This window comes from Xenopus laevis, chromosome 8L (genome assembly GCF_017654675.1).
Source record: "Xenopus laevis strain J_2021 chromosome 8L, Xenopus_laevis_v10.1, whole genome shotgun sequence".
NCBI classification, from domain to species: Eukaryota; Metazoa; Chordata; class Amphibia; order Anura; family Pipidae; genus Xenopus; species Xenopus laevis.
The window spans coordinates 99,022,721-99,295,555 of NC_054385.1; the positions used below are offsets into that span (position 1 = coordinate 99,022,721).

The window sequence follows — 272,835 nt, forward strand, 5'->3', positions numbered from 1 at the left end:
GTGAGTCAACAAGTATGTTTTGTGAATTGCTTCACAATTGGTCCCAATAACAGCCAATCATCTGCCTTGAATTTCCACTATGCAAGTCTTGCTTAAACCAGTATACAGGAGGGAGGGGGATGTACTTTATGAAACGCACCCTAAACATAACTAAGAATAATAGTGTTAACACTGTGGTGATATAAGCCAAACCTTAGGATGATGCATATTACCACATTAGAGGGGTACATACATATGCCAAAACTCCCAGTCATCTCATCTGAAGAATGGTTAAAGCAATACATGTTGCTGTGTCTATACCTAGCAAATGTTATTTTTGGGCAGGCTAGAGAAAGTCTGTTGTAACTAACAGTCTACTGTAACTAACTGTGTATGAAATCTCTATGCCCAGCCTTATGTTTAGTTCAGCATTTGCAGATGCCTTGTATGAGTGTTCTCAGGGTTTGAATGTAGCTTTACTGCAAACACTTAATGGAGATATCATGCTTTAGAATGCCCCTGTTAACTACAGCTATCCATTCCCTGTATTGTGCTCCTTGAATCTGTTACGTGCACAGGCGTGGCTCTTAACACACACAAGATAAAACTGCGTCCTATGAACATTTTCATTTTAAAGAGGGAGTTCTGCTTAGACAGGTGTTATCCTTCACGTTTTAGGCACATCTACTTAAAAGAGAACTAAACCTTAAAGGGGTTGTTCACCTTTTTAACTGTTAGTATTAACTGTTAGTATGATGTAGACATATGTATTCTGAGACAGTTTGCAATTGGTTTTCATTTTTTATTATTTGTGTTTTTTTGGAGTCATTTAGCTTTTTATTCAGCAGCTCTCCAGTTTGCAATGTCAGCAATATTGTTGCCAGGGTCCAAATTACCCTAGCAACCATGCATTGATTTGAGTAAGAGACCGGAATATGAATAGGAGAGGCCTGAACAGAAAGATGAGTAATAAAAAGTAGCAATAACAATGTTTAGCCTTACAGATCATTTGTTTTTTAGATGGTCAGTGACCCGCATTTGAAAGTTGGAAAGAGTCAGAAGACAGCAAACAATTTAAAACTATTAAAAATTAAATAATGAAGACTAATTGAAAAGTTTTTTTTAACATACTAAAAGTTGACTTAAAGGCGAACCACCCCTTTAACTAAAGAAGTAGTGTAGAAATTTTGGACATTATGTTTTGTGCTTCTGTAACAGCTCAAGGCAACCACAGCCCATTAGAAGAGAAGATCTGAGTCTCCAAAGATGCCCCAGTAGCTCCCCATCTTCTTTTCTGCTGATTCACTGCACATGCTCTGTGCTGCTGTCACTCACAATATACAGTACTGTATATACAGAACAGAAATGCCACAATATAAGGCTAGTTGGTAAATAATTCAGATCAAAAGTACATGGCAGCATCAGAATTTAATAATCAGCCCTGTAGCATCAGCTCATATGACAGGCCAAACTCATTTTCTGCTTCATATTTTGCGACGACCCCTAAGCTTAGCTTCTCAACAGCTGCTCAACACACAAGGGCAAATTCACTAAGATTCGCCACACTTCGCCAGGCGTAGTTTCGATAGCGCTCCACAAATTCACTAAAATCCGAAGTTGCGCTCAGGGGTAGCGTAAGGTTGCGAAGTTGCGCTAGTGTTGATTCGCTAAGCGAAGTTACGCTAGCGATGGTTAATTTGCATACGGCGCCAAATTCAAATTTCAATGGAGGAATGTGTAGCAGCACTACAAATGCCTGGGAAACCTTCAAAACATCAAATAAAATTTTTATTTTGCCCTACACATGTGCCCACTGTATAGTTAAGTTGCCATGAGTTAGGAAATATAGGGGGGAAGGAGGGGAGCCCCAAAAACATTTTCGATCTTTTTCAGCCTATCACCCATAATATAGAAAAAAACGCCAGCATGTTTTGGGACTTAGAAAAAATTTGAACTTTTTTTGAAGCAATCCCTATCTACTCTATTGCGCTTCGCCTGGTCTGAGGTGGCGAAGGAAGTCTAGCGTAAAAGGTAGCGTTCAGTACAATGCGCGCATTAGTGAATTTGTGTAGTTACGTCTGTTGCGCAAATTCGCCAGGCGTAAGGGTGCGAAGTAACACTAGCGAATGTACGCCAGCGTTCGTTAGTGAATTTGCGAAGTAACGAAAATGACCAACGCTATCGAATTGACACTAGCGTTAGGCGCTTAGTGAATTTGCCCAATAGAGAGCATGTGAGTGTCACAGACACTCCTAATAAAATCCAAAATGGGAAACTCCTGTGACAGCTTTGAACTTCTGGATCATTACTACTACTACTACTATAGATAGGCTGTAACTTTGTTGTACGGCCCTCAAACCAACTGTAATGTAAGGTGTAAGCTATTGCAGAATGTAATGTCTGCCCTGTTGATTTTGGATTGGGTTTATGCTGAAGGAGCTGCCATTGTGCAAGAACACCATCTCTATGTCTCTATGGAGAGGATGAAATTAATGTGCCTTCAAGTAGATATATTGTCACTTGTTTCTGTCAGGCCCGGATTTGTGGAAAGGCCACCTAGGCCCGGGCCTAGGGCGGCAGGATTTTAGGGGGGCGGCATGCTGCCCAACCACACCCACATTGGTTCAAAAACACTGGGTATGCGCTGAAGATACAATTATTTTTTAAATTTCCCATGCGCCAATCCCCATTGCTCCTGTCCCCCTGGAGGGGACAGGGGCGACAAACGGCAGTGGGCCTAGGGGTGCCCACTATGTAAATCCGGCCCTGGGTATAGTGTACTTTAAGGTGATGTTACAAGCAATGAATAATTTATATAGAGGCTGCCATAATGATGCAGCATTCACTCCAGCAAGAGGCAGCTGTCTATATTCCTGAGCCTGAGCCAACTGAGAATGAGACATTTATTAAATGATGCATTTTTAAAGGAAGAGCACTGGAACTGATCTGCCCCATTTGAGACGTTCTGCTGCACTGCTTGCCTGGGTTGCTTGTTTAGCAACGCTTTTATAGATTATTTCGGTTTTGCCTGAGCATTCTGGGGTGGAAATCTTATTTATCATCTATTAACAACATTACACTGTAAATCCAATGAATGTGTTTGTTTTTGGCCTGAACCTCTGGCCAGTTGGGTCCAAGTATCCCAGTGTTTTCCTTGGTGCTAAACAGAATACTAAAGATTTTATGGAGGCTGAACGACTGCAAAGCCAGATCTAAAGCTCGAGATGCAGCAGCTTTAATGGAGAGTTAGATATTGTATATGATTAATGGCCTGGGGTAGCCGCAATGCTCTCACCACTAGCTGCTATTTATCCTACTAAAGACTAAGCTAGTCCGTAGCATTAGATCTGTTTTCTGGTCATAAGCTTTGTGGAACACACATGGATGGTTAGATTGCACTTAACCACTGGTGAGGCTAAGAGTAAACAAAAGTCTGTATGAGGGAGCCTTGGTCCCTACTTTTTCCTGGCAGCCTGTGACTCCCTACGTTTTGTATTAGGAACTATTGTCACACATTTCACTCCTAGAGTAATGAAGGCATGGGGTCAGATGCCCGTCTTTTAGAATAGTTGGCAGGAGGCCCTTCTTAAAGCAGTTGATCACCTTTTAAAAAAAGTTAACTTTTAGTATGCTATAGAATGGTCAATTCTTAGCAACTTCTAATCTGGTCTGTAGTTTTTATCTTTTATTGTTTTTTAATTATTTCCTTACAGCTTCTGACTCTTTCCAGCTTTGAAATGTGAGTCACTGACCCCTGCAGCTGAAAAAAATCTATTGCTATGTGAGGCAACATTGTTTTTGTTCATTTTTATTGCTTATCTTTCAATTCTGGCCTCTCGTATTCGTTTTTTGATCTCTCTTTCAAACCACAGCCAGATAGCTGCTGAAATGCCAAACTGGAGAGCAACTGAACAAAAAGCCAAATAACACAAAAACCACAAAAAAACTTTTAAAAAAAGGAAGAACAATGGCAAACTAAAGTTCATTGAAAGGTAGACAACCCCCTTTAAATATAGAAATTAAATAGTCAGTTAGACTCTAGTAAGTAAAAGCTCCAAAGTTCTATTACACCTGGTATATATACAGCTGCCTTCTGCTCCCTGTGTGCAGTAATGTAACTAGAGGGGGGCGGGCCCTGTCGCGGGACGTGCAGCTGGGCCCCCCTCCGTACACCCAGAACTCTGTAGAAGACAGTGGCGCGCGAGCTGCCAGGGGGGCCCGGACCCTGGCCCAATTGCACTCCCTGCTCCCCTGGTAGTTACGCCACTGCCTGTGTGTGTGTACTGGGTCAGCCCATCACTGAATTTTGGAGTGAAATTGAATAAAGGTGTCCATTTTGAAATCCACTTTGTGTGGGCTGATTCAGTGCCTGTCGGTAGTGAAATGTAGTGGGTCACCTGGTGTATATACTATATAAACTGACCTGTGTGCCAATAGCCTCAATAACTTCCCAGAATTGTTTGTAGAAATAAAAGAACAGAAACTATATGTTTCGCTTTTATCCTTCCAAAAAAACCTAAATCTATAGACAAAGTAATAATATAAAGGATTTGTTACCCTTTTCCTCGCCAAAACTGATTACGCTGATTATAGAAAAGGACTATGATCATTTCCCTTTCACAGATTTTGAGTGTAAAGAAAAGGTAGGTTATTCTGTACACTGTATTACATTCCAGGCCTTCATATTAGAGTGGATGTATGTGCATAGCCATATTACCCTGCATATAGGTGTGTACTGAGCATTTTGGAAGCAACTTGTTACTTAATGGGATTAAAGTTAAATTTATACATGAGTATGATCTCATAGCTCTCTCGCCTGTTATTCCTATGTATAATCCGTTTAACTTACTTTCCATCAGATGTTGCACTGAGTCTCCCATGAGCATTCCAACTGTCACTTTGTAGTATATACAGTATTTAAATGTGCTGCAAATGTGTACCCCCAAAACATGATGTATTGGCCAGGAGGGGCTATGCATCCAACATCTTTGGAAACATAATAATTCTATCCACTTTATTCCTTTTATAATGAAGGTAAATGAACAGCGCTTTAGATGGTTTGTGTATCATTTGTGTGTGTTTATGTTTTGCCCCACGTTTGTGCTCTAACAACATTGTAGCGAATGGATGACTGTGTTAATTGTGCATCACTGTTAGAGAATCAAAACTGTCACCCACTACTGGTTTCCTCTTTACCTGTGCTATGGCCTCATTGTCCCTCTTCTTCGGCCCGGGTCGCACTGCTGGGAAAGTACATCAGCACCTACAAAGACGACAAATAACAGTTTAATAATGTTATTCTTTCTAGATTAAATGTTATTGGCTTCAATATGAAAGTGGATGTGACTCCAGTTGAGAACATCACCTCATGTGCCTCTTCTGCTGGGCCAACAACAACATCCACCACCGGGACAAGGCACCTGCACTTGGTGGAGTGTCTGCAGGAGATTTGGCTCTGCTTATTGTACACGAGCACTCTCTATATTAGTGAACCTGACCCACCACTTGTTCTTAATCCAGATTAGGAAGCAACTGGGTTTCTGCACATGGAAGACTCGGCTCTGCCTTCAGTCAATCAGGGACGTGATCATCATGTATTACTCTGCTTTGTAACCCAGTTCTTCAGTTACCCAGGTTTATTAAGAATGCAGTTGTTTGTTTTAGTAGTTCAAAATATTGCCTTAGCCACACTAGTGTCGTTGGCTGTGCCCACCAGGATCACCAGACTCACTCTTTGTGAATTGGCAATATTACATTTGAGCTCTTGAGGCCACTGATTGGCTGGAGGTAGTCTTCTCTCCTGCACGTAAACAACAAGAAACTTTAGAGCACATCCTCCATCTATTGAAAGGCTCCAAGGATTGTCTCAATAGATGGAGCATGATATAGTGGCCCATGGAGGCTCATTTATTGGCATCAGCCTATAGCAATCCGTGATTAGCCAACTGCAAGTGGGACAGTGAAAATAAAAAATGTTTCTCCTTTCCATAGGTTACTGCTGGGTATAAATGAGCCCCACCATCTTTAGAGTATATATCATAGCAGATAGAATGTACAACACTAATCTGGCCAAGGTATTGAATTGCAACACATTCCAAGCATTTCACTGTAGGATTGGGTTTAGAAGTAAGGTGACAAATGATGATATCCCTTAAATTCCAATAATGTTTTATTTCAAAGAATTTCTTTTAAGCTTTAAAAATGTCATATCATTCTTTTACCTTCAGATGTTCCATTGGTTCTGAGCCTGTCTGTGTTGGACCCTCAGGTGTTGTTGACCAATGTATCTTATCAGCCCAGTCCTGTTGGGGATTGGTGGAATAATGTGTCAAAGCTCATGGAATCTGAGTAGAAATTCTAGGAGCGTGTGCTTTATCATTTTTTATAAATTTACCTGTGTATCTTTACCCGGCAAACGAAGAAAAATGGAAATAACTTCTGATTGAATGTAAAAGCTGGAAGTAAGAGGAGCATTCAGTGGTCAGCTGTGCAAGTCCTACTGTTTTATCACCCTGTTTACTGTGAGTGTATCTTGTGTATGTGACTTGGAAATGTTTTCTCTTTGAATTAAATTATTGTGTCTCAAACTATTTAAATTGGAGCCAGAACTGAATGGAATTCATTTTTTTTTAAATTTTGGTTTGTATATTAATATTAAAATGAAGATTACCAAGCCGGCTTGGTGCGACTGGAAACTTGTTCTTATATGATGAGCTGCCCTAGGCCTGGTCTGACTACTAAAGCACACAGACCATAAATAAAATGTTTAAACACACCCTTTTCTGACTTTTGGTCTTTATTTTCAAACTTTTTAAAGCATACATTTAATTCCTGGTTACTTGAGATTTTTTTCTCAACCTTCTTGAGGTTTTAGAGGTCCATCCTGGATTTTAAGAGGAAAGTGGAGATGCCTGACAGTAGTACTTTCCCCCTCTTTGCTGTCATGGTTTTCATTATCTTTCAGCCTTCTGAAGTTTTAGTGGTTCATCCCTGCTTCCTTTAGAGGACGGTGAAGATGGCTGATAGCACTAGTCAATAGTGTCTCCCATGTTCTTTGCAATTCCCCCCCGTCTTTTGCCCATTTTGCTAAGTTTCTAGGGGTCTATCTTGACTTCCTTAGAAAGGAAAGTGAAGATAGGTGATAAAAAAAAAAAAGCAGATTGATGTGGAAGGACTGATCCTCCTTGATGAATATGCTACACCACTCGCTTAAGTTTAAAATAGGTATGCTGGAATATGTTGCTTAACTGAGTTTACTAACAATATCTGTGAAGAACTCCCAGGAGGGAAAAACAATAAAAATTAAAAAAAATCAGACTAGTCCCTGGATCAACTTGGACTATGAGCTATTTCCCATAACCCTGTTTCCCTCACTTGCTAAAAAGCCATCCAACCCCTTCTTAAATCTATCTAATGTATCAGCCTGTACAACTGATTCAGGGAGACAATTCCACATCTTCGCAACTCTCACTGTAAAAAAAAAAACTTTCAGAATATTTAGATGGAACCTCCTTTCCTAATCCTATTCGGAATGGATGACCTCTTGTCATTTGGAAGGACCTGGTAAATAAAGCATTATATTATTATATGATCATCTTATATATTTATACATAGTTATATCACCTTCAAGCACCTCTTCTCCAGCATAAACAACCCCTAGTTGGCCAGTCTTTCTTCATAACTGAGACTTTCCATACATTTTACCATCTTAGTTTGCTTTTCTGGACCCTCTCCAATTCAATAATATCCCGTTAAAGTGCTGGAGGCAGTGCCTTCTGTATTCTTTGTTACCCCCTACCACTACCTTTACTTTCCACTGTCTACCCAATTATTTTTAAATCTGTCACTTCCTTCCGCACTAGTTTCAAATCTCATCCAACCTTCTTACCATCAGCCTCTGAGTCATTGAAGTTGCCCTAACAGTGAGGCAGCATGTTGTTTAAACCTAGTTTTTATTGGCTTCAATCAAACCACAAATCTTTTTCTAGATTTGTAGACTGTATGATATGTATTTGTAGCTGCCTATGGAAACATGTCTCCTCTTTGCAAAGGGGAAGATTTGTTACACAGGCAAACTAAGATGACCAGGAAAATACATTCAACAAGTGCCTCTATATGATGTATCCAAGTGTATCCTCACCTTGTTACATATGTGGAGGCAACCCAGAAGCTTCATGATGGCACAATACTTTTTTCCGTATTATCAGAAGGGAGCACTGTTTTATCCTTGAAAATGGTCGACACACTGATTCATTAGTCTCGAGCATCAGATTATAATGTAGGTTGTTGAACTATAAAAAGAAACCATGCAGCAATTTAGAGGACAACCCGTTGAAGAGACCTCAACTTTAGGCTGCATGCAAGTCTCTTCATGTTTGTGTTGGGACATTGTCTTGTATTTGGCAACTATGTCACACAAAAGCAAAGAACAATGCTGAGAAAATCAGCCACCAGGTAGCGCCTTACCCAATCCTGGCTGGTTCTGTGCTCTCCAGTATATCTCTCTGCCTGTTGAGTTCTAAATATAGAGTTCTGCCCTGGCATTGCTCTGTGATGATTTCCCTGGAGTGTCCGGCAGCCTGCCCAATTGATTCTCAGCATTCATGCTCTTTGTTTCAAGGAGAGATGCAATTATGAATGATTTCTTGGTTGTTACTGGAAATGCCTGCTCCATCACTGCTACACTCATACCTTGCTGCAGGTGAGCGAGCTGGTTTTTATAGAGAGGCAGATTCTGTGATTTCAACCTCATAATATTTTTGAACACAATAACTATGAAGTTAAGTAGCATCTAGGTGGCTATAAGTTGGTCATCTGCGGTATGTTACTTCTGGTGTTCAACCCGTAAAAGTAATAATGCAGCCCTGCTCATGAGTCAAGGATAATCACTTATTATATCTTTTAAAACACTGTTCTATTAAGAGCCTCATCAAGGCAAGGTTTTTTGTTTCCCAGCATAGTCATACAGTTAAGTAGAATTATAACCGTAAAAAGCTATACAAACAGCAGGAATTTAGGGATACTTACAACCCCGCTCTACCTAGGCCAGCTGGGTATCATTTCATATTAATAAGAAGCCTCCAGTAGCAAAACAACACCCTTCATGGTAAAAGTTCTTACTCTGCAGCCCTGCGTAGAGTCTCAACTGAGAGGAGGCAGTGGTATAAGTATGGGTTACCAGGCCCCACAGGAAGATCTCCAAAACTTCCAGGAGAAGATCCTTTAGGACCGTCACTGTCCAACATTCATTTGCACCTTGATAGTAACCTGTAAACTGGCAACCAATCTGTTATGAGCTTTGTTTAGCAAGCTGCAAGTGAACAGTATATAAGGATTGGGTGCATTGGCTTACTGCCCAGTGTTAGTGAATAAAACAATTTAAGGAGAAGGAAAGCTACAGAGGCATTTTATTGCCAATAGATAAGCTGCAATAGTGCAAACTAGAATGCTATATTTATTCTGTAGAATGTTTTACCATACCTGAGCAAAAAGCTTTAAAAGCGCTCCGTTTGTTTAGGATAGCAGCTGCCATATTAGCTTGGTGTGACGTCACTTCCTGCCCGAGTCTCACCCTGCTCACTTATAGCTCTGGCTCAGATTACAGCAGAGAAGGGGGGAAGAGGAGCAAACTGAGCATGCACAAGCCCTAGCCCTGGAGGTTTATGCTGAAGGCAGGAAGTCTGATACAGTAGTCCATGTGTACACAATATAAGGAAAGAAATGCAGTGTTTCTTTTGACACAGGACTGAGAGCAGCTCTACTTTGAGGGTTTACTGGTATATTTAGGTGGACCTTTCGGATAAGGCTTACTTAGTTTTAACCTTTTCCTTCTAAGGCCGTGTTATGAATTCTGACCAATAGGGCTTAGAAGGGGCGAACCATTCAGACGTGTATCTAAGTGGCATGAACTAGAATATGATCCCTAACAAGCACGGACATGCTGTAACCAATGGATGCAGAAGGCTGGAGATATTGATCCTAATCATTATATTGGAGGGTATGTTATTTCTTAGAATTTATCAATGATCTTTCAGTAACGAATTACACTGAAAAAGGGTGTTGGCAGATGTAATTTTGAAACAGCAAGATGACTGCTCATTAATCACCCATGTCTTAAAGGAGAAATAAACCCTAAAAATGAATATGGCTAAAAATGCCATATTTTATATAATGACGTTATTACACCAGCCTAAAGTTTCAGCTTGTCAATAGCAGCAATGATCCAGGACTTCAAATCTGTCACAGGGGGTCACCATCTTGGAAAGTGTCTATGACACTCACATGCTCAGTGGGCTCTGAGCAGCTGTTGAGAAGCTAAGCTTAGGGGTCGGCACAAATTATCAAGCAGAAAATGAGGTTGGCCTGTAATATAAGCTGATGCTACAGGGCTGATTAATAAATTCTGATGCTAGTTGCACTGGTTTCTGTGCTGCCATGTAATAATTATTTGTATTAATTACTAATCAGCCTTATATTGTTACATTTATATTCTATGTGTACTGTATATTGTGAGTTGGTCCCTAAGCTCAGTAAGTGACAGCAGCACAAAGCATGTGCAGTGAATCAGCAGAAAAGAAGATGGGGAGCTACTGGGGCATCTTTGGAGACACAGATCTTTACTGCTAAAGGGCTGCATTTGCTTTGGGCTGGTACAGAAGCCCAAAGCATAATGTACAACATTTCTAGCTACTTCTTTAATTAAGCTTTAGTTCTCCTTTAATTTCATATATGTAGACTGTGTCAGAATGTTCATGCTTGGGCCCACCAGAGAACCTGACATCTGGGGTCAACTCGTTAAATATAAAATGTACTATCTGGATTAAACAGCTCTGTGGTAGAAATAAGAAAGCTGATGGGACTTGTCATATACAGTAGCGGAGCCCACTATTCCCTGGTGTCCTGACAGGCCAGTCCAAACCTGCATATAAAATACTGGGTGTAAAATAAAATGTACATTGCACATAATTCTAGAAAAACATACCTCAAAAGCATCGACAAGTGAACTGAGAGCAGAATTTTTTTTTATTAGGCATTAGAAGAGATGGAGATGAAGTTCTGGATCAATAAACTTATTTAGACTTACAATAGACTTACATGATTCATGCTTTTTAAGCCCCGAAAATACTCTCTGTGATGCTGAATAGGAAATATATATATTTTCCTGTCCTAAAATAGTCTAATGACACTAACTGATTCAGTGTTTGCAGATTATAGAGCAGTTGTTTACGTCAGTGACAGATAACCAAACAATTGTACAATAGGTGAATTGTTATTCGCTGAGCGGAAGAACTGCAAAGCAATTAAGTAGACTGGTAAATCCAAATACATTAAAAAAAAGCACAACATCACTTGCCAAGATTTCCCTTTGCTTTGTAGTCCTTTCTTTTGCTACCTGATGTTTTCAAAGGAAGATTCTCATTGTGCATTGGCAGAATTAAACTGGCGAGGCTGAGACAGTCTCTTCTACTATGGAAAATTGCCTTTGTATCAGCAAGCAGATGAATGGAAGGTGTGTGTGTGTAATTAATTCCTGGAATTCACCCTAGCGGGCATTGGAGACAAGATTCTGCCCAAATCCTTATCAGAGCTTGAGCAGCTGTGCAGCCCCTGACACTATCTCAGCAGCAGTGCTGGAGCCATAAACACAATTAATGACATTGACTTCCAGAGGACACAGGGAGATTGCTGCAGTTGATGTTCTCAGCCCTTGCTAAGGATTACAGTTCAGCCGGCTAATGCCTGGTGGGGACACCTTTCATTGTATTCTGTTTAATGATGAAGACTAACTCAACACATGGCTAATAAACTCTGCAGTCTTTGAAATGAACTTACCTTTTTCACATGCTAAAGGGATCCTGTCATCGGAAAACATGTTTTTTTTCAAAACGCATCAGTTAATAGTGCTACGCCAGCAGAATTCTGCACTGAAATCCATTTCTCAAAAGAGCAAACAGATTTTTTGATATTCAATTTTGAAATCTGACATGGGGCTAGACATTTTGTCAATTTCCCAGCTGCCCCAGGTCATGTGACTTGTGCCTGCACTTTAGGAGAGAAATGCTTTCTGGCAGGCTGCTGTTTTTCCTTCTCAATGTAACTGAATGTGTCTCAGTGGGACATGGGTTTTTACTATTGAGTGTTGTTCTTAGATCTACCAGGCAGCTGTTATCTTGTGTTAGGGAGCTGTTATCTGGTTACCTACCCATTGTTCTTTTGTTCGGCTGCTGGGGGGGGGGGGGAGGGAGGGGGTGATATTACTCCAACTTGCAGTACAGCAGTAAAGAGTGATTGAAGTTTATCAGAGCACAAGTCACATGACTTGGGGCAGCTGGGAAATTGACAATATGTCTAGCCCCATGTCAGATTTCAAAATTTAATATAAAAAAATCTGTTTGCTCTTTTGAGAAATGGATTTCAGTGCAGAATTCTTCTGGAGCAGCACTATTAACTGATTCATTTTGAAAAAAATTTTTTTTCCCATGACAGTATCCCTTAAAGACCACCGATGCATACGATGCATACGAATGCGAACAGCCCCCACCCACCGCTTCAGGCCCTCCTTCTTCTGCCACAACCCCCCTACAGGCCCCCTGCCACAGTCTAAACTCCCCACCCCAGGCCCCTGAATCTACCTGTCCTGTAGTTGCGGTTGCCTAGGGGGGCTGGCCCAGCCATGATGATCAGGGGCAGCGAGGGTCGTAGACAGGTGCGGGTCTGGGTCGGTGGGGCCCACCAAATTTTTACCCAGTGTCCCGCTGGCCGAGTCCGGCCCTGCAAAAGTATGCAAAAGAGGAAGAATTCTTAATTCTAATTAGGGATGCACCAAACACAGGATTCATTTGAGGATTGACCGAATCCAAACCTTTTTCAGCAGGATTAGGCCTAATCAAAGAGCCTGACCAAACTAAATCCATACCGTACAAAACGTAAAAAAAAAAATTGCAGTGCATGCAAAAGTGCTCAGAAGAAGAACACTGTGAACAATTCTTCTTTCTAATCAGCTTTGCTAAAAAACGGTTTTTCACCTGTAGCAAGGGTTTGAATTTTGTTTGGTATTCAGCCAGGAATCGTCAATTGCCCAAATCCAGAACCAGTTTGGCTCATCTCTAATTCAAATGTTTTGGTCTTTAGATCCCCTTTTAAATGTTATGGGGTAGTGAAAAGTAACACAGAATTAATAAACAGAATTCTGAAGTTACTCCTGTTCAGCAGGAATCAAGATTATGAGCTACTATAAAATTATTTTAAAAAGAGTTTGATATTTTTTTCCCCCTTTACATCAATGTCCCCTTTGGCAACGTCTGTCTGATGTTCGGCTGTACTTTCATGGATTTTCACAGCACTGCTGGTAATTGGTCTGAATTAAATTCCTACCATGGCTTCCAAATTTAATTGCTTTTCCCCTGACAAGAAACATTCAAGGTCATATACTGCCAGTTCTGCTGGAACGTATCAGTCCGCAGTGCACCTCCAGCACCCGACTCTTCACTGCTTGTAGAAAACACTGCACTCCAGGGCCACAGGATGAAATGGAGGGACCCTAAGTATGGAAGGATCATTGGGGAGTAATGGCCCTTGATTAGTATCATAATTAATAATCTCTTGGGTGTCAATCTGTATAGGGACTCTGTGTCGACAGATATAGGAGCAGAATGTTTTAAACCCAATGAGAATATCTGATTTAAGTGCCTTAAGTGCCTGAGCATGGTAACTAATATAACCTACTGCTTTGGTATGCAGCTGATCCGTGCAATTAATTGCCTATCTACTCATTTTTCCTGGGATATTAAATTCCATTCTGTATTATAAAGGAATTCTACCCCCCCATGAAGTAGTGCACACCATTACTATATGATATACAGTACCTCTTCTAGTTATGGCATGTAAGAGGTTGGGGCAGTGCAGTGGATATCAGTTCATGCACAATTTCAGTACATGTATCTTTGAAAAACTGATCCCCTGACAAATGCAATTATTTAGGGAAGCTGTCATTTCCTTCTAGTGAACTGGGCAAAATATCATTGGAATTCACCTATATATATACAGTATATATATATATATATATCTGTCTCCTAGCAATCAGCCAGCACGTTTAGAAACTATAGAGAAAGATTTAGGCATATATAACCCCTCTGTTTGATTGCTGGCTTGCCAACATCCATACTGGCATGCTGCATAGTCATATAGATTCTTAGAGAATTCAGCTTTTTTTATCCATGAAATATCTGTAGGAAACAAGCGCTCTCTCGATTTGTGACTCATCAGATTTGAGTCGGTACTTTCTATTCACTTTAGGCAATGCAGCAGCTCTGTGATGGCTTCTTAAGGTCCGGGGAGCGCTGTCTTGCCGCAGTACTTCTGTTTAATAATAAAACAGTATTAGCCACAGGATGGCATTAACATCGAGGCTTAAAATCATTAAAGGGCTTATAAATTGGAGCACAAAGCCCGGGGTTGGAAGCTAACACTAATTACTGGTGGAGCAGCAAATTTAAGTCTCCGTTTGAAATGGGAATGAAAAATGAAAGTCAAATCGTTTTGTTGATCTTCTGCTAAATATTTATTCATTTAAAGGGGTATTTGTGTATCATTTGTGACTCTACAGCATGCAGATGGCAGATTCCCAGCTTGGCAGGTGGCATCTCTGCATTGCCTGGTCCTTGCAGGTGCATTCTTGGGTTGGCAAGGCATAACCATACAACAGACCATCTCATCTCCTAGGGAAGAGAGGACCCTGGAGGACTGTTGTATGGTTCCACCTTGCCTCAGTGTCTTCTTTGTCTGTAGCTGTAAGCTAGCGTGGGAGAGGGAATGCGGGTGACAGTTAGGGTGCAGGTCATCACTGGTGACGGGGGCCCTGAAAATATATCCTGCTGGGGGGAGGGGGCTGGCTAAGTCACATAACACTTTCCAGGTCTCAAAAGGGTGTCACTGAAACCAGCAGCCAAAAATCTTTTGCTCTCTGAGGCTACAGTGCTATTTTATTTATTACTTTCTATTAAGCCTCTCTCCTATTCATCTTTCACTGCCTGGTTGCTAAAATCATTTGGATCCTAGCAACCAGGTAGTAAAAATTCCAAACTGGAGAGCTGCTGAAAAAAAAGTTACGTTTAAAATGACAAAAAACAATAAATGAAGACCAACCGCAACTTGACTGTCTATCACCATATGAGAAGTAAATTTAAAGGTGAAATACCTCTTTATGACCCAAACTGGGCACAAACATAGGCCTGTCAGAAGAGCAGGAAGCTAATGGCATTACAGTGTCATAACTAGGATTGCACAGGGCTGGGTGCAGGATTTGGAACCCAGGCCCCCCTCCAAGGGCATATCATATACAATCGCACCTAGTTGGGGGCCAACTATGGGAAGCCCTTTCTTATCTCCTGAGTCTGAAAGAAGGGGAAGGCAGGCAGATAAGGTTCCCCTCCCCCATGCCTCTTCTGCCTACCCTTAGTTCTGGCTATAATTGAACCCTTGGTAGTTGCACCACTGTGGTTTTATCCCTTCCATTTAATGCTATTTACTATGTTCTTCACAATATTTAGATCTAGGAGCAGATCACCAAAATAAATAAATGAACACGTCAGATGATTATACAGGTATGGGATCAGTTATCCGGAAACCCGTTATCCAGAAAGCTCCGGATTACAGGAAGGCCATCGCCCCTAGAATCCATTTTAATCAAGTAACTAGAATTTTTTTTTTTAAATGATGTCCTTTTTCTCTTTAATAATAATAATACAGTACCTTGTATTTGATCCCAACTAAGATATAATTAATCCTTATTGGAGACAATTGGTTTTATTTAATGTTTAAAGTGATTTTAAGTAGAATTAATATATGGATATCCAAATTATGGAAATATCGCTTATCCGGAAAACCTCAGGTGCCGGGTATTCTGGATAACAGGTCCCATACCTGTACCTATATGCAATGTAGTTACTAATAAAACAGCACCCAGTTTCCCATGGCACCAAAACATCATTGTGCTAATGTAATGTTAGAAGCAGATCTTGGATAGAATAATGTAGAAGCTCTCTGGGTAATTGTCTGTGTCCCTCTGTTTATCACACTTAGCAGCATAGGAAAAGATTGGAAGCTTTCCACAGTGGGGTTCATGGTGCCTGCATTGTTTTATTAATGATATCTTTGCATACATAGGCTTTGATATGAAATACATCGTAAATAGTATAGGTCATTTATTCATTAGTGTCAACTTACAGAACATTTCATATATTAAATCCTATATATTTAATTATAAACAATAAAAAAGAAAAACACCAACTGTAACGTTACTGTTGTCAGACATACTGTAAGTGTAGTTAAAGGATGGAGAGATGAGTGAGGCAGCCAGCGTATAGCTTGCCTTTCCAGTCTGCTCAGGAATAAAAACAATTGCACATTATATGTACCTGCAGTACGAGGGCATAGTTTATTGTGCATAGAGAATATTGTCTCTGCACATAATCACATTCACATTTATACATGGGTTGGGGTTGCCATACAGCATCGATTAAAGTAAAACTATATACCCTCCATTGATGGAAAATTAATCAGAATATGTATTATTAGGAAGTAGCTATATGCAAGCAATAACACTGCCCCTATCTTTGTGCATGTATATGAATGGAATTCCTGCGCACAAAGCTATACCCTCATAATATACAATATACAAAGTGGTCCAGGTAGATATCCAGGTAGCTGTTTGAATGAGAGACTAGAGATAAATAGGAGTGGCCTGAATAGAAAGCTAAATAATAATAATAAGTAATAATATCAGATGTTTTTGGCTGCCGGGGAAGGGGTGGGGCAGTGACCCCAATTCAAAAACGATAACAAAAGAAAATAAAGACTGAATGAAAAGTATAGAACATTCTATAATCTATAACAGTGATCCCCAACCAGTAGCTCGTGAGCAACATGTTGCTCTCCAACCCCTTGGATGTTGCTCCCAGTGGCCTCAAAGCAGATGATTATTTTTGAATTCCAGGCTTGGAGGCAAGTTTTGGTTTCATAAAAACCAGGTGCACTGCAAACAGATCCTCAATGTAGGTTGACAATTCGCATAGGGGCTACTAAATGGCCAATCACAGCACTTATTTGGCACCCCAAGAACATTTTTCATGCTTGTGTTGCTCCCCAACTCCTTTTACTTCTAAATGTTGCTCACGGGTTCAAAAGGTTGGGGATCCCTGATCTATAACATACTAAGGGGCAGATTTATCAAAATGTGAGTTTAGCTCTTAATAAATAAAAACTCACCGTTCAATTCATTCCTATGGGGTTTTTAGAACCGTATTTACCGATGGGTGAAAGTTAGAACTCACCATCTGATAAATACGTTTCTATATACTGTATCCCATAAGAAAGAATGGAAAGCAGGCGAGTTTTTATTTATTAGGCTCTAAACTCACATTTTGATAAATCTGCCTCTAAAGGTTAATGTAAAGGTGAACTACACCTCTAAAGAAAAAAAGCAAATGGAATATAATCCCTGTAAACAAAGATGTGTATATCCTGTTCAAAGGCCCAAACATTTTGCTCTGTTAGTTAGTCTTCTTTCTTAAAATAGGAGCATCTTGTGTTACGTTATTTCATCCTCGTATTGCACAGACACCAGTCAAAGCTGCATAAATACACGTGGCAGTACAGGCAAGCAAGTGTATAATACAGCAACATATGTAGTTTGTGCAGGGGCCCCCAGTACTGACCCAAAAGGGACAGCTTTTATAGCCAAACATCCAGCACTTGGTTCTCATATCTTTATTAAGGGCCATTAACAGGGCCACTGTTAGCAAGATCCTGCTACATCTAATTAAAAAAATACTTCACTTAAACTCACCTAAGGCAAAGTGACATGTTAGAGGCCGGAACTATTTTTTTTTTGTACTACGTTTTGGCATAATGCTGAAATGCATTATTGGGATGACAGATACAATATATATATATATATATATATATATATATATATATATATATATATATATATATATATATATATATATATATATATATATATATATATATATATATATATATATATTTATTTATTTATTTTAATTTTATTTATAACATTTGGGGACATAAATGCCTTTTGTTGTGTGTAATATGAGTGCAATAAACAGGCCTTGCGCTAGGCATACATTGTTTTAATTAAGAAATACCTATGGTTTATGGCTAAAAAGGGCAAATGAAAGTAATTTCTTACATAGTCCTTACATAGTAACATCCTCGAATTTCCTGGCTCTTCTGAACAGTAGAAAGAGAAGATTATTCATCAAATCAACATTGCACCATGCCCTCTGCATAATGAACTGCTCCTTATCTGTAAACTAGAGACAAGCACAACAATAAAGCTATGGCCACACTGGGCCGATTCTCAGCCTGCGGATAATCACAGGCCCGAGAATCAGCCCCTGTGCTTGGCTCTGTGTGGAGACACAGAAGAGAGCTTATTTTTTTTATTGAAAAACAAATTAAGAATATATGAATTTATTTTTAAATTAAAAGAACAGGCTTGATACATTTTTTTAACGTATATTTTATTTATTGTACTCGTGTTAAAGAAGGGGCTTGCCTTTTTAAGGCGCTAACAAAAAAACATCATCTATAATGGAAAACCTGCAGTCAACATTTTATTTATTGGGGGTAAGGGGGAAGCACCCTAATCAAATACAGAAGAATGTTTAATATTTAAAGGGCCAGTATAGCTTTATCTATTATGAGTGCATATTTTTTTGCCTTCACTAATCTGCAGCAGGTTTTTAAGTGGGCTAGACACAAAATTCCTTATTTACTCTCAGAAACCTCCAATTGTGTTATAATCCCACGGCAAGAGCCATAAAGTGCATGGCCTAGCAACTGAGAGACATAGTATGATGTCAAAGTGGCTCTTGCCCAGCCAAAAGAGAACCCTCTATAGTAGGGACTTTTAAGGTTTTCTCATAGCATAGCTTTGAAGGTACAGTGGCCCTTTAACACCCTTAAGGTTTTCTGTACCCAAAGGAGGAAGATTTGGGTGCAGCTAAAATAGAATTTATCCCTTTTAAAGAATAAAAAAAAGCACTGGCAAATTCACAAATAATCATTTCTCACATTTAACATTTATATATATATATATGTCTATATAGAGAGTGATCTGTAAATGATACAATATGCTCTTTTGTATAACAGTAAAGTGTTCTGAAGCATTACAGCACCATAAACCTTAGAGGTACAAACCAATACAGCCATTCTGCTAACCAAGGAAATATAATAAGCGTTCCGTGAGAACTCCAGCTATAAAAAAATACAAGGAAAGTCCTGTGCCTCTCTCGCTCTCTGTTATATTTATCATCTCTGCATTGTAAAAAGATCACATCTGAAAACAGCGCCAGGCCTATCTTTAGTAAAGCACAAGCAATTGTTGATTGATTACAGCTCCCAGCATTCCGCAGACAGAATATGGCGCCTACCGGGGAATGGTAATTCTATAATATTGGGAGATCGGCTCTCCTGTAATGAAGCATCGACACCCTTTCAGATTCACAGCCTTGCAATTCACAGCTTCCACCACACGGCACAGAGATGCACTTTCAATGGCAAATGGAATCGTAGTTTTATAAGCAGAAAAATCAGCATTGCACGGCCTCAGCTCCATCCACCCTTTCACGTATATAAATGGCTCGATGCAAGATCAAAAAGGTTAGACAGGTGACGAAGAAACAAAAAACAATATTTTCATTCCAGACAACTGACACAAAGACATACTAAGGAGAACCGAGCGCCATGCATTTGTTCAGCTTCCCACCACTCCAGTCCGACCTGCTGTCTATAAAGGAAAACACAAAACCAAAATACAGGTACTTCCATCCAAAGACGCTCTTTGCACTAGCCTGTATTTGTGCTCGGTGCCTTTGCATCCGTCCCACTTCCTATTCCGAATACAGCCCACGTTTTCCTATTGACACAGGTGAACACTGAAGCAACTGCCACTTTAATCTGGTGGTGACTCCATGATTGTCTCTGTGGACTGTGACAATAAGTGCAGCAAACTTGTGGCAAACACCAGAAATGATGCCATCCCAAATTTCTGCGCAACTGCAAAACACTTGTGAACTGGGCACAGCTGCATCAGAGGCAACTTCCCCCTTGTGGCCAAAATAATGTTGGAACTGTGTAGAAAAATGCTGCATTATTTGTCATAAAAAACATGGCAAATTGCATCCAAAATTGCACTTCACTGCGCAGAAACCTCTGATTTCCTCATGTAGGCCAAAAACCCTGGCTTCTGATAAAACACACCTTATCCGCTATATATATATATAACATATAGACAGGATTTAAAACTTTAAATTAGTACAAATCAAAGTTCTGGCCAAACAAACAAGGGCAACATAACCCCTTCTACAACTGTGATTTCTTCACACCCCCTACAGAAAATCCCCATGTTGACACAGGCAAGTCAAAGGGTCAGTATTATGTTAACAGGTAGTATTTCTCTATGCCTGAATGGCAGTGTATTAAACCATTATAAATAGGACTGTATAGACCTATACATACCCAACAGTGTCTCTTTTGGCTATTTCTTTTAGTGATGCACTTTCCAAAGCTGAGCAGGTTTGCTGCATCTGGCACCTCTGTATGAGAACCTTCAGTAACAACTATATCTCTTAACAAGGTGTGTAGTTAGTATGGCACATGGCCCAGAAAGAAAGGTCTACAAATGTTGCCGTTTGTTATGATTTAAATCTCAAGCATAAAAAAATACACAGGTATTTAGATAACAAAACTGTTCTCAATGAATAGGCTGCCAGACTGATGTTAGTGCCATGGGTTAAAGGACTGTAAGGGAGGTCAACATAGCTTTGGATTTGCAGGTATAGGGGTGGGAGAGAGAGATGTTTATAATATATTATGTTTGCCCCCCTCCTAGTAGGGTTGCCACCTGGCCGGTATTTTACCGGCCTGGCCAGTAAAAATTATGGTTGATCCCAGTATTATTAATAGGGAAAAAAGATAAATATATAGGAAGGCCGGTATTTTTTTCAGAAAAGATGGCAACCCTACCTCCTAGAGAGTCATAGGTACGATCACTCCATATACTGGAATTACTTAAGTCACTGTCTGGGATGTTAACGAGTCAAGTGGCAAGTTATGCAAGGAATCAATGCCATGGTGTATACAGACAGAACCCTCGTCACTTTCACTGCATCAGGTTTATAATCCCCTGTGATCTGCCAAGGTGGTGATTATACCTCTGGGTACAGAGCAAAAAGAGGAATTGGCAAGACAGCATTGCACAACCCTATACCTATGAATATAATTAGAAATAAGATTGAATCTGGCTAAATTGGTGTTTGGAACTGCAGAGCTGCAGCTGCTACTGAACTACAATTCCCATCATTCCCTGTCATAGTTCAGTGGCAGCTGATTGTCCAAACCTGGTTTGGAGGGGTATCCATTACAAACAAGTCCCATTCAATGTCAACAGTAAGAGCCATAATCCATTAAAAAAAATAAAAAGACATTGTGTACAAGAATATGAAGCCAGTGACCCGTTTAACCCCATCGCTGGGTGCAAACTAATGGCAGAGCGCTTTGCAAGAACACATGGGATGATGTCAGTCTTTGTGTCGGCATGACTGTGGTTCAGTATTGAGAGATTCCAGTTCCTTTGTGTCTCCTGATCCTTCTCTAATCAGAGCTCTAGGGCACTTAAGCAGAGATGCATCCAAAGCTGGGTCAGTTCTTTTCTTAAAGCGCAAAAAAAAAGGTCAATGAGAAATAAATCACGACCCACTCAGCTTGTAGTGAGGAAACAGTGGCACAATCCCTTCTTATAGTGAAGTGGTCCTTTTCTATGACAGCTCCTTCTCTCTCTGAGTGCTTCTGCTAAGCTTCATCTCAGCCAGTTGGATGTACCTGATCACATTGGTGTCTGGAGAAACACACACATATATAGATACAGTAAGAGACCTTAACAAAAAAGTAATATCACATGTGCAGAGCTGCCATCACTAATTATGGGATGCCATACTAATAACTTACCAGGGCCCCCCTGGGGTCGCCAACTGGGTCCACTGGACAGCCTCTGCCACAGGGCCCCAAACTGGAGTACCCCCTGTACCCACCACCCCCATGGTGACCCTACACAAGTGGATGTTTTACTGCTTCCTGAGACATGTCATGGAAAAATCTCTTGAAGCAAAGCACATGAGAAGTACGTTACTTAGCTTCAAACGTCTTTGTAATGGAAAGCAGTATCTCTCTGGCCCTTGCTATTCTCTGCACTGCTGGTTCTGTCTCTTGAAACAGTGTACACGAGGTCAGCGTTGCATGCTGCTTTTGTTTATCCACTGGCTTCTGCTAGAGATTGTTTCAGAATTCAGAACCAGCAGTGCAGGGAACAGAAAATAAGAGGCACATACTGTTTTTAATTAGAAATGACATTTACAAAACCACTGAAAATGTATATGAATATATATTGGAAATGTGCTTACAATTATATTTCCTTTCAATAGGTAAAAATATATTTTTGGGTTAACATCCCGTTTAACAATCCTGCAGGCATATAGGGTTTTGAATTACTGTAGACCGAATGCTCTGTTACAAAGCTAGAATCTCAGCCATAAAGCATGACAGAGCTGCTGTTATGTAGAATTTTGAATTACTGTAGACTGAATGCTCTGTTACAAACCTATAATCTCAGCCATAAAGCTTTTCTAGAAAGACTGTCGCCTCTCTTATTCTGTGTGTGTGGGACTATGATTATATATGAAGAGGAGTCGGCAGGTTTGTTTTCACAATAGGTCAAGGATCGTTTCAGATACTAAAGCAAGTTAGCAAACACCATGAAGCCAAATCAGGACTTTGACTCCACAGACTACATACTTATGCAGGAGAGGAATGACAGTCATGTCAGTCCAAATGAATGCCTTTCTTTTTATGACATCACGGGCCCTTTAACATATTCTGTAGTGTGAATCAGATGTAGCAGTTCTTTGCTGTTAGCAAAGAAAATCTGATCTCTGTGCACTTCTACTTGTGTATCCCTGTAAATATCTAGCAATTATAGTACAAATTTTGTTTTATAATTGCCCCAAGCTCCATTTATCTCAAAAAGCTGTAGTGTTGCAACTGAGCCAGGAGGCTTATGGTACCTGTTGGCTGTCGGCTCTTGGCTTCCTTCAAGTAGTGCAAAGCTTTGTCATAGTCTCCCAGGTGGTAGAAGGCCACGCCGGATCTGTACAGGGCCTTGAAATTCTCCCCTTCCTTCTTAAGGACTTTCAGGCAGTACTCCTTCACCCGCTCGTAATTCACCAGCTCCGCTTGCAGTAGGCATGCTACTTGACAGATGGGAGAGAGACAGGATTAACCATACGAATGACACAGACATGACCTTAGTCCTTATCAATTTTTACAGCAAGCTATTATATATATATATATATATATATATATATATATATATATTTAAAATGGCATTTGCACATCATGTCAACTGAAAGTGCTGGGTGGAGCCGTAGCATGTGGCACTTAAGTTTTATCAAAAGCACGGAAAAATGGCCTTTTAACCCCTTGGTGGAAGACCCCAAAACCACATCGTTTAACTACCGCACAAGTGGTTATATATTTCATTCGATTTAAAAACTACTACACTATATTGTGTTTGCATTTCTTTCTTGTGTCTACCCTGAGCTTTTAGCGCTGGTATATCTTCAATTGAAGAAAAGGTTGTTTGCACTTAAGTTTTAGCTGACCAATGAAGAATTGCACCTCCGAAACGATAACTGCTCTCCCAGCTAGGAGTGTAGGGAATTTGGGTACCTGTACTTCCAATCCACCCACCCTTATTTTCAACATGGAATTGCCTTAAAGCAAAAAGAAAAGAAAACATAATTCTAAGCAATTTTGCAATATGCACTCATTACACTTTTTCGATGGTTTTTAAGTTATTTGTATATGTATTACTAGTAAAAGCAGTGTTTTAAGACAAGGAAGCTGATTAAAAGACCTGACTTTCCTGGGGAACTAAGACTTTTGCAACATTGTTTAAAAAGTAACAACCGGGAGTTGAGCAAATGCTGCTTTCAATTGGAATTGTTGTTCACTAAATCACTTAAAAATGACTGAAAATGTTTAATGCCAATATTTTGGAAAGTTGCTTGGAATTATGTTTTCTTTTATTCGGCAAACTTATTTTTGGAGTTGACTTGCCCTTTAAGAGTGTGCCCAAGGTATCAGATTTTCCAGTGGGTCCTAGGAGACCCAGTTCTACACTCTATGTCTGTTTAGGTACATAACTATCATGAAACGTAGGCCCAGATTGGCAATCAGTGGGTTCTGGCAAATTCCAGAGGGGCTGCTGTAAGATGCCATAGACAGTCACTATTTAGTGGGCTGGTGGGGCTCTGTGTACTTGAAATGCCAGGTCCTATTTTGTATCCCAGTCCAGATCTAATGAAGCCCCCAATCTCCTGCACAGAGGCAGTAACCCCAAGGGATGTTTTATTATAGTATCCCCAAAGTAAGGGTAAGTTTGGCTTGATCCAAAAAAGCCTCAAGCCCCTAATATTGCTAATAATGATGCATGTAGATCTATCGACTTCATTTATATCACAAATGTATCAATTTATTGGAAAATGATAGGGATGCACCGAATCCAATATTTTGGATTCGGCCAAACCCCCGAATCCTTCATAAAAGATTTGGCCGAATACCGAACTGATCCTAATTTGCATATGCAAATTAGGAGTGGTAAGGGGGGAAACATTTTTTACTTCATTTTGTGAGAAAAAGTCATGTGATTTCCCTCCCCACCCCTAATTTGCATATGCAAATTCTGATTCGGTTCAGCTGGGCAGAAGGATTCGGCCAAATCTGAATCCTGCTGAAAAAGACCGAAGCCTGGATTCGGTGCATCCCTAGAAAATTACAAAAAAAACTTTTTTCCTCCACGACACGATTACATTTTACTGTACTCGCACGTGAGGTTTGGTATATGTCTGCACAGCAAGTCGCTTTGGTGACAATCCAAATCCCCAGACTGAGATAAAAGCTAGGCTGAAGCTGGACAGATAGCAAGGTCTATTTATATTCACTTTAATACGCTATCGTTTCTCTCAGATCAGCACAAAGTTATTACCGGTACCTAGCATTACTGTGGCTGCTTATTACTTCAGTGGGCACTTAGCCGCACCATGGTTTTCTGGGTAAGCAATGTGTAATTACACAAGGATACGAGGAGCCTCTGCTTCATGTTTACTTTCCTGTCACATTCCAAATAACAGGATTCAGCTCACATTCAGGCCAGCCTGTCATTACATAGTATTATGGTGCCTGACAAAATGTGGTGGGTTCACAACAGACACATCTTTCCCTCCCCATGATGGCATTATCCTAAATATACGTTCAGCCCACTGCTACACACCAGTCTCACACACTGCGGCTGGTAAACTGGGAACAAATCCACTTTTTACGCTTTTTCTTCATTTACTGCATGGGTTTTTGCTTTGTTCCTATTGGTTGATCTAAATTGTAAAGTGTAGTATTAGATTGCATCACATAAAGTCACAGTATCATAATATTAATGGGTTATTTATCAAAGGTCGAATTTTAAAGTAATGTGAATTTTTTTTAAACTCTAAAAACATTTGATTTTATTCAGAATTCGAATGGTATTTATGAAAAAATTGGAACATCTAATATTTGATTGAATAGTCACGACCCAAAAACTGGAAACGAATTCTGAATCGAGTTTTTGCGAGTAAATTCTTTGTGCAACATATATTTTTTTTTTTTTTTGACGCGTATCATTTTCTTCTCCCATTGGAGTCTATGGGGTGTCATTTTCAAAGCGAAACTTGGCAAAAATTTGGCTCATTACTACTATTAACATCTTTAAATAGTTCAAGGGATCTCTGCCATTGACTTCTACATGAACTCAGGTTTTAGTTGGAGAGTAGTCAAATTAGAATTTTGAAGGGTCTGACTGTAAAAATTTCGAGTTAGAAATTCCCCAGCTTGAATTCAAACTCGAATGTGAGATTTATTACAGAGAATTCTAACCTTAGTAAGGGGAGAGACACACACGGGAATATTCGGGGAGACTTAGTCGCCCTTCCTGCCAGCTAGAATCTAAATTGCCGGCGGGATGGCACTCTGAGCATTGCCTGATGAGGAAACTTCAGGCGACTTCGGAAAAGGAAGCGTCCTAGTGCCATCCCTCCGGCAATTTAGATTCTAGCCAGCGGGAAGGCTTTTCAGGGAGATTAGTCGCCCGAAGAACAGACGATTAGTCGCCGGGTGACTAGATCTCCCCGAATCTTCCCGTGTGTCTCTGCACTAAATCTACCCCTAAATGTATATATGATCATGCAGCCTCTTCCCTAACTGTATATACAAATACAGATATCTACAAACAGCTTTTCCACAGCACTAAAGAAAGGCTGTAGGCCTGTAGCCATATAAGTGTATATGAAACACAGGTATGGGATATCCGGAAACTTGTTATCCAGAAAGCTCCGGATTACATGTGTTGCTTCAGTTTTTCAAAATTGCTTGAAGTTTCCTCTAGAGGCAACTTCAAGCTGTTTTGGGAGACTGAAGCAACAGTTGGTGGTTTTACCACCAGAGATTCACATTATTGCCTATGGGAAAGCTTTTACCGGAGATTAGTCTCCCGAGGAAGCAGAGATTTATAGCTGGTGATTAATCTCCTGGTGTACCATGCTCTTAGCGGACATGTTTGTAGAAGTGCTGGCATGACTAAAGGAAAGCTTTTTGATGCAGGCAAATATAGTGTACTGCAAGGGGCATGAGAAATTCAGTTGAAGTATGGGTTTGGTTCCCCTTGTCCTTTAACTATCAATTTTGTTGCCCACCTGCCAAACTGGATTACACATGCGAGGCAAAATGCTGTGTGTGCCATACAATAATGCAATATACTGATATATCTCAAATCTGAAAAATTCAAATTAGACATTGGATTCAGGATTCATATAGGGAATTCTATATCTCTGCCTGAGCTCTCTAGGAGAATGACTTTGTAAAGAATGGAATGAATTGGGAGGTCTCCCTAGAACCTCTAGAACAAAGGGGTTAGGGTCAAGAATTTCTTAACCCGCACACTACTAATAACCAGTCCTGCTTCAAATGCTGGAGGCAAATTAAGGTTTTCTGCCTTAGGCGGCAGCAAACCCCAGGCACCCCTGACAGTGGAAAGATACCATAAATCTATGCCTTTACAGGTATTCTTGTGTAATAATCACAACTCAGTAGAAAACTCAGATGGTGGCCCTTTAAAGTAAACAACACAATGCATTTTAATGTAAAACATCTCTATATCAGTCTATCTATCTATGCATTGTTCATCTTAGATAAATATTGTTAAGTCGCCACATCTCTTATTATGTCTGAGCTTTGGAGGGGTAATCTGGATTTTACAGAACCTCTAACAGGATAACCGGCATTACCTGAAAGATTAGGCATTGCAATTAGATGGCAACTACTTTATCCCATTTGCCGCAGGAGAGTAATGAACAGTGGCTGATGGGGAGGGAAGCTAATGGCAGCATCACACTGACTGTGCAAAGAACTCTCTCAGGTCCTACTCCACTAATTTCTCTCCTAGCAACCGACTTGCAAGATCTAATGGGGCAGTTAAAGAGCAGGGTGTAAAAGCCAGCCTTGTTATTCGTACACTCGCTCACACACCAGGGGTGTCCTATTTGCCCTGTGTAGGATGGATTACAATCCTGGCTCAGCTTCACAGAACATCAGAAGAGGATACAAACAGAAAAAGTAACCAATAACGACAAAGGCAAATAAATCAGTAGATCAAAAATCTAAATAAGCCAACTGAATAACTCTTGCCTGCAAAACACTAAAATAATATGCATTTCCCCTTTAAAGCCAAGTGTGACAGCATGGAGCACCGAAATGTCCCTGGCTTTTGCATTTTTGCTACCATTTTGCCTTTTGGTAATCCTGACAAAACACTATAATGCAGGAGAAGAATGACAGCATGCAAATATTGTGTTTATAAGTGGTGGAAGATTATCTGTAGTAGGTTGAAAAAGTACACATAACACCCAGACACTGATTATTGCTTGGAAAATTGGAGGGGAATGAAGAATTCTTATTAGAATCTCATTTCTGATTGAGTTGGATTCAGATGAAGGAGTTCCATAGCCAGTCTATGTTACAAATACAATTCTGTTTTTTAATTGCCAGAGACATATTTACTTAAATTGTAAGTTATAGGGAATTACAAAGCGGCAGCCCTGCCACGCTTTATGGCTAAGCGTTTTTCCATCTTTTTCAAAGATCAATCAGGACCACCATGGTCAGAAGTTCTACCTGAAAAGCACTGTTTCAGTAAATCACTCCCTTAAACAAGGTTAATAGTGGCTGATAAAAGAAACAGCTGCACAGCAATTTAAAAACAGAACTGGAGCCCCCAGGCTCTCAAATAGTTTGTTATGGCCCCCTCCCTAGCCACAAGCAACTCTGACCTCTTTAGATGACATCAAAATGATCACCATAATCTGAACATACAGTACGGGTATGGGACCTGTTATACAGAAACCAGTGATCCAGAAAGCTCCGAATTATAGGAAGGCCATCTTCCATAGACTCCATTTTAATCAAAAAAATTCACCTTTTTTAAAAATGATATCCTTTTTCTCTGTAATAATAAAACAGTACCTTGTATTTGATCCCAACTAAGATATAATTAATCCTTATTGGAAACAAATCAATCCTATTGGAGATCCAAATTACAGAAGGAACCCTTATCTGGAAAACACCAGGTCCCGAATATTCTGGATTACGGGCCCTATACGTGTATACTGTATGTTAATGCAATGTAATGTTACAACCAGTAAATATAGAGACAACTAAACAATTATTAGTGTATGGAGTTGGAGCCCTAGGCTGGATAAAACAGTGCCAATCAAGCTAAGGTTGCATCAGCAAAACAACACAATATGATGTCTGACAGTCTGGCACGTATTTAATTCCAGACTGGAAGCGTTCTGTGCCCCATGTTTGCTGACTCACCCCTGCAGCTCCAATGTGCAATGTTCTCTATGAATCCTCCTGTGTATATTCAGTAAATGCCACCAAATTCTATAGGTATCTTCACCTGCTTACTTTGTTACATTAGAAACCTTTGCATTGCATTCTCAGGAACTCCCACTCCCTGCAGACACAAGGTGGTTAGGCAGCCACATGTATTCACGCTGGGAATGTGCTATATACTGAGTAAGCAGATCCAGGCCTGAGATAGCAGCTTCACAATATTTTGTGCACATGGGGTTTATGCGGAGATTTGCACCTATTAATTTAGCAGGGAAGATTTGCTTGTCCCACAACCAGTCTCACATTTTGATAAATCTGCCCCAAAAGCATGTAAATCCACACACATAAAGATGTAAAGCCACACACATAAGCATGTAAAGCCACACACATAATCATGTAAAGCCATACATATAAGCATGTAAGAGAGACATCTCTTTCAGTACCTGCCTTTCATTGCACCGTGTTGCATTTTTATTTATCTCCATGAATGGGCATTGACGTGCAATATTAATGGTACACCCCACAAAAGAAAAAACAGCTAAACATTATTTCTCACTAGGTTTAGTATCCTTTTAAAGACACAGCCCAGCCATTAATATTTAGGGTCGGTTTTACCCTTAGGCGATGCCACACTTTGTTGGGATTGCTTGGTCCTGAGAAATAAACAATGACAGCAAAAATGTCATTTGTTACCATGGGTTCTTGCCCAAGTGCAAATTTGCCCATTGTTTATAAATGAGCAGCAAATGAATTATGTTCAAAGCTACTCCACTCCCAAGAGTTGCAAAACCAGGCACAGACTGAGACTATACTTTAGACAGCCCTGCTGTAAAACAATACTTGGATATCTGGCTTGCACAGTAATACCCTTTGACAAGGACATGTTCTGCTGCCTTTCCCCAGCTTCATATTGGCAATGTTCCTGGGATGGTCCATGCTGCCAACACAGTTTATGCATTTATGGAATATGCCCGCACATACTGCCTCCTTATATCTAAGTGTGAAATCAGATTTTGGCACTGATGACCACTATATGCTGCATGAACACTGTTTCCTAACATTACTAGACCCATTTATGACTTACTTATTTCATTCCATAAGGCATACAGCAAACATGGCAGAGCTGACACTTTTCCTGGAGAAAATAATTACAAATAGCAAACCAATAGGGTAATATAATAGAAGGAACAACAACAAAAAATTGTACCAGCTCTAGTAACCCATAGCAACAAATCAGATGTTTGCATTGAAGCAAACTGGTCATTAAGCAGGTGACCAGTAAATGCTACAAACTTATTGGTTGCTATAAGTTACTAGACCTGCAAACTTTATGACTCAACATACCCGTGCCTCCTTTCATTGATATGAATAGAAGCCACCTGGGTTTTTATCCTGAAAATACGCATTTTAGGGCTAAAAAATGTCAAAGAAGGAGAGAGAAGACCCCACTCATATCAATGACAGGAGGCACAGAGGGCTATTGGGTGTTTCTCTCCTGGCTGCAAATACACTGAAATACTGCGTGTGCCAAGCCTTAGAGCTGAACAGCAAACAATCCTTTCTACTGTTAGCTTGTAATGAGCCTGTGATAAGCTACGTTGAATAGAAACAGAGAGAAAATAATCACTTCAAATGAAATGGAGGGATTTTAGTTTCTTATCAATTAGAAACTAATTGCCACTTCTACCGGGCAGAAGCTTCTCACTATGGTGCATGCCGAGGAGGCTTACTGGAGACAATTTCAAAGTGGATACATCACATAACGCTGAATAACAAACTATTTTATTAAGGATTATAAACTCTTTAACTAAACTCAACCAGTCTAATATAGTAACTATTATTCTATTTGGGAAGAGCTGGCTATATATTAACTGCCATCCTTCCCTGATAGTGATGATCCAATTGGTTCCATTTCCCTTTGGCAAATATTTGCAAGATGCATTAAAGTCAATGGGAGTTTTTTCGCAGTGATCATTTTTGCACTATAACAGATTCATATTTAATCAGATTTTTATCAGAATTTTTCGCCTGGTTTTGAAGCGAAGAATTCTGCTCATTGCTATTTCCTGATAAAAATCTGAAGGCTCATTCAAGTATAAATTGGAAAGATTGAAAAATCCTGTAGAGCAAAAAAATGTTCATAACCTATCGGTATTTTAATGGAATTTTCGTCGATGGAAGATTGACAAGTTGAGGTAATAAGCAACAGAGAGACAGATGACACAAAGGTATTCATTGCTAATTGCCTTTGGTGGAGAAAGGATTTTATACCCTGCTCTATATCCTTACACCACATTGGTCTTGCCTACAGCAGCCATTTGCACCATAAATCACTACCTTACCAACGTTTACATTTCTGTCTGTGCTGCGATTTACAAAGAAAAAAAATCTCATTAGTAAATGAAAATTGACCAAAACGTCTTCATAATAAATTGGCCTATAATCTTCTTAAAGTAGACCTGTCACCCAGATATAAAAAGACATATAATAAAAGTCATTTTCAAATTGAACATGAAACCCAATTTTTTTTATTAAGACATACCTGTTATAAAAGCATTAAAAAAAATCTTAGCTGTCAATCATTTATTGCCTGCCCCTCATCTATGCCTTAGTCATAGAGGTGGGCTGGCAATACTTTCACTTTCCATTATACACTTCGTAGATTCACAGCACTCCTCACTTTCCCCCTCCCTCCTCACCATCTCATTTTGTAGCCTGTGCATGGCATGAGCATCAAGTCCTCCATTCTGGGACATAAACAAGATTTTGGCACAATGTAAAGCTTGGCTTAATAGCAGTGTTTACAAAATGGTGCCTGCCTGCTTGCTGCAACTGTGAATTCCCAGACTAAAGGGTACACAATTTAAATAATTTATATAGCGTAAGTAAAGTTTATTCTGCTCGACTAACTTGATAAAATAGGATTTGGAATTATTTCTTAAGGTGATAGGTCCATTTCATGGACAAGTCTTGTATTCTGCCACATGATGTTACTCTGTAACACTATATTCCTTCCTCTTGGTGCCCTCTACAGTTTCAACCCTTTAGTAACTAATCCCTGACAATGGTGTAGGCTTACATACTACATAAACCTACTCAGACTGTACTTTAGAGTCTATTCCACTTCTAGCAGCAATGTTGCTCACCTGACCCCTTGCTTCTAGTCAATCAGCCCCGCTTCTACATATTTCTTTACTAGGAAAGAACTGGGGTGTAGCAGCAGAAACAACAAACATTGCTATACATGCTGATAGTCTATATGCCGAGAACTTCCCACACCAGTCAGTTGAACTGAAGAAGCTTTCGGATGAGTAGTGAAACATCTTCAATAATTTACTCAGCAAGTCCAGTTTTTTTTAATTACTTATATTATATGTACCATGACCTGGATGAATGCAAATCTTCATAGTCATGCTGATAGAACATTACCACACTGCTTGGGTGCACATATTCAGCTTCTGTAATATGGGGTGCCCTTCACCCCCAAACAATTATTGAACAAAATGAAACTGAAAATGTGCATATATACAGAAATTGAACTGTGGAGACCTTCATGAGGGCCATAAACTAGTTGACAAAATAACTGCCTTGGAATCAGAATGGGCTTGCAGCTTGAATATATTAATGATCAGCTGTTTCAGCTTCCCCAAAGCCCCATGAAAGAGACATGTCTCCCTATTGTAGTAGGCTTAGCACAGAGGTGAAAATGAATACAGCAGTAAAGTATAGAGGCGACTGACTAAAAACACACAGTGACAGCACTAAATCCTACAGTAATTATTCTCTGACAGGCTTAGCGCTGTGCTATTTGTCCTGGAGCTATAAAGTGCAGCAGGATGTCTGTGGGCGGCAGTTTCAACACCTACAAGGAAAAAAAAGTTATTTCTTTTGTGTCCATCTATTGTTATTTATTGCAGTCGGGACCTGTAAAACCATTCTGACATTTAAAATTGAACTAAAATGACATTTTAATTTGACACTTTGCTAAAGGCAGTGTTTAAAAAAGTCCCTGAGCTAAATCAGGAAGAATTATGTCACTCCTCATTCTGGCCCATACCTGGCCTTAGATCCATTAGCAAATAACTGAAGTGAATGACCTGATCTTTCCATGTATGCCCAACATTAGTCCCAGAGCCTATCTATATCAAACATTTTTTCCAAATGTCCCACTATGCCTTGATATCAGTACAGGTATGGGATCCATTATCCACAAACCTGTTATCCAGAAAGCTCATTATTAGGGGATGGCCATCTCCCATAGCCTCCATTTTAATCAAATAATTAAAATTTTTAATAATGATTACCTTTTTCTGTAATAATAAACCTGTACTTTGTACCAGCTAAGATATAATTAATCCTCATTGGAGGCAGAATAATCCTTTTGGGTTTATTAATATTCATATTTTTAATAGACTTAAGGTAAGGAGATCCAAATTACTAGGGATGCAACAAATTCAGGATTCGGTTCAGGATTCGGCCTTTTTCAACAGGATTCGGATTTGGCCAAAACCTTCTGCCAGGCGGAACCGAATCCTATTTTGCATATGCAAATTAGGGGCGGGGAGAGAAATCACGTGACTTTTTGTCAGAAAACAAGAAAGTAAAAAATGTTTTCCCCTTCCCACCCCTAATTTGCAAATTAGGGTTCCCGATTCGGTTCGGTATTCGGCCGAATCTTTCGCAAAGGATTCGGGGGTTCGGCCGAATCCAAAATAGTGGATTCAGTGCATCCCTACAAATTAAGGTGGCCATACACGGGCCGATAAAAGCTGCTGACCAAGTCGTCATGTATAGTGTATAGGGCCCCCCGACGGGCTTCCCCCGATTGAGATCTGGCCGAAAGTCGGCCAGATCTTTATTGGTTGGGACTATAAATCCCGTCGGATTGCGGCCGCATCTGTTCATTGATGCGGTCCCGCAATCCCCCATTACTATTCGTAAGGATCCGATCATTGGGCCCTAGGGCCCATGATCGGATCAGCCCGATATTGCCCACCTCAAGGTGGGCATATCGGGGAGAGATCCGCTCGTTTCTATTCGTGTATGGCCACCTTTACATAAATATCCCTTATCCAGAAAACCCCAGGTCTCGAGCAATCTGGATAACAGGTCCCATACTTGTATATGCCTCAAAAGGACCAAGGTGAACAGAACACTAAAGAACAAAAAACAAACACAAAACTAGATTGTAAACTTTAGTAAGGACCCTCTGATCCTATTTTATTCTTTAACCATTTTTTAAATAATTGTAAGATCCCTGTTTGTTATAAAGTATTGTAAAGTGCTGCATAATAACAAAAGTTAGGCTGACATATAGCATCTCTCTCATATATAATAAGCGTTAGGCTAACAAATTATGTATATGGAACAGTTTATTGTCCAAAGATACAACTAAATAGTATTGTCATTTATAAACCATCACTTGAATGTGAAGTTGTAGCAAAATTATGAGTGAAGAGTGAAAAAAAACTATGATAAACAGACATAAAAAAGAAACAAAGCTTGCTAAACCTATTTCTGGTTGTCAGGAATACAAGTAACTCCTTTACTGTAGTAAAAACCGACTAAAGGGAAAATAATCCCTATTTCATACTTCATTGTCTTTACATGGAGGTTGAGTAAAGCATAATACAGTTCGTCCCTGCCTTTCTTCTATACACCAGCAGTATATATATTATATATATATATATATATATATATATATATATATATATATATATATATATATATATATATATATATATATGGTAAGTGGAAGACGCTATATTGCTAGCCTCATGTGATTAGATCGCCACACTTATATAATAACTCTAAGTCTGGTCCACTTTGAGGTTGTGAGCCATAAAAAGGTCCCTTTAAACACAAACCTACAAATTCTTTGGTTTTTGCTTAGTGGTGCACCTGGTATAAATTATTTATATACACAGTGTCAGGCCTGAGAATTGTGACACAGTACAGCAAATACACACTACAATACATAACAATACACTTTTTCATCCACGCTACAGAATACCTTTAATTTCTGGTTAAATTAATGTGCCCTAGAGACAAACACTTGCTGAAAGTTCAGTCAGCCTACTTTCCCCTATATGGAGACAAAACTATTCCCTTCAGACTTAATATCTAATCAGGGCTCATTCAGATGTTTATAAAGCAGTCTGGAAAACTGGATCAGCACAGAACCACATCAGGCCCTGACGGAATGAAACCCGCAGCCAGCTAGATATAAAGGGCTCTATGTGGACCAACTGCCAGAACATCCATTTGGCACCCCCACTTGGACCCAATACTGTGTGTCCAACTACAGTCAGTCAGAGACATGCAGCAATTGAGCCAGACCAACAATCAGTGTCAGACTGGCCCACCGGGATACCAGGAAAACTCCTGGTGGGCCCAGGTGTTAGTGGGCCCTACAATTGGCCTATTTCATGGTCATTCCCTATTTCTTTATGGGGGGAAATGTTTAATAATGGGAGAATATTGTAAGTATATATAAAAGACTAGGAGAATAAAGTGGTTGAGTGATTAGAGGAGGAATAATAGTTTGGAAAGGTCCACTGTCTAAGGTTTTCTGGTGGGCTCACGGTTTTAGGTTTCCTGGTGGGCCCAAGGTCTAATAGACGCAAAGATTTTTCTTGCCGAACTACAGCTGAATCACCATTCTTGGTATCTGCTGGTCAACCTTTGTTTTGTATACTGTTTGGGCTTTTCTTATTATAGGGTTTAAAAAACTCAGTCTCAAATTAGCAGTTAGATCATAAACACAGAGTGGAGCTACATATTAATTTTGGCAAGCTCAGGAATGAACTCTGGAATGCTGCATGCTCAAGGCAAATACTTTGGTTTTCTTTCCATTGCTGCAGGGAGGTTTTTTACCCTTTAATCACTAGATGATCAAGGTGTAAGGAGACCATCTGGTAGCTGTGCATTCTCATTGGTAAAGTCAATATTTATGTCAGTTTGGGATGGTCAGGGATAAGGAGTCTTTCCATAATTTGGATCAAAATACTTTAAGTTTACTAAAAAATCCTTAAAACATTAATTAAACCCAAGAGGATTGTTTGGCTTCCAATAAGGATTAACTATATCTTAGTTTGGATCAAGTACAAGGTACTGTTTTATTATTACAGAGAAAGTTTTGATTTAATTATTAAAATTGAGTCTCTGGGAAATGATCTTCTCTCATTCGGAGCTTTCTGGATAATGGGTTTCCGGATAAGAGATCCTATATACATTACATGTATACATTACTCGCACTTGCTTAAAATTTTTTAAAAAATTGCTTTTATTGTGCAAAATCTGATTTTGAGCTTGCTAAACCAGGCAACTGGTGGCCCTCCATTAGTATGGTATACATATATTTATTTATTCACAGGGCAGAACAGATTCAACATATAAGCACACTACCTAGCATCAATAAGGGGCAGAAATAAGGAAACAAGTTATTTGAGCCTTTGGCCACCTAAAACAACTCAATAACACTAACATATTTGACGTCCTATTCAATAATGGAAGGTGGAAAATAAAGTTTAAATGAGAGAGCCAAGCACTGTTGGGAGGGTATCTACAAACAGAAAAGACCAATGAAATTTGGAGCTGAAACAGCAGGCGTAATACATTTAATTAATGTTAATGAAGAGTCTTACAAGGCAGTAAGAAAGCTTGTAGTTCAAATGGCACAGTGCTACTACATTATTAAAGTGCACATACTGTGCTGGAAATACTCCCCCGCTCAAGCTACGAACTAGGGGCACCTGAACTCTTGAAAATACCATTTATCTGTTCGGGAGATAGTTTACATTATCCTCTCTGTGAAATGTGAGCTCTGGCCTATACATATTAGCTTTGTTGCCAGTTGAGCTATGATATGTACTTGCTTATCCGATAGCAAATGACAGCTTTGATGGGTACAGATTTAAGGGGTGCAGTATCCCTCAGATTATTATTTTGTCATCCGACAATGCAAAATGAGGTTTGGGTCTCCAAAAGTTTCTGCTTGTTAAAGTGTGATGGTTATAGTGGTATTATGTGCCATTTATCTTGTGCATCGCAATACTTACTTCAGATAACTGTAATGACATGTCCATCTGGACCTACTTATACAAGAGCCCCAGTTAAAATCTATCTGATGGAAGCCCTGTATATTTCTGTTTAAATGGAACAGTTACCGTTATCTCTAATTCTACAAAATACAAACAGGGATCCATACATGGGCTGGCTATACATGGGCTGATAAAATCTGGCCATACATGGGCTGATAAAAGCTGCTAACTCGGCCCTCCAGAGACCAAGTTGGCAATTTAGTGGCCATTATATGAGCGGACAGCCTGCTGGACAGATATCTGGGCAGAAATGTCCTAGATATATAAAGGATGAGTTTGAAAGTCCCACTGAGGACAACATCAGCATGTTAAAAGGAGTGGTTCACCGGTAATTTATAGAATGGTAATTTCTAAGTAACTTTCCAATTGGTTGTCATTATTTATTTTTGTAAAGTTCTTAAATTATTTGCCTTCTTTCTTCTGACACTTTCCAGCTTTCAAATGGAAGTCACTTACCCCATCTAAAACACAAAAGCACTGTAGGGCTAAACATTTATTGTTATTGCTACTTGGTCCTTTCCTATTCATATTCCAGTCTCTTATTCAAATCAATGCATGGTTGCTATGATAATTTGGACCCTAGCTACCAGATTGCTGAAACTGCAAACTGGAGAGCTGCTGAATAAAAAGCTAAATAACTCAAAAACCACAGATAAAAAACCATGAAAACCAAATACAAATTGTCTCAGAATCACTACAACAGGGGTCCCCAACCACCAGGCCACGGACAGTCCTGAACTTGGCCGCCGAACAATGAACGCGGTCTGACGAATTTGACACTGGCGCACCCAAATTGGCGTGCCCAAATTGGACGTCGACCCCTCCCGACCCCGGGGGGGTTGTCATTGCTGGAGTCATTATAACTGTTATTTATTAAAGAATTACATTATTGTACAGTAACATTTGGAATGAAACAGGACAAGTTAAAAGGCATAATTAACATGGCTAGTTATATTCATATACATCTTGGAGCTGCTACTGTCCATTATACCAAAGTGAATTGCTGAACCAATAACATTCCCAGCTGCCTTAAGAACGTGGGACAAAGTAATATGATGCTGTTTATTTACTATTTCATTCATCAGAGACCCCCCCCAGGTAACAAAAAGGTCATATCAGTCCAAGAACATCCAGCCATAAAGAAGCACCTGTTCACAAGCTGGTGCCTCCCAGTTGCAGGAATTTAATTGGTATCTTGTTTAAAGTGAATTATCTGGTGCCAACAAGTCCGGCTGTTATTCCAAATATAGGGGCTTGTATAGTGGGTAAGGAGGGATCACTGAGCTGCTTTAGATTCACAGGGAAAATTGAGCAGATCCTCAGGGGACAGTTAGTGGCACCACATGCCCAGCTGCCACTGGCAATGCCAAGATACAGTATGTACTGCCAACTACCATTCAAGGTACAGGGAAGGTTTTCCACAACTGCCAGTGCCAAGGTGCTTATTGCCCAGCTGCCACTCAAAGAACAGTAGATTTCTTGGCAGTGCCAACAAGTTTATTAGCCCGCTGACTGCACAATAATGTGAAAAACCCATGTATTGAGAACGGAAAGGTACTTCTGACTCTAACTGCCATGATGCCAGCTCTTCTGCCCAATCATTTACACTGCATTACAGACAAAAAGGCAAGCTTAGCAACTGAGGGGGCTTGGAATTGTGCTGGAGCTCAGCAGGTTAGAAGATGATGGTAGGGCTGCAGAGAAGAGGTGGATTACCATTACTTTAACGGTAACATTAACTGGCAGTCATGCACCTGATAAAGAAGTAAACCACATTGGTGGGGCAGGGTATATAACTGTGAGACTGATCCAGTTAGTCAGACTGAACTGGCACCCAATCACGGACCTTCCTTCTAATAATTCAGGATTATCTAATCCAATTTCGTAAATTAAGGTCCAACTGATTCCCGTAGACAACAGAGGCTCCAATGTCTCTTGGAAGAGCGTAACTTGGTCTGAGCAAACTGCATAGCAACTGGCACAAATAAAACATTGGCGTGCATGAGGCCATTTGGTTGGCAGCCGAATCCTTGTGACATTGGGCCATTCCCTTCAGCAAGTCATGGGCAGCAAAACTAGTGGAATTGGGGCACAGCTATTGGCTGAATCTAATGCTGCCTCCTAGTCTTATTATAATCTGTTATTGCTACAAAGGCTCAGACAGAGTTGCATTTAGTTCTATACATTTAGGAATGTGACACATGCTAGGGCTGAATAATGTTCAATGGAAATGCTGCCCTATACCCTGCACATCTGGCCACTTTATACCATGTACAGACACCAGGCAGCTCTCAGGCACATATTACTGTAGGCAGGGGCATAACTATAAAGTAAGCAGATAGCCAGGTTTCTGATGGGCCCCTAAAATCTAGTGACTGTGGGGCCATGAGTGCAGGTGGCAGTTAGTACAAGAGACACATGGGCATCTCATCCTCTATATACGGCAGTGACACTTGGGCATCTCATCCTCTCTATATGACAGTGAGACGGCCACAGTGAGATTTGCCCCGGTGCCCAGGCAGTGACCAGACTGAGCCAATCGCTGAGCTCCCCCCACCCTGTTGCCCGTTACAAACATGGTCATCGCTCACACACGCAGTCACCGTGCCCTCATCACCCACCTGCCAGGCTGTTGTAACAATCCACTTCTATGTTCTCCACCGCCATTCTCTGCTCGTCCGTGAGTCTGCCCGGCTGAGTTGCGCCTGTAGCAGCAGGATTGTCCCCATCATCCCCGGGCAGTCCCTTCAGCTCCAGCAGCGCCCGGTGGTACTTGCCGATGGCCTCTCGGTACTTCTTGTCTTTGCAGCACTGCGCCCCCTGGCTCTTGAAGTCCAGAGATCTGTGAATGAGCTGCCCCGGGTCCCTTCGGAAGCCTGCGGTCACGCTGCCCCGCTCCATGGCTGTCAGTGGGAGGAGGAAGGATACATGATGTGTCTGTCAGCGGGAGGAGGAGGAAGGATACACGCTGTGCCTCGGCGGATGAGCCCGGTGCTCGCTGCAGACTGGGAGCGCAGTCGATAAATCAGCAAAAGGCGAATCCGTCTGCAAACAAAGCGGAGACAGTTCCCTCCTCCTTCTCCCAGCGCAGCCCCTTCCTGAGCTGTTAAAGGGACACACACTGCCTCAATCTCATAGGACGAGCCTGCGCCCGTCTCAAAACTGCCGCCCTCCAGCTGTTGATGCGCTACAACTTGCTGCAGATTGCTGGGGAGTGTCAGATGAGAGGCAGGCAGGGGTTAGCAGCCTGATTATACCTTTCAATTAAGGGTTATTATTATTCCCAGACTGTGTAGTACTGGGATGCCACGGCCCACCAGAAAACATTAGGCTTAGGGCCCACATTCCAAACTATTATTCCTCCTCTCCTTACTGAACCTCTTTATTCTCCTAGTGTCTTTTCTCTACATACTATACACTATTCTTCCATTATTAAGCCTCTCTGTTCCCATAAAGAAATAGAGAATGAACATGAAATAGGCCAAATGGTCAGAAGCAAGAGGCCCACTGACACCTGGGGCCACCGGGAGTTTTCCTGGTATCCCAGTGGGCCAGTCAGACACTGTCATCCCATAAATGCTCAAGGGGAAGCTGCTGTAACAATTGGGTAACAATGTAGGTACACTTGTAATGCCCAATGTCACATATTGCCCCCCTAAATAATTACTGGTAGAAACTTAGCGAAATTGGCATTTAGGCTCAGCCCCCATCCACTGACTGTGATCCCATCTAGGAAAACTAACCTTGTTTTGGGGGGCCCATGAGGCCCTAATTAATGAGCAATTTCAATATATAGTGGTTAAAGTCATACTGACACAAAAAAAATTCTTTTGAAAATATTAATCTACATTAAAAGTTGGCTATAGGTCATGTCAGGGGCGATCCTGGTAATTTTGCCGCCTGAGGCGACCTTCCTTTTGCTGCCCCACCCCTCTCCATGGCACTCACCTCTTCAGTGCCCGAGGGGGGTCAGGGCGGTCCACGTTGAACTAGAGGGGTCGGGGGTGGTCCACGTCGCTAGTGCAGAGAACGCGATTGCACTCTCTGCACTAGAAGAGCCTAATTGCCGGGTTGAAAAGCGGAAATTTGTCTCTTAGTTACCAGGAGAGCCATTTTTGCTGCCCAAACAGGGGGCACTGCGCCTGAGGCGAGTGCCTCAACTCACCTCATTGGTGGAGTGCCCCTGGGTCATGTTGATCGTTTTTCACTGATAGTTCTGCTTTTGTAAATAATTGTCACTTGAAGTCCCTAAACCTGACTGTTTTGCCAACCTGACTGTCTGCTCTTAACCTGTCAGTTAGAGCTTCTAATGCTAACGGACTCCTGCTGCACAAATATAGCAGCCCCCTCATAGAGGAACATGGGGATCAGACGGGTAATGTAAAAGCGTTGTGCACATATTCAGTGTTGGACTGGCCCAGCGGGACACCGGGAAAAAACCCGGTGGGCCACGACCCTCGTGGTCCCCGCTGGGCCAGACCCCTTCTCCAGATGTTAATTTTTTGGGGAAAAAAAGGATTTTCTGTGACGCGCAGTGTGCACATGCGTGCCGAGGGGGGCGCCTTGTAGGGGGACAAAGGGGCCTGTAGGGGGCCCTGGACTGCAGTCCTGGTGGGCCCCGGGTCCAGTCCGACCCTGCACATATTTTTATGGCAAAGTTATAAATAAAATTCAAAGACAATGTTATGATAGATATAAAAAAAGGTTATTTTCTGATGTCAGTATCTCTTTAAAAAGGACAACCTCTGGATATGTTGGGGGCCCTAAAATTAATTTATTATTATTTGCTGTGGGGCCCAGTAACATCTAGTTACACCACTGAATACGATTGTTCTTTGGCTGGACAGCATATGTATTTTGTTACTACACAGGTAAAACTAGTTACCAGACTGTGATATCTATTTACCAGACTGTGATATCTAATATACAGCTTATGCAATGTAAAGACTTTTTTTGTAACAAGCTGGAGTTCCCTAAGCCAAACCCTTTACTGATAGTTACCTTTCTAAATTGCACTCCCCTGATCCTCAGCTTTCAAGGCTCCCGAACCCCTGGGAGTTTCTGGGTCAATGGCTACTTTTATGTGATGTAACATACAGGAAGGAAGTGCAAGCATCAAGAAATTCTGCAAAAATGCCCTTCCAAGTTATCAGTCATGCCACCTCTTCGTCACCTTTTTTTATCGATTACTGGTCACTATATATGTCATTCTGTATCTTCTTTGCATTAACCCAGTGTACAGCACTGTGGGATATTTTGGTGCTCTAAAAATACACAATGATAATAATATTAATAATGATTAATTTTCAGACACTAGGTGTAAGGATTCGAGTCCGCGTTCTATCCGGCGCGGGCGCGTTAATGCGCGCCGGCGCGTGACGCTGGACGCTGGCGACGGGCGCGAAGGCGCCGGCGGCGGTCGCTGGCGCAAGGACGCGGGCGAAAACGCCTAAGACGGCGACGCCGGCGAAAAGACGCCAGTTGGCGCCAAACTAACAATATTTAAACCTGGTTCAGATGGAGATGCATTGCCTGGTTATTAGGTTGTTTAACTGAAACCCTAGCGTCTCTATACTCTTGAATTCCTGTTGTTGACCCTTGCCTGTTCCCGGACTACGATTTCTTCTGCCTGTCTCGACTCTTCGGCCTGTCTCATCGTTTACGAATCTCGCTGCCTGCCTTTTGACCTCGGACTTCCTGACTACGACTTTGCCTAATCCTTTTGTACTTCGCTGATCGTCTCATTGGCTACTCTCCACAACCCTGCTCCCTGTTCCACTCCAGGTGGGTAGCGGTTGTGTGAGGCGCTTGTTGGTTCACCATCTACGGCTCCAGCTCCTTCTACGACTGGATTATACTGGTAAGCTTGACACTAGGGGACCACAAGTGCAGTTACAGGACTGTTAAATTGGCTGCAGTCAGTTGCATAGGAAATCTAAATCAATAAAGGTACTTGTGTACCATAACACCTCTCCTTGCACTTTCCTATAGTTGCTCTTGGCACCATTTGGCCCTTACTACCTCCTGTTCCAAATATTATACAGTTACACCTATTGATGTAGGGGAACCCTGGAGCTGCTGCCATATCTCAAACAGCTGGCAGCTCCCGGCAGCAGTCTGCATTAATTACTGCAGCATAGTTGTAGTTGTGTCAAAAGAATTGGCAGCACATGCCAAATACTGGAAATAACACCAACAAGACTTTTTCATAGCAGTTGCATCCGATTTGCATTATAACAAGTGCAATTGAACAAACCAAAGCACTGGATGCAATTGCATCAGGGGCATCTCCCCATAATAATAACATAATATTCATCATAAAAGGACGTGGGGCCTATTTATCAAATGTTGATCAAAACATTTTTTTCACTTTTTTTGCACCACTGAAAAAGATTGGAGTAAGTGAAAAAAAAATGTATTCTGCACTGATCATTTCATTTTTTGCTGAAAAGATGCAGAAACATTATATCAAACATATCAAACATTTTAACTGTTTTCGGGCATTTCGACTTTGTTTCGGTAAAAATAACAAAGTGGGAAGTAAGGGAAATGCTTTGATATGTGAGCCAGGTTGTAATTGTGTATTTGATTTTGGTGAAAGGCTAGGAACATTTTTATTTTTTAGGAGACCTAAAGCCAAACTAAAGAGGTAGGCTAGAAATGTTGTACATTATGTTTTGGGCTTCTGTACCAGCCCAAGGTAACCACAGTCCTTTAGCAGTAAAGATCTGTGTCTCCAAAGATGCCCCAGTAGCTCCCCATCTTCTTTTCTGCTGATTCACTGCACATGCTCTGTGCTACTGTCACTTACTGAGCTTAGGGACCCACTCACAATATACAGTACTCATAGAATATAAATGTAACAATATAAGGCTGATTAGTAATTAATACAGATAAATACTCCACGTCAGCACAGAACCCGGTACAACTAGCATCAGAATCTAATAATCAGCCCTGTAGCATCAGCTTATATTACAGGCCAAACTAATTTTCTGCTTGATAATTAGCGATGACCCCTAAGCTTAGCTTCTCAACATCTTCTCAGAGCCCACTGAGCATGTGAGTGTCATAGACACTTTCCAAGATGGTGAACCCCTGTGACAAGTTTGAATTCCTGGATCATTGCTGCTATTGAGAAGCTGAAACTTTAGGCTGTTGCAATAAGTTCATTATATAAATTATGGCATTTTTATCCATATTCATTTTTAGGGTGTATTTCTTCTTTAAAAAAATGCAGAATTTAAATGGGAAAAAACTGTTTGGTTTTTGATATATTTGCCTCTATGTAATGAGAGTATACGCAAAGGGGAGATAAGCTGTCATTTATATGTATGTCCTTAAGTTTTTTCACTAATTAGGTACTTATTTAATGATGACTCTCTAAGATACATAAGGAGCGTGGGAAATGTGACTTCTTGTCTAACTGGACGACCTACATAACTTATGTTACTTATCAGTGAGATTAAGGATCAGGAGAGCATGTGTAGGTCAGATATGCAGGTAACAGAAGTTAAAAGGATGCATGAAAATAATTGTTATATACATTAATTAGAGGGATAGTTTACCTTTAAGTTAAAGGGGTTGTTCACATTTAAATTAAATTTTAGTATGATGTAGAGAGTAATATTCTGAGTCAATTTGCAATTGGTTCTCTTTTTTTAGTATTTGTGTTTTTAGGTATTTAGATGTTATGTTTATTTAGCAACTCTCCAGTTTCTCCAAACTCTCAGATTGCTTGGGTCCAAATTGCCTTAGCAACCATGAATCGGTTTAAATACGTGACTGGGATATGAAGACGAGAGGGCCTGAATAGAAAGATGAGTAAAACATTTGTAGCCTTACAGAGCATTTGTTTTTTAGATGGGGTCAATGACTCCCAATTGAAAGCTGGAAAGAGTCAGAAGAAGACAAATAATGCAAAAACTACTAAAAAGCCTATTGGAAAGTTGCTTACAATTAGCAATTTTATAACATACTAAAAGTTAACATAAAGCTGAACCGTCCCTTTAACTTGTGGTATGGAGAATGGTCAATTCTTAGCAACTTTTTAGTTAGTTATAAATGTTTTTATACTTTTTTTTGTCTCCTTTAGCCCCTTTCCAGGTTATAAATGGGGGAACTAAGGTATATTGCTCTTTGCAGCTACAATGACTACATTGATGTTTTTACTGCCTGGTTGCTAGGGTAAATTGGACCCTAGCAACCAGATTGCAGCTGAAATTTCAAACTTCAGAGCTGCTGAACAAAAAGCTAATTCATTTAAAAGCCTCAAAAAAATAAAAATTGTAGATTGTATTAGAATATCACTGCTTACATCACAGTAAAATTAATTTAAAGATGAACTACCCCTTCAAGGTTATCAGTGGTTTTCAAGTTATTTGCAAATGTACCGGTAACTGTCAAGTCATTTTGTGGGCATTGATGTCTTGCCTGGAGGAGAGCTGGACTAACCTGGAAAAACTCGAATTTTTCAGGAAAAACACAACTCGACCTTTGATAACCCCCTAAATAACTCGAAAACAACAAATAATATTAATAATAATAATTAAACCAATTGCATGCAGTTTTATGTGTACTGCAGGAGATGCTGATAAATCTCTGCTGACTTTGTCTTTTCGTTGTAGGCTCTTGGCGGTCACCTGTCAAATGCCAGAACATATTGCTTTTTGTTTTTATCTGTTAATCTTACTGCCTTTAAGACAATGTCGTATATTTCTTATTTACAATCTTTTGTACAGCTGAATCACCATTCTTGGTATCTGCTGGTCAACCTTTGTTTTGTATACTGTTTGGGCTTTTCTTATTATAGGGTTTATAAAACTCAGTCTCAAATTAGCAGTTAGATCATAAACACAGAGTGGAGCTACATATTAATTTTGGCAAGCCCAGGAATGAACTCTGGAATGCTGCATGCTCAAGGCAAGTACTTTGATTTTCTTTCCATTGCTGCAGGGAGGTTTTTTTACCCTTTAATCTCTAGAAGATCAAGGTGTAAGGAGACCATCTGGTAGCTGTGCATTCTCATTGGTAAAGTCAATATTTATGTCAGTTTGGGATGGTCAGGGATACTCTTAAGCTCCCCATAGATGCGACGATTCTTCTTTAGGGAAGTCCGACCAATCCTCCGAAATTATCGTGCAGTTAGTGGGATTCGAACGATCGTACATCTTACGATTTTTCGGCCGACATCTGTCAGGAAATTGATCGGCCAGGTCAAAAAATCTTTGTTGGTCCCAGTGCAATCTATCTATGTTTGCGGGGCCAAGCAGGAAGCTCCCCTTTGTTTTCCTGGCAAATTGGTCTTTTTAGTTGATGGTCAATTCATACGATCGTATGATTGTTCAGAGAAAATCGTGGTCTCACGATGAGGATCTTATCTTTTAAAAATCTCAACATCTATGGGCAGCTTAAGATTGGTGTCAGTTTCAGGTCTAGTAGGTTGTCCTAATAAAAGTAACCCACATTGGTGAGACCATACTGAAAATTAGTCTTAAGGTCCCCATACATGGAGAGATCCGCTCGTTTGGCGATGTCGCCAAACGAGCGGATCTCCCTCTGATATGCCCACCTTGAGGTGGGCAATATTGGGCTGATCCGATCGTGGGCCCTAGGGCCCAACGATCGGATTCTAGCGTTCGCAAACGGGCGATCGGATCGCGGGACCGCAGCAACGAACAGATGCGGCTGCGATCCGACGGGATTTTTAATCCCATCCGATCGAGATCTGGCCAACTTTCGGCCAGATCTCGATCAGGGAAGCCCGTCGGGGGCCCCCATACACGGGCCAATAAGCTGCCGACTCGGTCTGTCGGCAGCTTTTATCGGCCCGTGTATGGCCACCTTTAGAGATAAATAATGGGCAACAGGAAAAAGGAGGTAAAAAATATAATACAGGTATATATCAAGTTAACTAAAAAAATCAGTTTCAAAACATACACTTATTATGCCCACAGAACTGATTAAACCATTTATGTAATTAAACTTTCCCTTTAAACAGCATGTAGATCGCCTGGGAGGTCCAGATACATTGTATATGGTACATTGTATATTGTATTTGGTTTGTATAAAATATTCCCATGCGTTTAACATGGAAAGCAGGTGTGCTTCAGTTTCAAGTGTTTAGTAAGGCTGAATGAAAAGACACAGATGGGCGAAACTTGAATGAAATGCATTTTTTCTTTTTTTTTTCAAAATGTTTTACATATGAATCATACGCATAACTATTTATGCCCACAATACATTGCTGGGACATGAAAGGTAATGTCAAACATTCAAAGCAGATATGTCAGTAGAAATCACATGGGATTAAGTATTAAGGTATGAGGCCTGTGTTCCTCCATGATGGTTCTTGTAAAGATTATAATGTATTTACTTGTCAGTCACTTCAGTGAGAGGATCCTAATTCCAATATGGGATTAAAGATAGATTTTCTTATTAAATTGACACCCACTTCATCATGGTGCTCAGTGGTTTTTGTACTATATAATATGGCTGGTTGTCTTTAGGGACTGTACCAAACTACAGAATATTGTTTTTTATACAAGGCGAATCAGTTTAGTAATACTTGGGGCACAAAGCTGAATTTTTTAATTTTATTTTTGCATTTGTTAGATGAACCAGGCCCCCTAATATTATTAAGGCAAAAAATACTTATTTTTGTCCCTGAATATCTTTTGTAGCCTCCATAGCAAGGAGGAAATGCAACACTTTTATAAAGAGAAAAGAGTTCATCTTTATCAGAAGCAGCGTTGAAACCTTTGAATATCATGGTAAACTTGCTTGTTCTTAGTCGCTGACTCCCTTCTAAAAAGCAAATGCTCTGTAAATCTACAAATGTATTGTTATTGTTACTTTTTATTACTGATCTGTCTATTCCGGCCCTCTACTATTCATATTCAAGTCTCTTAGTCAAATAAATGCATGGTTGCTAGGGTAATGTGGACCCTAGTTACCAGATTGCTTAAGGTGCAAATTGAAGAACTGCTGAATAAAAAGCTAAATAACTCAAAAACCTTCAATAATAAAAACTGAAAACCAATTGCAAATTGTCTCAGAATATCACTCTCTAGATCATTGTAAAAGTTATCTCAAAGCTAAACAACCACTTTAATCCATGCTATCAACTAGAGTCATGGATAAATCACTGAAATGTCACTGTTGCCTTCCCTAAATATCTAACAAAAATAACAGAGGAAAAACAAATCACTAGGTCCGGAAGTGTTCTGCTTACATACTAATACCAGAATTGCATATCGGTTAGGACTCCTGGGCATAATATACTAAGAAGCCTACAGAAACCCCTGGAGTTATAGGCTCAATGATTTTACTGTGATTCCATTAGCAGTGTGTATCCATGTGCAGTGCTGGTCATTTCTAGCAGAGCACATAGGCACCTCTAAGCAACAAGATAGTATCATTGCAGGTGAGTGTTCTAAATTTATTTTCTCTGATGACACCCGCTGGCGTACCTGCAGTCAAGGGTGCCAAAGAGTTTGCTGCACATTATTTTCAGGTTTTCTTTCAGCTTTAAAAAGGACACAAGACACTGCTTGGCTGACCCTGGTTTTATACTCAGCAAAAATTTATTTTTTATTACTTGGTGAGCTTGGAAATTAAATTAAAATATGGAAATCAGCAGATATACATGCATCCTCCTTTAGTCAATCGAAAGTCTTTCTTCCTCTTTAAATGACTTGTCTGGGCTTTATTTCAAAGTCTATGGCAGGGGTGTGGATGCACAAACATTGGCATAGAGAAGAATTACATGTTTTAAGAAGATATTTGTTTGGCAGTGATCCTTTGCTTTAAAGAGGCATTTTATGAACAAAACAATTTTTACCAAGTAAATTAATACAGGTATGGTTATCCGGAAACTCATTATCCAGAAAGTTCCGAATTACAGGAAGGGCATCTCCCATAGACTCCATTATAATTAATTAAAATGATGAAAAATGGTTTCCTTTTTCACTGTAATAATCAAACAGTACATTGTACTTGATTTTAATTAAGATATAATTAATCCTTTATGCAGGCAAAGCAATCCCTCTAATGCTTGAATTATTTTTTAATAGATTTACTGTATGGAGATCCAAATTACAGAAAGACCTCTTATCCAGAAAAAGTCCCAAACATTCTGTATAGATTTATTTAGATGTCACTGTATGCCCGTGCTGCCACAGTGAAATATGTTTGGAACATTAGACAGTAAAAACTTGAAGACCAACGTTTTCTTTATGATGATGTGGTAAGGGATAATTATTTGTGCTTAGTTTTCAATTCTTGTTTATTTTTGCACATTTATACTTCATTTGCTCTGTCTGTAACAGCTAATAGCCTCTCTCACACCTAGAGTCTAAATTCTTTGGATGAGTCAGTTCCGCTGACTGTGGAATGACTAAAATGCAAATATTAGTTGGATCTGACAGTCCTTTTCCTCCAAGTAGGGCTGTTTTGCAAGTACAAAGCCAGTTCTGTCTGGGATTGCTCTCTCCCCCGGATACTGTCTTACCCACACCTGCGTTCTTCCAATTGTTTGGCTCGGTATGACACGACATGCTTTGAATATATTTCGTTCTTTAATTTATGTTATGAAAAGAAATTCTGCTATGGCACAGTATAGCAGATGTAAGATTCCAGCTTTCTTACAGAGAAGCTGACACAAACTGAGAAGCCATGGAATACTTTCCTGATTCCCTTTCAATTACAGTAGAACCCCTAATTTACACCCCTTGATTTCAAGTTTCCCCTCATTTTACATTGTTGTTTTGTGGTCCCATCTATATATTATGTATAATACATTTCCCTGATTTTACATTTTCCTGGATTTTACATCATTTCTTTCTGGTCCCCTGAAGAATGTAAAATGGTGGTTCTACTGTAGTTATCTGAAACGTGAGTCAAATGAGCAAATCATGTATAATATTAATTACCACATTGCCATGATCTGCTCACATCAATTGACTTCCCTCTGTTTTTGACCAGTTTTACTTCTTCACAATGGCACCTTAATGCTGGTGATGAGAGGTTTAAATGCGTAGTGCAGGTGGAATGTTGGTATATGTTGAAAGATTTCCTCCATCCCCAATTATTGTTTTGCAGAATGAAAGAAATAAAAATGATAAGCAGCTATCCATTATACACAAATGACATATTTTCAATGTTTCTAAACGTATTTCTAAATACAAATGCTAATAGAAGCCATATCTGGGTGTGTACAATGTCTGCCTTCTTGGCTCATTTAACAGACCTGGAGCAGAACTGATATCTGTTACTTTGTTCTCATTATTCATCTTTCTATCCAGGCCCTCTCCTATTTATAGTCCAGTCTCTTATTCATATCAAAGCATGGTTGCTAGGGGAATCTGGACCCTAGCAACAAAATTGCTGAAATTGTAAACTGCTGAAAAAAATATAAATAACTCAGAAACCACAAATAATAACAAATGAAAACCAATTGCAAATAGCCTCTCTCTACATCATAATAAATGTTACTTTAAAGGTAAACTACCCCTTTACATGCCATGTGGTAACAGAGACAGTAGTAACAAGGTCCCTGCCCTGTAGAGCTTACAGTCTAAATGGTGTTTGGGGGCATGAGAATGAAATTTCTACTAAGTTCACCAATACCAATGCTCAAGTGTTACATGCCCTTCATGGTAAAGACAATACATTAAAATGCTTTGTAATTTAAACTATTTAAAAAAGGAAATGTGTTAATTTATAATGCAACATGTAGGTTGTGTGTTATGTAGGGTAGGGGGAGTGCTGCCACAAATTTTGTTGTTGGGGCTATGGAGGTTCACTAATGGGATCTTTACTCTGAACTCACCAGTGGCATAAAGTGGCCAAAAATACATCCACCGAGATTCCCACATAGAGTGTCCCTTACTTGTGGCATTCTTTGTTTCATCATCATCATATGTGTATGCCGTGGTCTCTGATGGGCTATATAACTACTGCAAAACAACTAAACAGGCACAGATGTAGTCCTCATATCCACAAGATATTCCTTCTGTAACATGCCACTGAGTACACAGCAGGAGTGTAACTACGCAGACCCTGCAGCTGCAGGGGGGCCTGTAGTGTAGGGGCCCTGTAAGCAGGGCCGGATTTACATAGCGGGCACCCCTAGGCCCGCTGACGTTCCTAGTCCCAATCCCCTCCTTTTTATTATGCAAATTTTTGTCATTGGGACAGGAGCAATGTGGATTGGCACACTATTTTATCTCCTGTGCATCCCCAGTGTTTCTGAACCAATGTTGGTGTGGTTGGGCAGCATGCTGCTCCTAAAATCCTGCCGCCCTAGGCCTGGGCCTTGGTGGCCTTTCCACAAAATTTAAAGTTTCCCGTGTGGCAATCTCCATTGCTCCAGTCCCAATGATGAAAATTTGAAAGAATAAAAGGGAGGGGATGGGGCGACGGATGACAGTGGGCCTAGGGGCGCCCACTATGTAAATCTGGCCCTGTATCTTGGTATACTAGCACATCTTTGGATGTCTTGGGCGCCTAGGGTTGCCACCTTTGTCAGAGGCTAAACCAGAAAGAGGAGGTGGGGCAGATAGCATTGGGGGTGGGGCAGTAATGTTGGGGTGGGCATGATGACATCAGAGGAAGGCCCAATGATGTCAGTGGAGTTATGACGCCGGGGTAGTGTTAGTGAATCACTTAGATGCAAATGGTTCGATTTCTGTTCAGTTTTCTGAATGTTTTGGGATCCATTATAAAGAAATCAGTTATCAGGAAAGCTCTGAAATACAGAAATGCTAATTTAGATAAACAATTGCTTATTTTTGATTGATTGGACATTGGTCTTTTTTCAACCCAACTTAACTATATAACTATGATCTGCTTTTTTTTCTGTAATAAGAAATTAACTGTACTTGATAATAACTAAGCCATGTTAAGTTGAGTATCTTAGTATTTAAATGTTTTTATTTATTGGCCAGATTATTGTTCAGTTTCATAAAGCTGAAAACCGAACAGAAAGTTGAGATCTGAACAAGCCTTAGAAAAACCGAACTGTTCGGGTCAAAACAGAACCCTATGGGCACCGGGCCCCACAGAAAATTCATTTTAGGGCCCCACCGCCGGGCTACACTGCTGGTAAACTGTCAGACAAGCAGTATATGGAAATGGTTATCACTACTGAGAGGATTAACTTGGGACACAGTTCGGTTTTAATTATTATGACTATTATTATTACTTTATTTATAAATAGCTGTGTAATAAAAGTGCAGCAATAAGAGTTCCTAATGGTGGTAGAAGTGTTTTCGAACTACAGCATGATTATTACATTGTGGGGATCCAGCGTGAGTACATCATAGTAAATATATCCCTGTTATGATTTCCTTCATTTTGATTTTCAGAATTACATACAGGGCCCCCAGCACAGGGGGTTCGAGTTTACCGGGCCTGAAAGAGGGCCCGGCAGTGCTGAAATTTTAGAAAGGGCCGAAGCCCAAAGCCGTGCTGCCTCCTTCCGAAGTCCTGAATGCTAAAGTGCGAAAAGCTGAAGTCTCGAATTCACAGAAGTGCCGTAATGAAGCGGCGAAAAGACCTAAAGTCACTAGAGGGGGGGCGGGACGTGCAGCTGGGCCCCGCCCCCTCCATACGCCCGGAATCTGCCCAGAATCAGTGGCGCGCGAGCTGCCGGGGGGCCCTGAGGGGGTGCAAGCCCTGGCGCAATCGCACCCCCTGCTCCCCCGGTAGTTACGCCACTGAAAGGAGGTGAAGTTGAAGTCCTGAAGCCACTAGTTCAATTCCTCTGAACACCAATGTATGTTTTTTTATTTTTTTAATCCCCCTGGCCACCAATGTATTATTTGAATACTCTATAGGCCCCTGCCATCAATGTTTTTTTAAAAAAAAATATTCTTTGGGACCCAAAGTTTTTTCAACTTGTAAGGGGGGCCCTGGCACCAATGTGTTTTTTTTTTTTTACATATAGGGTAGGTAGAGAGAGGTTTTTTTAACTTTGATATAGACAGCGGTGATTCCGGTGAAGAAGCCGCCTGAGGCGGTTCCTCAAAATGCCGCCCCCCTTGCCAGCTTACCCATCTGCAGGGGAGGCAACTGCACTCTCCCGCACTAGTAAAGCCAAATTTCTAGTTTCAAAACCGGAAATCCGGCTCTTAAAAGTACAGGAGCTGATTTTTGCCGCCCCTGGAAATGTATCTGGCGCTGCCACCTGAGGCGAGCGCCTAGGGTTGCCACCTGGCCGGTAAAAACGATACTTGGTGCCAATATTATTAATAGGAAAAAGCTGCAAGAATGTAGGAAGACCGGTATTTTTTTCCAGAAAAGGTGGCAACCCTACGAGCGCATCAGGCAGCCTCATTGGCCGAGCGCCCCTGGATATAGAGTGGGCGGGATCTGTGGTGGGGCTTGGGGCGGGGCCACAAGGGGCCCCAAAAATGTTGTTGTACAGGCCTCATAATTTCTAATGGCGGCCCTGATTACATATGAATAACACATACATTTTATTCTGCAATCTTTTATACACCATAGGGAACAAACACGGCGCGCTTTTAACGCTTTCCATTGAAAACCTGCAGGGGGCACCGTACGGCATTCATTCTGGCCGAAAATAGAGGTTTTTCGTCATCAATGTGCACCGGAAGTTAGTCTGGGGGACGCGTCTTGTTTTAGCGACTTCAAGAAATGGCAGCTGTGGATATTCGAGGTATGGAATACATCTTAGCGATCGTGAGAGAAATGATATCTAATATCTTTGTTGTCAACGTGCACTTTATTGGGATACCGCTTGCTTTTTATTAGCTGTCTGTTAACATATCTGTCTCTCCTATATATGCAGATAACTTACTTGGCATCTCCTGGGTGGACAGCGCCTGGATCCCGATATTAAACAATGGTACAGTCCTGGACTATTTCTCCGAGAGAAGCAACCCCTTCTACGACCGAACCTGTAACAATGAGGTGGTTAAGATGCAACGGCTGACACTTGATCATCTGAAGTACGTGTAACTGGAACAATGGACTTGTATTATCATTTATAGAAAGGTTCTTGTTTTGCAGTATCCCTCGTGAAAACATACCTGGAAACCCAGTGCAAGATTGTTCACTTTTAAAGGGCTAGTTCACCTTTAAAGTGACTGCTCTTGCTGTAGACTGGTATTATGGGACAATTTGCAGTTGGTAATCATTTTTTTGCTTTGTTTGAACCTTTTTTTATTAGCAGCTCTCCTGTTTGGTTTTTAAAGGACAAGTAACACTAAAGAAATTTAAGTAAAAAATCCATTCCTCCCCCTTCCAATAATACTGCTATCCTGGAGAAAGTTAACTCTCTTTAATATTTAATACATAAATAGAGCAACAAAATCCAATTTCCGGTTTGTTTTAAAAAGGCAACGTGGAGACCTGCACTTACATACACACTCCAATGTCCTGCTAGCTGGCTTCTTTCTAAAACCTGAAGTTACTGATGTTGCTGCTGTTCAGCCGGTGACTTTTTATTAGCTTGTCTCATTCTCTATCAAGCTTGGTAGCTGCTCAAACCCCCCTCCTTCCCTCTCCTTTCCCAGCCACCTTGTTCTCCACAAAGACTCACACAGAGCAGAACGGGCTCTGCCACAGTACTACATATCACATAGTGACTCACTGACGGAAGTTACTGGGGCAGCTGCTGTTCAGCCTCTGCTCGGTGCACAGAATGGGGCCACAGAACAGTCTGTGGTGTGTGTGCAGAGAGGCTGAACAGCAGCTGACCCAGCAACTTCCGGCAGCAAGTCGATATGTGGTGCTGTGGCGGAGCCTGCTCTGTGTGAGTCCGTGTGGTGAACGAGGTGGCTGGGAAAGAAGTGGGAAGGGGGGAGTGAGCAGCTACCAAGCTTGACAGAGAAGGAGACAAGCTAATAAAAAGTCACCGGCTGAACAGCAGCATCACCAGTAACTTCCGGTTTTAGAAAGAAGGAGGTTAGCAGAACATTGGAGCGCGCACGTAAGTGCAGGTCGCCACATCGCCTTTTTACAACAAACCGGAAATTAGATTTTGTTGCTCTATTTATGTATTTAATATTAAAGAGAGTTAACTTTGTCCAGATTAACTGTATTATTGGAGGGCAAGGAATGGATTTTTTACTTACTTGCCCTTTAAGTAGCTATCTGGTTGCTAGTGTCTTACCAGGCAGTGGTTTTAAGTGAGAGACTGGAATATGAACAGGCGAGGGACTGAATAGGAAGAAAAGTAATAAAAAGTAGCAATAACAATACAACTAGCCTCATTCGTTTTCAACTCCTGAAGTCCGGGACCCCCATTTGAAAACCTGAAACAGGCAGAAGATGAAGGCAAATAGCTGAAAAAAAAATTATACGAAATATATAATGAAGCCCAATTGCAAAATTGCTAGGAATAGGACATTCTATAATATATTAAAAGTTGAACCACCGTTTAATAAGGAATATTTCTTTTCACTTGTTTACTCTACAGTAAACAAATATGAAGGTTATGTGAACGAAGAACAATACTTATTTCTGTGTTGTTTTTGTGTGTCTTCATCCACCCTCAGTGTCACCTAATCTACTTCTGTTGCTGCCCTTTAGGAACCAATAGCTTATAGTACATGCCTAAGAGGAAAGGCTACCACTGTGTGTTTTTTAAGGGCTGCATAGTGTTACTGTAGCATCCAAGTTTTTTTGAAAATGATTATTTTTTTTTCTTATTTGTGTTTATCAGTCAGATGGTTGGAATAGAATATATTTTGCTTCATGCCCAGGAACCTATATTATTCATCATTCGAAAACAGCAGAGGCAGTCACCTACACAGGGTAAGGAAAACCATATAATAAAGTAAATTAAAATCTATTCTAGTCTATTCTTCCCACTTTTGGCCAACTTGATAAAAACTGTAATTCATTTTTTTATTTCAAAATAAAATTTGTTTGTGATTCGGATGTCACCAACAACTCTGTCTCTTCTGTCTCAGTTTTCAATACCATTTTCTGTTTTAATATTTTTTTTTTTTTTGCAGTTATTCCACTGGCTGATTACTACATCATTGCTGGAGTGATCTATCAAGCACCAGACCTGGGATCTGTTATCAACTCCAGAGTAGTAAGACTGTTACTATGGCTAATTTATTTAAATAAAATATCCTTGTATTTTATATGTATTAAACTGTCTGCATACCTTCTTAAATTCGGTTGATTGAGCCTGTTAAAAAGAAATATATATGTTTTTCATTATTTGTTGAATTTAACAGGGCAAACAATTAAAAATGATTTCTTAGAACAATGGCAGACCAGAAGATTAGTCATCCGCAGTAAATATTCACTTCCGTTGGCGACTAATCTCTGCATGCAACAATATAATCACCGGTGGGAAAATATATGTGGCACCTTAAGGGACAACTTGGGATGACCTCAGAAAGATGAAGCACTGCATATGTCTTCCCTCAGGGGTTTTACATTATTGCATGTGGTAAGAATTTACAGGAGATTAGTCGGCCACGGTAGAGAAGATTTATTGAGGGCAACTAATCTCCTGGTCTGCCATTGCCCTTATGGCAACTTGTTCTTCAGATCAATTGTTGGATTAGTAAGAAGTTAATCAAATTACCATTACCTTGTCTAATTAGCTTTAGGGTCAGGGCACACGCTCAGATTCGGGGAGATTAGTCACCTGGCTACAAATCTCCTCTTCTTCAGAGCGACTAATCTCCCCGAACTGTCTCCCGCTGGCTACAATGTAAATTGCCGGCAGGATGGCACTCGGATCGCTTTGTTTTCCAAATTTTCCTTGTGAGGCAACTTCAGACAACTTCGGAAAACAAAGCAATTTACATTTTAGCTGGCGTGAGGCTGTTTTGGGGAGATTGGTTGCCCCGAAGAAGAGGAGATTTGTAGCTGGGCGACTTATCTCCCCGAATCCGAGCGTGTGCCCTGACCCTTAGATACAGGCTTCAGCTGGGGAAGGACCTGGATCTCTATTTAAACAAACTGATTACAGGGGATGAATTGGAAGGTAGTCAATTTAAAAACAAAACAATGAACTGTTTATGTTTTGTTTTGTTTGTGCAGTAGTCAAGTTGGGCTGTTGGTCTTGTCTATGGCTGCAGTTACTGCTTACATCCATAAATATCCTTTCACAGACTCTCACCAGCTCCCAGCCTATAATAAAACCAGCCAAGAATCATGCTGGTTTACAAGGTCATATATGCCCCTTTATTTTCTAATTTACATATTTAAATACTGCGCTGTCTTTATTCGAAGAGCTTGGTCGTTGCTTTATAGTCAGGAGATTTGATTAAACTGTGATCATATCACAGCAGTTGGTGATGACCTGTCATTTGTGCCTAAATGTTAAAGTGCAGGAACATATAAACCAAATGTTAGGCAACACAAATTATTATAATAGTTACCTGATATCCTGGTTCTGTACTCCTGTTAGCAGAAAACTGCACTAACCTGGGGTTCTTCGGTAGGAGCACCATTTTTAACTTTACTGCCCATATACACCCTGCCGAAAAGAAGGAAGAAGCAAAGAAGATGGCAACATGGTGCTTGCACAGAAGTACTGGCCCAGGGTATTAGGAAAGTGATTATAATCACTGAGGGTGCCTAACATGTGGCACTGCAGAAATTTTAACTTTCCTTCTCCTTTAAATTGAAATATCGTTGCACACTAAGTCGCATACTCTGTTACTTTGCTTGCATTTGCAAAGGAGGATTAAACATTTTAGCTGGAACATTAATTTTTGTGGCTACTAGACATGGCATTTTGCTAAAGTTTCTTAATGCCTTACATATGTTTAAATACAGCTTCTAGCATTTCTGTGGAGATGGGATAACTACTTACCAACTCTGTAACACACTCTGTGTTAATTGTTACTGACTTTATATAAGCTGGTAGGCTGCATTTAATATTAAGATGGCCCAGCTGTTAGTGTTTAATTCATTTTGTAATCAGTGCAGTAATATGAAAATATTTATTGTGTTAAATATTTTGTTTAATGGAAAATTATTTTTTTCTTTGTAGCTAAGTGCAGTGCATGGGATTCAGTCAGCATTTGATGAGGCCATGTCCTACTGCAGATATCACCCATCTAAAGGCTATTGGTGGCACTTTAAAGACCAGGAAGAAAGAGGTATAATGGGCAATGCATTCACACTAATTTGCCTGTTCAGCGCATCTGTCATTCTTTAACATCCATACAGTTGCTATTGTAACATGTAAGCACATGACTTTATTTTTCAGATCTTTCCAACAACTCCTAGTTCTTCAGGTGTTCATTGTTTCAACAATGTGTCCTATTCACATTCATGAAGAAAACAAAATTAAGCGTAAAATATCACTCAGTCGCCCAGTGGTGTTTGCAGGTGTTTGTTGTGCTTGCAGTGATCCCATTATTGGAGGTTATTTAGCATTCAAGTGTTTATTCCAGGGTCTTGTGCAAAATGCTATTTTCTATTGTTACAAGTGCATTTCCTCTTTTGTCTTGGGTTGCCAAGATTTCCCAGGACCTTTATACACTTTGAGGGACTATATTTTTGTACAATTATAAATATTTACAATAATTATGGTTCGGAATGATGCCATCATTTCACATAGTTACGGAAACCAAAATGATATTGTTTGAATTTAGTAGATGGGTCATCTCCATTTGATATGATGTACCAATAAAAAATGTATTATTGTTCTTTTTATCATTTTTTTGAATATACTATATACACCTGCTGATGACTTGTCTATTGTGGGATTGGTTTATATTATATTTGTAAGTGGTACATGACTGAGGCAAAGAATTGTTGTCATTTACTAAAACTTGCACTGGAGTTATAAATCAGACACAATAATATAGTGTTTCAGAAGCAGTACAACTACACAGGGTTTAGTGGCTGTGACATGAGTGTTGTCATTGGCACACAATGATTTATTATCAAATCAGAAGAAAACAAAACTGCAGCGCGAGAGGCACAGTCAAGTATATGGGTGGAAGATGAAGAATGCAGTTATGGTTTGATTTTTATGGGAGTTGTGGCAGTCAAGATATCGACTATAAACCTCTGTGCATGCCACCGTATTTCAGTGCAAATTGGCAGTACAGGATTATGGGAAACAATATCATGCATGAATGGTAGATGGAGTTTAATAACTGATGGGGTCGACGTGGTGAATACAAGATCTAAATTACATTGATTGGCAATACAAATCTTTTATATTTCTGTGTTGTTGGCCCTTTAAGCACATGTGCCATTTTTTTGTTCCAGACAAAACTAAGCCTAAACCAAAGAAAAAGGAGGAAGCCAGTTCACACTTCCAGAGACAGAGGGTAGATGCTTTGCTTATGGAGCTTAGGCAAAAGTTCCCTCCGAAATTTATTCAGGTATGTCTGGCTTGGAAAACACTGTTTATTAGTCAGGTTTATGTTTTACCACCAAAATGTCAAGCAGAATAGTGCTTTGTAATGCAGAGCTTCTTAGAAAAATTGTTATGGTGCATAAAACTTGCTGTCTTCTTTACGTTTCAGCAAAAGACTGGAGAAAAGCCTGTACCAGGTAAGCGAAAATCACCATATATTATCTTACTCACCCTATACTGTACACCCAACCAAGCTTGAGCATGACTTGCATCTCTGTCACCATGTAATACCGCTAGGGCTTCTGCTAGATTGCAGCCTTACACCTTTATTCAAGTTCCTTCCTGTTTGTTTTAGAAGTAGAAGAGGAAAGTAATTTCCTTGCTTTGCATAGAAAAGGGCAGCGTCATCTGATGTAACATCCGAATACTTTCCCTTTCTTGTAAAATTTCTCCCAACAGTTGGCAGAGCAGACCAGCAGATGTCACTGTTTGTTTTATTATATTTGTAGTTTAAAAACTGCTAATATCTTGAAAACTATTAATTGCAAAAGTGCTCAGAGGAGCACTCTGGACAATTTTATATGAATACATTTTGAGGGTTTATATTTCCTTTAATTTTCCCTATTCTGTGTGTCACGTCCCAGAAAAAAACAAAAACTTGGGTCATCATTAATGTTCTCACTTATTTATGTTCCATTTCACAACATACCAATACCTTTCTTTTCAACTGTTGCCAGATTTACAGAGTAAATCTTTATTTATTTATTTTATCTGTCAGGCAATAAATCCTGAATAGGCTGCAAAACCGTTTTTTTTAGTGTAAAAATAACCTATTTTGTCGCATGGACTTTCCCTTGGGCCTACATTGTGAATCTTCACGGTCTCAGCAAAAAGAGTGTTGACTCAGCAACAAGCATATATATATTTCAGGCATTGTCTGTCAAGGCCAGGAGTGATAAAGACTCTGTATAGGAAGGAAGCCGTTTATCTTAAAACACCATTCTAATTCCGGTCAGGCTATTAGAGTTACGAGGATGAAATAAAAGCTAGAGGACAAATCTAATGGTAAAGAAATAAAAAGAGCAGCTGTTTTATGAATAGAAATCACAAAACCCATATTTTAAAGAACTATAAAAGCCTATTTCACGTGGGGTGCCAGAATATATACACTAGAGCCCTCCTTAACCCCCTGAACTTCCAAACCCACAAAAACTCAATTATGATGTACGAGTTTTGGGATTTGGGATTTGTTCAGCAGTAGCACATATCAGACTGGAAATAGTTTCATTTGGGGATGCCTTAAGGGTTGTAAAATATTACATGTAGATGCAGAGCCTGTATGCTTCTAATATTGCCTTTTTGGCATAATGGAATGTACAATGCAGCTGAGGTGTACATTTCTCTGTGTGTGGGAGTAAAACTCTGAATCTGGCCTGTAGGAAATCTACAAGAAAGATGCAGAGTACAATGCATTCTCTTGAAAAAGATATAGTGCACAGAGCTCCATGTGTCCAGGCTACACAGCATTCTCATAGAGGGGCGCAGAAAGGCTTAAGGTGCCCATACACTGAGAGATCCGCTCGTTTGGCAAAGTCGCCAAATGAGCGGATCTCCCTCCGATATGCCCACCTTGAGGTGGGCAATATCGGGCTGATCCGATCGTGGGCCCTAGGGCCCAACGATCGGATCCTAACAATGCCTCGCGGGACCGCATCAACGAATAGATGCGGCCGCGATCCGACGGGATTTTCTGTCCCACCCGATCGAGATCTGGCCGACTTTCGGCCAGATCTCGATCGGTGAAGCCCGTCGGGGGGGCCCCATACACGGGCCAATAAGCTGCCGACACTGTCTGTCGGCAGCTTTTATCGGCCCATGTATGGCCACCTTTACTTTTAACCTATACGGAATGTTCCCCACTTAATGTATAGAATGCTTCCTTGAGATTTATGCTTGATTTGTATGCAGTCTTATAATCTTCTTTCGCTTAAGATGGAGTTTAATGAATGCTAAGAAGAAAGGATTGTGGTCATTTTTCCCAGAAATTCCAGGAGCCCAAACCACAGATCCCTTCCAATATCCAGTTTTTGACTTTTCATTTGCTGCCAGAAATGTGTTTTTGATGTAGGCAGTGTGGAAATATAAGGCACACCCAAAGGGGAAAATAAACACTATATAAGAACCCAGAACTTAGTGTTAATACAGTTCAAATTACATAACCACAATAAATAAATACATACCCAGACCAGTTAGAAAATGGTAGTTCGTTCTACATAAAACTGTTTTATATGTATACATCATAATATTGTACCATTATATGGGGTATAATACTTTCCTGAGCTGCACTTTTCTTTACAGTCTCTCCATTTTTGGTTCTGTAACCCTTTGGGGTTCTTGAATAGGGAGGTTTGCATTTTTGCTATGTAAGTTTGATTTGCGTATATACTGTAGATAATACAATGTAGATGGAGCTGTGCAAGTAAGTAATATGCTGTGATTTTAGCAGGGGCATTGCACCTTGCAAGCAAGTACTTAAACAAAGTGCAGACTGAAATGCTGACGTCCTGAGAGTGAGTCCTCTCTGATTCCGGTACCCATTTTTTCCTACGATGCTTCATTTTAATATTTTGATTAAAATTTTAATACAGCACATTCTAATGTTGGATAACCGTAGTATAAATCTGCACAAGTGATACACTTCCGACATATTCTGTTGTGGATGAGGATAGATTATAACCTGTATTCTGCTTTCTAATGTGGTAGGACAGTAATGTAAGCAGCTGCAATTACAGAAGTAATAATAATGCTACTGTAGGTGCATTGGGGTTTCCTCTAACACTTGGAGATCTTTGGATGTCAGAACGATGACAGCATTTATTGCTTGCCCCTTTTAACTGATGTACTATTTTTGCAAGAACTGGATGAGATGACAAAAAAATCCCTTGTTTCGTTTATTGCAGGGGGTAAGTTCAGTTACTCGTGATTTAAGCCAAACTGAAGCAGAATATGCTTTTTGGGTCAGAGTCTGCAATGTGACGGCAGGGAAGAATTGCCATTGATTTTATTAAGAAATATATGTTGATGTATGTGTGATAATGGGATATTAACATAATGTACTTTTTTCCAGTGGAACAAATAAAGAAGGAAGCAGAACCACCCGCTGAATCTATAAAACAAGAAGAAAAAGAGCCAGTGAAAGTAGCCCAGCAAGGAGCAACTCCTAAGGGGCCCCCAGAAAAAAGAATGAGGCTGCAGTAGGAGGCTAAGCATCTGTCAGGAAACCTCAGGAATCCCTATTGGTTGCAGATAAACATGGATACCCATTGCAGTCCATACATTGCTAATATGGACTTTGTGGTCTCAGAGGCGGTTGCAGTGTATGGAGAGGTTACAGACTTAAAAAATTACAATTTGGATGTATAGAATGTCAGTTTTTTTTGTATTGTTATAAAACCACAATTTTTTCTAAATATATACGACTTAAATACAAATGAGTCTGTTTAAAAAATAAAAAAACATTTTTTTTCCATTCTGGCATACTGCACTGTAAAAGAGGGTCTCCCTGGGGGTCCTAGCCCTTATGGACTCCACACAAGGGGGTTTTTATTTTCAGAATATCTCTATTTAGATTTCCCTGTCAAGGTGGACCCTTAGAGGCCCATTTATCAAAGGTCGAATTTCGAATTCATGTGATTTTTTTTTAACTGTAATAAAATTCGAATATACTCAATTCCATTGGGAGGTTGTTTAATAAAAAAAAACTAATATCTAAAACTTGAACTAAATATTACTGACCAGAAAACTCAGATCGAATTCGACTAAACTCAAATTAAGTTGTTTTTCTCCCGAAAAAAAAAAAACCGCGAATGTCAGGAAGGCTATTAACATCTTCAAATGGGTCACTGAACCTCTCCCATTGACTTATACATGAACTCGGCAGGTTTTAGGTGGCGAATAGTCAAATTTCTAATTGTTTCAATGATCAAGGTTTGATAAATCTTGATTTTCTAATTCAAATTAAAATTCGAATTGAGCTTGGATTATTCATAATTCGCATTTGAGAGTTTTGACCACAAAAAAATGTGAACATTTTAATTTACAATTCGACCCTTAATAAATCTGCCCAATAAAGTCAGGTTTTCTGTTGTATTAGGCCCCATGAGACATGTTAATTACACTCAGACTTCAATGCGTTTTGCCACCGAATTTGCCAGATTATCAGGTTGACTGAATGTGCTGCTTATGTATTCTAACCCTGTGCCAGACTACAGCTCAAGGAACAAGGCTTATGCTTTCCATTTTATGCCCCGAATATCCGACCACATTTCATGGCCGCTTGCACTGAATATGCATTGTATTTGTATGCTGTTTAGATAATTGATTTTCTGTGTTATTTGCAGTCAGATGTTCTAGCTATTTGTAAAGTAACAGGCAATGTATTCTCACTTACACGTAGGGGCCCATTTACTTAGCTCGAGTGAAGGAATAGAATAAAAAAATCTTCGAATTTCGAATGTTTTTTTTGGCTACTTTGACTACTTTGGCTAATTTAATTGGCTATCTCGACCTTCGACTTCGAACCGAACGATTCAAACTAAAAATCGTTCGACCATTCGATAATCGAAGTACTGTCTCTTTAAAAAAAACCACAACCATACTTCTCCACCTAAAACCTATTCAAACTAATTTGCGGGACCATTCGATAATCGAAGTACTGTCTCTTTAAAAAAAACTTCGACCCCCTACTTCGCCACCTAAAACCTATTCAAACTATTTGCGGTAAATCCTTTACATTTGGCTGTCGATTATCGAGGGTTAATTAACCATCGATATTCGACCATATGTAAATCTGCCCCTTAATATTTTAGTCCAGAATTCTAGCTATACATTAAAGGGCCACATTAGTGCAATGGTGATTCATCTAAATTTCTATGCCACTGAAAGGAGAATCTACTTCAGAAGAGGATGAGTAATTGATACAAGTATACTGCTACCTTACTCTTTGAGCTAGTTTTTTTTTTTTTTTTTTACCACACAGCCATTTATATAACTCCTCAGTATCACACAACGGAATCTGATGTAGCAGAAGGAAGTCCAGTGTATTATAAGAAATATGAGAAATCATTTCTTGAAAGCCAGATTGCACTGATAGTGTTAGGGATCACATGCCCCGGTTAATGATGACCATCTGGTCTGGCAGCCAATCCTAGTCCACAGAAGTTTATTTAGGGTCTGTGATCACCCGACACTGTAGCCTGAGCAATAAGTTTTCAGTGGAGTCAGAGCTCTGTGAGACAAGAAACTAATTTTAATTGCTAAGCCAAGCAGCTAAAACTTAAGTTTCCTTATTTCAGCGAGTTGCTGTCTTTAAGTTGTCTGAAAGAGACTTGTTGGGGAAACCTTGTTGCGAGAACAAGGTCCGACTGGATACTTGTGGGGTTGATTACTTATTACTTGCCGGCATAGATTAAGTGTGGCCATTTCCCTCCACTCTGAGCAGCAGCTGTTAGAGGGGAAGCCGAGAATCCTATCGGGCCAGTACAATGCTGATTCAGGTTCAGCCGCCACTAGACTTTTTCCCCCCCTGCAGCGCTTCCTGCCATCGGGTCCTTAAAGTGATACTGACACTAAAAAATGAATTTTAGCATATGAATGTACATTAAATGTTACCTATAGGTCGTGTTGATCATTTTTTGCTGAGAGGTTAGTTTTTGTATATAATTGTTAGTTGAAGTTCCTAACCCTGACTCTCTGACACTCTGACTTTGCCAACTAACGGAAAAAATTGTTGATAGAAAAGATAAAAACTATATAAAATCAAAGGTTGGTACATGTAACTGCTGTACGTTTCCCCATCAGTCCTACAATATGGCTCATAATGCAGGTGGATTACAGGAAAAGAAACTGTGATAAGTATACATTTAATTTCTCTAACCATGTAAAATGCTAGAATGTGGACTCCTTTTAAGGGGGCTATGTTTTTATTTATTGTCTTCCTGTCCAGGCCTTTTCATATTCCTCTTCTAGATTCCTTTAAGCCACTGTTTATTGCTGGGAGAATGAAGATTTCAATTTCAAAGTAGAGAGGTGCAGAAAAAATAGCTGATACCATGCTATATTAGAATGCCATTGATTCAACATCATGCTACATTTACTAAAATGTAATTTTAATGGGGGTATTTGTAATCTGATCTTCCAGTATCTTTCTCTACATAGGCATGTTTCTGCCTATATGCCTTCACTCCCACGTGAGAAAGCGCATTTGAAAGTCAAGTTTAATTGGAATTATTTGCCCTTTCAATCATATCACTATATCAGCCATCCAAACGGAGGGTTGATATCAAGATCCAACAAACAGAACTGTGTGGAAACTGCTTAAAAACCACCAATATCTTGTAAACTAGAAAACTAAACTGCTCAATATTACATAACTTTATTTGATGGCTTTATATTGCCTTTAATATGTTATTTGTAGTAATCTTTCAAAATAACAGTGATATTTTTTAGATTATCTCAGAAAATGTACAGCAAAAAGAGAAAATGTTCCTTCATGTATGGTGCGAAGTTTACTATTTATTGCTAAACAGTCAGTCGATTGGCTACAGTGCAGTCGATATTTTGTGTTCTAGGAGAGAGTTTAAAGGGGCTTTAGTTTAGTATGATGTAGAGAGGGATATTCTGAGACAATTTGCAGTTGGTTTTCATTTTTTTGTTGTTGTGGTTTTTGAGTTATTTAGCTTTTTATTCAGCAGCTCTGCAGTTTGCAATCTCAGCAATCTGTTTGTTACAGTGGCGGAACTACCGGGGTAGCAGGGGGTGCGAGCGGGCCAGGGCCCGCACCCCCTCAGGGCCCCCCCGGGCAGCCCGTGCGCCACTGAAAATGCACCCATACGGAGGGGGACGGGGCCCGGCTGTGCGTCACGCACCAGGGCCCGCCCCTCTCTAGTGACGCTACTGGGTTGTTAGGGTCCAAATAACCCTAGACGCCATGCACTGATTTGAATAAGAGACTGGAATATGAATAGAAGAGGGTCTGAATAGAAAGATAAGTAATAAAAAGTAACAATAAATGTGTAGCTTACAGAACATCTGTTTTTTAGATGGGGTCAGTGACCCCCATTTGAAAGTTGGAAAGTGTCCGAAGAAGAAGGCAAATAATTCTAAAACTATGAACAAATAAATAATGAAGACCAAATGGAAAGTTGCTCAAAACTGGCAATTCTATAACATACTAAAAGTTAACTTAAAGGTGAACGACCCCTTCAATAAGCCTTACCTGCCAGTTGTGTTTGGATCTTATGTAAGGTGCTCCTTGAACAAAAGGGAATTTCAGAGGGGTTTTCAACCTAAATACAAAAATAAGGGATCTTATTAGTTTGCTAATAATTTATGAACCATCCATTTGTCAGAGGATCCCAAAGATCAGCACTTAGTTGGCTGTGCTTCTCCACCTCTAACCTGTGTGTTTCTGCTGTCTCTTTCTAAAAGGACTCATTATAGGAAACAAAACTTAACCTACCTAAAACATAATTCCTTGTTATTATTTCCCAAGAAACCAGAAAATCCCCGAAGTGGTGGCTTTAGCTATATAGATTTGCAAAAGGAAATTCTATCCTGGAGCCACGCGGATTCTTGAGCACGTCTTGGAATAGACCTTATAAACCTTAAACCCATGTATAAAGTGCTCAACTTTGTAGGAGCATTACCTTGTGCAAAGCTTTATAAAAGCTGCCCAGAAGATAAAACCTTCTGTCTTCAGTCATTTGCCTCAATGATACAGTGTTTGAAGCCTTATGTGATCCAACTTTTGAAACCATCGGAAGCACTGGACTTAAAACATTTATCTTTCAAGACAGTTTTCTTAACCGCAATAACACTGGCAAAGAGTATTACTGAAATCCAATATTGTTTTTTCCATATTAGGTTGTTCTGAGAACACTTCCAGGGTTCAAACCTTAAGCAAATTCAGAAGCCAATATTAATCAAGAAGTAAGACTGCCTACATTGTATCCCTATGCCTCTTCTGTAGAAGAGAAGAGATACCATTCTCTTGGTATTTGGTATACTTTGTCAGAATTGGTTGCAAGGAGTGATATGCTGTGTAACTACAAAACATTCTGGGGCTTTACACAATCCGCTAAAGCAAAAGGTTTAAAGGGGAACTCCACAAAAACATAACGTTTTAAAAAGTAAACACAATATCAAGTAACTTTGCAATGTACATCAATTAAAAAAATGTGCAGACTTTTCATGATTTGTAATGGTTTGAACCCGTTCCCTAAGCCTAGCCCCCTGCTCTCCTGCTGATCTGTCTGACTACTGTGTTGAGCTGACTGACTACTGTTACTTTGTATCAACAGCCAGCTGTCCTCAGCCTGCATCCTCCAAACCCCACAATTCCCTGCACATGTGATTTCAATAAGGAAAGGAACATCACAGTGCAATGCATTGTGGGTTATGTAGTTCCTGCATGATGTCTGTAAGCTGTGGAGAAGTTGTTACAATTTGTAACATCAGTGTTTAGTCCCTCATTCCCTGCCAGCATTTCAAATGATGCACAATGGCATTTATTCATACTTTTTGAAGAAACCGATAATGGTGATGGGTATATTAGGGGTTTCTTTGTTATGTGGGCCTCTTTATCAAATTTTGGTTTGGAAGCCGGAGTTCCCCTTTAATAGTAAAAAAAACCCCAGAACCACGGGAAGCTTATCAGGAAATACGCCATGCTTTGCGTGGCAGAACTTTTTTGTCCCTCTTTACGATTTTTGAATGTTGGGAGGTATAATATTATTAGCTCAAAGTCTTTACCACCTTTAAAACTTGTTTAAACAGGCAGACTTCCCACACTGCCAAGTCTTGTGACACTTTTTAAGCTGAAATGAGGATTTTATTATGTGGGGCTATGGTTGCCACCTGGCCAGGATTTTACCGGCCTGACCGGTAAAAATTATGGTTGATCTCAATGTAATTAATAAGGAAAAATTATAAATATATAGGAAGGCTGTTATTTTTTTCCGGAAAAGGTGGCAACCTTATGTGGGGCTGAATAAGAAACCAACTTCAAAGCTGTCCAATAAGAGACCTATCTAGGTCAGATTGGTTCCAAAAACCTTAAAAATCCAGTCAAACAGAGATTATTTTATAATGCTTTATATTAGAATATTCTGCTGAGTTTAACAGAGATGATACATCAATGCCTGCATCAATGGAGCTTTTTATCTAACTCCTTATTCCTTTCAAACACACACTCTATGGTCGATTCCACCAAAATGTCTGGAGGTTGAACGATTTTACCAATATTTATTGAAATTGTATATGAATTAGGGCCTTATGTGGTCCTAGGGTTGCCATGTTTTCTGGAAAAAAATACCGAACTTCCTATATATTTATCTTTACCAGCCAGGCCGGTAAAATACCGCCAGATGGAAACCCTATGTGGTCTCTATACCTCCTGGGCCCCCCTCTGTAGTTACGCCCCTAGTGATGGGCGAATCTGTCCTATTTTACTTCATGGGAAAATATGCAAATCAGTGAAAATTTGAAAAAGGTTTATTTTAACATATATTTCATACCCCAACTGTCCCTTTTTCGCAGGGACAGTCCCTCTTTTGACAGCTCAACCCGCAATCCCTCATTTGTACTGGAAAGTCCCTATTTTCTCTGCACTGAACAGCCAGAAAAAGAAACAAAGTTTCTCACTTAATTGGCTTTCAGCAGAGAGCACAGAAAAACTAACAAAAAAAAACCCAGTTTAGACAAGGAGAATTATTTTCAAACTTTCATAACCTGCCCAATTTTGTAAAATGAACATGGTAATTAGGGGGTGTGGCCACATAAAGGGGCGTGGTCAAAACATTTCACTGTTCTACTTCCAAAATGTTGGGGGAGGTATGTGATTTTTTTAGATTTTTCCACTGCACATATTGTGCTATTTTTGGGCTACTTTTGAACTGACTATTGGCTAGTTTTGTAGCTGGTTTTGGAAATTAGACCTAGGAACCCTGACCCACACAAACATTGGCAGAACATAAACTCCCGGCATAATTTAGTGCAGGCAGCAGGGGCGTGACTAAAGGGGAAGCATATCCTGCAACTGCTTGAGGTGATTCTAATACATAGCGGGATCGCGTGGAACTACAATTCCCAGGATGCAGCGGGAGTGCGCTGTCCCACGTGGGTCTGGCTGAGCGCAGAAACTGAAAGTTCCCCGGCTGCGTCTCACCTTCAGCCCTTGGCTTGATCCTGCAGCAGGGGGGACAGGTCTAAGATGAGTGCGGGAGCGCGGGCGGCCGTGGAGGAGATCGCTCTTACTCGAGGGCCCTCAGGTACAGAGGGGAGGTTATTACTGGGGGGCGGAGGGAAGTTCCCCCTCGCTTGAGTCACTTGTTCGGAATGGGAAGCAGTTTCACTGGACAGATGTGTCATGGGAGCCTCGGGCCTCTGCTTCCCAATAGCTTCCTGCACTGATTTGTGTGTGTGTGTATTGGCAGCGCTTTACGGCACGTGGCACTGCTGTGTATAGGGAACTATATACTGTATTTACACTCTCAATTCAATACATTCTTCTCTCTATTGGCCTGTTAACTGCCATTTCATTACAGATGTCATTGGTGTAACAAGTCTCACTGAAACTGGTCAAAAATCTCCTTGGTGACTTCTAATAGGCTTAAAATTGACACTCGTGGCTACATCATTCTCTATTTATATTTTGGAGGGGGTGGAAATGATTTGTGGTTACTTTGGCTCCACAATCCCAGGGAGCAATTGCATTCCAGATCCTTTCATCCCACTTGTGTTCTGTAATTCTCATCAATTATTGTTTGTTACAAATTAATGTAAAAGCTTTGAGTAAATGTTTGACAGTATTACAAATGATGATGTAGAATTATAAGATTGGAAGATGAAAGGTCATTTTCTGCTAGTACAGCTAAGGGACCTATTATCCAGAATGCTCGGGATCTGGGTCTTTCTGTAATTTGGTTCTTCAAACCTTAAAGGGGTTGTCCGCCTTCCAAGCACTTTTTCCAGTTCAGTTGTTTTCTGATTGTTCCCCAGAAATAAAGACTGTTTTTCAAATACTTTCCATTATATATATATATGTATATATTTTTTTTTTTTTACTTTTTACTAAGTTTAAAGTTGAATGTTTGAGTCTGGCAGCTCAGTAATTCAGGCGCAGACTCTAAACTGTTACAATTTTGCAATATTGAGTAGATACATTTCTCAGCAGCATCTCTGGAGTTTTAGGGTAAGGTCACACTGAGCGTTTAGGTGAGATTTAGTCGCTTGGCGACTAATCGCCTCGTCTTTGCGGCGACCAATCTCCCCGAACGCCTTCCCTCACTCTGTGCTGGCTAAATCGCATGCGGCGATTCGTTTTCCGAAGTCACACGAAGTTTCCTTGTGAGGCGACTTCGGAAATCATAGCGCTGCAAGTGCCATTGCACTGGCGTTTTCTCGTTATGTCAGGGGGAACGCAGTTCAGGGAGATTGTCACCCCGCAGAAGAGCCGATTAGTCGCCAGGCAACTAAATCTCCCCAAATCTGCCCGTGTGCCCCTGCCCTAAAGCAACTGGGAGGTAAAAAAAAGACACTTTTATTAGAAAAACAGTGACACATAGAAAATAGAAAGTAATTTGAAAAAGTCGTTATTTCTGGTGATCTATCTGAAAACAACTAGTTGTTTGAAGGGAGATCCTGGCCCCTCCACCACCTGAGGCAGCTTGCTGCTTGCCTCCCCCTTTTTTGTGCCTGAGGGGGTTCTTTCACACAATTGCGCTCTCCGTGATAGAAGAGCCGAATTTCCAGTTTGAAAACTGGAAATTCGGCTCTTAAAGTTACAGGAGCTGCATTTCTGCTGCCCCTGCTAACTAGTGGGGCGCAGTGCCTGAGGCGAGTTTGTCAACTTGCCTCATTGAAGCAGTGCCCCTGTATAGTATCTGTTATCCAGAATGCTTGGTACCTGGGGATTTCTGGATAAGGGATCTTTCTGTAGCTTGGATCACTATACCATAGGTTGCTAAAAATAATTAAACATGAAATAAACCCAATAGGATTGTTTTACCACCAAATATGTGTGTGTAATATATAAAAGAAAGATCCAGGAATAGTGGAAACTGAAGTGCACTTTTGGTTTACACTGAATCCTAACACCTAGTTTCTTCGGTGCGATTGAGGGCGAAGGAGAAGATGTTTAATCACGTATGATCTCCTCCTTTTCTGTAAGCCAAAGACAGTGCAGCAGTTAGGAAAAGGAAGCGGCTAATTATAGAGCCTTCTATCTCTCTAGTCTAACCCTGCTCATTCCAAGGGGAAGTAGGGGAATTTAAGAAGGGTAACTGCAATCAATAGCACTTGATAACCTAAACCGTTTTCATATAAGAAAAGACAGACAGCATTTTCAATACAAACCCTATTTATTTGACATGTTCTAACAGCATTGAGGTATATATAGCGCCTTTGAATAGCTGCCAAGTAGGGTAACAGGAATCTAGCCTGCCCTTTAGATAATTGTTTAATTGGTAGTATTGCCACATAGAGTGCTATAAAAGAAACCTGAACTCTTATTTGTTACTCACATGGTTTGATACAGATACTGTTCTGCTGACTTGGTATTTAATGGGGTCTGCAAGACTCTGGGACCCGACTGTTGCCTTTGTACAAAGGAAAGCTTTTACTGTAAATGGCCCAACCTTAATCAGTATGTGTGCTTCTCAGCTGGTTTACAGCAGAATTAGGATTTTGTAGGACTTTCTTTGTGCCTTATTAGTGAAAGCTATAATGCTCACTAATGGCCTCCTGTTTCCCATGAGACATACAAGAATGTTAACTTCCTGTCCTTCCAATAAGCCCCTGCAAGGAATATATTAAAGCTATTTGTAACATGTAGCTTACTACAGAGTGTAAAAACTATGACCCCTGTAGCCAGAGACTTGATTACCAGGTTGCCCAGATTTTGCTTTTGTGGGGCTTTCTCTATGCGTAGTTCAGACCCTGAGAGTCAACTGATAATAACTGATGTGTGACAGAGAATATACATCAAGTTACAAGTGTCTCCCACTTACTCACTACATAAGTGTAAAGAGCTCAGTGAGTTACTGGATTTGCACAGCCCACCCAGATAATCCCACAATGTGATTTACAACAGAGCTGCATGATTATAAATGCCATTAAACACACACACACACACACACACACAAGGATGTGTTGGCTGCTGCTGTTTTAACCTCAGTATAAAAATTGATGCAATGCCCCTTGTGCCTTTAGCCATTGGTGGGATTCCACAAAAGTGATGGCAAACTTATTCTCCTCTTTAATCAGCACTTACACAGCATGCCTGCTCCCCTGTCCCGTCATGAATGAAAAACATATAGCTTTGGTAGGCTCTATTAAATGGAATGAATGAACTTTTTCTACTCAGATCAGTGCAATGGCAAGTAAATATTACAATGAATGGACAGATCATGGTATAGTGCTTGTCATTTAGGTATTCCGAGTACAATGCTATGCTTCTGTAGTTATTGTGCCACGGCTTTATAAATATCCATCTGAGTGCTGTATACACAATAATAAAGCAGAATGGCAAGCCTCAGTGCTACACCTCATAAAGCAAACACAATGAAATCACTCCTGCCTGGGAAAGTCCTTACTGTACTTGTGCCTGCCGGCTGCTCTCACACAAGGAAAGAGGCATGCAATATTTAGCTTAATTGGGGTACTCACTGGGGGGAATACCTTCATAATAAGCCCTTTGGCAAATATCCTCTGTTGTTTCTTGTGCTTTATCATTCTGAGCTTGTAATGCTTTCTTAGAAAAAGAGATTCAAAGAGGACCAATATGAAAGAGGATAGAGATATGGAAAAGGAAGTGGAGTAAGACTGCCCAGCAGGTCCGGACTGAGAATTAAAATAGGCCCTGACATTTCAGGTACACAGAGGTCCAATCAGCCCACACAGATGCCCAAACAGCCCACTAAATACTGACTTTCTATGGCACCTTACAGCAGCAGCCTCTGGCATTTGGCAGAACCCACAGATTGCCAGTCCGGGCCTGCTGCCCAGGGTAAAGAAATGGAGAGGGAAGGACAGCAGGCCTACCCAGAGGAAAAGGGATGGAAGGGGGAGGAGAGAGGCTGCCCAGGGTAAAGAAATTGAAGGGAAAGGAGAGAAAGACTGCCCAGGGTAAAGAAATGGAGAGGGAAGATGAGCAGCCCTGCCTAGGGTAAAGGGATGGCAGAGAGAAAGACTGCCCAGGGTAAAGAGTTGGAGAGGGAAGGAGAGCAAGATTATCCTGGGTAAAGAAATCGAAGGGGAAGGAATGCAAGCCTGCCCAGGGTATAGAGAGGGAGAGGGAAGAAGAGCAAGCCTGGCCAGAGTAAAGTGATGGAAAGGAGAACAAGCCTTCTCAGGGTAAAGAGATGGAACGGGGAGGAGAGAAATATTTTTCAGGGTAAAGAGATGGTGCGAGATAAAATTTGCTCAGAGTAAAGAGATGGAAGAGGAAGGTGAGAAAGCCTTCCCAGGGTAAAGAGGTGGAGAGGTAGTGAGAGCAAGCCTGCCCAGGGTAAAGAGGTGGAGAGGGAAGGAGAGCAAGCCTGTCCAGGGTAAAGAGACGGAAAGGGAAGGGAAGCCGTCCTGCCTAGGGTAAGTTGATCTTTGTCTGACGGGCATCTAAATTGTGCATTATTGTGTTTATACTTAGAATGCCCTCAGCATTGTACACAGCATGACTTTAAAGTACAAGAAATCTAAATTTGTGCAGCAACAGAAATGAAAGTCTTATGCTGAAATCTGTGAGATAGGAAAACCCCTGATGGATCTGTTACATTACCCATCCAAAAGGTACCTGTGCCTTCTATATGCCAAACTAAATGTGATGGCAGAATGGAATAGATAACTGAGCTTGTTGTTACAAAATACATTGCTTGTATTTAATTGTATAATAGTAGTCACTTGTGACTTTACAGATAGCAACATCAGAGCAGTGCCAATCCATTAATGAAACAATCCGCTTTTGTTATCTCGGCTCCTGTTTTATCTCTGCGGCGTTTTGTTTCCTGTTTAATATCCACCATTTTCAGAACTTGGACAAGAGCATGTCTGCCATACTTTACATATTGGGACAGAATAAATGGGATTGAAGGAAGAGTCTGTAAATCCCATCCTATTCCCAGTTACCTCCTGGTTGATGCCAAAAAAATAGAGGCCCCCTCTGTGTAACGTTACTATCATGCACCCGCATATCTGTTATAATTGCACTGGTTAAGCCAAGGTACATCTGTTTTGACATCATAGTTTCTCATGGAGCTTCATTTCTTTTAAGTCTACTCCCTGAGCCTATATACTGATAATGGAAATCATGGCATTTAATTCACTTATCTAAAGGAGAATTATATCTAAAAATATATTATAACCAGAATTGCTGTTTTAGAAAGCACCTTTTGCAGAGAGTCTAATCATTATGCCATTCCAGTGTGATATGTCAGTAACCTGGAAGCAGTGCTGCACGGATGGCTGGGAGAAGCTGGAAGCTCTCGGGAACCTTGGGCTTTATTCCATGGAAAGCTAAAGTCAGTAGGAAAATTCCTGTAGTAGTTATTGCTGCTTGGGTAGTTTCCTATGAGGTCACAAGCCAGAAGTTACAGTTAACTTTTTCAATGAACATTTTTTTCCTTTTTCCATTAGGTCTTGGCTTCAACATAATTGGCGGCACAGACCAGCAATATATAGCTCACGACAGTGGTATATATGTCAGCAGCATAAAAGAAAAGGGTGCTGCGGCAGCGGATGGACGGTTGCAAGAAGGAGATCAGATATTGGAGGTGAGAGCAATCTTCAAAGCCTATAATAAAACACAGTTGAATGTTTGTTGGTTTTTTTTGGGCCACCCACTCTAATTTTTAACTTGAGATGTCCAAAAGCTGTAAATGGTAGGAAAACCCAAAAAATACAATTTTGCCCAATGAAAGAAAATGTAAAATTAAATATATTTCGGTGGTTTTAAAGGTGTTTGTAAATGTAATTCAGTTTTAAAGTGGAATAACATTCAGTTACAGTGGAGCAGAAGTCAGCTGATAAGCAGAGCTGCCTTGGCTGGAGGTGAGTTGACATCTGCTACATTGTTTAAGGGTCGGGACACAGATTCGGGGAGATTAGTCGCCAGGTGACAAATCTCCTCCTCTTCGTCGTGGTGGCTAATCTCCCCGATCTGCCTTCCGCCGGCTAAAATGAAAATCGACTGGGGGCAGGCACTCGGAGCGCTCCGTTTTCCCGAATTCGCCCGTAATTGCCTCACGAGGAAACTTCGGGCGACTTCGGAAAACGAATCTCCCCGAGTGCCTGCCCCCAAATGATTTTCATTTTAGCCAGGGGAAGGCAGATCGGGTAGATTAGTCGCCGCGAAGAAGAGGAGATTTGTCGTCTGGCGACTAATCTCTCCAAATCTGCCCGTTTGCCCAGATCCTAAGGAGTCAGAACTAGATAAAAGAGAGAGATAAACGATACTGCTTTCAGTTGCACATATAGTTACAAATCACTTCAAAACCACTGGACATTGTAATGAATGCATATTGGAAGGTGGCTTACAATTGCATTTTGCTTTCATTAATATGTTATTTATATATGGGGGTTTATATCCCATTTAAGCTATAGCTCCTAATTAACCTGGTACTTCAAGAGCAACTGGAACTGGCTGGTCTTGATCTCACCAATGACTGGTGTGGCACTTGACTTGTCTATACACCATAGTGACTGTGTAGCTGGAGGTATTTGATAGCTGCTTGCCAAGGTTACAAAGCAATTGACTTTGACTTTACCAGGGCTCGTCAAAAGATAATTAACCCTTTAAAGTGAGTTTATGTCAAATTGATCTGAGTGTGTTTTTAAGCGTTTTTGCAATTTACATTTTGTTTTTAAAGATATTGAGAAAAATGTCCTGTTAATATGCCTTTTTTCAATAGCGCCATCTGCTGATCAGTTTCCAAACATAATCCAATCAAGTAACTTGCCAGAAGAAAGAAAGAGGACTGTTCTGATGTTGCTCTGTCTTAAAAAGACATCAGAAACCTCAGATAACTTTTCCACATCTTCCCTAAACAGAGAAACATCAAAACAGTTCTCTATCTTCTGCGAAGACCTTCTCTTTTAAACATTTAGAGATAAGTGTTGCAGTGTAGGTCATTTTTCCAGTAAAACCCATTCCCCCACTTTCATTTTAAACACACTGAGCCAATGAAGATCATTTAAGCATATGTATTTATTTTGTACTGTGTGCAGGTCAATGGTTTTAAGATGGAGGACCTGCTGCACAATGCTGCTGTGGATCTCTTCAGGAATGCTGGTGAAAATGTCTTATTGAAGGTTCGACACAAGGTTGGTAATGCCCCCTGCTGCATTTGCTCACACTCTTGTTTTTGTGCTACCATAATCCTTTGTAAATATAGCAGCCCTGCTGTTAGGGGAGTAACAAATTGGCTGTTCATGCCCATTATCAACATATCCCATCTTTTGTCTTTGTACATCTTTTGGATTCATGTTGATGAAGCATTCACTCAATCAACTCCTGTTTCTCTGAACTCTCAAGAGTTGCTTTCTAAAAACAGGGTCCCAGTCCAAAAAGGGTTAATGAACTCCTTCCCTTCCTGTGCTCTGGAAGAGTAGGGGTTGATAAGTCAAACACCATGCATGTCCCCAACAACGAAAGTAATTGTGGCCTCCATGTAACACAAGCCTTATCCTTGTAACGATAATAGAAACAATGGTGAGCCTGACCTTATTGGGCATCCTTGGCCTGTGCATGACTGTTCTAGCTCATGATGTTGACTAAAGAATCCAAGTTTTAACTCTAGGAGGCACATTTATCAAATGTCGAATTTAGAATTCATGTGAGTTTTAAAAAAACTCCCCTAAACTCCCATAAATTTGAATTTCATCTAAATGTATTAAACAATCACATTTTTTTATGGCTTGGATGAATGGAATTGACCTGAAAACTCGAATCTAATTCGATTCAAATTTTAAAAACTCGATTAGAAAAAAACTCGAATTTCAGGAAAGCTGCAAACAACTCAAAATTGATCCCTGGACCACTCCCATTGACTTAAACAGCAATTTGTCAGGTTTTAGGTGGCTAATAGTCGACTTTGAGTTCTTAAAGGGCCTTATGATAAATAAAATTGAATTACAATCATTTCAAAAACTCAAATCGAATTTGAAAAAACTCCCTAGTCGAATTTGACAGTTTTGACCATAAAAAAAAAAAAAATCGAAATTTTGAATTTTCAATTCGACCCTTGATAAATTTGCCCCTTGGTGTGATTACTGGGGGGGGGGGATAGGATTTTGTTGTTGAAAAGGAGATTGCATATTATTCTCCTCCAGTGCAAATAAAATCTTTATTTTGATAATAGCATCCCTGTTTGTGGTTGAGAATCTAACACTATGTTGTGTTAAAAAAAACAACTTTGGTATTACCAGGTCCCAGAATAGCTCCCAACTAATCTTTGATGCATTACTGTAGTCATGGAAACAGGTTTTATTCTGCATCGGAACGCCAAAGATAGTAGCGAACATCGCATGTGGGTTGGTGTAATATAAACCATTATTGGGTTTTTTTGCATTTATTTTAATGTTGTGAAGTTAGTTACTGGCAAGTCATGCCCTGTATGCCCCCCCCCCCCCTTGCGTTGGCTGAACCCTCTGTGCATCATTACAGGAAGCGAGCGGCTGCTCAAGTGGGATACTTTGCATTCCTACTAATTCCCTACCGGCGCTGTGCTAGCAAGATAGGCTGTTATTGTTGCTTCAGAGCCTGTTTGTGCCAGGTTTACTGAATTGAATGGATTCCAGATGGACTCATTGTGAGATCTGAGCTGGAGGCTATCCATTCTGCTGCCAAGAAAAAAAAAAAAAAAGTGAAATGTGTTCTTCTTTATACGTAGGTGTGTGTTTGCCTTTACTGATATCACTCTCATCATGTGGCTTATTCACATAGAAAAATACGAACCGGGAAAAGGCATGTTTATGATGAACATATTGACAGTGCCTCCTCCAGCCCATAAATCTGGTCTGCCAGATTTATGGGCCATATTGGTGCTGGTTGTGCTTTACTTTGTGGCACAGTCCCAGCTGCCAGTAGGGAGACTGCATATGTATCTGTCTGTGCCTTGCTTGATGGTTCTGATTTGATGCAGTGTAGCAGAAGCCAGCTGATTAAAGGAGAAGGGAGGTCATATTTACTTGTAGGGTGCCAAAAGTAAGGCACTTCCACTTCCTGTGCACCTATCAGCAGAAAACTGCACTGACCTGGGTTATTCCAATGAGCACCATGGAGCGATCCTCTTCCTGTTTCTTCTTTCTTCAAACTTCCCTGGGGCAGATACATGCGCAGCAGAATGAAATAGGCAGCTTTTTCGTTAAAGTTCGGCTTTTCGCTCTACTGCTCATGCGCAGAAGAAGCAGGAAGAGGATCGCTCCGTGGTGCTCTCTGGAAGAACCCCAGGCCCGTGCAGTTTTCTGCTGATAGGAGCACCGGCCCAAGGTGTCAGGTAAGTAAATGCGATAACTTGGGGGTGCCTAACTTTTGGCACCCCCATGTATAAACTGACTTTACTTCTCCTTTAAAGGGAACCAATACCCAACTTTTTGACATTAGCTCATTTAGTTGGGCTTATGTAACGTGATGGATTGTGGGACTTGAAATCTTTCTGCTTTCCATAGTGGACGGTGTACCAAATCTCTAGAAAGCAGAGGGACTTCAAGTTCCAAAATCCATGAGAGAGAGAGAGAGGAGAGAGAGAGAGAGATTTTCAAGACAACGTCCCCTTTAAATGTTTTATCCACGTAATTAGCAACTGCTATCCTGCACACTTGTTATTTGGTGGGTGGCAGAACGCTACTTACTCAACATTCTTTATAAAATCTGGATATTCAAGATGTAGCAGATTATGTCTGTAAAGTATTGAGATTTCAAATAAAAACCACGTCGGATTAGCAGTTAAGCTTTAGAAGTAGTTGCCGTCATCTGAAAGCTGGTTAGGTAGGTAAACTCCTCCACTTTCAGCAAATCTCGTTTTATGAGCTATAATTGCTAAGAGAATAATATATGTTTCTTTTATATCAAGTCATAATTTGTATAAAAACATACTGTTTAATTTTAAGGAGCATTCTTAAATTAGATTTACTGTTCATTCTAAAGAGAAGCTTTGCCGTGCGTGGGGAACTCTATGTAATTACTTTTTATCATAAAAACTGCAGTCTTCTTATGCAGAGCCATCAACTCAACTGGCATTTTATTGGGTGGGCTTTGGTTATGCTCCTGGGGTGTTGCCACCAATCCTCACTGAGATTGGCCAGATACTGTCTATATCAGTTGGGTTTTTTGGGTGGGTTTTACAGCCAGTTATAGAAGTTGGGAAACTGGGATATTACTGTAGGTGACCAGGTGAAAATAGGGCAACTCCTGACATGTCTGTTTATGATTTATGCATGGACCTGCAGATCTAGCAGCAGTCAAGGCAGGTTTTATCTGAAATACTCTTTAACATGTACAGGTATGGGATCTGTTATCCGGAAACCTGATTTCCGGAAAGCTACAAATGACATAAGCTATGTCTCCCATAGACTCCATTATAAGCAATTAATTGTAATTTTTAAAAATGATTAATCCTTACGGGGGGCAAAACAATCCTATTGCATTTATTTAATGTTTGTTATTTTTTGTAGACTTAAGGTATAGAGATCTAAATCACAGAAAGATCCATTATACATAAAACACTAGGTCCCATGCATGCTGGATAACCGGTCACATACCTGTATAATGATGTGCGGGTTGAGAAAAACTTGACCCACACCCGACTCAACCGAACCTGCTGCACCCACCTCCTCCGATGATGTCACAAAAGGGGAGGAGCGATTGCTAGAGTATAGAAAAGAATGCCGGAAGCAAAAAGCCGGCAGTCTAAGGTCGCAGGTGGAGAGAGCAGAATGAGCTCAAACCGAACCCACCTGCGGGTATTGTGCTGGCCCACCCATCATTACTGTATAACAATGCATAATATGCTGTGCTTTGTAGGATTGGCATGAGAGGGCATCAAAGCAAAGCAAACAGAAACACAGTATTTTAACAGTATACTAGTGACCCATTACTAAAATAAGGATGAAGGATTTTCGGAGGTGAAAGCAGGCCGCTGCCTTTTGTTTAAATTAACTTCTATAAAATGTGCTTAGTGGGGCCGGAACCTCTCTCAGTCTGCAATAGCACAGCGCTCATGATTCCATTCATCTTTAAAGGAGACCTAAACCCTAAAAATTAATAGGGCTAAAAATGCCATGTTTTATATACTGAACTTATTGCACCAGCCTAAAGTTTCAGCTTGTCAATAGCAGCAATGATCCAGGACTTCAAACTTGTCACAGGGGGTCACCATCTTGGACAGTGTCTGTGACACTCACATGCTCAGTGGGCTCTGAGCAGCTGTTGAAAAACACAGCTTAGGAGTCATTGCAAATTATTATATGTTATATTATATTATTATATGTTTTTTAAATTCAGGTATGGGACCTGTTATACAGAATGCTCGGGCCTGGGTTTTTCAGATCTTTCCATAATTTGGATCTTTATACCTTGCCTACTAGAAAATCATGTACACTTTAAATAAAGCCAATAGACTGGGTTTGCTTCCAATAAGGATTAACTACTGTATATCTGTCTGGATCAAGTACGGGTATGGGACCTGGGGTTTTCCAGATAATGGATCTTTCTGCAATTTGGATAGTCATACCTTAAATCTACTAGAAAATCATGTATACATTAAATAAATCCAATAGGTTGGTTCTGCATCCAATAAGGATTAATTATACCTTAGTTTGGATCAAGTACACACTACTGATTTATTATTACAGAGAAAAAGGAAATCATTTTTAAAAATTTGGATTATTTGGATAAAATGGAGTCTATGGGAGATGGCCTTTCCGTAATTTGGAGCTTTCTGGATTACGGGTTTCTGGATAACGGATCCCATAACTGTAGAAGCTACTGTTTTATTATTAGAGCGAAAAAGCAAATCATTTTTAAAAATTTGGGTTATTTTGGTAAAATTGAGAAGGTCTTTCTGTACTTCTGAGCTTTCTGGATAACAGGTTTCCAGATAACCAATCCCATAACTGTACTGCACTTTTTCAAACCACATTGATACCTATGGAGTGTGCATGCCTGTAGGGGGTCGTGTGCCCTGATCACGGACTATTCTGTATTGCAAGTGTGGAGCAAATCAGGGTTTCCCCAGCGGCATCTATCCTGCAGAGTGTGCTGATATTTATATACTGAATAAATTACCCCCTATTGCAAAATATAAGGATATTATAAGTCACCGAGGAGTTCGGCCTTGTGCTTTTATACAGGTCATGGAACTTTGAGGTTACTTCTAATATCCTCCTTATATTTTTCAGTAGGGGGTACTTTATTTATTATAATACACGAGTTTTAGTGAGTCATGTGACAAATGACATCACTACTCACCGTTTATAACTGATGACATCACTAGTCACTGTTATAAGGCTGTAAATAATTTTGATTGTTGTGTAATGGGAGGAAGATAAGAATAGAAGTTATAGAAAGAAGAAAGTAAAATGATACATTTTCAACTCAAATGTTTTTTTTTTTGGCCTGTCCGAGTAAGAAAAATGCCATATACAAGTCTTTCTTAAAGGAAAACTATCCCCCCCCAAACAATGTAGGTCTCTATAAAAAGATATTGCATAAAACAGCTCATATGTAAAATCCGTCTTCATGTAAATAAACCATTTTCATAATAATATACTTTTCTAGTAGTATGTGCCAGTGGGTAGTCATAAATAGAAAATTGCCATTTTAAAAAATAAGGGCCGCCCCCTGGGATCGTAGGATTCACTGTACTCACAAACATACCAACAAACCATACATGTTAGGTCACATGAGCCAATTAACAGACCGAGTTGGGTCTTTTGCTTCCACACTTCTTCCTGTTACAGTTAGAGTTGAAGTGTTTCTGGTCAGGTGATCTCTGAGGCAGCACAGAGACCATCACGAAATGGTGGCTCAAGGCAAGAGATGTAAAAGGGCAAGATTTACTTAAATATATATTCCAGTTTGGTAAGATTCTTTAATATGCCACTTAATATGATATGAACTATCTGTTGCTTAAGTGTTCATTTTGGGGGAATAGTTTTCCTTTAAATCTTTTCTCCATATCGTGTTGTAGCAGGACTGCAAAATCTGATTGTTATAAATATCTTCTTTTTCTGCCTTTTCAGGTCCTGAACCAGCAGAATGGACCCTCGGGTAACAGAAGTGAGAGAGACTCGGAAGACTCCTCTCTAGCGATGCTTGCCATCCCAGTGTTATTATCAGTGGCAGTTGTCGCCATTTTTGCATTTGTTAAATACCGCCAACGCATGTAAAAAACCCCCAATAAATCTGAAGGACCAGAAGCAGATATGTTAAATAGAAAAACGTGCTCATATATACATTTAAAGCAATATATATATGTATAGATATGATTATCAGTAGCTGGTCACATAGATCCCACGTTATGGTGTGTGTATCTACTGCCTGGATATTGATATCCTTTTGCTAGGGGAGATTTTAAGCCATAGGAGATTTCATGTACAATCATTGTGAGTGTATATTCCTGTAGCTTGGGGAGATGAGCAATAGGAGATGCCAGGTACAATCATAGTCAGATACTGTTCCGTCAGGTCTAATGCTACGGCTTTGCCTTACACCATCTCTGTACTAACCACACTCACTGCTTCTGCCCCACAGTAATGCATTTTAATGGTTTGTACACCCCATCTTTATTCCTAACATTTAACACTTAACATTTTTTTTTTTTATTCCAAATACTAGCCGAAACCACAAAATAACAAATGGTGATTTTGCCGTCTTGCAAGTCACATGGCAGGCACAGTAGGCTTGGGTATTGCATTTTGGTAAATGCCAGATGGTTTGGGAAGGGCTCATCAAGTGCATGATTCAGGTTGGTTCTTTTATATTTATCAGCCAGAGATTGTGTTTTTTTTAGTACATCCGTAACCTGACATGCCCACAAATGCCTTTAATGAATGTGCTTAATAACTGGTACCTTTCCAGTCTGGGGATGTTTATAGTGCCTTACGGATTGGACTTGGCCATTAGGTGGGCTTCAAGTTTTTTGTTGTTGTTTTAAGTATTTGTACGGTTTCAGCTCTTCAGATTGTGGAGGAGATGCTTTGAATACAGTTATAATGGTTAGAAATATTGGCATTCACTGCATGTTGATAATGATACATCCAGGATGGTGATGCTTAACGGCAATCTGGTAAAGAAATAACCATGTGCTTTAGTCTTGTGGTCCCTAGTGTTATAATGATATTGGCTTGGTGAGGATGCTGGGACATACAGCTAAGAGTTGTCACAAAGTAGTTGCATGTGAGCGTTAGCAACCTCTTGTTTCCCAGTGCTTGGTAAGTCACAACCTTTTAAAGGGGTTGTTCACATTTAGGGTAAGGGCACACGCTAAGATTTGGGGAGATTTAATCACCCGGCTACAAATCACCTCTTCTACGGCCGACTAATCTCCCGAAAAAGCCTTCCCGCCTGCTAGAATCTAATCGGCAGTGGGATGGCACTCTGAGCACTTCGTTTTCCGAAGTTGTCTCACGAGGAAACTTTGGGCGTCTTCAGAAAATGAAGCGCTCCGAGTGCTATCCCGCCGGCTATTTAGATTCTAATCAGCGGGGAGGCAGTTCAGCTAGATTAGTCGCCCGAAGAAGAAGTGGTTTGTCGTTGGGCGACTAATCCCCCCCAGTAGCTTTGTGTGCCCCTGCCCTTAAATTAACTTTTATTATGATGTAGAGCAGGGGTGCCCAAAAGGTAGATTGGGATCTATCAGTAGACCCTTAGCTGGTGATCAGTAGATCTCAAGACACTGTCAACAAACAGCTTGTCTATATCACCCCCCCATTCATGCTTTTCATTCAGATATTTATTACACTAAGGTCACATAAGAAATAGTTGTTTTTTAAATCTAGCAATATACAATTTTGCATAAATCAACAATAAAGTAATATTTTCCATGGAACAGAATGCTAACAATAATTTTATGGACGTACAGTAGATCCTAATAGGCCAACATCACTTAAAGACCTCACATTAGCAAAGTACGGGCACTCCTGATGTAGAGAGTGATATTCTCAGACATTTTGCATTTGATATTCATTATTTTTATTGTGTGGGGGTTTGGAATGTTTAGCTTTTTGTTCACCAGCCCTCCACTTTGGAAACCAAGCAGTGGTGTGCCTGAAGAGAATGGTCTATTAATAGAAGAGGCCTAAATAGAAAAATAGGTAATAAAGTGTAACTTAAGCAAAAAAATTATAGCCTCACAGTGACAGATTTGACCCCCATGTGAAAGTTGCAACGAGTCAGAAGAAGGCACATAGTTCAACAACTGTAAGACAAAATGACCAATTGAAAAGTTGCTAAGAATAGCTTATTCTATAACATATGAAAAGTGTTTTTTTAAAGTGTACTACCCTTTTAACGCTAAGTAACTGACTTGTTCTCCTAAAGAAAATGTACATTTCCTGCAAGTCTGAAGAGACAACATGCCTATCCCAAAACCTAATTACATGGGTGTTTTTGTCCCTTGGACAGAGGCAAACGTCACTGAGGGGGTTATTTATCAAAGCTTGAGTTATGTTTTTCCGGAATAATTCAAGTTTTTCAAGGGTAGTTTCAGAAAAAAAATTACGGGATATGAAAAAAACTTGAATTTTTCGAGATTTATTATCCCCTGAAGTTGCAAAAAGCCTGAATCCGAAAATACTCCAGCTAAAACATGTCAAGGTCATGTAGAAGTCAGTGGCAGAGGTCCCTTGAACCATTCAAAGATGTTTTTATTTTTCTTTATTTCTTTATTTTATTTTTATTGAGTTTTTATAAAACAGCAGCATATTCCCCTGCATTGTGTACATTAAACATGTAGATGACACATACTGATATATAAGGGTTTGGGTCTATTTATCAGCTCTACAAGAGATATACTTTCAGTAGAATGCCTGCCCAACTATATTATTTTCCTGTTCTTTTAGACCTTTTACTCTTTTGGAAGTATAAACTGTCAGAAGCTATACCGTGGCCCTGCTCTGTTTAAACTGCCATTACTGAGATTGCTGATTTGGATTAATTTACGAATAATCCCCCAGTATTTGTGAACCTGAATCCTGCAGCTTGAGTGCCTTTAGAATAATCTTCTGTTTCCTCTACACCCTCAGGCCAGTTGCTACCACATAAGGCATTCAAGGCCAGTATGGGCATGAGAACACGTGATGGTTCTGTTTATAGGCTGATAGGGAAAGGTACTTCATTTCTTGGATTCAATCTAGTCTAGCTTTGCTTTAACAGTTTAACAGTGAGAAGAAAGTACCCATCTCAGATCAGAGTGGCACTATATAGGCATCTCAAGCAGAAGCCCAATAAATAAGCGTTATTATCATCGTAAATGTTTTTCACTTCCATTTAATTGGTCTGTAGTGCATTTAAGGGCAACTAAAACTCATGATCCATCAGTGCCTTATAAAAAGAATAAAAACGAAATCAAGAATAGGCAGAACACTTTTTAAATATAAGCTTTTGTCGAGTGTATGACCTTTAGTATGTTATAGTGTATCTAATTCTAAGCAACTTTTCAATTGGGTTTTCGTTATTTTTTATAGCTTTTTTTTTTTTAATTATTTGTCTTTTTCGTCTGGTTGCTAGGAGCCATGGCAACCAAATTTCTGCACTGAAAAAAATAAATAAAACCAAATTGCAAATTGTCTCAGAACGTCACTCTCTATGAACAATCCCTTTAATGGAGTTTAGTGTTCCGTTAGCTGTTATAATTGCAATACTGCTGGAGAATCAATGTAGGAGGAGAGGGGGGAATCCTTTAACCCACTGGTTTTCCTCTTTGTATACTGAATAGGCACTGCAAAATTTAATTCTTGTTATAGCCCCGAAATTTTGTATGCCTCTAAACTGTTTATGTATATAGAAACAGTAATTAATTACACACGTTGACCTAATTGTTGTTACCATAATAAATACGAGGCCCTGGTGAAAAAAATAGCTGCTCATCGAATTTGGTTCTTTAACTACTCAGTGCTGCCTGCCATAATCGTGAGTACAGAAAGGAATTCAGACAGAGGGTGGTTTAAATTTAAATCGTCCTCTTCTATTGCAGAAACAGGGAGATAGAATTAATATGTGCACTGTGTGATCAAATGAAACACTATAATATAAGCTAGCTTTTATTTTTTTTCCTGTAATCAGTGGTGTTTTACGTTGGCCATAGCTTTGCCCAATATATTTTGCAGTAGAAAATAATATTTTATTTTAATATCTATAACAATTCGTACAACTTTCAATATGTCCAAAGAGAGGTCCTAGGTAAGTTGCGGTATCATAATGTGAACCTAGAATGAGCAGATAGTAAATATTAAACATGGAGATATAGGTGAGATAAAGGCACGTGGGGCGCATTGTCAGAAGGGCATTTTGGTCAAAGTTATTTGTCTTTATGTTTTGCTTCTTAATGAAGATGCCAAGTTCTGTTTCTGCTTGCCTCTTCTGCATGGTTAGGACCTGCTGGCCTAGTGCACTGTGCATTCCAGAGAATACAGTTTCCATCCTTTTTCTATAACCCTGCTTGGCTTTAGCCCCACTAAAGCTGCTTTAAATCTCAGTGCATTGGCTTCTATCTAAGGTTTGAAATGAACACATCAATTACTCATGCCCCACCTTCTGGCTGCTAATTAACTATCTCTCTGCAAATAAATGAATTATGATAGCGCATCTGGATTACTGTTGCGACAGGGTTACTGGATCCCATATATCACCAAAAAAACCCACAAAATAATCCTGGAAATTTGGCCAGATTAGTCTGAATGCAGAAGGGAACCTGCACTGCCATTATTCACTGGCCTAGGAGGCAGCTGGTACTTTTAGTGGTTATAGTACTGCATTGCTCTTTGTCCAACGACACTTCTGAAGAATACAAGCTGCTAACAGTTAAAGGGAAAGCACAGATTACATGCCTTTGCTTTGTACAATTGCACATGCGATGTATGTTCTTCTTATGATTTGTCATTTGCATACGAAACAGTGCTTTGATGAAGGGGAGTAAATGCCAATGGATCTAACCTTTTGTTGTCTCTGCTTTGTTGGTGTGTTGACAGTTGTAGTTGCTGCAGGTTGGACACTAAATATGGGGACTATTTATCAAGCTGTGTAAGTGGAGTAAAACATTACCAGTGATGTTGCTCATAGCAAACAAAAGCAGTGAACTGGTTAATAACTGTTGAAATCTAAATGCTGATTGGTTGCTCTGGGCAACATCACTGGTAATGCTTCATTCCACTTTTTACACAACTTGATAAATAGGATCCTAAGGGGCCCATTAATCCTGTGAAAAACATCACCGGTGATTCTGCAAATAATACTGTCTTTGCTTTTGTTTTGTCTGTTGAAATCTAATTGCTGATTGGTTGTTTTACACAACATGACAGATAGGACCCTAAAAGTGTCTGGGCAAAGGGAGCCTTTAATTACATAACCACCTAAGTGTGGTTAATCCGAATAGAAATACCTTCCCAACAAAAAGATTTGTAAGCAGCTCCACTGCAATAAAAGATATTTGTGTTTACCAGTTTCCCAACAGAAGCATCAAACCTGTCCCACTGCATACATGTCTCCAAATTTTTGTTTTGATCTCTGGCCATTCAAATGATCGGGTTGAGCCTTTTGATCACGTTTAAGTAAGTAAATAATTGATGTTTCCCCTTGGTGCTGCTCAAAAAAAAAAAAAAGTATTCTGCAGCTTCTGCCCAAATCTTGACAGCTCAGCATAATGTGTGGAAAAAAAGAAAAAAAAGTAACTTTCATAGCAGCATGGTACATTTTCTTGATTTTACCAATTTTACGGACTACCCAGCCTGATAATTTTCTTTACACTCTATGCTCAAAATATTATAAGACTATTAAAGGGATTAGAGTACTGTCTCTGTGCAAACTGAATTTTGACATTTCTCGGGTATTGAAGGGTGATATATGTTTATTACATGGTTGAGGTATTGTGAGTACTGTTTACTTTCTACAACAATGTTATGTTTAATGTCCCTTTACTGATTATTAAGCATGACTTAATGAATGTGAATTGAGGCTATGCATTAGCACCCCCAACTTACTGTATATATTGTACGTATGGCAATATGGAGAGGAGATCTCAGAAATGAAATAAACAACATGCCAAATCTGCTGGACTTTTCTCTTGGATTTTCTGATTTCATGAGACGGCTAGAGGCCAGTTTGTATTGTCATTACCAGTGGGGCTACAATGGAGTCTCAGGAGCCAAGGAGATACATTTTATTTATTCCAGCTCTCTTTTTTTCCAATGAATCTCTCACCTCAAAGCTTTAGTTATGGATTTCCTTGTTCCTCTGTGTTCTTAAATGTCCCTTCTTCCAGTGTCAGTGGATTTCACTTGCACAGCCCTTAGGAGGGACAGATTTTTAGACAAATTATTGCATTGGGCATCAGCTTTTACGCTGTTTGCAAAATATAGATACAGGGATTTTGGGAAAAAAAGTCTGCTGCCAGAGGGGCAGAGATAGGCTGGCAGCCCATTATCTATGCAACATATGCCTTAAACTAGTATTTCACTTAATCTGGTTGCCAGACTCTGAACATTTAATGTTCCTCCATCATTGTAAAGATATATAGAATTCAGTTTATGGTCTAGCTCACTGGTCCCAAAGCAGTGTTTTGTGAGGAACCTTTAGGCTTACACTCTGCTTTGAAGTTTCTCCAAATGGCCTTGAAGCCTCCAATTACTTAACTTGGTTTGACCCCCCCAACAAAAAGGGACTATACTCATCCAGCCCAATCCTTGAGGCAATGAAAGTATGAGGCCTGGTGAACCAAACCCAACAAATCCGTAAGGTGTCACCATGATGTTTAAGATCCAGTTACGTAGCCTGGTACAATGTTTAAGATCCAGTCAAAGGGGACCCGCCACCCAAAAAAAATGATTCAAAAACCTATTTTATCACATCAGTCAAGCAAAATTAACTTTAATTACACAATATAAATTATTTGAATCTTGTTTCCGTCAGTCTGGGAATTCATAATTATAGCAAGCAGGCAGGAGCCATTTTGTGGGCAGTGTTATTAAGACAAGCCTTGTATCATCTCAGAATCTTGTTTGTGCACCAGAATGGAATCCATCCCCATGCCCTGGTTACACAATTAAACAGTGAAGAGAACAGGGGAATGTGTGAAGAGCAGTGACATCTAGGAAGTGCTGAATGGAAAGTGAAAGTAATTGTCTGTCCCACCTCTATGCCTAAAACATAGAGGAGGGGCAGACAGTATCTGATTGACAGCTGAGATTGTTAAATGATCTTACAACAGCTATGAATGCTTTAATAAAAAAATAGAAGTTGGATTTCATGTTTAAATTGAAAAAGACTTATTATACAGATTTTTGTGGCTGGGTGACAGGTCCCCTTTAAGTGGCCTGGCTACAATGGATAATGCTAAATAAAAGGAGATTCACTTAACTCTAAACTAATTCTTGGCTTAAGGTATGGCATTATACATCACTCAGTAGTAGCAACTGCCTGCTCCCATAGGCAAGTTCACTTTGGTATAATTAGGGCACACATGATGGTTGCTGATATGGTGGGAAAATTTGTTGTCTTTGATTTGTACAGGGTTGCCGCACAACACAATCAGTTAACAAACAAATTAAGGCATGGAGTGGGACTCACAAAAGAGGTTTTAACTGGATACTCCTGAGTAAGTAGTGCAGAGCTAATGGGTGACTTCTACCTTGGCATAAATTAATGCATTTCTGTGAATTCCCCTATAGTTAAAAAAAAAAAAACTATTCGGCATAATTCTGAAACCCCATTATTAATCCACATGTGTCTGATACTGATGTTTAGTGCAGTTATACAGAGTGGTTCCATGGATGTGAAGGTAAATAAAAGTTCTTCATTTGACCTCCGTAGGAGATCATCCATTTTGCAAGATGTAATGAATCTGAAACTAAGTGACTATAAAGGATGTTTGCAACCACAACTTGGGAATTTGAGCCAACCTTTATAAATCACAAGCAACTGGAACATCTGCTTTTAACGCTTAAAGCTCGAGAAAACTAGATAGGCAGAGGGCTTGTATTTTAACGCTATCATTTTATGATAAATTCATTATTGTGTCTCCAGATTTAGATGATCTGCAATCCTTATCCTAAGACCTTAGTGTAACGTCCAACTACCTGTTATTCATGCATTTAATTACTGTTATTTGAACGTTCTCACTTTCCTCTGAATTCTCCTGGTGGCACTCGTCCAGCTCTAGCCCTTGTCTGACCTACTTAAGAAACTTAAAAAGGCAGCTGACCAAATCTATAGCGAAAAGCTTAGGAAGATTTTAGAGACCTTACATGCAACTACCTTAAAGCACATTTTATTTTATGCTACAGTTTTTTCATGTTCCAGTTCTTCAAATAAATGAAAGCTATCCTTCTACTGACACACCATTCTAATATTCACATAACATTTATATGTGTGCTGTAAGTTGCTTCTAGCAAGGTTGTAACATTTTATACTTCTATATGTTTCTAATTGAAGACGGTGTCATTTTATGGAAAAAAATGGGACATTAAGCTTCCCAAGAAAACACTGTTGGAGCACAGGACCAAGATAAAAAATGTTTTACCCAAGGAAGTACTAGGGGGCTTCTGACTAATGGGCTTTCCAAATAATACAGAGAAGTCTGTTACATCAGGTTGAATCCATTAGATAATAAACATGGGCGCATGCACACACACTCTCACACTCTCCTGTTGTGGATGTTATTTTTAAATTGACTGTATATCAGCTGTACATAGATGTTGGAAATGGAAAGTATATCTTGGTGGATGCACTAAGGCACTGAAAGGAACCTAATGTATATAGAAATACTGGGGATGTTTTGTATGTATCTCCTTCACTGTCTGAAGGTCAGGGGGGGGGCATAAATCACATTAATCACAATGTTTAATAAGCCATGAGTCACAAGAAACATAATTGGTGTGTACATGCCTAGTTCTACTTATATGTAGCATTTCTAGTGCACAGGCCCATGATCATTATGGTGTCTTAATCAATTATATCTGCAGCAGGGAATCATATCAACATAGCTCTTCATCAAGGATGATGGCTTCTGCTCAGGAAAGCTTTGAGAAGTCATCCATCAATAGTAGAAAATTGTGTTACCAAAGGAATATTTTAGAACAGTGGTTTCACTTGTGTCTTGGGTTGCATTTGCAATCACGTATTCAGACCAAAGTGGATTTGGAGATGGATTCATTGATGTGGCCACCTGCCTACTGGCTCCACTTACTGCAGGTTGGGTGATCATGGTGACTGACTTGTTCAACAAAGGGGCATGTTGTACCTTTAAAAATAAATCCCATAAATGACAGCCATAGTTAATAAAATCTATTAATCTAAATAAATCAAATGAACTCTTTATGTCTTACTTTGGAGGCAAGAAAAAAATTAAGTGAATAAGTTGAAGTTCCATAGAGACCTTTATTCCAAAATCCCTTAACACAACAGCTGTTTTAATTCATCCTACATTTGAGTCACTCTGTATCCCCTGGGCTATCAATAGCATACAGGCACTGCTGTCATTTAATGATAAATTCCCGCAGGTGTCTCAGCAGGTAAAACTACAGAGCCCGGGGGGCGGGGATGCCTGTGCCTGGGAGACTATATCTCTGTATAACAGCTGGTAGAACTACAGAGACATCCAGGGGACATGAATGGAAGATTATTTCTCTGTATGGCAGCAGGTAGAACTTCAGACACAGCCTAGGAACCATGTATAAAGAGAAATGCCTTGAAGTCAATGGCAAGGTGAAGTAGAATATACCCTACCTTGTTAGAGAAGCTCCAATATGCTACAACTGTTCTTCATAGAACATAGCTAATTTCTTCCAAATTCTACTCCCAGACAACTTCTTTGGTTGGTGTGGACATTAATATCTGCATTTATTTCCCCCTAATGATTATACATCCCTGCCCCAGTGGAGCTTACAGTCTATGATTCGTTTCACATTCAGACTCCGGGGTCAGTTTTATAAGGAACCAAATAAACTGCCTATATGTTTTTCGAGTAAAAGTAACAAGAATTACATTCAAACTAACTAGGGATGCACCGAATCCAGGATTCGGTTTAGGATTCGGCCAAATCCTTCTGCCTGGCCGAACCGAATCCTAATTGCATATGCCAATTAGGGACAGGGAGGGACATTGCGTGACTTTTTGTCACAAAACAAGGAAGTAAAAAATGTTTTCCCCTTCCCACCACTAATTTGCATATGCAAATTAGGATTCGGATTTGGTTCGGTATTCAGCCGAATCTTTAGCAGAGGATTAGGGGTTCGGCTGAATCCAAAATAGTGGATTCGGTGCATCCCTAAAACTAACTGTATCCTGGTAAGGTTAATTGTGTAGTCCTGTATTTTTCCTAAAGGAATCCGTGATGTCAAAGTTAACCTAATTTCAAGTCTTCCCCCCTCTATCTCCTGGCAGCAAGCTAAGTAAGAGTCTTGGAGTCTTCCTTGTAGGACTATTGTGTTCGAGGTGTTTGAATACAACTTTTACTCAGCTCTATGATGTTCTCCAATTCAAAAGAGCTCCCCCTGGTGGTAAGGGGTGGCAAATCTTTGTGTCGCTGAAGATGAGTCAGGAAGCATATCCACAAGGGTAACCCACAATGCAATTGTCTACTGGAGCTCTTTTAGTTAACATGCCTGCTCCAAATGCAACCCTAAAATATTTATTCTATAGGGCTTGGAAGAAGAACAACTTATTTAAATAACTGTATTATCACTTCCATACTTTCAGCTTATTGGAAGTGATAATACAGTTATTTAACAGCTTATTTGTATTTCTGTTATGTTATCATCTACTGCTCTTGTTTCCTATTGCTCAAACAGGCACATATAATATTTCCCCTTTCCATTAGCAAATTAAAATAATTATTTTTATACTGTTATTTCCTACAATTATTCTTGCACGTTTCTCCCCATAATATCCTCTAGTTTATGGGCCTGTTATTCTAATCCAACCTAGTTTTATAGCAGATACAGCAGATGAAGGAAGTAAAGTAAGATTGGGGAAAGGGAGGAGCTCATTTTGTTTTGCAAAGAGAAGATAGTTCAAGGAGCACATGAGTATAGGCAGTAAAAAAAATAGTTTTATTTATCTTTTAAAAACAGTCATAGATATAAAATGAAAGGGAAACCATGCTTGACAAGTTTCTTAGCTTCTAGCCACTTCAGAATTCTATTATTTCTGGTCGGTTAAAACTATCTGTTATTTAAGTATTCATTCTGGGGGTATACTTTTCCTATAATACTCTGAATACAAAATTCTCCCCATATAGAGTGAATATCAATATGGGTAACTGGCTTGAGCAACAAGGCAATGTCACAAACAGGATTAAAAGGAGGGGCTGACCAATAGGCATCAGTAGCAACAAGGTTGCGTTTACTATTTTACTTTAGAGAGACACCAGAGAAAGACAAAAGATGAATGTTAAATAATCATTTGAATTAAACAATTATGTTAAACAATTACAAAGTTCCTAATATACATATCTACGACATGCTAGTAGATTTTTATGTACAATCTTCTAGCAACAAACTACTGAATTTTCACCACTTTCTCTGAATTTCTTTCAAAGTAACTTGCCATTTCTCATGTGCTAATGGATAAAAGCAATGTGAGAGCACTGGGGTTAGGGAACAATAAGCTCCTGTGAGTAATTTGCTGCCATGTCCAAGAACAGTGTAGGTGGGAGATGGCAATGAAAGAAACAGAATAATTAGTCAGTTTCTTTCACGGCTAAACATGTATCTGGCATAATGCCTTTATTATTAACAGTCCATAATGTTATGGAAACAAGAAAGCAAATGTCAGGCATCCATTGTGCTAATCTGTGTTCAGCCTGATTTCCCAGTAATGATTTCCACGTCTGTCCTGTGTGTATATTTTACACTTATAAGCACAGAGGTTTGGGAAATTTGCAAATAATGTATAGCACATAATGCACTCCCTATTTAATTTATGAGGATGTTACCAGCACTTTACAAGGTGCCTCAAAAACTCGTCAGTGTTCGCTTTAAGAGCACAATATCCATTTATATAATTGGCCTGAGTCTGAGTGCAGGAGAGGTAATAGCAGACTGATGGAGGGGCTTTGCATAGATTTTACATTTCTGGCTTTCTCTTTGATTTATGCTGTATTTTACAGGTGACGTGGGGCAGTGAGATCAATGAAAAGCAGCATTGTAGGCAGAATTGTGTTTTTTGTGTTTGGCGAGGCTAATAATTTCCTACACACATTCCTTCATACTATCCCACGTCCAGTTTAATGTATAATGCCCCAGAACACAAGCCAGGATAACAAATTCCATGTATTAAGTCCAGCAAACACAAGGTTTAGGATAAATATAGTGTTCATTCCATGTATAATGCCCCCCAGAGCACATCTGAATAAATATAATGCCAATTTCATGCATAATATCCCAAGTATACATTGTAGGATACATGCATTGCTGTTCTATATATATCAGCTCCAAGAATACAGTTTCATGTATAATATTGTACCTCCAGGAACACTATTTATGTACAATACCTCCAGTTACACATAACAGGATAAATAAGGTGCCAATTCCATGTGAAATCTCCTTGTCCTGGGTCTTGCAAGAAAATTGTTGGCATTCGTTTAGGGATGCTTAGCCTATGAGCAGCATAGAAAGGGCCACTGCACTGTGAGGGCTTTGGGCAGGATTAAATACATTTCTACTTACCCCTGCTGCCCTCATGTGAGCCCTGCTACATTCTTCTTATGGTCGGTCACGGATGTTCTTTCCTCTGGTGTGGACACAAAGGGGCAAATTCACTAACCGTCGAAAATTCACCAGCTCTGGCTTCGCGCACATGGCAACACTTCGACAGGCGTAAATTCGTCTGGACAATGCTAATTCACTAAAGATCCAAAGTTGTGCACAGGGTACCGAACGCTGGCGAAATTACGCCAGCGAAATTACGCTCAGCAGTTAGAAGTTACACTAGTGTTGGCTAATTTGCATACGGCGTGCAGTTAACATACAGTGGTCGTATATGCTGCAGCAAATACATTACACTACACAAGGCCAGGGAACCTTAATAAAATTAAATAAAGTTGCTATAATGCCGTACACATGAGCCCAGTGTATAGTTTATGTGCCATATGTTAGCAAATGTAGGGGGAAGGAGGGTACCCCAAAAAAATGTATGATCTTTTTCAGTCTTTCACCCTTTAAATAATAAAAAATGCCAGCGTTTTTTGGGACTTTGAAACATTTTCAACTTTTTTTTGAGGAACTCCTACCTACTCTATTGCACTTCACCTGGTCTGAGGTGGCGAAGGCAAGTCTGGCGATAGAGGTAACGGTCAGTAAAATCAAAAGCTTTGCCTGCCATTAGAGTGCAAAGTTGCGCCAGAGTCTATCTTCTTGGCGAAATTATGCCAGCAAATTACACCAGATACCGGCATCGTGCCAAAATGACATCACGCTGGTGAATTTTCGCCATTGTTAGCCACTTTGCCCTTTAGTAAATTTCCCCCCAAAGAGAGGTTCAGAGGATTTGCAGAAGAGTCACACAGGGCACTAAGTTGAGTTGGAGGAGCTTTCACAGACCATACTGTAAATATAAAATACTGCAATGTACAGTGAGGGTCAGGTTTGTGTTCTTCTGCACCTGCCAATGCATTATTTATACTATCTGGTATAACCCAGTATTAGGCCTTTAGTCTTTAAAAAATGTTATTTCCAGAAGTCTCCATGGACTGCAATGAGTTATGAGTAAGATTAACAATGATATAAGTTTCATCGCTGAACTGACTCAGCCCCAGTGTTACTACAAGGCAGGCACAATGAATAATAGTGTTCCGAAGTGGAGACATTTCTGACCCCAATCATTTTTTACATTGACACCCTCCCCATATTCCTAACACTTCCCTATTGGAAAGTGTCAAATGATGTGGCAAGTACTATTTTTCAAGTTCTAACTAGCGAATAGAAACAAACGAACTGGGTTCCAATAAAGTGTCCTTCAAAAAACAGTGCTGCCTCTTAGCATTCTGGTTACAGAAACAACTGAAATGCTTCTGTGCAGTTGGCCTTTTAAAAGCACTGAGTTCCATCACTAGGGTACTGGGTACATGAAGTATTTTGACCAGCATTGTTTTCTGATGGCAGCTGCAGTCAAAACACCCCATGTGCCATTAGCCTAAAGATGGCCATACACGCACCAATATTATCATACAAAACTAATTTTCTTATGATATTTGGTGCATGTGTATGGTGGCAGACGAGTCGACTGATATCTGCAGAAGACTCGGATATTGGTCGGCTCAGGTGGAATTTTCGATCGGGGGCCTTTGAAGGCACACAAACATTGGCCAAGTGCTGAATCGACAGACACAGGAAGAATTCTATTGTTTCTACCTGTATATCTGAAGATTCAGATCTACACGTATGTTTTGTAATGAACTATTTTTCTTGGAAAGATCGTAATTGTTACGTCTATGGCCACCTTTAGAACACTGATAACCCAGCCAGGCACACCCATTATGCAAAAAACCTTCCCAATATACAACAAACCCTCGCCCACTCTCTTGAAAGCCCCTTTCACAACCTGCAATTTTTTTTCTCTTGGGGGCCCCTGGCTCCAGTATGCTTTCTATCCCCTTAAAGTGGCCCTGTCTACCTTACTTATCTACCTAGTGTTCCACAGTATAGTTTGTTCTTAGTTCTCAATCCCAAAGTCCAAGTGGCCACTGCTCTATCATTGTGCTGGCAGTGCATAGGGCTACAGTATGGCACCTTGTGTACAGCTGCCCTGTGCAACAAAGGTTTTGCCCTTCCATGCCATATCTTACCCTGCTCAGATTGTGCATTGATCAGCTATTGTACCTGCACATCTTCACTTGGCACTTTTGTGTCAGCTACTGCTGAGCTTAGGATACAGATGGTGGCAGGAGAGCGAGACTGGTAGGAAGGGTAATTGTGATATCTATTTGCTAGAGGTATAGGATTGCTGATGCAGCTGTGGTGCTGGACAGCAGGAGCACCAGGAGGGGGAGCTAGAGTGCAGGGTGGGGTCATAGGAAGCTGCTGATTTATACCAGAAATGCACAGCAACTCAACTTCTAGCAGCTCAAGTTTATAGATGTCCTTTAAAATCTTTAGGATTTTTTAGTATAATTAAGAAACAATATTAATATTCATTGGAACTGTACCATAAATTTAGGAACAGTTAGTGATAATTCATAGGGGATTTTTGTATAAATACAGGTATCCTTTATCCGGAAACCCGTTATCCAGAACTTACGGAAAGGCTGTCTCCCATTTTATCCAAATAATCCAAATGATAAAAAATAATTAACTTTTTCTTAGTTATTATAAAATAGGACCTAGAACTTGATCCAAACTAAGATATAATTAATCCTTACTGGCAGTTAAACCAGCCTACTGGGTTTATTTACTGTTTACATGATTTTCTAGTCGATTTAAGATCCAAATGACTGGAAAATCCGTTATCCGGAAAACCCCAGGTCCCAAGCATTCTGGATAACAGGTCCCATATCTGTATTCTGAAATATTCCATCAGATGGATGTGCAGCTGCCATTTCTGATGCTTACTGGCACCTCAGGGCATCCTGTGCTGAAAATAAGCCTTCAGACATAGAGATGCTTTTCTTGCAAAATTAGCAAATTTTTTTATTTCACCAAAATCTCTTATTTGATTAATGGAATAGTTTTCCCTTAAATATTCTAGCTGTGATGTTGATTAGTAGCATTGCTTAAATGAAGTCAGTTGATGTATTGCATTTCCCACAATTTACCTCTAGCAGATGATTATTTAATTGCAGTATGCCATGAAAGGGTTAATGAGGCGAGGGGTATCAGAATGCCAAGAAGCAGGTTTACACAGGGGGATTCCATGTGCCGGTTGTACTTTGGGGGGGGGGGGCTCTGGGCTGTTCCATGAATGGTTAGCATGCAGCGTTGGTGATGGAGCCTCGGTCCCCGGGGGGCTGTGGATTCTGTATGATGTAACTTGCTCCCTGCAGCTCATTCACATCTGCTTGGTAGCAGTAGGCATGGAGCCAAAACTCCACCCCCTATTTAGATGAGGTCATCCTGTCCCTATTTTTTTTCCCTTCCAGATACTACACAGTTTGCACTGAATGAGCAGCCGCCTCATATCTATTCCACAAGCTGAGTCTGTTGGCAGACCTTTACACCAGGCTATTTCCCTGTGGATCTTGCTGATTCCTTCAGCATCTTGTCACACTGAAGCCTCATTACTGTTATCCAGCACGCAGCATCAGGACCACAACTCCTTCCGACTATCAGCATCAGCATCTCTTGTGTTTATCCAGTATCTCCCAGTGCAATCTGTGTAGTACAGATCAACTAGCGGCAGCTGGACGAGGAGCCTGTAGAGGAAAAACAGCCCAGGATTATGCTCAGCAGCATGTGCAGTAAGTGGACTGTAACCAGCCAGAGGAAGGGGCATGTTTGGGGATGCTGAGCTGACCTTACATTCAGTAAAGGTCATTGGTGTGCTAGGAGCAGATGTGTTGCAGGGCATTTTCTACATTGGCACCGCCTGAACTCATGATATTAAACTTGCCTCTGGATCAGGACTGCATCATGTACTGTGGAGCGTAGCGGTCGCTCCTCAGGATTTGCTGGAAACTCTGCTTGAATTGCCCTCGTCTCCAGATTTCCCCCATGAGCCGCAGTGTGAGACAGAAACAGATTTGCTGGGCAAGTTTAGGCAGTCAGAACCCCAAACCTGTTTGACTGGAGACTGTAGAATGAAAACAGACCTGCAGACATCAACCAATTGCAGCATTGACCACAAGGGATCTCTACGCCTGGAGGAGCCAGAAGGAGCCGCTCACATTCACAATGGCCAATGAACCAGTGATACTAAATGTCTATGACATGGTAAGTCCTGGCTGCTGATGGGGTTCATCACACCCAAACAGCCTAAAAGCAATGATAATGCTATTGTTGTTGCATGGCATCACTTCTGGTGTAACATTCTGCTGGCATGGTTGGTGCTAGTTTCCTACCAAATGTTTATGGCAGAGCTTTTTTACACAACCTTAATCAGTATTGGGGGGTGAAGGTAGTGTTAAAAGTCATCTGGCAAAACAAGGAGAATATTATACTTACCAAAGCAGCCGTCAAAGGGGGTGGAGTTTACAGTAAATGGGTGTGTGCGTTTGAGGTCAGGGACTAGAGGCATAACAGGGTTTGACTGGGGTTATGAAACAAATGATAGAGCCATTTAATACACAAGAGCCATGAATATTTAATACAATATATCCTTATAAATGGTTCTTAGAGATGTCATCAGTTATAATCAGTTCTTAGTGATGTCATTTGTGTCATATGACTCACTGAAACTTGTGCATGAATAAAAAATAACGTACCACTGTTATAAAATATGACCTGGGCAGACATATTTTACAATTGTGCCTATATCATCCCCTATATAATGCATAAGAGCCTTAAACAATCTGTAAAATATATTTTTATATATGCTGCTTAGTGATGTCATCTGTTACAAACAAGGCTTAATGATGTCACTTGGTACATGTAACTTGTTGAAATTTCTGTATTATAAGAAACACTATACTCCATATATATAAGAAATTAGATGTTCGAGTTCTATGGTCATGGAACTGGTTGGTGACTTCTAATATCCTTATATTTTACAATGGCAGACATTATTCCTTATATCAGTGGCTACTTCTGAGATCAGAAGAAGGTGATTATAATGTAAAGGTGTGGCTACGCTGCTTAATGTTGTGAACAATTCAATCCTTATTTTTCCACTCTTGGGAGTGGAATGCTTGCGAAATAAACCCAATAGGCTGGTTTTGCTTCCGATAAGGATTAATTATATCTTAGTTTGGATCAAGTAAAATGTACTGTTTTATTATTACAGAAAAAAAGGAAATTTTTTAAAAAATTTGGATTATTTGGATACCATACCCGTTAGAGGGCTCAAATGTGTTTCCCCAAGGCTGCCAGTGTTGTATTCATGGGAGAACCATATCTTTGCTACTCATTCTTGTCTGGATCTTACAGTGCATTAGGAAGCTGTTACTGTGAATGTTTTAACAATTTGTAATACATACTTTAAAATGTTTCTAACAACAAAGGCTTATTTTTTCTGAACTTCTGTAAGTAAAGACCTTATGGTGCCTCATGGGAAATGTAGTCATTATTAGAGCAGGGATCCCCAACCTTTTTTAACCCATGAGCAACATGCAGATGTAAAAGGAGTTTGGGAGCAACACATGAATGAATAATGGTCCTGGTGGTGCTAAATAAGGTCTGTAATTAGCCATTTGGTAGCCCCTATGTGTACTGGCAGCATACAGGAGACTGTTTGGCAGTACACCTTGTTTTTATACAACCAAAACTTGCCTCCAAGCCAGAAATTCAAGAATAAACACCTTCTTTGATGCCACTGGGAGCAAAATCCAAGGGGTTGGAGAGCAACACGTTGCTCACAAGCTACTGGTTGGGGATCACTGGTCTAGAGCAAGAGTGTGCAGCATCACTGACTGTTGCTTGAGCTGTTATGATGAAGCCATCACAGTGCATTATAAGTCCCCATACTGTATATAGGCTGACTTGATAGCTGACTTGGTGGGGACAAAAGTTGTAGCTTGTGTGAGAATTAGGATTTTAAGCAGCAGCGTATTTAAACAGGTGGACCTCACCCAAACAATGTATTTTGCATAGTAAAATAAATCGTCATTTTAAGACAATATAGATTCATGACAAATTTCCGATGGTTTTAAAGTTATTACAGAAACTCTCTGGGGCCAATTCACTATGCGCCGAAGCACCTAACGCTAGCGTCAATTTGCTAGCGTTGGTCATTTTCGTTACTTCGCAAATTCACTAACGAACGCTGGCGTAAATTCGCTAGTGTTACTTCGCACCCTTACGCCTGGCGAATTTGGGCAACGGACGTAACTACGCAAATTCACTAACACGCGCATTGTACTGAACGCTACCTTTTACGCCAGACTTCCTTCGCCACCTCAGACCAGGCGAAGCGCAATAGAGTAGATAGGGATTGCTTCAAAAAAAGTTAAAATTTTTTCTAAATCCCAAAAAACGCTGGTGTTTTTTCTATATTATGGGTGATAGGCTGAAAAAGATCGAAAAATCTTTTGGGGCTCCCCTCATTCCCCCCTACATTTCCTAACTCATGGCAATTTAACTACACAGTGGGCACACATTTTATTTGATGTTTTGAAGGTTTCCCAGGCATTTGTAGTGATTGTACGTATTCCTCCATTGAAATTTGAATTTGGCGCCGTATGCAAATTAACCATCGCTAGCGTAACTACGCTTCGCTTAGCGAATCAACGCTAGCACAACTTCGCAACCTTACGCTACCCCTGAGCGCAACTTCGGATTTTAGTGAATTTGCGGAGCGCTGGCGAAACTACGCCTGGCGAAGTGTGACGAAGTGCGGCGAAGTGCGGCGAAGTTACGCCTGGCGCAACTACGAATCTTAGTGAATTTGCCCCAGATATCTGTGTTTGGGTTCTTACTCCTGAAAAGATGTAGCAGAAGTTTCCTGGAGAAGAACTAGTTCAACTAGTTTACTGAAATGTGAGGCTAATATTGCCAGTGTACTTAGGGCCAAAACAAGGGGAAGGCAGAACAGACATGAGCCTCTGGCACAACTGGGGCGATAAAATTGGAGGCAGAGCAGCAAATTGATTGAAACTGCCACGAAGAGGCAATTTATGTTAAGGTGGAACAACCATCCCTAAATATTGCCAGAGGGGTGTTGTGACATCACGTCAGCCACATACATGCAATTTAACAAAAACAAATTTTGAGTCCACAGGAAAATATTTGCCTTTGTCTCCCTGTAGACCTTACCGTATTGTTTTGTAGGGTAGGCACTCAAAGAGCAGTCCTCCAGGCAGTAGTAGTAAAAAAACAGGTCTTTTTATCGAGGTACACAATCACAGCGTTACGCGGTTCGTGTTCTCACAACACTATGGAGCAGATTTACTAAGCTCGAGTGAAGAATTCGAATGTAAAAAAATTCGAATTTCAAAGTATTTTGGGTAGTTCGACCATCGAATTGGTCAAATTGGATCGAATTTGATCGAATCGAATGATTCGAAGTAAAAATCGTTCGACTATTCAACCATTTGATAGTCGAAGTACTGTGTCTTTAAAAAATACTTTGACTTCATACTTCGCCATTTTAAACCTACTGAGGTGTAATGTTAGCCTATGGGGACCTTCCCCAGCACTTTTCTAACATTTTTTTGGTTGAATAAAAATCCTTTGATCGATCGCTTCGATTTGAAGGATTTTATCGTTTATCGAACGATTTTTACTTCGATCGTTCGAGAGAGAGAGAACGGACAAATGTTGGGTGCCGCAAGTTCTTTTAAGACGCTGTTTATATAAATGTACCAGAATGAATTGAATGTATGATTCCCACAAGGGCAGTAGTTATCATTAATAAAAGGAATGAGCAGCAAACACAGATGAATCAAAAGTGGTCTCACTACGTTTTTCTGTTTTGTTTTCATTCCATCCCTGCACTCTGCTCTGTGCAATTATATTCCTTGATCTATTTTGTATTCTATTGATTATTCCAAAAGTGCATCTAATGTTGACTTCGAAACACCTACCCAAGCACAGGATTTGGGTGTAAAATCCCTTTAGATTGTAAGCTCTTTTTGCACCTTTTGTACTGGTATTGGTTGTGATGTATGTAACTCCATATGTTCTATGTATATAATTCATGTGATTTAGTTGTATAATCACATTTACTTTACAGCGATGCGAAATATGTTGGCGCTATATAAATAATAATAATAATAAAATGAACCTCCAGTTCCTAGTCTAGTTATCACATTTTCTTTTCTTGGTCTCCATGAAGAGTGGCCATTGCTGCTACCTGCTGATTATAATTATACGTTACTAGCAGTATTTACCCACTAAATCTCCTACAGCACGTGTGCTTGTCCTACACTCAGATAATATTGTATATCCAATAACTTATAAAGCTAGGACTTTATCTACTCAGCATTTTTTTCCACCCATGAATGTGGAAAGTGGTTACAGAAATAACATAAAAAATTCATATTGAATGTTACATCAGTTTCACTGCAATTTTGTGTGATCCTTATCTTCCCCTATAAGAAATACACATTTCCCTGAAAGGATGTATTATGTAGCTAACACTTTCAAATAAGTGATAAATAATTGAGCCCAGAGCAGAACAGGGAGACAAAGCATTTGCGTGCGCCGAGCCTTAGGCTGACATTGATTTCATTTTTATCTCATTTATGTGCTCTGGAATCAATAGAAATAATATTTGTGTGGCGGAATTATTACATTGTTTGAAGGTTTGAAGTTTTTACTTAGAAGAAGAGCCCATGTGCTGGGTACAGGAATTACAACCATGTGTCTTAGCATCATGACACTTATGACATTCTGAGAAGCCTTAATTTATTGGCATTGCCATGCTTTTTTTCCTATATACTCACACTCCACAAATTTGGTGCTGCGGAGAAAAGGTTAATAATATACAACTTTTACAGCACTGATATGAATTTGGGGGGCAAAGACAGATGGGAATGTCGACTGGTATGAGTTATAATATCTATAATATAATAATATATTATATTATCTATAATATAATATATATATAAATGACAGTCAGAGCGATGGCACACAAGGAGATTTCATGGGTCTGAGCAAGCACATTTTTTATTAGTCCAAAGAGGGAGGGCTAAAAGACCAAACAACGGTTTTCATTGGCTCACGCACCTGTCAAATCACATATTTGGATATAACTCAACAAAGAAAGTGCAACACAGCAGGCCCCTCACGTGTTGTTGGTTAAACCCCACCCAACCCCCCAAAAAAATGCCCCGCTGTGGCCACACAGATTGCCCACTCCAAAGGCTGCGGCTGGTAAAATGAGCATACTAATGCAGAGGCAGATTTGTCTCTTTATAGACACATGAGTAGATCGTGTATCCCAACAGAGAATCTATAAGGGAATCACACAGAGCTGTCCTACATTTTAAGTGGAAATGATAAAGCCATGCATATTTGCAATTAAATAAATACAAGTGAATGATTTGCAAGGCAGGAGGTAAATTAGGAAATCAATCATTCATGTTAAGGCAATGGGTATCAGACTCAGAGGGCAGATCTAGAATTCTAGAATCACAAGAATACAAACTCTGGTTTAAATAGACGGTAGTTACTGATCACTGTAACTTGGCAGTGAAATGCTTTCAGATTATTAGGGTAGATAAAATATGCTAAGAAAGTAGGCCTTTGTCATATTGTATGACACAAGCTACAGACTTGCTATAGCTACAGATATAATCTGGTTAAGGTTTTTGTTCGGCAGCTGTTTAGTTTGGTATTCAGCAGTTATCTGGTTGCTAGGGTCTTATTTACCCTATAATAAAGGGGTAAAAAGGGAGGGAAAAAGGGGAAAATGTCCAGTATTGTAAACTTGTGAACAGTAAGGTACACTTACCAATATTACCAGGGGGTCCAGGTGCTCAACCCCCCAGACCATCACCTTGGGGAGGTAATGTCATACATTTTCGATTCAATTGTAGGCTGACACAAAAATCAGACTTCACTCTAAAGTAATTTATTAAACAAAAAGGAACATCTCAGGGGGTGGCCTTGTGCATTTCGTGCCTTATGGGCACTTAAAGGGTATTCTGTACAACCAGTGATATTTAGATGGGAACACACCAATCAGAGAAGTGTTTTGGAAAGGTTAATACATATGCGATTAGATTGCCCAGGAGAAACATAGTACACATAGAATCAACATGTTAAAACTTAAAAATACATATTTTTGCAGAAAAAAGATATTTTTTACACCACAGAGAGATTCTTTTTGCGAAATAATTGTAAATGTTATAGTTTTACGGTTAAGGTGATAGTTTTAGTATTTTTCAGATTACTTTAAATACTTTTTACCCTAGCAACTAGGCAGTGGTTTGAATCAGAGACTGGAATATGAACAGGTAAGGCACTGAATAGAAAGATATGTAATAAAAAGTACCAATAACAACAGGCTGCCATTTGAAAGCTAGAATGAGGAAGAAGAGAAAGACAAAGAATCATGCAGATTAATTGCAAAGTTGCTAGGCATAGGATATTCTATAACATACTAAATGTTTAATTAAAGGTAAACTACCCCTTTCAATGGTCACCCTGGTTCCTAGATTTGTATGCATTTGTGCCATAGACAATTGGAAGATCTCACCGTCTTTTATAACTCTGATAACTCCTGGAGCAGTTATTTGTTTGTGTCTATTATGCATTAAGCAAGAGAGGGTGCCAATGCAAGTTCCACCAAGCCTGTAAATGTCATTGGCCAAAAAATGAATAACATGTTATGTTTTAGGTAGCCGAGGATTAACAGAGTAGAGTATAACAGTGCTTTTATTAGCAGAGTCATGCAGGCATTACACAACAGTAACTTTCACTTTTAAACTGACAGGAAGTATGCACAGTATAAGTCTGAGCACAGTGACATCTACAGGCCATCTTTATAAACACCCCATATTCCCCCTATAGTAGGAAATAATTTGGTCAAATGTAATAAACAACAACAATGCATCTTAAAGCAATAATATACATTATTCACATCACATAGTCCTGGGTCCATGCAGGTAGTTTTCTGATTCTCTCAGTTCGCCTTATAAGTTCACTTTCTTCAGGCCTATTGCAGTTGACATCAGGAGTAGGAAAATGTCCTTCATCAAATGGAGCTTCTCCAAAGTCATATCTAACAGGAGCAAGATGACTTGCATTCCATATGCGTCCATCAGACAGTTCATATGTTTATGGTCCTCGCTGGCGTCTCACTTCAAGTGGTGTAGTAAATTTAGATTGTCCTTGTTTCAGTATTCCTGGTTTCTTAATTCTGACTAAATATCCAGGCTGAATGTACACTTCTTTTGCACCACGTTTTCTGTCAGTATAAGCCTTGCATTTGGCTTGTTGACATTTCACAATCTCAGCAGTAGATGGTTTTGTAGACACAGTATTTTGTGGAAGTTTGATGTCTGCAACATGTAACTTAGTGCGCATCTGTCTGCCATGTAATAATCCAGCAGGAGATGATTGGGTTGTTGCATGGCGCGTTGCTCTGTAGTTATATAGGAACTCTGTTGTAAATACTTTCCAGATTTCCAGTAAGATTTGCTGTCTGTAGTGCTTATTTCAGACTTCTGTTGAATCGATTTCTCCATTTGCTTGTGGGTAATACACTGAAGATTTCCTATGCACAATATTCCTCTCTCTCAGAAAGGATTTAAACTCATATGAGACAAACTGTGGTCCGTTGTCTGATATTAACTCCTTTGGATTACCTTCTCTGCTGAAGACTGTAGACAGAAATGTTATTACTGTAGCTGTTTATATGAGAAACAAATGCAATTTTAGGCCATTTACTGTAATAGTCTATCAAGGTTATAGCAAATCTACATTCTATAGGAGCATCTGTAAAAGGGCCGACAATATTAATAGCAAGTTTTTCCCATGCTGAATCAGGAAATGGTTCTGGTTTTACATCTGGTCTCAACTACTTTGCACAGCCCAGGGAAGTGTTGCTTTGTGGTGGAATTTTAGACACTGGCTGTGCGGCAGGCACTGGTGCTGTAGTAATGAGACCATCAACTAATTGTAGGTTTAATGCAGCAAAGAGATCCCTTCCAAGTATAGCAGTACCCTTATTCACAATGTAAAAGTACGTTTTGCAGTATTTGATTCAAATTGTACAGTCAATGGCAAGCAACCAAGCACAGGGATTGGATCCTTTAAGTAACTGACCAGTTTCAGGGCAGGTGCAACAAGCGGATCTTTTGCAAAGTATTTCAAGAAAAAATCCTTTGGTAGTATAGAAGCAGCTGAACCTGTATCAAGCATCAGGTTAATGGAGTGTCCCTTGTCAGCAGAAGCAGTACTGACACTGACAGTGCATATAAACTTGTCTGGAATAAACGTACCAGCTTTATCCACACTAAGGGGCCGATTCATCAATAGTCGAATATCGAGGGTTAATTAACCCTCGATATTCGACTGGGAACTAAAATCGTTCGACTTCGAATATCGAAGTCGAACGATTTTGCGCAAATCCTGCGATCGAACGATTAAATCCTTCGAATCGACCGATTCGAAGGATTTGAATCCAACGATCGAAGGAAAATCCTTCGATCAAAAAATCACAGGCAAGCCTATGGGGACCTTCCCCATAGGCTAACATTGACTTTGGTAGGTTTTATCTGCCGAAGTAGGTGGTCGAAGTATTTTTTAAAGAGACAGTACTTCGATTATCGAATGGTCGAACGATTTTTACTTCGAATCGTTCGAATCGTTCGAATTCGAACGAATTTAACCAATTCGATGGTCGAAGTACCCAAAAAATACTTCGAAATTCGAAGAATTTTACATTCGAATTCTTCACTCGAATTTTGTAAATCTGCCCCTTAATATTGTGACATTTGTAGTAGTGACTTCATGAACATCTTTACCAGAACTACGGCAGATCTTAGCAAAATGTCCTACTTTTGTGCAGTTGCGGCACCGTTTAGCTTTTGCAGGACATGTGACATGATTTGCAGTGTGTTGTGTTGAACCACAGCGAAAGCAGTATTTTCTGTTTGTATTTGCTGTATGGTTTTGCAGTGTAGGTGAATCGGTATCGGTGAATCCCTTTCCTTACACTGTATTTTGCCTGTGACTGTGCATTATTAGGCCACAGTGTTGAATTCACAATCTGTACATTCCCAGCAGTTCCCTGACTGAGAGTTTTAGCCTCTGCCACTGCTGTTTCAATTTGGCTAGCAACTGTAATAGCCTTAGCAAGGGTTAAATCCTGCTCTAGGAGCAGTCTCTCTCTAATGCGAGGTGAGTTTGTTTTATCATGTAATGCAGGAGACATAGATAATAAGCTATAGTTTACTCTGCCTGTTTGGTTAAATACCTCCCTTGGCATCCAAAACAGGTATTTGATGCCACTTTCAAACGGCAATAAGCGTTCATATGTTTATTGGCTTATACACGATTTGCAGATATAGGCCAGTTGTTTTCTGGATATACTGTATGTCATTTTATTCTAGGTGCAGGTGTGCAGTAATGTTTCTGCCCCAATCCCAAGGCAGTGGTTTTCAGATTTTTTTCGAGTCCCCTTGGCGTTCCAACCTTTGGCCACGGGACCCTTAAATAATAAGATTACAGATATAGATAACTCTTGTTTTATTATTCATTCAGCCATAGCTCCAATAATATATAAGATAGCAAATACGTTTTCACGCCAAATCTTACCCTTCAAGTTGTTCACCTTCCAACACTTTTTTTCAGTTTAGTTGGTTTCATATAGATCACCAGAGATAAAGAATTTTTCCAATTACTTCCTATTTTCTATTTGTGACAGTTTTTCTAATACTGAAGTGTAAAATTTCATTTTTCACTTTCTTATGTTTTTCTAAATCAGCTCTCGGAGGGGGGTCGCCGACTCTGTAACTGTTCTAAATTGATACAGTTAGTTGATACATTTCTTATCTTTCTGCTACTAGAGACAGCTTACAATTACAACTGAAAATTAAATACAAAGTATATTGTCTAAACCCATATAGTCTTAACAGGGCCTAAACCCTGTATCTTTCTATCATAATCTTAATTATACCGCCAGTGAGTTGGCTAGAAGATATTTATGCTGACATAATGTGACGGTCAGCACCCTAAATCCAGAACCAATGCTAAGCACCCTGTTCACAGCTCTTGCTTCTGCCTTTAACAGCTGCCTTTCACCTCGGGAGGAGCCTTCGACTAATCGGATGCCGCAAGGTTTTAATAAGAGAGGTGCCAAGCTAAGGGTTCTGGACGAGCAAAGGGGCACGACGGTAAAGTAAAGTCTTTTGGGCAGAAGGTCTCAGGGTCGGGCCAGGCAGAGTACAAGCGGAGTCAGACAGGCAAGGGTCAAACCAGGAGATCAATCAGAAGTGATGCGGAAATAGAAGAGTCAGTTACCAGGCAGGGTCAGGATTGCAGAAGTCAGGATCGTCAAAACAGGCAGGGGTCACAACAGGTATCAGGTATCAGACAGAATACAGGTTTAGAAGCACCAGGAAATCACTAAAAATGATCCAATAATGGGCAAGAAATCTACACACTGATTTCCCTTTTAAGACGTTTGGATTTTGCGCCATTGAATTTTGCATGCGCCAATAAACAGAGGAGACGCGCGGCGCGCGCGCCCTTAAGCATCGCTCACAAGGAGGATATGTGCAACGTGGCAGGCGTCCCCGTCTAGGAGGCTGCAGGCGTCCCTATCGACCCCCTCCCACTAGACCACTGGGGTGAGTTATTACACATAACCTGGCAAATACCAGATCATGCAGGTTGATGGGTTATGCAAGTGATCTGAATGTTTTCCAGCAGTCAGGATATTCTGCTTAATTCTTCATTAAATGCCCTTCAGTCTCTAGGAGCAAAACTGCTGAAGCAAATCCTATCAGCTTCAATAGGTGTCAAAGGGAAAATAGCACTGGGAACAGGTGTTTCCCAAAATATTTATTGCCTACAGAAGCCATGTTAGTCATCAGTGCAGCACAACATAGCAAGTGGTCTCACAAGGGACAAGGCAGGCTTTTAATAACGAGAGGAAAGGACAATGAGATATAATACTATTCTGAGATTGCACTGCATATACTAGCCCACAGCAACACAACAGAGCATCAACAAATAAAGTGTATATTTCCCTTGAAGTTTACCAGTTCCTTTTCTTTTTGTGCACCAGCAATAAGATCACCCCATAGAATATATAATCCGAACATTGAAATTACATTATCATGTAATGCAGGAGACCTAGATAATAAGCCATAGTTTACTCTGCCTGTTTGGTTAAATATCTCCCTTGGCATCCAAAACAGGTATTTGATGCCACTTTCAAACGGCAATATGCGTTCATATGTTTATTGGCTTATACACGATTTGCAGATATAGGCCAGTTGTTTTCTGGAGATACTGTATGTCATTTTATTCTAGGTGCAGGTGTGCAGTAATGTTGCTGCCCCAATCCCAAGGCAGTGGTTTTCAGATTTTTTTCCAGTCCCCTTGGCGTTCCAACCTTTGGTCACGGGACCCTTAAATAATAAGGTTACAGATATAGATAACTATTGTTTTATTATTCATTCAGCCATAGCTCCAATAATATATAAGATAGCAAATACGTTTTCACCCCAAATCTTACCCTTCAAATTGGGCTTTCGTTATTCATTTATATAATTTTCCCTAAATGTTCTATATCCTTCAGAATGAGCCCCGTGACAATGCTCCAAGTCCCCCCAGGGGGCCAACCCCACAGTTTAGGAGCCACTGTCCTAAGGCATGTTATTATATGATTATCCTCCTACTCTGGTAATCATGTATTTCTATTTTCCAAAAAGTATTAACACATAATTACGTGTAGGCATGTTAAAGGTAATATACCAAACTAGGCTTATAATTTCAAAATGTATTTTTATTAATACACAGGCATAGACTTGGCCTTGGTGCTGTAAACTTGAAGGTTATATCCATTGAGCTGTTAACTAAACTTGTATGGTTTAATATCACTTGTTCTGTTCTGTTCAGAACTTGCATGCCATGTCATTGGGAATTCACAAAAGTGTCTGTAAATACACAGTTCTTGGTCGCTAAATTGTAAGAATGATGTAAACACAGAAGTTATCTTATAGCTTTATGGTTTTGTTGTAATGCCGCCAAATTTCAAATCACTATTGAGCTTTGGAAATGTCATTTGTGCACCCCAAAATTTTACTCTATACAGACCTAAACCAAATTAACCTATCATCATTTCTCCCCTGGACATTTTCATTGTGGCTGAGACATTTTGGAAGAAAAAAATGTGTGTAAAAATGTTGCTGGAAGGGGAAGTGCGACCTGGACACAATGGCCATTACTTGGCATCACTAGGGAGGAAGATGAATCACTGGATATGTACTAGTGACAGATACTTCAATACTTCTTACTGACCTAACTAAAAACAAAGTCAGAAAAGCTCATTTCTTTCCTAGTGCGTATTCCCTCAGGTAAGGCCAAGTACAACAAAACAGAGTAAGTCTAGAAAGGAGTGTTAAAAAGACAAGTGGTTTATTATATGAAGTAGATGGGATAGAGTGAAAAAAGGGTACTAGGGTAGATAGAACCCGACAGGGGAGATTGAAAATAATGTAACATTTATAATAGATCAGTGACTTATAAAGTTGGTCAGTTTTTGATCAAACTAAAATACCTAGTTTGTTGGATCCATTCCATTCAGAATCTTCCTGGAACTGAACATTATGCCCCATATTAGTTACCAACTTTGTGCTTTTAAAGAAATTGGCGGGGTCATTTAACAGAACCAATGTGCTCTTCAGGTAGATTTCCCTATGCAGCACCCCTTTCATCCTCGACTATGGTGAGGCCCATCCTATATCCACTGTCTTCTAAGAGTATTAACAAAGATAAGGAATGATTAAAAGCTACAGTAGGACCTACAGCCGTCTTCAGCCACCATATTCAAAATCGTCACTATTAGTACATGGTCACTATAAATGGTGGCTACAAGTGATAATAATTTCTTTTTGACAAATCATAGAATTGAATACCAAAATGTAATAAAAGGCACATGTTCATATCATACATGTAACAGACCAGTTTGGGTAGGGTTGATCAAATGTGTTTAGTAAAATAGAAGAAAAATCAGCACCCCAACCTGTTCTTTTTCTTACAAAGCCACTGCATTATAATAAGGTATGACAAAGAAGAAGATCAGACCAATGTCTTGGAACTGCAATTACCAAGAGAGAAGCAGGTATATGAGTTTATTCTTCTCAAAAACTCTTCATCTTTGCTTCTGCTCTTGACAAATCTCTGTATCTATCACTCACAATTCTTCGTACAGTATGTCATTTATTGGAGGGACAAATGAGAGAGAGAGAGAAGATGGGGGGGGAAATGTTGGTGAGAAGTGAGAGAAAGAGCACGTGGCAGGGATTAATAATATATATACATATATCTTCTAAATCAAGAACTGCAATTTCACACAGGGAGCAGATAACTGTGAATAATAAATAGTTGCTAGGCGCTGTATTTGCTTTTGCATCATCACTTACATAAAGACTATTCTTAGTTAAGCGGGTCCTGGTGGCAGCCACGTGACTGCTCTGCTAAAACATTCTCACAGCTTCTGGTTCCTGCATTAGAGTGAAACTATTCACAGCCCCCACTTTGAGGTTTCCCAAACACACCATTTGAGCTCATTTGAAATCAGGATTTATACTGTGATTTTTTCTTTACCTTCTGAACTCCGAATGCTTACTTTAGATAGGAATGAGCCCTTCGCTCTTAGATTGAGCTTATGTATAGAGTCAAATTTATTGACCAACATAGGGCTACTATTCTGACCCCTAAACCAAACCATGTGGGAATTCAGTATTTGATAGGTTCTGTACTCTGCTATAGGCTTGCATCTGATAAAAAGTACTGAAAATGAGTGCCAATGAGTATGCTTGGATGTGCTCAACTGTCCTATAGTAGGTTATGGGCCAGAGGTGCAAATTGATCAAATCAACAGGGGAAAGTGTCATACCAGGTATGGTTAATAAAGGGTAATAATTGATGTAGTTCACTTACCTTTAATACAACTATTTGACTTATTGAAATACACTTAAACCACTGAAATTCTGCAGTCAGGAGGAAGAGCTGATCTCGGTGATCAAATTATGCAATTCATGCTCACTAACTATATCTCCATATATTTTAGAGCAATGTAGAGGTTTCTCAAGGGAGCCGTTTTCTCAGTATTTACAGGGAGATTCTCTGCATATAGGTAATGACATTACTGCTTTTTCAGAAGTCAAGCGAACCATCAATGTTCTCTGGCTATTTCTTTGTAAACAATGGGGTTGCTTGTGGGAGCAAAATGTAATTCAACTTATAAATTAATTTCATGTCATACATGAACCAGTTTCTCATCTAGCCACACCTAGAATATATAGGCCTACGCTCTGTATGCTGTACGCTTGCTGTGATGAGTTCATCCCTCGACTTTAACACATTTCAAACTAAAAAACTCGGCCAATTTGAGCTCTTCCTGAGATCCATCTCTACTGAGACACAACCAATGTTAGTCCAAAACTCCACCTGCTTTTGATTAAGATCTGCCCCCTACAAGTCACTGTGTCCTTTTAAAGGGGATGTTCAGTATCGGACTGGCCCACCAGGATACCATGAAAACTCCCAGTGGGCTCAGGTGTCAGTGGGCCTCTTGCTTCTAACCATTTGGCCTATTTCATGGTCATTCCCTGTTTATTTAAGAGGCTTAATAATTGAAGAATATAGTATATTATGGCGTGATAACAGACTAGGAAAAAAAATAGGTTGTATGAAGAGAGGAGGAATAATAGTTTGGAAAGTGGGCCCATGGTCTAAGATTTTCTGGTGGGCCCCTGGCATCCCAGTTTGACACTGGGAATGTTCATGTTTACGTTAACTTTTAGTATGTTATGGAATGGCTAATCCTATGGAACTTTTCAATTAGACTTCATATTTTTATTTTTTATAGTTTTTGTATTATTTCCCTATGTCTGACTCTTTCCAGCTTTCAAATGGAGATCGCTAACCCCATCTAAAAATAAATGTTTGGTAAACTAACTTGGGGAACTATCCCTTTAAATAGGGGTTCTGGGTGTTTAAGGGAAATAAGCATTAGTTACAGTCTACTTTAAAAGTGAAGTCAGAGCATTTATTGCTGGGAGGAAGTGAAAAAAAAAGATAAAGAAGCCTATTTTTTATACAAATGGCCTGTAGGTGTCACTGTGCACAAGAGTTATACTGTTTATACATAGTATTTTCTATACTGCTTAAAGCGTTAGAGTTGAAGCTACTGTTGAAGTGTAATGGCTGCATGAACCTGCTAATAAAACACTGTTATACTGTACTCATCCTTGGCTACCAAAATATAACACAACTGACCCACTGCCCACTGACCTGCAGTCTACACAGTATCCAAAAGTACCCTACTCTAGTGTGCAGAAAGAGTAACCGAACAGTGTTACCCATAATCCTGTGATTATATGTAAACACCACCCTTGGTTGAACACACAAAAGTAGACTGCATTTTTTAACATGATCAATATACTGATACTGTAAGATTATTTTGCCACTGTTATCATTCTGTATGTGTTTCTACATATAGCATGCTCAGTTTTCACTTAGTTTTCCAAAAGGTATAGAGTGAAATAGACCTATTTTATCAATCTATTTAACTTTGCTGGTTTACCAGTACCCTGGGCAGAATGAAGGCAGAGTGTGAGAAATTAAAGGACACTAAAATAAGCAACGTGCCTTGCAATACTATTATTATTATTACTATTAATAGTATTATTACATGCAGGTCTGTAACTAAACTATGACTTCAGAAATATAATCTTACACAGTCACTATGTACATTTCACATCAACAACTTCATCTCCTCCTGGATCATGGGAGACTGAAGCTGCTATAAGTGAGCCATGACTCCAGAAACAGCAGCCTCAGCTCTGTGTAAAGCTGCTATAACTTCTCTACATTGATTGATGGGTCTGGGACGTTGAATAGGAGTCTGCAGCTGCATGATAAAAGGAAATCTATGGGCTGATTGATAGACGGGCAAAATGAAAAATGGGCATGTTTAAAGAATATGAATTAGGTAGGCTCAACGTATGCATAAAATGGCTCTGTTATCTTACTGGAAAATACTGTTAACCTCTAGAGTTCTAGAAGCTTTAACGCTGGCCAGTCTGTAAATAACAGACCAATGGAAGGCACAAAGATTGTCTAGAAATAAATGTGCTATTGACTAGGTGTGTTGCTTCAGAACTTATGTATGAAAAACAGCAGGAAACTCAATGTACAAACAATTTATGAAATGCAATTTTCTATTTGTAACTATTAAAGCTGGTGCCATTAACAGTGATTTTGCTACATGGCGTTCAGTATGCAGGAATGATTCCAGGGTACTTAAGGTAATCCAGACTGGTCCCATTTTTTATTTCATAGCCCTGGTAGCAGGTCTTTTGAAGGAGCCAGTAGCACCCCTGCATTCAGCTATTATGAGACCGTATAATTTAGATTTTATATTGCCCTGGGATTTTATTTTGTAATGCAAATTAGCATTCCTGCTGCTGCAGAGAGTGTCTATCATTACTATTGATTGTAATTATGTATTTAATTTAGGCACGCAGACGGAACAACTTTTCAGCACCCACGAATAAGAAATTTTACAAAAAGCCAGGATGCAGGAATTATGTTTCGTTAGATTGCCAATCAAGACATATATATATATATATATATATATATTTGATCTTAAGGTGAATAAATTAGAAATATTTTATTATCAAAGATGCAACTAATGTTTCGGCTGACTACTCAGCCTTTCTCAAATATATATAATCGCTTGTAGGCAGCCGCACTCTGATCCGGATTTTGGAATTATTGTTGGTGCTGGATCAAATTTTACTTACAAATTTCCACATAGAGCCGCACTCTAATTGGCTCTATGTGGAAATGTATATATATATATATATATATATATATATATATATATATATATATATATATATATATATATATATAGAATATGTAAAGAAGAAGCAGCACTCGTCAATTGCAAAAAAGTGTATTAAAAGATCAGAGCATCACTCAAGGCAACGTTTCGGACAGCATATGTGCCCTTTGTCAAGCCCAAAAAGAGTTCTCTCAGCTTATCACAGGTATCACATTATATAGGCAACAAACAGGAAATGACCTCAAAATTTGCATATACACAGGTACAGAGCATTATCATATACATGTATCTATAAAAACAAAAACAGGTCATAATCACGATTTAAACCCCGAGGATATAAAGATTTGAGCATATTAATCCACCATACCTCTCTTCTTTTAAGTTTCAATTCTCGATCCCCCCCTCTTTTCATGGGCGGTACTACTTCCAAAACCATAAATTTAAGCTGATCTGCCGTGTGTCCCAAATCAACAAAATGCTTTGAGACAGGTAATGTGGTATTGCCCAAATTAATGCTAGACCGATGTTGCGATATACGTGATTTGACCATCTGGGTGGTCTCACCCACATAGATGAGACCACACGGACATGTCAACACGTAAATCGCAAATTTTGAAATACACGTGAAGTGTCCTCTTAGCTGTATCTGTTGGCCAGTCTGGGGGTGAATAAACTCTCTGCCTTTCAATACAAAGGGACATTGTACGCAGCTCAGGCAAGGATACATACCCTTAGATCTACCTCCCCAAAATGTATGAGTCTCCTTGGGTTTAGTTCTCACTAAAGTGGAAGTGACATGTGCCCCAATAGTTTTGCCTCTCCTATAGGAGATAAGCGGAGGTGCTCTAAATTCTGGTATGGTAGGATAGGCATTTCGTAAAATATACCAATGTTTGCGTAGTAATTTACCAATAGCTTCGCTATTGTTGTGAAACTGGGTGACAAATGGCACACGTTGCGTCTGTTTAGTTTTCCCCTTAGGATGTCTGACCCTTTGCTGGGCTTGTTGAATCACCTTTTCTGGGTATCCCCTCTCTCTAAACTTGTGGCACATAATTTGTTCCTGCTTCTCTTTTTCCTTCCCTTCACTCACTAACCTCTGTACCCTTGAGAGTTGGCTAATGGGGATTGATTTCTTCGTATGTGGGGGGTGCTGACTGGTAAAATGAAGAATTTGATTCCTATCAGTAGGCTTTGTGAATAAAGAAGTACATATAGAACCTTCTAAATCTTTGTATACTAGAACATCAAGAAAGTGGATTTTTTGGAGATCATAGACCAGCGTAAATGAGATTGAGGGGTGTACCCCATTAATCCTACCATGGAACCGCTGTAGGGAGTCAACGTCACCCCGCCATAACACAAATACATCATCGATGTATCTCCACCAGGCCAAACAATGTCTGGAGAAGTCTACATCAAGGTAAATGTGTAGCTGTTCAAGCCTTGCCATAAAGGCATTGGCATATGACGGGGCGACGTTGGATCCCATCGCGGTTCCACGTAGTTGGAGGTAGTACTGTTCCCGAAAAGTGAAATAGTTACAACATAATATGATCTCCAAAGCCTGTAGGAAGAAATCAATCTGATGTACAGAGTACTGCGCTCCTTCCCTCAGTATCCACTGACTTGCTTCTAACCCATCACTATGTGGTATAGACGTGTAAAGACTGGCCACATCCAACGTGGCCAGAATTACACCCTCCCCCACATTTCCTAGTGATTGTAATTTATGAAGAAAATGTCCAGTATCCCTTATATAGGAAGGTACCTCTTGAATCAAGGGACTTAGTACTTTATCGAGCATTATAGCTAATGGGCAAAAAACCGAGTCAATGCCGGCCACTATAGGTCTCCCTGGTGGACACATTGGGTCCTTATGAATTTTAGGGAGAACGTATATGGTCGGCGTGACTGGGTTCCTGACCATCAAATAATTCCTCAATTTGTCAGTGATCACTCCCCTATCAACCATATAATCCAGTAAAGTTTTAATCTTTCGTATAATGCCCAACAGGGGATCACTGGATAATGGTTTATAAACCTCCCCATCTGCCAATTGCCTCTCAATCTCTGCAATGTACTGTGTAGTGTCCATTACCACAATTGCGCCCCCCTTATCAGAGGGCTTAATCGTAATATCGGTTCTCAATGAAAGATCTCTCAAAGCGTCACGCTGTTGCTTGGACAAATTATGTGTCACAAATGAAGGATCACCCTCCACCTGACAAACATTTTTAACTTCTGCCATGATGTTATTAATATATGTTTCTACAGCAGCGTATGTAGTAGGAGGAACATACACACTCTTGCCGTATAAACCAAAAGTCTCAATGTCCAATGACTGGCTATCGCCATTAGAAGTCAGTTGTTCCTGTGGTTTCTGAAAAAAGTGAACCTTCAGCCTCAAAGTACGAAAAAAGCGGTATAGATCAACATCTAATTGAAACAAGTCCGTAGGTCTATCCGGACAAAAATTAAGACCCAGTGACAATACTGACTCCTCAACTGGTGTGAGCCGTTTAGAAGAAATATTGTAGATTACTTGCTTATTGTCCTCTTGCTGCAACCGCGTAGCGGTCGTCTTGTCATGCCTCCTGTGTTTAACACCTCCTCGTTTCCATGGTCTCCTTGGCCTTTCTTTGGGGATTTTACCAAAAAATCCACTCCCTGAGCCCTTTCTTGATTAGAGTAGTAGGAGTCTTCACCTCTAGGCCCCTGTACATGACGTTTTCCTTCAAAACGATAAAAAGCATGTTTATCTCTCACATCAGTTAACCAGGCATACACATAACCTTTTTGGTAATCAAGTGTATCTCTATCAAACTTCGATCGCTTCTGACGCTCTCCCTCTTTGCGATAGCGATCCAACTTTGCAATTAGTTGTTCATGCACCTGTTCCAGTTCCTCAAGTGGGCAGCATTGTTTTAATTCAGCTTCAACCTGGCTGATCTCTTGTTGGACCACTGTAAGTTCCTTATTAATATATTCAAGTGTCAATAGCATGATATCAGTGGAACATCTATCGACAATCTGCTTAAATTGATTACAATAGCCAGTATTATTGGCAAAAAGAGTAGGACGTAGACTTACTCGTAATCCACGTGGTATCCATGCCTTTTTGTGATACTCAGCTAAAGTCAGCCCGTGTAGTTCCAAATCCACCGTCCTCTTGCGCAGCGTTTCTAGTTGCCGCCGTGTATTAGTAACTGTCGGCACTTGCAGAAACTCCGCAGGACCGGAAAAGTGTGACAGGATACGCGTCACTTCAGCTTCCGTGTAGACTGAGGTTCCGTGATGCGTTCCAGCGCCATATTGCGTTCCACTTTGATTCTCCATCGCGTCTAATCGACCCAATAAAAGTGCACGTGGGCTACGGAAATATAGAAAATTAAACAATGGGTGCCCCAGCACTCTTAGAAGTATACTTGCTGTGTTGGTCGGTGCTCGCTCCAATAGGAGACGCCGTCACATCCCCACATCAAATAGAATATGTAAAGAAGAAGCAGCACTCGTCAATTGCAAAAAAGTGTATTAAAAGATCAGAGCATCACTCAAGGCAACGTTTCGGACAGCATATGTGCCCTTTGTCAAGCCCAAAAAGAGTTCTCTCAGCTTATCACAGGTATCACATTATATAGGCAACAAACAGGAAATGACCTCAAAATTTGCATATACACAGGTACAGAGCATTATCATATACATGTATCTATAAAAACAAAAACAGGTCATAATCACGATTTAAACCCCGAGCACCTCCGCTTATCTCCTATAGGAGAGGCAAAACTATTGGGGCACATGTCACTTCCACTTTAGTGAGAACTAAACCCAAGGAGACTCATACATTTTGGGGAGGTAGATCTAAGGGTATGTATCCTTGCCTGAGCTGCGTACAATGTCCCTTTGTATTGAAAGGCAGAGAGTTTATTCACCCCCAGACTGGCCAACAGATACAGCTAAGAGGACACTTCACGTGTATTTCAAAATTTGCGATTTACGTGTTGACATGTCCGTGTGGTCTCATCTATGTGGGTGAGACCACCCAGATGGTCAAATCACGTATATCGCAACATCGGTCTAGCATTAATTTGGGCAATACCACATTACCTGTCTCAAAGCATTTTGTTGATTTGGGACACACGGCAGATCAGCTTAAATTTATGGTTTTGGAAGTAGTACCGCCCATGAAAAGAGGGGGGGGATCGAGAATTGAAACTTAAAAGAAGAGAGGTATGGTGGATTAATATGCTCAAATCTTTATATCCTCGGGGTTTAAATCGTGATTATGACCTGTTTTTGTTTTTATAGATACATGTATATGATAATGCTCTGTACCTGTGTATATGCAAATTTTGAGGTCATTTCCTGTTTGTTGCCTATATAATGTGATACCTGTGATAAGCTGAGAGAACTCTTTTTGGGCTTGACAAAGGGCACATATGCTGTCCGAAACGTTGCCTTGAGTGATGCTCTGATCTTTTAATACACTTTTTTGCAATTGACGAGTGCTGCTTCTTCTTTACATATTCTATTTGATGTGGGGATGTGACGGCGTCTCCTATTGGAGCGAGCACCGACCAACACAGCAAGTATACTTCTAAGAGTGCTGGGGCACCCATTGTTTAATTTTCTATATATATATATATATATATATATATACTGTAGTATGGTATATAGATATATATATATATATATATATATATAGACACATAGGGGCCGATTCACCAAGGGTCGAATATCGAGGGTTAATTAACCCTCGATATTCGACTGGGAATTACAATCCTTCGACTTTGAATATCGAAGACGAAGGATTTAGCGCAGATAGTACGATCGAACGATCGAAGGATTATTCCTTCGATCGAACGATTAAATCCTTCGAATCGTTCGATTCGAAGGATTTTAATCCAACGATTGAAGGAATATCCTTCGATCAAAAAAACTTAGGAAAGCCTATGGGGACCTTCCCCATAGGCTAACATTGAGTTCGGAAGGTTTTAGATGGCGGACTAGGGGGTCAAAGTTTTTTTTAAAGAGACAGTACTTCGATTATCGAATGGTCGAATAGTCGAACGATTTTTAGTTCGAATCCTTCGATTCGAAGTCATAGTCGAAGGTCGAAGTAGCCCATTTGATGATCGAAGTAGCCCAAAAAACACTTCGAAATTCGAAGTTTTTTTACTTCGAATCCTTCACTCGAAGTTAGTGAATCGGCCCCTTAGATATTTGTACATGGAATTGAGCTTTGATGATACTGAATACTGCAATTTATCCATAATGTGCCGCTCATTGAATATCATCAAGTTTGCATTATCTCAGATTACCTTTTCAGAACAGTGGGTTTTGGAGAGCCCAAGTTCAGGGTTTTTGAAGTAAGAAAGAGGACACCAACACCATATAAAGAGCTCATGATACATAGTACTATTCTAATTAGCTGCCTAAGCTTGCTAGAAATTGTAGTCAATGCTCTAGTGTAATTTTGTGTTCTGAAAATTAGAATTTTGCTAGCTGCCATGGGTGTGTGTGTGGCGATTTCATAGTCTCATCACTTCCAATATGCAGCTCTCATTACATTTGGGATCATGTTCTCTGCTAAATGAAAAACTGCAGCGATAATTACCTCTTAATAAATAAGAAAGGGATCAAATCATCCTAAAGATCAAAAGGGCACAGACAAATAAATGCTGATCTGAACAGCAGAACTGATGCCAACATCACATATTATTTTACAGCCATGTCCTGATTATAAAGCCTGATTATAAAGCCTTCCAGGGGTGGGATGGATGCCTAGACCCAGAATGTGCTAGAGTCTTAATCTAGAAAGGAGGCGTTTATTGGCACAGCACTATTTCTCAGCAAGAAAAATAACATTAACACATGTTGCCAATATTTAGAAAGAATATGCAGTATTTGAAATTTATTTATTCATGCTGCACAGAGCTTGAAAACGGCATCGAACAGTCTTAGAACTATGGTGTCCATTTACTAAAACTTGTCTATAAACCATCGCCCATTATCGCTGGGAATGTTCTAGCAACTCCACTCACATGTTTACTAAAGTGCAAGAGACAAATTTGTCTTTCGATAAGTCGCGTTTATTACGCAAGTGTAGCCGATTCAGCATTATTTCTGGCAAGTTGCAAGTTTTTATGGCATTCATTGAGGTTAACTGCATAATCTGCTATAAATCTTGCGGATTAAATTTATAAGTATCATTCTTCCCCAGTGCAATCACTCATTTTTGCTGATATTTTTCATCTCTCCCACTATATAATTTCTGGCTTTCTTTTATATAACGCCACTCTCCACGAGGCAATAAAAGGCAACAATTTTGTCTATATTTGACGACAATTCATGCAATAATCTTTAGAAAACCTTGCAAGACAACTTATGTAGCATGAATGCGATAATAGGCGTTAATATATATTTGCACCGCAATATTCACAATGACAGAAGCTCATGCACTTTAGTAAACCTGCTCTTCAGGTTTTTTTGGCATGTTTTTTGGCACAAGTCATAATTGCTATCTATTGTAAATGAACGCCTATGTGCTTAGCCAACAAAGTCCTGCTTTCCATTCCCAGAGTCCCTCAATGTCCACTCGGTCCATGATGATCAACAGAGCCAGGGAAGGATTGGATCCACTTTTCTCAGCTTCCAAAAACACCCCGGCCTTAGGATTTTAAAAGTGCACTTTTTAGAGCAACAACTTGTTTCATGGAATTTCAGTTTTTTTTTATTTTTGTTTGCAATGTAACCTTATTATACTTACATTCTGATCTGGTGAACTGTGCAGAATTTAAGACCAGTAAGACCAGTGTTGTAAGGACTAAAGCTTCATGGAGACCATATATTCTTTTTGCCTAATGTTTCTGAAAAACAAACTCAACTTACACGGAATAACTTACTCTTACTATATATGCCTCTCCTAGCATTCAGATTTGTATTACTGAGACCGATTCTAAGTATTTAGCTGGCATGTTGTGTTCATTTATGTGGAAAATTAATTAGCCAGACAAACCTCATATATTATAAAACATGTTCGCATTTAATTACGTTAGAAGACTGCTGGACACTGCTAATACTCAGTCTGTGGGGTTTTATATACCCTCTTCCCCAGGTATCTTTACTACAAAGAGCTAAAGGTTACTTTTCTCTACGTATTTACCACTGCATTTCCATGCTATCAGACTATTAATTACTATTAATCTTACTACAGTTACTAATGTCAAACGTGTTTGCTGAAACAGCTGCCAAACCCAAACTTCACTGCAGAGTAGAGCAAGAGCAACATCTGAGCCCTATGCACTGACAAGCCTTACAGAATTTTTATATCTATATATATATCTATATATATATATATATCTATATATATATATATATATATCTATATCATCTATCTATATATATATATATATATATATATATAGTTACACCAAACCTGAAATAAACAGATCCAAAGAATCGTTATAAAACCCAGGATACTGAAATACTCAATAGACTTCTATGTATGACATCATCATCAGCCTAGTTCATGAACACATGATATAATTATAAACTGATACAACTAATTCTAAAAAGTTGTAAAGTACTGAGCTAAAGAGATATGTCCACTACAGAGTCATCGGGCCTGATTTGTAAAAATTGGTACTAAATTTTACAAGTGTAGTTGCAAGTCGCAACCAATGAGCAAAACTTTTTTAAATGTATACTAAGTAAAGACAGCTGTTGGAAACACTTTCCCAGGTTAGTAGCTATGATCTTACATGGGACATTGTTATTGTGATACATATGTCCATGCCAAATCTTTCTAACAATTTGTTTTCTCTCTCTTTTGCAGTACTGGATCAACGAATACACCTCAACCTTGGGAATTGGAGTATTTCATTCAGGAATTGAAATCTATGGGAGAGGTAAAACAATGAAACTGATTGTTAACTAATGACAATCACAAATTTACTAGTGAACTCTATGGGCGTCTGCAGAAACTTTTTTCCAGGGGGGACACAAGAAAGAAAACATATTACACAAATTACTTGTACCCATATTTTGGTTTCCACACAAACCTAAATGACTATGAAGATTTTCATTCATCCAGGTCATGGTATATCTAGTTTAGGTAAATCAAAAAACAACTGGACTTGCTGAGTAATCAATGAAGACGTTTCACTACTCATCCGAGCAGCTTCTTCAGTTCAACTGACTAGTGTGGGAAATTCTCGGCATATAAACTCTTCCACTAATCCAATCACAATGGCCATTGGTATGGTATATATATATATAGATACACACACAGATATATAGAGTGAGGCAGAGAGTTATTAGAGACAGAGAGGTGAGTGTGTGGGTAACTCATCAGAATGAGAAGGGAAAGGGTAAAAGAGGACAGGGGATAGAGTGAGGCCATGGATAGGTGGGGGATACAATGGTTTTAGGCAAAATCCACAGGCAGCCTGTACCTATAAGATTCAATAATGATTGTAGTTACACAGCTACACACAGGTTCATTATAGTCTCTATAACTCACACACAGTTTGTCAGACCTAAATTCGACCATCGAATTGAAAAATTCGATAGTCTACGTTTTTTTTAAATTTAAATTTAGCTGTTTGCGATCGAATAACAATCGTTCGATCGATCATAGAAATCTTTCAAATCGAACGATTTTCAAAAAAAAAAACTTAGACTGCTAAAAACTTAGCCAGATCTTGTCTATAGGTTCTAGGAGGTCCCCATAGGCAGGTTTAAGGTGGCAAAGTGTCGAAGTCGAAGTTTTTTAAAGAGACAGTACTTCGATTTTCGAATGGTCGAATATTCAAAGTATTTTCAATTCGAATCTAAGTCAAAGTCGAATTTGGCCTATTCGATGGTCGAAGTACCCAAAAATTACTTTGAAATTTGAAGTTTTATAATTAGAAAATTCACTTCGACCTTTGATAAATCTGCCCCTAACACGCAGGGGCCGATTCACTGAATTCGAGTGAAGGATTCGAAGTAAAAAAACTTCGAATTTCGAAGTATTTTTTGGGCTACTTCGACCATCGAATGGGCTACTTCAACCTTCGACTACGACTACGACTACGAATCGAAGAATTCGAACTAAAAATCGTTCGACTATTCGACCATTCGATAGTCGAAGTACTGTCTCTTTAAAAAAAACTTCGACCCCCTAGTTCGGCAGCTAAAAGCTACCGAAGTCAATGTTAGCCTATGGGGAAGGTCCCCATAGGCTCGCCTAACTTTTTTTGATCGAAGGATATTCCTTCGATCGTTGGATTTAAATCCTTCGAATCGTTCGATTCGAAGGATTTAATCGTTCGATCGAAGGAATAGTCCTTCAATCGTACGATCGTAGCATTTGCGCTAAATCCTTCGACTTCGATATTCGAAGTCGAAGGATTTCAATTCCTAGTCGAATATCGAGGGTTAATTAACCCTCGATATTCGACCCATAGTGAATCAGCCCCTAACAGTTCATTTTACACACAGACATAGATGCACACAAAGGCACACACATACACTTACATTCATACTCTAGGCTTAACACACCTGACAGATTCACATTCCTCTGCCCTGGGAAAGAAGCTGCTTCATCAGGAGTAGACACACAAACCATAACTCCCAACATTTTGGAAACAAAAAGAGGGACAAAAAATGTGTTGCGTGTAGTGCAGCAAATGTTTTTAACCACACCAATTTTTTTGGCCACACCCCCTAATTACCATGTTTATTTTACAACATTTGGCAGGTTATAAAAGTTTGAACATATTTCTGTGTTTTTTTTCAGTTTTGCTAATGAAGGTGAATTGCCCTTTAAGCTGTAAGTCTAACTTCTCCCAAGGGACCTGTTATCTAAATTGTTACAATTACTTATTTGCTTTTCTCAAAATTGTTACAAAAGTATCTTATCTGCACCTGTGGCTGTTCTGGGCTCTCTGCCAAAAGCCAATTTAGTTAGAAATATTGTATCTTTTTTAAGCCGTTCAGTGCAGAGAAAATCTGGACTTTCCAGTGCAAACACGGGACTGCGGGTCAAAAGTAGAATAGGCATTGGGAAGGTCCATTATTTGAAGCGGAGCTGACCATTAGATGTAAGCCTTTTTAAACTGATTGCAGTTTCTTAATGGTAATTTTAAGAAAACAATGTGTATATATATATATATATATATATATATATATATATATATATATATATATATATATATATATATATATATAATCGCACTTAATTCATTACACCATCAATTGCAAATGACCCAGGTGCTATCCACGTTTGCCATAAATAGAAAAAATCTAAAAGATATAGATGCACACTGAGTACGTTTAAGGTTAAAATGTCCAAACTTTAATTAATTTACATACTTAAAATGTAGTTCGACGTTTTGGTCTATTCCTAAGACCTTTCTCAAGACCATGGTCTTGCCCCTATATGTGGACGACCAAGGTGAATTGACATTCTCTTTACCTCAAACACCTAGACAATTGTAGTACCTTTATAATAGTTAATAATAGTTATGAGCACACATTTGAGAGGCAGGGGGACCGGTGTATTTCCCAACTGATAGCTTAAAGGAGAAACAAACCCCTTATTAAAAAAAACCTACCCCACATAGACCCCCCTCCCCCCAACCCCCAGCCTAACTGCTACCCTGGGCAAATGCCCCTAACTTTTTATTTACCCCGTGGTGCGAATTCAGGGATCGGAGTTCACGGCAGCCATCTTCCGGGTATTCGGTAATCTGAGAATGAGACCGGCGTGGCAGCGCATGCGCAGTTGGAGCAGTTTCCCGGTTCGCGTCAACTGCGCATGCACCTAAATTGCCGGAAATTGCAGAATCACCGGAAGAATACACAAAGACCTGGATGATGGCTGCTGTGAACTGCGTTCCCTGAATCTGCACCGAAGGGTAAGTAAAAAGTTAGGGGCATTTGCCCGGGGTAGCAGCTAAGCTGGAGGGAGGGGGGTCTGTGTAGGGTAGGGTTTTTTTTAATATGGGGTTTGTTTCTCCTTTAAAGGGAATGTTAACCCAAGAATATTTTTTTGCCGAACATAATTCCAAGCAGGTTTGAATATACATTCATTACAAATTTTCTATGGTTTTTAAGTTATTTGTATATGTATTAATATTGAATGCAGTGTTTGTCTGTCCCTTTCTTTCTCTGCCCTGGTGGCTCAGACTGTTGATAGAATGTAAGACATGGCGAAGGATTAACAGACCTGTCTTTGCTGGGGAACTAAGACTTTTGCAACATTGTTTAAAAAGTAACCGCCCAGAGTTAAACAAATGCTGCTTTCAATAGCAATTGTTTTAACAAATAATTTTAAACGCACTGAAAAATTTTTTATTGGAAAGTTGCTTAGAAATATGTTCTCTTTTATTAGGCAAATGTTTATTTTGGGGTTGACTTGCCCTTTCATTGTTGCAATTTTGTATATTGTTTTTGATCACTTCCCATTGCAACAACTTGATTTAGCTACTGGTGCTTTAAAAGTCAATGTATAAGTGCTAGCTTGAGATTGACTTTCACATCCCAGCTGCAGAAGCTTTCAAATTTTCATCAGTCGCTATTGTGTGGAGTGGGTATAATAAGAGCCCTTGACTTTCCCTGGAAAGCGCGCTAGGCAAAGCATGAGCCACATACACACGCACTAAGCTTTGAATTCAGGAGATAATTTTATTCTATATAACATGATGCTCTCTTCTTGGCTGAACATAAAAGCACACACTGTATAAACCAAAAGGAATGAAATCCCCGTCTCTGATATAAACATTCAGTCTATCCGTTCCCTGTTTTATAATTTGGACCTGAACCAAAGACAGACTGAAGGAACAATGTCTGGAGAGGCTGGAGAATAAAATGCAGCGCTTTTAATATCATTTGAGAGAAACTGTAAGTTACTCGTTTCCGTCTTTCTTAAAATTTTTGGTGTTCTCTGAACTTAGAAATACATCAGAATTACATCCTCCTGGGCCAACAAACTCAACTGCACTTATCCAGCTTGGGTGGGGGGATCTTTGTCACTGAAACAGGTATCAATATGTACAATGGACTGTAACAGCATTTGACCCACTAATATATCTGCTGCCACTGCAGGAAGAAACATGTCCCAGACTATTAAAGGGGACCCGTCACCAAAAACACTGGACACTGTTATTAAGACAAGTCTATCTTGTTTGTGCACCAGAATGGGGGACCTGATGTCCATCCCCATGCCCTGGCTACACAATTAAATGGTGAAGAAAACAGGGGAATGTGAGGAGAGCAGTGACATCTAGGAAGTGCTGAATGGAAAGTGAAAGTAATTGACTGCTCCGCCTCTATGCCTAAGGCATAGAGGAGTGGCGAACAATATTTGATTGACAGCTGAAATTTTTTAAATGAGTTTACAACAGCTATAAATGCTTTAATAAAAAATAGAAATTGGGTTTCATGTTTAATTTGAAAAGGACTTTTATTATACAGAGTTTTATGTCTGGGTGACAGGTCCACTTTAATTCCTGTATTAAGATCTGAACCCAGTTCTTCTTCGGGAAAGTCACCCAGAGAAACTCTGATAACTCTGAAACACTCTCTTTAGAATAAATCAGTTCATTGATAACGCACAAGGTGCTGATTAACTGGAATTCAAACAGATTTCTGCATGTGAAGTTGAGTAAAAATGATCATTTTTTCCACATGGGTATACAGTATATTATTTTAATTTGTAAAAAGTTGTGTTCAGTGCAAATGTAATTTGCACACAAATGTGCATTTTCCTGCCATGTATAAAGCTATGAAGTTCATCTGTTCTGATGTGCCATACACTTTTATAACCTATGGAATTTTTTTAAATGTTTTCATGTAATTCATTTCTTATGACATCACTTCCAATGGGCTTCTATTGAATGGGCACACTAAACCAACGCATTTCGTAAGTGATAAAATTCTTTCGTAAAAGAAAAGTGTGCCCATTGGATAGAATAGTTTAATCTTTGGTTTTTGGCTTTCATTCATTTCATTGTTTTGGAGACATTATACCAGTATCTGTCCTGTTCAAAGATTACCTTTTACCTTAAAGAAACATCAAAACATCAAAAAATTTAATTGTTTTAAAGTAATACAAATATAATGCAGTGTTGCCCTGCACTGGTAAAACTGTTGTGTTTGCTTCAGAAACACAACTATTGTTTATATAAATAATAATAACAGCAGATAAGCTCTGTAGAACATAATGGTGTTATCCACTATTTAACCTGTGCCATATAGCCTTTTTTCAATATCCGCCATTGCTACTCAGCAGCTTGTTTATATGAACTATAGTCGTGCTTCTGAAGCAAACACATCAGTTTTACCAGTGCAGAGCAACACTACATGATATTTTCATTACTTTAAAATGCTTTAATTTTTTGGTGTTACTGTTTCTTTAAGTGAACTCCACACCTCTAGGGCTGCAGCCAGACGTGGATGTTTCTTGGCTTGTGTATAAATAATGTATTGTAGGATTAAGCATTATATCATGCCATTTTTTAAATGTTTTATTAAAAAAGAAGCAAGGAAATCATTCATTGTATGTACAGTATCTAAGTATTCATTTAAAGGGGCAAGGGTACCTTGGATATGAAGTGGTGACATGTAAACACTTTTTTTTTTAACACATAGAGGGTTATTTATCAAAGGTCGAGTTTTTTAGAGGTTTATGTGGTTTTTTTTTTTACTTTGAATGAACTCACAACTCGAATATTTTCCAATTTAAGAAAAAAGAACTTGAATCAGTGAATTAATCAAGTTTTCCGCAGGAAAAAACGCGAATTGCTTTAATTAATCAAGTATTCGAGTGAGACCCATTAAAAGAAGCCCGAACATCATGAAGACTTTTAACATCTTTGACTATTAACATAGTTCAAGGGACCTCTGCCATTGACTTCTCCATGACAGGTTTTAGTATTTTTTGGTTTCAAACTAATTCCAGCTTTGGGGTATAATAAATCTCCAAAAATTCAAGTTTAAAAAAAAATCTGAAAATTAGAGTTTTTGACCAAAAACCACCCTCGGCAGGAAAACATAACTCGGTGTTTGATAAATCTGCCCTATAGCTTTGCATAAACTAGTAAAAATTTACCTTGGAATTGGTTTTCACCTTGTGTAATGACCTTCTTGTACATTCCTGTAAGGCGACTAGAACTAATTATTGCAAGGCACCACAGGATGCAGTTAGGAGAAGTCAAATGACTTTTCCCACTTAAGTTGTTGAAAAGAAGACTATGCAGGGTAACACATCCTAACAGCTTTAAATATAAGAACATTTTGCATTTTATCTATTAAAGATCACCTGTATGGCTTGTCTTTTTAAAGGTAAAGGAATATTGGCCTAGAGCATAATATTTGTGCTTGGATAGAGAACCAGGGCTGGATTTGTGGCGAGGGCCGGGCCTAGGACGGCAAAGTCCTAGGGGCGGAATGCGCCCAGCCGCTCTATAGTGAGCACAGGGGGTGCGCAGCTGGCCAGTGCTCCAGTGTACCTGCGCTCACCAGAAAGATGCGGACGGCGGGCGCTTGGACCACGTGGGCTGGCGCTAGGACCACACGGCCCAGGACCGTGAAGCCCAGTGCTAGGACGGCGCAGCCGCTGCTCAAATCCGGCCCTGTAGAGAACTGGCTGAAGGATAGATTATAAAGAGTGGTTTTAAATGGTCTGTCCTTGGCCCTTTACTTTTACCTTTATTAATGACTTTCAGGTGGGCATTGAAAGTACTGTTTCTATTTTTGCTGGTGATATTAAATTGTGTAAGCTATCAGTTCTATTCAGGATGCTGCCACTTTGCAGAAAGAATTGACTGAATTGGAAAACTGGGCAGCAAACTGGCAAATGAGGTTCAGTGTTGATAAATGCAAGGTTATGCACTGTGGTAGAAATAACATCAATTTGACCTATATACTAAATGGCAGCGTGCTGGGGCCTCCTTAATTGAAAGGGATTTGGAAGTTTTTGTGGATAACAAGTTGTGGCAGTGCCAGTGACTACTAAAGCAAGTAAAGTACAATGCATGAAAAGGGCAGTCAATTGAAGGATGAAAAAATTATTTTGCCTCTTTATAGGTTTCTAGTAAGACCTCACCTGGAGTATGCAGTGGAGTTTTGAGCTTGTGTCCTTAAGAGGCATATAAATGAGCTGGAGAGAGGGGACACAACAACTATTTTTCGAAATGTGTTAAAAACATTTCTTCTAGGCATATATCATATTTTGTAATGCATTTTGTAATGATATATATCAAAAAATTTAACATATGCTGTTTTTCCTCATGGTAGAATTTGCCTATGGAGGGCACCCTTATCCATTTAGTGGGATTTTTGAAATCACGCCAGGCAATGCCGCAGAGCTTGGAGAAACATTTAAATTTAAGTAAGTATTCCAGCATGACATCACCATCAGGGCAAAATATGAGAATATTTAAAGGGACTTAACGTACATATTCTTCATTTTCTGTATTTTAATAGTCATCATAGTTGTGCTAGTGTGATCCATCCCATAACCAATGACCAACAACCATCTGGCACTAAAGTTAGAGCTTTTGTGCTCTGCATCTTTACTCTCTGATGTAGCCCATTTTTACTTGTTTTAATAGAAATAATTAAATAAGTCCTCCTCCATCTCCACCCAATTGTGGTCCATGTCTTATAAATATTATACCTTTACATTGGGTTTACCTGTGAGTGATGATTAGAAGCTGGCTTCTCTTCACCCCGCAGTTGCTCTGAAGAACCAAAGAGGCTGGAAATGAAAGTACTTTCAATTTCACAGTTCTGCACTAGCTTACAATAGTCAGCATGCACATCCAGCAAAATCCTTATTTATTAAACACATGTTGAACAAAAGATGGAAGAATTTCATTATAGTCACAATATGTCTGGCAGGATGCAGCCTCTGACCTCCCTGGAATAATCCTAGTTTTACTGGAACTTACAATGTGAGTAAAATGTATGATCCATTAGAAAACTCCTAACCGCTTACCTTAGCAGACAAAAAGTGATTTCAAAGTTTGTTTCAGCATATATATATATACAAGTTACACAGTAATTCTGTTATGTGCTCTGCAGGAGGCTGAGAGATAAGACAAGTCTGTTCTTGCTGCCTTACGCAGAACTGCTTTTTCTGATCGGGTGGTTGTGGGAATATTAGTCTGGAAAATACAAATACTTTTATTTATTCCAGTTGATCCTCTAACAAGTAGGAATATATATTAAAAAATCCTGAATATTAGAATAAAAAGCAACAGTCATCAGGCCTGGATTTGTGGTGAGGCCACAAAGGTCTGGGCCTAGGGCGTCAATACTTTAGGGGTGGCATACCGCCCAGCCACATCCTAAGGAGCACTGGGGGCTCAATGCGGTCGGCACCGGGACCATGTGGCCTTGGGGCGCCGCATTGTGAGATCTGGCCCTGACAGTCATTGATTGTGCTCCAAAAAACTTGCCAAATAGTATAAGGGTGGTGGCACACAAGGCTACTGGGGGAGATTAGTCTCTCTATCATCTGTCTATCTATCATCTATCTATCTATCTATCTATCTATCTATCTATCTATCTATCTCTTTATCGTCATTACATTACAGCTGTAACAGTCCTTTTTGGGAAGTAACCTATGTTTTAAATAAACAGGATGTTTGGGCTAAAATTTGGATTGTTCTGATTTTTATAATTTCATAATGTAATTTCAGTTAAATTTCCCTATTCATCATTAACTAAAACAGGCCAGATCCTGGATATAGGCCCTCAATATCTTTGGATAATAACCAGTCTTCTGATAATCACCTACAAGCCTTCTTCCCTACGACAGGGATTTGATACAAATGATTCGTATGCTTGCCTGCCTGACGTTTACTTTTCCTGCAGGGAAGCTATTGCCCTCGGGACCACAGATTTCACAGAAGAAGACATTGATAACATAATGGAGGAGCTGGGGAAGGAATACAAGGGAAATGCCTATCATTTAATGCACAAAAATTGCAACCACTTTTCTGCAGTGTTGGCAGAGGTTTGTATGTCTTTTCTACCCCCCAATTACTAACTTATTCGCATGCAGGGATTCCTATCTCCAAAGAGCCTCCATAAGAGCAACAGTGTCCATTTGCACTCTCTTGTAAATAAGCCTGCAGTAGTGTGATGTGATTATGGAATACATTGCACATCTGGTGCTGCAGAGAAGCCTTAAACAAATTACAATCACAGATTAGATCTCTGGTGTTAAAAATACTCTCTTACAGCAAGTGTTTATGTGGAAAACAAGCGAAAAGAGAGGAAGGACAACTTGACAGCACATTTTTATTAGCACAATTATCATATTTAATGATAATTCAGGATATTATTCTATCTCAAAGCCAACTCTCAGGACTTTCATAAAATACTGTATGTAAGGACTTACCCTGGTGTCACACTTGACAAAGGGCTTCGCTCGAAACATGTTGTGTAACTCTGCTTCCCAATAAAGAGTATTGCAGTTAATTTGCTGCCTTAGGTTTGTTCCACAACTAACTGCATTATTTACCCTGGTGGTCCAGTGGTTTACCCGTTGGCATGCGGGGGCGCACCGCCATGCCTCTAGCGGGGACGTCCGCCACATGCGTCTATTCCCCTCCAGCCCTGGTATCCCGTGACCAGGGAGCTTAGCTTGGGTTCTGGATGTAGGGTGTCGAACGTGACACTGTACAAACTTTTTACAGGTGCCTCCAAGCACAGGAGTAAGTTATTTGCACATTTCTTGTTCTGCCAGGATGGCAATATTTTCTGAGACCAAAGGGTATCATACTTATAGATGAGTTCTGTTGGAATGGGAGTTTAATCTGCTTGCTTTTAATGGGACACAGACATTAACATACAGGTTAATATCATTTATGTTGAATAATGCACCCCTAGTTTTATTATGTGTGTAAAACTGTCGTTAAAACCTCTATATAAAAATGGAGGCTTTCCAATCATAGCACAGTTCAGGGATGAACTGCAGTGATAATGACCTTCCAGGAAACCTCAGATAAAGGGTCCATTCACTAGCTGATCTGACCTCTTCATTTACCTTCTCCTGTAAACATTTATCTTTTGAATCGCTTTCCGTTCTGTTTCTCTTGTTCTTCTTTTCTTTTCCCTTCTATTCTGCTCTGCTTTATTTATTTATTGCCTTTTTTCTATTCTGGTTGGTCTTAGTCTTCCTTATCATAGTCCATAGTGTCTTCTCTCTTCCTTTCATAATTCTAATCTCCTTTTCATTTGTCTCTTTTTAACATCAAGTCCAGGGATTCTTGACCATGGGTTAGAAACCAAAACAGGGATTTTTCACCATACATTATACACTATTATTAATTATAACAAGGTACATCATTAAGTCCAACCTATTTCATAAGTCATGAATGTTAGAAAAAATGAAGAAACCCTGCCCTATTCCCTTCTAGAATGTACACCACCCTCCTCCACTGATTCTTTTTTTACTTACCCTTTTGTTTGAAAATTGTATTGGACTAGAGGTATAGCATCTGCAGTGGCCTAAGGTATGGGAAGAACCATGGTGCTATGTTGAAGGAACTCTTGGTATTCAGAGTGGCCAAAAAATCTAGGCAAGTTTAACAGAATATTTTGTGTTCTTTGCCGTTTCAGATGCTGTGTGGGAAGGAAATCCCAAGATGGGTGAACCGCCTTGCCTATTTCAGCTCCTGTATCCCATTCCTTCAGAGCTGCCTTCCCAAAGAGTGGCTGACCCCGGCTGCCTTGCAGAGTCACATTAGCCTTGGACTCCAAAGAGAAGATCAGGGGGACGCAACAGACGATGACTCTCCATCCACCTCTGGAGCCTGTGCATCAACAGGAACGACTAGAACCTGTAGACACACTAGAGTCTAACTGATAGAATACATCCCTATGGACAATCAGTTTTCAGAGATTACTGTAAACCGTACAGCCTGACAAAATCTTTTTATTTTTATTGAAGGGTTAACCCACTGTTGCTGCTCCGTATTCTCCTTCTACTGAGTGGGATTCTTTGTGCTGGCAAAGAGTTTTGCCAATGGATAAACACTAAAAACTTGGTAACTTTTTAGATTCATTAAAAAGTGCATTCCAAAAATATTTTTATTTTTTGTGCTTTCTTTCCTTCTTACTGTGTATTGTAGCAATTATTTCCAGAGTTCCCTTTGTTCATTTGATTTCATTTTCAGACACTGATTTTTTTTCAAGATACACAACTGGTCTTTGTATTTTACTTATTTCCTGACCCCGTTCCCTCTTATATTTTCTAAAGGGTTATGTGTGTAGCCAAAATGTTAAGTGCACATGTGTTGTAACGTGTGTGCATTCACAGTTTAGAGGGAACATGGCTTTATAGTTATCATTATCCTTTATTTATGTACGCATGTATGCTTTACAGAATTTGTCCACGATTCACATTTGCTCCTGCCCCAGTGGAACTTACAATCGGTCTGCCTACGGCAAAATGCTTTTTCCTGACATCAATACGTTACAGTAAAAGTGTTTCAGCCTATTTGACATTGCCAAGGCCAGCAAAACAATCTAATAACTCTTGAAACATTGCACCAAAACCAAATAGTTGTTTGTTCTGACAAATTAGTAGGATTTGCTGCGTTAGTCACAAGTGCTAAAAGTGGTGGATGGAATGACAATTTGATGCCAAAGTGTACTAAAAGCAAGTCTTGATTGCTTTACCTAAACGCAGATACAAAAAACAAATTAATTTAATATAAATTGCATCCAGGGGCGATCCCACCCAATTTGCCGCCAGAGACGGCCTTCGTTTTTGCCGCCCCCCCACGGCACTCACCTTGAACGCCAGACGGGGGTCAGCGGGGGTCCACATTGCTAGTGCAGAGAGCGCAATTGCGCTCTCTGCACTAGAAGAGCCGAATTTACGGGTTTAAAACCGGAAATTCGGCTCATAGTTATCAGGAGCGGCAATTTTGGCGCCCCTGGCAACCAGGGGGGCACTGCCGTCTGAGGCGAGTGTCTCAACTCTCCTCATTGGCAGAGCGCCCCTGATTGCATCTGATTACTATTCAGTCATCTAGCATGTGTATTTTAGAATAAGGTGTGGAGAAGAAGTGGAAAAAAATATTCACATGTTTTGTGACAGTCTGTAGTATATACTTATATACAATATTTATCTTTTAAAATGTATGCTTTGTAAAAAGTTGCAGTTTCCAGCCATTAATTAATTAGCATAGATTGCCACTCTTGCCATCACCTAGAAATTCCCAAAATACAGTTTTAGACTGTATTTACACTGTTTGGATAAAAGGTGATGGTAACAACCTTAAAGGTGAAGGAGAAGGAGCACACCCCTCATAGAGTGCGTGACCACCCAAAGTTGTATAATTAATAGTTAAAAATACTATACTATATTAGTCAATCTGTTTTTTTGTCTACCCTCAAGCTATTTGAGCACTGGTCCATTTATATTTACATTGTCTGATTGTTACATCTGAAGGCGAATGGATATTGGGCACTGACAGAGGAAGTGGACCACAAGACCAGAATTAGTGCATGGAAAATAGAGATAAGCGATTTCCATAAGTAAACCATAATCAGGTGACCATTGGAGCCAAAGTGATTGCACTGAGCTCCTGCTTCATTTAATGTATCTGTGTCCACACAGTGTCCTTGTTGGGACAAACAATCCAACAACTCTCCTGGTCTTTTTTACTGGAAAGAAATTTTTTCCTATTCCTTATTTTTCCGCAGATATTTTTTTTTCTGAGCTCTTGACACAAAACAAAGCTGATAACAAGAGGTCATTTTTCTGCTAGCTTAATCAGTTGGACCTCTCAGCTTACTGTGCAGTCAGCAGTTGGCGAACAGTTTGTGAGAGAAAAACCTCAAACAGAGCTTTACTGTAGTTGCCAATTACCAAGACAGAAACGTATCTTAGAAAGAACAAATGTGGGTCTTTATAAAGACAAGAACCCATATGTTATATAGAAAAAGCATTAGGTCAATCAGAAGTATATTCATTTTCAAATTATATTTCATTTTCCAACTTTACTGTTACATTAATTACAAAATAAATAAAGCCCCTAACCAATAAGAGACAATTGTAAACTTGTGTCATAATGATAAAAATAACATTGGCTACTGCACCATTATGGTTGGCATGGAACATTGTCCACCATTGCTAGAGTGGTTGGTAACTAGGTCAGTAACTTTTAGCTGTCATCTCCTCATCATACGTGTATGGGGGGTACATGTAAGAATGCCAAGAACCTGTCTGCTTTCCTGATGTCAGTGAGAAAAGGGTTTAATATGCAAAAACTATCCAAGAACTTTTGTGTCTTTACCAATGTATTTTAATGGGGTCATGACCAGGTTGTGCAGATTGACCAGCTATGGATCAAGCAGATATGTTAGAGATGGTGCACATGGATTTTATGGCAATGGGAAGCAGTGGAAGTAATAGTACATTAGTTGTCTAAGAAGGCTTTTATTCTTCCAGGTCATAATATACAGTATTTAGTAGAGGTAAGTCCACATTCTCAGGTTGTTTAGGCGGTACAGGTATGGGACCTGTTATCCAGAATACTCGGGACCTGGGGTTGTCCGGATAACTGATCTTTCCGTAAATTTGGGTCTTGATACCGTAAGTCTACTAGACAGTCATGGAAACATTAAATAAATCCAACAGGTTGGTTTTGCTTCCAATAAGGATTAATTATATCTTAGTTTGGATCAAGTACAAGGTACTGTTTTATCATTACAGATAAAAAGGAAATCATTATTTAAAATTTTGATTATTTGCATAAAATGGAGTCTATGGGAGATGGCTTTTCCATAATTTTGAGCTTTCTGGAAAACGGGTTTCCGGATAATGGATCCCATACTTGTACATGGGTTACATCAAGGTACAGACTGAAACAGTAGCTAAAAGTAGACATATTTACCAGTTTCAAGTTGTATAAACAGATTAATACTTTTGAGGGAAAGGATAAAAAGTACTTTTTCTGTGAAAAGTGCCTGGTGGAAGCGCCTTCATTAAATTCCTAATTACAGAGTGACTGATTCCTTGACCTAAATGTGAACCTATTCATTTTCTGTTGCGAATAAATGACATTACAACATTTGTCCAAGGTCATACTACATCAGCGAGGGCTTTGAATTTCGCTGCCTATAAATAAATGTTGGTTGTGATCAGCCCATGACAGCAGTCTAATCAGGAGTGATTACGCTTGGAGACAAGGGCAGACTGTTATCTGTAAACTAGTTTTGTGGATGAAGAAAAGGAAACAGCATGTTAGGTCAATTCTCATTTTCTGCTTGAATGTCTATTTAGAATATGGAAGGCAATTAACAAAATTCACTGTGCCAGTAGATGCTATGAGTATATGAAATATGTGCACAGGGCACAACATAGAAGCATATCTGAAACAAGACACATGCCTATCGAGTTCAACCTTTTCTGTCTATATAAAACCTGGCTAACTGTTAGTTGATCCAGAGCAGTGCAAAAAAAAAAATTCATCTGAAGCCTCTTCAATTTGAAAAATTCCTTCCTTACTTAAAGATGACAATGGGACCAGTCACTGGATCAACTTTGCACTAACCTTTTTTCAAAACCCTGTTTTTACTCACTTGCTAAAATGCCATTCTTCTAATGGATGCCCGTCAAGTCTGCTGGAAGAAGCTACTGGTACTTAAAACATTTGAGAGTTTTATTGTTCCCCTTATTTATACATAGTTATCAAAACTCCCCTTCTAACTATGTGTATTCCAGTAACCTATGCTATTCAGGTGATGTTTATCATGTTAACTTCTTTCTTTCTATTCTATACTAACAAGTTTCAAGGCACTTTTGAAAATGTACTTGTACCAATTCCATTAAGCAGGTTTTCAAGGAAATGGTATTGCAGCGGGGCATTAATAGCCAGATTGGTCACCCCATAACAGTTACCAGCAAGCTAAAATGTATATGAAATGTATGTCACTTAACGTACAAGGTCTGAACACCCCGTACATCGATCAAAACTTTGGAATGAAGCTAGAATTCAGAAGCCAGATTTAATCTGGTTGCAAGAAACACATTTTAGGAAACGTGATCCATTACGTCTCCATAGTAATAAATATTCAATTATACGGGTAGCCTCAACTCAAACCAAAACTGCTGGAGTTGCCATTTTAGCTAAAAATGACTTGGGACTGGAGGTGACTGAAGAATGGTGTGACTCAAATGGCAGAGCCCTTATTGTTGTAGGTTGTATTAGAAATGTTAAATATACTTTGGGTAATGTGTATGTCTCCAATGAAGGTCAAATTTTACATAAAATTTTTTCCAAAGTGAATCAGATGAAGCAAGTTTACTCATAATGGCAGAGGACTTTAATCTTCCTCCAGACCCAGTCATAGATACTACAAATCAAGCATGACTAACTCATGCCACTAGAGGTTACTACAAAAGAAAATTAGCCAATGCCACTAGACTTATAAAGTTGTTCCATACAGAAGGCCTATATGACACGTGGAGAACCCTAAACCCCACAGCAAGGAATTACACATATTATTCCCCGGCATATAAGGAATACTCTAGGATAAATATGTTCCTCACAGATGCTACACTACTAGAGCAAGCCACAAATATTTCTATAGGCCCCATTTCATGGTCCATTTACTATGACCATTGATGATAGAGCATATACACACAGGGCTGGAAATTAGCACCAATGCTTTTAACTGATCCAGAATTCCACAAAGCAATCCAAAAAGCAATCCAAGATTTTTTCAAGGAAAATGACACTCCTGATATCATGCAGGCCACCATATGGTGCGTGCATAAAGCCATAATTAGAGGGCTACTAATTCAACAAAACAGTCATATTAAAAAACAAAAGATTCAAATTAAAAAGGATCTCTGGGAAAAATTGATCGATCTGACAGCCCTTAATAAAAAAAGTCCTACTGTACAGAGGGCATCTCAGATTCAAGACCTTAGGGATCAGCTAAAGATGATAGACTTGGCTAAATGTGAAACTGCCCTTAGATCCTTAAAATTAGAGCACTACTATAAAGGTAACAGGGCCTCAAATTATCTAGCTAAACAGGTTAAACAACAAAGGGCCAAATCCTCAATAGTCAAGCTTACATACAATAATAATACACTCTACAATCCAAAGGACATAGCCAATGCATTTGCTGATTATTATACCAAATTATATAACCTAAAAGAAGATAGTACATTTGCCCAACACTCCACAGCGGCCATCCAACAATTTCTTGCTAATATCAATCTTCCCAACTGTCCCTAGAGCAGCAGGAACAGTTAAATATCCCCCTTTCCCTAGTTGAAATACAAGAAGCCATAAAGGCTTTACCCCTAAGTAAAGCACCTGGCCCGGACGGATTCACTAACGCATTCTATAGGGAATTTACAAACCAGTCTTCTCTTGTTGTTCCAAGAAGCACAGGAAAATGAGACATTCCCTTCTGGGATGCTCACGGCAATTATATCTACCATTCCAAGAGCGGGCAAGTCACCAGAACTGGTTCAAAAGTACAGGCCAATAGCTCTCCTAAACACGGACGTGAAGATCTATACTAAAGTGTTACAGCGAGTTCTGCCATCCCTAGTGAACCCGGATCAGGTCGGTTTTATCAGACAAAGGCAGACGTCAGATGCTACTAGACATATGATAGATCTTATTCAAATAGCGCAACACAAGCATATTCCAATGCTGTTGTTATTCTTAGACGCTGAGAAGGCCCTTGACCGGCTTCACTGGGCATTGGTAGAAGAGGCAATGAAACACTTCAACTTAGGGCCACAATTTATTAAAGCAACTTTGGCCTTGTATTCAAACCCCAGCTCAAGTTAATGCAGCAGGGTTCCTGTCCCGTAAATTTGCCCTTACTAATGGTACCAGACAGGGTTGCCCCTTATCCCCGCTAATATTTGATCTTACCATGGAAATTCTGGCTCAAAAGATACGGCAAACAAGACAAATATAGTGAATCAACGTAGCAGGGAGGGAGCTCAAAATTGGGTTATACGCTGATGATGTTATAATTATGACAACCAATCCACAAACTGCAATCCCGCATCTTTTACAAATTATAAAAGACTTTGGGGCCATCTCCTATTAAAAGATAAATTCAGAAAAAACACAAGCTATGTCGGTAGGTCTAAACTCAATAGTGGTAGCTGATCTCCAACAGAAATATAACTTTGAATGGAGAATGGACTACCTTAACTACTTAGGTGTAAAACTTACCAAAACCATGCACACTTTATATAAGTACAACCATGGTACCCTAGTGACAACCTTAAGCAGAGAGATACTACAATACAAGCTGGCTTATGTATCATGGTTAGGACGAGTAGCCGTTGTTAAAATGTTATTATTACCTAAGATTCTGTACATGCTACGAACAATTCCTATACTCCCCCCAGAATTTTTTTTTTGTCACTACAGAGGTTGATACTGGACTTTATTTGGGATAACAAGAGGAGACGTGTTGCCAAAGATACTTTATATAGACCAAGAATTTCAGGGGGCTTAGGGTTGCCAAATCTCAGGGAGTACCACAAGGCAATAATGTTGGAGGTAAAATTATACTGGACAATAACTAAGCCTGATAAACACTGGGTTGACATTGAGAAGCAGGCTGCACTCCCTATGGATCTTGAGGATCTCATATGGTCCCAAAAACCCGCTAATCCATACAAGAGTAACTTTACTCTGCAAACTATCAAAGACCTACTTGTGGTCTGGAAGAGAACCAGGAAACATAAGCTGTTTAAATTTAAGGTGTCCCCATTACAACCGATTGCTAGTCTAGAGAAAGAAATACCGAATTTGTCACTGCGAAACTGGAAACAACAGGGCATTAGAAAGTTAGGATCGATTTTACAAAATGGTAGTCTGCAGTCAGTAGTCTGCAGTCCTTCACCAATTTAGTACATAAATACGCAATACCTAATGTGGATCACTATAAATATTTGCAAGTGGGACATTATCTTACTACACAGACAAGTTTCCCTCTTGCACAAAAAAACATGGTGGGAGACTTTATGCCTTCAAGATAACCCACTCAAAGGAATGATATCCTCTCTATACAAACTCTTGATATCGGCGCTGTCCGAGACTAAAAGCAAACAAATGATCAAATGGGAACATTAACTTCATCGGCAAATGGAGACCACAGACTGGGAAAGGGTTATTCAAAAGCTACCAGATGTGGAAATCACTTGGAACAATATACCAAACTTTTACTTAAAGGAACAGTAACGTCAAAAAATAAAAGTGTTTTAAAGTAATGAAAATATACTGCAGTGTTGCCCTGCACTGTTAAAACTGATGTGTTTGCTTAAGAAACACTACTATTGTTTATATAAATAAGCTGCTGTGTAGCAATGGGGGCAGCCATTCAAAGAAGAAAAGGCTCAAGTTACACAGCAGATAGCATATAAGCTCTGTCTGTCTAATGGTGTTATCTTTTATCCATTAGTTAACCTGTGCCTTATAGCCGTTTTTCAATTTCCGCCATTGCTACACAGCAGCTTGTTTATATGAACTATAGTAGTGTTTCTGAAGCAAACAGATCAGTTTTACCAGTGCAGGGCAACAGTACATAATATTTTCATTACTTTAAAACGCTTTCATTTTTTGGTGTTACTGTTCCTTTAACTGGTATCTGACACCGCACCAACTAGCGCATATCTACCCTACCACTTCTGCAATGTGTTGGAGACAATGTGGAGCCATTGGCACACTTACACATATATTTTGGGAGTACCCTAAGATTACACCTCCGTGGAAAGAGATTGAGAGACTCATTACAACAAAGTTGAATGTTACAGTAGCACTGATGCCGGCTATAGCCCTGTTACATATATTTCCAACATGTCTAGAGAAAGGAGAAGAGTTTGTGCTGCACCATATGTTGTTCGCGGCTAGAGCTTCAATAGCAAGAGTATGGAAAACAATATCAGCACCATCAGTAGCTCAGGTTCTCAAAGATGCGCAGTATAACATGACTATGGAAGAATTGTTAGATTATGACATCAAATGGTCAACCCAAAATACAGCTTTATGGAAAGTGTGGAGACGTACTCAAGTACTAGAAATGTGTAGACAAATGCTAAATAATCAAGGGGCAAATGTTAGTACAACATGAGCTGTTTGCAAAAGCTCACGTTTGGAGTAATATGGTTTAAGTAAGGTTAAGAAGTGCCTTTTCTTTTTCCTTTTTTTCTTTCTATCCCTTCCCGTACTAATTCCCCCACCATTCCTTAACGGTGTACTGAAAAATGTACAAAGAAATGTATGAGAAAGAATGTATACTGTTTAACCCTACTTAACTTTGGTTAAATCAATAAAGAATGTTTGGAAATTAAGCACCTCTTCTTCAGTGTAAACAACGTCAACTTCAGTCATTCTTCGTAACTGAGACCTTCCATATACTTTACCAGCTCAGTTGCACTTCTTTGGACTTTCTTAATATCCAGTTTAAGCCCTGGAGACCAAGTTACCTGTGAATACAGGAACTGCAAAAAAACTACAAACATTTCAGTTAAAAAATATATTAAAAAGAGCCAGTGGACAAAAGGAAAGAGAGAGCAGGAATGGTAACTGGCAACATTGAAGGATCATGTGAAGTGATTGGTTTGAAATGCAGGTCTGTTTTAACAAGTGGGCAAAAGAAGAATTTACCCAAGCCCACTGGGACAGGAGGCAATCAGACATTTCATCTGGATAACCTTTGGCGTGACGCATTCTCCAGAAATAACAGAACCCTCATTTTGATCAACTGTAAGAGCTCTACAGTATGGATATTTAATGTATTTTTCTTTTTGCTGTGTTTCCACTTCCACGGTTGTTGGTCCAGGGTGGAACCCCTGGAAATCATTTCTACTTTAGAAAGCACAGGCAATTTTTTAATTGTCTACCTTGTTTTATTGAAGTTCACCTGTTTGAGGGTAGTTATGGCATACATTTCTTGGGGCAGAGGGGGCCACACCACTGAGATCTTTGCTGTGGACCCACTGGTACCTTAAATTGGCTCTGATGAAATGGGTAACAGAAAAAATAAAAGTGTAAACTAAAAAGGGACTTCACAATTTATTTATAAAAGGTTGACATTATTTTAAAGTTCCTTACTAAGCCCCTCAGATGCTTCCTTAAAATCTAAAAAGAAAGAAAGCTAGTGAGCCCAAATGTGTAGTGATGAAATTTTCATCAGCGTTTTGCTTCATAAAAATAGCATTTCAACTCCAGTACATTTCACTGCAGCATCATTAGCTAAATGAACGGAATAATTCTATTTCTCTGTCATTAATTCTTTCTTGGATAATAACTTCTTAAAAAGATGCCAAATGACTTTCTGGTGGCACTAATTTAATTAAGACATTTTATTATTGGCTACATAATGAGTCATTTTCTAGTAACAATTGAAACAAAAAAAGAAGTTAGAAGGCATGCTTCTAAAGCTAATTACCTATAATTATGTTTGGTAGCATTTACAATTTTTTGCAATCACGTCAGAAAGACCCAATTTTAATATATGATCTAGCTCTATTTACAGTCAACTGATGGAGGCATGCTGTAAGTTGAAGTGTTTTAGGATTTACTGAAAATAAACAAAACAGAAATAGCAAAAACATAGTGGTAATAAGAACATTAGAGTAGAGTGTGAGGAAGATGAAAAAAATTCTAAGAAGGACAGATGTTAGGTAGAGGATTAGAAATGATCTTTATGAAGTTAATTGGCAGAATTTGAAGAATTAATAGTGACTGGGAACATTAAGGACATTAGAATTTGGTGGTGAAAAGAAGAGGGCCTAAGTTAATGTTTATGCCATGTTTATGTGTTGCTAGAATGAGCCAAATCTTGTTCTTAGAACCTGGTATACAGGTATTACCAGGGGAAAGACCCTCTATGTGCTGTGCGCCTTAAGGTGGCCATTATATTGTCCATTATATTGTTACAATAGGAGCAGGTTGTTTTTGGTGTAGTTGTTAAAAATATGTTTGGTTCCTCCAGTTTAAAATTAATTTGTTTGACTAGAATGAGAGATTGAGAAGTTGTGTTTCCTGTGCCATTGCTTCTCCAGAAGAATAATACTAGGATGGAGGAAGAATAATATTACAAAGACTTAAATATGAAAACCAAGATTAATATTACAATATTACCTGGTGTAAAAAAATGCGAATACCCCTTTTTTTCATTTAGCTATCACAAGCTAAAATTACATATATGCCATTGCCATTGAATAGCAAAAATAGCAATTAAAGCATATGCCCGCCAATGACAACACTACAATTGACTTGCCTCAAAAGATTTGAAATAATGTGAACTCCATAATGCAAAATATCAGGTCAATACTCCAACATTTCCTTCAGAAAGTCCTTTTTCAAGGACCTGATAAGTCATTATGATTTTTAAACAGCAGGGTTTTCTCATACACACCAACATGTCTGTTTTATCTATTTTGCACTTTTCTGATTAAATATGATTATATTTTATACATTCCCTACAGAGCTCACATGATATATGAATCGTTTGAAACATACCAGTAGTGTTGTTACCTGTTCACGTCAGCCTTACATAGATTTAAAAAACTTAAATAAAAAGCTCAGGCCCTGCAGGATTTATAACTCACTGCTATTAAAGGGCAGCCTGTTCCATCTCGATCCATATTAATCACTTTAATTAACTTCCCTAATTAGACTCACTGCCTGATGATTATTTAGAAGGCCTAATCACTGTTGGAGCTGTGGCGCCATGCTTTGATGCCCAGAAATGTATAACATCATCTCACCTGACTCCCAGATCGTTGAACAGACTGTGCATCGTTTCAAGTTCAGGGACCAGAAAGGGTTTGAACATAAGATGGGAATTATCAAATGCGTCTAGCTGAGAATTTTCTTGGTTAGGCCATTAGCTTTCTCATAGTCTGGGGGTGTTTGGAATTACATTTCTTACTCAGATTGCAGCCTGCCAGCCGAGAGGCTGATTGTTAGGAGAAGTACAGGAGACAGCGCTGCACAACTTTTTGACCCTCTTTCTTAAACTTAAATGTTGGGAGGTATGCTTGTGATGTGGTAAAGGTAGGGTTGCCGTCTTTTTTGGAAAAAAATACCGGCCTTCCTATATTCTTGCTGTTTTTCCCTATTTATAACATTGGCATGAAGCATCATTTTTACCGGCCAGGCCAGTAAAATACCGGCCAGTTGGCAACACTAGGTTAAGGAGAGGAGAGGTGTGGAATTAAAACAGCCAAGCTGTATGTGAAGTGCAGCAGACAGAAAAACACTCAGTCAGGATCTTGCTTGTCGCAGTAATTTGAAATTCTCACCCTTCAGGCACACAGGCTCAGTCCTGATAGTGTGTGTGTGTGTGGGGGGGGGGCTCTTAATGCTGGAGCTGCTCAATACTTGGCTAACAGACCAAAAGGCAGGATGGTACTTTCTTAATCTGCAGATTCCCTTCCCCCCCCCCAACAATCCGTGCAGATGAATGCTGGATACAAATCTCCCTGAACTTCTTCTGCCTTATGGTGTTTATTACTTTATTCACTTTGTTCACTTCCTAAATATTCCCTTATCAAAACTGCTGCAAGGATTTGGCTGGCTCTCCTCTGTTTTCCCACCGTGACACCATTCACCCTTTTCTTCCCTTAAATAGCCATTCTGATCTTCACAAAAATAGGACTGCCACTATTCCATCCTGCTGTAAATTCTTACATTACATACTGAAAAAAAAGAGTAGAAAGTGGGTGAGTTGTTTTTTCACTTGCATATTATAAGAAGCAATGTACCCCATACTGTAATGGTAAACTATTGAATCCTTGTCATTTTTAAATAAGATGTTCAGCTTATAATAATTGGCAACTCAACAAAATGGTTAATAAGGACACACTAGATTTGCGTGGTGCCAGTAAATAACATTTTACTGTACTATAATGTAATAATAATAGTTAATTAATAATTGTTATATAAAATTATATGCACATAATTTTTTACAGTTTTACCCCAATATATGTGCGGATGAGTACAAAACCATTGTGTGTTTACACGTGGGCTGCTTTGATTTTTTTGCCGGGCTGCTTTTTACTCTCAGTCCAAGGCCTTGGATAGGGCTGAAACGTCAGACTGAAGTTCTGTAAATAAAGACCAATTCTATTCATCTATAAGTCCTGAGAGTGCGGATTCTTTTGGAGGTATTGTGGAAATGTTGTAGTTTCTGAACCCAGGCATACTTACTAACTTTGTCGTGAGTGCTGGTAGCCCCGTATATATCCATAGAGATGCCAGCAGTCTCGAAAATATCGAATTACTTGCCTGGTTGCACGCATGAAAAAAGTGTGTTATTGCATGTAAAATAAACTCGAAAAGAAGTCCGCACACTCAGATCTTAATGAACAAAAAAATATATTTAAGTTTATTACTGGGAGACTAACGTTTCGGCCAACAATCTGGCCTTTTTCAAAGATTGCTGGCTGATATGTTAGTCTCCCAGTAATAAATAAACTTAAATATATTTTTTTGTTCATTAAGACCTGAGTGTGCGGACTTCTTTTTGAGTTCTTGTACATGCAATAAAACACTTTTTTCATATACTTTAAATCATGGTATTACTGGTCTTTCTTAATATATATATATGTATATATATATATTAGTATTGCATAGTAATGAATATATAAACTTTTACACAAATTACATTAGGAAGCATGACTGATGCCATCTCTTGAAGATGGTGACCTGGCTACATGGTGCCTCTGTATGACAGAGTTGCCACAAAAATGTAAATATTTGACACCTTTGAACAATGTGATATTATGCAGAGAACAGCAGACCAAAAGATGGCCATTTCATTGATCTGGCCTTCACAAAACTCTCAAAACTCACTTTATCGCCTATTCCATCTCACACTCCAACAGCATTGCTGCAATTGATACTGTCAGCCATTTCCTTCTAATCCAAATTTAAAATGTTCTTGATATTCTGGTCCTCGTTACCTTTTTATCTCATTCTCTGTCCCTTATGCTAACAAAACCTCTTCTTCATTTCAGCTTAGTGTGAGGTTCTATACTCTGCGGACAAATATCCTGAAATGACTCAAAAACAAACTTCCTTCGCTTTTTTATGATTACTACTGATAGCATACTTATAAACCCTGCAGTTCAACATACCAACTTGGGGTAATCGCTTGTTCTTTTCCCTCTCTAGTTACACTCACAGCACTGTAAAAACCATGGCAAAGATCTACCTATTTCTCTATAAAGCAACTTGCCAAATTATATGCTTGTGATAGAATGTTAAGATGAAAAACATTTTGATAAGTGAGTGAAATTGTTGGTTAAAGGGGAACTCATACTTCCAAAACAAAATTTGATAAAAAGGCCCACATAACCCCTAATATACCCATCACAGTTACCTGCTTCTTCAAAAAGTATGAATACGTGCCATTTTCTAAGCTGTAATTCAGCTAGTAAACAGTTATCTTTCTGCACCATTTGAAATGCTGGCAGGGAAGGAGGTTCTAAAACACTGATGTTACAAATTGTAACAACTTCTACACAGTTTACAGACAACATGCAGGAACTACATAACCCACAATGCATTGCACTGTGATGTTCTGTTCCTTATTGAAATCGCATGTGCAGGGAATTGTGGGGTTTGGAGGATGCAGGCTGGGGACAGTTGATAAAAAGTAACAGTAGTCAGCCAGCTCAGCAAAGCAGTCAGAAAGATCAGCAGGAGAGCAGGGGGCTATTTATTTATTAACATGTATTTATATAGTGCCAACATATTGCGTAGCACTGTAGGCTTAGGGAACTGTCAGAAACCATTAAAAATCATGAAAAGTCTGCATATTTTTTAATTGATGTATATTGCAAAGTTGCTTGAAATTATGTTTACTTTTCAAAAAGCTTGTTATATTTTTCTGTAGTTCCCCTTTAAAGATAATGTCAACCCTGAAATTTTTTTTACCTGATAATAGATAACATAATTCTAAGCAACTGTGCAATATTCATTTATTGCAAATTTTCTCTGGGTTTTAATGTATTGCTATTGAAAGCAGTGTTTGTCCCCTTATATTCTCTGACCTGGTGGCTCAGACTTTTGATACAATGTAAGACAAGGTAGCTGATTAACAGACCTGTCTTTGTTGGGGAACCAAGACTTCTGCAACAGTGTTTAAAAAACAACAACCAGGAGTTAAGCAAATGCTGCTTTCAATAGCCATTGCTTTTACAAAAAACTATAAAAGAAGTGAAATATTTTAATAAATGTATATTGCAAAGTTGCTTTGACTAATGTTTTCTTTTATTAGGCACATTTTTATTTCAGGGTTGACTTGCTCTTTAAATGTGAGGTTTTGCTATACTCAGAGTTGTCAGTGCAGATTTGAAGGGTGTATCCTATCCCCAACTCCCATTCATGCCCATTGCACCCTGGTCTTACCCCGTCATGCTACCTGCACCACTGTTTTGGACAGAATTCAAATAACAAGAACGTTTCGGGTGCAAATTACTGACCAGATGACGGCCATGTTACTGCACTGCATGTGACTGGTTTAGAGAGGGTTTAAATCATGGTAACTCCTAAAAATACAGATGAGTTGACTGATGTATGTACATTGAATATTTGGCTAAACAGAAGACTCAACAAACAATGACTTCACAAACATGTCTCCTGTCCAGATACTGTTTCTAGCATTCTTTCTTGGAAACATTAACTTTCTGATGCTTCTTTTTAACTGTATATCAATATCATTGATTTTTACAGTTAATATTTGTAAACAGAGCATTCTAATAATTGTTCTCCAATATCTTTAGGAGGAATCCTAGGATATTATTGATATCTTACTACCTGTCACTAAAACTATTGTTAGGCTGTTATAACAGCTCAACTATTTGTGTGCCAATAGCAGTACTGTGTATGTGTTAACAACATAGATTATAAATGATCATGCTCCCTGTCATGATACAGGCCTGTAATAGTTAATAAAACAGGTCAAGGTATCATGAAAAAACATTTCTTCACCTAAATCAGACACATAACAGGCCTCTTTTTTATGGTCAGAGGGGTCAGAGCTGTAATGCCCTCCTCCAAGCCCTGGCTGATAAGAGCCATTCCATGTGGAGGGGGGAAAGCCCTAGGAGGGAGAACTTAAAGTTCACAGCAAGGTCCCCTCACAGGTGATGTGAAGGTCACATATAACTTATCCTAAAACATATTTATCCTCACAGAACCCATACTTGTTGTACCAACAGTATAAAAAACTGGTGATGGGTCCAAGGTGATTTCAGGTTTCCGATGAGTCCAAACATGACTAGGTTTGGTACTCTGTATATCACATGTAAATATCTGGGCAGGAGCAGGTCACACAGTATTGATGTTTAGTATCTATGGAATCCATGAGAGAACTAATAACCAATGAATATAATATCGTCTCCTATGTTTCTATAGGGAGTTATGGTCATCATATTCTTGGTCCAGTTCCTACTCACAGGAGGTCATAAAAACTCAATCTGTGTCCTGCTAGGCCACACCCCTTGCATTCCTGAGGGAGGGGGGAGTGTGCAGTTACCTGATGCCCTGAAATCACTGATAAACAGTCAGCTCTTCTGACTTTAAGGTGGCCATAGACACAAAGATCCGCTTGTTTGGCTATAACCTATACTTAACTCCAAAGGCATCGCCATACAGCCGAACGTTCAGATTACCCCCGATATAGCCATGCTCGCTAATGGCATATCGGGGAAAGATCCGCTCGTTTGGCGATGTCGATGTCCCCAAACGAGCGGATTTTTCCCCGATATGCCATGGCTATATCGGGGGTAATCTGAACGTTCGGCTGTATGGCGATGCGCAATGGGCTCTCGTGGGATCGGTCGGGTCAAAATCAAACCTGTCCGATCGACAAAACGACCGATCTTCGCCAGACAAAAGACGTCAGCACTCTCCACACATGATCCGAAAATAGGATCTGTGCATCTATGGCCAGCTTAAGAATTGAATTTACTTAGGAGGACCAATTGCGATTTCTCCTTGCCTCCAGGACCAGCAATTCTATTAGAGTTAAGTATAGGTTTTACATGTTTTCCCTTTTATTTTATATTTTTTTTTTGTTAATGATAGATGGTGTCAGCGAATGAATTTTATGGGTGTTGGGGTGCTTTTGTGTTAGTCTAACCCCTGATAGCCACACCTAAAGTCACGTGTGGCTGGAAGTACCGCGTCCGAGACACTCCTCTACTAATATTTTTAACGCTATGTCACCTCAGAAGTTCTGTGACCATTATAAAATTACTGTGACTTTGTCATGGAATGCCATATATACGACTTGTTAAAGCTATGTATATATCAGTCCATGACAATGACTTGTTAAAGGGGACCCGTAACCCAAATAAATAATTCTAAATCCCATTTTATCACATTAGTCAAGCAAAATTAATTTTAATTACACTGTATAAATTATTTGAATCTTGTTTCCTTCAGTCTGGGAATTAATAATTATAGCAAGCAGGAAACAGCCATTTTGTGGACACTGTTATTAAGGCAAGCCTTGCATCATCTCAGAATCTTGTTTGTGCACCAGAATGGGGGAACCGATGTCCATCCCCATGCCTTGGTTACACAATTAAATGGTGAAGAGAACGGGGGGGAGAGCAGTGACATCTAGGAAGTGCTGAATGGAAAGTGAAAGTAACTGCTTGCCCCGCCTCTATGCCTAAGGCATAGAGGAGGGGCAGACAATATTTGATTGACAGCTGAGATTTTTAAATGAGTTTACAACAGCTATGAATGCTTTAATAAAAAATAGAAAATGAATTTCATGTTTCATTTGAAAAGGACTTTTATTATACAGCTTTTTATGTCTGAGTGACAGGTACACTTTAAAGCATTATAAATTACAGTAGGGCTCCATTTTCCTATATATTTTCTGCATAGTTTAATATTTGTTGAAGGACATGGAAACACTTCAACAAACGAATTATCAGCGTATCCCCAATCTTTGTGATAAAAGGCTCTCCTTCCAAAGGTCACACCATATAGACCTCAAATAACATCAAATGAAAATAGTGAAGGAAGCCATAGACTGCAGAGCTCTGCTGCTTAGTGCTTTATTATACACACGACATGTTTCGGATCACATGGACCCTTTCTCAAGTGTAACAATCACATGGTCAAAACACATCTTATAGCCTTAATTACCACACAGTGCTCCTCCTCCCACCAATTACCTCATTAGTCCAAAGGTAACAATAACAAGTGTAAAAATAGGTAGAAAATGTAAAACGTATAAAAAAATCCAAGAAATCTCCAGTGAACAGGTAGTGTCCAAGTGCCAGATTTCCATGTCCTCAAATTCAATCTGTAATAAAAATCCAAAAGTCCAACATAACCTTATTCCACTGTAAAACGGGCACCTTCTTTTTTTTTGGTTAAAAACAATTAGATATAAATAGAAACACAAGAAAGGCGGTACTACCCATTTCTGGATCTACCTGTCCTGATATTTAGAGAAAACATGCATAACTGTGCCTTTCCACAATCATTCTAAATAAATACATTATTCTCGAATTTACACTTTACAATACGATTCACGTATTAAAAAAATAGCTTTTCCCTTACCTTACCCCCAGCTGAGAGGATAGGCATCATTTTATATGTGAAACAAATAAGAGTACAACATTACATTTCTTATAAAAAGCATTTTAAACTCCAGCCATCATTTAGCCCTACTGGGGCTAGTGAATTCAATTTTGAAATCCATTTGGCTTCACGTTGTAGCATCTTTTGCTTGAAATTACCACCACGACTTAATGGTTGTACTACCTTGAGAACTACACGGGCACTGTAGTTTTACATGTGGCATAGTCATTCAAGCTAAGTTTTTTCCTTTAGTGGGATGATTTATACGTGACCTTTTAATTATCGAAGCGCAACAAACACAATTCAAGCACGGAAAAGTACCCTTCTTCTGTACTCCCAGGAATCTCTGTTTTTTTTCTAAAGGTAATTCTGATGTAGTGAATGGAAACCCTTCACTACAAGTCTTTAATATGTTATTGGCAACCCTCTTGTGTAACTGATTGCCAAGTTATGTTTTCAAAGTACCCCCTATTTTCCCAGCAGTGCCATCTCTTAACTAAATACAGGAATGCTCCATCATTCACTTTTCTAACGTCACTAAGATGGCCGCTACAATTCTTCTGTGCATGCTTCAAAGTTTCCCCACTTGCTGGTCCTAGGGCATCATATATATTTGTGCGCTGTAAAGAAAATGCTCACCCCAAATCGGTGCTAATGCACATGCACCACTTTCTTATCACAGCTAGTATGTAAACTCCTAGTCTTGGTCTTAGTGCAGGAAAGGTGCATTCCGTTTTTTTTAAAAAATGTACTCTGTGATTTTTTTCTAGACTTCGGCATTTAAACAGACACAAAGCACAATAGAGGCATACCTGTCCACTGATTTAATATCTTTGTTAGACTTTCCTTGTCCTTTAACTAATGCCACTATTTTATTCTGTTCCCATTGATATTAAACTGAAGTTCCCCCTGGGTTATATACTAATAAAGGACAAAAATTATAAAGCATAAAACATAGTGTTCTTTTATACCCAATCTGTTAGACAGTGATAGCAAAGGTGACTGTTAAGATAAAGAAATGCCAAGAAAGGGTATCAGATCAAAAAGCAGCTAGTCACAAATGTGTCTTCCAAACAGATTTCATATCCACTGTATGAGTTGATATGACAAAGCTGAAGTATGTAATATACCTTGCTGTGTCTGGTAACAAACAACACTAGAAAGAAGGCTTGGTTTCAGCATGAATCAGTCCAAAGCATACATTTCCTCTGACAACTAATCCTGCAAGCAAGCAATTTTATTTGCATGATTTCCTAAATGGAATCCAGTCCTTTTAAAGACTTGGCATTCAGCAAAACATTGAAAACATAGATCCAAAGCATTCACAGCACACTGTATAGCCTCAATCAATAAGCCATTTCGGAGAAGTGAACCGAGACACCCTGGAAGAATGGTATGATGTTCATGGAGCTCCCTCTATTGATCGAAAGAGCGATTTGTTCAATGTTTTTGAAATACCTGTGCAGATTTATTACATCATTATTGTTCTAATACATGTTTATACTCAGGATGAACCGATCTATAATCTACCTGTCATATTTATATCATTATTTTTCTTGAGTTCAACTACTTCTTTTTCATCTATTACCTATCGGTTATCTTCATTTCATCTATATTTATGTTTTCATCTGTTTATCTTTATCATTTTAATTTTTAGCTTTTCCTCTATCATAATCATGTGTATTACATTTGAATACATCTCTTTTTTATCGTCTTTATTCATCTATCATTATTTTATCCTATTTTATCTTCTATTATCCTCGTTATCTTTATTAACCTATCATTGTGTTATTACAAGTAGAACCCCGAATTTACGTTTTTCAGGGGACCAGGGAAAAAAGATGTCAAATCCAGGAAGATGTAAAATAGGGGAAATGTATTAAATAGGGATGCACCGAATCGTGATTCGGCCAGGATTCGGACTTTTTCTGCAGGATTTGGCCGAATCCTTCTGCCCGGCCAAACCGAATCCAAATCCGAATTTGCATATGCAAATTAGGGGTGGTGAGGGAAATTGTGTGACTTTTTGTCACAAAACAAGAAAGTAAATATTTTTTCCCCTTCCCACCCCTAATCTGCATATGCAAATTAGGGTTCGGATTCGGTTCGGTATTTGGCCGAATCTTTCACAAAGGATTCGGGGGTTCGGCCGAATCCAAAATAGTGGATCCGGTGCATCCCTAGTATTAAAGACACTCGGGGGCACATTTACTTAGGGTCGAATATCGAGGGTTAATTAACCCTCATTATTCGACTGTCGAAGTTAAATCCTCGACTTCGAATATCGAAGTCGAAGGATTTAGCGCTATTCGTTCGATCAAAGGAATAATCGTTTGATCGAATGATTGAATCCTTCGAATCGAACGATTCGAAGGATTTTAATCCATCAATCGAACGATTTTCCTTCGATCAGAAATTGGGTAGGAAGCCTATGGGGACCTTCACTCGAGCTAAATAAATGTGCCCCTCAAATACAAACGTATGTCATTTTTTTTTATTTAAAACACATGTATTTTCTCCATATATCATCATCTCTCTCTATCTAACTATCTATCTCTCATCTTATAATCATAATTGTTGAATTGTATTTCAGATAGGAAAGCACACTGTCAGACGAACACTTTTGAAGGCGGAACCAACTCAGTCCGGAACTTTTGAGCGGGGACGTTGGTTTCCGCGGCGGCGATTCCGTAGGAGAAGTGTTGCTGCACTGTGATTCGCCGGTTATTTTCCGGAAGTTTTGTATTTTGTGTGTATGGTGTCGATCTTCCCCCAAGGTGATTTGTGATAAAAGTAAGAAGGTGACATGGCGAGCTCGATTTGGCGCAGCCTGAGAAAAAATAAAACGTTCCGGTACGGGGCGCCTATGCTGGTAAGTGTCACGTGGGACTCTGCTCTAAGCTCTGATGCGCAGGTAGAAGAGAGATAACTTTTACTTGCTCATTTCTGTGGGGATTTCAGGTACCTGACCAGTGTGAAGGTGAGAGCACTGGTATCTTTTGTGACTTTCCACCCTTTTTTTTATAAAAAGAGAAGTCGTCACTTTGGTATGACTGGACTGAGAGATATTCCCTGTATCTTTCAGCAAAACGAATAGGATTAAAAAAGGCGCGTGGGTGCCTAAAGGATAAGGGCAGGAATCATTGCTGGGGGTGGTCGGGAAATGTACTGACACGTGACCTGCCCCCTGTGATTATGATTGCTTATGCTAACCTGAGAGCCAGCCTAAAGCTGGCCACAGACACAAAGATCAGATCGTACGAATCAACGTAAGATCTGACTTTCCCATCTCCCTACCTGCCACTAACCATTCAGATCAAAGTCTTCCCATTCTGACCAAATAAATTAGTTAAAGAACAGATCAGCCCATGTTCTGCCCCTGACAGCAATCGTACGATAGACAAAGCTAGTGACGGTCTCGTACAGAAAATCGTACGATCGGCAATACACGCAGAGATATTATCCACAGCCGACAGAAATTTACTAACCTTTCCGATCGATCTCCGCCAGACGAAAAATGTCGGGATTCTCCACACACGTTCCGAAAATCGTAAGAATCCTTGATTCGTACGAGATCTTTGCGTCTATGGCCAGCTTAAGTTTGCTTTAACTTCTGATTTTACTCTACTGTGCTTGATAAAGGACCTGGAGCAGGTCAGAAACGTTGCAATTGTCACAGATCAAAAGGTGTCAGTGCAGGAGATAAAAGAGAAACTCAGTACATTTTAATAAAATGCTGGCACTGCGGGCTGAGCTGTCAAAATCAATACTGACCCGCAAAAAATAGGACAGTTAGGAGGTAAGAGTGAGGCATGCAGCATGGCCCTTTTTAGTGGACCCTGTGTGTACCAACAATGGGATCTAGAGTAGACCCAAATTTGATTGATATTAATGTATTCAAATTAACTGAGAACTGTTGCCATTTACAATCATATTTTTTTAAGTGGTTTCTGAGATATTACCGCAACTTTATTTTTTTTTAAGGGGCAGATTTACTAAGCTCGAGTGAATGGTTCGAATTGCAAAATGTTTTTGGGTACTTCGACCATCAAATAGGCTATATTCGACCATTCGACTTCAATTCGAAGTAAAAATCGTTCGACCATTCGATAATTGAAGTACTGTCTCTTTAAAAAAACCTTTGACTTCATTAAAGCTACCGAAGTGCAATGTTAGCCTATGGGGGACCTTCCAGAGCACTTTTCTAAGGTTTTTTTGGTCGAATAAAAATTCTTCGACCGATCGCTAAGAATCGCTTGAATCGAATACGGTAAAAATCCCTCAACTTCGATATTCGCAGTTGAGGGATTTCAATTCAAGGGTCGAATTTCAAAGTTTTTTTAACTTCGAAATTCGACCCTTAGTAAATCTGTCCCTAAGTGTCAGAGCCCCTAGGGTTAAACACAGATATAGCAGAATGATGACCCGAAGCCAAACAATACTTTAGAAACAACATATATGTGTAAGGTCCACTTATTGTGGAAAATGTAACTGTAATCACATAGTGTGAGCTCGCTGCTGCTGTTCCTAACCAATTAGTTTGGCCCCATCATTAGAAATGCTAATTGAATTTTATTTTTTATAGTTTTATAGTTATTTGCCATTTTCTTTTGACTCTTTGCAGCATCCAAATGGGCGTCGCTGACTCCCTTAAAAAACAAATGATCTGTAAGGCTACAAATGTATTGTTTTGAATTTGGATTAATTTTGGATTGTATTTAACAACTATCTTTGTCCCTGTTGAACAGAATCCCTAATATTCATTAAAGGCTGGTGTTAGAATTGATACAATTGTTGCTAATATTACAAAGTCGCTGCTGATATAAACTCATGAAGTCTAAAAATGTATCCAATTATAATAATTCAGAATCTGCTCCTGGATTAGTGAGCTGCCAAAATGAGACACCAGAGACACACACATTATTAGACTTTAAACTTTAGTTTTGGAAAAACGATAAAAGATAAAAAAAAAATGGAAAGCAATTGAAAAAAGTCTTCTGGTGAACAATCTAAAAACAATTAAACTGAAAAAAAGTGTTTGGAATGTGAACAACCCCTTTAAACATTGAGATTGCTTTGACTGCACAAGAACAAGACATTGAATCCAAAAGAAGGTGTAACATGTAAATCCCTGTATTATTAATACCCAATAAAAGCTAAATTATTTGCAAATACTATTAGCAGAATTTAAAATCTCCACCATCACAATTTATTAATAACTTTGGACTAATTTGGGGGTGCAGTTATGCGTCAGTATGGCTTAAAACACTGCCATCATTTTTAAGTTTACTACCTCTGCTCAGCCCATTGTTTTTTGGGGTTCTGGACTCTAGTTATCTTTCCTGTCCTAAAACTGCACTGTGCATTCAGCCGTTATGTTTAGAAAAAAATGATCTGTTTCAGTGGCACAACTGCACATGATTAGGTCCCCCCACAAAATCACCTTAGCGGGGCCCGGTATGCACCATCAATCATGCCGTTGGCTGCCTGCCCTATGATTGCTTATTTGTGGCGGCTGGCGAACTTTAGTTAAATAATGAAGGCTACTACAGTACAGCAGATCCCACTTGGCTTGTGTCACTACGCTTGTGTGAAAAGTTTAATTGTTTCTTTGTTTTCAGGTGTGTTTTAATTCCATTATGTAAGCCAAAGCCGTTCCGTCTTGTCCTACAGCATGGTTTCTCTGTTTAAACTCAGGATCAGAGAACGTGCCTCAGAAGGCATATGATCAATAGCCCTTTATCTGAAAACCTATTTATATTTACTGCACTACTGCCTGAGGAGGTCTTTGAATGATAAAAGCTTTTGAAAATTCCAACCAAGCTGCTAGAGGCTTTTCCAACAAACCCAAGCCAGCGCAAGATGTTTTCTTTGTATTCCTTATAAAAGTTATTGTGTGTGTGTGTGTGTGTGTGTGTGTATAAATATATATATACATGCACACCTTCTCCCTATACTCCTGTCATTGTGTCTGCTTGTTAAACTGTACACTTATCCGAGGGGCAGCTAAAAAGCATCTATAATTTATCTCACAAAGTAAATGGCAAAAAACAAATTTAAAGGAGAAGGAAAGGTTAAAACTAAGTAAGCTTTATCAGAAAGGTCTATATAAATATACCAGTATTGCTGCTCGGAGTCCTCTGTCAAAAGAACTACTGCATTTCTTTCCTTCTATTGTGTACACATGGGCTTCTGTATCAGACTTCTTGTTTTGAGCATAAACCTCTAGGGCTAGGGCTTGAGCATGCTCAGTTTGCTACTCTTGACCCCTCCCTTTCCCTCCTCCCATCCTTGCTGTAATTTGGGCCCAGAGCTATGAGAGACTCAGACAGGAAGTGATGTTACTCCAAGCTAATATGGCAACTGCTATCTTAAACAAACACAGAGAGCTTCTAGAGCTGTTTACTCAAGTATGGTAAAGCATTCTGCAGAATACAGTGTTATAGCTTGTACTATTGTGGCTAATCTATTGGCAATAAACTGTTTTGGGAGCGTTCCTTCTCCTTTAAAGAAGTCACATACACTAGGTCCTAAACAAGTATCTTGATGCTGCCAATGCACTTACCTATACAGAACTCATCATTTGGTAAATATAATGCTTAGTAATGGGGTAGTGTAACTGAAAAAAGCTATCTCTGGCACTGAGAGAAAGACTTTACAAATGAGCATTGAATAGCAGATGTTTAGCAAATGCTGAATAATTATTTGTGTATACAGCAAACGTATAGCTGAGCCCTTCTATTCTGCTTCAGCAGAAAGACTGCTTGGAAATGCTGATGGATGTGTTTGTTCTATGTACGGGTTAATATTAGCTTCGCACTATTTCAGTAACGCTTAGAGAAATGTCTTTGTTTCTTTTTTGGGTCCTTTCATGACCTTTTAGTTTGTGTTCCTGCAGCCAGATGCTTAATTAATGCATTTGCTCACTCTTCCATGTTTTCGCAGGGCACAGTTACACGATTAAACAGGTGGTGTGGGGATGTGAAGGACAGATGTAGCAGCCTACACTACCCTGCAGGGTACAACCCACATTCTAGCCAAAGATTTTTACATAAATGAAAAATTGTTAAGGGTGCTGTGTACATATCATATATTTGTCAGCATGTGCTTCAGTAACATTGGTTACATAGTAACATAGTTACATTGGGTAACTAGAATTATTTTTTTTAACTTCTTTCTCTGTTTTGTCTTTAACATTTCGGCTGTTGTATTTTTCCAGCTTTCCAGTAATGGTCGAAGGTAGAGGGCAGTAGGCTCTAGGTCATGCAGGAATGTTGGGGCCCCAATCTAAATACAACTAACTAAAGAACTAAATACAATTATGTTAATCAGGGATATCAGTATTTGATACAATTGGTATAAAGACCATAAACTGTTGGCAAAACTCTGATCTGAGAATGGAATGGAAGTGCTAAGGATGCAGGTACTGTGCTATTTTATCATAGTTGGGCTCCATGGAGAATCCTGACCTTGAGGCTCTTGTGTTGCTTGCTAGATTGTGATCATCAAAATATGGATAAGGCAGACATCAGAATGTATTTGCAATTAATGGTGGCCTGTGTCAAATGATAGCCACATACTATGGATATTGGTTGGTTCAGGGATTTGTCATCTGCCAATGCTCTATATCAGCCAGTGCCTAGGCAGATATTCCGATTGGAACTAGCATTGCCACCTTTTTTCCTTTGCAATCCAGGCAGGGGGCAGCGCTGGTGACGTTATGGGCTGGGGCAATGACATATAGGGGCTGGTCAGTGACATGTTGGGAGGGGGCCACTGACATTTAGGGAGGGGTGGTGGACTGTGATTGGACATCAATTGGGGCGAGGCATACCTGCTTTGCACTCATTTGAAAATGGGATAGGCATTTTTGAATTGGACAAACCTGACTGTCCAGTTAAAAATCAGACAGGTGGAAGACCTAATTGGAACAAAAGAAAGGAGGCCATACAGTGTGTGCTCATTGTACTACTCATGTGTCCGCATCCCCCAGTCCTCATTCCTTGGCACACCTCCTGCTGCTGTTCACTCTTTGACACGCTGGTCTCTGATCCAGCCAAATATACATATAGCCAAGTTTGTTAAGGAGTATCTCCACGCAGCAGTTCCTTAAAATCAGCAAGCTTTGTTCAGGTTACATTTAAAACCGTGAACAGGGACTTCACAAGACTCATACTTCCTGTCCTATGACAATGTGATCACCTGGCGCGTTTCATGCCTCCTTCTGGCACTTCATATGAGGACTGATGAAATACTCCTTAACAAACTTGGCCATACACTGTGTGCTCCCTTGTACACAGTTTATGCAAGACTGACTTTCCCTAATTGTGAGCTTTCTGGGTAACAGGTTTCCAGGTAAGGAAGTCCATATTTGGATATATAGTTATATGCCTTTTTATACGAAACTAGCAAACAATAAATCTTTGCTGAAATTGACTCCCAATTTGCAGGATTTGTTAAATCAAGAAGGATTATTCTAATACATCTCTTTCTGACTTTTTAGCTCTTAATCATCGGTGGTTCATTTGGCCTGAGAGAATTCACCCAAATCCGCTATGATGCCCAAAACTTAAAAAGAAAGGTAAAGATTTGAATTATTATCAGAAAAAAGTGTTTGATGGAACTTTTGATATAAACGGTGAGATCTGATGTCATCTGTTATAAACGGTGAGTTCTGATGTCATTTCTGTCACATGTCTCACTGAAATTTGTGTATTATAATAAATAAAGTACCCATAGTTGCAAAATATGAGGATATCAGTAGTTACCTCAGAGTTCCATGACCTAGGCCTTCGGCCTCGTGTTTTTATATGGTCATGAAACTCCTCGGTAACTTATAATATCCTTATATTTTACAAGAGGGGGTACTTTATTCACTATATATTTTACAAGAGGGGGTACTTTATTCACTATATAATACACAAGAGCCATGAATATCCTGTAAATTATATAGTGGATGAAGTACCCCCTTTTGTAAAATATAACAATATTATAGGTTACCAAGGAGTTCCATGATCAAATAAAAACATGAGGCCGAATGCTGAGTTTTTTTTTTTTCATACAGGTCATGGAACTCTGAGGTGACTAACATCCTCATATTTTGCAACAGGGGGTACTTTATTATAATACGCAGGTTTCAGTAAATCATGTGAAAGAAATGACATCACTAAGCTCCAATTATAACTGATGACATCACTAAGCACCGTTTATAAGGAAATAATTTACAGGATACTCATGGCTCTTGTGTATTGTGTATATCCATCCAAAAATGTATGAGAAAATGCCTACCTGATGCACTCTTGTTTTATTAATAGCAAGAATTGCTTTCTGAGGTGGGAACCAGATTATAATGTTTAATAATATTTAACCAAAAGTTAAGATTTTGTTGGAACTTTGATTAATAAAAAATTTGGTTCTGGTTTCCAGAGTTAGCAGCAAGTAGAAGGTGGCTATTGATGATTTCACATGTGTTCTGTATCTTCTTGAACATATAGTCGCTCTCCTGCTATTGACTCTGTAAGCTGTGCCAGAAACAGAATGATATTGGAGTGGAAAATGTAGAGAACAAAGCAGTGTTAAAAATAAATGGAAAATGATTTGATCTGAGATTAGAGTGTAGTGTTGATTTATTACATGTTATCTGGGAATATCTAGTTGTTACAGTTCAAATAATGCAACTGCCATATGGATATCCCTGCCATAAAAAGGGTATGTGGACTTGCTTTTTAGCAGATAACAGTCACATTTTCCTATATAATAGCTGTGGTTCACATCATTATAAACTGTGGGGTTCTTTGTCATCATAGAGGTAAAGGCAAATAGATGAAGCATTTATTCATCTTTAGAGCACAGCAGCAAATCCCAAGGAGGCTAAATCAACAAACTATGATCTCTGTTAGCTCTAATAGGCATTAAACAAGCTGTAATGGTCACTTTATGACCCCCAGTGCTGCAGTTTTGGCGCTAGAGGGCTGCAAAATAAAAACCTAATCACATCAACTAGTATTCCATTAAGAGTTAACGGCATCCAGTTAATGGCACTGAAGACAGTTTTATTAGAAAGTGTAAGATATATTTCATGTCATCACTTTGTATAATAAGTATATACATGGTAATAGCAGAGCATTTTCCTTTATAAAACATGAGTTTAAAAAAAAAAAAAAAGAAAAGAATGATCCATGTAATAGCAATGTATGGCCACACAGTGCCACTGTTCTACTTCTGTCCTCTCTTTCGGATTGAAGCATTGGAGGGCAGTCAGGAATTAAGAATTCAGCAATTGTCAGTAAAGACTCCGGTTCATTAGTGTGGGCTGAACTTTATCAATATTTGTCTTCGCAATAATCCTGTTAGTGCTACCAGTGCCACTGTTACGGATCCAACATGAAATGGGGAAATTGCTGCAAATAAATTCAACATTCATCTTCCAGACATTGTTAAGATTCAAACAACTCCCCACAAAATCTGCAAATGTATCAAGTGCAACGTGATGTCTAGGTTTTATACATTCCAAAAGAACCTGAAATATACAGCAAAAATGGAGTTTGCCTCATTTATTTTAATCAAAATTGCACCATCGTTATTTTGGGGTGAACTTCCCCTATTCATCAGGATATATAACATATGTAAGTAAACATATTCAAGTCAAATAAAGGACCACCGTTAAGTTGTGCTGCCACAGTTATACCCAATGCCTCAAATGCACACAATTGTGATGCAAAGCTCGTTGCAAACTGGGAATTACATTATTTCTGGGGTGATTTGTTAAAAGCAGTTGCTGCATAGGCGGAGGGTGAATTTTTTGTTTGGGGAGGCTAAAGAGGGACCTAAAGCTAATCTCAGACATTGATCTGTTGGCATAAAAATTATTGTTCCTCCCCAAATCACTTCAAGCAGTGTCTACTAACTTTCAGGAAAACTGTGCAGAAGTGCAGGTGATAGTGCTTTTGGTAGTGGTAGTGCTTTTCTAAAATGCTCAGGATGTAAAAGTACTAACACGGGCACTTCCATGAGATTCCAACTGAGGTTACATAAAAGGGGTTATCCATCTGTCTTTGTTCACAGTTAGTCCCCTTAATTCTAATAAAGGGGACATCGTTTTGTGGAGTATTAAATTTAAATCGTTTTTAAATTGAAAATGTGCTGTAGACTGAAATCTGGTTTGTTTGTATGGGTTCTCAGCCTAAATCAAACACTGCAACAATTACTATATTTTTTAACCCTAAGGGCTAAAAAAAAGTATAAACTGTTGGCACATTAAAGGGGTTGTTCACCTTTGAGTTAACTGTTAACATGATGTAAAGAGGGATATTCTGAGATAATTTGCAATGGTTTTCATTTTTTTTGAGTTATTTAGCTTTTTATTCAGCAGCTCTCCAGTTTGCTATTTCAGCCATCTGGTTGCTAGTGTCCAAATTCCCCTAGCAACCATGCATTGATTTGAATAAGAGACTGGAATATGAATAGGAGAGGCCTGAATAGAAAGATGAGGTATAAAAAGTAGCAATAACGGTACATTTGTAGCCTTAGAGCATTTGTTGTTAGATGGGGTCAGTGACCCCTGTTGGAAAGCTGGAAAGAGTCAGAAGAAGAACGCAAATAATTAAAAAATTATTTAAAATAAATTTTGAAGTCCAGTTGAAAAGTTGCTTAGAATTAGCCATTCTATAACATACTAAAAGTTAATTGAAATGCGAACCACCTAGCATTGTGTCCTAGGTAAGTTAGCTTAAATGAATTTTTTTTTTACTGACAGGAAGATACCCCAGGAACATTATATGCAGTGAGATGCAATGGACAGTGACACCCCATACATTTATATGCAGTGAGATGCATACAGTGAAAAGCAGTAGGTAGGCACCCAGACATATTATATACAGTGGGTACTGATGCCCGACATTCAGATCCCCCCCCCCACACACACACATTGTCACGCTACGCTGAAACATAGGGTTATAGCAGCCCATCCATGCAGTTTCATGAGAACTCTGCCTTAACTAACCAAAAATTAACAAAACAATGACAAAAAAAACGCAAAAAAAAATTTTCAGGGGAAAAGATTTCATTTAGGACTACTGCAAGGGTGATAGGAATATTACTGATGCTAGGTGACAAAATGTTAAATCCAGCAAGTGAGGCAGCTTTCAGAAGGTAAACAGTATAGTACCTTAGAACTGTGAGAGTGGGATGAAATGTGCAGCACATGAGCTAGTGGGGTGCTTTGGCAAAGGTTACAGCATACACATCGTTTCTACAGTCCCTTCAATAAGATAAGATCTCTCCAGCCCCACCTACATCTGTAGCCTTAATTGGTACATTTTACTGTCTGTCAAGAGAGCTGTGCTCTGATTGGAGGAGTCATGAGGAGAATGATCCAATCAGAGCACAGCTGGTTGCAGCAGAACCGGGAAGGACTGCAGTAAGCTTTCCACTCCTTTTAAAATAGCAGCGCAGCGCAGGTCAGTAAGGGAGCAAGTTTTTTTTTAAATTTTATTAGGGTGCCAGACAGGTTTGGGGAGGCTTAGCCTCCCCAAGCCTTATTGAAAATCCGCCTATGAGTTGCTGTGTGTTTGCCTATTGACAGAGCCTGTGGGAACCCTGGAAGTACCCTGGAACTACCCTGGATTCATCATAAGAGGCAGGGTGCTTTTGCACTCAGGGCAAATATGCAGACGTGCATGGAATGTGTTTGCAAATACCTTGGATCAATAGTATGGATACATGCAACATTTGGGTCACTTTAGGGTGACTGCACTAACCCCTGGGGTTTGTGGTCTAAATGCATTAACTCACGGCATCCTTCCTTATCCAAAATTTCTCTCTCTATTATTATTTTTTTTTGTTATATTGTCATATATGTCATATATTGTCATATATTTTAAGTAAGCCTCACATTGTTTATTGTACAACAATGGAAATAATGCTCCTGCTTGATATCATTTGGCTTTTGGGGAGTCCTTTAGTGACACCTGGTGGATGAAATCTGTCATTCCCTTAATACATTGTTCCTATCTGCCAGGGTTGCAATTTAAGAGGCCCTTTTGCATAAATACTTTTTTGTTAATGATTTTCTGGTTTGTGTCAGATGCTTTTGTTTTTTAAAATGTAGAAAATAAGCAACACAATACAAGCAGCTCTGTTTGCACAGTAAGGAGATATAACAGTGTAACTTCCACCAAAACACATAAATCACATGCAAAAGCGTTTATATGGAAGAACCACTCACCCTTCATGAAATTTGGTTAACACGCAGATGTCTCCAATGCTTCGGAAGAGGATTATTTATTACTGTAAATAAAAAATGAAGATAAAAAGTCTTCCCATGCCATACAAGGGCACACTGTCTTAGATGGTTTCGGATATTTCATTTGAATTATTAATTAGCAGTAAAACACTGTGTTTGAGTTCTCTTGGCTTTAGGGTGGGATACATTCATACAGGCCACATGACGTCTTATGTACCTGGGGGAACATTATTTTTTGTAATATAAACATAACACAGTTATAAGGAGAATGAAAGTAAAAATCACTGGTCCCAGGCATATCCTGCATCAGTAATTTTTAGGGCTATTTTACACATGGCTTTATTACGCAGCGTAATCACTAAATCGTAATGCAGCCCCAATACTGTAAAAAAATAACTCTGCCTTGTGCCTTTATATGCCCATGGAACTCCTGGTGACTCATAATAATTCCATGTTTAACAAGAGGAGTTATAATACACGTTATAATTATTCATAATAATACACAAGTTTCAGTGAGTCATATGACACAAATTACGTCACTATGCACTGTTTATATAGTGAATAAAGTATATTATAAGTTACTGAGGTGTTCCATGACCATATAAAAACATGCAGCAGAAGGCCGAGTGACTTTATACAGGTCATGGAACTCCGAGGTGATTTCTTATATCCTCATATTTTGCTATAGGGGGTGCTTTATTATAACACACACCTGTCAGTGATTCATGTGACAGAAATTACGTCATTGGTTATAATCGGAGCTGAGTGACAACACTAAGCACTGTTTATAAGCATATAATACACAAAAGCCATGAATATCTTGTAATTATATCCTTATAAATGGTGAGTACTGATGTCATCAGTTATAAACAGTGAGTAGTGATGTCATTTGTGTCACATGACTCACTGAAACTCATGTATTATAATAAATAATGTACCACCTCATGCAAAATATGAGGATATTATCCATGACCTGTATAAAAACAGGCTTTGGTAACTTATAATATCCTTATAATTAACAGGAGGGGGTACTTTATTCACTACATAATATACAGGATATTCATGGCTCTTGTGTATTATAATAAGATTAATTCCTTATCCGCCAGTGATCTTTCTGTGCTCTGTGTTACTACAAAACCACAAAGCAGTAACCGTCAAAGAGCAAACCTGAAATTCTACTGTGTTAGTAGCCAACTGAAAGGGAAACTATTGTGAAAAGAAATATAAGCTTCTTCGTACTGAAATAAGATGCTTTTTAAAACAATGACACATTCTGTACTGTTTCTGAAATTATCAAGTTTATCTTCGCTATTCCTCTCTCCTGTTTTCTGCTTCTCTTCATTCTCTTTTCTTGCAGGAGTTGGGTGTCAGGTTTTGATCGACAGATCCAATATATGTTTTAGGAGGGGGCTCTCTTTTCTAGCAGACGTATTAGAGCTCACTTAAGAAACTGTAGCAAAATTTTGGCACAAGTTCTGCAGGTTGAGAGACAGTGTTTCTGGTCATTTTGAAAGAGTGAGCCCTAATACGTCTTCTAAGCCAGGCATACCCAATCCTTACCTGTGAGCCTTATTCAAATGTAAAAAAATTTGGAGAGCAACATAAGCATGTGAAAAGTTCTTGGGCTGCCAATTATGGGCTGTGATTGGCTATTTGAATGATTATATTTAGAAAATGTCTTATTTCATTATGATAAAGTTTAAAATAAATTTTAATTTTTACAATAGTTCCCCTTTAAACATTGCATGCAACCTATTTCCTATGGCGTTCTATTTCATAATTATGTTAAGAGGCTTTATTAACACATGATCTGAGGCAAATCAGGATAATTATAATGGAAATATGCAAATCTCTTTCAATTGTTTGCTTTGTTCTTTTATAACATAGGAATAGTATTACGTTCTGCTCATTGGAAATGGCTTTGCATCTCCCAGAATGGAAATTGTTTTCTAGTTAATATCACACAAGCTGGTTTTTGATTTGTTTTTTTTCTTGATCCAGACTCTGCTGATGGATTGTAAAGCTTCAATGCTGACGTGTTTGCTTGTATTTCAATTATCACATGCTCTGTATGAAATAATTTTCTTTATTTAGCTCCGAGTGATTGTTTTGGCATGATTTAAATGTTAAGTACCTTGTTACAGGGCATCACAAGATTGTACTTTGCTTGTGTTTTCCTGCATAATAGGGCATTAGATAGGGAACAATATAGCCGCCATTATAATTACAAGCATATTGGCAATGAGAAACCATGTTCTATGGTCACATTGTATTTTACATTAGGTGCAAGCTTGTATAGTACATGTATGGGACCTGTTATCCAAAATGCTCAGAACCTGGGGTTTTCCGTATTTTGAATCTTCATTCCTTAAATCTACTAAAAATAATTTAAAGATGAAATAAACCCAATGGGCTTGTTCTGCCTTCTATAAGCATTAATTATATATTAGTTGGGGATCAAGTACAAGGTACTGTTTTATTATTACAGACAAAAATGAAATTCTTTCTAAAAATCTGAATTATTTGATTAAAATGCAGTCTATGGGAGATGACCTTGCTCTATTTCAGAGCTTTCTGGATAACGGATTTCCAGATAACTGATCTCATACCTGAATTAAACCTCACTGTTTCTAAACTGCACACAAAGCAAGGGACTAAAGATTTATTTAGTATTTAAGGATGACAACCATAATAAACCTACAAAAGTAGCACCCTCCGTGGGGCCCTAAACATAGCAAACCCAGTATTACCATCTGTACCATACCTACCAGTTTTCCTTCCTATTAAAGTGGGTTTAAGGTAGATGAAGGGTGTGGTTGTCTTGATTTTCCCATCAGGAATGCTAGTGTATATCTAAACTGTACATCATCCCAGAAGGGCCACAAGACAGACCTTCATAGGGCCCTGCCAGACACAGTCACTTTATTACCTGTGTGAAATCTCCTTTCCCTCAGGCTTTAAAGTACCGGAAAATACATACACACCTGAAACCACTGGTATTGGTATATTTAGTGCCTTGACAGATGTGGTGATCCCAGAAAATGGAAAATATTGCCGTCTGCATTTTGCACAGTTACCTGTGATCGCCGCATTTAAAGTGTTATTTACTGCTGTGATTCAAATAGCATGGCAGGCAGGTATTTCAGGTACTTTGTGGCCTGCGGAGAAGAGATTTCCCATATATGAAAAAGATCCACATCTGTTACGGCTCTTACATGCAGTGTAATCACAAAAAAAATGCCTTCTTCCACATTTTTGCACGAGACTGCAAGTGTTTTACATGCACTGATTCCTCTATCTGTTAGGGCCCTAAAGTGTTTTACATGACACAATTCTACAGATGGGCAGGTCATTTTGGGAACTTTATCACCCGGGGAGAGGAGGTTTCCCATGGGCGACAAAACACCCCATCTGTCAAGGCCCTTGCTATATTGATAGATTAACAAATAGGATGCTGTGAGTATCCTTTGAAAGGCAAAGTATATTATGCTGCTTTAATTGGCAGAGGACACTAACTACAATATTTTGCACAAGGGGAGATTTACCCTGAAGCTGGCCCTGCATTTTATGGTTTAGTAAATGGAGAAATAAAGGGAGCAATGTCAGAGTGACAAAGTAGAATCTTTTAGTAGAAAGGTTATGGTTCTAAGCTCCCTAGAAGCAAAAATAATGAGGGACATTTATCATTTTAATTCTTAATTGGGTCGCTTTTATAATTGAAACCGCTTTTACTATTTTATCATATTTATTAATTTTCTCATAAGCCTTTCATAAAGATGCAAGCTATGTTTCTCGGTTTCAGGAGCAAATTAAGAAACTGTACAATTGATTACTATGTTATTATAATATGAAACAATTATTTAAGACCCCAAATTGCCTCATTTCATGAAATCATTCAGTCGTTGGAATGAGAAGTGCCTAAACTTCTGTCTAGGGTAAGATTTATACGTCTAACCCATCTGAACTTGGGTAATGTTTAGATGATTTTTTTGCATAGGGCATTAGATAGGGAATAATAAACCCTCAAAAAATTCCTTTATCCAAAGATAACTGTCCCAAGGCTTTTTTCAGTTAAAAAATGTCATTTTATTTAAATTAGCATTAAAACTCAGATACAAACTTGCCCCACCAGTTTTGTATCTGAGTTTTAATGCTAATTTAAATAAAATGACATTTTTTTACTGAAAAAAGCCTTGGGACAGTTATCTTTGGATAAAGGAATTTTTTGCATGTTATTGCCTGAGAACTGGGGCTAGTCCTTTGGGCTTAATAAGATGGAAATCAGATGTGGACTCCCAACTGATGTATGATGAATAATAAACCCTGCCATACTTGTACCCGAGGTTCAAGTTGCATTGGTTTTGGTATGGATATAGTGGAGTTGGTATGGACTTAGTGGAGTTGGTATAGACTTAGTGGAGTTGGTCTGGATTTAGTGGTGTTTGTATGGACTTAGTGGAGTTGGTATGGACTTAGTGGAGTTAGTATAGACTTGGTGCAGTTGGTATGGACATGGTGCAGTTGGTATGGACATGGTGCAGTTGGTATGGACATGGTGCAGTTGGTTTGGACATGGTGCAGTTGGTTTGGACATGGTGCAGTTGGTATGGACATGGTGCAGTTGGTATGGACATGGTGCAGTTGGTATGGACATGGTGCAGTTGGTATGGACATGGCGGTGTTGGTATGGACATGGCGGTGTTGGTATGGACATGGCGGAGTTGGTATGGACATGAAGCTCAACTAGGAACACCTATAGGCATCACAAACCAAGGGAGCACTATACTTACTCCCTGTTCAAGGTAGGTTCATGTGCAGGGATCTCTTGTTCCTGTTGCATCAAAGCAGGTGCAACTTGTATAGAGCATCACATGTGGATGCAAGCATGTTTCTAAATGTGGGTTTATTGGTTGCATTACTGCACCTGCAGGTTGATAATATGGGTTCCTATTGCTTTGATGTCATGTTTTGCTGAGGAAGTAATTGTTTGCTTTTTTCACATCCGTTCTGTTATCCAGAATGCTTTGGATCTGTGGTTTTCAGGATTACAGATCTTTTCGTAATTTGGATCTTCATACCTTAAGTCTATTAGAAAATCATGTAAACATTAAATAAACCCAACAGGCTGGTTTTGCTTCTAATCGGGGTTAATTATATCTTAGTTTGGATCAAATACAAGGTGCTGTTTTATTATTACAGCAAAAAAGGTAATATTTTTTTTTTAAAAAAATGTGGAGTCTATGGGAGATGGTTTTTCCATAATTTAGAGCTTTCTGGATAATGGTTTTCCAACTAACAGATGCCATGCCTGTATCATTTTTTTAATATCTACAGAATAAATGCTTTATGATGCGCCAAATAACTAAGTTTCATGACGCATTGTGCTGACATTTGCTTTAACATCATTTGCTTTAACATTGTTTGGGTGTTTCCTTATTGCACTTTGCGTTTCCGCTTCTTTAAATAGCCTGAATCTGCAGCTGGTGTTGAGTTTTATTCCAGTACTAATTGGCTTCTCCATTTAATACAATAATATGCAACACTACTTCATAATGGAATAGCAATTGTAAAGCCATTCCTCCAAACTCTTGTGCTTTATTAAATTGTCATCAAAAGAATTCCAAATAACATCTTCAAAAGCCCATTTGAAAAGTTAAGGCTGCTAATTGTAACACTTGCCATTATTTATAGATGAGAATCTACCAGTACTATTCTGCATTGTGGTATTTCATTTTCAGAGGCAGATGATAAAGGGTTTTTGTTCATGTCTGTTGAAAATTCCCCTGCTGCATTCCCATGTCTCCCAAGTATTCTTCTTTTCAAAGAGCATTTTTTTAAAAAGAAAAATCAATGTTTTAATCCTTCTGTGCTTTCTTTAAACAAGACTTATTTGGGAAATCTAATTTTAAAGCAACAGGCTTCTCCGAAACAATGCTTTGTGTCTCCGTTTGAATGTCCACTCTCATAACACCCTCTTATGCTGTTTGTTCCAGGGATAGGGTCTCAGTATTGCCAATCACACATATTATTTTACAGCTGACGGTTGAGCTTTTCACACTAAAGACCCCAGAGACTGTTTGGGCTGTTTTCCAGAAACAAAGAAATTAAAACATCCATTTAATGTGTTTGCTCATTTATACATTTAAATTCCTTGCCCCCTGGCTAATTATTTTAAACTTTCATTAACACGTGTATTAGATCTTCTTGTAAAGTATCAAATCTCTAGCGAAATGCACATCAGTGTATAAACCCAGATGGCTGTTGTAGAGATGAGCGTATTGAAGCATAATTATCAATGTAATAATCTGCACAAATATGCACAGACATTTGCTCAATTCGTTTTTTGTTTTGGGGATTTTTTTTGTGTGTTTCCTGACCCCGGTGCTGTAATTCATAGCTCATGCAATAAAACATTGAGAATCAGAATAGGATCTGTGAACCACTGGAGAGGTACTTGAAACGTAGTGCAATTTATTTATTATGTTTAAAAGCAGGCTGCCGTTAACTACACTTACCTAAATATCTAATGCAGTTTAAAAGTTATTCAGATTCATATTCCATGTTTATATGGCATTTATAGGTAGATACAAATGAACTGTAGCTCCTCTCCACAGTAAACATCAAAGTGAGGGTAGTTGTCACATCCCTGAAGAGTAACCTGCTAACTAAACTGTACAAATTTAGGAACAAAAGAAAATGAAAAAGGTAAATCCTGAAGAAAGATTACATATAGCAGTCTTGTTCTCTTCACCATATGCTCACTGATATCTACAGTTCTGACTTAATCAAGGTCACTTACATTGTCACCCTTTCACACAGTAGAATATTTAGCCATTCCTCATTTAGTAGAAGAATAATGATCTTCTTATGAGCTACTGAGTTTTAGAAAGGTCTTTTGCTTCCCCTTCTAGACACCTTTAGATTGTCTAGAAGATGTATTACAGGTATGGGACCTGTTATCCAGAATGCTCGGGACCTGGGGTTTTCCGGATAACGGATCTTTCCGTAATTTGGGTCTTCATGCCTTAAGTCTACTAGAGATTCATGTAAACATTAAATAAACCCAATAGGCTGGTTTTGCTTCCAATAAGGATTAATTATATCTTAGTTGGGATCAAGTACAAAATACTGTTTTTTTTTATTAGAGAAAAATGAAATCATTTTTAAAAATTTGGATTATTTAGATAAAATGGAGTCTATGGAGTCTCCGTAATTCGGAGCTTTCTGGATATCGGGTTTCCGGATAAGGGATCCTATACCTGTATTTCAAGTAGTTATTTTCCATCACCGGAGGTTACTAACCGTTATAGGAATACCTATTACAGCCAAGTGGCATATCCATCTGTCAGATCAGATAAATCAGTGTTGATAAACAGTCACAGATCTGACAGGGAAGCAGGTGCATCTTTGAAATTTTGTCCCATGAGATTTTGACAGAGCAGTTCCATGGGGATGTTGAGCCGGAAGAACTCAAGGTTTCCTTCTCAAGAGATTCACCTAACCACAGCTCCTCAGAGACATTTGGGTTTATTTATAAACAAATACAACATTCTGAGAGATGCTTCTCTACCCAATTACTGGTGAAGCAAAACATTTGGTTTTTCAGTGGTGTAACTACCAGGGGTGAAGGGGGTGCACCCCATTGGGTCCAGAGCAACGATAAGGCTTATCACAGATGGCAGGTGTCACTGTCGGTACCCTAAATTCAGAACCAATGCTAAGCACCCTGTTCTCGGCTTTTGCTTCCCCTTTAACCGCCAACTTTCACCTCGGGAGGAGCCCCTAGGCTAATCGGATGCCTTGAGTTCTTCCGGCTCAAAATCCCCATGGAACTGCTCTGTCAAACCAACAGCTGACCAGATACAGTATGTCTGTTGGTCGTTGGGCTAATGATCAGATTATAAAAAGAGCCTATGAAGACCCTCAGGAGAGAACCTAAACAGACCAATGCTGTCCTTGCCCTCCGGGTCTGCACTGGCTCTTATTATGGTCTAAATTTTTGCCCTGGGACCAACCATCTGTATCAGCCATATTTGACCTAACACTTGTCGAATCTATTGACTCTGCAATCACCTGACATTTACTTATTTGAAATTGATAGTTTGAAAGGTCTGAACATGATTTTGTTTAACCACCAAATGGCATTTTGTGTTCTAGACAGTTTGTCTCTAGACTTTTCAACTTTTTAGGGTTTAGTAGAAAATCCAGGTATGGGATCTGTTATCCTGAAAGCCATTATCCAGAAAGCTCAGAATTACATAAAGGGCATCTCCCATAGACTCCATTTAATCCAAATAATCCAATTTTTAAAATTGTTTTCTCTATAATAATAAAACAGTACCTTGTATTTTTTTTATAATTAATCCTTATTGGAAGCAAAACACCCTATTGGGTTTATTTAGTGTTTACATGATTTTTTAGTAGACTTATGGTATGAAGATCCAAATTACGGAAAAATCCCTTATCTGGAAAACCCCCAGGTTCCGAGCATTCTAGATAACTGGTCCAATGCCTGAACTATATTATTGATTATATTATCAATCTGTATGGATATTATAATGGTGACGTTGTTTATTATTAGAAGCCAAAACAGTCTAGCATTATTTTCGACATAAAATACCCCCTACCCACCATATTGGTCTGTACAACATAATATACCCATATTCCCTTGAGAATATGGATTGGATAATAAATATCAGATCAGTTTACTATTATCACAGATTAACAATATTCAAAATAACAAATTTGGGAGCACTTACATGCATAATGGACTGACCCATGTTGATATAACGTATCTTAAAAGCTTCCTTCTATTCTATATAATATCTTGTATCCATTTATGCCTGTAGTATTTTCGATGCAGAATATAGTATTTCGTTTTTACATGAAATTAGTAAGGGACATTGTGGTTTATTATGTCATTCCCCTGGTATGTACTTCCATTATGGAAAAATGATTGCATAATATAATTAGAGAGCATAATTGGTTCCACACTGGGGCCTCTCAGCTTCCACAACTATACCTTCTGAATTGCGCTTCAAGTAGTAAATGAGAGACCCGCTGCCTGATTTGTGTTTCTTTTACTATTCCGCTTTCCATTTTTAACCCTTTTAAAAGATACATTAAACATATTATTTAGCAATCTCATTTAGTTTCTTTAGGGATGCTATCCCCATTAAGGACAAATTGATAGAGTAGACTGGGCTGCATTGCTGGCTGCAGAATGCATGCAAGATCCACAGCAGGGAAATGCATGTAAAAACACCAATGTGCAAGAGCCCTAACAGAGCTTGATCAACTGGTAGATATTCATAGATTACAATCTAAATTATTGAAATGATAATAGATCCAGACACTGACTGATATATTTAAGCAAACTTATACATGGCTTAGAGCCCAGATTCACAAACAACCTAATGTCAATACAGATGAGCAAACACTGATGGAAAAGGAGCAGCCATGATGATGAAATAGTTATCTGTTGGTGCCAAGTTGCTTAGTTTAGCTTGTAAATGTGACTACGGGTAAGCGCTTAAAAGTGAGCAGCCCAATGTGAGTCAGTATGGTTGGTGACATGCTATATTCTGCATTCACTGCTGCAATCCTTTTGGCAAAAAATTATTTTTGGATGTTCTGTGTGCAGATTAAGTGCCCTAGATTATTTCTTGCTCCACTGCAGCCAATAATAGAACCAAGCACTGACACTGGGGGGGGGGGGGGAGTTATTTATCAAAGGTTGAGTTGTGTTTTCCTGAAAAATTCGAGTTTTTGAGGGTAGTTTCAGTAAACACTAAAATTTTTCGGAATAAAAAAAAATTTTAAGATTTTATTATGCCCCGAAGCTGCAAAAAGCTCCAATCCGAAAACACTCCAGCTAAAACCTGTCGAGGTCAAGTAGAAATCAATGGCAGAGGTCCCTTGAACCATTTGAAGATGTTTTTAGCCTTCATGATTTTCAGGGTTATTTTTTGTGGTTTTTGCTCAAAACTTGATCAATGCAAGCTATTGCATTTTTTTCGCTGATAACTCGATCATTATAAGAATTCGAGTTTTTCCTCCGATTGCATTTATTTCAGTTTTTTTACATTTGAGTTTTTTCATAAATAATCAACACTGTTGTGAGTTTATTTGAGGTAGAAAAAAAAAACTCACAAACTTGACCTTTGATAGATAACCCCCTGAATAGTTAAGCAACCTTAGAACCCATATTCACAAACAATCTATTCTCTCTTATCTCTGTTGCAATCCTTTTGGCATAAAATTATTTTGGGGTTTGCTGTATGTGGATTTAGTGCCCCCAGATAACTTCTTGCTCCCCTGCAGCGAAAGTTCATTTCAAAGTAAGATCTCCCTAGCAACTTCTCATAATTACATTCAATTAATGCTCATTAGTACTGCAGCCCTGTTTATTTATTGTGGTCCCATAAACTTAACTTAAATTGAAGGTTGGGTTTCTTCTTGAGGGGTTGTGGGTGGAAGAACTTTCTTTCTGTGTCTTGTTATTGCACTGGTCCCTGTTTTGTACTGTGTTACTTATTATCACCTTCAGCAAATTCTATAAACCTTTGCAATGTGCTATGAATATATATTTCTTTATTTTCATAAAGCTACTTGACATTTTCTGCATATAGAAAGACCAAATCAAATATGTTTTGTTATGAGAATGTGTGGAATTTACACATGGGGCAAAGGGTGAAAATGGAACTTGCCATAGTTTACCAGAGGGACATTCACTGATCTGTTTACTTGTAAAGCAGTGATGTGCAGTTTGAGATAAACTTGACCCGCACCCGACTTCCCCCTTCTCTTTATAGACCGGTGCCACGCTGATGATGTCACAAAAGGGGCGGGGCAGGCGCAAGCCTATAAAACAGGAAGTTGGAAGCCAGCAGTCTAAGGTTGCGGGCAGGGAGAGAAGGCACAAGAGCTCGACCTGCGCTCGACCCGCAACATGAGCACCGAGGTTGGCCCTAACCCACCTGACCCACAGGTATCGGGCCGGCCCGCAGATCACTATTGTGTAGAATAGGGGCAAAATTATGAGAAGGTGAACTCTTTCAACCCTTCATAACTATGCCACTTTAAATCCTATGCAAGTAAATAGAGGTGTAAAATTTCCCTTTTGTAAACTGGCCTTTCATCATTTGAAAATATACCCAATGGATTCTTCCTACTGGCTAGTGTCACTCTCAATTGAAGTGAAGTGACGCAGTCCTCATGTCCCCATAACCCCATAACCACCCTGATGGAAGTATTTCACAATTAATATGTGTTTAGTTTAGCTAATCTGAATGTCGAACAAAGCTTTCGGCCACTCCTCTAGGCAAATACAAGTATGGGACCTATTATCCAGAATGCAGGGGGAGTGTTATCCGAAATGCATGGGACGTGTTACCCAAAATGCATAGGACGTTTTCCAGATAAGGCATACCTCCCAACTGTCCCGTTTTTAGAGGGACAGTCCCTCTTTTGACAGCTCAACCTGCAGCCCCTCGTTTGTACTGGAAAGTCCTGTTTTTCTCTGCACTGAACAGCCAGAAAAAGAAACAAAGCTTCTAACTTAATTGGCTTTTGGCAGAGAACCCAGAACAGCTACAGCAGCAGATAAGATACTTTTGTTACAATTTCGATATAAGCAAATAAGTAATTGTAGCAATACAAGTTAACAGGTCCCTTGGAAAAGTTAGACTCACGGCTTCACCTTCATTAGCAAAACTGAATAATAACTGAAAAAAAACCATAGAAATATGTTCAAACTTTCATAACCTGACAAATTTTGTAAAATTAACATGGTAATTAGAGGGTGTGGCCACAAAAACGTGCATGGTCAAAAAAAGTTGCCGTGTTTTTATCCCTCTATTTATTTCCAAAATGTTGGGTGGTATGGATAAGGGGTCTTTCTGTATTTTGGATCTCCATACCTTTAATCTGCTAAAAATCATAAACATTAACAGGCAGATTTATCAGAATGTAAGATTAGAACTCACCACAGAAAAACTCACTTTCTATTCATTCCCAAGCGATTTTTAAAAGCATATTTATCAAATGGTGAACTCCATTGATAAATATAATTCTAAAAACCCCATAGTAATGAATAGAAAGTGAGTTTTTCAGTGATCTCACATTTTGATAAATCTGCCCCTTAATAAACCCAAATAGAATTGTTTTGCCTCAAATAAGGATTAATTATATCTTAGTTCGGGTTTCTGGATCAAAGATCCTATACCTGTATATAGACAAAGATTTCTTGGAAAAAGATATGATTAGCTGGGCTTTTACATCTTTTATGCTGCTCATCTTGTCTCAGAGCAGAAGGTTCAAACTTTTTCGACATCAATGAGTACAGCTAATGCACTTTAAACAGAAGCCATCTGCCAATAGAAATATGTTTAATGTTGCTAATTGTGTAAATATTTATTTTAATGCTCTGCCGTGGTTACTAATTATGGATCGCACAATAAGTATGATGGTCATTTGTGCAGCACATATGCAAGCTTTGTGTTTGCTTTCAGTGAATAGGCAATGCAGTGTTGGGAGCCTGTCCCCTATGCTATGTCTCTATGCTTGGAAACTGACCAAAAAAAAGCCCATTTTGACATCCAAAGCCAAAGTGAACGTGAGAACTGTACATTGGTGCATCAAGAAAATGCTGCTTGGATCATTTGCTTTTTTTTCCAAGTGGTCTTAAAAGAATGAAGGTTGAAGTCGTTCACCTGGAAAATAAAGCATCGGGATGTTCACAAAAGCATACGTGAATGTTTCCATTTCTTAATAGAGGATATTATTTTGATGGTGTTTATTTTTAACTGACTTTGAAAGTTATTTTTACCCAGCGGCTTATGCCAGCAGGGTCAGCACTATGGCAAAATTGCTCCACTAGGCAATCTAAAATCTCTTTTATCAAGTGCAGAAACGTTTACTTATTTTTCAGAACACTGCTTTTTATAGTTTAGGGATGAGTCACTCGGGGGTGTTATGGCGACTTTATGCAGCAACACTAGTGCCGCATTTATTAAAGGTAGGAGGGAAACGGATATCATCAGTAGACAAGCCCACTGAGTGTTTATTATGGCGTTTCTTGAAGGCTTATCACCATTGGTTGCTGTGATAATTATATAAATGTAATTATTTATAAATTTAGGGTGTTTGCCTAAAGCATATAAGGCAGCTCTGTAACTCACTCCTTCCTGACAGTTTCATTTACTTTGCTTGAAATAAAAATGTATGTTTTAACCCTGGAGATTTCATCTTTATCTGAGACTGCCTTGTATGTAAGATGGCAGAGCTCCAAGCGTGAGAATACTTATCAAATAACTATTACGTTGCCATATTGTACTTTGTCTTATTGAAGGCTGCTTTATATAGCAGGAGTCCCCCCATGCATACCACGGTTATATTGTACTTGTCTTATACTGTTTACCAAGCGTCAAACAGAAGCAGATCAGTGGGATAGGTGGTTAAATATTAAAAAACATATAAAATATATTTTACTGACACTAGTGTAAAAATACATTTTTAACATCAGGATTGTGGGTCAGCATTCCAGTCCTTTTGTAAGCAGTGTTGCAAATAGCATTAGATTCTAAATGATTTACTGTATAAAATAGCATCCAGGGCACAGACAGTGAGAGGGCGAACAGCTTACAAAAAAAAGTCACCAATCTGCTGTTTATCAAATGCTAATGAAGGGCCTTTTTATATATATATTTTTTATATTAGAAACCATATAACCATTTAAATGCGTATGAGGCCTTTCATGTTTCTTTCCTACCACTCTTTAGAGTGGTTGCAGATGTGGCTACTGGGGGAGATTAGTCGTCCATTGACAAATCGCCTCTTCATTGGGCAACTAATCTCCCCTAAATGCCTTCCTGCCGGCTAGGGATGGCACTCGGATCGCTTTGGCTTTCCGAAGCCGCCCAAAGTTCCCTCGTGAGGCAACCTTGGGTGACTTCGGAAAATGAATTGCTCCGACTGCCATCCCGCTGGCTAGAATGTAAATCGCCCTCAGGATGGCACTCGGAACACTTTGTTTTGAACATGAAAACATGAAAGCCGAAGCGATCCGAGTGCCATCCCGCCAGCGATTTACATTCTAGCCGGCGGGAAAGCATTTAGGGGAGATTAGTCGCCGAAGAAGAGGCTATTTGTTGCTGGGTGACTAATCTCCCCCAATAGCCACATCTGCCACCACCCTTACAGGTGAGATTCTGTAATCTTTGTAACAGCATTCAGGCTGCAGTGGTCCGAGATCCTATATGCAAGATAATGATTGTATCACTACTGGATTTAGTTTCCTAAATTATGATGTATGTATCAGTGATTGACCTTAGAAAGTTTAGTACGGCAAAATGATCAGAGCCAATAGCAGTTTACAATTTGTCATAATTAGAAGGTTCTAGGCTCCATAGCTTAAACTATCAGAAAGATGGCTACTTCTGGGCCTCCCTACCATTGAAGGGTCTGCTCCACTTTTGTTACAAAATACTTTACGGAAAATTTATGCTCCAGACCTCTCTTCAGAAGACTTTTGCATTAAATATAGACAGTCCTTTAGCTCAACTGGACTACATAATAGAAGGAACTTCTGTTTAACTACTCATTGCTTAGAGATCCTGGTCTAGGTGCTTAGCCCCAGATCCTTTGCGTCAGGGGGTCTAGCAGGTAAATATCAAACAAATACAGCATACGAATAAAGCCATACATACGGAGATCCCCTAGTTTGGCAAGGTCGCCAAACAAGCTATTTAAGATAAGCAGGTCTCTTGGGAGAACGGAGGCTAGCAGCTTAAAGGACAATAAATGTTCAATCACAAACCTGTTACAACATATAAAACATTGCACTAAAACTCCCAGAAATATGTTCATACTTTCATAACCTGCTACATTTTGTAAAATGGACATGGTAATTAGGGGTGTGGTCATAACATGGGCCTGGCCACACATCTCATTTAAAAAATCTTTACTAACAGCGAATAGCCCAGAACTATATAGAAGTGCATACAGTGTTTAGAGTTTGAAAATGAAAAATTTGGGGATGTTAATATTCCTAAAATCTTATAGGATACATTATAGCTCATTTCAGAGAGAATTGTTTTGTCCCCAGGAAGGATTAATTATATCTTAGTTTGGATCACGTACAATGTATTGTTTTATTATTACAGAGAAAAAGGAAACCAGTTTTAAAAAAATGTAATTATTTGGTTAAAATGTAGTCTATGAGAAATGTCCTTCTTATAATTTAGAGCTTTTTGAATAACCGGTTTCTGGTTAATGGATCCTAAATCTGTATAGCTACTTGTTCCATTTTATAGGTTGCAATAGGTTCTGTATAGGTCAGTGACACACTGTTCATTGAGGAAGAAGTTCCTCCATATTTGTAAGCGTCATATGGATCTATCTCAGAACTTTCCACTGAAGATAATGGGCAGATATTGCATATTTGGTGCATTCTCTATTAGAATTAACCCTGACTTGCATATCTCTGTCTCAGAGAAGGGCAGCAAATGTGTCAAACACCACATATTGTAGCATGTTGAAAAACATGGGAGAAAAGATTTGTTCTGTATTATTGCAATCCTTTTTGTTTGCTTATGCTTGCAGCACATCAAATATATATCTCTTGATGCTAGACAATTATAACATGTTTGGCAGATTTAGTGATTCTCATTCGGCATATATTTTATAAATATTGCTTTGGTTTCCTTTCAAATGCAGATAGATCCAGCCCTGGAGGAATTAATCAGCAAGAAAAGAATTTCCCTGGAATCTGAGTTTGAGGTATGTTTTTACATTTTTTTAAGGAAAACAGAGGAGCATACATTCACTGTCTATTTTTATAGCTTGGGCGCAGAGCTCTTGGGCGTGTTCGTCTGTTACTAAAATTAAACAAAACCCACTGAATTTGGTTTACCACCTGCTAACTATAAGCAGCCCAAAGCTGTGTAGCTTCTTTCATATTACATCTGGCCCTAACTTTATGGAGAATGTGAGACAAGATTACCCATGTGTTGAGAGGGGTATTGATTATAGCTAGATGTACTGGGCATACCTAGTCCTAAATTATTATTATTATTCACATCCTACCTTGCTCTTGTCAATTTTACAATAATAGAATTCTGTCAAATTCACACTAAGGTAAATTTTAATCAGGAGTAGTGATGATTTCCACCAAATTTTGCCACAAAAATTATGCCCATAGTGTGTAAAAATTTTTGTTGCCTATAGACTGCAATACATTTAGACGAATTTTAACCGTTTCATGAATTTTCAACGAAACAGGTCAGATTCATCCATCACTAATCAGGAGCTAATTAATCTGGGGCAGATTTATTCGACGGCGGAAATTCGCCATCGACTGCTTCGCACCCATTGCTACACTTCAGCAGGCAAAAATTTGCGTAGACAATAAATGCCTTTAAGAATGGCTTGGATGATTTTTTGGACAGACATAATATCAAAGGCTATTGTGATACTAAGCTCTATAGTTAGTATAGGTATGGGTATATAGAATTTAATTAAAAGTAGGGAGGGGTGTGTGTATGGATGCTGGGTTTTCATTTGGAGGGGTTGAACTTGATGGACTTTTTTCAACCCAATTTAACTAACTATCTAACTAACTAACTATGTAATTCACTGGAATGCAGAGTTTTGTCGCGGGCGCCACGTTTCTGCCTATCGCAAATTCTTGTACTCAGGTTAATTTGTATATGGCGGGAAATTTTAAAGTTCACTGGACGTATATGTTGCAGCAAATATATTAAATTATACACGTCCAGGGAACCTTAATAAAAAAAAATAGAGTTGTTCTAATGCCCTACACATGAGCCCACTGTATTGTTAATGTTTCATATGTTAGAAAATGTAGGGGGGATGCCGGTTACCCAAAAAAATGTTAAGGAGTTTTGCAGGCTATCACTCTGAAAAAAGGGAAAGACACCAGCGTATTTTGGACTTAGAAGCTTTTTCCACTAAAAAAAATTATGTAAGTATCAGAAGATTGAGGAAGATCTATGCACTCCAGGGCTCTTTGCCTGGTCTGAGCTGGTGAAAGAGGTAATGTTCAGTAAAATCTGCATTTAATTGAATTTGCGGAGTAACGTCCATTCGCCAGAGCGAATTGTAACCTGGCGATAGAGTGCGAATGACCGCTAGCGTCTTTGTTTTTCGCTAGAGAAGTGAAGCCTGGGCCCGCTAGTAAATTGGCAATGTCCCTGCTGGCTGTAACGCTAGCGAATTAATGCTAGCGTTAGCCACTTTGCCCTCTAGTGAATCTGCCCCTATATGTTCTACAGTGTGTCAGAAAATTGGAGGACCTGTAGGAAATGCAAATAAGCCTGGGTTGAACATATGAACTCCTTTCAGACCTGGCTGCCCCTAGTTTAATGAATAGGTTCTCCCCAAGATTCATATTTGGGGAGGGCTTATCTAGTAACATGGATAAATGTTGCAATACTGTAATCTATACCAATGTGATTCCCAAGAATGTGTATGCTGTGGCTCAGTTACTGTTCCCAGGAACAACTGCAGAAAATGCAGAGAGTGGTAGTTCTGCTCTATCACTGTTAGAGGCAACAAATTTATGTTTTTTTGTCATTTCTTGAACTAAACAGGGAAATTAAACCTGATATATATATATATATATATATATATATATATATATATATATATATATATATATATATATATATATATATATATATATATATATATAACAAGCAAGGGAAAGTTGTGCTCACCACTAGTTTTTAAAATCATTAGGCGGGGGTGCAATGAGGGTGTGACCACAAAATACATATAGACAAATACAAGATTCCTCTGCACTCAACCCATTATCAATATATTTAAGACAGAGACATTTTGTGCATACTGCTACTGAAAAATGCCTTACCCTTTAAACAAAACAGGGATTGTTTGTCCATATATTGCAATATATTTAAGCTGGCCAACTACGTCAAAGTCATCCCATATCTGGCCAGTCCTATGCTCAATTTTCATTTGATTCATTAAGAATTCTATGGTTTCATTATACATTTTATAAAAGGGACGAATACGTTTTACCTGCAACTTACTAGCTGCTTTCAAAATAAAACTCCCAAACTTGGCTGCCCTTTTATTAGACACCAGTGGGATCACCTGACTATAGCTGGAGGGGGTGGGAGCTACAACATGGAGCTGGTCACTGCTCTTGTAGAACTATAACAAGCAAGGGAAAGTTGTGCTCACCACTAGTTTTTAAAATCATTAGGCGGGGGTGCAATGAGGGTGTGACCACAAAATACATATAGACAAATACAAGAGTCCTCTGCACTCAACCCATTATCAATATATTTAAGACAGAGACATTTTGTGCATACTGCTACTGAAAAATGCCTTACCCTTTAAACAAAACAGGGATTGTTTGTCCATATATTGCAATATATTTAAGCTGGCCAACTACGTCAAAGTCATCCCATGAGGGTCACACCCTCATTGCACCCCCGCCTAATGATTTTAAAAACTAGTGGTGAGCACAACTTTCCCTTGCTTGTTATAGTTCTACAAGAGCAGTGACCAGCTCCATGTTGTAGCTCCCACCCCCTCCAGCTATAGTCAGGTGATCCCACTGGTGTCTAATAAAAGGGCAGCCAAGTTTGGGAGTTTTACTTTGAAAGCAGCTAGTAAGTTGCAGGTAAAACGTATTCGTCCCTTTTATAAAATGTATAATGAAACCATAGAATTCTTAATGAATCGTGTGTGTGTGTGTGTGTGTGTGTGTGTGTGTGTGTGTGTGTGTGTGTGTGTGTGTGTGTGTGTGTGTGTGTGTGTGTGTGTGTGTGTGTGTGTGTGTGTGTGTGTGTGTGTGTGTGTGTGTGTGTGTGTGTGTGTGTGTGTGTGTCGGCTATGGGCCTCATAGGAATGATAGTACCCCTGAATAATGGACTCCTTTTAACAAAACAGTCTCAATAAAGGATGATGGGGGTTGTAGTCTGGTAATCGAATTGTGTACCTTGCATGGTCCAAACATGAAGTAATTTCAATTTCCCAGTTTGCCTTGTCTAGCTCAAGAAATATCAAGAACCATAGATTTGTCACTATTAAAATATTGGGGAAAAGTGTGTTCAGCACAAGCTCTGATCAATTAACTAAAGTTAAACAAGGGCATATATACAGTCGCTTTAAGAAACAAGTGTTGAGAGAGTAGAGCTAGAGTACCCTGCTTGTAATCTGAAGTGACGGGTTAGATGAAATCTCCTCTACCTAGAATTAGCCATGCCTTTTAATTTCACTTGCCTTTTAATTTCAACTGCCTTTCATTAAAGAACCATAAGCAGTTGCTATTAAATTCTAGTGAAATATCAAATGAATATATTAGCAATAAATTGCTTTTAAAGTGTCGCTTCTAATCTTCAAAGCCTTATAAGTGACACCTATTCATATATGTGCTGATAGCCACTTCTGTTTTCCTGGAAGAAAGGAAGCCGTCTGATTGAACGTCAATCTGCCAGAAATACAATGCAAAACCACAGAAACCAACAGGGATTAGCAGAAAAAAAGCATAATGCTTTATAGCAAAGGAATGATTTATAACTTATTTCATCACTCACTGGATAGACGTGTGAATTGCATTTGTTCATCGGAAGCAATACATCTGTTCCTATTCGGCTCTGTTTTTATCAATAACCGTTTCACACATATCTTCTTCAGGCCCCTGAAAGGACTGCTCCATGATGAATATCTGCCTGCATCACTTGCACTTGTTTGCTGCCTGAGTTGTTGATACAAGCTCATACTGGATTGTATTCTCTCAGAGCTCAGCTGTTATGGTTAAATCAATTATTGAACTTAAGCTATTTCCTAATAGCTGGCTTTCCATGACCCTTAAGAAGTTATTCGTCAAATACAAGATGAAAAACACCTGATTACATTCATATTTTACGCACTGATATACAAATAGGGCTATGCAAATTCCTTCATCTTACAGCAGTAGTAGATCTGAGAACCAGCACTCAATATATAGTGAATAAAGTACCCCCTTTTGTAAAATATAGGGATATTATAAGTTACCGAGGAGTTTCATGACCATATAAAAACACGAGGCCGAAGGCCGAGTGTTTTTATACAGGTCATGGAACTCCGAGGTAACTTCTAATATCCTCATATTTTACAATTGGGGGTACTTTATTTATTATAATACACAAATTTCAATGAGTCATGTTACAGAAATTACATCAGAACTCACCGTTTATAACTGATGACATCAGAACTCACCGTTTATAAGGATATAATTTACAGGATATTCATGGCTTTTGTGTATTATATATAATAAACAGACCAGAGGGGTGCATTCCAAACACAGTCTGTTATTAACATACTATACAAATATAAGAGAGAAATAAATATATATATATATATATATATATCATCATTTATTCATATAGTGCCGAAAATTTGCTTTAGTTTATAACAAACTGGGTAAATAATAAACAAAGATTTTACAGCGTACAATAGGATTAGGGGGCCCTACTCGCAAGAGTATATGTGTGTGCAGGTATGGGATCTATTACCTGGAAACTTGTTATCCAGAAAGCTACAAATACTAAGCCATCTCACATAGACTCCATTTTATCGAAATAATCCACATTTTTAAAAATGATTTCCTATTTTTCTGTAAAAATAAAACAGAACCTTGTATTTTATCCAAACTAAGACATAGTTCATCCTTATTGGAAACAAAACCAGTCTATTGGGTTTATTTAATGTTTACATGAGTTTCTAGTAGACTTAAGGTATGAAGATCAAATTTTGTAAAGATCAGTTATCCAGAAAACCCCATGTCTCGAGCATTCTGGATAACTGGTCTCATACCTGTATATATATAAATCACGATATAAGGCTAATTACCCGTTAGACTCGGGTTATATGGTAGTACAGAAACCAGCATTCTGCATGAGAATTAAATAATTGCCCCTGATGCACGATCTTCTATGACAGATTTCTGTATGATGATTTCTGATGACCCCTAAGCTGCCCAGTGCATGCTGAGCACAGACTGACCTGACAAGATCCAAGGCCTGGATTATTACTGTAATAGGGCTACTGAAACTGTTTCTGCTACAAAAAAGTGCATTATGATTATATTTCTTTTAGTTCTTTAATGCATGCCTTAAGAAAGACACTGTGGGTCATTTATAAAATTTGCACAGCACATGTTTATTTGCAAATTGTTGGTTGTATTGCCCATGGTTTTTCCTGAACGCTAAAATATTGCACTTGTGCCTGTCTTTCCAGTTTTTGCAAATTCGCATTGCAAACGCATTTTCGCAAATGAGCCGAGTATGTACATCAGTGCGCCCACTGTGTGAGGTTGCTGTGCGCAAAAATAGCATTGACGGTAATGTAAATTTGCAATATGCAAAACATTTTTTTTTTTTTTGCGAATATTTTCTCCCCCACCAAAGTTGTGGTGTAATTCAAGCGCAGAATATTAGCAATTTGGTTTTTTTTCCATATTTAAAAAGCTCTTATGGACATTCGCAGTGGAAAAAAAAAAATTTCAATTCTGTATGCACATTAAGTACAGCACTCTTATCCAGCTTTATAAATATAACCATGCGCAGGGCACATATTTTCACTGTGTGAACCATTCTGCTCTGCGCAAAGTTTAAACATGAGCCCCACTAAGTACTAGGCTCCCTGTCTGCCTTGCACCTTCATGCAGTCTGTGTATTTAATGATACGCAATAGGAACACCCATAGGCTGGCCCCATGCACAGTTCCTAACTATCAAGGGCAAGATGAGCACCCACAATTCTGTTCGGTGTGATTATTTTCCCTCCATTTGGGTGCAGCAAAGAACCAACAACGTCCATTGTTAGCAAAAAAAAAAACATGGCAACTGAAACCAGTTTTTTGCATTTTGCTCTTCTAGTAAATAAGCTCTTTAGTGTTTATTTTGGGTTTTGTTCAGGTGGTCATAGTCATAGAACTTCTGCTGATAAAGAAGGGTAAAAATAGAGGAGGGAACTTGTAGAACAGAAAGAAATATTTTTGGGGAAATAGATTCTGATTCATTGCTATGGGTTTCTATTTTGTAGGGATGCACCAATCCAGGATTCGGTTTGGGATTCGGCCAGGATTCGGCCTTTTTCAGCAGGATTCGGATTCTGCCTAATCCTTCTGCCCAGCCGAACCGAATCAGAACCCTAATTTGCATATGCAAATTAGGCGCAGGGAGAGAAATCGCGTGGCTTTTTGTCAGAAAACAAGGAAGTAAAAAAATCGTTTCACGGCCCCACCCCTAATTTGCAATAGCATAGAATTCGGGGGGGGGGGGGTTCGGCCGAATCCAAAATAGTGGATTCGGTGCATCCCTACTATTTAGCAATATATTGTACATCTGGAGTTACATTGTGATTGCTCGGTATCTGCAGGTTTAGGATCCCTTACTAGAAATGCATAGGACCTGGGGTTTTCCAAATAAGAGGGTTTTTCATTATTAGCAGATTAAGGTGGCTTAAAAACATTGAACCATTAAGTAAACCCAATAGAATTGTTTTGCCACCAATGTGGATTCATGCAGCTTAGTTGGGATCAAGTACAAGGTACTGTTTTATTGTTACAGACAAAAAGGGATTGCTTTTTAAAAATTTGAATTATTTGCTTAAATGCACTCTATGGGATATCATCTGTTCCTTCGACTCCCAGTGGAGTATAGGGCATCCATGAAGACTCTCCATTCTCCATCTATTTGTTGCTATTCTCATGATCTCATTCCATGTTTTTCTCATCTTTATAATTTCTTCTACCACTGATCTTCTCCATGATCTATGGGATATAGCCTTCATGTAATTCGGGATATCAGATTTCTGGATAAGAGATCACAGAGTCATTGCTGTGTTATATGAAAGTAAAGAAGTTCAAACCCCATCACACATGCCAAAACTCACTATATTATTTTGTGTGATATATCACAGAGTTTAAGTGGCAGTGTATTGTGTATCTAAGTATATTTGAGCATAGACAACTCCATAGTCTAATTGAAAAGTGTATAACGTGATATGCGTGAGATTTGATATTTAAAAAAAATCAAGTTTTAAAGCAACAGATGCTAAGGATTAACTGCTTTGAGGCATTTTCCATAAGAAGAGGAAACAAGTATGCTGAAGAAAGTTACCATTCTTACATAAATCTGAGTCTTTTACCTAGCTGTCAGAAAGCAGTACAATGAAAATGCTTCCTCAGCTCTATTAATTTTTGGAAAGTTTTATATCTTGTAAGCTCTTTTTAAAATCCTAAGCACTTGTACAGCTGTGGATCACCACCCTTGTAATTTACTGCTGTTGTACATGCTGTTAGCTCTTCCTCCCTTGTGAGATATATATATATATATATATATATATATATATATATATATATATATATATATATATATATATATATATATATAATATATATGCGAATATATGTATATAGCTGTATATGCACTTGGAAATGTGCCTATTTATTTTTTATTACTCTTTATATATTTGAAAGAGGCAGTATCTCTGGGAGTATATTTTGCACTTGGAAAAGCTAAACAACTTAACAGACCAGACCATTCATTAGAAAGTTTCTTAAAGGGCAAGGAACACTTAAAATGTTCTTTCAGAACAGTGCTTGATGCAGAGTTGAAACCACACTGATATATGCCCTTAGGCTGATATTATTTTAATGGATGTTTATTTCTAGAAGGCTAACAAAATGGTGGCTTAGGCAAGATTAAAAGTGCAAAATGGCTCCACAATGTGCTTCACTACACATGAGGAAAGTGAAGAAACGGAAAATAATGACACATTCAGGGGTATAAAAAGAGGAGTGAAACATTACCAGTGATGTAGACCAGAGCAATCAATCGGATCATTGCTTTTGTTTTCTAACTGTTGAAATCTAATTGCTGATTGGTTGCTCTGGGCAACATCACCAGTAATGCTTCACTCCACTTTTTACACAGCATGATAAATAGGCCCCTCAGTGTTCACCATTCTGTTTACAAATTGTACATGTTTCAAATACAGTTCCCCAACTTGCTCAGCGCTTGTTCTGGAAATAATGTGAATTTCATCTGAAAAGTAATGTAAAAGGACAACTAAATGCAATCACTCAATGTTTGGTTGATCCCAACTAAGATACAATGAATCCTTATCGGAGGCAAAACAATCCTATTTGGTTTAATTAATGTTTAATTGATGTCTAGCAGACTTAAGATAGGGAGATCATAATTGCAAAAAGATCCCTTATCCAGAAAATCCCAGGTCCTGAACATTCTGGGAACAGGTCCCATACCTGTACTAGAAACATATGACCCAGTCAACCCAGGATCATAACTATTGGGAAATGATTTTGAAGGTATAACATGACAATAATATTTAATAGAATTTAAAAATAATATTAAATACAACACATGCATTGGGTTAAGCATTGGTCTTGGAATCTACAAGTAGTGCAGATTGTTTATTTGCTAAATATGTTCTGTTGGGTATAAACCAGACTGAGAAAGGGCTAATTGTTTCTGTTAGCAACGGTCCCATCCATTACAGAGAAAAACTCTAGTTCCTAGTTTTCTATAGAGTTTTGCCAAACCTATACAATTTATAGTTATCCAAACCCTTGATATCATGCAGTGTACTAAACGCACCAGACAACTGTGAACTGAGTGTACATTTTTTATTTTGCTACAAATCATGCAATTCCTAACTTTACGCAAATTAGAAAATATTTAAATTAGGTTTTAGGTACATTAGGTACATTGCACTTGACCACAATTAAGATATGATTAATGCTTATTGTAGGCTAAATAATCCTATTGGACTTATATAATGTTTAAATTATTTTTTAGCATACCGCCCAACATCTGAAAAAAAGAGGGATAAAAACTTGTAGCCAGCCACCCCTGAGCAGTGTCTTGCTTCCCGGAGAGCTGTTCTAACTACTGACAGATTCATCTGAAAGGATTAAAAATTGCAGCTGTTTGTTTCTCATGGAAGAATCTGTAGAAAGGCTTCTCTAAGAGAGCTGCATAGAGCCAAACATTCCTTGTACACAGCAACAGCTGTCAGGTTACAAATGGTTCTCAGGGGAAACAGGTCAGGAACGGGTCTCAGGGTGAAAGCAATGCCCTGCATAATGTCCTTAAAGGGCACCTGTTAGACGAAAATATTTTCCCCAACCAAAGTTGTGGGCTAATAGAGCCCTCACTTTGGCTGGGGGTAACAGTAGTTTCCCTGTGTGAAACGAAACGCGTTAAGCATTATTCTTTTAGATGTAGTGTAAAATAAAGTATATTTTTGTATTCAAACATTTTTTGGCTCCTGCACTCTATTTCTGTTGGATGCTTCAGACTGGTGCCTGCCTAACTGCTATTTTTGTCGTGAATTACTCCCCTAGCTGAAGCTTATCCCAATGATTTGATAGATTCATGCTCTTTCATGATACTACGGTTTACTATATATTGTTCTCACTCCAACTTGCAGTAAAGAGTGACTGAAGTTCATCAGAGCACAAGTCACATGACTGGGGGCAGCTGAAAAACTGACTGCCTAGGCCCATGTCAGATTTCAAACTTGAATATAATAAAATCTGTTTACTCTTTCGAAAAATGGATTTCAGTGCAGAATTCTGCTGGAGCAGCACTATTAACTGATGCGTTTTGAAAAAACAAACAAAAAAAAAACATGTTTTCCCATGACAGTATCCCTTTAAGTGCATGCGTGTGCCCCAACATGGCTGCTCAAACCGGGAACTCGCTCCCAGTACAGTTGTCCTAGCTCTGGCTGGGGGGCAATTTACAAAAAAAAACAAAAAACGATTTACCCCCAACCGGAGTGCAGGCTCTATTAACCTGCATATTTGGTTGGGGAAAATATTTTCACCCAACAAGTGCCCTTTAAAGGAGAAGGAAACCCCCAGGGCGCTAAACCCCTCCCCCCCTCCCCTGTGCTGCCCCCCTCCCTCCTCCCCCTGGCCTACCTGTCCCCCTGGGCAAATGCCCCTAACTTTTTACTCACCCCTCTGCGCAGGTCCTGTCCACGGAGTTCGCAGTCGCCATCTTCTCCCACGCGCGTCTTCTTCCTGCTCTGATCGGCGTTTTCTGGCGCATGCGCAGTAGGAACAGGTACCGGTACGGCTCTACTGCGCATGCGCCGAATGTCACGAAGTGAAATCGGAAAACTTCGTGACATTCGGCGCATGCGCAGTAGAGCCGTACCGGTACCTGTTCCTACTGCGCATGCGCCAGAAAACGCCGATCAGAGCAGGAAGAAGACGCGCGTGGGAGAAGATGGCGACTGCAAACTCCGTGGACAGGACCTGCGCAGAGGGGTGAGTAAAAAGTTAGGGGCATTTGCCCAGGGGGACAGGTAGGCCAGGGGGAGGAGGGAGGGGGGGCAGCACAGGGGAGGGGGGGAGGGGTTTAGCGCCCTGGGGGTTTCCTTCTCCTTTAATGTGTTGCTGCTTAGCAACTCCCTGCATTCTGCCTCACTACCACTTCTTAAAAGCATTACAAATAGTTTGCGGGAAGTTTTTCTATGACCACCAGATTTGTGCAAATGTGATTAGGATGGACCTCCAACAGTCATATCAATAAGCCTTCTTCTTAGTGGAGCATGAGTATAACACAATATGTCTCTTTTAAGGCATTGAGATCCAAATTACGGAAAGTAAAATATTTTTTGACCGCGCCAATTTTTGTGGCCACATGCCTAATTACCATGTTCATTTTACAAAATTTGGCAGGATATGAAAAGTTTGAACACATTTCTGTGGTTTTTATGTGTTATTACCGTTTTGCTAATGAAGGTGAATTTCCCTTTAAACAGTTTCCCCAAGAGACCTGCTTATCTTAAATTGTTACAATTGCTTCTTTGCTTATCTTAAATTGTTACAAAAGTATCTAAGTGCACCTAGTGGGCTCTCTGCCAAAAGCCAATTAAGTTTTAGAAACTTTGTATCTTTTTCTGGCTTTTCAGTGCAGGAGGTGAAACGTAAGTCTGGACATTTCAGTAACAAACTTGGGTCTGTGGGTTGAGCTGTCAAAATCGGGACTGTCCTGCTCTAAACAGGACAGTTGGGAGGTATGGAACTTTTTTAGAAGATTAAATAGTATAGTAAGAGAACTATGAGAGTTAAGTGATGACCATGACAATGGGAAGAAATGCTGAGCACTGGCTACAGTGATTTTTCCCATCAGCATTTTTTGAAGAGAAACTTTCATGCAGTTTCAACTTAACCGATACAGTGAGTGCCTCATAAATTAATCCCTCCCATAACCATATTAATAGTTAATCATCACAGCTGTTCTTCTTTTCTGTTTTATTTGTTCTTCTGATCTGAACGGCTCCTTTGATTATATCCTACTGCAGCGGAATTCATATGACGTGTCTCAGTGTTGCCTTTATTCCAGTCTTATAACCATGAATTGAAGGCTTTTGGTGTGATACAGGGCAGGTTATACAAATCAAAACTTTAGTGATACACATATAATGAACATGGTATGCCAGTCACTGAAATAGGATATGTGTAAGGCTTTGAGCCAGATTTAAAGTTGAAGTGTAAAGTTAACTTTTAGTATGTTATAGAATGTCCAATTTAAGCAACTTTTCAATTAGTCTTTATTTTTTTATGTTTTTTGTATTTGCCTTCTTCTGACCGTTTCCAGCTTTCAAATTCGAATTCAAAAAGACCAACCGAAATTAAGTCAAAGGTTTTTTTTGGTCGAATAGGTCCATTTTCGATCTAATAGGTCAGTTTTCGGCCGAATTAGAAAAGTTGAATCGAATGAATAGCGCATTCGATCAAAAAAAATTCCCCAAACAAGACTTTGATTTTTCAAAGTCCATCAAATGAATTCAGATGGGTTTTAGGAGGTCCCCCATAGGCTAAAACATCATTTCGGCAGGTTTTAGATGGTGAATGGTCGAAGTAGAATTTTTAAAGACCGTACATGATAAATTTCTAATTTTCTAATTTTATTCAAATTCAAGTCGAATTTGGACTATTCCCTAGTCGAAGTACACGAAAAAAATAGCTCGAAATTCTTATTTTTTTTTTATTCGAAAATTCACCTCGACCCTTGATAAATCTGCCCCTAAAAGTTAATTCAAAGGTTAACAACATTTTTAAGCCTGCTTCTTCTTGGAGTTGTGGAAGCCATGGCATGCCCAGTAAATATATGTATTTATATTTAGCGGCAGTGTCTGGATGTTTGTGCAGGCTATACATACACTGCCTTTGAAACACGTGTTTTAGGTGCCCTGCGTTTGAGGACACGTTGGCAATTGTAATAGATTTTCTTTAGTTTGTGTTATAAACTGACTTTTTTTATTTACACCTATTTGTCAGCACTATGACTGCTGGAAAGCAATTAGTTTTGCTGTGCCAGTTCTCAGGGTACCCTTGGGGTTTTTTATTAACCCAGCAGTGGGGTATCTAATTCAATTATATAACCATGCGTGCCTGCCCAGAAGCAGGTGGGCCTTATTAAAAAAAAAACAAAAAACAAAAAAAAACCAAGCGGTATAAAAAAAGGTGTTGCTGTCCAGGCCCCACATAGCAGTCCTGGTTGTTTCCTTAATGGCTACTCTGCCTTCATCATTGTAAAGGATAATAATGAGCTATCCCTTTATATAACACCTTTTTGCAGTTGGTTTCTTTGTGCAATGATAAAATGATATTATGCTACAATGAAACAGAGTGTATATTCTTTTTTCTTTTTATTGCTTGGCCACCCGTAATGATGTCACCTGGCATACTGATGTCATAGCTTTATTGCATATAGACAATTAGATGCCAATTTACTTAACCATGACTTTTTAGGGTCAAGCTTTTTCCAACCGTTCCGAATCCGAAAATACTCCAGCTAAAACCTGTTAAAATCATGTAGAAGTCAATGGCAGTTGTCCCTTTTACAACTGAAAGATCTTTCTTTGCTTCATGGTTTTTGATGTTTCCGGGTGTATAAAAAGTGAGGGCACTCTCCAAGTCTCTCTAATGTTTACTGTTATAGGGCCTTTTATATAAGTACTGTTCAGTTCCATTTGGGGCATTTAAAGGGCACCTATCATACAAAAATGTCTCAGCCTGCACTTCTGGTAAGGGAAATATGCTATTTCAGGCAGAAAATGCTCCTAGCAAGTGCTATGCTGTCGACATAGTGCGGTCGGCCATGTTTGGACAAACACATGTACATTATAATCTCCTGGCTCACTTATTATGCGCTTGTGTTTGATGTAAAATCAGGGGATTCTGCTGTAATTCTAGTCACACTCATGCACATAATGAGGGAATTAGGATTATTTGCAGGCTTACCCCCATATGTAATAAAAGGTGCTAATTTTGCTCAGGAGCATTAACCCATAACAACCAATAAGATGTTTGCTTAAATAGGTGACCAGTAAATGCTACCTGTTGATTGGTTGCTATGGCCTTTTATTACATAATCCCATTAGAGTCCCAAATCTGGAGCTTCCTCCTAGTGCGGATGGCATTAGAGCAGTTTCTGTCTAAAATGGTATTGTTTCCTCCAACCAGAGTACAATCTCTGTTAGTCAGGGAGAATTTTGCTATGATAGGTGCCAGGGGCCCTTCCCCAATGAGGCGAGTTGAGGCTGTTGCCTCAGGCGGCAGCGCCCCACTAGGTACCAGGGGCAGCAAAAATGCTGCTCCTGGTAATTTAAGAGCTGCATTTCCGGTTTTCAAACCGGAAATTCAGCTCTTCTAGCACAGAGAGCATAGTTAGGCTCTCTGGGCTAGCATACTGGCCCTCTCTGCCACCCTCGTGGACCCCCTGGACCCCCTCAGATGCAAAAAGGTAAGCGCAAAGGGGAGGGGGCTCAGGTGGCGAAGGGGCCAGGATCGCCCCTGATAGGTGCCGTTTAGCAAGTATCACACATACAGTTCTATGTATTCTTACACTTGCAGACATTTACATGTACATGTGGCTCCTTGTGTGTTAACCCCTAACACTATGGCTTGTGTAGCTAATACCCACAATTTGGATCCCTATTTGGATCCCTATAATACTCTGACCTATAATTTTTTTTTTACATCCTGTTATTATCCAAGCATCTCTGACACTGCTTGTCTCATTCACATCTGCTCTCAGTTTGCATTCTTGAAACCATGTAATCTTGTATGTTAATATTAGCAGCGAGTGTCTCACTATGTACTTACATAACAGAAAATATTTTAAAATAACCTTGAACCTGCATATTATTTACAGCACGCTTGTTATAATGAGTTGGTTTTATAAGGTCGACAGATTTACAAGTTAGACAAATGCATCTCCTGTTTCTATAGGTGCCTCTGCTTTTATAAGGTCAACAGATTTACAAGTTAGATAAACGCAGCTCTTGTTTTCTATAGGTGCCTCTGCTTATTTTAATACTGTCATGAAGAGGAATCTCAAATAGCTTTACTTTTATTATTTGTCTGCTGCTCCTTGGAATGGTATTAAATAATATTATGAATATGCCCAATCCATCAACCTTCCTTAAAAGATCTACTTTACACATTAAAAATGTATATGTAATTGACCTAATAATGACTCATGTGTACAGATACAATAGACCTCCCACTTTAAAGCAAATAATTTAAACTCATGGGTGTCAATTGAAGTTTAGAAAAAAATCATACAAATAAAATTCTGTCTACACACATTTGGGGAGTTCCTCATTAAACTAGGTCCCTTGTGGACTACCAGTAACAAATATGTTATGGTCACCCCTGTACTCATAATACTACTACAGCCACCTGGCTTTTCTCAATTCCTCAGCCTGTCTCAATCAGTTAGATGTTTCCTGTGCTCCTTGCAGTTACAGGCAGCACCTTCTTGCCCTCTGGGAGTTCCTTACCCAGACAGGTGATCTTTCTGCTCTGTGGCCTGTTCCGAGAGACCTACCTATCATTTTCCCTACGAATATATACCTTTACCCAGAAAAGTGAACTCCAATATGTGATTGTGATATGTGAAGTGAACTCCAATATATGACTGGCCTGTATGTTCCTTCCAGAACCCTCCAGTTTCTAGAACCTGAAAGCTAATGTCTTTCAACTGAGAAAACATTCTTTGTTTGGCAGCACCTTCAGCTGAGCTTACATCTTACTATGAGGAACTTTTAGGGAAAACAAGCTTTTCGCCCATATTCCTCCTTAGTTATTCTATCACTACATATAAAGATGAGGGGTGTATTTACTAAAATGTATCTAATATTTTATTAAAACAAAGTCTAACTCCCATCCACAAGTTTACCTAATTTATCAATAATTCTTCTCAAAAAAGTCAGTGCGGAAAAACATGGCAACAAAATCATGCGTCAATTCAAATCATAAGACTTTTTCAAATTGAGTCTGAAAATTAAACTTAATTGAATTGTCGCCGCAACAATTTGAATGTATCAGATTATCGTGTGAAAACCAGCGCAGATCACAGCGGGAAAAAAAAAATCCTCAGGGACATCTGCCATTGACTTCTACATGACCTCGACAGGTTTTAGCTAGAGTATTTTCAGATTCTGTTTTTTTAGTAGCTTTTGGGTATATTTAATCTCTAAAAATTCAAGTTTTTTTTCACTCCAAAAACTCGACAAGAAAAATTCAAGGTTTAGTAATAGGCCTCTAAATGTACTCTCTATAGAATCTAAAGTAATAATTAAACAAGGTTTTAGGCTAGTGCCACACTTGTTTGTATGTTCCTCCCATGAGCAAGATGCATTAAATATGGCTACATCAGGGCAACAACTGCTGAGTATATGACCCTAGTCTATCAAGGAGGGTTTGCTTCTGTTTGTGATAGCAAATAGTTTTTTTTTTTAAATATTAGCAGTGTGTTTTGTGCTGTTTGATGCAAGAAAAAGCGTTTAAAGATTATTCCCTCTAATATAAACTGGAGTGTATTAATGCTTATCATAAAACACTGAGTTGATTCTTGTGGCATGTGGATAAATAAATCAGTAAAATTGTCATTGCCTTTAGAATGTTAATGTATCAGTATGTGATTGAAATCCCATTGTTTTATGGCAAACAGTAATACAAGTTGAGGTTTATACGCATTTCCCAATACCTTTTTTCTTTCAATTTACTTTGTCTGAGGGTGAGCACTGCTGGAGGGTATCTTTTGTGTCAGCACATCGTTTTTATTTTTCCCTGTTTTCTCATGGGTCCCAGATTAAACCTGGGAGGGCAGTTTTGCAACTCAAGAAGTAACTATTAATTAATTGTATCTACAGTTAATTGCTGTAGGTGGAACTTTCACTTTACCAAAAAGTATCCCGATGACCAATCCTGAACTGCATGGGTGCCAATTTTTTTCAGGCCTAATCTACATCTTAAAGTGGTTGTTCACCTTCAGATTGTCCACTTGAAATAAAGATTTTTTCCATTTACTATTCAGCACACAATCTCTCGATCTATACTGGCAGTCATGAATGTTACAGCCAGTTCCATCTACAAGGGTTAATCTTAAACAGTCTGACTGCTTTATGCAGTAGGTTATTATTGTTTCTACCTACGTATATTTACATCTATGCTCATTTATTGTGTCACTGTCTATGGCGGGCACTATTGGGGTGGATTTAATGGCATCACGTTGTGTAAGTTTAGCGGCCTTTATTTACTTGTTTTACCCCCTATGTGGGGGTTCTTGAAGAAGACTCAAGTTTGTATCATATGCGTTTTCCATTATTTTATTGTATACAAGTTGCAGTATCCATAGAATCCAGTATAGGGTTGGCACCCATCCAGTTTTGACCCGGACAGCCCAGTTTTCATAAGGGATGCCTGGTTTTCCAAATAAGGAAAACCGGGCAGGATTCCCTAAGATTGATACCGCGACTAGCCAATTGCTGATCTCCACACCATCGCTCCTCTATGGCACAATCACACCCCCTTTGACATCAGCTCCTGCCCCTGTGACATCAGCTCCCGCTTCCCGTCTGGAAAGGGCGTCGGGAAAATGGCAACCCTAATACAGTCATATGTTTGATTTCAATCGGGTGAACAGTAAATGCTACATGCAGATTGGTTGTTGTGGTGTATTGGATCTGCAACTTTTATTACCCATTTGTTGCACTTTCTAATACAGATATCTACACTGGGAACATGCTAAAGATTTGATTGGCTAGAACAGGGTTAAACAACTGGCAACATCCCAGATGTTTCTAAACTACAACTCTCCGTATGTTCAATCATCCTTAAACACTGTAGGGGTTCCTAGGAGTAGCAGCAGCAGCAGCTTTTGTGCTATGTAAAGCTGGCCATAGACACACAGATCCTATCGTACGAATCGAGGATTCGTACGATTTTCGAGTGACGACATCTTTCGTCCGGCAGAGATCGGTCGTTTGGTCGATCAGACAGGTTTACTTTTGAACCCGACCGATCCCGCCGGAGCCCGTTGCGCATCGTATTCGGATCGTTCGACCCTACGACCGAGCGTTCAGATTACCCCCGATATAGCCATGCTCGTTAATGGCATATGGGGGAAAGATCCACTCGTTTGGCGACATCTTTGCGTCTATGGCCACCCTAAGTTCCTGAGTGTGTGGTTTTTCTGCCAGAGCATGCTTGTTTCTTTTAGTAATTGGGCAAATAAGGTGCTGACACCAGGCGCTCAGGAGAGATCTGCACTTAGCTAGAGGAAGATATAATTGATAGGGTACCTTATCTGCCTTTCTCTTTCTTTCTTTTATTACTGTGAAAAGCAGTCTTCTTCCTGGGATTCTGAATAATAACCACATGTAATACAGTCCACCTTCCTCAAATAAAAAGAAACTTGTTCAATTGCATTGAAAGACCAAGTCTGCCTTTCCCTTTGTACATGAAATAGCCTTTATTTCTGGAAAATGGATCACAGCTCAACATTGCACATGAGCTGGAAGAAATGTGATGGCTGGGAATTAATTTGTAGAGCTGTCAGGATTCAGGGAGCAAGCTTGGGTATCCAAAAAGAAGTCCACTTCTTAAAGCAATAATTATAATATCAAGAAGCGAACGCCTTCTGCATAAGTAGGCACTGATAGAATAATGAATGGAGGTACAGAGTTCTCCTATAATATATACGTACAATACAGTTGGATGTTTGTGGTGTTATCCTACAGTTGCTTCAATTACTGCACACCCTCATACACACTACCAATTTAAAAAGGGGGTATTGATTGTTTGGGTTTACTGACCTAGACATGCACATAAACTTTCACTTGGGAAAGAAGGAACCGTCTTTGCTTTCAGGTATGAAGTGAAAGGGCAGCACATTCTGTTCAGAAAGTGAATTCCTCAGATAGATAAATAGCCAACAATATAAGCGTTTTCCAATACAAATTCCTATTCAAGGCAGCATGAACTGCCACTGTTCATGCACCCTTTGTTTCCAATCTGTTTTTTGCTTATTTTCTCTTCTGCTTGTCTTGATTCATTTCTATTAGTCATTTACTGGGGCTCATTTGTAAATCTGGGCAGTAAGCCTTAGCAACCAATCAGTGATTACCTTTTTTTAATCTAGCTGCAGCTTGAACAGTGAAAGCAATTATCTGATTGGTTGCCATGGGTTACTGCCCAGGTGCAAATTTGCCCAGTCTTTATAAATGACCCCCAGTGGTGTCTGTCTATCTCAAATGAACATAACTTAAGTGCATTTTTTTAAAATTTCTCTGTAAGCAACAAAATAGTGCGGTTATGCAAAATAAAATACCCTCCTGCCATAACGAAGAGCAAGACTAACTAACCTGACTGATACACTGTAGTCCTCCCTCCTCCTTTCTTACTGCATTCTATTGTGAGATCCTTAAGCTCTTCATGCATACCAATGTACAGATATGGGACCTGTTATCCAGAATGCTTGGGACATAGGGTTTTCCATCATTCCATAATTTGGATCTTCATACCTTAACAGGGAACTATCCCGAAAATGAAAATTTAATATAAGCTTTATCATACTGAAATCAGAAAATTTCTAAATACAATTCAAAGAAAAAAATGTATCGTTTATGAAGTAATCAAGTTTATCTTATAGTAAATATAAATTTTTGCAATAGTTCCCTATTAAGTCTACTAGAAAATCATGTAAACATTAAATAAAGCCAACAGGCTGGTTTTGCTTCCAATAAGGATCCATTATAGCTTAGTTTGGATCAAGTACAAGCTACTGTTTTATTATTACAGTGACAAAGAAAATCATTTTTCTCAAAATTTAGATAAAATTATGTCTATGGGAGATGGTCTTTCCATAATTCTGAATAATGTTTTACCAGATAACGGATCCCATACCTGTATTTCAATAATTATAGAATATAACCAGTAATTTTTATTTACTTAAGGAAAAAAAAATCAAAATAGAACCGCGCTGGTTTATTACATAATCCCCATCTTGCAACATCTAAGCTAGTTATTCACTGAAAACAAATTCAGTTTTATTCCCAAGAAGATATTTCTCAGGAGTAAGGAATTTTCGATGCTACAGTAAGAATAGCAGCTGCCTTAAACGTATACCTCTAGCTCAAACAGCTTGCTTTTTTGTGCATTATTTAATATATATTTTCAAGATAATTTATTCATCGTTCAAACAGGGGGAGCATAGAGGAACGGCAGTGTAACTGTGCATATTTAATGGGTAACATGAAGTGCCATCATTAAAGTGTGGAAAATGAGAGGTGAAAACAGAGCACTGCTTTCCTGTTCCCAAGGGTGGAGATTCCATGTATATTCCTCTATTGTAACATCAGCTTAACAGATGTTATCCACCTGTTGCCATAAGGGGTTCTATCACTGCAGTCGTTTGTGTGTCATTCCTAAAATATAGACCTGCTCATCTGTGACAGCATCTCAGCTATCGTTAAGCTATCGGCTCCATTACAATTAATAGATGTGGTCAGTTCTTGGGCCAAGGACATGGACACTAGAATGTACACTCAGTAACATAAACAAACAAAGGCCTTTCTGTTCATGTTTATAAAGATGCCTGCGAATTTGAAGAAATGTAGACTTTTTTATAATATAAAAAAAAATTATGTTTTTTGAAGGGATGCTTAGTTGTACAGGACTTTCACACAGACTTAATCTAGATAACCATATATACCTACACAAAAGTGTGGTACAGGAATGGGATATGTTGTCTGGAAACCCTTTATTCAAAATGCTCCAAATTACGGGAAGGCCATAGAATCCATTCATATCAAATAATTCACATTTTTAAAAATGATTTCCTTTTTTTTTTTTTTTTTTAAAAACAGTTCCTTGTACTTGATCCTAATTAAAGTGATACTGACACTAAAAAATGAATTTTAGCATATGAATGTACATTAAATGTTACCTATAGGTCATGTTGATCATTTTTTGCTGAGAGGTTTGTTTTTGTATATAATTGTTAGTTGAAGTTCCTAAGCCTGACTCTCTGACACTCTTGCCAACCTGACTGTCCCATCTCAGCCTGTCAGTTACAGTTTCTAATGCTAACGGACTCCTGCTGCACAAATATGGCAGCCCCCTCATACAGGAACATGGGGGATCAGACAGGTAATGTAAAAGCATCATGCAAATACTTTATGGCAAAGTTAGAAGTAGCTTGCAAAGCCAATATTATAATAGATGTAAAAAAAAGTTTAATTTCAGGTGTCAGTATCTGTTTAAGATATGATTAATCATTTTAAGTGGCAAAGCAATCCTATTGGGTTTATGTAACGTTTAAATGATTTGTTAGTAGACAAACTACATAAAGGCCCCTTATCCAGGTAACCCCAGGTCCAGAGCATTCTGGTTAACAGGTCCCATATCTGTACCATCATGCTGTGGGTCTGTTTTCATAAGGAGGCGCTGGATATCTTGTAAAATAGAAGGAAGAAATGTAAACATAGGCACCAGGGTAGCAGTGCTGAGCTTTTAGGTTTAGTTAGGGGTGTACATTTAACGAACCAGTTATCCAGAATGCTCAGGACCTGGGGTTTTCCAGATAAGGGATCTTTCCATAATTTGGATCTTCATACCTTAGTCTGCTAAAATAAGATTTAAACATAAATTAAACCCATTAAAATTGTTTTGCCTTGAATAAGAATTACTTATATGTTTGTGTGTGTATATACACACACAGGGAGCATAGGGAAGGCAGAACAGAGCAGGAGACAGGAATCAGGACCAGTCTAAGATGTACTACATACAGTGACACAGTGCTGGTGCCCAATTAGCATTTTGAATAAAGTGTGAACAGGTGAACAATATGGGCAATTTCAGTCTCGGTCTCAGGTGTGAACAGTACAGGCTTTAGGATGTGAACAATAGAGGTGTCACAAGTGTGAACAATGTAGGAGGATCACGGGTGTGAACAATACAGGGGATTAGTCTGAATTTGAGGTTTAAAAAACGCAGGGGCCAGTTAATCTCTGTAGTGATACCTTTTAAAATTTACACATGGTAATCAGACACAGCAGGCAGACTTTGATATGGAGGGCCACATAAAGGGGGCGGCGGGCTGCACGTGGCCCGCGGGCCGCCATTTGGACAGCCCTGTCCTAGAATTTACAATAAAAGCCCTGAACTAAATCCCACTGGCCTTTGCTTTCTTCTTGAGCCACTTCACTGTTACTTTGGCCCTGTGTTAGGGATAAATCAGCCTGGAAGAATGGCACAAAAACACCTTGAACAGTGTACAAATCTGGCACACATGTCTTAAAACTGGTATTACTAAAAAAGGTGGCTAGTAGTGATGGGCAAATCTGACCTGTTTGCCTTAAATTTACTAAATGCCAAAAATCTACCAAAATGTAGGTGGTGAGGTGGCAATAAAAAAATTTTTGACATGCAACAATTTTTTTCACTTATTGGAGTCTATGGGAGTCTTTTTCATGGCGAAATATTGGTGAAAAATTTTGCTCATCACTAGTGGCTGCAAAATTTTTAAAAATATAATAATGCCGTATGGGGATTAAGTGTAGGGCAGGGTTTAAAGTGCAAAAACAGGAGCAAACCACCATGCTTTTTTGTGCACTGCATGTAGGCCGTACATGCCCACCCTCTGCACCCTACCTTTCCTTTAAGATAGGGAGTCCTGTGGACGCATGCTTCATGAACATAAGACAGATATTTTGAGTTTCTGTGCTTTGCTATAGAATAAAAATTGCAAATATAATGTTGGTGTATGATTTGTCATTCAGTAAAATAAGCGAACTGGGGTACAACACTTTTGCAAAGCACCTTTGCAAGTTCTCATTCACTGAACCCCAACCCGGATAGTTTATTATGAAGCACTACTACAGGTTGTATTTTCAAATTCCGGCCAGCTAGATTTTATCTTGTGCAGTATCATATATTCCTTTCTAGTTTAACTTTACATTTGTTATTGTAAAGCATTTTCATCTATGCTGGGAAGAGGTCAGTACTGCTAAAGGTGTATTTTATAGAGTCTTGGCAACTATATTTCTAATTTACTCCTTTCATTAACTATCATTTTTTTCAAGAGCTTTTAGCATTGTTTGCAAACCAGCATAAAAAGGTGGAACAAAAAGACTGCTCTGCACTGCCACTCTCTAGCCAGTGTTCTCTCTCTGTCACTGTAGACAAGAGGGATCAGGGTCCATTTAGAAGAATTTTAAATAAAGTCACAGAGACGTATTCAAAACGGTTCTTTATAATATGTATTGAGATAATATTGTATAATCAATGTAGCCGTTTTGGTAGACAGAACCTGGAGCCTCTTTCACTATTTAATATTGAAAGCCTAGATAAAAGTAACTGGTAGGTTATTTAAATGGCTGGTTTTCATCTGAAACACAGTACAGTAAATGTAGGATTATAATATTTATTGCTATGATTTTTCAGTTGATGCTCTCAACCTCATCATTTCTTTGTGAATCAACGAAGGTTAGGAAGGGGCACACGAGCCGCAGTCTCAGCTGCAAATCTTTTATTTAACACGTCATGTTTCGGTCCGTATGGATCCTTTTTCATCATTTCTTTGTTCATGGGAGAGGAGGGATATGAATTATGGTTAAAAACAGTTGGTATTGCAAACTCACTCAAAACAGAATAATGTGAATTTTTAAAGAAAAAAGTCAAGCAAATTATTGCTTCCCATTATTCTTTTTTGACTATATATATCTGCACCCTCCATCTGTCTTGAACTGTGAGAATTTTCTCATTTCTTTATTTACTTCTTCAATTAGACTTTGATCTATTGGGATAGTGCCTTGACTTGATTTTTGCTTGGGCATATTGCACCACCTTTTGAATTTTTACTTTATCGCATACTCACCACTTAGCCCTTATTGTGACCTTTATGAAAGCAAAAGATAGTGGAGATTCAGAAGAATAAAAAGGGAACATGAAGGTTCAACAAAGGCCCTTATTTATCCTTTTATTGCTAGTAAGTAAATCATTTTAGTAACCAGCCAATTGCACAGCATCATGTGCAACTATTTAATTCTTTCCTAAACTGACAGCCTTCCAAACAAAACTTTCTACTTTTAAATATGTTAGTGGCGCTCTGCAAACATCTCTGAGAAATGGATCTGAGGGAAAGTAAATATGGAAAGCTCTGATTATAATTTATAATACAAACAATATTCATTTAGGAAAGCAGTGATTTACATAATGGAGTCTACTCTGTAAGTTATTATGCGTGTGCATATTTATATAAATAACAATTTGCTGATACAGTAAACAAGCAAGGGTATATCCTTGCAAGTCATTTAAGGCTGTTAGGAAATACTACAAGAGACACTAGTAATAAGTACAGCCATATGAAATGGATAGGAGTGTATGTAGTGATATGTATATAGAAAGAGAGAGAGAGAGAGAGATGTATGTTTCATCAGACTACTTATTTTCTGCTATATGCAGTTTAAGGGTATTGGTGCACAGTATATTAAAAATGCTAATAAAATGGTGGAAATTACTCTTCCTTAGACCACAGTGGTAATGTCCTCATTTTACAATACTGAGATGATGGTGAAAAATGCAGTAGTGCACATCTTAGATCAATAATCACCTGCACTGAAGTAGTTTTGAGATTTCTTTGTATAATCTATGAAAACCTTAAAGGGTTATTCCTGCTGTGCCTGGAGTATTCCATGACTGGCTATTATTAGTTCCTTCAACCCCCTATGACTCCAGGACATTCCCCCAGCAGGCTTCAGGTAAGAGCAAGGCTAAGGATAGTGATGACTTGTAGCTAATGAATCGGTAGCACCTGCATAGAAGCTAGGCTACATTAATATTTCCATTATACAGACAAAAGAAAAAGAAGCAATAATAGACTATGAATAACTCAAAAGAAGATTAACAACACAAATATAGAGTAAACACCTCTGGCTGAAGGTAAGTAATTACAAGTGCCTGGCAACCTCCATTTTTTAATTAGAATTAATCTCAATTAATACCTAGAAAAAATATTACAAAGTATAAAAACAAAATCAATGGCAATGCATTGTTACATTTTTAATATATGAAGATTCCCTTTTTATATCAATTATAATTGCTAATTACAGGGTTTGCGCTCCAGTCCTTGGAAGACAATAATATGCAAAATATGTTTCACTATTATTTATCCCATTTCATGCAAAACAGTCCAGTGGTAGGATGCTTCTGAGCAGTTAATTGTTTGGCTTTTAGGAAAGCAATTTATTTGATTATTTAGATGATCACACAGCGATGAATGGTCAGAAAAACTCTATCCCTCGAATGTCAAATGAATTGAAATCATTTAAACTTGGTATTTGTAATTTTTTTTTTTATTTATTGGGCATACCTTGAATTGAAACGGGTCTTACAAAACACCATTGCCAGCATTTTGTAATGGATAGAATTATCGGCATGAAGAAATGTTGTTGATATCATCTGAGACTATGGATTCTGCTCCCAAGGTGGTGGTTGTAGTAACTACTGCCAATAAATTACCTTTTTCTAAAGGTATTCTGAGAGGTGGCCACATTTTGGACCATTGAACTTCTATTCTTGTAAATGTTAAACCATTCATCCGAGACTTCTTCAGGTCAGCTCTGAACTTCTTTAGTTCCACTTTAGTATGTTCCACTGCTGTTCAAAGTGACTTCTTCAGTTGAACCTAGAACTGGAATCTTCAATACATGTCACCATTGACTTTGTCAGTTCCGCTGGGAACTTCTTCAGTTCAGCTTGTATACCTCACCACTAGTCCAAGTGACTTATCAGTTCAATTTGAATATGTTTCACCACTTGGATGAAAGGTGAAACAACATCAAGTCCAGTTCTTTAAGACTCATTATGACCTGGATGAATGGCTTCATAGACATTTCCCTTTAAAGGAAAACTATACCCCCAAAATGAACACTTAAGCAACAGATAGTTCATATCATATTAAGTGGCATATTAAAGAATCTTATCAAACTGGAATATATATTTAAGTAAATATTGCCCTTTTACATCTCTTGCCTTGAGCCACCATTTTGTGATGGTCTGTGTGCTGCCTCAGAGATCACCTGACCAGAAATACTTCAACTCCAACTGTAACAGGAAGAAGTGTGGAAGCAAAAGACACAACTCTGTCTGTTAATTGGCTCATGTGACCTAACATGTATGGTTTGTTGGTATGTTTGTGAGTACAGTGAATCCTACGATCCCAGGGGGCGGCCCTTATTTTTTTTAAAATGGCAATTTTCTATTTATGATTACCCACTGGCACATACTACTATAAAAGTATATTATTATGAAAATGGTTTATTTACATGAAGCAGGATTTTACATATGAGCTGTTTTATGCAATATCTTTTTATAGAGACCTACATTGTTTGGGGGGAATAGTTTTCCTTTAAAGTCGTCCTGACGTCTGTGAGTACATGTTGACTGCTACCAGAAACAATAAGGGCAATTTAGTCTTATTTATTTCTTGGTATTTAAATAGTGCTGACACTATTAAAGCGATTATGCATTATTCAGTCCTTCTTTCTTCTAGATGTTCCTAGGCTGGGGACAGGGCTGCAAGCAAGAACAATAATAGAATTGGTGAAAGAAATAATTTTTTCCCGCTGACAACTTTTCAGGTCAAAGTAAATGTCTGCAGCTTTTTAGAACTGTCCTCTCTCTCTGGGCCAATCCAAAGGAATTCCTTTGGAAAGTGTACTTTTTGTATAAGTAACGTTATGGAAATATGATATATACTTGATATCGGCTGCATTTATTTACAAGAAACAAATATAAAAATACCACAGTATTATTGACACATATACAACCAAACCTTGTGTCTGTACATGCACTGTCTTGTAGCTGCTCATATATGCATCCCTTCAGTAGAATCCAGCGCAGTCTCTATTATCATAAAACAAATATATATTTATCTGAAGAGACATTTTTCCAATCTGTGTAGCCTCCCAGTGTATTTTAGATTTCATTTTGTCTTCCAGCCTCCGATAAGCTTGTATGACAGGCCGAAGTGAAGTTATGAATTGTTTATTTGCAGTCCTCAGGTATTTGGGCAAAAGAATAGTTCATCCTTTATGCATTAATTTCACATCATTGGTTCTCAGCCGTCTGTTCAAGGACTATCAACCAGACCATTTTCAGAAGACAATATAATGAGTACAAAGGGAGAATATATTTGTTCGATGCTCCCAGGCCTGTCAATGTGTGTTCAAGTGGAGAGGTTTCAGAGCAAATACTTTAAATTACATGTAGCATTTGTATAAAGATAAAAGTCTGGCACTCTGGCCTCTTGGGTAACAATAAAGTATAGGAAAACAGGGGAACTTAAAGGTGCCATCTGTTGTATGAATTGGGGGATATATAATTCTCTGTGTTTGCCAATGTAGTATTTGGCATTGGATATAGATGCTGGGAGTTGTAGTATGCAACTGCTGAAGGATCTTCGATAACGGAGCAATGTAGAGGGTCTGCTTGTTTGACATCCATCATTAGATATAGGAACACTGCATGATAGTTGAGTGCTCTACCTGACTGGTGATCACTGGTTGAAGGTGCTGGGTGCTTTTACCGGAAGACCCTCTTGCACGGGGTTATAAATACTTGTAGTCAAAAATCCAGAAGCTCACTATACGATTTCTTAGTGAAATCAGTGTTTTATAAGCCCATGTGTAACCGCAAAAGGGCAACGTTTTGGGCCCCTGCGGGCCCTTTATCAAGCCTAAAAGTGTACACACTCCAAATATCAATTTAAAGTGAGAGTGGTAAGTAGGTGTGAGTGGGGGAGGGGGAAGGATAAGTGAGGGTTACATAACTCCTCCCACGTCCGGGATACAAGTTAACCCAATCTAAATGAAATACATATACATGTGTTCAAATACAAGTTTAAAAGCAGGTTGAAAAGCAAGTTAAAAAGCAAGCGCACTTGTGGTTTGCGATTTCTGCATATATGAAAGTGTCTCAGAAAATATGCTGAGTTCTATGTGCCGATTAGGCCTACTATACGTTTCAGGTATGTTAGATTTACAATGACAAATTGTTTAGTGTTATAAAATGTTATAAATCAACGTAAATGTATTGGTAGCAACCGTAGTGCAGGACAAATTATTTAAAATGTACATTTCAGCCATCAACATTTATACATGGACTTTTTTGTGGATTCTATAAACAAAATGGACTGTGTAAAACAACTTCTACACATTGTTTTATGTACACAATGGACATTATTCATGATCTTCATTATGGACTCTTAAGCTAACTTGCTTTTTAACTTGTATTTGAACACATGTATATGTATTTCATTTAGATCGGTTTAACGTGTATCCCGGAAGTGGGAGGAGTTATGTAACCCTCACTTCTTCCCCCTCCCCCACTCACCCCCACCCACCACTCTCACTTTAAATTGATATTTGGAGTGGGTACACTTTTAGGCTTGATAAAGGGCCCAGAGGGGCCCGAAACGTTTCCCTTTTGCGGATACACATGGGCTTAATAACCTGATTTCACTAAGCAATCTATTGGTGTGCTTCTGGATTTTTGACTATAGATATAGGAACACTGACAAAATTAAGGATTGGCACAGCATTGGGTTAAAGAGAGAACGGTGTTTTAACAAATATCTCCACAGCAAATTTAAACCTGTGAAGGTGCTGAATTTTGAGCAGGTTGAGTAACTGCATTGTGTTTGCATTTGCACACGATTTGTGTTCTGTAGCCATGTGTTTAGGGAAAGGTCTCACTTAATCTTAGGCAAACTAGTACTCTTTTGGTTAAGGGGCCAAATATGCATGAAATAGCAAACAGGGTTCTATCCATATGGGCAAAGTGAGTAAAACCTGTAGGCTTTGACAAAAGCTCCCCTGAAAAGTAGATCTTTGGTAAAGAACCCCTTAAGAAGAACCTGACGTGAAAAAGTAATCAGTACTTTGTTTAAATGTACTACTGCAATCCACCAGAACGTACCCCTCACTATTAATGCATTTAAACTCCAATGACAGTTATCCTACTGAATAACACATGACTTACAACATAATACAAGTTTGCCATATTTTAAAAGTTCCAATTAGAAGGAAATATAAAATGCAAATAGTCAATAAAATCAATGCCCTGAAGATTTTCTGACATCTATAAGCGTACTCCCTCCTGTTAAATCCCACAAGAAAGGTGCACTTAGTCTTCCATGGTACAGTTCCTAGCTGTTCTTACACTGAAATGCACTTTTCTTCTGCTCTACTTGAAAATTGCTCACCATTAAACTAAATGGAGTCTTTAGATTACAGCAATAATTTGTTTTCAGACATCTTCCAAGGAGATACAGTTTATTTCTTAATAAATAATATTTGTTGCTTCCAAATGAAGGTTTATAAGGAAAGAGGTATTTTGTATTTCCACACTCACATCTGTAATTGTTTTTTTTTTAAAAAAAATGATATAACAAACAAGGGAAAGTTGTGCTCACCACTAATTTTTATAACCATTAGGCGGGGGTGCAATGAGGGTGTGACCACAAAATACATATAGTCAAATACAAGAGTCCTCTGCACTCAACCCATTATCAATATATTTAAGACAGAGACATTTTGTGCATACTGCTACTAAAAAATGCCTTACCCTTTAAACAAAACAGGGATTGTTTGTCCATATATTGCAATATATTTAAGCTGGCCAACTACGTCAAAAGTCATCCCATATCTGGCCAGTCCTATGCTCAATTTTGTCTGATTCATTAAGAATTCTATTGCTTTATTATACATTTTACAAAGGGACTAGGTTTTACCTGCAACTTACTTGCTGCTTTCAAATTAAAACTCCCAAACTTGGCTGCCCTTTTATTAGACACCAGTGGGATCACCTGACCTATAGCTGGGAAGGGTGGGAGCTACAATATGGAGCTGGTCACTGCTCCTGTATAACTATAACAAACAAGGAAAATAGAATTCTTAATGAATGAAAGATGAAAATTGAGCATAGGACTGGCCAGATATGGGATGACTTTGACGTAGTTGGCCAGCTTCAATATATTGCAATATATGGACAAACAATCCCTGTTTTGTTTAAAGGGTAAGGCATTTTTCAGTAGCAGTATGCACAAAATGTCGCTGTCTTAAATATATTGATAATGGGTTGAGTGCAGAGGACTCAGCTAAAAGATTCCTCTAGTCTGATGAAGCAATAATTTTTAGTTATACTTGGAGGTTATTTAGCAAAGTGGAATTTATCTCATTAGTTTCTGAAATATACTCCGACCAAATCCGCGTGGGTTATTTCTTCTTATTTATCAATTAATTTTCCCGAAAATTTTCAGTTCAGGAAAAAACTCGAAAAAAACCTTGAAAAACTTCCAAAAATTTTAATCGTATGAATTTTTCGGATTTTCCCCCCAAAAATCGATTATTTTCAGATTTTTGCCCGAAAACCACTAAATCCTTGGATTTTTGCAGAAAACCCAGATCAGGATATCTTTGGGACTGCTCCCATTGACTTATATACAACCTCGGCAGGTCTGAGATGCCGGATTTTTGGATTCTAACATTTTCCATCCTTGGGGTATAATAAATCCCGAAAAAGTTTTTTTTGCGCTAAAAATTCAGATTTTATGGTCAAAATATTTTCAGGTTTTTGCCATTGGGACTTAAATAAATAACCTCCTTGATGTTTCTGCAACTTCTAATAAATTCTGTGTTAAAATGGAGCATATATAAATGAGTTGGAGGAGAATCTGCATTTCCCACCATTGATATGTCCTCATAGTCGGAATAGTATTTTTATAGTTGGATAATGATGTCTATGTGCTTAATTTTGTTTGCCTGTGCTTTTCTGGAGTGTCTGAATCTAATCTGGAATCACAATCTAGCTAGTATGTAGCTGGCTATGTGAAAACGCAGGCTTCTAGAATGGACCAGGTTCCCCAAGGAGCAGCCCAAGTGGGGTTACTTAATCAAAGCCTCATTAGAGTGTATTGTAATGTGAAGAACCCCATTTATTAATCAGCTGTGAAATTTCCTTCTATTACAGAAAATTAAAGATTCTGATTACGAAGACTGGAAAAACGTCAGAGGACCTCGTCCATGGGAAGACTCAAAATCATTCCAGATGGAGCAGAGAAATCCTGCCATTCCCAAAGAAGCATAGATATATGCATTATTAGACCGGGCAATACAAATGGTCAGAATATTTCCTGCAAGTCACTTTATGAGGATGTTACCACGCTTTTCTGAGACGTTCTGTTAATATGTTAAGTCATAACTGCGGAACTGGACACAACTTGCCCCACATCTAGGGCTCTGCAAATTAGGCATGCATGTATTTGAAAAATACCGTAAAAAACTCATTATGTCTCATTTGGAGGATCTTGAAAGTAATGTGAGACAGGGTTTACATTAAATACTCCATATACGTTTATTCAGTGCAATTATTTGTTTTGCAAGTGAATGCAGGTGTTGGTATAATCAGAAGTGCCTGGTCCAATCTTTGGTGTCTGGCCCCTCCTTGTTGTTCCTAACTGTCGGTCTGCCCTAGTAGGGGAACCCAAATCAGTGACATTCAGAGGCCCAGACTGAAATTTGAGGAGAATGCCTTTTGTTCTTCTTACTGCTCCTTTTAGGTGAACACTTATGTGCTGTTTTAGGCCCTAAAGAACGTTACACGTCAGACTTGGGGGGGGGAGGCGTAAAACTCACCAGAAAACCACTGCAATATGTTTCACTGCAACCAAGTGAGGTTTGAATAATTTAATCTTGTATTGGCAGAGCAAATTATATGAGTAAACCTGCACAATTCCATCTGTCTGCCGTACATCACTGTATAAAGCTGTGAAGAACAGTGTTTGCTGTAGTAGTTCACAAACGAGGTTGCTGTTAGTAGCTGGCAGTAGGATTCATTTTTTTATATGGCAAATTGGAATGCACCGTGCATAAATACACATGTAATTTAGCTGCAGAAATCTTTTTATGAGCTATTTTAGATTCACTCCCTTCTGTGTCCTTCAGTAGACTTACAGACAGGCAATGTCATGTGCATCGAAAATACGTCCTCTCTCTCATCCAGTAGTTACAAGTACGCTGTCTCTTTATAATGGTTGTGATTGGCTATTTAAGCCACACACACTATTACCTGCACAGATGCCACTACATGGTAAAATTTCCGTGCTTTGTACTCTGCGTCAACAGTTTGGGCTATAATCTTTCCTGTTTGAGTAAGGTCCGTACAGCCTTGATTAGCAGAGATGGGATTCAGGGGAGATGCTATACCTCTTGCTTCCTGAGGCGGCTCCTGTGATGCTGCCTCCCCTTGCTCCCCATCGCTTACCTTTCTTGTGCCGGTCCACTAGAAGAGTTGAATTTCCGTTCTAATGATCGCCTCATGGCAGCAGCGCCCCTGATGGGTGTGGAAGAACTTCACTGACCTGCTCAGTACCCTAACATCAACCCAACTGAATACCTAAGGGATGAATTGGAATACTGACTTCAAGCCAGGCTTCATTGATTAACATCAACCTCACTAGGGTTCTTGTGGCTGAATGGAAGCAAATCCCACACATAATTTTTCCAACATCTAATGAAAACTCTTCCCAGAAGAGTAGAGGCTGTTATAGCAACAAAGAGAAGACCAACTTCTTAGTTTTAGAATGTGAAGGTGTCCACATACCTTTGGCCATATATTATATGTCTCTATAAAGCTTACTCTTTCATATGAATCAAATTACATTTTGGGTTTCATAGCCCTGTATGGTCAAATAGGAAACATGGCAGGTCCTCCAACCCATGCACTAACTTTCCTATAAATATGATGTCAGTGGATTGGGTAAGTACTGTATTGAGTAGTCCTCTGAGTATATTATTGTGTTAGAGCTGTTTACATGTGTATTTCCTAGGCCTGTTTACATGTAATGCTCTCCATCTGCAATACGATATATTTAGGTGTCGCAAGCCTTGAAATTAGCAACACTGAGCCATATGCTCTTATTACACTTATGCAAGCAATATGAGGTTAACAAATGCAGTTTAACGGCTTGAGCTTTTACCAACGACTGCATTGATATAGATGCAATTGCATTTCATAGAAATAACGTTCTGGAAGAGCATCCCTCTGTGAAAATGTAGTTATTGTTGAAGTGGCCCTAATGTTGCAAACTATTTTATGAAAGGATTGTAGATGAAACAATTTGCACTCCAGGTTTGTATGCTCCTAAGGGTTTGCATTTTTCAGGTTTTTCCTGATGAAAGAATGAAGTTCCAGCAGGGCTTACACAGGACTTATTTCTTAGTAAAGAGATCATACAATGCTCACACACATATATATTCAAATATCCATTTACTCTGTATGTATTTACCTTCATATTTATAGTCCTTTGGTAGGTGACTTTTTATTTCTGCTCTTTCTTCTCATTTAATAGTTGTTACTAGGGATGTACCGAAACCAGGATTCTGCCAGGATTCTGCCTTTTTCAGCAGGATTCAGATTCAGCCGAATCCTTCTGCCTGGCCAATCCGAATCCTAATTTGCATATGCAAATTAGGGAGGCGAAGGGAAATCGCGTGACTTTTTGTCACAAAACAAGGAAGGAAGTAAAAAAATTTCCCCCTTCCCACCCCTAATCTGCATATGCAAATTAGGATTTGGATTTGGTTCGGTACTCGGCCGAATCTTTCGCAAAGGATTCGGGGGTTCGGCCGGATCCAAAATAGTGGATACAGTGCATCCCTAGTTGTTACAGGAAGCTAAGCAAATTAAAGAATTGCCTAAAATGAGGAAACACAAGGAAAGTAGAAGCCTGTGAGTACTAAGTTATTGTCCTAAACTGGCAGCACCCAAGAAGAAAGAGTATTGTTGGGGCACACAACATTCCAAAATCAGATTCAATAAATAAACAAGCCCTGTTAAATCCACAGGGGGTTATGCAATAAAAGGCACTAGGGGGCAGATTTACTGAAGGGCGAAGTGACTAACGTTAGCGAAAATTCGCCAGTGTGACGTCATTTCGTTACTTCGCCGATTTACGGCGTAACTTCACTATCGAAGGAGATAGACTCTATCGTTAATTCGCTCCCTTATGCCTGGCGAAGTTGCGCTCTATGCTTTTGAGGAAGTGGTGTGAGGCCACGAAACGCGTCAAGCATGGGGAAACTAATGATTTTTATGTAACCAATCCATTAATAAACTTCAACTTTTAAGACCCGATACTGCCTGGTGCTCTGTGGATAAGTTCCTATTTGATACAAAATTACAGCGTGTGTTCCGGAGGCGCATTCACGTGTCAGCACAGAGAGTCCGTCGTTCTTTGGCGTGGTGTGGGTGAGTGCTCTCCTTTTTGTGTTTTCTGAAGTTGCGCTCTGGCTAATGGACGTAACTACGCAAATTCACTAAGATGCGGATTTTACTGAACGTTCCCTCTTGCAACAGACTTGCCTTCGCAACCTCAGACCAGGCAAAGTGCAATACAGTAGATAGGAGTTCCTCAAAAAATAGATGAAAAAACGCTGGCGACTTTTCATTTTTTTCACTTAGGATTTTAGTGAATTAGTGTTGTCCTGGTGAATCTACGCCTGGCGAAGTGTTGCAATGTGAGCGAAGCGGACGATAGCGCAAATTCGGCGCTTAGTGAATCTGCCCCTTAGTTTCCCAAAGTAACCAATAGCAACCAATCAGGTAAAATTGGCACCGGGTTTAAAAGCAAACATCTTATTGATTGTTGGCAACCAATCAGATGATTGCTTTATGTGCTCAACCTGCAACTCGCTGAAAGGTTGCCATGGGTTACTGCCCAGGTGCAAATTGATCCAGTGTTTATAAATGAGCCCCAGTGTCTTTTATCACAAATGAGAGAATCAGCCTTGATTGTAGAGGGACAATCAATTTATAGATTGCCAGGCTTATCTGTGATTCCAGCTAAGAAGAAGCTTGTCGAGCTGATAATGACCCACAAGAGGCTCACACAACACAAATCCCCCCCGAGGGTGGAACATGGAGACCGAGAGTCGAGAGAAGCCAGTAAGGCTAATAAGTGAGATACCGAGGAGGAAACAGGAGACTTGGGCAGTGGCAGGTTCTAAGTCGGGTCACAGGCGTAAGGTCAGGACTGGCAGCAAAGTTTGTGGCTGAGATGAAAGCAGGATCAGTTGTGGCAAGGATCAGTCAGTAGAAATAAGACTAGGCTTCTGGAATACACCGTGATTACCAGGCACAGATCCACATCTAAAGCTTCTTTAAAGAGAAATTAAAACTTTTTTACATCTATCATATTTTCTTTGCATGCTAAATAATATTTTGCCATAAAAAGTATTTACAGATGCTTTTACATTACCCATCTGATCCCCCATTTTCCTCTATGATGGGGCTGTCATACTTGAGCTTCAGCAGTCCATTAGCATTAGAAACTCTGACATGTTGAGAAGGGACAAAACAGTGAGGTTTAGGAACTTCAAGTAACAATTACAAAAGCAGCCCTATCAGTGAAAAACGATCAACATGAGCTATACATAACTTTTGATGTACATTAATATTTTGAATAATATTTTTTTTTAGTGTCAGTATCACTTTAAATAGCGGCAGATTTGGCTCCAAACCACGTATGTCATGATGCATTGCACCAAAACACATCGCAACGTGACAGACTGTGCCAAGACGCAAACAGAAATCCCTGTGGCAATGAGCACACTGACATGATGACACAATGTTATGGCTGTGGACTGGGAACACGCCAATGGTAAGTATCCTTACATCAGGACTGCCCATACTTTACTAATCTGAGGTTTACTTTTAGTGATGTTGTTCCATTATGATCTACATCCATTAAATTATTGTTAGCATTCTGTTCCATGGAAAATATTACTTAAATATTAATGTATCTTGCTACATTTTACAAACAAATATTTCTTATGTAACGTGATAATTATCTGATTGAAAATCATGAAACAGGAGGGTGATTTAGACAAGCTGTTGGTTGACCGTGTCTTGAGATCTACTGATCACCTGCTAAAGGTTTACTGATAGATCTACATTTTGGGCAGCCCTGCCTTACATAGATGATGGGGAGGTGCAGAAAGGAACGTTATCGTGGCTGGTTATATGTTTTAAAAATAATATAGTTATAATGACACATGAGGGCTTATTTACCATTGACAAGCCCAAGTTCTAGAGCACCAACCATTGTGCCCATGCATAGAGCTCTAACGCCCGTTGCATTGTTCAGTTTAGGCTGAGCTCAACACCATAATCCAGCACAATGCATTGCTTGCAGAACAACTGGAGAACCAACATGCCACCTACCTACTGCCCCCTCTGTATGTAGTGTCACTGAAAGCAGACGGCACTGCATAAAGCTAAAGCATAAATGTTTACTACTCGTCATATTTTTGTCATCAGTACACATTTTATCTATTTTAACTTTGTATATCAAGCAGTTTAGCAGCTCCATCTCATCAATACACATAACTGTAGATAAATATTCACCCTTCAATATAACCTGTGTATATGAATATTGCAGCATTGTGGCTCAATGTGGTGCACTGGGTCCTGAGTTGGATTCCAACCAGGGCTCTATCTGCCAAGGAGTGTGTATGTTCTCCCAATGGGTTTCCTCTGGGTGCTCTGGTTTCCTCCCACACTCCAAATTCATACAGACAGGTTGCGAAAATTGCAAAACCTTTATGGGAAAACAAATTCAAGTACAATTGGATGTATGTTACATTTGAGAACGGTGCAAAGAACAGAATGTGACCAACAGAATGTGAGATGGACCTAATCTAACTTCCACTGGTCAGTGTGAGATGCTAAACTGCACCTACAGTTAATCTCCCCTAATTAGGTGCTTGTTTTGCACACTAAAATTCATTCCTAAATTCATGCCCTAGGCAGCTGCCTCTAATGCCTACCCCTAGTTCCAGCCCTGCGCACCAACGTCTACATAGAACATGTCAGTTAGTTAAGACTGAACATTTAACAGGATTCTGGTCAGGTAAGGAATGTATTACATTTTGTAAATAAAGGTCAGCAAAGGGGTCTCCTAAGAAATATTATTTGGTAGCTGTAGCTTGTGCTCGCTTGAAGATATTTAATGGCATGTAGTACAGCTCCATCAATGGTCTCCTTAAATCAGGTTGCAGTATCACTTCCAGATACACTTGTCTGATACTTAAAGGGATACTGTTCTGGGCAAACATGTTGTTTTTTTCCAAAGTGCATCAGTTAATAGTGCTTGTCCAGCAGATTTCTGCACTGAAATCCATTTCACTGAACTGATTTTTTGTAATCTTTCATTTTGAAATATGATATGGGGCTAGACATATTGTCAGTTTCCCATGTGCCCCAAGTCATGTGACGTGTGCTCTGATAAACTTCAATCACTCTTTACTGCGGCACTGCAAGTTGGATCAAAATCACTCCCTACCTCCCCCCTCCAGATAACAGCTCCCTGGTAGATATAAGAACAGCACTTAATAGTAAAATCCACGTCCCAGTGTGACATGGAGAAACAATAGCCTGTCAGAAAGCAGATTCATAGTGCAGCACTGGCTCTTTCTGAAAGCACATGACCAGGCAAAATTACCTGAGATGGCTGCCTACACACCAATATTACAACTAAAAAAAATATCCAGTAAAATTCTATTTAGATACATGAATGTGCCTCACTCATCAAAGCGTTCAACCACCTTCTGCCTAATGGAAACATCTATTAGCTTTGATAAATGTCAGTTCTTCAGAACTTTCCGTTTCTCCATAACATAAAAGTGCTGGTAATCTTTCTAGATTCCCCAGTTTGATCTTTGGTACACTCACAGTTTTGTGTCGATGAACACATGAAGTTCAGAATTCAACTTTCGTATGAAATTGCAAACCCCATGGTTTTGTCCTTCAGGAGAGCTCCACAACATTTTTTAGCTACTGTATATACTGTCTCTTTGATGCACAATTTATTTATGATGTATGGGGAACTAGGGCTGGTGGAAAGATATATTTCTAAAATTTTAAGCCAGGTGTTTGTATTCATTGTGTAAGATAAATACAACTTTGTAAATCATTTATTCAGGTCTAGTATTTTCTATATAAGCACCTAAGGCCCTGGGGTAACTGCTTTAGGGGGAAAGGCCCTCATGTGCTATATAGTGGTATTAGCAGTAAAAGAGTAACTGTCATCGGAAAACATGTTTTTTTCAAAACACATCAGTTAATAGTGCTGCTCCAGCAGAATTCTGCACTGAAATCCATTTCTCAAACGCGCAAACAGATTTTTTTTGTATTCAATTTTGAAATCTGACATGGGGCTAGACATTTTGTCAATTTCCCAGCTGCCCCTGGTCATGTGATTTGTGCCTGCACTTTAGGAGAGAAATGCTTTCTGGCAGGCTGCTGTTTTTCCTTCTCAGTGTAACTGAATGTGTCTCAGTGAGACATGGGTTTTTACTATTGAGTGTTGTTCTTAGATCTACCAGGCAGCTGTTATCTTGTGTTAGGGAGCTGCTATCTGGTTACCTTCCCATTGTTCTTTTGTTTGGCTGCTGGGGGGAAAGGGAGGGGGTGATATCACTCCAACTTTCAGTACAGCAGTAAAGAGTGAATGAAGTTTATCAGAGCACAAGTCACATGACTTGGAGCATCTGGGAAATTGACAATATGTCTAGCCCCATGTCAGATTTCAAAATTGAATATAAAAATCTGTTTGCTCTTTTGAGAAATGGATTTCAGTGCAGAATTCTGCTGGAGCACCACTATTAACTGATGCATTTTGAAAAAAATGTATTTTCCCATGACCGTATCCCTTTAAGCTATGCAAACATAAGTCCATGTTGATATTAACCTTTGTTGAAATGTTTTGCTAGCTGTAAAGCATTGTGCTTCATATTACAGAAATAATATATCTGTACCTGGATCTGCGAGCAACTAGGGGCTGTATTTCTTGGTGCCACAGTAGATTTGCCAATCATCTTCACTTACAGTCACAGTTCCCCTTTCAATACCTTGCGTCATGCATATGAAATGGAAAAATACATTTTTTTCAGCCTGTCAATTCCTATACATTCGTGTGTTAATGGAATTCCTTTGTCACGTTTCACGCATCTTTTGGAAGTTGTCTCATTATTATGTTTGAGGGTAACTGAATTTTATTGTGTCACTAAACGTCCGTCCTAATTAAAGCTTGCACCTGAGGATAAATTATTCATGCCCATCGCAGTATGTAATAAATTAGAGCCGCGAGTGACCTTGGGGGCATCACAGTTTGTAGCTTTGTCCTTTTTTTTTCTTCATGTTCTGCGCAGTCAAAAAATATGGCTTGAAGATCAGATATGGCAGATGCTTTCAAGCATATTAAGGGTAGCTTTATCTGGAGGGGGAACTGGACTAGAGTCAGATGCCTTGCTCAGAGGATTCAAATAGGAAGATAGTCACATTTTGGTCTGATACATGCAGTGGCCATCAAGGGAAAAATGGACGTGTTCTTCCCTTAAGTCTACAGATTGGTAAAACATGCAGACTGTGGATCAAGTGGACCTATAGGCAAGATAATGTCACATATCTGCATCCTTTTCTTCTAGCAGAACTGCACCACATACAGAATGTAACACTATTACGTTTTGTTTTCTTCCCCATCCATGTTTGCTACAGACTATATATAAAATATAGAGGTCACAAGGTTTAAAGTTCACAAGGATTGACTCAAACGCAGATTAACTGCTCAAACTTCAGTGTTTATTACAAAGAGTCTCACAAGACTCGAAACATGTTGTGTTAAACAATAAACACTGAAGTTTGAGCAGTTAATCTGCGTTTGAGTCGATCCTTGTGAACTTTAAACCTTGTGAATAATTCAGCAGCACACACGGCGGAGGTGCATCGCTTGGAACTCGACTAACAATCGTTGTTGCATTTGGTTAGAGGGAACAGCATCACTTCTTTTTGGAAAAATATAGAGGTCCTCACTCTTGAAGAATTCATTAGTAACAATACTTGGGTAATATCTCTAAATGAAATCGTTGAGTAGTAATGGGTGAATTTCTTCCAAAAAATTTGCCGAAAAATTATGATACTCAAAAATTGACGCCCATGTCCAATTTTGGACACGTGTCCGAAAAGTCGCTTGCATCAATTTTGACGCTGGCATTAAAGTCAATGGGTGTCCGAATACTGCTGACATTTTTTTGCCGCTGGCGAATCTTCGTGGGAGATTCACTAATTTATTCACCTGCCACGAAATGCGGAAATGCACCGCAAATTCGTGACAAATTTATTCACTGTTTTTGAGATCCCGTACACCCCTTATTCGTTATCCATGTTTATCTCAATGATTTGCCCAAATGATTTGATAAGTACTGACCCATGTCTTGATGAAGCGAAAGGTTGAGAAGTTGGCCAGTTGAAGTCAAAATTTATTCTTTTTTGAAAAAATTATGAAATCCAACTCAATTGCAGAAATGCTCTGGAGGTAATGGTTTCATGTAACCCCTTGTGTATGTAAATATATATACAGGTAAAGGAAACCCGATATCCAGAAAGCTCTGAAATACAGAATGGCTGTCTCCCATAGATTCCATTTTATCCAAATAATCCAAATTTTTAAAAATTATTTCCTTTTTCTCTGTAATAATGAAACAGTAGCTTGTACTTGATCCCAACTAAAATATAATTAATCCTTATTGAAAGCAAAACCAGGCTATTGGGTTTATTTAATGTTTAAATGAATTTCTAGTAGACGTAAGGCATGAAGACCCAAATTACGGAAAGATCCGTTATCCGGAAACCCCCAAGTCCCATCGCATTCTGGATAACCGGTCCCATACCTGTATATCAGTTAAATAATAATTCATCATTTTTGCGTCTGCACTGCATTTTTTTTAGTTTTATTCTTCAATAAGTATTTCTTTATAATTGTTCTCCACTAAAGATGAGTTGATAACGGGTTAGTGCATTATAATGGGTATCCTATGTTCTAATGGGTAAGTAATGGGCATACAATATATCTAAACTTTTTCATCCATTATTCTTCCTATACCAGCAGTTACTTGGGGACAGTGCACAAAGCTGTTCCTTACAACTGGATAAATGTTGACCTGCCATTTTGTGATTGGCAAAATACACTTTTTAGGGCATAAAATAACAGACAATTTCACTTGTTGATTTCACGTGATTATTAATACTATAGTTGCTGCTCTGCCAGACCCTACAGACAATCACACGGCAGGGTCTGAGATGTGCAGCCACCATTGACCTATGCAGCCATTTTTATCCTGTTGGATTCTCCACTCTCTTGTAAAGATCAGTTTATCTGCATTTTTGTGCTTTTTTTCTGTTCCAGGAGTTGCTGACACAAAATATATTTTACTCACCAGAGCTCTGAACAGACTTTTTTTGGTCGTCACAATATAAATTGCTGCGCATATTTCCCATCTGACCTATTAAATCACTCTTGCATTGCAATGTTCCCAAAAAATGCTGCGCAAATTTGTTTTTTTCATGTTGTACTCACAGTATGTGTACATTTTTTAATGTGTTTGCAGTCTTATGGCTAAGATTAATCTTCAAATATCTTCATAAATTCTGCCCATCTTTTTTTTTTTTGTCATTTTAAGGATATATCAAACCTCCTAATTTTGTGCTTAGCAAGTTCTGTTTTGGGGATTATCTTTCAATTTGTTTAATGCATAAACATCTGTTCAGATAGAAGGAAGATTGCCATCTGCTAATGACTTTTACCAAAAAGTGCTTTCAAAATAACAAAGTCAACTGTGTTATCCTTGCAGAGCACTTCTGGTTTGTAACTATGGCCTAACAAAAAGCATATTCATTATGTGCACATAATCACATTTTATGCAAAAGGGGGAGATAAAAATATTATGAAATACATTATATAAGGAATACCAACTCGGGACCTAGAGGAATTATTACAAGAAAATGAACCAGAGAGTATTAGATCAGATACTTTATTAGAAACTTGGCGAAGTAACCTAAAAGTCAAGTCACATTTTACTCCAGCCTCTTCCATTTGTCCTAATGTAGGAATTTTCCTGAATCTTGTGATATCTTAGAACTTCAACCCAATGTTTATGAGAAAAACGTATCTGTAAGAGAAAAAATGTCTATTAAGGAAATGCCAAAATGGGATGATGTACAAATAAAACTGATAAGGGTGGCAATGTGGTTATTTGGTGAATGATATGTATCTAAGGGAAGCTTATAAACAACTTTCCACAAACAGTTATAAAGAAATTTTGGGTGACCCAACGGATAACTTTAAACAATGCTACGATATAATGGTCATGAAGCTTTTCAAGCACATATAATAAATAGAAAAGAGAAAAGAGAAACAGTTTTTGACTGTGGATCACCCAAGAATATCCACCTTTTATCTTTTACATAAAACCATTGAAGCACCACCAGGAAGACCAATCATCTCTGGCAATGGCAACCTTACTGAAAACGCTAGCCGGTATCAAACCCATAGTGGAAAATCTAGAATCTTATGCCAGAGACACTATGGTTGTTTTAAACCAGTTAGAAGAACTAGAAGTTCCCAAGGGAACGTTGCTAATTACATTGGATGTAGAATCCTTATATACTTCTATAAAGCATGTTTCAGGATTAAGTGCTCTCCACTACTTTCTGATGAAATATATGGGAGAACTAGATGAAACTTTTATATTTCTGGAGTAGTTAATGCGGTTGATCCTTTACTATAATTACTTTACCTTTAACGGGAAGTTCTATGTTCAAACCCAGGGGACTGCAATGGGAACTTCCTGTGCCCCATCATATTCTAATCTATTTCTGGGGTTTGGGGAGGAGACAATAGTATATGGGAAAATGATGTCTGCTTATACCAAGAAGATATTAAAATTGATTTGCCACATTGATGATATCCTGTTAATATGGTTGGGCACAAAAGAGGAGGCCCTAGATTTTGTTGACAAACAATCTCAATATAAAACTGTCAATGTATCAGAATCCATGATTTCCTTCCTGGACCTCATGATAATCAATAACGAAGGGGGCAAGTTAGTGACTAGGAACTATAGGAAGGAAACTGCTACTAATTCCCTGTTAAACTTCTCCAGCTATCATCCTTATTCAGTGAAAAAGTCTCTCCCAATAGGTGAATTCCTACGAACCTCAAAAACAAGGGTTTGAGTCCCGGGCTGATCCTGACAACGTCAATTCACATATTAATTGCAAATCCAGGGGAGTAATTTTTTGCTTGGAATGCCCGTGTGGCAAAGAAATATGTGGGTCTGACAACCCAAATGCTGAAGATAAGAGTTCAGCAGCATTGCAGTTCTATACGCAATGCTGGCAAGACTGATAAAACAGATGCAACTCTATCTACAGTTGCTTGGCATTTTAAAAAACACCATAATATGAATCCAGCAGACTTAAAGTTCTGGGCCATAAAAAAAACAATCTAGGCATTAGAAAGGGTGATCTGGAACAAGCACTTCTAAGAAGGGAAAGTTACTGGATTTTTTAATTAAATACAATCTCTCCTAATGGTATAAATGAAAATATGCTTTTCCAGGGATTCATCTAAGTCTATATACACCCATATTAACGGTTTGATTAAAACCAGTGAACCGAAATGTTACTTCTGGAGATTATATTGGTTGCCATGGTAAATCTCATTGGTAACCCTTTTCCCCATAGATCCGTGGTAAAAACCCTGACATCCTCCCCTTATGGGAGGAGAATAATCATTGAGCCCGGTTGTATTCCTGAGACAAACTGGAGTGATTGACATGTTAGGAAAGCTGACAGGTGTGCAGCAATGAGACTCCACAGTGTGAGAATCTCGCGAGATCTCAACGAGATCTCTATGATGTCAGACACTGAAGCTTTAAAAAGCCATGGGACGGATGAAAAGCCCTTTTGCTTTGATAAAGCGTATGTGAAACGTGCGTCGGCGAGCCTTCAAACCTTTGTTTTTAAAAAAAGCTTATTATTGAAATCTTACCTTTTTTAAACTTAAATTTAAGGATCCAGAGACATTTAAGGGAATTGTAGCGCTACTAGCACAGCATTTATTGCTTTTATTCTCTTTTATCTCTAAGGCACTGAGGATTTGTCGGTTTTATAGAAAGTTAGCTCTCCTTACAAGACAGTTAAACGTAGTAACGAGACCACAGTCCTCACTGTTCTGCCTTTCTCCCACGTGTGGTGTCCCAGGGCTTAGAACAACGCAGCCAGTTTCTTCGGGACAACTCCACCTCTATACTATTTTCTCATTTCTAACTTTTATTCATGAATTGCTGACGCTTTATTTTTAATTGTTTGATACCATGAACTCACTTTCAAATTATAACTACAGCACTAGCACCTTATTTAATCCATATAAGAACCATGAACTTTTAGATTATTCTTCAATTGTGTGTAGATACATTTTATTGAAAGTCAAAGCACCTAATTTATAGCACTTAAGCACTTTAATCGTTTTAATTATTTACATATAACACATTCGATTGAAATACCATTAATTGTATGTTGGTGCTAAATTGATTGAGGACTAAGCATACGATTATAATAGCACTAAGCACTTATATAATTAGATCTCCATTAATTTTAGTAAGGTAGTGTGGGGTTTTACTGCTTTTTCTTGTTTTCATAATCCCTGTTCTGGTTTATATACCTCTACACAGCCTGAAATTGGGTAATACAAGTGAGTGAACGTTAATTACAAGTGAACTAAAATTTTGTTTGTGATCAAGGAATACCAACTCATCACAATGTTGTTTTCTCTAACGCTTCTAATCAAATACACCACTTAGACAAATGCTATTGAAAGATCTTTGCTGGTGCTGGCTTTTATTGGCTTTTAATATATTGCAAAAATATTAATGGAAAAGGATCATTACAATTTTCAAAAGCTTATACTGTTCTGGCCAAAGAATATGGCACCTTTGTATGTTTTGCCAGTAAAAAATGTCAAAAATAAGTGCTATAGTTTTGGAGTGGAAAAACATAAAAACCTTTTTTCACCTATAAATCCTTAAACGGACCGGACAAAACAATTGCCAGCTTTTTGGAAGTTGTAAGGAAAGTTTGGAATTTAAGAGGTGATTCTCCTTTAACGCGTAAGAAAACTCACCTGCAATATAAGGAGCATATATTCAATTAGGTTGAATTGTCTGTGTGCACCACAGTGAACATGGAGAAAAGATGAAGCAGTCTGTGGAGGTGGGACAGAACGTCGTAAATAATCATTCACAAAAACAAGGCTCAAGCCCTTCCTGTCTCAAGACGTTTAAGGTCCATGACACAAATTCTCTGGACCTGGATGCAAGAGAAGCATTTATCAAAGTTTGCAAAGATGGGCTGTTCAAATTGTGGTGAAAGAATCTTGATTGCCTGCCAGACAGATTCAAGCTTTTAAGTCAATGAAAGAGGGTGTAGGAGACCCACTTTTGACAAAGAAAGATAAAAAAGCATTACTGGAGTTGAACTAAACACACCTGCACAAGCCCAAAAAGGCACCACCCTTACAGTTAAATATGGCCGAGGCTCACTGATATTTTAGTGATGCTTTGTTGTCCATGTAACTGGGCAAGGTATCATGAGATTATTTTAGAAAGCCATACTGAACCCAGTGGCAGAGAGCTTGAACCCTGTACTTTCAGAAGGACAGTGACCCCAAGCACACTTCAAAAAGTACCCAGGAATGGATAAAGACAAAGTTCTGGACTTTTCTTTAGTGGGCAACGAGTCCCAATCTAAATCCCACTGAGCATTTGAGGAGAGATTTGAAAACTGCAATTGGGAGAAGGCACCTTTCAACACCAGCACCTGGATCAGTTCAACCTGTCAGTAGTAGCGGGATGTAGAAAGCTCATTCATGGCTATAGGACGTGCATGATTTTCCTTTTCCAAACCAAGGAAAACAACCAGAAACTAGGTTGTCCATTTTTTGGCCATTTAATTTAGATCTGAAAGAATACGTTAGAACAGTGATCCCCAACCAGTAGCTCGTGAGCAACATGTTGCTCACCAACGCCTTGGATGTTGCTCCCAGTAGCATCAAAGCAGGTGCAAATTTTTGAATTCCAGGCTTGGAGGCAAGTTTTGGTTACATAAAGACCCAAGTGTACTGCCAAACAGAGCCTCCTGTAGGCTACTAGTCCATATAGGGACTACCAAACAGCCAATCACAGCCCTTATTTGACATCCCCATGGACTTTTTCATGCTTGTGTTGCTCTCCAATTCTTTTTTACATTTAAATGTGGCTCACCAGTAAAAAAAAGGTTGGGGACCCCTGCGTTAGAACTTCTGAATTGTGAAGACAAGCTGGTTTTGTCAAATTTATTCTGCAGTACTGTAGATCAAAGTAGTTGGGAGTCATTAATGAAATATTTGAAAAATGTTCAAAGATACCAATATTTTTTCCCACGGCTGTAAATACCATATTGTTACCCTGTTAAAACCTGAGAAATCGACAGTCCTAAGCCATTTGGGAGTACAAATATGAGAGTCACAATGAAATGATGGTTAGAAAGAAACACATGTACAAGATCAACCTGCGGACCAGACTATGGCCTCATTGACTCTGCCGCTGCCGTCACATTCCTTATCGTTTTTACTGAAGAATGTTGAGAATACACTGGCTGAAATGGGAAGAAAAACACTTTATTTAAAATGTTCTTGTGAAGACAATATTCCTATTGCCACTATAAGATCTCTTACGGGGGTATATAGAATGGCTCCATTTACTAAACCAGGTGGGTTCCAATACAAATTCACTATTAAAAAAAAATGAAAAGTCTAAATTCATTCCTTATCTGCAATTCTATGTCAGAGGGATTTGCCATATTACTAAAGTATATTCATTGTAATAATGTCTTATGGAGATGAACTTGACCATGGAGTTGCACATGTCTTAGTCATTGTATTAGTGCTGTGAAGGAATGTTCTCTACCCAATTCATTTGCAATGTATAAAATAAAATGAATGGAAGTTATACGCAGCCTATTAAGAAATTTCATGTAATTATCGTATCAATTTGCAGCTTTATACTTTTCAAACAACGGCTGCATTTCCACCGGATAGCTTCCATTTATCACAATTCAAATATCTTTTCCAATAGATAACTTATTTGTCAGGGAAATATAATTAGCCACCACTGACCCAAGGAAGATTTATAATTACAGTTTTAAATTGCATGGTAATTTATTGCAAAGGTATTTAGGTAATAAGCAGTTAATTTTAACTCAAGATCGCTGATCTGACTACAGTTAAGCTACCAACAGACTTATTTCCATAATGAAGATAATAGTCAAGGATTGCAGTTTGGGGAGAATGCAGACAGTTCCGCAGTAGTAATCACAACAGATTTTGGGGGCATGTACAGTTTCATCACAGGAAAGGATAAAGGTCCAAGCTAACAATTTTTAGGTTTCTGATTGTCTGGTATACGTTACTTCAGTGCTCCCCAACCAGTGGATCATGAGCAATATGCTGCTCTCCAACCACTTGGATGTTCTCTCAGTGTCCTCGAAGCAGGTGCTTATTTTTGAATTCCAGGCTTGGAGGCAAGTTTGGGTTGCTTAAAAACCAGATGTACTGCCAAATAGAGTCTCCTGTAGGCTGCTAGTCCTCATAGAAGCTACCAAATAGCCAACCATTGCCATTATATGGCACCCCCTGGAACTATTTTCATAATTTTGTTGCTCCCTGTCTCCTTTTATGTTTGAATGTGGTTCATGGGTCGAAAAGATTGGGGACACCTGAGTTACTGCATGGGGCAAATTTGTGCTGTGATAGTACATGAGCCCTGTGCTTCAGTTCCTTGGGCGCATAGTGTAGTTGTGAGGTGTGCAACCTTTTATTTTGCCATGGTGCATGATGTCATCACGAAGGCACAAAATTTCAATATTTCAAGGTGCCACACTGCCCAACGTAGGTTCTGTTTTGTAATTCATCGGTGCAATTCCTGTATTGATTCTTGTGACCTCTGCCTGATGCTGACTTTGACAACTGCTGCCTGTCTTGACCCTGTTGTCTGTTCTTGACTACAGTTTTGGATTCTGATTTGATTCTGAGTGCCGCTCTCGGTTATTGACCTTGGCCTGTCCTTTGACTAAGCCCAGTTTCTGCTGTGTACGCTCTGGGGTCCTTGCCTGCCCAGAACCTGTGCCCTGGCTCTCTCACTTTAAGAACTGGCAGTATTTAAGTATCAGAAAGTGAAAGGGGACTGTTATAGGCAAACGCTTGAGCCATGACCAGAACCTTGGCCTGTATTCTGGGTTTTGGTAGACCATGTGTGACAGCAGTGGAAGTGGTTTAAGGTCACCATACAGTAGTAAATCCACTTGCTTGGTGGGACTGCACATAAATAGATTTATGCCAAATTTGGCCACCTGCATTCTAAGCCAAATTGGGCCGATCCTATTAGTTGCTGACCAGCTAACTGATCCAAATATAGACATTGGGAGAGTGCCACATTAGCGCATTGATGCATTTTCTGACCTACCCAATAAATATCTGGTCCATAGCAGCATATGTTAATTTGCCTGATAAATTATCTACAGGAGGACTCATTTCTATTAGCACTGGTTGTTACTCTTGCTGCTTATCCTGGTTGAAATCCTGAGCCACGACTCGACAGGTGATATGTTTCTAACCTTAATGAGACCAAAAATCAACGGATCTCATGAAACAGAAAATCTAAGGCCAAAGGACCAACTCTGCCAGAAAATAGAAAGAAAGAAACAGAGGAAAATTGGTAACACACGTGAGAAGAATATTTTTTTTTTTTTAAAAATTGTTCAACAACAATAGCCAAAAGCAGCAGAGATGGTAAGTAATTTCAGAACCAACTGGCCATTAAACACTGTCTTAGGCAAAAGCCAGAGGGAAGCGGGACTGAGAATAAATGTTGGAGTGCACATAGAGCAGGAAAGATAAGGCTGCCGGCTGAGGAGATTCTCCCAACAGTGATTTTTGTGATGAAAAATAAATGATAATGGAATAGGGGAGGAAGCAGCTCTACAGATGAGAGTCATCACAGAGAGGGAGAAAAGAGAATAAATGAACACATATTTATTCCAAACCACTTGATTCCCTGAAAAGTAGCAAAGGATTTTATTGCATGAACACATCTATGGAACAAAATGATAACTTTAAAACCATTTAACATTTTTCATTTATATATATATATATATATATATATATATATATATCTATATATATATAGAGAGAGTCCCACAGTGCCTGCACTCAAACCAAAAATCGAAGCCAGAGGTGCACGGTCCAAGTATAATGCATATGTAGAAAGAAGATCAGCACTCTCTGTAGTTTAGGTGAAAATTGTGTTGATTTATTAATCAAAAATCACATCTTATCCGACGTTTCGGTCCCACATGGGGACCTTTCTCAAGGATATATATGTTGCATAAAAATCAGGTGTTCTGCCAAACAGAGCCTCCTGTAGGCTGTCAGTCCACATAGGGGCTACCAATTACAGCCCTTATTTGGCATCCCCAGGAACAATATTCATTCTTGTGTTGCTCCCGAACTCCTTTTACATCTGCATGTTGTTCACAGATAAAAAAGGTTGGGGACCCCTGATCTAGAGAGATGTGATTAAGTTCTGTTATCAGAAGGTTTATTATTGCATTTCGTACGTCTCCTTCTGGCCCGTTTCACCCTAACCTCGATTGATATTTTGGGTGGTTGCCCTCCAAGTCCTACCCCTCCAGAGCCATTTCAGTATTTTCCATTGATGAGATCTGCAATGATTGAAACAGGCTGTGAATTTCGATATATGGCTCTGAATTATTAAGGTGTATCTGTGCTATTAACCCAGCAGTGCTGGATACATTGTTGGCAGAAGGGACTAATCTCCATGTCTCTACTATATTTCTATAATTCTTTACCCAAGGGTTACGGCCTTTCGTTTCTGTTTGTACAATAATGCCATGTGTGTGGCACGAGGTATGTGACTACCTACTGTTTTAAGAAGGCCTTTACTAAAATCTTCCAATGTCAGGATTTTTAAGTACAGGTACGGGACCTGTTATCCAGAATGCTCGGGACCTGGGGTTTTCCAGATAATGTATCTTTCCATAATTTGAATCTTTATACCTTAAGTCTTAAGAAAATGTAAATATGTATGTAAATATTAAATAAACCCAATAGGCTGGTTTTGCTTCCAATAAGGATTAATTACCGTGAATCTTAGTTGGGATCAAGTACAATGTACTGATTTATTATTACAGAGAAAAAAGAAATCATGTTTAAAAATTTGGATTATTTAATTATAATGGAGTCTTTGGGAGATTCAGAGCTTTCTGGATAACGGGTTTCCAGATAATGGATCCCATACCTGTATTCTGTAAACATTATATTCTACACTTTACTATAAAAAACATCATATGGAACCTCCAGGAGCCTGATAATATACCTTGGAATTGGTGGCAGCTTCATTCCCTGCTGGAACACTGCAGTGCTTCTAATATTGAAAAAACTTCCATGTCTCTAAACTGAGGACAAACCAACAATGATTCAGTAATTTCTGACTCAGAAAGCTCAAGTTAAATTCACACACACAAAAAAAAACCACTTATCAGAGGAAGAAGTTCTTTGTTTTTGAAGCAATGTGTCTAATGACTATGGTCGAGCCTATGCAAGAACTTAACACATTGTACTTTTCATACTTTTTGTTTTATTTTTTTTTTCCATTTTCTGTTTTTCAGTGGTTCTCCTCTCATAAAGAGTTAAAATAATACATCTTGTCAATCCTTTTTTTCGGGTTTTTGAAATATCTGTGAATCATCACCTCAAAGGAGATCGTTCGGTGTCAGCGGTTGAACAGATCTAAGCCTGTAGAACAATTAAAAAGGCCTAGCACAAAGTGATCCATTTAACACAAAAGGTATGTATATATATAAAATATATTTTAGAGTGTTGCTGCAGAAGGGACCTTGGTATATGTGAATGTGAATAATCTCTGCTGTGTCGCTGCAAAATAAAATAAAGGGATTTTTGCTGTTTACATAAGAAAAGAAGCCTTAGTGGGTACGTTCTGTTTATTTCCCCTGAATAAAGGTATACATTAATAAAAAAAAAGACATACAGTAGATTGTGCCTCTTTATCGAATTGCCTGTGAGTAGCTACACTGAAGTAGTTGCCATATACAGCAGTAAAGGAGCCACCACAGGGTTGGACTGGGCTGGCAAGACACTGTAAAAAAATTTGGCCCCGCTGACCTAAACCAGCTCCTGGGGTCCCTGCCAGATATGTTCAGTGTGCCACTCCAACCCCTTTTAGCGACTGCAAGGAGGAAGTAGAAGGTATACAAGGGAGCAAGAGTGTGTGTGTGTGGGGGGGGTGTTTGGGGGCCTTTTCGTGGAGGCTACCAGTGACTGATAGCGATTGAAACTCAGGTGGTAGCCCCAGTGGGCCACGGACAACCCAGTTCAACACTGAGCCACCATGTTGCTTTGCTGTAATGAAGAAAGTCTGAGCAGAGATAACCAATAGGTCATTCTTTGATATACCCATATCCATACTGCAAGCACACAGATCCCAAATTTGGATCAAGTTTATTGCAAGTCAGTAAGCCTACCAGTGTGTTTTTAACAGAGCATCTAGAGAAATCCCATGCAAACGTTATGCAGTTAGTGGCCTGGTCAGAAATGAACCCAGGGCATATCTGTGTGTTCATGTGTATCTGCGTGGTTTGCAGATGTATAAAAGAAGCCTCCCAAATATATGCATCAAAAGAATTCTTGTGTATATTCGAATAGGAGAAGTGCCGGGGTCAGGGGACGATGGAGCAGATAGATACATCAGCTTGCAGCTATTTCACGCATGACAAGATCACGGATATAAGAAAAAACAAACATGGTTTTATCAGTCATTCTGCCAGAATTCCAAGAATACAGGACAGTGAATGTGTTTTTTCCCTACTTGACAGCTGGATTCCAGGTGTGTGTAGAAGAGCAAATATGCATTCTCCCCAACATATACCATAAGCAACTTTCAGGCTGGGACCCTTAGCTTTTAACAAGGTTACAGTTATGCAGAAACCTGGGTGCAGCAGTCACCCTGATATAGCTCCAGGGGTGCCCAGGGACAGGCCCGGATTTGTGGAAAGGTCACAAAGGCCTGGGCCTAGGGCGGCAGAATTTTAGGGGGTCGGCATGCTGCCCATTCATACCCCCATTGGTTTGGATCCACTGGAGATTCACAGGAGATACAATAGTTTTTAAAATTACCTGTGCACCAACCCCCAGTACTCCAGACCCAATAATGAAATCTGCCCATGTGCACAAAGGAAGGAGAGGGGATGGGGCCAATGAATGGCAGTGGTCTACGGGCACCTCCTATGAAAATCCGGCCCTGCCCAGGGAACAAATAAGCAATCACCCTAACTGGTCTGAAAGTGCTAAAACACCAAGAGGTGCAAAATTATACACCTTAGTTCTCAGTTACAAGGGCATAGCTGCTGCCACTTTTCTTGTACTTCTTAATGGCATCCAAGCTAGGGTGCTTCCAAGGAGACATCCACATTCTGCCCCAGCCCACAACTTTTGAATACACTACAGCCAAGCACAGGAAGCACTGTATTCATGAGCAACAAGCAGGTCTTTACCTTTTGTTATGGAGTGAAAAGAGCTATGCCTATGGGTGACTGGCTGCACTTAACCCCATACCATAAATGAGACCTGGTGCCTTGAATTGGTTTTGCTTTTACTTGTCTCACCAGCTTGCCTCCTTGTTTCACTGCAAATAGTGCTAATCAAAAAGTACTTGGTTTCTGTAGCAACTCAGCTTTGCAATTGGCCCATTAGCCTCATTTTCCCAGGACCAATATGATTTTTTTGGAGGCTCAGTGTGTGCTCAGCCATGCTAGCAATAAGTAATTTTCACCTGCTTATTTGGAATAAATTATCTATTGTGTTTCACAGTGTAGTCGGAACAGGCCATATTTCTATATTATCTGAAATAAATGGCACGTACTAGAAAGGAAATCACCACTGAATATAGCATAATTGCTGTCTGTTCTTGCAACAAGGACATAATGTCTCCCATCCAAGAAAGGCCCAATAACACTTTAAAGTCTGATGGAATGTAGAGCAATGCAGGGGAAACCCTGGGGTCACTGGAATTGGATCACCATGATATTACAGGGGCAAGGTAGCGCTTATTAACCCAATAGCTGCTGAATATATTGCTGGTAGGAACTCCATTGCTCTGCGACTACATTATATTCCCCCACTGTGCAGAATTGTTTGCAGCTCCAGTGTGCAGAATGATTTACACACTCCCAGTGACCTTAATCATTTTTCAATTACAAGAGCAAATGTGCAGTAGGAGCCGAGGTAGTACAGGTCTGGGATCTGTTATCTGGAAATCCGTTATTGAAGAAAGCTCAGAATTATGGGTTTGATGTCTCCCATAGACTCCATTTTATCCAAATAATTCACATTTTTAAAAATAATTGTATTTTTCTCTGTAATAGTAGCTTGTACTTGATCCAAACTAAGATATAATTAATTGTTATTAGATGCAAAACCAGTCTATTGGGTTTATTTAATGTTTCATTGATTTTCTAATGAACTTAAGGTATATAGATCCAAATTACGGGAAAGATTAGTTATCCAGAAAACCCCAGGTCCTGTGCACTCTGAATAACAGGTCCCATATCTGTAATAGTATTGGGGCCCAAGATAGACAAGAAATTCTTTCTCATAGAAAATTGGAGATCTGATAGAAATTGGGATGATCACGATGGCAGAGAGCAGAGCCCAGGCTTAGATGTTGCACCTGGTCTGAAGAGTTGCATCACTCCAAATACACAGTTCCATTGAGATACAGCTCAGCACACACACTATATAAATATCAACTAAACATATTGAGTGTGGGTACATTTCAGCCTGTACTCATGCTATACTGAAAGGCTCTGGGCTTGCAGGACCATATATTTAGCTGGGAACTAATAATATTGTGCTGCATAGTGCTCGGTTAAATACCCATATTAGACTGCTAGCCAAGAATGTCCACCCTACATTACAGAACCCAAATGCTCCTGCTACAGTCTTAGCCACAGTATTAGGGGCCGATTCACCAAGGGTCGAATATCGAGGGTTAATTAACCCTCGAAATTCGACTGGGAATTATAATCCTTGTGCTGTAGGACTCAATGTGTAAGAAAGAAGCAATCGCATAATATAGGAAAAGAAACATTATAACGACAAGGAATACTCTCATGTCTAAATGTACTATACACTGGCAGATATTGGCTACTGAATTACCTACTGTTGACCAGATGTAATTCCATCATAAAAGGAGATCAAGTGAGTCGCCACTTTAAAGGTTTTAACATCCCAGAAAAAACATATGCTACTTGTCAAAGTACATATGTTGTGTACCTGATTAAATGCCCATGTGGGTATGCATACATGGGCCAAACAACTAGGCCAGTACAGGTGCGTATAGGAGAACATAAAGGTACATAAGGAACTTTGACCCTAAAAAAAACCTAATGAATCCCTTTTAGCCAAACATCATGTTTCACACGATGGTGAGTTCTGGATAAAGTCAAACCTCTCTCTAGAGGAGGTGATAGAGTTAAGTTACTGTTGCAGAAAGAAAAGAAATGGATAAGGCTGTTAGATACAATGCAACCAAAAGGGTTTAATGACAAACTTAGCTACAAATGTTTCCTATAACAAATATTGAATGTATCCTTATTCTATACCGTTCTCAGCAATAGAAAATGAAACTACAAAAGGAAGTGTAGCAATTTATTGATAAATAAGTAGTAAGTGACATGTTTGCTCTTTGTAATTTAGACAGGCATGCTTGCAGTGTCTTTTTATTAAGTTGGATAGGCTTTATGCAACGTCTTAGGTATGTACTTTTAAATTACATTAATTAGTAAATAATGGATTGTAAATTGAATGGACATTCAAATGAATACAAATGATATGGAAAAAAAACTGTTTTGACTTAATTTGAGGGATGGACTTGACCCTTCAATCAAAGACATCACGTGGTACACTGAGGGGGAGGGCCCTTAAGGGTATTTCATTATGTTTTGTGTTGTATGGTTTCACTTGAGAAAGGGACAAGTTCCCGAAACATGATACTACACCAATAAAGGGTGAACATGTTGTGATACTACACCAATAAAGGGTGAACATGTTGTGATACTACACCAATAAAGGGTGAAAATGTTGTGATACTACACCAATAAAGGGTGAACATGTTGTGATACTACACCAATAAAGGGTGAACATGTTGTGATACTACACCAATAAAGGGTGAAAATGTTGTGATACTACACCAATAAAGGGTGAACATGTTATGATACTACACCAATAAAGGGTGAAAATTTTGTGATACTACACCAATAAAGGGTGAACATGTTGTGATACTACACCAATAAAGGGTGAACATGTTGTGATACTACACCAATAAAGGGTGAACATGTTGTGATACTACACCAATAAAGGGTGAAAATGTTGTGATACTACACCAATAAAGGGTGAACATGTTATGATACTACACCAATAAAGGGTGAAAATGTTGTGATACTACACCAATAAAGGGTGAACATGTTGTGATACTACACCAATAAAGGGTGAACATGTTGTGATACTACACCAATAAAGGGTGAACATGTTGTGATACTACACCAATAAAGGGTGAACATGTTGTGATACTACACCAATAAAGGGTGAACATGTTGTGATACTACACCAATAAAGGGTGAACATGTTGTGATACTACACCAATAAAGGGTGAACATGTTGTGATACTACACCAATAAAGGGTGAACATGTTGTGATACTACACCAATAAAGGGTGAACATGTTGTGATACTACACCAATAAAGGGTGAACATGTTGTGATACTACACCAATAAAGGGTGAACATGTTGTGATACTACACCAATAAAGGGTGATTGCAGACTAAGTACTGCGGATTCCTCGTCTGTTTCTAATTTTGCATTTGAAGACTACTGTTGACCAGGTCATAATTTGTATGGGCCCTGTCTCGCCAATCAATTTTCTGATGCAGACTTATTCACATATTGATCAAACTAGGCCTACCCGATGTGCAATTTGAATATACGAGTAGCAGATTTCCTGGTTGCTGGAGGGTCCAAGCGTGTAGAGGACACAGTGGGAGTCCACTAGGGAATCAGGGAGGGGCTAGAAAAATTTTACTGGGGGGCCCTCAATTTCTAGTTTCACCACTGAATATATAATCAGGCTCTACGTTCATTCTTAATGTGAAAGATGTATTAAGATGACCATAATCTATTTGTAGATAAAGTCTTCAGAGCTGAGGAGCAGATAACATACAGAGGCGGCCAAGCTCTTCTGAAATCCTGCAAATGGAATGCTGCCAGAGAAGACTGATGGCGCTAGAAAATAAATGGGATGAAAATGTGTTAATATGCAGTTCTGTATCATCTGTAAAAACCATTCACCTTTCTACAGGAAAAAGCGAGATCACTGATTTCTCATCTGTTTTATTCTAACCTGTTATTTTTGTGATACAGCCATTCTTCAAAGCTTCCAATGCCATTTCTCTATGCTCTCTGGCTAGCCCATATCTCATTGTAGCATCTTGTATATTTTTATGTTTTTCATACACAGCTCTGAGCATATTCTAAATGGGAAACAGTTTGATTTACCTGTATAAATAGGTTTTATTTTCCATTTGCTTTGCTCGAAGAAAATAATGCTTTTTCTCTATTGCCGCCTTTCAAGAATTCAGTCTTTTGTGCATTTGTATATGTGTTTTTACATGTCAAATTTCGATGTTCTCTAGGTAAAGCCAAACACATTTGATACCCAGTTGTATGAAAAATTACCTTAAAGCGGCTTAAAGGGCATGTAAAGGCAAAAAAAATAAAATCCCATTTTTACTTTCTTTAAAGAAAAAGAAACCTATCTCTAATATACTTTAATTAAAAAATGTGTATCATTTTTATAAGAAACCTGACTATATGCAGTGCAATTCTCCCTTCATTTACTGCTGTGGATCAATTATAGTCAGACAGTCCCTAACTGCTCTGCAGGGAAACAATCATACTTATGAACAGCAGGGGGAGCCCCCGCCTTACTTCCCAGCCATGCAGAACTCAAACATCTTTGTTTGTTTCCCTGTAGAGCAGATGGAGACTGTGTAGAGATTTGTATTGGATTTTATTTTTGTCTTTACATCCCTTTGACTGTTTCCAACTCCAGCTGCAGGGACAAAGATCATGGAGCCCGATTTAAACAGATAAACTGGGATTCTATTTGGAGGATTATTTTGCTGCAGCCACTGGTTCCGCAGAGTTGGAGAAAGTTTGTATCAAACAATACAAAAACTATAAAATCCACATTAGATTACATGACAACACAGGACCCAGTGCAGTCTGTATATTCTGATTATTAATCAGTCTTGCTGTATCGGCTTCTGGCAGATATTATTTGTCTTGTGCTGTTTTGATAATTTATGACGATCCCTAAGCAGCCCAGACCACACTGAGCATGTGCACAGTCTTGGTCTTGCGAAGATGTTTAACAAAGTTACAAGGTGGTGACCCCCTTTGGCCAATGTTGAAAGCCTAAATCATTTGTTTTATTGGGCTCTGTGGGGGATGGCCTTTCCGTAATTCCGAGTTTTCTGAATAACAGATTTCCAGATACTGGATCCCCTACCTGTATGAGGAAAATGTATTAATTAGTTGGGATCAAGTACAAGGTACTATTTAATTATTACATAGAAAAAGGAAATCATTTAAAAAAATTTAATTACTTGATTATAATGGAGTCTATGGAAGATGGCGGTCCCGTAAATTCAGAACTTTCTGGATAATGGGTTTGAGAATAACAGAATGTACCCTTAAAATAGCAGAGAAGGTCTTCTGCTAGAAGATGTAGGCAAAACCCCCATTTTATGTTTTTCCGGGGACCAGAAAAAAATGGTGTAAAATCCAGGAAAATGTGAAATCAAGGTAATGTATTATGCATAATATATAGATGGGACCACAAACCCACAATGTAAAATGAGGGAAATCTTAAAATCAGGGGATGTAAAATTGAGGTTCCACTGTAGGTATTTTCTTAGGCTATGGGGCAGATGCAACCATCCTCATAAATCTAAGAGCAAAAAGCACATCATCGCTGGATCTGAAGCTAGAGGGAACATTTCTTAGATCCAATGACATGACGGAAGCCACAAGGGTTGGAGACTCCCAAAGGCTTGACAGAGCACCATATGGGAAATCACTAGATCTGCACAATTTTGCCAGTTTTAAGAACATCTTTTTACTATTTCTAACACAAAAAACCCAAGCCCTTTCAGTTCTCTGTATCTGTCATGTGGTTCTACACACATAAAAAGCATCTGTCAAGGAAATAATTCCACATTGCTGGTCTATTGCATGTCCTCAGGGGGCCCTTTCAAATAAGATTCCCGTTTTACACCAATTTTTTATTTTTCCTTTTTAAGTGAGGTTAAAACATGTGTATAATTGAAAGTTTCTATAAAAATACTCAAAGTAAAACAGTGGTTTTGACAGAGTGAGCTGGAAATTAATAATGTCTTACCACAATGAGGCTCTGCCAAGTTCCAGAAGGCACGTCCTAGACAAGCATGCCGTTATTTTGGGATCATTTGTGTACCATTGTGAAGAACAATTTTCTTATTATACAGGACAAACAACAAAACACCCATAAAGTGATTAGCCGTCGTCCACTAAAATTTCTAAATAAAAATAGTGGCCTACTGACTTACTTAGTTAGGGTTCCTTATAATTGAAGCCATTGCTTTTATTTCTTTGAAATATTCATAAATGTAACAATTTGGCAGGTGCGAATTAGCGCAAATCTCTGCATATCGCCACTGGAGAATAAATTCACTAAACTGTAGAGAAATAAATTTGGGGCGCGTCAGAATAGTCGATCGCATAAAAATTGTCGGGCGTCAAAATTATTCGGACGCCCATTGACTTTAATGTATTTGGACAAAATAGACGCGCATATCCAAATTGTCTCGGGCGCCGAAATTGACGCGCGTCCAAATAATTGACTTCAATGTGTTTCGCAAATTTTTCACTGTTTTTTGAATTTCACGGGAAATTCACAAATTTTTCAGCGAAGCGAAACAGGACAAATTTGCCCATCACTATGTAACAATCAATTGTGCCCGACTGTGCCTGGTAGCGGCAATTAGGAGCGGCAGACGACTATTAAATCCAGCAGTTTTGGGAAGCACTAAATCTGCATTATTAATTTGAGCAAAAAATGTTGGTCTATTCCTAGAAATTAACTTGATTCATTGATGTTTAGGAATTGCTTTATGTCGGTTTATGTCTTCACGGCAATTTTTTCCAGTTGAAAATCAAACTTCATTTGATTGTGAAGCACAGCCATAATCCTCAATATTCACATTTTTACTGTTCTGTATGGAAGCAGCAAAGGAAAGACGGGCTGACCGTAACAAGAAAGGAAGGGTTTTCTTGCCAGGGAGTAAAAATCTGTACAAATATCATTTTGATGCTGTCCCTGGAACTGGGGAGATATACAGAATTTCATCTGAAATTTAATATAAAATACTTTTGTCCTCATCTGATTGAATCAGGTCCCTACTCCTGTATTGATTTCTCTATAGACTAATGTAATGAAAGGGCAATTCTGCCATTTTATAAAGCTGTAATAAGGCCTCAGCTTAGTTTCTAGTTCATAAAAAGTGTGGGATCCTAGCTAAGAGGGGTGAAATTAATAAGGAATTAGAGGGCTCATTAACTATCAGGAAGAGGAGGTGCATAATGCAAAAATAAAATAAAAAACCTGTGTACTGTACATTGCACACAATAACCTGGGAATTGGATAATCTGATTTAAGATGCTAATTTGGGTCCTTTACACTGATTCAACAGTTTATCTGCTCATGTATGGGGCCATCGACCAATATCTGGTTGAAAATCAGACAGACATTGATTGGGCAAGTTTGATTTTCCCATCAGATCAAGGACTGCATTGACTTGTTGATGTGGTCCTCACCCCGATGACTCCTCTTCTCCCCATTGTAATCCAATTGTTTAGATCTAGGGCCAGCGATCGCCCACCTTAAATGGACATATCTTGGGAAAGATCTGCTCTTTTGGCAAGGTCGCCAAACAAAAAGATCTTATAGTGTATGGCAAACTTTATTGGGCCTTGTCCTGTTAAAGCCAGGTGTAAAGTGCAGGGCTGAAATGCAACTACCATGGATACAGATTGCTTCTTAAAGGGGTTGTTCACCTTTAAATGAACTGTTAGTATGATGCAGAGAGGGATATACTGAGACAATTTGCAATGGGTTTTCATTTTTTATTATTTGTGGTTTTTGAGTTATTTAGCTTTTTATTCTGCAGCTCTCTGTTTTGCAATTTCAGCAATCCAATTGCCAGGGTCCCAATTACCCTAGCAACCAGGCATTGATTTGAATAAAAGACTGGAATATGAAAAGGATGAGTAATAAAAATGAGTACTAAAAAGCAATAACAATACATTTGCAGCCTTCCAGAGCATTTTTTAGATGGGGTCAGTGACTTGCATTTGAAAGCTGGAAAGAGTCAGAAGAAAACTGTAAATAATTCAAAAAATAAAATAAATAAATAAAGAAGACCAATTGAAAATTTGCTAAGAATTGGTCACTCTATAACATGCTAAACGTTAACTTACCCCTTAAAGGACATGTACACCTCCACCCCACAAAAATGTAATCAGTAAACAGTCTCTTTGAAATCTTTAGATACCTGCCACTCTGGTTGTTAAAAGGCTAACGGTAAGGCTGCAGCCTCCCCTTAATCACTTAGAATTTCTTCTCCTCCTCAAACCCACTCTGCCCCCTCCCTCAGGAATTGACTTTGTCTGTTGGCTAATGAGTTCTTCTTCTCAGTTCTTCTGTTATTATCATGGATTTATAAAGCTCTAAAACATATGCTGCAGTGCTGTACAACAGAAGGGTGTATACACTGAACATACAGATCAGAAGACTCCCTGTCTGTATAGTTTCATTGCTACATTATAAGAAGCTGCCGGGGGACTGGCCTTGGCTGAGGAATTCTATATCTTGGGTGCCTCATATTTATGCTGTTCAGTGAGAATGCCTGAGGAATAGTGATGGGCGAATCTATTCGCCAGGTTCGAATTTGCGGCAAATTCCTGCGATTCGCCACCGGGCGAATAAATAAGCGAAACTGCAGCTAAAATTCGCCAGCGAAAATTCTCCTGCGTCAAAAAAATGGACGCCGGAGTCCGTCTTTTTTTGGACGCTGGCACATTTTTAACAGTGAATTTGCGTCGGCGTCAAAAAACGGACACCGGCATCAAAAATGGACGCCGGCATCAAAGACGAGACGCCGGCGCTGTTTTGAGAATTTTTCGCCATTTCGCAGGAAATTCGCAAATTTTTCAGTGAAGCGAAACACCCCAAATTCGCCCATCACTACTGAGGAAAGATAAGAAATATAGACACTACATTGGCATGTAAATGCTAGTACACAGAGAAGGAATGTTCCGTGCACTCAGCACTTTATGCCCTCGTTGTTTCCTGTTTCTTTAATGAAAACTAATACCTATAAATATGTCTCCCTTTTGCATAGACGGTACCGTACGTAAACAAAAATGTTCTTTCTACATCAAATACCAGGATCTCAAGCATAAGCCAAGTCTCTCAGGTCTAGTTACGATGCAAGGAAAAAAAAATTGCATTTTCACTGATGTTTGAAAAAACTTCACAGAGAGCGGTCTGAATATTTTAACACCTTTTTTTCTTCCTTCTCTTTCTCTCTGTGTTATTGAGAGTCATTGTGCATGATAGAATTCATTTCAAATTGCTTCTGAAAGCTTACGAATAGTAATTGAAGTGTATTGAACCGATATAGTAAATATTGTGCACCAAAGTCACAGAATGTATGTGTCAGTTATAAAAAACTGCAGCAAAATCCATGCTACTGTTTGTACACTGTATAATTGGGTGGGACTTTGCACAGGTTACCAACAATAATACAATGGTCCCATATTAGTGATGTGTGGGTTGACCCAACACGGCGGGTTTACCCGTGGGTCCGGTGGGTTCAGGTTGACTTCCATACAGATTTTGTGGGTTGCAGTCAGGTTCGGGTTGAGCTCTTCTTCTGCTCTACTCATCCGTGATCTTCCAGCTCCAGCAGCCTCCATTTCCAGGCGCAGGCCTGTCCCTCCCCCCTTTCGTGATGTCAGAGATGGATGGGTCATGCGCAGGTCTATAAATGGAGGTGTCCGCCAGGTTCAGGTAAGGTCAAATTTTTGTCAACCCACACCACACATCGCTATTCCATATATACTGTATGGGCTAAAGTATGTGGACAACCCTTCTAATGATGGTAAATGGATATTTAAGCTAGGGATGCACCAAATCCAGCATTTGGTTCTGCATTTGGCATTTCTCAGCAGGATTCGAGACAAAGCCAAGTGCCTGGTCAAACTAAATCTGAATCCTAAAAATTATGCGACTTTTCGTTACACAAACAAGGAAGTTAAGAAAGTTGTTAAGCATAGGCCATTCTACAACATACTTAAATGTGGCCTTCCCAAGGTCCCATACATTTTGCATAATGCAGGTATGGGACATGTTATCCAAAATGCTCAGGAACTGGGGTTTTCTGAAATTTAGATCTTCATACATTTGGGGGGGGGGTTATTTACTAAACTCAGAATACAAAAATCCTCAAAAATGTGTGATTTTCTAGTATAAAACCTGACTTTTAAAAAAATCACGAATTTTTGGGAATTTATTAGACCCTGAGGATGGAAAAGTCAGAATCAGAAAATCCGTTGAGGTTGCATATAAGTCAGTGGGAGAAGTCCCAATGATTTTTTTTAATGTACGCTGGGTTGCGTGCAATACCCTGAAGTTTTGGGCAAAAAGCATAAGAAATCAGAGTTTTCGGGTGAAAAATCAGAAAAAATCTTGAAAAGCAAATTTTCCGGAAAATCTAATAAATACGCTGAAGAACCCCATGCAGATTAAATCACCGTTTGTGGCTGGAAATGTTGAGATAAATTCAGAGCTTGATAAATAACCCTCATTGTCTAAACATGATTTAAACATTTAATAAATCTGATAGGATTGTTTTGCCACCAATATGGATTCATGAGCTTATTTGGGATCACATATAGGGTACTTTGTTATTATTACAGAGAAAAAGGAAATACTTTTTAAAAATTTTAATCAATTGTTTAAAATAGAGCCTATGGGAGATGAACTTCCTGTAATTCGGAGCTTTCTGGCTAATGGGTTTCCAGGTTTAATGGATCCCATACATGAAGATCCCAACTCGGTTCACTTTCTTTTTTCTCCACTTGTACCAGTTTGTTTTAGGCATCGATAAAAATCGAAGGTTTACTGAAAGAAGTAATCCGCAGGGCAGCTGGACCTGCCTGTCATGCTCTTCACTTTTGCAAAGATGAAAGTCCCATCACTGGCAAGATGGAAAAGGTTTTCCAGAGCCAAAGATTTTCCGTACAACTCCTGATGTCAACGTGTGCATGTGTCTCATAGTTCTGTCTCTAAGTGACCCTGCAGCACTGTCACATTTCGGTGGACAATTAACTGACGTTGCCAAGGCAACGTTTAACTGCTCAAGTATTGCACAGTCACCCAAACGTTTCATTCGTACCCTGTACCTTGGGATTCTGCTGTATGTCTGCGATGTCGCCCCGGAGCCACAATCCACGGTTCATAGACTTGCACATAGCTCTGATGGTCTAGTCATTGAACAAACATGAGCTTGTAGAACAGATTTTTTTTTTAGATTTCGGTACAGATGTCTTATATACATTGTCATTTGTGAAGTCTAGACTCTTAACATTCTATTGTCAAAAAAAGACACTTTTTAATTCAGCATCTACCCAGCGCCAGTTTAATCCACAGTATCATTGCTAACGATAGCTAACCGATAACAGTTAACCTTTGAGAGAATAACAAAGCCCCCCTGACTATGCATGTTCTGAAGACACAAAGCAATAGGGATATTTCAGCTGTCAGTGAAAGAATACCCAGCCCTCCACCTTGAGATTTTCCCTCTGCCCAAGGGGAGCTTCTGACCTATTTGTAACAATCTTTTATCCAGTAGCATTTTGCAATCTATAATCAAAGGGGCTGCCGTGTTCCGTTCCACATCGGTGAGTGAGAATTGCTTGTCTGTTTTTTTCTCTACTGCCCCAGCAGCCTCCCGACAATATTGAACGGGTGTCTCTGGCAGATGTTTTCCTACTCGCTTCCTTTTTAATTTCATGTTGATTTCCCCCCCTAGGACAACACATTTCTATTCCTTGCATAATAAACAGCTGTGTGGGTTTTTTTCTTAGAAAAAGAGTGAGACAGCAGGAAGTTAGTATGAAAGGGAAACCAATGGATTTTGTTACAGATCATTTCCCTGGTATCCAAACCATTATTAATATGGATAAATTCAAAGGGGTTTCTTAAAGGAAAACTATACCCCCAAAACAATGTCGGTCTCTATAAAAAGATATTGCATAAAACAGCTCATATGTAAAATCCTGCTTCATGTAAATTAAACATTTTCATAATAATATACTTTTCTAGTAGTATGTGCCATTGGGTAATCATAAATAGAAAATTGCCATTTTAAAAAATAAGGGCCGCTCCCTGGAATCGTATGATTCACTGCGCACACAAACAAATCAAACAAACTATACTTGTTAGGTCACATGAGCCAATTAACAGACAGAGTTGTGTCTTTTGCTTCCACACTTCTTCCTGTTACAGTTAGAGCTGCAGTATTTCTGGTCAGGTGATCTCTGAGGCAGGACACAGACCATCACGAAATGGTGGCTCAAGGCAAGAGATGTATAAGGGCAAGATTTTCTTAAATATATAGACCAGTTTGGTAAGATTCTTTAATATGCCACTTAATATGATATAAACTGTTGCTTAAGTATTCATTTTGGGGGTATAGTTTTCCTTTAACCTGTTTTACATGGTGCTACTGCTAGGGGCCCATTTATTAAACCTCAATTTTTTCTGATCAAGGTTTTTAGGGGGAAAGCTCAAATTTTTCGTGGGGGAAAAAAACTCTAATTTTTTGAGATTTATCATACACCAAAGCTGCTAAAAATCAGAAAAAAACATCACCTCAAACCTGTCGAGGTCATGAAGAAGTCAATGGCAGATGTCCCTGAAGTTGTTTCTTGACATCGTGATCAGTGCTGGATACTGTGATGTTTAATGTGGGTTTTCAGCTAATCTCAGATAATCCAAAAAATTCCATCTTTCGCAGCGAAAACACAATAGAATCGAGATGTTGGAGCGGCCGTCGTATGATTTAGAATTTTCGATTTTGTCGTGCTGTTTTGTTGTTCCTATTTTTTTTAGATAAATAATTCATAAATGGGTTAAAATTGTGGGAAAAAAACAATTACATTGAATTTTAGTAAATGTGCCCCCACACTCACTGCCGAGGGTAGTAGGAGCTGATACAGGAATAGAACCAAAGCCAAGGCTTTACTACTGAGGCATAACTTCTGTTACTGAAATGCAGAACATTCAGTTTGTCTGTAGATTTTTTGTCTTAGTTCAAATATACCATAGTTAATATAAAGGAAATTTTTGTTAGTGTTCCTTACCCAAATGCAAATGCCTTCTATGATTAGACACAAAGTCAAAACAGAATAGATCATGTATTACAGATACATTGCAATGTGATGACAGCACGATGAGACGCAATGACATCACAAATATAGCCATGTGAGCCTTTCCTGAATGGGCAGTTGCCGAAGAGGAAGAGGAACAGCTTGCGCAATCTAGAGTTTATCCTTCACTGTAAACCAGTCCTGACAGTACATCAACCAGCAGGAGAGGTCACCCACACTGATATTTTTTTGATGAAAGCCTTTTTTGCTTTGCACAAAACTTTTTTATATCATAGGTTCCAGCTAATAAGGCAATATCCCTGTGGTAAGCCTGTGGTATTGAAGAAAATGATGACAATCTCAACAGACCGCCTTTTATATTGGTGATGTCTATGCACTCAATGATTATTTTAAGGCAAGTTAGTGAAGGCCTTACATTCCAACAACACAAGGGCCCCCAGGTGAAAAAAACGAATACTTGCTTTCTGTTTACAAGTCTGGGATGTCCATTTGTTGATGAACTGTTGAACTTCCCATCCCACAGAAAACCAAAGGCTGCCAAGGGGCCCACCAGAAAACCTTAGGCTGAGGGCCCAAACTATTATACTTCCTCTCATCACTCAACCTCTTTATTCTCCTAGCCTCTTTTCTCTACATACTATACTCTATTCTTCCATTATTAAGCCTGTTTTTCCCATAAAGAAATAGGGAATGACCATGAAATAGGCCAAATGGTTAGACACAAGAGGCCCACTGACACCTGGTTTCCCGGTGGGCCAGTCCGACATTGATTGTTATATAATAAAACCACCTTATTACTGCCTTGACTCAACTTTTCTCTTAATCTGGCTACAAAGTTGTCAGTTGTAAACCAGCCTGAATATATGGGTTTGGGTATCTACAGTAGATGGCAAAGAACCTATGGAGCTTCAGGTCTCCACTGCTCTGTAGCTTCTGAACAGAGAGAAAAATCGCACCTTGATCATTTAGGGCCCAAGTGTCAGTAAAATTTATTTCCAGATTTTGCAGATGTCTCCATCTCCATCTAATTATAAAAGGTAAACAGAAATGTTTCATAATACAACATCATATTTGACCATTGTTGTACATGCTATTTATAAAGCAACTCAATGACTTTTTTGACCCAAATTTAGTAAAATGTTCTCCAGCTCAGTCTGTTGATACCCCATTGTTTCAAGGTGGAGGCTGAATAGCTTATTTTGGGGAAAGTAAGAGATATTTTTGTACCATATGATCATTTTGTTGAATCTGTTCCAACAATGGTATTTCATTAATATTTTTAGTATTGCTACTGTCAAAATGACTTTGACATGGTCTGCCTTTAATAGAACTTTTTGGGTTTTATAAATAGGCAATCTCTATGTTGTTGAATCTGAGAAAGTAAAAAAAAAAGTTACTTCCTTGACATTTAAATAGGGCCCGATGTTTCAGTAACATTATAATACTGCTACTTCCACAATGACTTTGGCATGCCCGGACTTCAAACGAGGCTTGACAAATAGACCATTTCTATAGAGATGGAAAATGTTACTTCTTTCCTCAGTTTTTCTTCTTTAGAGTCCTAGAATATATTCACACTAATGTATAAAATATTCAGCTATATTTTAGTCCAACTATCACTTTTGCTTATGATTGGGAGATGAAGGTATAACACGTTTTGCCACTTGGCTCCGATTCTGTAAAAGAGTACCGAAAAGGTGTAAATAAAAATAATTGGAAAAAAAAGCACAGTTCAGAAGTTATGGCAATGTTCCTTGAGCAGAACATCTGAAAGGTTAATATCTTCTGAGGTACATATAAAAGTACAGGAAAAAGGAAAAAAATTAATATTGCTGTCTCGGTAATTCCACATCTGCAAAGTTCTTTTGCCCCTTTGGATTAAAGTATATTAGCTAATTACATTTATAGGTCTAACTAATGATCATATAATTACTTTGCAAAGAAATTATAATGTAAATGAAATGTTCAGAATTTCTCTAGAACATTTGTTAAAGGGCAGCCAACACAATGATCTAAGAATTCTTAGATTGGAACAGCGAGTTACCAGTGCGTATCCCTAAATCTTCTCTGAAGGTCAGAAATCGACACTTACGGGCTTCTTCTCCTGTTGTAGTCAAATGCAGCAAATTAGAAAGGGGAGGCGCACTGGGGTGTGAGTTACTGTCGTAATACTGGAAATCTTGCAAAAGGAATAAAGACCTCTATCATCACATTTTCATTGTTTGGCAAACAGATTTTGCTTTCAATAGAAATGACATTTACAAAAAATTAAAACTATTGTAACTGTTTCATTAATAATTATTAATTATTTTATTTTGGGGTTACATCCCCTTTAATCACATGTTCAAGCAAACGTAAGGTACAAAACAATGAATGGATAATGGTAAATTCCTTAAATCCTTTTGCAAGATTCCAATCACTGTGTGCCTTCGCTTATCTTATGTGGCTATAACAGGAGAAGCACCCAGTGATTTTAGAGGCATAGACAATCCCTGTTAACTTTTCCCTTCATATGTGATATTGCCATTACTCAGCTGCAGGCCAGTAGCAGACATGCCATTTATGCCCTGTGAGCTGGTGGCCCTTGAGAATGCCATCTGTTGTGTATTAGTAAAGGGGAAGGAACCCTCATCGTATTTCTCAAATCTGTCTGAAACTGTGGGGGTTATTTATTAAAGACTGAATGCTGAAAACTCCAAATCCGAAAATCCGCCATCTCAGACCTGCCGAGGTTGTATATAAGTCAATGGGTTCCCTATGCTATTTGGAAGTTTCTGTTGTCTACGCTGGAATTAGCCCAAAAACCCCAATACAAAAAATTTGGGCTTTTTGGGGAGAAAGACAGAAAAAATCGTGAGATTCGATAAAACAATCCCCAAAAAATTGTATGATTCGGGTTTTTGCTCAATTTTATCCAGTTGTTCCCCAATCGATTAAATCGAGCTTTTTAACAATAAATAAGGTCAAATAGTGGATTATTGTTTCGTTGGACTTTTTCAATTAAATTATCAGAAAAATTTGGATTTTGATAACCCCCTGTATGTATGTATACAGCATTACTAGGATGTGCGCCGATGTACAACTATTGAATACAGAAAACTACACACAGGGAAAACAAGACTTGTTACAAATAAGTATAAATAAACAGAGATTAAGGGGCCGATTAATCAAAAATCGAGGTGGCGTTTTTTCTCAATTTAAGGAAAATGCTGATAAAAAATGCAAACATGAAATAAAACACGCAAGTATTTTCTGGGTGTTATTCAAGAAAAAAACTACAAAAATGAAAAACTTGCTAAAAAAAAAAATTAGGCAAGTAAAAGCTGGTGAGGTGGTATCGAAGTCAATGGAAATGTTCTCTAACAACTTAATTCATTTATTTATTTATTTTCCCAAAAAAATTATTTTTAAAAAGAAAATTACTTGTGTTTTTTTTTCACGCTCACATTTTTTTCCCAGCACACGTGAATTTTAATAAATAAGACCCAAAGTGCCATATGGTAAGTGATACAGTTGGAAGGAGGACCCTGCCCTGTAGAGCTTACAATCTTCTTTTCATTTAAGAGTGATAAACTATTGGAACATTTAATGATAACTTTATTTTTTCATTGGTGAGAACATGTTAAAAGAAAGCAATTTTTATTCCAATCTTTTTGATACATCTGGCTTTTAGTAATAACAATGCATTGGCATGATATATTTGCACAGTATAACTGCACTTCATAATCCTCGTCCTAGCCGAAGTTTCTCAAGATGTTTCTGTAAGGAAAACAACTCACCGACGACATTCCTCGATCCAAGATGGCGGCGCCCTGTCCTCCCACATGATTCTTCCTGGTTGCAGCACTGTGATGCCAGCTCCTTCTCGCCAGCCGATTGGACGCCAGCGGCGGAATGGACGCCAGCGTTTGAACGCCAGCATCAACGTCATGATGTCATCACGTCCGATTTTGGCGCCAAAGGAGAACTATTTAAAGGAGCCTGAAGACTGCAACATTGCCAAAATATAGGTTTCGCTTTGTGCATTCCTGGGTGTGATTCTAGTATTGTTATATTGTTTTCTGTGTACCGACCTTTGCCTGTTTAACCGTTTTGACCCTATTCTGCCTGGATTGACCTCTTTGCCTGGACTCTGACCATTCTATTGCCAAACCCTTTTGTACCTTGAACTTTGTTTGTTGAACTGCCTCCTCCTTGGTCCGCACTCCATACTGAGCCTTCGGGCCCTTACAGTTTCTTTTTCAACTACTTTCTGATTCTTCTGAATGCAGTTTTCTGTGTTGAGAGCACTTGCAATTGTCTAGGTAAATAAACATTCTTTAGATGTTCTACATCAACTTTACCAAGGTCTGACAAGTATTGTATTTTCAAAAGTGTTGCAAAAGCACTTAAGTTACGTGCTGAGGCTCCGAAATGGAAATAAAAATGTCTATATCTGGTCAAGTGGTACCGTCTGGATGCCAGTCCTCTCACTGTCATTCAGTCCAAATAACTGGCTGTCTGGAGCTTTTTCTTTTAACAAAAACTCAGCTGCATTTATTATAGAGGTAGTATCATGGCAGCAACCAAGAGAAAAACAACTTCACAGTCCATAAATTAGCATAGATCATAATCCATAGCAACCAATCAAATAAACTCTGAACAGCAAAAAAAAGCAGCAAATTATAACACTTAACAATGAATCAGACGTTAGCTCTGAATGTCAACTTAATTAAGACTAAAATTGTAATCTTTCTCTATACTATAATGCTGTAAAAGTGGTTATACTGTATATGGACTGACCCCAACAATATCTTTAGGCTGAACGGTCAGATATGATGTGATTTGACTAACCCCGACCCTGATCCCATGGTACATTTCTTTTCTTGTCATAGCAATTGCACATATGGGAGCTGGGGTTGCAGGTAATTAGGGCCTTTTTCATTGTTTTTGCAGCTATTATAGGGTTCAATTTACTTACCTCCGAAAATCCGCCAGCACTGGCTTCACGCACATCGCAACACTTTGCCAGGAGTAAATTTGCCTGGACAACGCTAATTCACGAAGATCCGAAGTTGCACACAGGGTACTGAACGCTTGCGAAGTTGCGCTAACGATAATAAGATCAGCAGTTCGAAGTTATGCTAGCGTTGACTAATTTGCATACGGTGTGCAGTTAAAGTTAAATGGCCGTATATGTTGCAGCAAATACATTACACTACACAAGGCCAGGGAAACCTTAATAAAATAAAATAGAGTTGTTATATTGCCCTACACATGAGCCCACTGTATAGTTTATGTGCCATATATTAGGAAATGTAGGGGGGAAGCCGGGTAATCCTAAAAAAAATCTACGCACTTTTGCAGGCTATCACCTTGAAAAAAGGAAAAAGATGCCAGCGTTTTTTGGGACTTAAACAAAACAAAATTTCAGGTAAGCCCTATCTACTCCATTGCACTTCGCCTGGTCTGAGGTGACGAAGGCAAGTCTGGCGATAGAGGTAACAGCCAGTAAAATCAAAAAATCGGTGAATTTGCGTAGTAACACTCTTTCGCCAGAGCGAAAATTCGCCTGGCGTTAGAGTGCGAAGTTGCTAGGAATTCAAATGGGCAGCACTCCGATTAAAAAAAAGCCTTTATTTTTCACATGCAGGGCAACAACGACAGAGCAAAGTTTCGAGCCCACCTGGCTCTTTGTCAAGTTAGAGTGCGGAGTGCGAAGTTGCGCCAGAGTCTATCTCTTTCGCTAGCGAAATTACGCCAGCGTCCATTAGTAATTCGGTGAAGTGCCTAAATGACGTCACGGTGGCGTTAGCCACTTCGCCCTTTAGTAAATTTCCCCCATAGACTGCAGCTGGGACCAGAGGCGGCCCAGTTCGGCACAGCCCGTGGCCTGGGGGTTGGAGACCCTGAAATAGGGTATGTCTAGCAATAGCAAGCTCCTTTGGCCAACTTTTCCTATTTGCATTCGGTGTGTTTTGTTTTTTTAAGGCTCTGCTTATTATCCCAGTTTTGAAAATGTTTGGCTTAAAGTCAGATTCCTTGTTTATTGCAAGTGGTACTTGTTTAGAATCCCTTCCAAATCCAAGTTCTAAATTCCACATTTGCAGTTGATTAGAAACACTGCGGGTCAGTTGGAATGCAAGTTTGATAACTTCGGTGTTCCTGTTGTTTACAACTCTTTAGTTCAATTTCCCCGTTGATTACAAACTGTGTGAGTCAATTTGCCTGTTTGTAAATTGTGTCCCAAAGGATGACAAATTCTGTGTATTGTATATCCTGCTGTTTGCAGACTCCACAGGTCAGGCTGCTATTGATTGCAAGTTCTCTGGTTTATTTCTGTGAATTTAATATGCTCGGCATTTCACTTCCAGTCTGATGGCAAAACTCTGTAGGAGAGGTTTTCTTTCGTGTCCACAGAAAAAGTGGAAAGGAAAAAAAAAATAAAGTGGCCGCTGAAGGCTACTATTTTATATAAAATAGATATGACTCCCACAAAGGATTCACAAATGCTGTATTGAGCTAAATATAGAAGAGAATGTGTAAATAACTTTTATAGGTACAAGGATATTCAGACAGTACCAAAATCTGCAGCCAGATAAACAGTGGGTACTACTGATGCAACATTCAATGCAAGAATTTACAAATGAATAAGACCCTTAAGAAACTTTTGACAAAAAGAATGATTGAGAAAAACCAACGCCTCTCTATGATGTGTACATAACCTAAGCAACAGTAGCTTTAAGGATTAAAGGAGGATTACATTATCACAGAACATTGGGCAGCAGTGCTAACAAAAGCTTTTCATATAAGAGTATGGGAAGGGACATGCAGAGAAAGTATTACATGTTAAGGATTTTTGTGCTAGTATGGGGTTTGTGCAAGACTACTCAGTGTTAAGTATTAGTATTTATTTAAAGCATATCTATTCTTCTTTCCGTTATCCAGCCGTTTACAATTTTTCCCTCAGATGCTTTATGTATTCGATTTCGCTAAGTCTTCTTTATTATGCAGTAAAGTTGCTTCTCCACGGTAGGGAAGCCATTGAAGTAACAGGCACTCAAATACTTTCCTCCCACAGAGAGCCGCCTTACTAGCATATTAAATAACAGTCCAGGCTTTGTGACCTTGTGTTTTACATAACTGCTACAATGTATTTCAGTCGCTCATAACTCTAACAAATACATTCAAATGTTTCTGTGCCAGAAGGTAAAACAAAAGCCTAGTTTTACCTGACGACACAGGCTGTCAGTTTGTCCACACACACTACCAAAAGTAAGATTTTGTTTTAATGATTAGTGCCTCTACATATGGGAAATGGCACTAAAGGACATATTTATCCAAGACAGAATGTCAATTCTCTGCAATATATATATAATAATGTGCAATTAGCCTTAGACAACCAGCTTCTAAAATCACAATTCAGTAGAAGAGCTAACTCTGAGGCAGCAAAATGCAACATTTTAAATATTTTTTGCATTCTTCTATCTTTTGCAGGACCCCTGTATTATTTATAAAATCATCACCATTTGAACTATTTCTCATAGCTAGGAGGTAGTGATGTACGGGTCTAGAATAACTTGACCTGCACCGACCCTAACCAGCTGTTCCTCCACCAGCACCCAACCCTAACCTGGCGCATTCCCCTCTTTATATACTCACGCTGACCCGCCTTGCTGAGATGTCATGGAGGGGATGGAGCCGGTGCGATGCGAGTATATAAATTGAGGAGCACAGAGGAGGAAGTGGGCAGAAGAAGGCCGTTGCCCCGAAGATGTGATGAGGAAAACCATCCCGCACACCACTACTAGGAAGTATATTTGGAGTATCCATTTTATATATTCCTCCAGAAAGCATAGCAGGGTGGTACAGTGGCAATGCCATGTATAATACCCCCAGAACTCATAGCAGGATGGCATAGTGGCAATTACATGTGCAAATACCACCAGAACTCATAGCAGGATGGCACAGTATTAATTCCATGTACAAATACCCCCAGAACTCATAGCAGAATGACACAGGGGTAATTACATGTACAAATACCCCCAGAACTCATAGCAGGATGATACAGTGGTAATTCTATGTATAAATACCCCCAGAACTCATAGTAGGATGGCACAGAGACAATTCCATGTATAATACCCCAGAACTCATAGCAGGATGGCAAAGTGGCAATTCCTTATATACTACCTCCAAAACTCAAGCAGGATGGTACAGTAGCAATTCCATGTATAATACCCACATAACTTTAGCAGGATGGTACACTGACAATTCCATGTATAATACCTCCCGAACTCTAGCAGGATGGCAAAGTGGCCAGCATCACGTTTTCAGCATGGACAGAGCATGTAGCAGATTTTTGAGGTTACTCACAAGTTTGCTGCAGACTGGTGATGTATGTGGTTGGTACTGGTGGAGGCAACGGTCCGGTGAGGACCCACTTTGAGCGGCAAGTTGAAGAATGCAAATGCAACATTTACGCGTTGCCTCTTTCTCTCCTGTGTTGTCCCTCGGGCTCTGCACATATGCACATATACATGTTCCCGGTCCTGCTCAATAATGGTCACTTTCCTGTGCTGCTCCCCATGAACCCAGTCTCAGGTGGCGGCTGATAAAATATAAAATTACTTTACTGAAATCTTTACTTTACTGAAATCCTTTCTTGCTTCTATGAAACTGTGAATATGACCAAAAAGATAATAGACATTTACATGAGTAAAATGTCTTTCTCAGTGTGTCATCCATGTAATCTAATCTAGAGAGGGTTAATAGATAGGTGCTGTGTTCTCATAGTACATTTTTTAGACCTATAGAACTACATAAGTATAACGGTTTTCATTTTCCTCTTCAAACATAGAAGCTAATTTACTGCAGTCTATGCCTTGTTCACAGGCATGGTAGTGCCTTAGTTAGTCTCTAGATTTAGGTTTGTTCAGAAGTCAGGTCTATTTCCTTTCTCCCTCAAATAAGAACCTACTGCTTGGCTCTACTTGAAAGCTCAGTTAACTCTGCAGTCTCAAAGCCACAATCCGCAGAGCTATAGTCTTAATTTATACAGAGAATAAAGCCAGACTCCTGCCCTTATAATTTACTCAATAGTTGTTATAGGGTTTAATTATGCTGTATATACTTTAAATCTATCATTAGAATTGTTTGATCCCCTACAAAGATGGCCATGTCAGTGATCATGAAGTCAATGTTAAATCCCAAACTACACATTTAATGCTAACACAGCCATCTGAATTGCAGATTCTATTTTAAAGAAGGAGAAATTATAGCTGTTCGGTTCATGTTAGGGGCGACCTTCTTCCTTCGAGCAACACCCATTTACTAGATTGCTCCTGGTAAACTACAAAATGCAAGGCTAAATCAGAATCAGGTCACAGGTTATGGTCAACTGGGAAAGGACGAGGAACCACATCCAGATGCTCTAGGGAGAGATACCTATAAACAAGCATTGAACCACTGCCCTAATGAGGTGTCTAAAGACTCCTGAATGCTGAAATAAGCAGCAGCTCAGGAAAATAATAAGTTGTACTAAATCAGACTAGATCAGAGCTCTATACATGTAAACTAAGATTCTCCAAAAGCCTTTCAAGAAGTCTTCATTTTGCAATAAGAAGGGTGTTCTGTTTGTTTTTGGGTAGATCATCAAATCAACAAAGGATTGCAGTGATCATGTTGCTCATAAAAATAAGGATGTAGAGTTAAATGAATGAAAAGGGCAATATAGAGAGGTGACTTCACACATAGGGCCCCAGTCATAGGGTATAAAGTGTTATAAAAATCACTATGACATTATGTGAGCCCCTCAGTAGAATAATTAAAGCAGTAGATGGAATAAATCTATTTTATTAGGACATCACAAATGGCCTAACTCCTGATGGTGCCCTTACTCATAGGCAAACAGGTACAACCCTGTACAATTTCTTTTAAATGGGCTGTGACGAATAAAAACATGTCACACAGTCACCAATCAGAATTGAACAACCATTGAAAACCAACACTGAAGGCCAACAAGCACCACCCACTGGTGTATTCACATCAATACAATGTGATAACTATATGAATACAATATCTGGTGCCAAACACAACGTACACAGCAAATAGAAAAAAGTTTGAGACGATAAAGAAAAGTGGAAAAATATACCTAAAAGTCAATGAAATACAGTTTATGCTGAGACATTTTATATGACAAAACTAAATGAAGAGTTAGAGGAAAACCATAACTGGAATGTGACTCAAGTAATAATATGTTACCACAGTAATATAATAAATTTATTTAGCAAAATCAAATCAAATAGTATCAGAGCATCTCACTTTAAATACGTGAGTGAAAACATATTGGTTCAAAAGAGATTAGAGGACCTATTAAAAGGACTTTGGTGGGGGCTAAAAAGACATAACATTTTAAGGAAAGAACTTCCCCAGTAATTAAACACTGTATCTGTTCATTTCAGCCAACAATATGTTTAGATACATGAGGGTGAGGGGCTGTGTTATTTTATTCAGCTTGCAGGATAACATAATATGCTAATTAACTTTAATTCAAATAATAATCTAACTGTTATTTTAAAAGTATTTCCTGAATCTCTGGTGATCTAACATTCCACATAAATTTCCCAATCTCTCTGCTCATATTCCGTACACATTTATTAACGGAGCACAAAGAAATTGTCACCACGATATGACCTATTTTCTCTGAGCTGTGTTCATGTTGTTTCATGTATTGAAAGGGAAATCCTCTTAGGTGAACTGACATTTTTAATTGGTTAAAGGGGAAGCATTATGAAAAAAAGACAAGCTTAGAGCACACTGTCATGAGAAACAGGGTCTTATTGACTATAGAGGGCATAGAGTGTATGTACAAATGTAAACACTCACTTGCTCACCATGCACAAAGTATTAAATGAAAACTATACCCCCAAAATGAATACTTAATCAACAAATAGTTTATATCCAATTAAGTGGCATATTAAAGAATCTTACCAAACTGTTATATATATATGTTTAAATAAATATTGCCCTTTTACATCTCGTGCATTGAACCACCATTTTGTGATGGTCTCTGTGCCGCCTCAGAGATCACCTGACCAGAAATACTACAACTCTAACTGTAACAGGAAGAAGTGTGGAAGCGAAAGACAGAACTCTGTCTGTTAATTGGCTCATGTGACCTAACATGTATGGTTTGTGGGCACAGTGAATCGTACGATCCCAAGGGGCGGCCCTTATTTTTTAAAATGGCAATTTTCTATACCCAATGGCACATACTACTAGAAAAGTATTTTATTATGAAAATGGTTTATTTACATGAAGCAGGGTTTTACATATGAGCTGTTTTATTCAATATATCTTTTTAGAGACCTGCAATGGTCAGGGGGTATAGTTTTCCTTTAAAAAGTCTTACAGCTAGTGCTAATCATGCCTTGTGCCAATTGCACCTGTACTTTGTACGTGCCTATCACTAAGTGACAGGGTGTAAAGAACAGGTCACACTTTTTGCATTGTGCTAATGCATACTATTTAACTATGCCATCAACATTTAGTGCAATTGACAGCTATGTAAATATACACCAATGGCCCTTCCACATGACACCTAGAATGTACTGAGTGCAATTCGGAAGCTATTTTTCATTCTCTATTAGACTGGAATTCTGGGAGTAAATATGTCATAACTGTACTGGTCACTTAAAGCCAAAGGGCAAGGCCAGAACATCCCTATAGGTTCTTTCTTTTTTACAGATGCAGATTTAGGGACCTAAGTTTTCTGAATAGACACCTGTAGGAACCCAACCAGCAAATCGTCAAAGAGCTTTATTGCTTGGGCAATGATAATCCGGGTCTTCATCTATTTAAAGGTAGTACAAACTTGCCGTGTTTCAGGAATTACACTATGACACCAAGCAATGTTAGGCAAAAGCATAGAATCATGCTTCAAATCTTGACTGCATTGTGGAAAACAATGTGGCAAATTGCACTGATTTGTTTACGCTGATTTGTTTGCTCCAATTAGTAAATTATGTATTTAGTCATAGTTAATGTTGACCAAGGGCTGTTATGATTTATAGAAAGGAGTGGTTTGTCCAAAAGTAGCACCCCTATATCTTCCTAGTAAATAATTCAATGAAATTGAATTTCATGGTAGATGACTTCCCATATTGCATTGACTTATTAGTCATTTACTTATGGATCTGCAGTGAACAAAGGACAATTTTGGATGCCACTGCCATTTTATTTACCTACAATGTACAAAATTTTCCCCTATAATTTCAAGGGGATATGCGTCTGATGCAATTGTGACCCAGAGTTGGTGCGTGCCCTGACGTGAATCGACCACATTTGGGCTAAACAATTTCTAAGTCTGGCTGGCACCTCTGGTATTCTGTACCGATATAACATCTACACTTGATTCTTTAGGTGCAAGTTTGCTGTAGCTGTTGACTCAAAACATTGTGGGAACCCTGGAACTACCACCACTGTTGATTTTTGGAATGAATAAACAGGTGCTCAGCGTAAAATGTGGCCACACTCAACCACAACTGCACTTGTTGGTTCTAAATGAGCCCTGATAATTGGGGTTATGGCACACGGGGAGATACCAGTGTTTAAATCCTCATTGCCACTGCTGGCAAATCTCCTTTAAAGACTTTCCCACCAGCAATAAAGTAAAGCACCCGTGCGAAAATATACGTAGATCTTTATTTCCTCACAATGCAACTTCGGAAAACAAAGCGCCTTGTATGTTTTCCCACACAGGACACAAATCTCTCCATCTGCCATGGCCCTTAATGATACATACTAGACATAGATTCATGCTCTCTCTCTCTCTCTACACAGGTTTATGAGCATATTAAAGGGGGCCTTTCCTATAAATCTGTACACACCTTGCTGTGATGAATCCATTTTCGTTGACTTTGTGCATACTTTCAGTAACACCAAGGCACACACCTCTTTGGTCTCAAAGCCATGCTGTCATGCTGGACAAGAGGAAATCTGTAAATAAAATACATAAAATATATAAAGTATGCCACAGAACATTGAAAGGAGCAGGGTTTTGATCCTAATGAATTTTAAACATGGTGTCAGCCTCCCTGCAAGTGTGCCTAATGTGTGGTTTGTGGGCTCAGAGAGCACAGACTCTCATAGTCGTATATATTTATTTGTTATTTATATAGTGCCAGCACATTTACACAGCATTTTAAAGAAATTATATGTTAACCCTGCCCCAGTGCCACTTAAAGTCTAACTTCCATATCACACATCTTTTTCTATTATTCTGCTACAGGACTACAGCACCTCAACATCTAACTTCCATATCACACATCTTTTTCTATTATTCTGCTACAGGACTACAGCACCTCAACATCATTGCTGGCACACTTTCAGCTATCCAATCCAATCCTAAATTGTAGGGTTACACTGAACAAGGTTTTGTTTTGTGATTTGACCAAATCCCAGAAATTTTCAGCTGAATTCTTAAAAGGCACCTGTTACCCCTACATTATTTCCTCCATCAGAGGTGTGGGCTTATAGAGCCTGCATTCCGGTTGGGCACTGCTCAATAAATGCATGTGTATAATGCGAATAATGATTGCTTCTCCTGGCACACTCGTTATATGCATGTGATAAGCAGTGGCACAAATTCTTAGTGCCACAAATGACCACCTACACAGGGAGATCCCTTTCATTATGGATGGGTTAGTGCTTGAGGGAGCCACGAAAATACTATTGCTATGACTTTTTTTTTCGATTATGCATGTTTTGTTTGCATTTTGTCCAAATGAAATAATTCTAATTTGGCCACATATATTGTGGAAGCTTCTGCACTTGGCTATATCTGAAATGAATGGATTCTGTGCATATGTTACAGGGATATATTTATAGGAACACATATAAAGTATTGTTTGGCCCAGTAACCCATAATGTAGTAGTGCAGTGTAGTGCAGTTAGGATAGTGAAAGCAACCTTTAAAGGAACTGTTCACCTTCCAACACTTTTTTTCAGTTCGGTTGTTTCCAGATCCCCAGATTTAAAAAAATTTCCAATTACTTTCTAATTTCTATTTTTGACGGTTTTTCTAATATTGAAGTTTTTCATTTTTCATCTTTTTATGCCTTTCTGAAGCAGCTCTGGGTGGGGGTCACTGACTCGGTAAACTGTTCTTAATTGATACATAAGTTGATACATTTCTTATCTCTGTCCCTAGTAAGCAAAATCCCTGAATTTCATTAACGGCAGCTGTTAAAATTGATACAGTAGTTGCTAATATTCCACAGATGTAGCAGAGGAATGTATCAACTAATGTAGCAAACTGTTACAGTTCACAATCTGCACCTGGATTACAGAACTGTCAGACTGACACCAGAGACAGGAACATTAAACTTTACAATTCAATTTTGGAAAAACGGTAAAAAAAACCAAACTGAAAAGGCTCTTTATATCTGGTGAACAATCTGAAAACAACTTAACTGAAAAAAGTGTTTGGAAGGTGAACAAACCCTTTAACTGACTGTTATATGTTACTAGACCAGGGCAAACTTTAAATATGTTATTTCCAAGCCCCAGTTTATGTTCCATGGAACGTCTTATTTAAAAAAAATACTCCAAATATGAGAAACTACCCAAAATGGAGCATGTCTTGACAGTGACTAAAGAAATTTGATGTACTTGGAAAAAATTGAAAGGTGGCACTCTGGCTTCATACGATTAAGGGAGTTGCTCCAGAGATGTGTCAGGTGATGTTGGTCTATGACCTGTTGCAATAAACCACCATCCTTTTTAATCTGGAATGCAGCCTTTCAATTTTTTCCAAGATACGTCTAATTACAGAGGGAATGCTGGTGGCAGAGAACCCGGGTGTGAGGAATCGGCTCTGCGTTCTGTCCGGTGCAGGCGCGGGCGCGCTAATGCGCGCCGGCGCGTGGCGCGGGACGCCGGCGCCGGGCGCGAAGGCGCCGGCGGTGGTCGCTGGCGCAAGGACGCAGGCGAAAAAGCCCAAGACGGACGTGCTGGCGTCAGTACTGTGACGCCAGCGAAATGACGCCAGTTTGGAGCCAAAGTAGCAGTATTTAAACTTGATTCTGACTGTGATGCATTGCCTGGTTATTAGGTTGTTTCAACTGAAATCCTAGCATGCTATACTTCTTGAATTCCTGTTATCGACCTCTGCTTCCACCTGGACTGTGATTCTTGCTGCCTGTCTCGACTCATTGGCCTGTCTATCGTTTACGGATCTCGCTGCCTGCCTTCTGACCTCGGACTTCCTGACTACGACTCTGCCTTATCCCTTGTACCTCGCTATCGTCTCACTGGCTACTCTCCACAACCCTGCTCCCTGTTCCACTCCAGGTTGGTAGCGGTTGTGTGAGGCGCTTGTGGGTTCATTATCTACCGCTCCAGCTCCTTCTACGACTGGATTATACTGGTAAGTCTGACAGTATAACCAGGCCCAAGGATGGATCCAGCTGAAGGGGCGTCTCCATTTGCTGTCCTAACTCAACAGCTGTCTTCACTAACACAAGCTGTTCGAGAGCTGCAAAGTGGCTATTCGCAGCTGCAGGAGCATATCAGAACCCATCCGCCAGTTGTTCTTCCTTCCACGGCTGCTGCAACTCCTCCTGCTCCAACGGAAGTTCAGGTGATTACTTCAGAAATCTCCGAACCTAAAGTGGCCTTTCCAGAAAAATTCGCTGGTGATCGAAAGGTGTTCAGGAACTTCAGGAGCAACTTTAAGCTGCTTTTGTTTTCGCTTAAACCCCACACATATCCCACTGAGCAAACCCGGGTTGGGGTCATCATTTCCTTTCTTACGGGAGAACCACAGACCTGGGCCTTTCGTCTCATGGATCGTCAAAGTCCTGTATTGGCCACAGTAGATTCTTTTTTTGATGCAATGGCAGTTATTTTTGATGATCCACACAGAGCCACCACTGCTGAGGCCGCCCTGCGTGCTCTGAAGCAAGGGGACCGTCCAGAGGAAGATTACACGCTGGAATTCCGGCAATGGGCGGATGATACCGAATGGAACCCAGCAGCACTAAAGAACCAGTACCGTTTTGGACTTTCATCTGAGTTAAAAAATGAGTTAGCTCGTACTGGCATTCCTGATAGTCTGGAGGATCTCATCCTCATTTCAATCCAATTGGATCAGAGGCTCAGGGAACGCAGGGAGGAAGAAAAGGCTGAGAAAGCAGGCCTTCTGCCTCAGACTTGGCTGTTACCATCCGCTCCTCCTCCTGTCCGAATGCCTTCCACAGGTTCTCCAGCAGTTCCTCCATCCGTCTTCAATGTAGCTCCAGAGCCTATGCAGATCGGAGCTATTAGGTCTGCGTTAACCCCAGAGGAGCGTATTAGACGTCGCAGACTTAACCTCTGCCTCTATTGCGGACAAGCTGGTCATCTGCTTCGGGGTTGTCCGACCCGCCCAACGGGTAAGAGGATTTTTGAAAAGGACTGTACTGGTTGTCATGTTCCTGTGCCTCTCCTGACAGTCTCTTTATCTTTGCAGTGGGGAGACAAGCGGGTCGAACTTCAAGCAATTCTTGACTCTGGGGCAAGCGGGTGTTTCTTAGACAATAAAGTGGCACTACAGTTCCAGATACCACTCCAGTCCAAAAAGAATCCCATAGCTCTTCGTGTGGCAGATGGTTCTCTGATTACTTCAGGCCCTGTGGTGCAAGAGACTATCTCACTTTTCGTTTTGTTTAATAAAGGGCATGCTGAACTCATGAACTTTGATGTGGTTTCTTCTCCTTTATTTCCTGTCATCCTGGGATTGCCTTGGTTGCAGAAACACAACCCGTCCATCAACTGGGCTACTGGTGAAGTAAATTTTCTTTCAAACTTTTGTCTTTCCCAATGTATTCTCTCTTCAAATGGTGTATGTTCTTTATCTCTTGCCTCTGAAATCCATGATCTCCTTCCTCAAGCACATTGGGAATTTACGGACGTTTTCAATAAAAGAGGGGCCGACAGGTTGCCTCCTCATCGTATATACGATTGCCCTATTAACCTTCTTCCAGGGGCTCAAATTCCTTTTGGACAAGTTTATCCGTTATCTGAGTCTGAACTTTCAGAGCTTCGTTCTTATTTAGATGAGAATCTGGCTAAAGGATTCATTAGGCAGTCTTCTTCTCCGGCAGGAGCTGGGATTTTCTTTGTTGAGAAAAAGGATCATTCTTTAAGGCCGTGTATTGACTACCGAGATTTGAACAAAATTACAGTCAAAAATCGCTATCCACTTCCTCTCATTCCAGAACTATTCCAACGTTTGGCGGAGGCTAAGATTTTTTCTAAACTGGATCTTCGGGGTGCATACAATCTAGTCAGAATAAGGGAAGGTGATGAATGGAAGACGGCCTTTCGCACTCGTTACGGACATTTTGAATACCTGGTCATGCCTTTTGGTCTCTGTAACGCCCCTGCGACATTTCAGCACTTCGTTAATGATGTCTTCAGGGACTTTCTTGATATTTTCGTCATCATATATTTAGATGATATCCTTATTTTTTCTAACTCGTTGGAGGAACACAGGTTACATTTGAAGAAGGTCCTGGCACGTCTGCGCACTCATCAGCTGTATGCTAAGATTGAAAAATGTGTTTTTGAACAAACGTCTGTAGATTTTTTGGGTTTCTCCATTTCTCCCCAGGGAATCCAGATGGACTCCAGGAAGATTTCTGCAATTCTTGACTGGCCAATTCCATCATCTAAAAAAGCTGTTCAACGTTTTATTGGATTTGCAAACTTTTACAGAAAATTTATAAAGAATTTTTCTCAAGTCATTCTTCCAATTACTGAGTTGACTCGCAATAATCAAAAGTTTTTTTGGTCACCACAGGCTCAGGGGAGCTTTCGAGAAACTAAAGACACTCTTTACTTCTGGCCCAATTCTTCACCATCCAGACGTGTCCCTTCCTTTCACCTTAGAAGTTGACGCTTCAGAACTCGCAGTGGGTGCTGTGTTGTCGCAGAGAACTGGGATTCAAGAGGAACTTCATCCTGTTGCTTTTTTCTCTCGTAAGTTGGCCAAAAGTGAATGTAATTACGATGTAGCAGACCGTGAGTTACTTGCTATCAAGCTAGCACTGGAAGAGTGGAGGTATCTCCTTGAGGGTCTAAACATCCGATTCTCATCTTTACGGATCATAGGAATTTGGAGTACTATATTCTGCTAAGAGGTTGAGACCTAGACAAGCAAGGTGGGCTTTATTGTTTATGCGATTTAATTTTCATCTCACGTACCGACCAGGGTCAAAGAATGTTAAGGCGGTTGCCTTATCACGAATGTTCGCCCCTGAAGATGAGTTTCTTCTGGCTCCTGAGACGATCTTAAACTCTAATAATTTTCTCCTGTTACAGTCTACTCTTATAGATGGAATTAAAGATGCATCCATAAACATTCATGAACCATCATTAGTTTCCAAGGAAGGTTTTCTTCTTCATAGAGGCAAGATTTTTGTTCCGGAACAAATGCGTTTAGAGGTCCTTAAAAATATTCATGATTCCAAACTGGCGGGTCATCCAGGTATTAAAAAGACCATTATTTCTGCTAAGAGATTATTTTGGTGGCCTGGGTTGGCTAAAGACTGCTTTAAGTTTGTCTTATCATGTGAAATTTGCACCAGATCCAAGGACTCTCATTCTAGGCCTATTGGTCTTCTTCAACCACTGCCAGTACCTTCTCGTCCATGGGGATCAGTTTCTTTAGACTTCATTTCTGATTTGCCGTTGTCCTGTGATTGTTCCACCAATGTTGTTTTTATTGACCGTTTAACTAAGATGGCCCATTTTAAGTCTCTACCTAAGCTTCCTTCTGCCTCTGAGACTGCTGATACCTTCATTAAGGAAGTAGTTAGACTTCATGGTCTTCCGGATGAGGTGGTGTCGGATCGGGGACCGCAGTTCACGTCACAGTTTTGGAAATCCTTGTGTGGAGCACTTAAGATTTCCATGTCCCTTTCTTCTGCTTTTCATCCTCAGTCCAATGGTCAGACTGAGCGAACTAACCAGACACTCGAGCAATATTTGAGATGTTATTCTTCGTATCTTCAAGACAACTGGGTGAATCAACTTCCTCTTGCAGAGTTTGCTTATAATAATGCTCATCATTCTTCCATCAGTCAGTCCCCTTTTTTCGCAAACTATGGTCTTCATCCAGTAACTTTTCCCTCTTCTATTGTTGCTGATATTTTAGTTCCCGCAGTCAAGGACCGGTTAACTTTCCTGTCTGATAATTTTCGTAAACTCCAAGAAAACATGAAGAAGGCTCAACAAAACTTTAAGACTTATGCGGATCGAAGACGGAGAGGTGACCCAGAGTTTAAGGTGGGTGACTGTGTATGGCTTTCAACTATTAACCTCAAGCTTTCTTGTCCCGGTAGGAAGTTGGGTCAACGTTTCCTGGGTCCTTTTCCTATTATCCGTCAGATTAACCCTGTGGCTTTTCAGCTTAAACTTTCCAGCATCCTGGCACATTCATCCAGCATTTCATGCTGCACTTTTGAAACCAGCTTCAACGTTTCGATTTCCTGGGCGTACGGCTCCTCCTCCGCTTCCTGTTGTGGTTGATGGTCAAGAAGAATTTGAGGTTGAGGAGATCCTGGATTTCAGGTTAAGAGGGAAACGGCTCCAGTACCTGGTGAGATGGAAGGGCTTTGGTCCGGAAGAGAATTCTTGGGAACCAGTTTCTAACATCCACGCTCCGGAGCTGCTGGAAAAATTCCATGGAACCTACCCTGGTAAGCCTTCTGGTTGTCGCGTCCTGAGGCCGCTCCTTGATGGGGGGCAATGTGAGGAATCGGCTCTGCGTTCTGTCCGGCGCAGGCGCGGGTGCGCTAATGCATCCTTGAGCCAGCGACCGCCGCCGGCGCCTTCGCGCCCGCGCCCGTCGCCTTCGCGCCCATCGCCGGCATCCCACGCCGGTCGCTGGCGCAAGGACGCAGGCGAAAACGCCCAAGACGGACGTGCTGGCGTCAGTACTGCGACGCCAGCGAAATGACACCAGTTTGGCGCCAAAGTAGCAGTATTTAAACTTGATTCTGACTGTGATGCATTGCCTGGTTATTAGGTTGTTTCAACTGAAATCCTAGCGTGCTATACTTCTTGAATTCCTGTTATCGACCTCTGCTTCCACCTGGACTGTGATTCTTGCTGCCTGTCTTGACTTATTGGCCTGTCTATCGTTTACGGATCTCGCTGCCTGCCTTCTGACCTCGGACTTCCTGACTACGACTCTGCCTTATCCCTTGTACCTCGCTATCGTCTCACTGGCTACTCTCCACAACCCTGCTCCCTGTTCCACTCCAGGTTGGTAGCGGTTGTGTGAGGCGCTTGTGGGTTCATTATCTACCGCTCCAGCTCCTTCTACGACTGGATTATACTGGTAAATCTGACACCGGGATATCAAATGGAGATGCGCTAAGGAGAACACATAAGGGGTGATTTTGGAGCGGCATAGTTTTTTCCTAAAGAAATTTGATGCCTATTCTATGACCGTATTCTATTTTGTTAGGTACAGTTTGTTGTGAGGGATCAGGACTGAGGGTGACACTTTTTTGGAACTGTTTTTTTGGGTAAAACAGGCAAAATCCAAGAAACTTTCTGGTTTTTCTTTGCTTGATCTCAAAGCTCATTGTGAACACTATTGTTCATGAGCATTTGCTATATCTCGTACAAGAAGATGGCGAGAAATTTCTTATTGAGTTGAATGAGGTTCCCTTAGGTTTCTATGGGGTGGATTTACTAACACAGGTTAAGTAAGTAAACTGTTAAAATTTACTATAACTGAAATGCTTGTGTGCCCCATTAGATAGAATTTGTATATATGTCGGCAGCGCACACTACTATTTAGAATTATAGAAGCTTACAAAGCCATGTACGGCGGTGCGTAAGATAGATATAATTAGTTGCAACAACAAAAAGTTTTTAAAGATCTTATTTTCCGCACACTGTAGATTGCTTCATGTAATATATTAATCAAAATTAATAAATCCTCAGAGAACCCAAAAATTGTTGATTTGATTTTTTGAGGTTTTTTAATTCCAAGTACAAAAACAGTGAAAAATGCTATACAAATATCAATTTAATAAATACAAGTAATTATACCACAATTCATGTATATATAGCACCATATATGGTTTGCACCATATTTTTAAAAGAATAATTTAACTGCTAATCTTTGATTATGCAGATAATGAGGCTTGGAGACGTTTAAAAACGCATCATTTGGATCAGCATTCCTTGTTTGTCAAATTGACTTATGTCCATGGTATTAACCTGCTAAAGTAAAAGTCACAATGAAGCGCTTGTTAGAGGTTTTAAACTTTGTATGCAGGACATATTCACGTCGTTGCTGATAATAAGAAACAATGTAGCAGAGTGTGGAAATATATTCAAAACACTTGCAGCCGTAGATACGAAGAGCTGTGCCTTTTGAAATACTGCGCTGAAAATCCAGATAGATAAGTAGTATGACCGGCTCACATAAATTTCAGGTAGTAAGTATAGGGTTGACTGTCAGTCGGCTACACGCCAAGCATACATTACCACCTTATCGGTGTAGTCTCTGTGGCGGTTACGTTGCTCGCAGAGCTGTCCTAGCTTGCACTTCCAGAGCCGATCTGAAGAGCCAAAGATCCCAGTCACTCCTCGTTCCACATATCTGATTTCCAGATTGTTAAATGTGCTCAAATGATGGCGTTTCTCTCCTCCACATGGCCAACGCGCGTTTCACCTTGAGCGGCTTCGTCAGGGCTTAATGATGTCATATTTGCTCGCCTCTTATAGCCCTTCTTGTGGTGAAAATTTACAAAAAAGGGTTAAATCTTACAATTAACCCTACTGTTGCTGTTTTTTCATATAGTGCTACACAATGGTGCCATTCATCTTTGTACATATATACATACATTTAAATCGTATTCCTCACATTTTAACATTTTATTTATTTGTTAACACATGTATTTTTATCATTGTTTTCTGGTTCACAACTCGAGTGGTTCTATCATACCTATTATTAGTTTTATAGTTTCTTAAGATTATTCCTAACAATTAAAGAATTAAATTATTAAACATTTACAAATATCACAAAAAAACTCCAAATTTACTATCATCATTTAAACCATTAGGCCAAAGTGTGTTTAATTCATACATCCACCTTAATTCCTTTTGAAGCAGTTTTTTATCAATTTCTCCTCCCCGGATCCCCAAGGAAACGTGTTCAATTCCAAACATCTTTAGATTTTTTAATTCTCCACCATGCACGTTTCTAAAATGTCTTGCCACCGAGCTTTTTTGTACATTACAATTAATATCACTGATATGTTCCAGGATACGTCTACCCAAAGGCCTAAATGTTTTCCCAACATATCGCATAGGACAATTACATTCTATGACGTACACCACAGCAGTGGTTTGGCAGTTTATAAAGTTATTTATCTTATAGATTTTTTTATTTTTTAAATGGGTAAAATCCCTAAATTTTTTACATATTTGCAGCATTTACAATGCCCGCATTTGTGCATCCCTTTTTCCGGTTCTGGTAGCCATGTTAAGGCTTTTCCATGACTACTGTTGACAAAATGACTACTAGTTAGCTTGTCCTTTAAAGATGGCGCTCTTCTTGCAGTCATTCTAGGAAAAGGACTTAAAAAGCTTTTTAACTCAGTATCAGCTAGTAAAATATCCCAATTTCTTTTTAACACCTGCTGGATATCATACCATTGACTGTTATACTCTGTTATAAATCTCATCTCTGAACTTGTTTGTTTTTGTTTATTTTTGAAAATTAATTCTGTTCGATTTGATGTTTTGGCCTTTTGATACCCTCTACTTATTGTCTGCTTGCTATAACCCCTATTTGTCAGTCTCTGCGTTAGTTCTTCCGCTTGCTGATCGAAATCGAAATCTTGAGTACAATTTCTCCGTACTCGCAGAAACTGACCAATAGGGATTCCTCTTATCAATGATTGGGGATGGTGGCTTTCGGCTCTCAGTAAAGTGTTTGTAGCTGTTTCTTTTCTATATGTTCGAGTACTTAGTACTCCATTGTTTTTAAAAATCATCAAATCCAAAAAAGCTATTTCTTGCCTATGATAATTTAATGTTAATTTAATATTTTTGTCATTATTATTTAGCTTTTCCACTAATTGAAGTAGCTGTTGCTGCTCACCTTCCCATAATATCAAAATATCATCCACGTAACGCAACCAGAGGAGCACGTGCGGTCCTGCCCATTCGTCAAAAATCTTCTGGACTTCTGTATCTTCCCATAGTCCTAAATGTAGGCAGGCATAGGTAGGAGCGCACGTTGCCCCCATGGCTGTCCCGCGAATCTGCCTGTAGTGTTTCCCATCAAATACAAAACAATTGTTATTAAGTACATATGTAAAACAGTCAATGACAAAATTTGAGTGGATGTCATATTTTTTGCCCCTACTATCTAAATATTTTTTACAAACACTGATACCTACGTTATGTGGGATGGAGGAATATAGTCCTTCAACATCCAAAGTGACCAATAGCACTTCATCGGAAATTGGTAATTGATCAATCTTCCTAATCACATCCGCAGTATCTAATACAAATGATGATAATGTTGGTAGAAATGATCTCAAATTTTCATTGACATACCTACTTAGCGGCTCCATGACACTACCTATTCCCGACACAATCGGGCGTCCTGGAGGATTCTCTAGATTTTTATGGATCTTAGGTATTATGTAAAAAGTTGGGGTCACCGGATTTTTAACATTCAAATACTCAAATTCTCTTTCTGAAATTATCCCATTCATTGTAGCTTCCAATAATATAGATTTTAGTTTAGTTTTAATGGTCATTTTGGGATCTATTTGTAATATTTCATATTGATTCTTATCATTTAATTGACGCAAAACTTCTTTTTTATATTTGTCTTCTTCCATTATGACTATATTACCTCCTTTGTCCGCCACTTTAATTATTAAATTCTTTTGATTACGGAGATCATTTAAAGCAGTTCTCTCTTGTTTGGTCAGATTATTGATAATAGATTGTTTTTCTGGTAGTGCTAGAATCTCTTTTTCTACCCTTTGAACAAATGCTTTTACATTCGGGACTTGTGAAAAGGATGGCATATATTCAGATTTTTTCTTTAACGATGAGAAACCTATTTTATCATTAAGGTCTTCATCTGATAGTGTATTTGATTCTATCAAGAGGGACTCTAGAATGTCAACTCCAACATAATCATTGGTTGTCAAATTAACTTTGTATGGTACATGCATATACATTTTTTTTAACGCTACTCTCCTAGCAAATAGATGTAGATCTTTTACTACTGTAAATCTGTCAAGTTTTTTTGTTGGACAAAAATTGAGTCCTTTAGTTAAGAGTGATATATGTGACTCTCTTAAATCAAAACTAGACAGATTTATAATCTGTAATTGATCTAATACATCTTTTTCTTGTATCTCCTTTTTGGTGAATAACCCCATCTGGATCTGTCCCTTAGTTGGACTTGATTGTCTACACTTCTTTCCCCTTATCGTTTTTCTCCGTTTTTTGCCTGTGTTTTAATTGTATTAAAGGGCTCTGATATTTCTGACTCACTATCACTGTAATTTTTATTGTTTTTTTCTTGCATCAAATAAACTTGACCTTTTTTATAATCATCAGTATCCCTCAAGAATTTTTTCTTTTTCCTAATTTTAATATCTTGTTGTATTCTTGTAAGTTCTTTCTTAGTGTTCTCATAATCTTATTAAATTCACTGTCCTCCTGTTTTTTCTCTAACTCCAGTTTTAAACTCTCCACTTTTTGATAGAATGGTTGTTATCACCTCTAAGCTCTTGAGATGTTTGGGCAACAGAACGCCAGAGGAAAAAAATGCAAGAAAATTGATACATCACAGAAAAATCTTGATATGTGGAATAAATCTACTCGATAGAATTGTAACAATAAACTCTAATACAAGGAAGGCTGAGCCTGAGTCAGCTGTTAATAGATAAAGCACCGTAATCTACAGGCACCAAAAGTCAATTTTTTCACTCTCTTGAAAGTATCCTAACATACCTGCAAAACTCACTGCTACATAGAATTGATAGTGCTCATTAAAAATAAAGACAACAGGAGTCCATAGATTGTATTATTATTTAAATACTCCCTTTAAGGCAGCCAGAAGGCTTTTGTTTATATCTCGTCAACTGAGAAACATACGCAGTGTAAAAAAAATATTGACTGTAACCGGAAAAACACACTAGTAACAGAACATTGAATAGAACTAGTCGAGTCAAATAATTATAAGCAAGCTAATCCCATGTTATCACCAGATTGTGATGTATTATTGTTTTTGAACACTCATCCTTCTTCATTTTGACTCTCAATAGATTTGAATTCCTAGGGGAAATTAGGAAGTGCTGAAAAAAGTAGTGGATAAATGACTCCCTTGTGGCGTCATTTATCTACGTCTCCACTATAAAAGCAGAGCAGGCAAATAAAATCTGTTTATTTGTAATCTGAAAACAAATGTTATTGTCACTTAGGCCTTCTCTTCCAGAGAAAATTAATTTGTGTTTAGATTTTGTTCCTAAGGAGTTTTTAAAAAATGCTGAAGCCAAAATAAAATGCATTCATTGATAACTATAAAACTCATGCCAAAAAAGTAACTGTCCAAAAATATATTCTCAGCAGTCCCTTAATAAAAGATATGTAAACAA

General features: G+C 39.1%; 5 protein-coding genes across 6 annotated transcripts; 4 read left to right on the top strand and 1 right to left on the bottom strand.

Moving 5' to 3' along the window:
* Window positions 1-17,858: 17,858 nt before the first annotated feature.
* On the bottom strand, window positions 17,859-40,147 carry ttc9.L (tetratricopeptide repeat domain 9 L homeolog; the record flags this gene model as incomplete). The annotated part of the gene is given in 4 exon segments (NM_001135229.1): window positions 17,859-17,973; window positions 18,026-21,901; window positions 23,124-23,306; window positions 39,767-40,147. Coding segments are annotated over 3 exon segments (543 nt in total). The 3' UTR covers window positions 17,859-17,973; window positions 18,026-21,821.
* Window positions 40,148-53,570: 13,423 nt separating this feature from the next.
* med6.L (mediator complex subunit 6 L homeolog) lies at window positions 53,571-63,971 on the top strand. The gene is made up of 8 exons (XM_018231097.2): window positions 53,571-53,826; window positions 53,959-54,118; window positions 55,837-55,928; window positions 56,132-56,214; window positions 58,138-58,246; window positions 59,370-59,485; window positions 59,630-59,657; window positions 62,588-63,971. The coding sequence occupies exons 1-8, from the start codon at window positions 53,805-53,807 to the stop codon at window positions 62,716-62,718; spliced, it is 741 nt and encodes a 246-aa protein (XP_018086586.1). The 5' UTR covers window positions 53,571-53,804; the 3' UTR covers window positions 62,719-63,971.
* Window positions 63,972-69,730: 5,759 nt separating this feature from the next.
* synj2bp.L (synaptojanin 2 binding protein L homeolog) lies at window positions 69,731-82,899 on the top strand. Its single transcript, NM_001091787.1, has 4 exons — window positions 69,731-69,788; window positions 75,148-75,284; window positions 76,738-76,833; window positions 82,753-82,899. Exons 1-4 carry the CDS (start codon window positions 69,731-69,733, stop codon window positions 82,897-82,899), a joined length of 438 nt encoding a protein of 145 aa, NP_001085256.1.
* Window positions 82,900-98,409: 15,510 nt separating this feature from the next.
* On the top strand, window positions 98,410-135,376 carry desi2l.L (desumoylating isopeptidase 2 like L homeolog). Its single transcript, XM_018231098.2, has 5 exons — window positions 98,410-99,588; window positions 124,125-124,197; window positions 131,573-131,666; window positions 133,157-133,298; window positions 134,909-135,376. The coding sequence occupies exons 1-5, from the start codon at window positions 99,550-99,552 to the stop codon at window positions 135,149-135,151; spliced, it is 591 nt and encodes a 196-aa protein (XP_018086587.1). The 5' UTR covers window positions 98,410-99,549; the 3' UTR covers window positions 135,152-135,376.
* A 20,233-nt stretch (window positions 135,377-155,609) lies between these two features.
* On the top strand, window positions 155,610-212,941 carry cox16.L (cytochrome c oxidase assembly factor COX16 L homeolog). Of its 2 annotated transcripts, XM_018231099.2 has the most exons (4): window positions 155,624-155,782; window positions 161,414-161,491; window positions 181,871-181,933; window positions 212,555-212,941. In XM_018231099.2, exons 1-4 carry the CDS (start codon window positions 155,717-155,719, stop codon window positions 212,669-212,671), a joined length of 324 nt encoding a protein of 107 aa, XP_018086588.1. In that variant the 5' UTR covers window positions 155,624-155,716; the 3' UTR covers window positions 212,672-212,941. The 2 variants fall into 2 exon arrangements, with proteins under 2 accessions (XP_018086589.1, XP_018086588.1); XM_018231100.2 differs by lacking the exon at window positions 181,871-181,933 and having other exon boundaries at window positions 155,610-155,782.
* The last annotated feature ends 59,894 nt before the right edge of the window (window positions 212,942-272,835 follow it).

Coding starts and splice junctions, on each gene's coding strand:
- med6.L (XM_018231097.2), top strand. CDS start 53,805: ATGGCAGCTGTGGATATTCGAG. Junction 56,215..58,137: donor CTGTTATCAACTCCAGAGTA/GTAAGACTGTTA, acceptor TTTTCTTTGTAG/CTAAGTGCAGTGCATGGGAT. Junction 59,658..62,587: donor TGGAGAAAAGCCTGTACCAG/GTAAGCGAAAAT, acceptor ACTTTTTTCCAG/TGGAACAAATAAAGAAGGAA.
- synj2bp.L (NM_001091787.1), top strand. CDS start 69,731: ATGAGTGCGGGAGCGCGGGCGGCCGTGGAGGAGATCGCTCTTACTCGA. Junction 69,789..75,147: donor TCTTACTCGAGGGCCCTCAG/GTACAGAGGGGA, acceptor TTTTTCCATTAG/GTCTTGGCTTCAACATAATT. Junction 76,834..82,752: donor TATTGAAGGTTCGACACAAG/GTTGGTAATGCC, acceptor CTGCCTTTTCAG/GTCCTGAACCAGCAGAATGG.
- desi2l.L (XM_018231098.2), top strand. CDS start 99,550: ATGGCCAATGAACCAGTGATACTAAATGTCTATGACATG. Junction 99,589..124,124: donor TACTAAATGTCTATGACATG/GTAAGTCCTGGC, acceptor TCTCTTTTGCAG/TACTGGATCAACGAATACAC. Junction 133,299..134,908: donor TTTCTGCAGTGTTGGCAGAG/GTTTGTATGTCT, acceptor TTGCCGTTTCAG/ATGCTGTGTGGGAAGGAAAT.
- cox16.L (XM_018231099.2), top strand. CDS start 155,717: ATGGCGAGCTCGATTTGGCGCAGCCTGAGAAAAAATAAAACGTTCCGG. Junction 155,783..161,413: donor GGTACGGGGCGCCTATGCTG/GTAAGTGTCACG, acceptor CTGACTTTTTAG/CTCTTAATCATCGGTGGTTC. Junction 161,492..181,870: donor CCCAAAACTTAAAAAGAAAG/GTAAAGATTTGA, acceptor TTTCAAATGCAG/ATAGATCCAGCCCTGGAGGA.